The sequence below is a fragment of the Apostichopus japonicus genome, chromosome 2 (assembly GCF_037975245.1).
Source record: "Apostichopus japonicus isolate 1M-3 chromosome 2, ASM3797524v1, whole genome shotgun sequence".
In the NCBI taxonomy this organism is placed as follows: domain Eukaryota; kingdom Metazoa; phylum Echinodermata; class Holothuroidea; order Aspidochirotida; family Stichopodidae; genus Apostichopus; species Apostichopus japonicus.
The window spans coordinates 10,647,972-10,936,329 of NC_092562.1; the positions used below are offsets into that span (position 1 = coordinate 10,647,972).

General features: G+C 37.2%; 6 protein-coding genes across 20 annotated transcripts in view; 3 read left to right on the top strand and 3 right to left on the bottom strand.

The window, feature by feature from the left end:
• Positions 1-7,247: 7,247 nt before the first annotated feature.
• LOC139977730 (uncharacterized) lies at positions 7,248-101,451 on the bottom strand. The gene is made up of 47 exons (XM_071987277.1): positions 101,141-101,451; positions 98,390-98,544; positions 85,241-85,353; positions 84,174-84,301; positions 83,003-83,122; positions 78,119-78,238; positions 76,268-76,375; positions 75,407-75,535; positions 74,377-74,493; positions 72,961-73,095; positions 66,294-66,416; positions 65,101-65,238; positions 63,840-63,968; positions 62,008-62,136; positions 59,891-60,010; positions 58,442-58,549; positions 57,581-57,709; positions 56,548-56,664; positions 54,232-54,360; positions 47,627-47,749; positions 46,440-46,574; positions 45,179-45,307; positions 38,965-39,090; positions 36,401-36,523; positions 35,904-36,026; positions 35,208-35,327; positions 33,201-33,335; positions 29,094-29,219; positions 28,304-28,429; positions 22,436-22,526; positions 21,717-21,784; positions 20,865-21,304; positions 19,320-19,407; positions 18,914-18,990; positions 16,103-16,139; positions 15,042-15,139; positions 14,609-14,737; positions 12,785-12,933; positions 12,456-12,591; positions 12,138-12,266; positions 11,800-11,899; positions 11,583-11,662; positions 11,197-11,328; positions 9,693-9,827; positions 9,015-9,142; positions 8,600-8,735; positions 7,248-8,013 (listed from the first exon to the last, which is right to left on the bottom strand). The coding sequence occupies exons 1-47, from the start codon at positions 101,190-101,192 to the stop codon at positions 7,939-7,941; spliced, it is 5,793 nt and encodes a 1,930-aa protein (XP_071843378.1). The 5' UTR covers positions 101,193-101,451; the 3' UTR covers positions 7,248-7,938.
• Positions 101,452-102,406: 955 nt separating this feature from the next.
• Positions 102,407-105,414, top strand: LOC139977736 (uncharacterized). Its single transcript, XM_071987301.1, has one exon. It carries the CDS (start codon positions 102,654-102,656, stop codon positions 103,593-103,595), a length of 942 nt encoding a protein of 313 aa, XP_071843402.1. The 5' UTR covers positions 102,407-102,653; the 3' UTR covers positions 103,596-105,414.
• A 5,441-nt stretch (positions 105,415-110,855) lies between these two features.
• LOC139977741 (uncharacterized) lies at positions 110,856-144,532 on the bottom strand. 3 transcript variants are annotated; one of them, XM_071987326.1, is made up of 20 exons: positions 144,312-144,532; positions 141,113-141,194; positions 140,418-140,591; positions 139,427-139,491; positions 137,779-137,891; positions 132,850-132,918; positions 132,512-132,652; positions 131,533-131,659; positions 130,628-130,745; positions 129,638-129,801; positions 128,215-128,338; positions 126,232-126,379; positions 125,063-125,155; positions 124,270-124,434; positions 121,872-122,037; positions 121,337-121,599; positions 120,092-120,271; positions 119,390-119,468; positions 118,779-118,884; positions 110,856-116,953 (listed from the first exon to the last, which is right to left on the bottom strand). In XM_071987326.1, the coding sequence occupies exons 3-20, from the start codon at positions 140,570-140,572 to the stop codon at positions 116,863-116,865; spliced, it is 2,367 nt and encodes a 788-aa protein (XP_071843427.1). In that variant the 5' UTR covers positions 140,573-140,591; positions 141,113-141,194; positions 144,312-144,532; the 3' UTR covers positions 110,856-116,862. The 3 variants fall into 3 exon arrangements, with proteins under 3 accessions (XP_071843427.1, XP_071843417.1, XP_071843437.1); XM_071987316.1 differs by lacking the exon at positions 141,113-141,194 and having other exon boundaries at positions 144,312-144,531; XM_071987336.1 differs by lacking the exons at positions 137,779-137,891; positions 141,113-141,194; positions 144,312-144,532 and having other exon boundaries at positions 140,418-140,490.
• An 8,884-nt stretch (positions 144,533-153,416) lies between these two features.
• On the top strand, positions 153,417-168,828 carry LOC139977752 (excitatory amino acid transporter 3-like). The gene is made up of 7 exons (XM_071987349.1): positions 153,417-154,484; positions 155,965-156,007; positions 156,700-157,928; positions 161,003-161,236; positions 162,311-162,505; positions 163,739-163,873; positions 166,732-168,828. The coding sequence occupies exons 1-7, from the start codon at positions 154,009-154,011 to the stop codon at positions 166,979-166,981; spliced, it is 2,562 nt and encodes an 853-aa protein (XP_071843450.1). The 5' UTR covers positions 153,417-154,008; the 3' UTR covers positions 166,982-168,828.
• A 9,204-nt stretch (positions 168,829-178,032) lies between these two features.
• LOC139977757 (excitatory amino acid transporter 3-like) lies at positions 178,033-194,794 on the top strand. 2 transcript variants are annotated; one of them, XM_071987378.1, is made up of 7 exons: positions 178,033-178,891; positions 186,340-186,382; positions 186,894-188,122; positions 188,790-189,023; positions 192,243-192,437; positions 193,192-193,326; positions 193,757-194,794. In XM_071987378.1, exons 1-7 carry the CDS (start codon positions 178,377-178,379, stop codon positions 193,977-193,979), a joined length of 2,574 nt encoding a protein of 857 aa, XP_071843479.1. In that variant the 5' UTR covers positions 178,033-178,376; the 3' UTR covers positions 193,980-194,794. The 2 variants fall into 2 exon arrangements, with proteins under 2 accessions (XP_071843479.1, XP_071843490.1); XM_071987389.1 differs by lacking the exons at positions 192,243-192,437; positions 193,192-193,326; positions 193,757-194,794 and adding an exon at positions 191,245-191,861.
• Positions 194,795-200,223: 5,429 nt separating this feature from the next.
• LOC139977761 (adhesion G protein-coupled receptor L2-like) overlaps positions 200,224-288,358 on the bottom strand; it is a 102,392-nt gene continuing 14,257 nt past the window's right edge. Inside the window, exons 2-29 of one of the 12 annotated variants that reach the window (XM_071987475.1) lie at positions 286,000-286,192; positions 262,327-262,572; positions 261,366-261,609; positions 255,616-255,740; positions 246,540-246,677; positions 245,723-245,839; positions 238,799-238,911; positions 238,001-238,192; positions 236,890-237,088; positions 236,358-236,501; positions 235,242-235,426; positions 234,272-234,318; positions 233,542-233,662; positions 232,677-232,780; positions 230,968-231,070; positions 230,088-230,241; positions 229,409-229,475; positions 227,302-227,368; positions 226,579-226,676; positions 223,742-223,825; positions 222,293-222,328; positions 219,921-219,950; positions 217,779-217,817; positions 215,245-215,413; positions 214,972-215,100; positions 213,849-213,948; positions 211,073-211,158; positions 205,351-205,482 (exon numbers count right to left, since the gene is read on the bottom strand). In XM_071987475.1, coding sequence (XP_071843576.1) covers positions 211,103-211,158; positions 213,849-213,948; positions 214,972-215,100; positions 215,245-215,413; positions 217,779-217,817; positions 219,921-219,950; positions 222,293-222,328; positions 223,742-223,825; positions 226,579-226,676; positions 227,302-227,368; positions 229,409-229,475; positions 230,088-230,241; positions 230,968-231,070; positions 232,677-232,780; positions 233,542-233,662; positions 234,272-234,318; positions 235,242-235,426; positions 236,358-236,501; positions 236,890-237,088; positions 238,001-238,192; positions 238,799-238,911; positions 245,723-245,839; positions 246,540-246,677; positions 255,616-255,740; positions 261,366-261,609; positions 262,327-262,417 — 2,952 coding nt within the window. In that variant the 5' untranslated portion in view covers positions 262,418-262,572; positions 286,000-286,192 and the 3' untranslated portion in view covers positions 205,351-205,482; positions 211,073-211,102. Of the gene's footprint in view, positions 205,483-211,072; positions 211,159-213,848; positions 213,949-214,971; positions 215,101-215,244; positions 215,414-217,778; positions 217,818-219,920; positions 219,951-222,292; positions 222,329-223,741; positions 223,826-226,578; positions 226,677-227,301; positions 227,369-229,408; positions 229,476-230,087; positions 230,242-230,967; positions 231,071-232,676; positions 232,781-233,541; positions 233,663-234,271; positions 234,319-235,241; positions 235,427-236,357; positions 236,502-236,889; positions 237,089-238,000; positions 238,193-238,798; positions 238,912-245,722; positions 245,840-246,539; positions 246,678-255,615; positions 255,741-259,096; positions 259,213-261,365; positions 261,610-262,326; positions 262,573-277,077; positions 277,788-283,660; positions 283,858-285,999; positions 286,193-288,358 lie in introns of those variants that run through there. The other 11 variants (XM_071987400.1, XM_071987412.1, XM_071987410.1 and 8 more) reach the window with 11 other exon arrangements.

Here is a 288,358-nt window from a genome sequence, read left to right on the forward strand (position 1 = left end):
ACCTAAAGTAGTGTAACACCACCAAAGACGTACTGACGGAGCTTCTATGGGGGGGGGGGGGGAGCGGGAAACTTACCCTCGAGTTGAACGAGCAAAACCCAGTCACAGGAGAGTTCCCGTGGGGTTTGCTCATTTTGCCCCTAGGAGGGGCCTAGGTTAAAATTACCCCGTCCAGAAGTTTATAAATTTTGGTATCCGGCCGAATGGGTGGATGAGAGCAAATTTCAAATGGATCACGGTAATGGCCCAACGACCAAGATCACGGTCCAATCTCGTGGTTTTGAATTTATTTACTCAAGCGTTACTGAAAAATATTTGCCAAAGAAAGCCCACATCCCCCCCCCCCCCTCCAAAAAAAATTGTTTAAAGCAATATCAAATAGAAAAATGTGCACTCTAGGTCTACATTAGTGATGTTACCTTTAGGCTTCACGGTACTCGTTGGAAATGAAATAGAATTTCGCGAGAGATGCTGGCATAGATCGGCTATCATGCTGTGACAGCCATACCCAGTTATTTTAATGACGGTGTGTGTGTGGGGGGGGGGGGGGTAAATACCCTATTAATCTAAGGAAAATCGTAAACATGCAGGTGGTTAATGAAAATATATAACTCTTAATCTTTAGAAAAAGAATTAGAATAATGGTATGAAGTTAAATATTTCACTACATCATACGCCTCCACGTTGACCGAAACCAACTCGTTGGGTGATGTAGGCCTACGTAGTGTAAATTGGATAGAGAGCTGCCATCGGTTTTGTACGTCCATTCATATGGCTGTATACTTTGGTACCTAACTGTAGCTAACAGGAACGGTAAGCTCTGTAGATGGGATATCCCTGGACAGAGAAAATGGATTTCTATACCCAGATATTAATCTTAACTCACTGAATATGCCGACCTTATATGAGGTTGTACAAGGTTAGGTCAATATTATTATACCAGGGAGCTGACACGAACAGCTCCCTGGGAATTGGCTGCCCTTCGTTGGTATCTTAGTAAACTGAAATATCAACGAAACCCTCTTATAGAACTTGCTCACAATGGCAACAATAGAAAATAATATATGAACCGATACAGTCAGTGATCATATCTTTACACAATAACATGTTTACATGCTGAAGGGAACATCCCCCCCCCCCCGATCATAAAGGTCAAAGAGTATAACTATTGCTGTCGTATTAATCCAACCCCCATGTAAAGATTAAACCACCATGTAAAGATTAAACCCCCCAGGTCAAGATTAAAACACCCATCTAAAGATTAAAACACCAATGTAAAGATTTAAACACCCATGTAAAGATTAAACACCCATGTAAAAATTAAAACCCCTATGTAAAGATTAAACACCCATGTAAAAATTAAAACACCTATGTAAAGATTTTAATACCCATGTAAAGATTAAAACACCCATGTAAAGATTAAACACCCACGTCTATAATAGCCCCAGCTGGATTGAAAACCTCAAAAATTCTCCAACATTGTTCCATGAGCTAATAGGACATTTTTACAGCAAACTTTTTCTAAAAAGGGGAGGGGCCACCGATTCCCCTTTGAAACCTCCCATCGACGTCATAACATCTTTAAGTTAACCCGCCCCACTCCCAAAAACATGGTGGTCACACACCTGACTGTTTACTCCTTATTCAACAAGGATTGACAACAGGACCACAGAGTCCCAGAAATCAGAGATAGGAGAAAGTAACCGAAATGGCTAAATATATGGTGACGTAACATAAAACAGGAAAACTACACTGTAACAGGAAACAATCCCCTTATTTTGCTTTAGAACTGAAATAATTCTTGACATATTTTTGATTCTCTGTATAACGATACAGATATTCCATCCTTTCATGTGAGTTTGAAAGGAATTAATCGTCATGCGACGGTACCACAACTCCGGAAATTGTATAATTATGTTCCTGGGCTTCACCTTAACACCTATGATCATTCATATTTAACACTCGTATCATATAGCACTTGTTATGTGTCTCCAAATATTACATTAATACATTCACTAAAAAATTACTCCCACAGTTAAGTTTTTATTATATGCTTAGCATCTTAAGAAATAGAAGGGAAGGTTTCAAAAGATGTTTATCGCAGCCATGTAGGAGTCTCAGATAAACGTTTCGATGCCTTATATGAAATCTGGAACAACTCCGTGAAACACTTTATTTATGTCTCAAATTATCACCTTTTTCTAAGGCTATTGTAGCTTTGTGGTTTTATTCATTCTGGAGGGAACTTAATACAATTTTAAAGTCTCTCTATACTCCACATCACGATTGATAACGGCACATCCCGGCAAAACACAAGTTCTGAATATGGTACAACCTTGTCACAATTATTTTTTGAGTGTTGACTCTGAGATTTCCAGCGTATCTGCATGCACTTCATATGTCGAGCAACGTATTCAACCTAAGATGATACTGTTATACTGATCTGAATAATATTTAAGTAAATTGTCGATATTGTGTGTATCTCATATGGCCTTATAGTCTTACAGATAATACTGGGGAAATATTGAATAATGTAGCCGCTAAAACATTCCTTGGGCCACATATTCAAGAAGCTGATCTTGTCTGGTAAAGTTGTGAATAGGATCAAATAGCATTGTGACATTTGTAAAAAGTTCTCGTACTTTATGCTATCTACTAACATAGATCAAAATGCACTTGGTCATTGAAATTATAGATATTCTCCGTTCATTTTTTATGTATTACTTTGTAGATAAATGAAATACATTATATACAACCTATGGTCCTGCTCAAACTAAGTTTCAATACGGTTTATCTCACCGAGTAAACAACATTAATAACCAGTTTTGTACAGAAGGGGTAAAAGTAGCAATTGGCTCCTAAATGAAAAACCAAAATACAAATATGCATCGTGTTTCGATTATGTAACATGAGCAGCTTTCTTCTTTCATCTGACATAATGTATATAGTGAGGGTGTACAACATATTTGATTTTAGTGATACAGTGTGATGTGACAAACAATAAATTCACAGTGACACAGGCTGGACTGAAATGACCATAGACCTCAAAAACAGGCTTCTTGTACTAAATGTGATAGATACATCAACATACTAAATATGACGTTCTTACTTGTTGAAATATTGTGAAAAACATGTTTGGACAATTTGACCCCTGGTGAACTCAAACGACCATTGACCTTCGCCCACAACATTAGGCTTTTATACTCAATATGGTACAATTACATACCAAATATGCGATCTGTCCAAGCTTCCCTTGCGATATTATGCTTAGGAGCGTGCGTTAGCTTAGAGAGACAGGTAAAAGGGGAGTGAAATAAATACTTGGCGTTTATGACTTCAAATGATCCCTAACCTCCACGAAAAGCAATAAAAGCCTCCTTAAAGTTGATATGGTATATCTACAAACCAAATGTGAGTTCTGTCCGAGGTTTCCTTCTTGTAATATCATGTTAAGAAGGCTTAGAAAACATGACATGTTGTCCCCAAGTGACCTTTGACCTCCACCAAAATCAATAAGCTTCTTTTACTTAATGTTATACACCTTCAAACTAGTATGAGATCTGCCCAAGCTTCCAATATGGATATATCATGTTTACATGGTTTGCAAAATGTGAACTCTGATGACCCCAAATGACCATTGAAATCCTACAAAGCTTATAGGCTTCTTGTACTCAATACTGTTCCTATATATCTTAAATATGAGATCTGTCCAGCTTACGTCACAAACGCACACACAAATACGCCATCATGAAAGCAAAGGTTACGATTATTATCGAAACCAAAACGTTAGGCGATAGCTTTTACACCTGTCTGATAACCATTATCAGTGTTGCAACTCAACATAACATGTTAAATGAGGTAAAAAGTAGACTGCCAGGAAATCAAATATTCGTAATATTGTAATCTGATATCGAACATAAACCAATCACGGTTCACGAACCAGTGTTTTACTAGGATTTTGAAACGTTCGTTCCATGGACACATCTCCTCGAAAATATTAGAATGCAACAGATAAAAGCTTGCATCCGCTCATACACTTTTTTGATAAAACCTCGAGCCAACGAGCTGTTATATGACCTATATGTATTTTTGAAGTCAAGTAGAACATTTCTTGATCCCATTGCTGTCAGCTATAGAATTAAACTACTTAGTGTGGTAGAGGTCTTTATCCACACAAATTATGCAAAATAATGAAAAGATAGCTGCAGTATAAATCAAACAAATGTATAAATTAGAATGTTCACCAAAGCTGATGTTTATCCGGTTCTGGTCGGCAACGCCTAAGCGTTTTACAATGCACTGAACTATTTTCCATTCCAAAGCATACTTCCTGACCCTCTAGCCATGTCTATTCGAAGTTGCAATTAGACGGTCGTAGTGATTTTCTGTAATATTTACAGATTGATAGACACATTCGAAAACAAAAGATTAATTGTAATGTGATCCCAAAGCTATAGTAAGTAACTTTTCCAACATTTCGGCCCATACAGCCGGTGCACAGTTCTCGGTTAACAGATTTCAATAACGTGAGCCGATGAGTGCCATTCAAAGGCGTTTCTAATTATAGAGAAAGGCATATGGAACGTCAGTCTTTAGATGTTACTCCCCATCACGCAGGATCCGTCGTTAAGGCACATTTTTACAGTCCAGGTACTGTGAATAGAAGCGACGAGCATGTTCTAACCTTAATGCTATACTGGGGAGAGGTCGGTCGTAATAAGTTTCTTGACTGTGATATTACTATAATGGTATTCTTGTAGGGGAAATAAGTTGAAAGATTTGTTCTTCATATATTGGTCTAGCTCCGAAGATATGGAAACAAAGCAAACCAACATTAAACTAAATAACTCCACTGCATGAACAAACCGAAATTGTAATGAAACCAGGTATATATGTATCAGATTTTGAAATGAAACTTGCAGAGCCACCGACACCCGGGTTGTGGGCGGGGCATGGTCTCAATAATTTCAAAGCAATGATTTCCAAATGAACGTATTTAACATGTAAAGTTGTTGAATTTTGACAATTCTCGGCCTCGGGCTGTCTTGCCCACCCCCCCTCAAATAAGAATCCCGTATCGGTGCTCTGATTACCAAATAAAGGGGGGAATGTAAAAATCTACTTCTTTAACGTATGAAGCGATGCAGAAAGTATGACAATAATCTAATTTAGTTTTCCATGTATCATACATCATGAATAATTGAACATTGTTTCTCTTCATCAAATGAAAGTTGAAAGAACAAAACAAACACAGACATTCTGTAAAGAAACTAGGTAAAACAATGGAGATATCCAGGTTTACTTTGCTTGTATATAAATCTGAGTAAATAGTCAAATAGCGTTTGTATAAATGCTAACACGATGGACATATTTTTAATGTGCATAATGCACAAAATGATAGTCTACGGAAAGTTATTATCAGAAGATTAAATATACTCAAACAGCTGTTCTAGCTATTAATTTCTGTTATAAACTGATTCCACACCCCCTCTCCCCTCCCCTCCCCTCTAGTAGCATTCATTAACAACATACAGTAAATTAAGATTTAATATTCGAACTCTTCAATAGCCCTCATCACAACAACTTCCACAGTGTTCAATAGTCACTTCCGTGCTCACAACTGGGATTATGATAACTTGAAAGTTTTGGCTTGAATCTTGGTAACCATATTTGCATTTCCACTTCCTCCAATCTTACATTTTTAATGTACAACATACATTCTATGAAAGTTATTATCAAATGATTGCATACACAATAGCTTTTGAACTTATTGTTTTGCTTTTATGAACTGATAATACTGATAACGCTGCCTCGCCCTATACCCCTCGCCCAACCCCCGCCTCCTCCCCCCAAGTCTACTAGCATTCTTTAACAAATTAAGTAAACATGAAGATATAATGTTAACCCACTCAAGTACCCCTTTAACACATCAATCAATTTGTCAGTACACTATTCAATATGAAAATAATAAACACATAAGAAGTGTAAAAGTAAAATTAAAGTTGATAGGGGAAAAAAACCTCAAACCTACCTCCCTACAATTCTTCTAGCATTAATTACAGTAAAACTTAAGATATATATGTAAAAGCATTGTTCAATAAGAACATAATAGTAATAAAACCAAGAAGTTGTAAAATTAACAATAACTGATAATAGGAAAAACCTCAAACCTTGTAATAATCTCTGTGTATATCTGGCTATTTACATCAGCTGAACCAGGGTACATGGTTTTGTTATTAAAGTAAAAGGAATAAAGTATTGCTGTATGCCGATGATGCAATACTCTTGTGATGATGGATGCTTTATGTAGTTAAAAATCTCTTCATTTACATAAAATATCTGAGGCTGTAAAATTTTAAATAAATTCCTCACTTATCATTACTGCTTATGATTTTATATTTACCAGTAGGGTCTCGTTGGGTGTTATAGTTGACACACAATGGAAATGGTTTCTATACATAAATGTATTTACCACATGAAGCTTCGGAAGTCTATTAGTTTGGTTTGTTATGGATCATTTTCCTGTTGGTCTTAATAAATGGTCAAAGCAGTTGATCTCTTGCAGTATGTTTACTTCGTTACTTTCTTCTCTCTGACTGAACTTGTAGTTTAATATCAAGAATGCTTAGAATTTTCCAAACTGTAGCTCCTCATGTGCCTCCTTTTTACCTCAAAATTGCAGCAGAGCCTGTCACAATCACACCATGGCCGGAAGAGTTTGAAATTCCACTGAACAAGTATAATTAAACACTAATAGTCACGTCTGTGTTCATGTTTGGGAAGATCACTTTTAGCATACCTCCATTTTGGTAGCCTTTTTGTCATTTCCAATCCTTCTTTGTAACCATACTCCCAATAAGGATATGTTACATCAGTTGTGTTTCTAACACAGCCTTTAATAACATGTCATTACTACTAACACAAAGCTTTTTGCATGCTTTTCATTTCCTCCTAAATATGCCAAGAGCAGAGTTCCTGAATAGACCATTGTGTGTCTTTGCGGTATTTAAAAGGCACAAACTGTACATTGCAGTTGGATTTGAGTTACCATTTCTTGAATTTCTAGCATATTGGGAGTAATTGTTAATGACTATCCTCTGTGACAGGGAATTCCAGACTTTGTTATCATGTTTCAATTGAGTTACAGCCATGTCTCTGCTTTTTGGGAATGAAGAAAGGACTACTTTGTCCCGTTCTCAAAAATATTTTAATTTACATGAGGCAGCACTAACACCCTTAAAAAAAAATTTCAACACAATATTGTCAAACTTGCATCGTGAGTATTGATAACTTTCTATTGAATGTGAAGAAAGTGCAGTCCTCATGATTATCAAAATATAAAGAAATACAATTAGCTACAGGGAATGCTACAACATCTTTTAACTTCTGCTTTTGATTTCACAAATACTAAATCATTACTCATAAATGTAGCTTACATCAGTCATTAAAACAACTGTCTTCCCCAACAAGCAATCGTATTCACATGAGTTCTACTTTTACAAACCATGTTTGCAAGGCCATAAATTGGGGATCGTCTGAATTTTAAATTTAACAACTTCTCATCAAACTTCTTTGATGAATCCATCTAAAAAAAATATTGCCCTCAAATTATATCCAAAGAAGGAACACATTCATGATATCATTCACAGAAATTAATTTGAATTCTTAATTTTTAATGAAATTTTGTAAAGATACTGAGTTGTTCAGATGGTTCCTATTTGAGTACTGACAATTGCCTCTTAATCTTTAAAACATCTTAGAATCAACAAATGAATAGATTTAGTTTTATAAGAAATAAAATATTCCTGTTATGGCATAGTCAATGAATTAGTATCCTTTATATACAGCTACATAGCATATCAATGCATGAAATAATGGTCACAACTGATCTAATCTTGTAATATAGTCCATAGAGTCTTCATTTAATCCAGCTCCATCTTAGAAGACAACAGTATACTCATCTGGGTTGTTAAGATGATCTCTAAGATGCTCATAACACAGAAGGTATTCATCCTGGGAATGAAAGGAAAATGGACAACTGCTAAAAACATCTACTTAAAATGGAATGCCACAATATACTGTACCTACACAGCCACATTTACTCTAAAGGTCTGTATTGACCTCATGATGTGAACTCATTTTCAACCTTAGCTACAAACGAAGCAGTCAAAGCAATACCATTAATGATTTTCATTATCATATCCTAATCAGGGTATATCACTCAGAATGATCTGGTCACATTTAGCCCAACCAATCAATAACATGAAAATTGTCATACTTATTGAGATACATATATTCATATAAAACATGTCACATATATATAATAGAGTACATCAATACCTTAACATTGTCACAAACTATGTCACATGTAATGAGATAGGTATGTATGTATAAATATGTCACATATATTTATGATGGAGTAAACCAATAAACCTAATCTAGCAAAGGTACAGTTTCAGGTAATCTGTCTCTACAATAAAGATAAGTTTGATTCACTAATCCCCCCACCCCCCCCCCTTCACAGCAGGTTTAACATAAATGTCTTATGTCAGATAGGTAGATTCAGTTAAGTGACAATCAATCATCTTCTTATACAAACCTGTGTCTGGACTGCCTTAGGACATTGCTTCCGTAGTTTATTCAAAGTTTGAAATACATCAACAGTGCCCTCCTTATCAATCCTCTCTAGTTCAGAGATTACTGTGACATAGACAGCACTCAAACCAACTCCATTACTGAGAGAAGAGAAGGGAAAAACAGACAGTTGATCAAACATCATGGAATAAATTTGTTTATTAGATCAGCTACATAATGTGTTTATGAACTACAGCTGGACCAGAGCATTTAGTTCTAATGTAATTGATGAATTCTCTGAGTGTTTACGAAGATTCGGTTTAACAGTTTATGATATAAATGCAATGTACTCAAACCAGACTGGGGCCTTTAGTTCTGATGTATTTGATAAATTCTTTGATGGTTTACAATGATTCAGTTTAATAGACTATGATACATACATGCAATGTACCAAAGCTGGACCAGTGCCTTTAGTTCTGGTGTGTTTGATGAATTCTCTGAGTTTATGCACATCAGGTTTATTTCCAAGCCATCCATGGAAGGAGAAATGTTCCACCAAAAGGGATTTCTGAAACATTAAACATAAGTGTATGCACTTTTCAATTAAATGTAAATGTGTGAAATTAATGTGACAAGATGTTATGCTTAATTTTTGTATTAAAAGTTTGATAAATTTAAGCGAGATATTATATTTTATTGCAATGTGTTTATTTATCTGTAATGAGAATACTCCTTCAAAAAATATATAGTTAAAGGTATTAGCCCATTCCCACACATAGAAATGTAAAAGAAATAAGTATAAAATCAACCACAGAAAACTGATTGGAAAATAATGACCAAATTTGATGGACCAAGTTTAATTAATTTCACATTTTGCATTAAATTGTTCAGAGTAATGAAAACGTTTCTTTTACAGTTGTTTCCAATAAACAGTGGTCAGAAATCAAACTGCTGAACACAGGCATGCACACCCATGACGTACCGCTTGTTATATGAATGAGTCGTAATAAATAGAGAATTTTATGTGAAAGTATTCTTTGGCTACGAAATACGCAAATGATACCATGATATTGACACACAAGAACAGCACATAATTATTTTCCTAACTAGTTATATACCTGAGATCTTTTATGTTTGACTTCAAACTGTCTCCTGGTGAACACATCACTTTCTTCAATCTTCTTACAAATCACAGTCATCAGACCATTAGAAGCGACTGCATTGTTGCCATTAGGCCAATAAACAGTTAGAGACTGTAAAACAGAAAGGAGAGAAGTTATTAAACTACTCATTAAATATATAGGAAAGAGTAATACTAATAAAAAACACATGTACTGTCACCCCATCATTATGACTTACCGTAAATTTGTAATATTATTTATTTCATTTTTAGATGTTTCAATAAAACTATGACATTATGTGATTAAGGTGTGGTTCTCATTGTTCTTCACACCATCTTTAAAGCCAAGTGGGTACTCCTTATAATAAATATTAACTAATTTTGTAAAAGTCAGTCCTATGATATAGGTCTTTTACAAATACTTCCAAAAGACAAAATGCACTTTTAATCTACTGTTGTCATTAACCTCTATAGTTTCCACATTTTATAACATTGAATTACTCATGTAGCAGCTGGTGAATGGATTTGTCTCACAGTACACACGGTGGAAAGCACCTCATGGACTGTAGTAGAGTGAAAAAAAGTTAGTTTCATGTCTTTCTGGAGAAAATCGATTAATCTTTTGAAATAATAGCTATCTTGGCTATATGAAATAATGGGATATGGTTCTCAAATACAAGCTTCTGAATAAAAACTCAAAACATTAGTACTTGCATATTTTCAAAACATGTTAGGATGATAATTTTGCAAGTATATTTTAAGTATATATTTCTACTAGCTGCTATTTAATACACACTGTGAAAACTGTGGTGTTTGGCTTTGAATTCTAACAAACAAACAACAACATAATAATCTTCAATGTAGCACAAACCCAACTTCTTAGATTAATAAATCAACAATTCAAGGATTTAGAAAATGATTTAAATGTCAAGGATGACTATGAAATTGTAAACTTAGTTTGGAGAAAGATCAGAAATGTTTTGAACTGTCTACAGTACTAAGTTACTTTAGATGATTGGTTGACCAACGTGGTTTAGAGATGCATTTTTGCCAAAAGTTTCTTCCCCTCTCTATCTTTCTCGAACACTATCCCTTAAACATCAAGTAAGTTGCAGGAAATATCAAAAAGGCAGTAACAACTTTCAACTAATTGTGAGTTAGTGATACAAAATGCATTCAACAGACTTCACACATGCAGGACTAATTGGTTTCTTTTAAGTTAGGAAAACACTTCTAAAGTTTCTGCATATTCTTTGTGTTTAAAGTATTGAGCATGTAAGCTCTTTAATTTTTAAATAAATGTAATTCATATGAGCTTGTGTGTAGCAATATAAACATTTATGATACCATATCAATATATTGTGAATTATTCTCTACATATGCTGTTGAAGTTATGTAAGTCAGGTGGTATGGGAGTTAATGCAACTCTTGATTAACACTCAAATATTCTGCAAGCTTCAAACACTAACCTGTGCAAAACATGCTTCTTATTAGACACCTACCTCATCAGAATCATCTATGGTGTTCAACATTACAATAGATGTGCAGTCGTAATCAAAGACCAGTCTCCAAATATCTTCTACGGTTGAGGCTAGAGGTGATTGGGTCATTATAAACCCCCTCTGTGAAATGCCCTGAAAATATGTATGTTTAATGGTCATTACTAGTTACAGCGATCTGGGATATACATTTCAAACATCTTGTTAATGCAATGAACAAAATACAACTTAGTATCTACATATGTTCTAAGGTTCCACATCTTGCAGGAGAAGTTTCAATAATTATATCTGATGCATATGCATATAAGAAATGTTTCCACAAAATAAAAATCAGCTTTTAGATTAGATATAAAGTAGTTAGAGACCAGATAGGTACATTAAACACAAACCTTGGCAAAAGTAGCATTGATGTAATCATTGGAACCAAATAAGTTGCTTGGGGATTTCAAGACTGGTCTGAAATTGTCCACTGTAAAAAGAGTAATATGGAAATTTCAATAATGGCAATAACCTACCATCAATTACTAAATTGGGGTGACAATTTATTGAACCATGTTACAAACTTATGTTTTGTTACACAACTAAAATTTAATGACAGTAGCTCACCTGGAAGGAGATCAGGGAACCTGTTCTTATGATTATTCTCAGATGAATTCCCTGCTAGGGTTGCCAAGTCCTCCTGATGTTTGGTAGTTTCTTGCAAAATCTAAAAAAAATCATGCATGAATTATTTTTAGATTAATACACATTGACTATGCTCATCATGTAATATTGCCTACTTTTCTAATTGAATACCAAATTACTGATATATTAATACATCATAAAGTAGTACACCACTAATTAATACAACATATATTAATTAATTACACCATATGGTAATACAACATATTTAGTATAACACTTAAAACAATCTATTGTTAATCATCATTCAGTAAAACACCGACCTGGAATTCCTTCTTGCATTTCGCCTTCATTGCTGAGAGGTCAAGGTTCTTGAGTTGATCACATGACATCTGAGAGTCTGGAGACAACATGGCTTCCAACAAAGCATCAAAGATGAACAGATACTGGAGCTAACATTGAAAAGAAGCATATTGAGCTCATCTAATGTACAGAATTCTAGAGACTAATTGTCCTCCTATAAACTTATTCAGTATTTCCTGACCATCAATTCTTACATGTGACACAATTATATCATAGATACTAGTAATGAATATACCAGTAGCACCAACACTATTACTCTATGTATCAAATATACTTACTTTTGTCAGTACCATGTTCACCCTGTCTTTTCTCATTCCTTCTATGACATCAAAGACACTGACTTCCTTCTTGGTTTTAATGACATCCATCAGATCATAAAGACCAATGAACACACCAGTAGCACCAACACCATTACTCAAAAAGGAAAACGAGAGATAAAAAATTAATATATTTTTCAACCATTGAAATTTCTTGTCCTCACGGAACTTTATAGGAAACTAAATGACCTCAATGAGAACATCCTGAATGAGTCTGTATTAAATAGTTAAAAGAGGAATGTGAAATATTCTGGGATTAAACATTTCTGTTTCCACTCTGGTGGTCTTACCTACAATGGACCAATAAATGTTTGCCTCCTTTCTGATGATTCTTGATCTGTTTGATGACAGAGATGAGGTCAGCAGGCTCAGAAGGAACACCTCCATACTTCCAGCAAGGAATCTCATACTGTCTTACTGTAAGGACTTTCCCATTACCCTGATGTAACAATGTAATAAATAACACACAAGTGAAGCAGCAAATAGTCAACATTGTATTACATGAATCTTAAGAGATCTATACTGTAAACAACACAGCCATGGGGGATGGCAACAAATAAAATCTTAATTCATTCACTGTAAAATATTCTTCTTTCATTCTCTTCATCATCATGAGAGACAAAACAAGAATGACAAATGACAGAATTAAGGAAGTAATAATTAAATAAGTCAATTAATCAACCTATTATTTAAATCAAATAGAAATAACACCTCGGATTCTGTAGATGGTGCTCCTCTACAACACAAGTAACACAAGTACACTAGTATGTAAAATAGTCAATCTGTTTGATTGTCTCATAAGGGGTACAATAATTTAAAAAAAAATTAAAATGATAAACATTTGCTTCCTCCTTAAGTGCCTTTTATTGACTAGTTGTACCCTATACATAGCTAACTATAACATCTGAGATATTTGCCATTCATTTCCTTAAGGTGTGCATTCTGAGAGCTGTTTGACTGCATCAGCAGGACTGCTGTTCTTGCCTATAACAGGTGTAATAAATAAAATCGGAGCAAATGCATAGGTAAGTAGTAACAGGCCTTCCTTGGAAACATTCATTTCTCTTAAATAACAATGCTATGCGTTGCACAGAAATAAAAAAATGGCGAATAACATCGTGGAAATGTATATGATTCTTAAATAATTTTAACACAAGAGATAACAGACTAAAGAAACAAACAGCTTGATATTGTTAAATGATCTGAAGTTATTATCACAGGGCAATGTCACCAAATCCAAATCCAGTTAATTACACATTCATAGCCACCAAGGATTAGAATATGGTTTGTCAGACAATATTGACAACTAATTGATGGCATCCTAACAAAGTATTAGGTTCTAATGCTGCTATATCGTATAATTTATAACAATTCAAGCAAGCATCTTATTTTGATTATTATGTGGAAAGGAGAATAAACAACAGCAACACTGGTTACTTATAAAACTATCTCTTTGTTCTGAATATTTTAAAACATAATATTGAAGCGTAACTATACAATTGCCATGCTGTCATGCGATAAAAATGAAGGTTATAGTCTGTTTTGGTTATTAAAGTGAACATAATCTTATTCAAGTAGAATCTACAATTAGGAGTGCTAAGCACATTATTGGCACAGGTCTGCCATCTCTCCACTTTACTAGGTGCAAGCATTGAAATATCTTCAATTCATTTTGAAAGATGATTCACACCCAGGTAATGGAAATCACAAATATTTTTGTTCTAGAAATAGACTTTGATACAATAAGGGTTCCTTGAGAATTACAGATAGTTTCTATCATTCGAGTGTTAAGATTTTTTATAGGCACCAAACATGGTAATATTTAGTCTTAGCATTAACCCATATCTGGTTGTACATATTTGTATTATTGTATTTTTAAAATTGGTTCAATAAATAAATATCAAATTTTGATGATACAGCCTCTGTGAATTTTGTAATGACATTTGTCCAAACATAAACATAATACGGCAAACAATCACTTCATATTAATGTGTCCTATGATTATTTACTAATCAACAGGACCTTATTACTAAATACTCACAGACAAATGATATATAGTTTTCTTTTGTGGATATGAGTTTGATTTATATTCATCATAAAATATTAAGTCATACCTTGATAACATTCATTTCTCTGAGTATGTAGCTTCTGAAGGCTGTTGTCTTCATCAACAGTACTGTGATAGCACCATATTTCTGGCTTGTATTGACCTTGTGTGGCCAGTATTGTGCATCCTTTGAATGCTGTTGTTATTGAAATAAAAATATAAAAATATGCAGAAATGCAAACATGTTACATCATATTGATCTGCTATGGTCTTGACAATGTTAGTGCGGATCAACACATCTCTCTCTTATTGCCGTGTTTTGTTGTTGCTTGGTTTGTTTTCATCGTTTCACATTTACTCCTAATATATATATATATATATATATATATATATATATATATATATATATATATATATATATATATATATAAATATATATATCAAATATATATATATATCTCATATATATATATGTATATCTCAATCCATGTAATGTTTACCTGCCCGGTTCCATCTTTATCTACCAGGGTTACCATTGTCTCTACATCTTCCTTCCAAACCATCCTCCAGAAATCATCCTTTGTACCTTCCCTTGGTCCTTCAGAACAGTAAGAAATATTACAGGAATATAAAAAATGTTAAAACAGCTGGTTATGAAGATCAATGATTTAAACATCAATCTTCCAGTAACTACCAAAATATTTCCTTATTTTATCAAGTACTATTTTAAAGAGAAAATCACCAGTAACCACACAAAAGGAATCATTTCATTTAAGAAATAGACAGTCCTACAAAAAGGCAGGAAAAAGCAGATAAAAAAAATATTGTCAGCCTACATGAACATTCCATCAAGAAATATAAAACAAGGCTGTTGATATGTTGCAAACTTTTTTACAGTGTTTCAAACAGCCAATATTGAAGATAAACAGTTGTAAAAAGGTGGGTCAACTTATTTATGTTAACATTGGATAAAATAGTGGCTTATAGGAAAGGAAACAGGTACAGAAATCAGTCTGTTGCTGATCAACACTGAATTTAATAACATATGGTATGATAAACGATATTATCCTGACTTTTATGAATCTAGTGACTCCAAATACCAAGACAGAGGCAAGGAAGCTTCAAGAACAAAACCTTAAAACAAATTGCTTTTATTATAACAGCTTTTTATTTTATAATATATTTTTTTCTAATGAAAATAATGCTCGACACTTTATCTGTCCAATCTACTAGATTAGAACCGCAAGTTTTGTAGATGATTACTTTACGATTTTTAACAAGCATTTGTCCAAAATAGCTCAGAATCTATGTATCAAGAATGTGCAAACCTAAAGAAAAAGAGCAGAAACATTTTTTTGACACAGTTTGTGCTGTACAAACACATGGTATTTAATTGAGGCAATAATTCAAACAAGTCTTCCTAGAAGAACATCAACTTAGACATATCCTTGTACAATGATGTTCGTCTAATAAAGAGTACAAGCTCAGAATGAATGTTTAGCAAACGATCAATATATTCAGATATTCCCACAAATGCTAAGTTATAACGAGCTATACACACCTTGTGCTGCTATGAACGAGACCTTCCCTTGGTGGTTCTGTAATGAGTCAAGATGTATTGCAGTTTTATACACATCTTATTCAATGAGGAGAACAATTTAGAGCTTTCGAAAATGTTAAACAAATTTGAATACTTAGTTATCTCCTGGTAACCAACAGTTTTCTAATACAAATTTGGATCTTCTAGATCTCCTGTCCTATACTGTATTGAAATATTCACAGACTAGTTTATTTTGTAAACCAGTTTAAATTCTGACCGAAGTCTAAGCAGTGAAAATAGAACAGCTATAGTATTACTGTTGGCATCCCAACAAATCCCATTCTACGTGAGTGACAGTAACATATCCCTGGTTTGTCAGTGGACATGTTTGACAGAAATTACTTATTTATCAGTGTGGACGTAATCTGGCACCACCCTTCTCTCCTCCCCTCACCCCCACCCCCACAAACACCTTAGAATAGGTTTCTACAATTTTGTTTCCTTAGTCCGCTAAATGATCATTAGTAATTGGCAAGATTTGAGCCAAGAGATTACAATTTTCTGCTATGGACATTTCAAATAACTATTGTGTACACTTTCCACATCAAACATAAATGATAGCTGTCCTGTATCATGTGGGTTACTTCATATACAAATCTGAACAACAATGGGCTTCTTTTGATCTTTGTTTTCTAAATTCTCAATTCATGTTTAAGGCATACATTACACAGGGAATAAGTATATTCACCCTCGTATACACGTAAGTCCCTTATTTAATGAATAGTACTTACTTATTCCACTCTATGCTACTTGCTGTATAAGTTATCATCCCTCATATCAGTATATTAAGAGATTTAATGTTTCTATCTGCAGGAAACATGTAAACTTGCACCGGAATTATAATAGAGCGTTATTCATTCATACTTGATAATATTCTCAAATCTGATTGGCCCGTCGATATCAGCACCTTGCATTAACCTATGGATAATGCAGGGTATACTCAATGGCGGATTAATAGAAGATGCAAATAGAAAATGGTATCTCGTTAAGCTTAATCCAGATCCAAGTTTTCTGCCCAGGCTAGTTCAAAGTTAGTTCAAACAAAGTATGGTATAGCAACAAGCTCCTTCGGTGTTAACACCCCTTGGCGAAATGATCACTAAATTGAGCAAGCTAGCTTTCAGCATAATGACCATAGGGTAGGTTCAACAACATTTACCATGCTGGTATAAATGTGCATATAATTGCATTAAGTGGTCACCTAGGAAAAAAGGCCTAACGATCCTGATAAGATCGTGCCTATTTTCGTGTGATCAAATGTTAAAGCAATTGCACTACACAAAAGTTAGCTGCTTGTTCAAGAACTTTTCTTGATGGAATTGTTCAAGTGTTTATGACCCAAAATTAACTATATAGCTTAGCACAGTATATTGTGTACTGTACTAAGTACTTATCCATTGTACACAATGGCCATAGTGTCAATTCATGTTCATATGCTATGCTTGGACACAGGCATAGTATGCCCTGCATCAGATCGTTATGCTGTACAAAATAGTGTTGTTCAATGCATAGGCTAATTATTGTCATTCTTGTTATTATATTTGTGCAATAACATGTTTTGAGACTTTGCTGTTATTATTTACCTTCAAAACGTTTGTTATTAAATTGTAACATTCCGAGATGAAAACTAACATTTATTTAGTGCTCTGTAGCAATGAACCGGGTTTAATGAAAAGTCTACCCTGCATTAATTGCAGGACAATGAACTCAAGAGCTGTAGGCCGAGTACATCCAGCGATAGTTATATCCCTGTTCATGCATTACCATGAGATAATTGCATGGTAGACCATTGATTAACCCATAATACTTGCAATGATAGCTGTTGTACCCAAAGTAATACCTTGCGACCAGAAATACACCATATTGTGCTTTACAATAGCAAACTTCTAGGCAATGACAATGTTACTATGTATATGACATATTTCAATCACATCTGTGGACTATAACAAAGACAAATTGCAACAGTGACTTGTAAACATACAACATGGTATTGTTAATTCAGCCCATCACCAGCATACCTGCAGAGACTTGCAATGTCAGATATTTAAAGACAAATAAAAACTGAGACATTAACCCGAACCAGGTTTACTTTATTGAGTATAATCACTAAAGGACTGTAATTATATTACAAAGAAGAAAAATGTTTTTATATTGAAAAGGAAAATTTTGCTGCAAAGTCTGTTGCTATTCTTAGGAGTAAACAAGTTACACATTGCTATTATATTGCTGGTCAGTTATCCTACATCTCTTTTTGTTTTTAAATCAAATATGAAATTGCTAATAAAGAATTAATTTCTATCTCATAAAAAGATATTGACTCTGATAAAACACATGGGCACTAATAAATGACATTGATGCTTTCAGCAAGGAAGATTTGATGCGGTTATCTAATGATTGATAACTATCTTTGTATGAGAGAGTATTCACATTATATTATGTTTAAGACTTAAATGTTTTTCTTTTACATTGAAGCCAGTTGTAGTGGCTACTGTAGATGATTTACTATTAACCAATCACTAAACTTATTTCAAGATGGAATTAAAATAGAATTAGTGGAACCAAACAGCATCTCTTTCTTACAACAACAGAGCTCCAGGAAGTCTCTACTAGCTTTAAACAGCATCATAAAGTATGGAGTTGAGACACTCTGTTAACATTTCTATGGCAGCTATTCTACAGAATTGTCTAAAGCAGCTAGGAAATAGAGCAGCAGGAAGAGTTGCCTCCATGTGACTGTTTAAAAGCAGCAGCTATATTTTACAGTAGAATTACCTTGATGTAACTGGCATTGATATAGTCAGACCTAACATCACTACCATCTGTATCCAGCCTAACTCTTGAATGATCATCTTGGTAAAATAGTAGAATTAAATGGTAATCATAACAACATATGTGGAGTGCAGCAGTACATCCCTGCAAAGATTTTTATAACGATTCCAAAAGATCAACACCTTTCATCCTTATATTACTGTCATGCGCAAAGTTTTTGTCATTGGAAGGAAACTTCATTTTTTAAGTCTAATCTTTGGTATTCTTGGGAAAATTTTGATAGATGATTATGTAATTGCATCAAGAGAAAGAAAACATCATGAACACTCTAGAAATGACAAACCTGTCACATAACCTGGTAACAAGAAATATAACTCCAATTGGAACAATATTATAATGTTAAACTTACATGGCAATAGAACCTTGAAGAAATTCTTTGGTTTATTCTGCAACTTGATAGCTACAGTCCAAGGGTGTTGCTGTCCTGTTTTGAGAGCCTGATGCGAGAAAACAAAAGAAGTTTGATTTCTAAAGCAATCAAAAGAACAAGGATATGAAACTAAAGTAATCAAGAAGACACGATGATCAGAAACCAGCTACAGTGTTCCTCTCTTGCTTCCAACCCAGTTAAGTATGACACTAATATGTAGTGAAATACACTTTATAAAGTCTTCATGGTACCAAACAGAAAGCAATATAACATTGATTTGACTTGATCACTAAAGAAACTGGTGAACACGATGCCTTACAACCTCGTAATCTGCTAGGTAAACCAACAACAACTTTTAACAGTCTGTTCTGTTAAATTTAGTCACTTCAAACTAAACATTGTTTACATATTAATCTTCAGGTTTAACTTTCCATTACTAACTCTGATCATCAGCTGGTTACATTAACTACACAATAATATAGATCATCTAATAAAACTCAGTTCATTTTATATATTATTTCCGATATTCACCACCGGAATATATTAACTATTGCTATATAAGTAAACTTGTACAATTGCTCATAGTATCTGTTAACATATTTGTACCAAACACAAGACATTTTAGTACTACTACTAAAGAGAGTGAACAAATATAACCATTATTAATCTCATCCACATACAACATGTAAGGTGTGCCTAAACAATCACAATGTAACCGTTTGAAAATCTTCAAGTTGCAGCACTTTGCCTAGTCATAATAATTCTTAAAAATTCTTTTCATAACAATTTCAAAATTACTTCGTAATCCTTCAAATAATTTCCACTATCAATTCTTTTGTTAAAAAAAATGCTGAGGAACCCACAATGAGTTAAGCAAAAAGGTCCCAGCGTCCACTTGCCACCGAAACAGGATAAACTTTTTCACTAAAATACTTTAATACAGAAAGTAGTTTTACCTTTTACTTCACATGCACTAGCACTAACATATTACCAATGCATCTTTCTATACACGGTTGTGTGTATGACTCATGAAAGGTCCTACTGACAAACTGAAATAATTCAGATTTTGATGTGGGAAGGGTACATACATGAGAAAGTAACACTATCGTAAGATCTTGATATTTTAGGGCTAGAGTATTTCTGGATTGTTCCTCTAGAACTATTTAATATTCACTATCATCAGTTACACCTGAAATTAATTTTAGGTCTATTGTTTGGTAGATCTATTCTAAACCGTTTTATGTTTACAACAAAGATTCTAAGTAATATTCCTCATAGTAAAGGATAACACTACAAACAATTTAGTTATTGTGAAAAACTACAAATCTTTTCAGTTCCGATGAAAGGACTTGTACACTGCATGTACACAGTACTGGTCCTAGCTAGAGGTGGGCTTAGTCTGGTGCTGCATGATTGTATTCATATAGTTTGGTAGTAACATTGAGGTAAGGAGTTCCTGAAGTAAGTTAAAATGATACCAGAAAGATTTGAAGCTGGGTAAAAAAATACAATATTACTGCTCACCGTATACTGTTGGACAATTTCACTAATGACCTTTGACCTTTCTCTACCCATGAAAGTCTTATACTCAATAATTTTCATAGGTCTTGGTGTTATTGGTTTGCTAGCTCCGAGAGTGTTAATATAAACTCCTGTGTATTCCTCAAACATCTCAGGGACTTCTGTATCATCTTCACTTTGCAGGTCTGGCTGAGGAACGCTTGGTAATTTACGAACATCTGGTTCTCCAAGGTTGACATCCTCATACTGGTAGTCGGTCTGTTTCTTAATGCCCTGACGAGGCATGGGCTTGGGTGCTGCATCAGCTGTTTCAAAGATGGTTCTCTCATACCTTGATACTTGTGTGGAAGCTTCTTTGTCTGTGAGATCTTGATATTCTGGGGCTGGAGTATTTCTAGATTGTTCCTCTAGAGCTATGTAATCTTCAGGATCATCAGTGACTCCTGGAATTAATTTCAGGTCCATTGTTTGGTTGGAGATCTACTATAGTCTAAGAACATTTCATGTTTACAAACAAGCTTGTAATTTATTACTCATAACCTTATAGTGCAGTGCATTAAAATGATTTCCTTACCAATGAAAGAAAAATTAACCTTGTGGTTTAATTTGAAATCAATATATAATAATAGAATATTTCAAATATGACACTCATTATAGTAAGGTCCAAAATGATAACTACAAGGACTTAAAATATCAAATCATTTATAAAAAAGGTCCAATTAACAGACACTCAAGATTTTATTGGTATTCATAGGTGAAGGGAGAACTCAAAAATATTATTTACAGTAGTGTTAACATGTTTGAAGCGATAAAGTGGTTTAAGATGCTAGCTGAACAAACAAGTAACATACTCACCAGCATTAACATAATCAACATCGTGTACATCTACTGGTTTAGACTCAGTCGCAGGCTTTCTCCAGATTCTGTTCATATCATTGTTAGATATATTGAAAAAAAAACCCAGATTGTCCAACAATTGCATTAAATGAAAACTATGAAGGATTAGGGAGATTTATTTATATAATCTCCTTCTTTTGATAGGAAGAGGATAGACCTAGGCAGCTTTTTCTTGTATTCTGAATAGGAACTAACAAAGGACATACATGCAGGGAGGTCCCTTATTCAGCAAAAGAAAGCAGAGGTGTTTCTTTCCCTGGCATGTCCACTAGCATGATATCAAAATGGAGGAAAAATTATCAACCCAAAGGTCTATGAACTTTCATTAGAAGTTTGTGGACAACTATTTAGGTTAAATACGACCCCCACCCTTCCCCAATCTTCCTATAAAACATATGATGCTGATCTTTCAGGTTTGCTTCAATTATTTTATTAGAACTATTTGATATCTATGCATGTAATGAGAGGTCATGCTAGACTGTGCACTGAATTGCCAGACTATCTGAATTTATGCCAAATCTCCCACCATCCTTGGTCCCTCCCAGCCAGTTCACAGTCCCACCCCAACCATTGTTCAAAGCCCAGTAATCCACTTCAGATCAATCAGGGAAGCGATCAGGCAGTTCATATTCAGCTCTAGTACCAAACTTAATAATACAATCAGATGGCCACCTTACCGCTTGATTATCAACACCAACAGAATAATGATGAGCAGGACTGGAATCACCAAGGCAACTATATAAACAAGTGAGGAAGACGGCTCCATCTCTTGAATGAAAAGTTAAATAAACACAACTGTTTAAAGGATGACAAATTGATCATGTTTATGTACCATTTTTTTTCTTCCATAAGTGTGGTTAATGGATGTTGCAAAATACTCTTTGAATTAAACGAGTAATAGCTAGAAAAAGCAATATAAAGGATGATAAAGATATAGCGAGCGACTACCACAGATAGAACTGGTTAGACTTGTCAAAACACGCTACAAATGAAACAAGTAATAGCTATAAATAGCTATATAGAGAATGAAAAAGATATAGCTAGGGACGACCACAAACCGGACTGATAAGACTTGTCAAACCTCTCTACAGATCAAACAGGTATTAGCTCGAAATAGCTATAAAGAGGATGAAAAAGACAAACTTAGGGAATGCAAAAACCGGACTGATAAGACTTGTCGAAAAACTCTACAAATGAGACAAGTAATAGCTAGACATAGCGCTATAGAGGATGATAAGATATGACTAGGGAGTACCACAGACATGACTAATTAAACTTGTCAAAACACTCTACAAAGCAAACAACTAATAGCTAGAAATAGCTATATAGAGCATGATGAAGACATAGCGAGGGAGTACCACAGACATAACAGATAAGACTTGTCAAAACACGCTACAAATCAAACAACTAATAGCTAGAAATAGCTCAACAGAGAATGATACAGATATAACTAAGGAGTACCACATACATGACTGATTAGACTTGTCAAAACACTCTACAAATGAAACAAGTAATATCTATAAATAGCTATATAGAGAATAAAAAAGATATAGCTAGGGACGACCACCAACCGGACTGATTAGACTTGTCGAAAAACTCTACAAATGAGACAAGTAATAGCTAGACATAGCTCTATTATAGAGGATGATAAAGATATGACTAGGGAGTACCACAGACATGACTAATTAGACTTGTCAAAACACTCTACAAAGCAAACAACCAATAGCTATAAATAGCTACATAGACAATGATAAAGAAATAGCTAGGGAGTACCACAGACATGACTGATTAGACTTGCAAAAACATGCTACAAATGAATCAAGTAATATCTATAAATAGCAATATAGAGAATAAAAAAGATATAGCTAGGGACGACCACAAACCGGACTGATTAGACTTGTCGAAAAACTCTACAAATGAGACAAGTAATACCTAGACATAGCTTTATAGAGAATGATAAAGATATGACTAGGGAGTACCACAGACATGACTAATAAGACTTGTCAAAACACTCTACAAAGCAAACAACCAATAGCTATAAATAGCTACATAGACAATGATAAAGAAATAGCTAGGGAGTACCACAGACATGACTGATTAGACTTGCAAAAACATGCTACAAATGAATCAAGTAATATCTATAAATAGCAATATAGAGAATAAAAAAGATAAAGCCAGGGACGACCACAAACCGGACTGATTAGACTTGTCGAAACACTCTACAAATGAGACAAGTAATACCTAGACATAGCTTTATAGAGGATGATAAAGATATGACTAGGGAGTACCACAGACATGACTAATAAGACTTGTCAAAACACGCTACAATTGGAACAAGTAATAGCTAGAAATAGCGCTATAGAAGATGATAACAATATAAATAGGGAGTACCGCAGACATGACTGATTAGACTTGTTAAAACTCTCTACAAATAAAACAAGTAATAGCTAGAAATAGCTCTATAGAGGATGATAAAGATATGACTAGGGAGTACCACAGACATGACTAATAAGACTTGTCAAAACACTCTACAAAGCAAACAACCAATAGCTATAAATAGCTACATAGACAATGATAAAGAAATAGCTAGGGAGTACCACAGACATGACTGATTAGACTTGCAAAAACATGCTACAAATGAATCAAGTAATATCTATAAATAGCAATATAGAGAATAAAAAAGATATAGCTAGAGACGACCACAAACCGGACTGATTAGACTTGTCGAAACACTCTACAAATGAGACAAGTAATACCTAGACATAGCTTTATAGAGAATGATAAAGATATGACTAGGGAGTACCACAGACATGACTAATAAGACTTGTCACAACACTCTACACAGCAAACAACTAATAGCTAGAAATAGCTACATAGACAATGATAAAGAAATAGCTAGTGAGTACCGCAGACATGACTGATTAGACTTGTCAAAACACGCTACAAATCAAACAACTAATAGCTAGAAATAGCTCTATAGAGGATGATAAAGATATATGTAGGGATTGCCACATTCATGACTAATTAGACTTTCAATACACTCAACAAATGAAACAAGTAATATCTATAAATAGCTCTATAGAGAATGAAAAATATACAGAAAGGGACGACCACAAACCGGACTGATTAGACTTGTCAAAACTCTCTACAGATCAAACAAGTAATGGCTCGAAATAGCTATATAGAGGATGATAAAGATATGACTAGGGAGTACCACAGACAGGACTAATTAGACTTGTCAAAACACTCTAAAAATGACACAAGTAATAGCTAGAAATAGCTATATAGAGAATGATAAAGATATAGTTAGGGACTACCACAAACCGGACTGATTAGACTTGTCAAAACTCTCTACAAATAAAACAAGCAATAGCTAGAAATATATAGAAAATGATAAAGAAATAGCAATGGAGTACCACAGACATGACTGATAAGACTTGTCAAAACACGCTACAATTGGAACAAGTAATAGCTAGAAATAGCGCTATAGAAGATGATAACAATATAAATAGGGAGTACCGCAGACATGACTGATTAGACTTGTTAAAACTCTCTACAAATAAAACAAGTAATAGCTAGAAATAGCTCTATAGAGGATGATAAAGATATGACTAGGGAGTACCACAGACATGACTAATAAGACTTGTCAAAACACTCTACAAAGCAAACAACCAATAGCTATAAATAGCTACATAGACAATGATAAAGAAATAGCTAGGGAGTACCACAGACATGACTGATTAGACTTGCAAAAACATGCTACAAATGAATCAAGTAATATCTATAAATAGCAATATAGAGAATAAAAAAGATATAGCTAGAGACGACCACAAACCGGACTGATTAGACTTGTCGAAAAACTCTACAAATGAGACAAGTAATACCTAGACATAGCTTTATAGAGAATGATAAAGATATGACTAGGGAGTACCACAGACATGACTAATAAGACTTGTCACAACACTCTACACAGCAAACAACTAATAGCTAGAAATAGCTACATAGACAATGATAAAGAAATAGCTAGTGAGTACCGCAGACATGACTGATTAGACTTGTCAAAACACGCTAGAAATCAAACAACTAATAGCTAGAAATAGCTCTATAGAGGATGATAAAGATATATGTAGGGATTGCCACATTCATGACTAATTAGACTTTCAATACACTCAACAAATGAAACAAGTAATATCTATAAATAGCTCTATAGAGAATGAAAAATATACAGAAAGGGACGACCACAAACCGGACTGATTAGACTTGTCAAAACTCTCTACAGATCAAACAAGTAATGGCTCGAAATAGCTATAAAGAGGATGATAACGATAAAACTACGGAGTACCACAGACATGACTGATTAGACTTGTCAAAACACTACAAATCTAACAAGTAATAGCTATAAATAGCTTTATAGAGGATGATAAAGATATAGCGAGATAGTACCACAAACAGGACTGATTAGACTTTTCAAAACACTTTACAATGAAACAAGTTATAGCTAAAAATAGCTTTATAGAGAATGATAAAGATATAGTGAGGGAGTACCACAGACATGACTGATTAGACTTGTCAAAACACGATACAAATCAAACAAGTTATAGCTAGTAATAGCTCTATCGAGGATGATAAAGATAAAACTAGGGAGTACCACAGACATGACTGATTAGACTTGTAAAAACACTACAAATCTAACAAGTAATAGCTAGAAATAGCTAAATAGAGGATGATAAAGATAAAGCGAGGTAGTACCACAAAAAGGACTAATTAGACTTTTAAAACACTTTACAATGAAACAAGTTATAGCTAAAAAATAGCTATATAAAGAATGATGAAGATATAGCGAGGGAGTACCACAGACAGGATAAGTTCGACTTGTCAAAACACGCTACAAATCAAACAACTAATAACTAAAAATAGCTCTATCGAGGATGATAAAGATATCAGGACTGATAAGACTTGTCAAAACACTCTCAAATGAAACAAGTTATAGCTAGAAATAGCTATACATATAATGATAAAGATATAGCGACGGGGTACCAAAGACAGGATTAATTAGACTTGTCCAAACAATTTACTAATGAGACAAGTAATAGCTAGAAATAGCTCCATAGAGGATGATAAAGATAAAGTTAGGGACTACCACAGACAGAACTGATGATACTTTTCAAAACACGATACAAATCAAACAACTAAAAGCTAGACATAGCTGTATAGAGGATGATTAACTAGGGAGTACCACATACATGACTAATTAGACTTTTCAAAACAGTTTAAAATGAAACAAGTTATAGCTAGAAATAGTTATATAGAGAATGAAGAAGATATAGGGAGGGAGTACCACAGACAGGATTAGTTTGACTTGTCAAAACACGCTACAAATGAGACAAGTAAAAGCTAGAAATAACTATATAGAGAATGATAAAGATATAGTTAGGGACTACCACAAACAGGATTAATTAAACTTGTCAAAACTCTCTACAAATAAAACAAGTAATAGCTAGAAATAGCTATATAGAGAATGATAAAGAAATAGCTATGGAGTACCACAGACATGACTGATTAGACTTGTCAAACCACGCAAAAAGTGGAACAAGTAATAGCTAGGAATAGCTCTATAGAGGATGACAAAGATAAAACTACGGAGTACCACAGACATGACTGATTAGACTTGTTAAAACTCTCTACAAATAAAACAGGTAATAGCTAGAAATAGCTATATAGAGGATGATAAAGATATGACTAGGGAGTACCACAGACAGGACTAATTAGACTTGTCAAAACACTCTAAAAATGACACAAGTAATAGCTAGAAATAGCTATATAGAGAATGATAAAGATATAGTTAGGGACTACCACAAACCGGACTGATTAGACTTGTCAAAACTCTCTACAAATAAAACAAGCAATAGCTAGAAATATATAGAAAATGATAAAGAAAAAGCAATGGAGTACCACAGACATGACTGATTAGACTTGTCAAAACACGCTATAATTGGAACAAGGAATAGCTAGAAATAGCGCTATAGAAGATGATAACAATATAAATAGGGAGTACCGCAGACATGACTGATTAGACTTGTTAAAACTCTCTACAAATAAAACAGGTAATAGCTAGAAATAGCTCTATAGAGGATGATAAAGATATGACTAGGGAGTATCACAGACAGGACTAATTAGACTTGTCAAAACACACTACAAATGGAACAAGTAATAGTTAGAAATAGCTATAAAGAGGATGATAAAGATAAAACTAGTGGATACCACAGACAGGATTGATTAGACTGAAGAAAACTTCACTTGCAAGCAATGGAAACCTAACTTTTTCAGAGGGCGGCACACGGTTTTAAGCGAGTCTTCAATGCCTTTAAGTCATTGGAAACTCACGACACTATCATTGGATACTTACGACACTATCATTTGATACTTAAGACACTTCATTACTTATATCAAAATTAGTTCGTTGATACCATATTTCAGTGAAGTGCTTCACGTCAAAATAACCAGAATAATTATGATATAACAGAACACTTGAAAATCAAACTTACCTTGGCAGGTGGCACCATTTCCTTGGTAACCAGCATTACACATACACATAAAGCTACCCTCTGTGTCAATACATGCTGCATTAGCATCACAATTGTTGAGTTCTACATTTTCACATTCATTCACATCTATCAAAGACAGATAAAAACAAGTCAATATCAATCTTTGTTCCATTATCTAAATTGCAACAGAAAAATGAATAATACTGACGCCTTTGCAACCACTCAGAAATTCACTTTTTTTGACATTGTAATAAATAGGATCGAGAATGCTTTGTTTGGTTTTATTATCATACACATAAAGCTATACCGTCTGTGTTAGTAAATGCTGCTCTAGCATCACAATAAATAAATTACCGCACTACCCGCATTCATCCATATTTATGTAAAGAAGACAATTAGGAGCAAAGTTAGAAATGGTTTGCAGTAACAAAACAAAAGAGAAATTTATTTTGATTGACCTTTTGACCTCAAGGATCACCTCTGTTAATCTGTAGAGCCCTTCATTCACTACTCAAGAATGTAGCATTCATGTACTTGCTAAGGTTGACCTACACATTAATATTCATCCAAACTCAACTCTTTTCAAACTTTGACCTCTACTGGCATAACATGACATGAGTTCAACAACCACATCCTTGATGTGTATAAAGCAAGGTAACACACGTACACATGCACATACACACAAGCACATCATCACACCAGGATGGCAAACACTCCTTCCTTAAGGTAATTAGGTATCAAAACTGAACACGATATGTTCAATTTCAGAATAACTGGTAGCGTAACTTACTTTGGCAGGTGGCACCATTTCCTTGGTAACCATCATTACACGTACACATAAAGCTACCTTCTGTGTTAGTACATGCTGCATTAGCATTACAATTGAAGAGTCCTGCAATATTGCATTCATTCACATCTATGGAAGACAGAAAACAACAAGTCAATATCAATCATTGTTCTATTATCTAAATTGCAATATAAAAGTGAATAAAACTGAAACCTTTGCAATCACTATTCACTTTTATGAGACTGCAATGAAAAGGACAAAGCTTAGTTTCATTTTATTCTCACCAAGGTGATTTCGCTGCATGTGAGCTGGTGCCTATTGGCTTAGGTTGACACCTAGATACTAACATCTTTAACATTCATGAAATTTATCAACACAAACGTTTCTCCTCGGACATTCTTCTCTCTGTTACATTGCTAAAAGCTATGTTCTTAATTCCTTGTTTTTAATTCACAAATGTCTTTTTTCACGCTTCTCTGCATGTGAGCTGCCTCCTGCATCACAGGGCTATCCTAAAAGATATGCACATCATTTAAGATGGGCATTCAAATGGATTTCCTTTGTTTTAAGAGCCACTGACAGAGACCTAAGTATCTCCAATAATCGTAATAAAAACAATATATTTATTCATGAATTCACACAACCATTTACATTACCCTGACATACACCATTGACATCTGCTGAAAATTCAGGATTGCAGTTACACCCAAAACTTCCCATTGTATTTTCACAGGTTGACTGTCCTTGACAGTTGTGTGTGTTTAGAATACACTCATTGATATCTAAAACATAAAATATGCTAAGTTAATTAAACATTCCTTTTCTCTGAATTCAAGCAATTGAAATGACCAACTGTTCACTTTCACAACCCTGGTGACTTCCATAGAGATGACATACTTACTGTTCACTTTCACAACCCTGGTGACTTCCATAGAGATGACATACTTACTGTTCACTTTCACAACCCTGGTGACTTCTATAGAGATGACATGCCACCTGTTCACTATGACAACCCTAGTGACTTCCATATAGATGACATACCAACTGTTCACTTTCACAACCTTGGCGACTTCTAGAGATGACATACCAACTGTTCACTTTCACAACCCTGGTGACTTCTATAGAGATGACATACCACCTGCTCACTATGACAACCCTGGTGACTTCTATAGAGATGACATACCAACTGTTCACATACCAAACTGTGTATTGAGAATGTTTCATACAAGCACTGTACTCACATAATGAAGCCCACGTATAAAAAGAACACCAAGATTTGAATATGAACAAATCATTGCAGATAGCAATGATTCATTCATCTTTACTCCAGCATAAATTTACAGAAAATTTATAAATAATAAAAAAAAAAAAATAATGAACATCAAGAATACAGGTTAAGACTTATAAATGTTTAAGAGATGAAAAACAAGAAACCATAAATGTAGTGAAATGTATTTTGCGTGTTTTCATATTGTTGTCTGTTACATAACATTTGGTAACTTTGTTTGACCGTACCTCAAATTGTTCAGATTCAGCTTCATAATTATTTGCTCATGTTTGAACGAGGACCTTGCGTGATTGGCTTGTTGAACCCTCGTGATTTGTGTTACGTAATAAGTCCTTTTCAATGTCCTTTGATATATATTGGACACACACGGAAAAGGGACCACTGGCATTGGTTGCGTTAAGCCAGAATACGTCATTTATACTTAAGATCTGAGATCCGAAACAGCCATGGAAAGTAATGTCACGTAATGCAGTTCGTAATAGTGGTCGCTGGAAGTTCTCGACATTAAAGGGCTAAAGAGGTATTTTGGTGTTTATATATTATAAGTTAAATGCTTCCTTCATGTGTATTTGCTGGTCCATGTTTGTGCAATAGTGAAATTTGTGTAGTTTTATTTATGCCAAAAAACAAATTATTAAAATGTTGTATTTAGTACTGTAAGTTTTCTATTTTTGTATTTTCGATAGTTTTACGGAGTTATGGAGTCATATACGAATGCGAAGAAATAAATTGCGGTGACTTTACTCTTGTTTGAAACCGTCCATCATTTTTCGTCTTGCCACGACCGGTATAATAAAATTTGCTACAATAGTTATCGAAAAGCTACAAAAAGGGATCTAAGAAGCCGATCTTTACAAGAAGGCTTCTCTGTAAAATACAAGAGTTCTTACAGAGTATTATTTTAAAACGTGGAGTTATATTTGGATTTCCTAAATCATAATTTGTTTTCATTGCACAGAAAAATTTGGACTGCAGAGGATGGTCCTTAAGAATAGCTTGTCTATTTTTGGCAATCCTTACCAGATCATTCCTAGCAGATTCATTGACCTTATACACAAGATTCCCATAATTATAATCCTGAAAATGTTGAACAGAGTTTAAGGAACTTCCTTTTCATTTCTTATCTTTAACTTGTACAGAATGATTCCAAACTGAAAGCAGGTATACTCGGGTGGTCAAGATAGACGTAGTAAGCACTCTTTCTATTGTCTTACTGAAAAACTTAAAGGGACACTGTATGCTAATGTCGAAGCACTGTAATACACTTTTGCTGACATCTACGCGTTATCATTAGTAAACGTTAACTTATCGTCCACGCAGACTCCTAAATACATCGTTTGAGAGGTACGTTTGACACGTCAAACCCTTGAATTACAAATCTCTGTGCTTTCACATTCATTAAACCTCTGTGCTTAACGTTTACATTTTCAAAGCAAACTTTCTTTGAATTCAAAAAAGGAGATATTTCTGCTCACACAGAGGAACAATTCTAGAAATAAAATACAGAAAATAGTCTTCTTATTTTCTATGTCAGCTTTTACCATAATCTGCAAGAAACAGCGGTGTCATGTGCCCCCTGCAGTTGGAACCAGAGCATATTTCATCAGTGTACAGGGTGACAAGCAGAGCCGATAGAGGACCCCTTCAGGGAACGCCAATTTTAATATTCAATTCAGTGGAAAATCCCGTCTGTGATTTCACTTGCCTAGACCAGCCTTGTATGAAGTTTTCAAGCCAGTGAATAAGCCATTTGGTTCTTCAATAAAGCTAAATAGGTCTTGGAAAATCTAGAAATGGGACTTTTGACAAGTATGGCATCAGTGCATGAGAACGCCATTTTCCATGATAAACTATGATGATAATCTATCTTTGGGATAATCTATTGGAGTAGAATGTTCTGCAATTAAACCCAGTGATATCTATAGTTAGAAGTCTGATTCCCTGGTTTGGGTACGGGTGACGTTTTAGCACGTTCCACAAAGATTGAAATCAGGCAATATAGTTGCAAATACTTTTGTTCCGCGAAACAATATTTGAAAACCCACCATGTGATGATGATGTCCATTCAAAAATTTGTAATCATATATAAATAATAGAGTTCTGGCTATATATATATTCCACTTTATGCTTTATATTATTCCTGTTCAAAGGGAAGCTATTGGGACACTTTAAAAAGAGTGGACTGTAAAATAGGAAATATCGATTGACTCCAAAAGTCTGTCAACTGGGTTCCCAATGGTTTTCAGCTGTAAATATTGGCTGGAATCAAAGGATGCATGGCCAGTATACTTGGAGTTAAAAAGAACTGTTTACTCAGCTGTCACAATTGCACACTGTTTTTGAAAGTGATTGTGTTTTTAAGGGGGCATAAGATGTTGTACTAGTTGCACTTTTAGGGATACTAAATATATATGATATATATATATTCTGGCTGCATTGGGATTTTTTTCTTTAGACTTTAGCAGTACTTAATAAAACTTCTCACAGAAACACAACCCTGACACTTGTTAAGGTATAATTTTTGAAACGTTTGTAAGCTACAGATGTACGTGCTAACACCGTACATACAGATTAGCCTGCCCTTATTATTTTGCAAAAAAAATTCTGACTGCTGTCATCGAGTCGATCATATGCATCATTTCAGATTCACACAAACAGTGCAAGGACCACACATATCAATTTCATTGCTTAGTCACAAATCATGGAGGTTGATGTAGGGATCGTAAGGAAATATTCAATTACCACAGTACCATGCATGTGGTTTATCTAAATCCAATATCTTGTGACAATAACACAGGGTACAGAAACAAACAAGCATTTACCTAGACAAAGGTTTATTGACGATGAAGGCACAAATCCATCCGAACAAACACACTGTGCACCGACAATAGGGTCCTCGACGCACATCTGTGACATGACATCGCATGTCGTTGCAAAGGTTGCACAAGTGGTTAAAGCTGCAATAGATGAAAATAATCACATTTTTGTTTTCTTTACAGACAAGAACAGACCTTCCTCCAAATCTTACAATATATATTAAATATATATTACTCCCACCAACAGGTCAACTTTCTCGATGTGACTGTTTGCAAGAAACACGGTTCTCTCTCGACAGACTTATGCACCAAGCCCACAGACACACACCAGTATCTCCATTCTTCAAGCTGCCATCCCCGTCACTGCAAGTCTGGAATTGCCTACTGTCAAGCACTTCGTCTTCGTCGCATTTGCTCTGACAATTCCTCTTTCATTCGCCATGCAGATGCTTTGGAAAAACACCTTAATGTCAGTGGCCCTAGTGCCAGAAGGGTGAATGAAGCCATTCAGAGAGTCCGCTTCCTATCCAGATCATATATTTTGGCAGTGAAGGACAAAAAGGGACAAGATTGCGACTACAAGCTCCCCCTGGTTGTTACTTTCCACCCAAATCTTCCTCCTCTTCAGCAAATCACCTCTAACAACCACAACATTCTCTTTGCTTCAGATAGACTCCAACGAGCCATTCCTGAAAAACCTACCATCATTTACAGACTTCCACGCAACCTAGGAGACCTGCTTGTGCATGCTGTTGTTCCACCTCTAACATCTAACCCTACACCCATTCAGTAGGGTACTTTCAAATGTGATCGTACTTCAAGATGCATCATATGCAGCCACCACATTGTTGAATCCAATTGCATCACCAGCCACAGCTTGCAACTCACACACAAGACTAAAGGTCAAATCACTTGCACAACCACTAATGTCATCTATCTGATCTCTTGTAGAGTTTGCGGCATCCAGTATGTTGGCGAAACCAAAACCACCCTCAAGAAGCGATTCTTTGGTCACAGATCCACATTCAACACCATGAAGACTGAGACCCCAGTTGGAAAAACTTTAACCTACCCACCCTTACCATTAAGGACATGTCCATACAGGGTATTGAATCCTTAGGTAGCCGCCCCAACCTAGTACGAATCAGCAGAGAGAGCTGGCTGTGGATCCAACGCCAGGAAGAACGAATAACTGTTCTTCTATCGCCCCCCCTCCATCTCACCTTGTTCCCCCCCCCATCACTCCTCTTCTCATAGCTTGCTTCCACTCTTTTTTCTCCACACGTTTCTGTCTTTGTCCTCTCCAGTTTTTTCCCTAACCCCCTACCTTAATCCTTTCTTTGTCCCTCCACTGTTTATCTCCTACCTCTCCTCTTCCCCTGTTGGTTTCTTTCTTTTCTCTCCATCCCTTGTCTACTAATCCTCTTACATCTATCTCTTTGTGTTCACCATGCTCATTAACCTGTCTGTATTCTGCATGTGCGTCTTTTTGTCCCTTCTGTTACTGTTACTTGTCATTCAGCCTCTGAGGAAGATCCAGCTAGGATCAAAACGTCAGGCCAACTTACTTTTACACATTCTCTTACAAAGGCTCTTACAAAGTGGATAAGCACTTTGCTAACAGTTTATTTTATTTTAATATATATATATATTAAATAATAATTTGAGATTATGTAACCATTTCATCCTCAACTAAATTGCTATCATAAATTTAAGTCAAGCAGATGTTTCCCAGCTCTGACCAAGAATGAGCAGCATTACTTGAGCTGAGACCTTGAATATTGCAATGAGTAATTATTTTATATATTCTACCCTATCTAATATACCTATTGATGATTCCTTGGTTTAAATCATTTGATGGTGTCTCTCGTCTCCTACCCCTGGGTAATTAAGGTTTCTTAAATAAGAGTGAGCTCGCTATCTAACAGTATTATAATTCCTTGCATAAATTTATATTCTTCTTCTTTTTTTGTTTGTTATCGTCATCTTTAATGAGGGTAGTCCTGCTCTTACCGACACAATCCCCAGCGACTTCCATAAATCCGAAAGGGCAAGAACAAGCAAACGTTCCGTCTAAATTAGAGCAAACTGCAGGCGGATTACACTGCTGAGGATTTTCACATTCATCAATGTCTGGAGAATGAAACAGAAGCAAAAAACAAGGACTTGAATGAAAGTTTGACAGCATCAAACCGTACCAAAGAAGAAAATGAGTTCTCAGAAAAAGGGACAAAAAACAAAATGAAACCAAAGAAAAGAGAATCTGTACTTTATTATGCAAGCAGAAAGTTAAACAGGCTGAAGAATTATTCTCTATACAAGTGCAATGGGCATGTACTGTGAACATGTTTCAACCATTTTGACAGGATCATATAAAAGATTTCTACATTAGATACTATAATTACTATACGCTTCCACAAATAAACAACAGATATTCCAACTAAATAAAATATTCCAAGGAATGTGAAGCTGACATTGTTATCACTTCACTATGATGTGGTACGCAATTGGCAGACAATGTGAAGCACTATGTAATTTGTCTTGATCAACTAGAGGAAATAACTCTTAACTAGTTATTGATGGGTAAAAGAAGTCTTCAGCCATTGAGAGTTCAAGTCCTATCCAGAGTGTATGAGAATCAAGGTACATAAGACTACATCTGTGTGCTCCAGACAGTGTTGACCATATCTACATGAAGTGCCCACTCACCCTGGCATTCCGAATTGAATTCCGTGTAACCGTCGGCGCAATCACAGCGAAAGGATCCCATCAGCTCGGTACACTGCCGATTAGCACCAGGGCATGTACCTGGGTTATTGCATTCAAGAATATCTACAGGAGAAAAGGCAGAGAGGAGAACAACACTATGTCAAAATTATGTACCTTCAAACTAACAGAGTTTTCTGACAATTTATCCTAGAGAGAAATCTAAAGATTACAGTCTCAAGTTGATTTCTATACTGCAAACATATTTTATGGACAAAGACATTCTCCTATATAGCTAATTTCCCCGGATTTCTTCAAGATAAAAATGAGAAAAAGAAAACAAAAAAAATCCAGAAGGCCCAGACACCCATTGCATCTGAAGATTATCCAATCAAAATTGGTTTAAAAAAATGTCAAGGATGAATTACATGCTATTAAGTGAAGTTTTACGTTTCATTAAAACAAGAATAGCGAGAAGAGCCTCTGTTCTTAGTTTGTACCTGCACAAGCTTCTCCGACCATGGTGAAACCATCTCTGCAAACACATTCAAAACTGCCAACAGTATTCTGGCATGTTTCTCCTGTTCGTCCACATGGAGATGGGCCGTCACATTCATTCAAGTCTGTAATGGAAGAACACTACAGGTTTAATCATATTAATACCAGATAGTGTTTTCTCTTGGATTCAGGTAATGGCCTACAAACTAACATTATTAAAATTAAAATAAATAGAAAGTGGGTTAGGCTTACGTGATGCAGCTGAAGAGCAAGAGACATTTTAAGTATCACTTGAGACATCGATGAAACAAGATCATACATTGTGTTCCAGTACAGGAACAGGAGGGGGTTGGGTGGGGGAGCAGAGAGGGTGAACATTTAATAAGTAACACATAAGTACAAACATTTATTTATTTAGTTCCACTGCAAGTGTACAACTGAAAAATACATATTTTAACATTTGTACAACATAAATAATATGACCAGAAAAACATAAATAATTCATGTATGTAAGATGAAGAGTCAACGGTATAAATGTAGTGGAGGAAACCTGACAGAAGCAAAAGCTGATCGAGATCAGGCCACCTTGAAAAAGAAAAACCTAACAAACAAAAGAAAGGGTACTCCCCTTACCCCAATAAACCAACTAATAACTCCACAAAACCCGTGTAACCTCCCTCCTACTTCTGCCGAATTCAATGCCTCACCCACACCCCAACCTCTAAAACCTACAGTGGTAGAATAGCACAAATAGTTATTACGGGGAAAAGATATGATTAAATGATCTAATAAATATTCTTTAAGGGTTGTTTTTAAGGAATGGACGCTAGTTGACAAGCCAATTGTAGCATCTAAATTATTCCAAAACTCAGGACCATTTAATCTGACAGTTCGTTGACTTGCAGAAGACTTAACAATGTTACGGTAGAATTTCCCTTTACTTCGTGTATAGTATACATGGACGTCATTTATCATTGTGAAATAAGTAGAAAAATTGGGAGGAATTAAGTTCCTATTAAACTTGTACATTAAAATTCCTAGCTGATATTGGTAAAGGTCAAACATACTGAGTATATGTAGTCCTGCAAAAAGAGTTGATGTATGGTGATGGTAGTCTGCATTCACAATAAACCTTGCAGCACGTTTTTGAATAATACAAAGGCGATAAACAATATAAGAGTAAGTGCTACCCCAAACAATAGTACAGTAATTCAAATGAGGCAAAACCAATGTGTTATATAAAGATAGACGAATGTGTCGAGGGTATAGGGATTTCAGTCTATAGATAACAATAAAGAAAGTTGAACGATCGATTAAAAAACAAGACGTTCAATTATCTTAGAAAACAGAGGATAGAATAGGCCTATGGTTCTTAACAGACAATAGGCCGCCTGACTCAAAAATTGGAAGCACTTTTGCGATCTTGAGGTTACATGGCATAATACCTGAGGCTAATGATAAATTGAAAATATAAGACAATGGATCAAGTATGCTATCAATTACTTTGTGACTGTAAACATTTACATTTACATCATCAGAGCCAGCACTTTTGTTACTTTTAATTAGTTTACTAACAGTGTCTAATACTTCCATTTCGTCAGTTGGAAACATGAAAAGTCGATTATTACATTTGTGACCTAGAAACTCATGAAAACTTACAACAATATGTGGAATTTGAGATGCAAGGTCATTTTCCAACATTTACATAGAAATTATTGAATATTCCAGCAATTTTCATTACATTCGAAATACGTTTGTTGTTGTGTTCAATTTCTGTTGGTTGATGGTGACTTTTGTGGGTTTTATTAATGACTTGATTGATTATCCTTTAAATATTTTCATGTTTCCTTTATTACTTACTAAGGATTTCATCAAAATAATCTATTTTGCCTCACGAATAACATTAGTTAGCCTATTCTTGTAATTTACATGAGAAAGTTTAGCTTTATCGGTCTTCGCTTGGAGAAACTTCCGGTATAAAGAACTTTTCTTATGGGAAGAGAACTATTTAAACGACGAACAAAATAAAGCTGTGGTTGTATATAAGATGATTAACAGATGAATAGTTATAAGCTGATTGGCAGCTGATTGGCACAGACAATGATTGTGCTGCAGAGAGATTGGTTGTTATCAAGCGTCCACAATCAACTTGAGCACCCCAATTGTCGGAAGTTTAATCAGCAATTTTAGAAATGTTATATTCAAGGTGCCAAATCAATGTTCCACTTGACGAGTTATACGAGTGAATGGAGATGATAAAAAGTTAAAGAAATATACTGAATGTGAGATGGATTAGCACAACCTTGAACGTTGTCATCATTAAAGAGACTAATTTATATCCCAAATTCACTCAGTTTTCCTTGGGAGAACAGTACCCCCTCACCAACCTCCCCTCCCCGTCCCTTCATGGCCAAACCCCTTCCTTTTCTAGCATCCTGTCATCTGTCACCGAAGTAAATTTATGTGGCAGCAGACAGAATGAGAGCAAAAAGCTGTCTTATAAGAATTCTCCCACAATTGGGTTGTGGCTGATTTCCAAAAATTGAAATGAAAATTGGATCCTTACCGACACATCTTGTAGGATCGTTATTGTTAGTATATCCAACTATACAAACACACTGGTAACTACCAAATGTGTTTGCACATCTCGTATTGGACTGCGTACAGGGATGCAACTCACACTCATCAATATCTGAAAACACATTGTGAGGAGAAAAATGTTGATCCACTCAGTTGAGCAAATGTGAAACAAAACAAAACATGTTACTATAAAAATTCAAGTCAAATGAGCAAAGGAAAACTGACCTGGAAATTGCAGACAATGGACAATGAACAATGGAAAAGAATAAAGAGAGTTTATGGCTAGGATGGGATTCTGACCGAGTGGCCTCTGCGTCAAAAGCCCATACTACTCTACCAACTTAGCTAATCAGTTGGTAGAAACATGTAAAATATCTTTGCTCTTTCAACCTTAAAATTCAATGGGGAAGTTAAAAGGAACATACCAATAACAATATTTTCCAGCCATGTGTAAAGTTTGATTTCCATATGGAAAACACAATTTGTTTCGTGAATTGGACCACAAATGCCAGTTTGTGCAACTGCACTGTTTGGGGTTTGTGAATTTGGCTTCATTATGGTTAAACTAACTGTCAGACAATGCCTCAGCGGTGAAAAAAACCATTTGTGTTGTTCTTGAAGAAAGAATCTGTGCCGAAATAAGTTGAATCAATTGTTAACATTTTCAGTTCAATTCAAACTTCCTTAATAAAAACTGAAAGAAATATGGACGATTAATTTCTCGTTGGAGGTAGTCCATAGACCAGAGTCTGACATCTGCCCTTCATCCTACATATACCTAATGTTTATGGAACGTTTGGGACACTCATCGCCCAAGAATATTACCAGTGCCGCCTAGGACCCTTTTCACTTCAAGCATTGTAACTTCAACCTCACTATGCCCATGACCCAGAGCTCTGTGTATTTTAGGAATTTCGCATGTCCATTATATACAGGGTATTTAAGGAAGGGTAAACAGAAAAGCCTATGATTGATGCTCTGCTTGTGAGTCGGGGGAGGATCTTCTGGTGACATGAATTTTATTACTTAAAAAATCTACTGGAAATCTTTAGCTGAAAACCACATCCTCATGGCATTTTGTATCACGACTATATGAATTTATCAAATTCTGAGAAAATATTGTAAAATGCATCCGCATGGCAACAGCAGATTGGGTGATGTCATCTGGGTAATTCAGATGAAAATGTCTTTTTTTTTGTGGTTGATAATTTATCCATTATTGATCCACAGAGGAAAAGAATAATTCTACCAAGAAAAAAAGAATGTGTAAAAGTAAGTTGGCCTGACGTTTCGATCCTAGCAGGATCTTCTCCAAAGGCTAAATGACAAGTAACAGTAACCGAAGGGACAAAAACACGCACAGAATACAGACAGGTTGATGAGCATGGTGAACACAAAGAGATAGATGTAAGGATGTTAGTAGACAAGGGATGGAGAGTTTATTCCCTACCCCCTTTTCTTAATGCTCTCTTTGTCCCTCCACTGTTTATCCTTACTCAAAATCCATATATGGCCCATATATGGCAATTTGTATCTGGCTCATATCTGTGCCATATATGAAATTTATATCTGGCCATATCAAGAATTGGGCAGATATAACTTGATATAAGATAAAGGCCATATCTGCCTCAGATAAAACTTTATATGGGTCACTTTTTATCTGGACCAGATATGGTCCATATATGGCAAATCCATATCTGGACCATACATGGCAAATCCATATCTGAGAAATCCATATCTGGCTCATATATGACAAATCCATATCTGGCCCATATATGGCACATCCACATCTGGCCCATTAATTAGAAATCTATATCTGGCCCATATATGGCAAATCCATATCTGGCCCATTACTAAGAAATCCATATCTGGCTCATATATGCCACATCCATATATATTGCCCTTGGCAAACCCATTCCTGTTTCATATTTTGATAAATCCAGATTGAACTAGTTTAAAAAAATGGCTTCATCTGTGCCAGAACTTCATCTGGCGATGTAAAGAATTATAATTTGAAACCAAATAAGGGCAATATATGGCGCAGATAAAGCAACTCTTTATTTACTGCTTAATTATCTGGCCATTAATTACATTTCCTGTTTGATCCATCAGCAGGTATTTTTCTTTTTCTTGTTTCACTTTACCCACAGTATGTCCAAGCCTTTACAAATAAAAAACTAATATTAAAAAAGGGTCTTCTGTTCAAACGATTATTGAGGCAATATGACCGCCAGAACAAAAATACATGGTTAAGAGAATAAAATATCCTGGCATGATAAAATGCTCCACGAATAAATTGGCACTTGAAAGCCTGCTTCATGACAAAATGCCCATCACTCCCCTTACTCAAAATCCATATATGGCCCATATATGGCAATTTGTATCTGGCCCATATCTGTGCCATATATGGAATTTATATCTGGCCATATCAAGAATTGGGCAGATATAACTTGATATAAGATAAAGGCCATATCTGCCTCAGATAAAACTTTATATGGGTCACTTTTTATCTGGACCAGATATGGTCCATATATGGCAAATCCCTATCTGGCCCATATATGGCAAATCCATATCTGGCCCATATATAGCAGATCCATATATGGCTTATATATGGCAAATCCATATCCGGCCCATATATGGCAAATCCATATCTGGCCCATATATGGCAAATCCATATCTGGCCCATATATAGCAGATCCATATATGGCTTATATATGGCAAATCCATATCCGGCCCATATATGGCAAATCCATATCTGGCCCATATACGGAAAATCCATATATGGCTAATATATGGCAGATCCATATATGGCTAATATATGGCAAATCCATATCTGGCCCATATATGGCAGATCCATATCTGAGAAATCCATATTTGGCTCATATATGGCAAATCCATATCTGGCCCATATATGGCACATCCACATCTGGCCCATTAATTAGAAATCTATATCTGGCTCATATATGGCAAATCCATATTATGATAAATCCAGATTGAACTAGTTTAAAAAAAATGGCTCCATCTGTGCCAGAACTTCATCTGGCGATTGTAAAGAAATATAATTTGAAACCAAATAAGGGCAATATATGGCGCATATAAAGCAACTCTTTATTTACTGCTTAATTATCTGGCCATTAATTACATTTCCTGTTTGATCCATCAGCAGGTATTTTTGTTTTTCTTGTTTCACTTTACCCACAGTATGTCCAAGCCTTTACAAATAATAAACTAATATTAAAAAAGGGTCTTCTGTTCAGACGATTATTGAGGCAATATGACCGTCAGAACAAAAATACATGGTTAAGAGAATAAAATATCCTGGCATGATAAAATGCTCCACGAATAAATTGGCACTTGAAAGCCTACTTCATGACAAAATGCCCATCACTCTGCCGTCTCTATGCTGTCTTCAGTCTCTGCAAGGTCTGCGAGTCCTTTTCATTGCCACAATTTTCAAAACAATGACAAAGACATAAAGTCGGGATTACTTTATTCCCAGCACCTTCCAAACCCAATTGTGTACATAACTTTTTTTGTGACACATAGTTTTATTTATGACTCACAATGCTTCCAACTAGAAAGAGACTTCAAAATCATTTCAAATTGTGTCTGAAAAACCAATCTCCAGACATTTAGACCAAAAAAAGCAGGGCTTAATTGGAGGTAAAGATCAACTTATCTTGGACTTAAGAATCTGCAGTTTTGGCCTCAAACATATCGCTCAAAAAGCTCCTTACTGTTACCTAATCCGACTGCTATGGTCATAAAATGACCGCTGTTCAATAAAATACTTGAAGGTTGAGTTCTTTATTCTTCTGTGGTCCTGTAGAGGTTGATACTAAATTGCAGTGTGCTATTCCCGTATTTGATATATTTGCTTTAGTAAATAAGTTCCAGGAGGGCGATATATTTTCCATTCAGTATTGAAGATCATTCCCAAATATGTTGTTTCCATCCGTTCCAAAAATATTCTTCCTTACTTCTGACTGTTCAGTTCACTGTAGAATCCTTTGCCAATGTCCTAGCTCAATAGGTTATTTTTTTTATTTATTTTTATTTTTTCCTTAATGTGCCAATCCTTTCTATTAAATTTCCCTTTGTTCTCTACCCCTACCATGTGTAAACTGTTTTTCCTATCTCACTCCCAGAGTATCAATACACATATGTCCTTTGTTCCAAAGAAGGTTTTCACACCATGGAGGTCTGTTTTTACCTCCATGTTCACACTTAATTACCCTCTGAGTTATCCTTTTTCCATCAATGACCCGGGTCATTGATGGAAAAAGGCCTGTGGTTACCTAGCAACCCAGATAGATCAAGTAGCCGATTTATACCCCCTTTGACTTAGTGTGCACTGTAAGTGCTTTACCATTGAAATATGTGCAGTACCACAAATTCAACAATATAGGGCAATAAAAATCTTTATGAAAATACACTAAGTAAGAGCATACATTTATATCCAATATATATCTGGCTTAATATGGCCAGATAAAACTTTATCTGGATAGACTCTATGTCCAGGTATATCAAGATATATCTGGCTTTATATGGCCATATCAAACTTTATATGCGTATCTGGATTGACTCTATATCCAGTCATATCTGGCTTTATATGGCCATATCAAACTTGATATGGATATCTGGCTAACAATTATATCAAGATATATCTGGCTTTATATGGCCATATCAAACTTTATATGCGTATCTGGATTGACTCTATATCCAGTTATATCTGGCTTTATATGGCCATATCAAACTTGATATGGATATCTGGCTAACAATTATATCAAGATATATCTGGCTTTATATGGCCATATCAAACTTTATATGCGTATCTGGATTGACTCTATATCCAGTTATATCTGGCTTTATATGGCCATATCAAACTTGATATGGATATCTGGCTAACAATTATATCAAGATATATCTGGCTTTATATGGCCATATCAAACTTTATATGCGTATCTGGATTGACTCTATATCCAGTTATATCTGGCTTTATATGGCCATATCAAAATGTATATGGATATCTGGATTACAATTATATCAAGATATATCTGGCTTTTTATGGCCATATCAAACTTGATATGGATATCTGGATTACAATTATATCAAGATATATCTGGCTTTATATGGTCATATCAAATTTAACTATCCAGATATAGCCAGATATAAAACCAGATATGGAATTTTGAGTAAGGGCTACCTCTCCTCTTCCCCTGTTGGTTTCTTTCTTTCTTATCTCCATCACCATGCTCATTAACCTGTCTGTATTCTGTGCGTGTTGTTGTCCCTTCTATTACTGTTACTTGTCATTCAGCCTTTGAAGAAGATCCTGCTAGGATCAAAACGTCAGGCCAACTGACTTTTACACATTCTCCTACACAGGCTCTCTAGTGGATAAGCAGTTTTCTAACCGTTTTATTTTATCAAAAGAAAAAAGGATATATTTGATGAAATTCTAAGTACAGAGCATCAAACATTCCAAAATAAATCAGGTTTTTTCAAGGATACATTCAGAAGAAGCTTTTGATGGACAATGTAAACTTTTTGAAAAGAATTTTTGAAAAACACCCACTGTGATTACAACTTCCTGGAGTACTAGTGGAAAGTCTATAGCATGCAGTCGAAATAGGTTACATTCAATCACCCATATCTCAATTTAGGGGCAGGATATCATTGAAAATGAGGTTTTCAACTAGCAGTGTGGAATATTTTTCATTGTTTACGTAAATATCACATTATTTGTAACCAGAAAATCTTTTCAATAGCTGTCTTCTGCCACAGAAGCCAAAGGTTACTGGGGGTCAAAATGTGAGCCGTAATGTAGTTTGATACTGAAATTGGATGATCTTAGTCATTACGCGGGCAACTACGGCAGCTCTATTAGAGTGACAGGGTATTTCTTGCCCGTCAGTAATGGGGAACTTCAAGAGGCCCAAACCGTAAGAGGTAGGGTCTCCATGACAATTTGTCGTTGATGCTGTTGTTTGAATGTATCCTTTAAAGGAGAGCACACCACTTTGGAATTTGTAAAATATGGACAACCTAATTACAAATTACGTGCATCACAAGAAAATTGACATAATTGTATATGCTCTTGCAACGATCATACGTTGACAAATACATAAATAAACTCAGGTTAGTATCTAGAGACAATCTTTTAGTGAAACAGAATAACTGTCTATGTAAATCCTTACCTATGCAGATCAATTGTGGTTCAGCCAGCACAAATCCTGCCTCACAGTTACACGTAAAGCTTCCAAATGTATTCTCACAGAGCGCGTTGGACGGGCAGCGATCCAAGCCCTGCAAGCATTCATCGATATCTGTAAATGGAATGGAGGGTTTCTCTTTACATAAAAACTCAAGAAGGAATGGATCTCTTCCTGTGTCCAGTGTACCCCTGGTGGGATCAAAAACCTTAGTTCATGTCATGATCAAACAAGGCATCCTCTGGGAGTTGATAGAGGGGAGGGGGAGTTTCTATTTTCATAAACGCTCAAGAACGAATGGATCCCTTCCTGTGTCAGGGTACCCCTGGTGGGATCAAAAACCTTAGTTCAATGTCATGATCAAACAAGGCAACATATGGGAGTTACAATTAGATACAATTATATCAGAGGACAAATGGTGAAAGTTCTGAATTTGTGACAGCGTCTCATGTAAGGAGATAACTGATCCGTTTTGATTTGAAGCACATATGAAGTAAATGACACTAAGTTCTAACAATGAGGATTCAGTCATCTTCACAGATGCATCTAGGATTCAGTCATTCAGTTCACAGTTCAACTGACAAAGCATTACTGCCACTCAAAAGAGTGGTCAGCAACAATGAGACAGTGTTAATAGTCTCTTTTATCACTCCTGAATGTCTACAGAGCAAGTAGAGGAACATCAGGACCTCCAGGTAGTTAGTTTTCAAAAATGTTTCTAGTGACTTTTTAACATGCTAAAGTTTGGTGCCGATATACTGACGACCTATAAACACACTAGCAGTACAAGGATTTCAGTTATTTGAATTGGTTTTCCCTTCTCATGTGTAGATAGATGTTCACTATGAATATCACTAGCAGCAGCAGATAACTGCAGCCTGTAGATTCATTCTTTGTCAACAGTCAGCGTGTACCTGCTGCACCTCTATATGAAGAAAAGAAGACACATTCCACCTGCTTTATCAGTGCACTTTAAACTATATGCCTTTTGATTTTACTTTTGTTTCATGGACCAGCTCATCGGACTGGGCTGTTAGAGACATCGGATCAGCGTTCATTCTATCATGAAGATATCTGGTGAAAACTTGACAGCTTGTTTTTCCTTATTTTCTTTCATTTTCACATTTTGAGCAGAGCAAAACATTTCAATGAAATCTTATCTCTTCCAGGCAATACTTTAAACCCATAAATTATTTAATCAAGAACACACATACACACAAGAAAAGTAAGATAGTTGCACTCTGACCTGCACAGACACCTTGGTTTAGAGCCAATCCATTTCCACAAGAACACAAGAAAGACCCGTCTGTGTTCTGACACTCAAGTCCCAAGTTACTACACTGTACCACTCCAATACCTTGGCTAGCACATTCGTTGATGTCTGCAAAGGAAAGCAAAAATCGCTCTATTAATTAAGTTGAAAATTACTTACTACCAAACATTCTGTTCTTCCTTGAAGCGCGGACGAGAGGAAATTGACTAAGATTTCTGATAATTTGAGATAATTAATAATGTTAATGGGTGCCTTTAGTGTAATGCTCATCTGGAATGGGTAATCCCCACAGCAGGTTTCTTTTGCTTGCGATTGGCTAGTTTGCCCGCACACATACTGCCATTCATAGTTATTATCCATCATTTTCAATGCAACTCACAAGGCAATAACCTTTCGCTGAAGTTTCATCTCATTGGGGGCACACGCAGCCATATTTTGTGTATGTGATAATAATAATGTTCAAAGACAATATATTGCCCCAGGTCAATGATAACCTGTCCCAGAGACAATCCCTCCAGTCGGCTGGAGTGATATACTGATGAAAAGTTAATTCACAGGTCCCCATTTAACCCCTGCAGGGTGGAGAGAGGCAATTGAGATAAAGCATCTTGCCCAAGGACACAAGGTAATGAAATAGGCAGGAATCGAACCAGCATTCCTTGGCTCACAAGTCCGATGCCTTGGCCAATTGGCCACCGTGCTCTCAATACATAGGACAGAGACAGATGTCACAGAGGAAAGAGAGAGGGGTTTTCCATTAAATTTCTTGTTTCATTCTCCAACTAGTTTAATAGTTGTCTAATAACTTGACTTAGTACATCTCTTTTATGTGGCCCTCTACCTGTAACTTGATTTTGTTACAGATAGCACCAGAGGACATCTTTGTTGGGAAACGTGCTTCCCTTGTGTGGTACCACTACACACACTACACAACCCCCTTGGCTAATTATGACCTTAATTGCGCTGTTGGCCTGAACATATTGCTGCAATATAATGACGACTGGTAAACACTAAACGAGAAGAAAGTAATATCAACTGTGCCATTGAATGACCTTGCATTCATCTTTATTCAGTGTGGAATATTGTTATATACCTAGGACAGCAGTAATAATAACAAAGCACACAAAAGTTCATATTAGTTTACTGGAAACACACAGTACCTTGACAAACGTTAGAAGGGTTTGCTTGAAATCCGTCTTGGCAGACACACGCAAAACTGCCAGCAGTATTTTGGCAAACAGTGTTTGCACCGATGCAAGGGTGTGTCAAGCACTCATCTACATCTAAAAAAAGAAAAAGGGAAAAAAAATTCTGCTCACACAGAGGAACAATTCTATAAATAAAACACAGAAAATAGTCTTCTTATTTCCTATGTGAGCTTTTACCATAATCTGCAAGAAACAGCGGTATCATGTGCCCCCTGCAGTTGGAACCAGAGCATATTTCATCAGTGTTCAGGGTGACAAGTATAGCCGATAGAGGACCCCTTCAGGGAACGCTACTTTTAATATTCGATTCAGACCCTGGTAGAAATTCCAGTAGAACCCAGTTAAAAAAATCAACTAGGTTCTACTAAGGCCTACTATGTTTAACTGGTTTTTAACTGTGTTTAACTGGGTCTTACTGGGTTCCAACTGGACTATCCTGTGCATGAGCTAGGTTCAACTGGGTTTACACAATGTTCAACTGGGTTTGTTCAGACCCAACTGAATTTGAACTATGTTTGAACTGATCCAGTTGGGCTTCAACTAGGTTTCACTGGTTTTTGCACTATCCCAACTGGGTTTGAACTATGTTGACCGGTGAACTTGCCCTGTTGGGGTTGAACAAGGTTTCATTGGTTTTGCACTGGCCCAACTGGGTTTGGACTATTGGCTGGTGAACTGACCCAGCTGGGTTTTTACTAGGTTTTACTGCTTTGCACAAGCCCAACTGCAGGGGGTTTGAACTATGTTTACTGGTGAACTTGCTCTGTTGGGGTTGAACTAGGTTTCACACTGGCCCAACTGGGTTTGGACTATGTTGACTGCTTTTATTTTAGGCGTAATTATCGAGAATATTATAATGTAAGTTCGTAAGCAGTAACCGTATCGTAATATATTGAAAATGCTAAATTAGCCAACGTATGAGGGTGTAAAATAAATCTTTGTCATATTTATCACAGTTATGATTAAACGATTACACTTTTGTACCGCAATGATTGAAAATATGAAATATTTACTATTTAATAAATTTGAAAAAATTATGTTTTACTTTCTTCGGCGATATTTGAACAATTGATAGGCAAAATGCCTTCCTAGTGCAAAATGGTATGATCCGACTAAATTTGAACTTTGACATTTGTCTTGCGTTAGCGCTAAATTTATAAATTCCGAAACCGCAAACCACCTACGCCAACAGAAGCTTTGCAGAATCGCATTTGTAGCCGATTTTACCAACATTTCCAAATTATTACCGCGGCTAAGTTCACTCCTTTGTGATCTTGCAGTATCTTTATATTATTGACACATACTTGTAACGTTATAATTGATTGTAAACGTGCTCTTTATCATAAATATTTGAATTGAACAGAAACTTTATATATAGCCTAGTGGCCTAGGACTATAGTATAGGCTAGGCCAAGGTATACTACATGGTACATTTACTAACGTTACACACATCCTAACGTTATAGTTGCCTAGCTTATAGGGGCCTAACCTAGTTATACTCAAGTTAACACCTATATTTAGCCGCGTGATTTTAGGAAAGCTATCGTCAACTAGCAAACATAATGGCAATTTCTTAAGGTGTCACAAACAATAGAGGCTCACAGATATTCCAAAATTTACGCAATTGTCTTGATTGTTGTTGTTTCAAACATGAAGTGTCCTATTGGCATAATAACATACTTTGCGAAAGTCATTAGTAAAGTATACAGCATACACGTATATGCTAAAATTGTGAGGATGCCCTACACTGAACATTATACGATCAATCTAATTTCAAGTGAGGCTTCATTTGTACAGTGTAAGATGGTCAGCTCTTACATAAAGTTTTGTTTTGTACCATAGTTTTAATTGTTTATTAGTTAATGTACAGTGCTCACTGTACAGAGGGCTATACATTTGGACAGTATATTTGTATGTTGTCTTGTGGCAGCAAAAGGGTGGTTAACACCTCTCTCTCTCTTCTGGGTTGCTAGGCAACTATCTTGTTCTTCCTGGAAATTAGCCCTCACAGGAAATGGGGTCTGTGTGTATATATTTTAGGAACAAACGACTTTTGTGAGGGTATAGTGAGTTAGGCAGTTGGCTATGAGTATCTGAGCAAGGCAGTTGTAAAAGAAGAGAAAGATAGTTTTAATGGCTGGATAGTTTGTTTTAAACCTTAATTTACATAGTTCAAGTTACTGTAGACCTTATTATTTTATGGAAGTTGTGATATTCATCTGACAGTCTGGGACACTATTTTATTATTGAACCTTGGTTTAGTCATGATATTGTCCAAGCTAAGAAAGTTAGGAGACAGCACGAGCATCAGTGGCGCAAAACAGGTTTATCTGTTCATAGAGAACTTTTTAAGGAACATTGTAAAGTTGTGCGGAACAAAATTTGTATTGCAAGGAGAAATTATTACGCCACTATTATTGCGGATACATCATCTCCTAAAGATCTTTTCAAGACTGTTGATTTTCTTTCAAATAAACAGAAGTGTGCCATCCTGCCGAACTATTCCTGCCATACAGAGTTATCTGAGAGATTCTCCCTTTATTTTTCCAAGAAGATCTCGGAACTTTGCACTATGTTAAATCGTCAAGGCCTTCATCTTTCTGCAAATTGTTTAACTGAGCCATCGCCTGCATCTTCGTTCGACAGTTTCTCTGAAGCTACTGAAGATGAAATACTTAAAATTATCAAAAACTCTCCATCAAAATCGTGTATGCTTGATCCGCTGCCAACATGGTTAGCTAAAGGTTGTTCAGCAGAACTCATTCTTCTCATCACGAATATTGTCAATACTTCTATGTCAACAGGAACCGTACCTGATTCCTTTAAGGTTGCTCATGTGACTCCTGTACTTAAAAAGACCAGCTTAGATAGAAACTGTTTAAAAAATTATCGCCCTATTTCGAACTTGAGTTTCGTTTCAAAGGTTTTGGAAAAGACAGTTTTATCTCGATTAATGGATTATCTTACACAGGAGAATCTTCTCGAACCATACCAGTCAGCTTATAAGTCTGGTCACAGTACGGAAACTGCCCTCAAGGCAGTTCATAATTTTCTTACATCCAAGCTTGATGAAGACTGCTTTGTCCTTTTAGTTCTTTTAGACTTATCATCAGCTTTTGATACAGTTAATCATTCCATTTTGTTAGAAAGACTGCAGTCAAAGTATCGATTAGGTGGTACTGTTCTATCCTGGTTCAATTCTTATATTACTGAGCGTTATCAACAGGTGAAAATTGAAGATGTTCTCTCGTCTCCTCGTCCATTAGTTACTGGTGTTCCACAGGGCTCTGTACTTGGACCTGTTCTTTTTTCTTTATATCTTGCGGAGTTGAGTGATATTATTCGGCACCATGGTGTTCATTTCCATCATTATGCGGATGATACTCAATTACTTCTTGCTTTCGATAAGGATGATGTGCCAAATGCTTTTCATAAAATGGAAACCTGTATAAGTGCTGTAAACACTTGGCTTACAACTAATCAGTTGAAACTAAACTGTGATAAAACAGAGTTTATTGTTTTTCGATCACGTTTCTCTGAAGTTACACCTAATTTTCCATCACTTACTGTTGGTAAAGACTCTATTAATATCTCCTCAACTGTTAGAAACCTTGGTGCATATTTCGACCAGACCATGTCACTTGAAAATCACGTTACTAATCTCTGTCGTTCTGCAAATTGGCAACTTAGGAAAATCAGTTTGATGAGGAATTACCTCGATAATAAGACTTGCGAGATACTGGTCCATGCGTTTGTGACATCAAAGCTTGATTTTCTTAATTCACTTTTATTTGGCCTTCCTGATTCGACCATCAAGAAACTCCGAAAGATCCTAAACACCGCTGCCCGTATTGTGAAAAGGAAAGGAAGAAAGTGCCGCACCACCCCACTTCTGAGGGAACTTCATTGGCTACCTGTCAGCTACAGAATCCAGTATAAAATACTTCTTCTCACCTTCTGTGCTCATCATCTTGAACGGCCTATGTACCTGTCACAACTTCTCTTGCCATATACTCCAACTCGCACACTTCGTTCCTCCAACAAACTGTTTTTAACTGTTCCAAAACCACGATTGAAGAACTATGGTTACAGAAGCTTCCAATACTCTGGGTCTTATCTCTGGAACAAGTTACCAGATCACATTCGAACATGCTATAAACTTTCTACTTTCAAAAGTCTACTTAAGACCCATTTTTTCACTTGTTCTTTTGTAAATTAATTTACTTTCTTTGTAAAGCGCTTTGAGCAGTAACTTTTGTTTACTGATTTGGCGCTATATAAGTCTCATTTATTATTATTATTATTATTATAAAGGATATTATTTTACAATAAAGGATATTCCAGGACACCATCACTTATAAATTATTTTACAATAAAGGATATTCCGGGACTCCATCACTTGTAAAGGACATTATTTTACTACAAATGTTATTGACATTATTTTACTGAAAGGATAACCTGGAACACTATTTCATATAAATTAAAGGATACTATTTTGTTGGGATCGGACATTCATAATACAATTTATGGTGAATTGGTGAGTATCTGAAGTCGTGGAAGATCTGAGGTTGTAGAATACTTGATGTCACCAGCAGGCCAACTCACCAGAACAGACATTTAAATTAAGTGTATATCCTTATATTTTGGGTGCGCACCTCACGACTGTAAGTTGTTTTATTTAATTCTTTGACTGGGCCCAGATCAGCTGTACATTGTTTGTTATTCATAATTATAATTTCTTTTGATCCAATCCAGGTGAGTTCTCCATATTTTATGTGTCTTGCTCTGTGTTTGGTCATCACACCAAACCCAGAGTTCTCTGATCAAGAACAAACATTTATTTTCAGTGGCTAACACCCTTACATACAGTATAGATCTACTGTAAAAAAAAACAACTTTAAAGTGTGGTGTTATATTGTGTAGATAACACCAGTTGAGAATCCCAGTTCAAACTATTGAAAAAAATATAAGCAGTAAAACATAATTCACCCAGTTTAACCAAGCAAAACATAGTTGACCCAGGTGAACCCAGTAAAACTTAGTTGACCCAGTAAAACATAGTTGAACCACTTGGACCCAGTAATACATAGTTGAGCCAGTTGGACCCAGTAAAACATAGTTGAACCAGTTGGACCCAGTAGAACATAGTTGAACCAGTTGGACCCAGTAAAACATAGTTGAACCAGTTGGACCCAGTAAAATATAGGTTAACCAGTTGGGAACCCCAGTAAAACATAGTTGAACCAGTTGGGAACCCCAGTAAAACATAGTTGAACCAGTTGGGAACCCCAGTTCACCCATTTCAACCTAGTTCAAATTTGGGCCAATTTCCATATGGAAAATTCCAGTTGAACCCAGTTCAAAAGTTCAACTGGAATTTCCACCTGGGGAGGAAAATCCCTTCTGTGATTTCATTTGCCTAGACCAGCCTTGTAGGAAGTTTTCAAGCCAGTGAATAAGCCATTTGGTTCTTCAATAAAGCTAAATAGGTCTTGGAGTAAGCGATTAGGCAAGACCGTGTTAAAGCGCAGGAAAAATCTAGACTCTTTTGACAAGTATGGCATCAGTACATGAAAACGTCATGCTCCATGATAAACTATGATGATAATCTATCTTTGGGATAATCTATTGGAGTAGAATGCTCTGCAATTAAACCCAGTGATATCTATAGTTAGAAGTCGGATTACCTGGTTAGGGTACGGGTGACGTTTTAGCACGTTCCAAGAAGATGGAAATCAGGCAATATAGTTGCAAATACATTTGTTCCGCGGAACAATATTTGAAAACCCACCATGAGATGTTGATGTCCATTAAAAGTTATTTAATAATATATAAAAAATAGAGTTCTGGCAATATATATATTCCACTTTATGCTTTATATTATTCCTTAAGCTATTGGGACACTTTACAAAGAGTGGACTGTAAAATAGGAAATATCGATTGACTCCAAAGGTCTGTCAACTGGGTTCCCAATGGTTTTCAGCTGTAAATATAGGCTGGAATCAAAGGATGCATGGCCAGTATACTTGGAATTAAAAAGAACTGTTTACTCAGCTGTCACAGTTTGCACACTGTTTTTGAAAGTGATTGTGTTTTTAAGGGGGCATAAGATGTTGTACTAGTTGCACTTTTAGGGATACTAAATATATATGATATATATAATATGGCTGCGTTGGGATTTTTTTTTTGAGACTTTAGCAGTACTTAATAAAACTTCTCACAGAGAGACAACCCTGACACTTGTTAAGGTATAATTTTTGAAACGTTTGTAAGCTACAGATGGACGTGCTGACACCGTACATACAGATTAGCCTGCCCTTATTATTTTGCAAAAAAATTCCGACTGCTATCATCGAGTCGATCATATGCATCTTTTCAGATTCACACAAACAGTGCAAGGACCACACATATCAATTTCATTGCTTAGTCACAAATCATGAAGGTTGATGTAGGGATCGTAAGGACAGATTCAATTACCACAGTACCATGCATGTGGTTTATGTAAATCCAATATCAGGTGACTATAACACAGGGTACAGAAACAAACAAGCATTTACCTTGACAACCGTTTATTGACGATGAAGACATAAATCCATCCAAACAAACACACTGCGCACCGACAGTAGGGACCTCGACGCACATCTGTGACATGACATCGCATGTCGTTGTTGCACAAGTGGTTAAAGCTGCAATAGATGAAAATAATCACATTTTTGTTTTCTTTACAGACAAGAACAGACCTTCCTCCAAATCTTACAATATATATAAATATATATTACTCTCACCAACAGGTCAACTTTCTCGATGTGACTGATCGCAAGGAACACGGTTCTCTCTCTACAGACTTATACAACAAGCCCACAGACACACACCAGTATCTCCATTCTTCAAGCTGCCATCCCCGTCACTGCAAGTCTGGAACTGCCTACAGTCAAGCACTTCGTCTTCGTCGCATTTGCTCTAACAATTCCTCTTTCATTCGCCATACAGATGCTTTGGAAAAACACTTTACTGCCAGGGGCCATAGTGCCAGAAGGGTGCGTGGAGCCATTCAGAGAGTCCGCTCCCTATCCAGATCATATACTTTGGCATTGAAGAACAAAATGGGACGAGATTGCGACTACAAGCTCTCCTGGTTGTTTCTTTACAACCAAATCTTCCTCCTCTTCAGCAAATCACCTCTAACAACCACAACATTCTCCTCGCTTCAGATAGACTCCAACGAGCCATTCCTGAAAAACCCACCATCATTTTTTTACAGACTTCCACTCAACCTACGAGACCTTCTTGTGCATACTGTTGTTCCACCTCTAACTTCTAAGCCTACACCCATTGAGTATGGTACTTTCAAATGTGATCGTACTTCAAGATGCATCATCTGCAGCCACCACATTGTTGAATCAAATTCCATCACCAGCCACAGGCAACTCACACACAAGACTAAGAATCAAATCACTTGCACAACCACTAATGTCATCTATCTGATCTCTTGTAGAGTTTACAGCATCCAGTATGATGGCGAAACCAAAACCACCCTCAAGAAGCGATTCTATGGTCACAGATCCACAGTCAACACCATGAAGACTGGGCCCTCAGTTGGAAAACACTTTAACCTACCCAACCATACCATTAAGGACATGTCCCAACAGGGGATTGATTCCTTAGGTAGCCGCCCAACCTAGTATGATATATATATATATATATATATATATATATATATATATATATATATATATATATATATATATATATATATATATATATATATATAGCGGGAGGCCCGTGGTTCGAATCCCGGTGGAGGCTGAAAGTTTTTTCACTGTTCTTGATTTTCCAACTCATTACGATTTTCATTTATATATATTCATTTGCCTTTGTCGTTTACCTCCATTGCATTAACATAAAGTCTGTTCAAAGTATCTCTTTCGAGATCCGGCTTTAGGAATCACAAATGATTTTCGAGTTGGATAGCATCATGTTTGATCTCTAGAGTAGGGCAAAATATGTCACCAAAAACAGAACTAGTATTGTTCGATATAGGTGACAAACGCCTACAGTGGAATTACGATCTTCCTTACCGGTTTCGAACCTCTGGACATACAATCAGCGTCCATAGCCTAGTGGTTAGGGTGTCCGCGTACAGAGCGGGAGGCCCGTGGTTCGAATCCCGGTGGAGGCTGAAAGTTTTTTCACTGTTCTTGATTTTCCAACTCATTACGATTTTCATTTATATATATATATATATATATATATATATATATATATATAAGTATCTCTTTCGAGATCCGGCTTAAGGAATCACAAATGATTTTCGAGTTGGTTAGCATCATGTTTGATCTCTAGAGTAAGGCAAAATATGTCACCAAAAACAGAACTAGTATTGTTCGATACAGGTGACAAACGCCTACAGTGGAATTACGATCTTCCTTACCGGTTTCGAACCTCTGGACATACAATCAGCGTCCATAGCCTAGTGGTTAGGGTGTCCGCGTACAGAGCGGGAGGCCCGTGGTTCGAATCCCGGTGGAGGCTGAAAGTTTTTTCACTGTTCTTGATTTTCCAACTCATTACGATTTTCATTTATATATATATATATATATATATATATATATATATAATAAATAATAATTTGAGTTAATGTAATCATTTCATCCTCAACGAAATTGCTGTCATAAACTTAAGTCAAGCAGATGTTTCCCAGCTCTCCCCAGACCGTTCTTTCTTGTATTTGACTTTCGATAAATCAAATTTCACATTTCAGCTAAATTAAACAGCTCCAACTTCTTGTGATCTTATCGCATCATTATAGCAGACATTATTATAATTCCGTAATTTCAAGCAATTTTACTCGGATAAAAGTTGTAGATACTTACCAACGCAATTGGAACCCTGTCTCCTGTAGCCTTCCATGCAATCACAAGTAAATGACCCAATAGTGTTAGAGCAGTCTTCATTAATCCCACAGGGATTAGTATCACATTCATTCATATCTATAAAGATAAATAACATTTTGTCGAGGAGATGGGCAGATCATATCGTTCATACAATTTAACTGAAAGGTCTCGCCTGATGGTTTCTCCAGCAGGCTCTTCATGTGGTATATCATGTGATTCTTATCACATATGACACTCACACATTGCATGGAACCCAGTTCTCTATTCTTCAAGGGTTGTCCTATGACTGTTTTCATTCAGTCACATATATTTATACCTGCACAGGCTTTTTGTAATACATAAGCAGTTTGTCAATTTTTTTTTTCATATTGCAGTGCTCAAACCTAGACATTGTGAACTTCACCCCTAACTACCACCTCCCAAGATCTCGATTATTATCAGCAGCGAAATTGTGCTAAAGCAATGTCCTCAAAGAACCCCCCCCCCCCCAAGAAACCCAGTGTTTATCAACATTCTCCGCTGTAATACATCACAAAGGTCATTCTCCCCCAAGCAACTCCCCCCTTATTCCCCTCCCATTGAAAAGAAATGAACTCCTATCAACTTCTGGCACCTGCCTCATCATCTTTCTGAACAACCTGTTCCCAATTATCTTTCCTTTTATTAAGTGTGGATCTTAAATAAGAGACTGACTTCGGTCAGCTTGTGGCTTTGATATGCCAATGAGGCTTCTTCGCGAGTTCCTGGATGTAAAATACATACATACAAATACTTCATTACTCAGTAGAGAATTTCATTCAAACTTCCATATATATAAATATATATATATATATATGTATTTATATATATATATGTATATATATATATGTATTTATATATGTATGTATATATATATATATACATATATATATATATATATATATATAATGAACAGATAAACATTATAAATAGATAAACAGAAAGATATCAGTATAGAGGAATATCGCACAAATACTACAGAATTTTTTCTTACCAACGCAAAGACCTGCCGCATTCCTTGTATATCCTGTGATACAATTGCAGGTAAAGCTTCCGTCGTTATTGACGCACATCTGGTTTTGAGAGCCAGCACAGATGAATAAGTCTGAACACTCATCCTGATCTACAAATTGAAAAGTGATTCAAGGGATTGAAGGAATAGAAAACACATGGATGATGAAACAGTGGAGAAAGTTACTTACTTGTAAATATACAAATTGAATTGAAGAGAACATTCAATATGATTGCTTTCATTTCCACACTGCTATGCACAAATTCTACCCTTAAAAGCAGGCAGTATATAGCCTCATACATCCTACACGGTTGGCATGCTAAGGAGCAATCTTCGTATCCTACAGGGTTGGTTGCTAAGAAACCAAGTCACACCGCTCGATATGTACTCAAGGGCCTGTATAGTACAATCTATTACTTTATTTGTAAGAGAGCAAGTTAGGGAAACTTTATATACCATGATAGGAATTACATACAATACTTTTATAACGTGTTCAAATGACATCATAGATGTATACTGTTAATTGCCCTGTGTGTAGCAATGTCCCCTATAGGGAATACACTTCACACCAGTAACAGTTTCTAAGAATAAAACTTCCATTTTGTTGACCACGCTTGACAATATGACATTGTTATCAATTTAAGGACCTATATATATCGTAATTCAAAGATATCTTGACTGAAATTAGCATGATAGTGCAACAAATTCACAGTGTTTGTGACTGAACTTTTGGATATATCAATCACTATGTTAATTGATGTGAGGCTGGTTAAAACTGTTCTATACATTCTTCTGTACTATTTCAGGTGCAAATGGTAAGTCTGAAAATAATTGGATGATTACCTCGGCATAATCCACTTATACTCCTCTGATATCCAGCTTCACATCTGCAAACTCCATTCAGGCATTCTTCAAATTGTCTGCAGGTTACATCTTTACAATCATCAATTTCTTGGCAAAAGATAACACACAAATCAAGTAATATAAAATAAATGCAGTCATCTTGCAAGTGAACAGGCCTTAGGCAGTATTCCCGGGAGTGAACGGGCCTTGTGCAAGTAATCTTGCGAGTAAACAGGCCTTAGGCTGAATCTAAAATATCGAAGCTCAAGCTTAGCACAGTTAACAGTTTACAAGATATAAAAAGTGAAAAACAAGAGGAAGGAAGTTTCAAAGGAACAATCATGACATCACATACAGATTTACACGACGACATCACATACAGATTTACACGACGACATCACCTACAGATCTACACGACGACATCCTATACAGATCTACACGACGACATCACATACAGATTTACACGACGACATCACATACATATCTACACGACGACATCACATACATATCTACACGACGACATCACATACAGATCTACACCACGACATTACATACAGATCTATACACCACGACATCACAAACAGATCTACACCACGACATCACATACAGATCTACACCACGACATCACATACAGATCTACACGACGACATCACATACAGATCTACACGACGACATCACATACAGATCTACACCACGACATCACATACAGATCTACACCACGACATCTCATACAGATCTACACGACGACATCTCATACAGATCTACACGACGACATCACATGCAGATCTACACGACGACATCACATACAGATCTACACGACGACATCACATGCAGATCTACACGACGACATCACATGCAGATCTACACGACGACATCACATGTAGATCTACACGATGACATCACATACAGATCTACACGATGACATCACATACAGATTTACACGATGACATCACATACAGATCTACACGACGACATCACATACAGATCTACACCACGACATCACATACAGATTTACACGATGACATCACATACAGATTTACACAATGACATCACATACAGATTTACACAATGACATCACATACAGATTACACAATAAGATAAACAGATTAACAAAATGTCAACTCTCAGATACGATTCTTTCCTTATGCTATCTTAGCTGTTTGTGGACAGTTGTTCTCTGTGACACATGAGTTGCATTACTTGAGCTGAGACCTTGAATATTGCAATGAGTAATTATTTTATATATTCTACCCTATCTAATATACCTATTGATGATTCCTTGGTTCAAATCATTTGATGGTGTCTCTCGTCTCTTACCCCCAGCTGGGTAAGGTTTCTTAAATAAGAGTGAGCTCGCTATCTAACAGAATTATAATTCCTTACATAAATTTATATTCTTCTTCTTTTTTTTATTATTGTCATCTTTAATGAGGGTAGTCCTGCTCTTACCGACACAATCCCCAGCGACTTCCATAAATCCACCAGGGCAAGAACAAGTAAACGTTCCGTCTAAATTAGAGCAAAATGCAGGCGGATTACACTGCTGAGGATTTTCACATTCATCAATGTCTGGAGAATGAAACAGAAGCAAAAAACAAGGAAATGAATGAAAGTTTGACAGCATAAAACCTCACCAACGAAGAAAACGAGTTCTCAAAATAGGGACATTATTATGCAAGCAGAAAGTTTTAACAGGTTGAAGAATTATTCTCTATACAATTGCAATTGGCATGTACTGTGAATATGTTTTCCACCATTTTGACAGGATCATATAAAGATTTCTAGATACTATTACCACTATACGATTCTACAAATAAACAACAGATATTCTAACTAAATACAATATTCCAAGAAATGTGAAGCTGACATTGTTATCACTTCACTATGATGTGGTATGCATTTGGCAGACAATGTAAAGCACTATGTAATGTGTCTTGATCAACCAGAGGAGATATCTCTAAACTTATTGATGGGAAGTCTTCAGCAATTGAGAGTTCAAGTCCTATCCAGAGTATGAGAATCAAGGTACATAAGACTACATCTATTTGCTCCAGTTGACCAAAGCTAATCGAGTCCTATCCAGAGTGTATGAGAATCAAGGTCCATAAGACTACATCTGTTTGCTCCAGTTGACCAAAGCTAATCGAGTCCCATCCAGAGTGTATGAGAATCAAGGTCCATAAGACTACATCTGTTTGCTCCAGTTGACCAATGCTGATCGAGTCCTATCCAGAGTCTATGAGAATCAAGGTACATAAGACTACATCTGTTTACGCCAGACAGTGTTGACCAATGCTGATCGAGTCCTATCCAGAGTGTATGAGAATCAATTTACATAAGACTACATCTGTTTGCTCCAGACAGTGTTGACCAATGCTGATTGAGTTCTTTCCAGAATGTATGAGAATCAAGGTACATAAGACTACATCTGTTGGCTCCAGACAGTGTTAACCAATGCTGGTTGAGTCCTTTCCAAAGTGTATGAGAATGAAGGTACATAAGACTACATCTGTTGCTCCAGTTGACCAATGCTGATCGAGTCCTATCCAGAGTCTATGAGAATCAAGGTACATAAGACTACATCTGTTTGCTCCAGTTGACCAATGCTGATCGAGTCCTATCCAGAGTCTATGAGAATCAAGGTACATAAGACTACATCTGTTTGCGCCAGACAGTGTTGACCAATGCTGATTGAGTCCTATCCAGAGTGTATGAGAATCAAGGTACATAAGACTACATCTGTTTGCTCAAGACAGTGTTGACCAATGCTGATTGAGTTCTTTCCAGAATGTATGAGAATCAAGGTACATAAGACTACATCTGTTGCTCCAGTACACCAATGCTGATCAAGTCCTTTCCAGACTGTATGAGAATCAAGGTACATAAGACTACATCTGTTTGCTCCAGACATACAGTGTTGACCAATGCATGCACTGCCTTCGCAGGTTGTATCTGATGATCTGATTGGCTGTTACATGCCATCAATTTCCTGCACACGTACACTCTGGCACCTTCCCTACTCACTGTACACAAACTTCGTGCTTCAACTTCAGTTACTGGAAACTTTGTTGTCAGTGCATAACAAGCGCAATGTTTGGACAATAGGCTGCCATTTGGTGGTGTACAAATCATAATGATAGGCCATTATAGTAGTTACCAATGACATCATCCATTGTAACTGTTTGGGACTCTCAGATAAATCTGAACCATCCCAAATGTTATCACGTTGAATAATTTGTACTTGCAATTTATTCTGATAAATATCTCATCTCTGCTCCTGACTTACGATTTTGTTATTTTATTTCATCTGCTTGACAGATCTATGGAATTGATTATACTGTCTAGTAAAACCAGAAAACAAGCAAAAACAATTCGTTCATCCACACGGCTTCCTTGTAATTTCTGTACTGCGCCATTTGTTTTAGTTTCTTATGAGCTGGCCTTGCTTCCACTAGATTTCATATTTAATCCATTCCAGTGGCGCGGAGGATTGGAGATCTTACAAAATCTTGGATGAAACACCTTGACTATATTGCTCCCCAGTTATTATAAAATAGTAGACCTACCATTACAAACAATACCATTTCCTGTATAACCCTGATTACAGATACAACTAAAGCTGCCAGCCGTGTTTATACATCCAGCATTGGGTGAGCAAGGTATTGGTGTATTGGTGTCCATACATTCATCAGTATCTGGCAAAGCAAGAAAGAGGCAGAACTGAATAAAATACCAAGCTTTAGAACATCTACAGATTAGTCAACAACTTCAAACACAAATAAAAATGACTAAGAAAATAATTACGTAGTGAGTTAATGGGGGGGGGGGGTGGAGGTATATATTTAGCATGCCCAAAAGGGCATATGCAAAGACATTAAACTGGAGGATTAAATGAGAATAAAAGGGAAGATGGCAAAACCTGTGAGCATTGATACAGGTATAAATCATAGAGCTTGATGTAGTAACCTCTGCATTTATCAAATAATGTCCAAGACTGTACAGAAACAAATATGCATAATGATAGGACATTAAGTCATCTTGCAGTTTGAAATGTAAGATTTTGTTCTATGGCACTTGTTCCTATATTTTGGAAATATTTCACAATTCATGAGAATAGCCAAGAAGAGATTAAAGAGTGTCTCCCCCTACTTTTGTATTTTATCAATTTATGCTGATATGAATCTTGTGCCTGTGAAACATCTAACATCTGCCCTTTATCCTACATATACTTTATGTCTATGGAAGCGTTTGGGACACTCATCGCCCAAAAGTATTACCAGTGTCGCCTAGAACCCTTTTCACTTCAAGCATTGTAACTTCAACCTCACCATTCCCAGGACTCTCTTCCCACGACCTCTTCCCCTGTTGGTTTCTTTCTTTTATCTCCATCCCTTGTCTATTAATCCCCTTACATCTATCTCTTTGTGTTCACCATGTTCATTAACCTGTCGGTATTCTGTGCGTGTTTTTCTGTTACTGTTACTTGTCATTTAGCCTTTGAAGAATATCCTGCTAGGATCGAAACGTCAGGCCAACTGACTTTTACGCATTCTCTTACACAGGCTCTCTAGTGGATAAGCAGTTTGTTAACAGTTTTATTTTATTAAAAACGAAGAAGATATATTTGATGAAATTCTAAGTACACAGCATCAAACATTCCAAAACAAATCAGGTTTTCTTCAAGGATACATTAAGAAGAAGCTTTTGATGGACAATGTTAACTTTTTGTAAAGAATTTGCCCCAATGAATGTCATACATATACAAAAACCCCCACTGTGATTACAACTTCCTGGAGTACTAGTGGAAAGTCTATAGCATGCAGTCGAAATAAGTTACATTCAATCACCCATATCTCAATTTAGGGGAAATATATCATTGAAAATGGGGTTTTCAACTAGCAGTGTGATATATATTTCATTGTTTACGTAAATATCACATTATTTGTCACCAGAAAAAAATTTTAATAGCTGTCTTCTGCCACAGAAGCCAATGGTTATTGGGGGTCAAAATTTGAGCCGTAATGTATTTTGATACTGAAATTGCATGATCTTAGTCATTACGCGGGCACCTACGGCAGCTCTATTAGAGGGACAGGGTATTTCTTGCCCATCAGTAATGGGGAACTTGAAGAGGCCCAAACCGCAAGAGGTAGGGTCTCCATGATAATTTGTCGTCGATGCTGTTGTTTGAATGTATCCTTTGGAGGAGAGCACACCACTTTGGAATTTGTAAAATATGGAAAACCTAATTTACAAATTACATGCATCACAAGAAAATTGACATAATTTTATATGCTAATGCAACGATCATACGTTGACAAATACATAAATAAACTCAGGTTAGTATCTAGAGACAATCTTTTAGTGAAACAGAATAACTGTCTATGTAAATCCTTACCTATGCAGATCATTTGTGGTTCAGCCAGCACAAATCCTGCCTCACAGTTACACGTAAAGCTTCCAAATGTATTCTCACAGAGCGCGTTGGACGGGCAGCGATCCAAGCCCTGCATGCATTCATCGATATCTGTAAATGGAATGGAGGGTTTCTCTTTACATAAAAACTCAAGAAGGTATGGATCTCTTCCTGTGTCCAGTGTACCCCTGGTGGGATCAAAAACCTTAGTTCATGTCATGATCAAACAAGGCATCCTCTGGGAGTTGATAGAGGGGAGGGGGAGTTTCTATTTTCATAAACGCTCAAGAACGAATGGATCCCTTCCTGTGTCAGGGTACCCCTGGTGGGATCAAAAACCTTAGTTCAATGTCATGATCAAACAAGGCAACGTATGGGAGTTACAATTAGATACAATTATATCAGAGGACAAATGGTGAAAGTTCTGAATTTGTGACAGCGTCTCATGTAAGGAGATAACTGATCCGTTTTGATTTGAAGCACATATGAAGTAAATGACACTAAGTTCTAACAATGAGGATTCAGTCATCTTCACACATGCATCTAGGATTCAGTCATTCAGTTCACAGTTCAACTGACAAAGCATTACTGCCACTCAAAAGAGTGGTTAGCAACAATGAGACAGTGTTAATAGTCTCTTTTATCACTCCTGAATGTCTACAGAGCAAGTAGAGGAACATCAGGACCTCCAGGTAGTTAGTTTTCAAAAATGTTTCTAGTGACTTTTTAACATGCTAAAGTTTGGTGCCGATATACTGACGACCTATAAACACACTAGCAGTACAAGGATTTCAGTTATTTGAATTGGTTTTCCCTTCTCATGTGTAGATAGATGTTCACTATGAATATCACTAGCAGCAGCAGATAACTGCAGCCTGTAGATTCATTCTTTGTCAACAGTCAGCGTGTACCTGCTGCACCTCTATATGAAGAAAAGAAGACACATTCCACCTGCTTTATCAGTGCACTTTAAACTATATGCCTTTTGATTTTACTTTTGTTTCATGGACCAGCTCATCGGACCGGGCTGTTAGAGACATCGGATCAGCGTTCATTCTATCATGAAGATATCTGGTGAAAACTTGACAGCTTGTTTTTCCTTATTTTCTTTCATTTTCACATTTTGAGCAGAGCAAAACATTTCAATGAAATCTTATCTCTTCCAGGCAATACTTTAAACCCATAAATTATTTAATCAAAAACACACATACACACAAGAAAAGTAAGATAGTTGCACTCTGACCTGCGCAGACACCTTGGTTGTTTAGAGCCATTCCATTTCTGCAATTACAAAAGAAAGCCCCGTCTGTGTTCTGACACTCACGTCCCAACTCACTACACTGTACCTCTCCAATACCTTGGCTAGCACATTCGTTGATGTCTGCAAAGGAAAGCAAAAATCGCTCTATTAATTAAGTTGAAAATTACTTACTACCAAACATTCTGTTCTTCCTTGAAGCGAGGACGAGAGGAAATTGACTAAGATTTCTGATAATTTGAGATAATTACTAATGTTAATGGGTGCCTTTAGTGTAATGCTCATCTTGAATGGGTAATCCCCACAGCAGGTTTCTTTGCTTGCGATTGGCTAGTTTGCCCGCACACATACTGCCATTCATAGTTATTATCCATCATTTTCAATGCAACTCACAAGGCAATAACCTTTCGCTGAAGTTTCATCTCATTGGGGGCACACGCAGCCATATTTTGTGTATGTGATAATAATAATAATGTTCAAAGACAATATATTGCCCCTGGTCAATGATAACCTGTCCCAGAGACAATCCCTCCAGTCGGCTGGAGTGATATACTGATGAAAAGTTAATTCACAGGTCCCCATTTAACCCCTGCAGGGTGGAGAGAGGCAATTGAGATAAAGCATCTTGCCCAAGGACACAAGGTAATAAACTAGGCAGGAATCGAACCAGCATTCCTTGGCTCACAAGTCCGACGCCTTGGCCAATTGGCCACCGTGCTCTCAATACATAGGACAGAGACAGATGTCACAGAGGAAAGGGAGAGAGGTTTTCCATTAAATTACTTGTTTCATTCTCCAACTAGTTTAATAGTTGTCTAATAACTTGACTTAGTACATCTCTTTTATGTGGCCCTCTAACTGTAACTTGATTTTGTTACAGATAGCACCAGAGGACATCTTTGTTGGGAAACATGCTTCCCTTGTATGGTACCACTACACACACTACACAACCCCCTTGGCTAATTATGACCTTAATTGCGCTGTTGGCCTGAACATATTGCTGCAATATAATGACGACTGGTAAGCACTAAACGAGAAGAAAATAATATCAACTGTGCCATTGAATGACCTTGCATTCCATCTTTATTCAGTGTGGAATATTGTTATATACCTAGGACAGCAGTAATAATAACAAAGCACACAAAAGTTCATATTAGTTTACTGGAAACACACAGTACCTTGACAAACGTTAGAAGGGTTTGCTTGAAATCCGTCTTGGCAGACACACGCAAAACTGCCAACAGTATTTTGGCAAACAGTGTTTGCACCGATGCAAGGGAGCGTCTGGCACTCATCCATATCTACAAAAACAAAAAGAGAAAAAACAATTAAGGGCCACAATTTTAATGCATGAGCCGACTGGAAGAATGCACTTTCACAACCCTGGTGACTTCCATATAGATGACCTACCAACTGTTCACTTTCACAACCCTGGTGACTTCTATAGAGATGACATACCAACTGTTCACTTTCACAACCCTGGTGACTTCTATAGAGATGACATGCCACCTGTTCACTATCACAACTCAGGGGCGGATGCAGGATTTTTGACAGGGGGGGGGTCTGACTGGTCCAGCCGCGCCTGATCGAAAGACTATCTAAGCGGAGCGCCACCATCGGTTGGCGCGGAGCGTACCAGAAAATTTTTGGCTTTACAAACCCCCCCAGATGGCCGGAAAACGGCACTTCCCGAGTATTCTAAGCTGCATGTACCTAGCCTGAAAATATGGATCTCATGTCTGCAATTTCTCAATTGATGAGAAAAGAACAATCTATGAAATATGGTAATACATATCAGATGAGTTGAGATGATACAAAAATCATAATGCCTTTAGCCACCAATCCCCCTCCCGTTCCGTCACCACTGTTTGATGCAGGGCCGGATCCAGGATTCTGGAAGGGTGAGGGGTTGGCCTCCAGTGATCCTAGGGTCTAAGGGGAGTGGGTTTCCCTCTATCCATTGTGAAATTCTTGGATATTTAAGTACAACAGGGAACCCCCTTCAATTTAGCCATTCAAAGCACCTACAAAAACTCACTCGAAATGTATCTGCATCAGTACGAGTTAGCTAGTTTTATTGATGATCTATTCATGGTAGATTGGAGAGAACAAACGCCGTGGATGTTTCTCAATGAACTTTCGGACCACTTCGTCAGTGTCGATAGGAGTGTTATAATACGTGTTCATGAGAACAAGAGCTGTGAGACGTTCCTTGCCCATTGTTGATCGGAGAACAGTTTTATGCCTTCTCACCGCAGAAAACGATCATGAAGAATTCGTCGGCGCATCCTATGCAGCCTACCGCTCTGCCACCTCACCGCCCAAAGCAATTCGAACACCACCTCAATTTTGAAACTTTTCGGTCTGAAAATTGAGATTTTTAGGCATTTTTTGCATGTGTAGCACGCGTGCACACTATAGTTCATTTGACGGAAAAGACACACCTGGCTGACTTGTAAGGATAACCGCCCTTCTGACGTCCTACATGTTTAAAATTGGCGTTTAATTTAATTATTTTTTCTCTCTCTCTTTTTTTCTCTCTTTTTTTTTCTCTTTTTTTTTCTCTTTTTTTTTTTGGGCCAAGAGCAGGGGGGTCCGGACCCCCTGGACCCCCCCTGGATCCGCGCCTGCAACCCTGGTGACTTCTATAGATATGACATACCAACTGTTCACTTTCACAACCCTGGTGACTTCTATAGAGATGACATACCAACTGTTCACTTTCACAACCCTGGTGACTTCTATAGAGATGACATGCCACCTGTTCACTATCACAACTCCGGTGACTTCTATAGAGATGACATACCAACTGAATCAAATTTTTTTTCATTGCACAGAAAAATTTGGACTGTAGAGGATGTTCCTTAAGAGTAGCTTGTCTATTTTTGGCAATCCTTACCAGATCATTCCTAGCAGATTCATTGACCTTATACACAAGATTCCCATAATTATATTCCTGAAAATGTTGAACAAAGTTTAAGGAACTTCCTATTGATTTCTTATCTTTACTAGTACAGAATGGTACCAAACTGAAAGCAGGTATACTCGGGTGGTCAAGATAGACGTAGTAAGCACTCTTTCTATTGTCTTACTGAAAAACTTAAAGGGACACTGTATGCTAATGTCGAAACAGTGTAATACACTTTTGCTGACATCTACACGTTATCATTAGTAAACGTTAACTTATCATCCACGCAGACTCCTAAATACATCGTTTGAGAGGTACGTTTGACACGTCGAACCCTGAATTACAAATCTCTGTGCTTTCACATTCATTAAGGGAAGCCTCGCAAATCTAACCGCCATGTCCGGGCCGGTGGATTTTTCCGCGGCTATAATGAGCACAGCCACAAGCAGAAAATGAGTCACACTTGAGTGCACACACTCTCCAAACCACCCTCCGCGCTATACAGTTACATTCACAGCCGCGGTCAAGTTTTTACTAAGCCGATTTGAACACAATAGTGAGTTGAACAAAACATCATAGCTAAGTCTCACGGTTTTCAAACGTTTCAAAAAGATAGTGTGTTTATACGCTGTATTTTATCCTACTGCAGAAGCAAAACTTCTGTGAAAAATAAGTAAGGAAATGTGAATTTACACTGCAGGAATCTAAAATGCTTTCTTTCTTATTTTCCCAGTCGGCCAAGTAGGAACAAAAACTTTCGTTGCCTTTTTGCAAGGACAGGTTTTTTGAATTTTTAAGATTTAAAAATCTAAAAAACTGAAATCACAATCTCACTTCTTGTACACGTGCCGTAAGCCTGAACCAGAGCCTAACATACGGGAAGACTTTAGAATAATCCTACTAAGTTGTACAGAACAGGACCTAAACTACCTAGCTAGGGAAAAAAAATCGGTTGACTGTAGGCAATTTTTCGCACTCCAGCGAAGCTGTACTTTTTTTTAGCCAGCTAGATCGTAGACATCATGAGGATTGAACAGATGACGATAATTTCTTGTGAAAGAAATTTGAAATAAATGTGGAAAAAATGCGATTATCCTTTCTCCGTTTTAAGTGTAAATGTTATTCTAGCATTCCATGGTTAAGAAAGTTGAAAGAAATAAAGTTTATAAACTTCATTTACTGACTTTTGAACTTCGTAAAAAAAAACGTCCTTTACAACTCTGAAAATCAGTAGAGAAATTAGCAATTGTGTACGAACAGTAAGTTGGTACACCTTTCAAATTTTACGAAGGATCGAGCAAAATACTTTCGAAAAATTCACGCGAAACTGGCATATCGTGCTAAATGCAAATAATGTCATGTAAACAAGGCTCTAGTACACCCATTTATGAATAAACCATAAGACCATATTTGGTGGGGGGAAAAGAAAGTATTTTCTAGAATTTCCACAAAAAAAAGGAAAAATTAATATCCTACCATAGTTAAGTGTATGGTAAATAGCCTAACCACTTCGCCGGTTACGGATCTCACGTAACAACAAAAACACAACTAATTGTATTTTGCGAAGTTGACGTTTTCTACAAGGACATGGAAACAATATTTAGCATTCAGTTAATCATGCCAAGTGGCCTAAAACATGGGATTAAAAGGTTTACTTTCATAAAGATAGCCATACTGTAGCTATTGGGGCCTTGAAATCGTGCTATGTCTGTACGGTATAGACTGTGCCTCGAGTGTACCATGGGGAATAGATTGTTTTGTTCATGCGGAGGAGTCGGTTGGCTTGAGGTCTGTTTTTTTTACCTTAATGTTATGGGGATATATACTTTTCTTGAACGTCTAAGATAATATTTCGCATAACTTTACCGATCCTTTACTGACTTACCTAATTAATTCTAGAGTGGAGCCAAAATAGTTTACTCCATGAAAAGTTTTTTGGAAACGTGCCAAAAATGTTAACAAACAGGTGTTAGACAGGGGGGTTGTTGGGAAGAATCGCAGCCCATGTACAGTATGCCTACCATGATATTTAAGTAGGGGTAAACACTGCAGTTGTAAACTGATGTACGTATAGTACACGCTGTTCATTGTTAGGCAGTCTCGAAACGGGGCTTTGCCGAACGTAGTTTGTTTCATAATATTGACAGTTTTGTTAGTTAAACTTTTTAAAGATTGTAAGACCGATTAAATCTCTTTTCATTTTATCACATAATATAGCAACTCTCACTTGTCATTTTCAAATTTTCATCAGTTTCGTGACAATTTAAATTAAAAAAGTTGTCAGTATTTTGAATCCTCTACTGCAAATTTTTTATCGCCAGACACGCAAAAATACTAAAATTTTCCGGGGCCTTTGCCCCTGGACCCCACACAAGGGGGTTCCACCCCTTGACCCCACCGGGGCCCTAAGGCGGGGCCCTAAGGCGGGCCCCTGGACCCCACGCCATTATGCTCGCACGCAACAGGGGTTGGTGGGAATTCGGCAGTTAACAACAAGGAAAAATTATCGTATAATTATCGAAATATCACGATAATCTTTGAACTATTTATCGTGATGTTAAAAAGCAAATATCGCCCAACCCTAGTGGGGTGGGTGTATTACTATTACGTTTCTGGAAAATTTTGTCGAGTAGCCTACACATGTCATTATCATACCGGGGTTGAGCTATACAACAGCTTGAAGGTTCTCTGCTTGAAACAATGCAATACAATGTGGAGATATAAACTGAAACTGTATCGCAAATTAGCTTGCATTAAAATTTTCACCGAATAGTTACTTATATCTCTAACCACATGGCAGCCTAACACGCTAAGTCAATGGGAAAAATCAAGCCTAAACCATCTGTTTATTCGTTGAATTTGTGTCGCAGTTAGCTTCAGAAATCAACGTTACGGTCGATGTTCTCTCTTTAACATACATGTGTGGCATAGCTTAACTATTGTTTTGATTAAATTCTGGTGTGTCAATATGGGTTTTCTGAAGTTCTTGGGGGCATATATTTAATGCAATGGCTGATTCAGTTTTAATTCATAGTTACGTACCACTCGTTGAACAAGGCTCATAATGTATAGGCCCAGGTAAAGGCTATACTTTTATCGAACTTTCGAGTAGCGGAGTTTCACAGTTGTTCATAAGAGACCCAAGAAATTTTATTTGTGAGGTTTGATAACGTGGAAGATTTGCAAGAATTATATAAAGTACTAAATCTCGGACATTTGGTAGTGGCGGATTTTAGTGTATAAGTCACTTTGCAACATAAACTACCGCTCTATTGACTGTCAAAACCGCAAAAGTTAATCCGGTCACTTGGCCAAGTTTGCTCATTGTTTGTGAAGAATAACCAGCCTTGTGTTGTCAGGACACTGTGCTCATTACTCCGGCTGGCAACCGGCTTGTGTGCATTCAACCATGGGACCAATATGCACATGCATATTGAGCAAGGGGTGCGAGATTTCCGCCGGCCCGGAACCGGCGGTTAGATTTGCGAGGCTTCCCTAAACCTCTGTGCTTAACGTTTACATTTTCAAAGCAAACTTTCTTTGAATTCAAAAGGAGATATTTCTGCTCACACAGAGGAACAATTCTAGAAATAAAATACAGAAACTTCTTATTTCCTATGTCATCTTTTACCATAATCTGCAAGAAACAGCGGTATCATGTGCCCCCTGCAGTTGGAACCGGAGCATATTTCATCAGTGTACAGGGTGACAAGTAGAGCCGATAGAGGACCCTTTCAGGGAACGCCAATTTTAAAATTCGATTCAGAGGAAAATCCCTTCTGTGATTTCACTTGCCTAGACCAGCCTTGTAGGAAGTTTGCAAGCCAGTGAATAAGCCATTTGGTTCTTCAATAAAGCTAAATAGGTCTTGAAGTAAGCGATTAGGCAAGACCGTGTTAAAGAGCAGGAAAAATCTAGACTCTTTTGACAAGTATGGCATCAGTGCATGAAAACGCCATGTTCCATGATAAACTATGATGATAATCTATCTTTGGGATAATCTATTGGAGTAGAATGTTCTGCAATTAAACCCAGTGATATCTATAGTTAGAAGACTGATTCCCTGGTTTGGGTACGGGTGACATTTTTGCACGTTCCACAAAGATTGAAATCAGGCAATATAGTTGCAAATACATTTGTTCCGCAGAACAATATTTGAAAACCCACCATGAGATGTTGATGTCCATTCAAAGTTATTTAATAATATATAACAAATAGAGTTCTGGCAATATATATTCCACTTTATGCTTTATATTATTCCTGTTAAAAGGGAAGCTATTGGGACACTTTAAAAAGAGTGGACTGTAAAATATGAAATATGGATTGACTCCAAAGGTCTGTCAACTGGGTTCCCAATGGTTTTCAGCTGTAAATATAGGCTGGAATCAAGGGATGCATGGCCAGTATACTTGGAGTTAAAAAGAACTGTCTACTCAGCTGTCACAATTGCACACTGTTTTTGAAAGTGATTGTGTTTTAAAGGGGGCAAGAGATGTTGTACTAGTTGCACTTTTAGGGATACTAAATATATATGATATATATAATCTGGCTGCATTGGGATTTTTGTTTTTAGACTTTAGCAGTACTTAATAAAACTTTTCACAGAGACACAACCCTGACACTTGTTAAGGTATAATTTTTGAAACGTTTGTAAGCTACAGATGTACGTGCTAACACCGTACATACAGATTAGCCTGCCCTTATTATTTTGCAAACAAAATTCTGACTGCTGTCATCGAGTCGATATGCATCTTTTCAGATTCACACAAACAGTGCATGGACCACATATATCAATTTCATTGCTTAGTCACAAATCATGAAGGTTGATGTAGGGATCGTAAGGACAGATTCAATTACCACAGTACCATGCATGTGGTTTATGTAAATCCAATATCAGGTGACTATAACACAGGGTACAGAAACAAACAAGCATTTACCTTGACAACCGTTTATTGACGATGAAGACACAAATCCATCCAAACAAACACACTGCGCACCGACAATAGGGTCCTCGACGCAAATCTGTGACATGACATCGCATATCGTTGCAAAGGTTGCACAAGTGGTTAAAGCTGCAATAGATGAAAATAATCACATTTTTGTTTTCTTTACAGACAAGAACAGACCTTCCTCCAAATCTTACAATATATATTAAATATATATTACTCCCACCAATAGGTCAACTTTCTCGATGTGACTCTTCGCAAGGAACACGGTTCTCTCTCTACAGACTTATACAACAAGCCCACAGACACACACCAGTATCTCCATTCTTCAAGCTGCCATCCCCCTCACTGCAAGTCTGGAACTGCCTACAGTCAAGCACTTCGTCTTCGTCGCATTTGCTTTAACAATTCCTCTTTCATTCGCCATACAGATGCTTTGGAAAAACACTTTACTGCCAGGGGCCATAGTGCCAGAAGGGTGCGTGGAGCCATTCAGAGAGTCCGCTCCCTATCCAGATCATATACTTTGGCATTGAAGAACAAAATGGGACGAGATTGCGACTACAAGCTCCCCTGGTTGTTTCTTTTCAACCAAATCTTCCTCCTCTTCAGCAAATCACCTCTAACAACCACAACATTCTCCTCGCTTCAGATAGACTCCAACGAGCCATTCCTAAAAAACCCACCATCATTTTTTTACAGACTTCCACTCAACCTACGAGACCTTCTTGTGCATACTGTTGTTCCACCTCTAACTTCTAAGCCTACACCCATTGAGTATGGTACTTTCAAATGTGATCATACTTCAAGATGCATCATCTGCAGCCACCACATTGTTGAATCAAATTCCATCACCAGCCACAGGCAACTCACACACAAGACTAAGAATCAAATCACTTGCACAACCACTAATGTCACCTATCTGATCTCTTGTAGAGTTTACGGCATCCAGTATGATGGCGAAACCAAAACCACCCTCAAGAAGCGATTCTATGGTCACAGATCCACAGTCAACACCATGAAGACTGGGCCCTCAGTTGGAAAACACTTTAACCTACCCAACCATACCATTAAGGACATGTCCCAACAGGGGATTGATTCCTTAGGTAGCCGCCCCAACCTAGTATGATATATATATATATATATATATAATAAATAATAATTTGAGTTAATGTAATCATTTCATCCTCAACGAAATTGCTGTCATAAACTTAAGTCAAGCAGATGTTTCCCAGCTCTCCCCAGACCGTTCTTTCTTGTATTTGACTTTCGATAAATCAAATTTCACATTTCAGCTAAATTAAACAGCTCCAACTTCTTGTGATCTTATCGCATCATTATAGCAGACATTATTATAATTCCGTAATTTCAAGCAATTTTACTCGGATAAAAGTTGAAGATACTTACCAACGCAATTGGAACCCTGTCTCCTGTAGCCTTCCATGCAATCACAAGTAAATGACCCAATAGTGTTAGAGCAGTCTTCATTAATCCCACAGGGATTAGTATCACATTCATTCATATCTATAAAGATAAATAACATTTTGTCGAGGAGATGGGCAGATCATATCGTTCATACAATTTAACTGAAAGGTCTCGCCTGATGGTTTCTCCAGCAGGTTCTTCATGTGGTATATCATGTGATTCTTATCACATATGACACTCACACATTGCATGGAACCCAGTTCTCTATTCTTCAAGGGTTGTCCTATGACTGTTTTCATTCAGTCACATATATTTATACCTGCACAGGCTTTTTGTAATACATAAGCAGTTTGTCAATTTTTTTTTCATGTTGCAGTGCTCAAACCTAGACATTGTGAACTTCACCCCTAACTACCACCTCCCAAGATCTTGATTATTATCAGCAGCGAAATTGTGCTAAAGCAATATGTCCTCAAAACCCCCCCCCCCAAGAAACCCAGTGTTTATCAACATTCTCCGCTGTAATACATCACAAAGGTCATTCTCCCCCAAGCAACTCCCCCCTTATTCCCCTCCCATTGAAAAGAAATGAACTCCTATCAACTTCTGGCACCTGCCTCATCATCTTTCTGAACAACCTGTTCCCAATTATCTTTCCTTTTATTAAGTGTGGATCTTAAATAAGAGACTGACTTCGGTCAGCTTGTGGCTTTGATATGCCAATGAGGCTTCTTCGCGAGTTCCTGGATGTAAAATACATACATACAAATACTTCATTACTCAGTAGAGAATTTTATTCAAACTTCCATATATATAAATATATATATATAAATATATATATATATGTATTTATATATATATATGTATATATATGTATTTATATATGTATATATATATATATACATATATATATATATATATATATAATGAACAGATAAACATTATAAATAGAAAAACAGAAAGATATCAGTATAGAGGAATATCGCACAAATACTACAGAATTTTTTCTAACCAATGCAAAGACCTGCCGCATTCCTTGTATATCCTGTGATACAATTGCAGGTAAAGCTTCCGTCGTTATTGACGCACATCTGGTTTTGAGAGCCAGCACAGATGAATAAGTCTGAACACTCATCCTGATCTACAAATTGAAAAGTGATTCAAGGGATTGAAGGAATAGAAAACACATGGATGATGAAACAGTGGAGAAAGTTACTTACTTGTAAATATACAAATTGAATTGAAGAGAACATTCAATATGATTGCTTTCATTTCCACACTGCTATGCACAAATTCTACCCTTAAAAGCAGGCAGTATATAGCCTCATACATCCTACACGGTTGGCATGCTAAGGAGCAATCTTTGTATCCTACAGGGTTGGTTGCTAAGAAACCAAGTCACACCGCTCGATATGTACTCAAGGGCCTGTATAGTACAATCTATTACTTTATTTGTAAGAGAGCAAGTTAGGGAAACTTTATATACCATGATAGGAATTACATACAATACTTTTATAACGTGTTCAAATGACATCATAGATGTATACTGTTAATTGCCCTGTGTGTAGCAATGTCCCCTATAGAGAATACACTTCACACCAGTAACAGTTTCTAAGAATAAAACTTCCATTTTGTTGACCACGCTTGACAATGTGACATTGTTATCAATTTAAGGACCTATATATATCGTAATTCAAAGATATCTTGACTGAAATTAGCATGATAGTGCAACAAATTCACAGTGTTTGTGACTGAACTTTTGGATATATCAATCACTATGTTAATTGATGTGAGGCTGGTTAAAACTGTTCTATACATTCTTCTGTACTATTTCAGGTGCAAATGGTACGTCTGAAAATAATTGGATGATTACCTCGGCATAATCCATTTATACTCCTCTGATATCCAGCTTCACAGCTGCAAACTCCATTCAGGCATTCTTCAAATTGTCCGCAGGTTACATCTTGACAATCATCAATTTCTTGGCAAAAGATAACACACAAATCAAGTAATATAAAATAAATGCAGTCATCTTGCAAGTGAACAGGCCTTAGGCAGTATTCCCGGGAGTGAACGGGCCTTGTGCAAGTAATCTTGCGAGTAAACAGGCCTTAGGCTGAATCTAAAATATCGAAGCTCAAGCTTAGCACAGTTAACAGTTTACAAGATATAAAAAGTGAAAAACAAGAGGAAGGAAGTTTCAAAGGAACAATCATGACATCACATACAGATTTACACGACGACATCACATACAGACTTACACGACGACATCACATACAGATCTACACGACGACATCACATACAGATTTACACGACGACATCACATACATATCTACACGACGACATCACATACATATCTACACGACGACATCACATACAGATCTACACCACGACATTACATACAGATCTACACGACGACATCACATACAGATCTACACGACGACATCACATACATATCTACACGACGACATCACATACATATTTACACGACGACATCACATACAGATCTACACCACGACATCACATACAGATCTATACACCACGACATCACAAACAGATCTACACCAGACATCACATACAGATCTACACGACGACATCACATACAGATCTACACCACGACATCACATACAGATCTACACGACGACATCACATCACATACAGATCTACACCACGACATCACATACAGATCTACACCACGACATCACATGCAGATCTACACGACGACATCTCATGCAGATCTACACGACGACATCTCATGCAGATCTACACGACGACATCTCATACAGAACTACACGACGACATCACATGCAGATCTACACGACGACATCACATGCAGATCTACACGACGACATCACATACAGATCTACACGACGACATCACATGCAGATCTACACGACGACATCACATGCAGATCTACACGATGACATCACATACAGATTTACACGATGACATCACATACAGATCTACACGACGACATCACATGCAGATCTACACGACGACATCACATACAGATTTACACGACGACATCACATACAGATTTACACGATGACATCACATACAGATTTACACGATGACATCACATACAGATTTACACAATGGCATCACATACAGATTTACACAATGACATCACATACAGATTTACACAATGACATCACATACAGATTTACACAATGACATGTATACAGATTTACACAATGACATCACATACAGATTTACACAATGACATCACATACAGATTTACACAATGACATCACATACAGATTTACACAATGACATCACATACAGATTTACACAATGACATCACATACAGATTTACACAATGACATCACATACAGATTTACACAATGACATCACATACAGATTACACAATAAGATAAACAGATTAACAAAATGTCAACTCTCAGATACGATTCTTTCCTTATGCTATCTTAGCTGTTTGTGGACAGTTGTTCTCTGTGACACATGAGCTGCATTACTTGAGCTGAGACCTTGAATATTGCAATGAGTAATTATTTTATATATTCTACCCTATCTAATATACCTATTGATGATTCCTTGGTTCAAATCATTTGATGGTGTCTCTCGTCTCTTACCCCCAGCTGGGTAAGGTTTCTTAAATAAGAGTGAGCTCGCTATCTAACAGTATTATAATTCCTTGCATAAATTTATATTCTTCTTTTTTTTTTATTATTGTCATCTTTAATGAGGGTAGTCCTGCTCTTACCGACACAATCCCCAGCGACTTCCATAAATCCACCAGGGCAAGAACAAGTAAACGTTCCATCTAAATTAGAGCAAAATGCAGGCGGATTACACTGCTGAGGATTTTCACATTCATTAATGTCTGGAGAATGAAACAGAAGCAAAAAACAAGGAAATGAATGAAAGCTTGACAGCATCAAACCGCACCGACGAAGAAAACGAGTTCTCAAAAAAGGGACATTATTATGCAAGCAGAAAGTTTTAACAGGTTGAAGAATTATTCTCTATACAATTGCAATTGGCATGTACTGTGAATATGTTTTCCACCATTTTGACAGGTTATATAAAGATTTCTAGATACTATTACCACTATACGATTCTAAAAATAAACAAGAGATATTCTTACTAAATACAATATTCCAAGGAATGTGAAGCTGACATTGTTATCACTTCACTATGATGTGGTATGCATTTGGCAGACAATGTGAAGCACTATGTAATGTGTCTTGATCAACTAGAGGAGATATCTCTAAACTTATTGATGGGTAAAGAAAGTCTTCAGCCATTGAGAGTTCAAGTCCTATCCAAAAGTATGAGAATCAAACTACATAAGACTACATCTGTTTGTTCCAGACAGTGTGGACCAATGCTGATTGAGTCCTATCCAGAGTGTATGAGAATCAAGGTACTGAAGACTATATCTGTTTGCTCCAGTTGACCAATGCTGATCGAGTCCTATCCAGAGTGTAAGAGAATCAAGGTCCATAAGACTACATCTGTTTGTTCCAGACAGTGTTGACCAATGCTGGTTGAGTCCTTTCCAGAGTGTATGAGAATCAAGCTACTTAAGACTACATCTGTTGGGTCCAGTTGACCAATGCTGATTGAGTCCTATCCAGATTGTATGAGAATCAAGGTACATAAGACTACATCTGTTTGCTCCAGTTGACCAATGCTGATTGAGTCCTATCCAGAGTGTATGAGAATCAATGTACATAAGACTACATCTGTTGGCTCCAGTTGACAAATGCTGATTGAGTCCTATCCAGAGTGTATGAGAATCAAGGTACTGAAGACTACATCTGTTTGCTCCAGTTGACAAATGCTGATTGAGTCCTATCCAGAGTGTATGAGAATCAAGGTACTGAAGACTATATCTGTTTGCTCCAGTTGACCAATGCTGATCGAGTCCTATCCAGAGTGTATGAGAATCAAGGTACTTAAGACTACATCTGTTTCCTCCAGTTGACCAATGCTGATCGAGTCCTATCCAGAGTGTATGAGAATCAAGGTCCATAAGACTACATCTGTTTGTTCCAGACAGTGTTGACCAATGCTGGTTGAGTCCTTTCCAGAGTGTATGAGAATCACTGTACTTAAGACTACATCTGTTAGCTCCAGTTGACCAATGCTGATTGAGTCCTATCCAGATTGTATGAGAATCAAGGTACATAAGACTACATCTGTTGGCTACAGTTGACCAATGCTGATTGAGTCCTATCCAGAGTGTATGAGAATGGAGGTACTTAAGACTACATCTGTTGGCTCCAGTTGACAAATGCTGATCGAGTTCTATCCAGAGTGTATGAGAATCAAGGTACTTAAGACTACATCTGTTTGCTCCAGTTGACCAATGCTGATCGAGTCCTATCCAGAGTGTATGAGAATCAAGGTACTTAAGACTACATCTGTTGGCTCCAGTTGACCAATGCTGATCGAGTCCTATCCAGAGTGTATGAGAATCAAGGTACTTAAGACTATATCTGTTTGCTCCAGTTGACCAATGCTGATCGAGTCCTATCCAGAGTGTATGAGAATCAAGGTACTTAAGACTACATCTGTTTGCTCCAGTTGACCAATGCTGATCGAGTCCTATCCAGAGTGTATGAGAATCAAGGTCCATAAGACTACATCTGTTTGTTCCAGACAGTGTTGACCAATGCTGGTTGAGTCCTTTCCAGAGTGTATGAGAATCAAGCTACTTAAGACTACATCTGTTGGGTCCAGTTGACCAATGCTGATTGAGTCCTATCCAGATTGTATGAGAATCAAGGTACATAAGACTACATCTGTTTGCTCCAGTTGACCAATGCTGATTGAGTCCTATCCAGAGTGTATGAGAATCAATGTACATAAGACTACATCTGTTGGCTCCAGTTGACAAATGCTGATTGAGTCCTATCCAGAGTGTATGAGAATCAAGGTACTTAAGACTACATCTGTTTGCTCCAGTTGACAAATGCTGATTGAGTCCTATCCAGAGTGTATGAGAATCAAGGTACTGAAGACTATATCTGTTTGCTCCAGTTGACCAATGCTGATCGAGTCCTATCCAGAGTGTATGAGAATCAAGGTACTTAAGACTACATCTGTTTGCTCCAGTTGACCAATGCTGATCGAGTCCTATCCAGAGTGTATGAGAATCAAGGTACATAAGACTACATCTGTTTGTTCCAGACAGTGTTGACCAATGCTGGTTGAGTCCTTTCCAGAGTGTATGAGAATCAAGGTACTTAAGACTACATCTGTTAGCTCCAGTTGACCAATGCTGATTGAGTCCTATCCAGATTGTATGAGAATCAAGGTACATAAGACTACATCTGTTGGATACAGTTGACCAATGCTGATTGAGTCCTATCCAGAGTGTATGAGAATCGAGGTACTTAAGACTACATCTGTTGGCTCCAGTTGACAAATGCTGATCGAGTTCTATCCAGAGTGTATGAGAATCAAGGTACTTAAGACTACATCTGTTTGCTCCAGTTGACCAATGCTGATCGAGTCCTATCCAGAGTGTATGAGAATCAAGGTACATAAGACTACATCTGTTTGCTCCAGTTGACCAATGCTGATCGAGTCCTATCCAGAGTGTATGAGAATCAAGGTACTTAAGACTACATCTGTTGGCTCCAGTTGACCAATGCTGATCGAGTCCTATCCAGAGTGTATGAGAATCAAGGTACTTAAGACTACATCTGTTGGCTCCAGTTGACCAATGCTGATCGAGTCCTATCCAGAGTGTATGAGAATCAAGGTACTTAAGACTACATCTGTTGCCTCCAGTTGACCAATGCTGATCGAGTCCTATCCAGAGTGTATGAGAATCAAGGTCCATAAGACTACATCTGTTTGTTCCAGACAGTGTTGACCAATGCTGGTTGAGTCCTTTCCAGAGTGTATGAGAATCAAGGTCCATAAGACTACATCTGTTTGCTGAAGTTTACCAATGCTGATCGAGTCCTATCCAGAGTGTATGAGAATCAAGGTACATAAGACTACATCTGTTTGCTCCAGACATGCAGGTTGACCAATGCTGATTGAGTCCTTTCCAGAAAGTATGAGAATCAAGGTACATACGACTACATCTGTTTGCTCCAGACAGTGTTGACCAATGCTGGTTGAGTCCTTTCCAGAGTGTATGAGAATCAAGGTACATATGACTACATCTGTTTGCTCCAGTTGACCAATGCTGGCTGAGTCCTTTCCAGAGTGTATGAGAATCAAGGTACATAAGACTACATCTGTTTGCTCCAGAGAGTGTTGACCAATGCTGATTGAGTCCTATTCAGAGTGTAGGAGAATCAAGGTACATAAGACTACATCTGCTTGGCTAATTTAACTTTAAGGGATATGGTAGACAAGGTTGAAAAATATAGCATTACTAAATCTTGTCATTCCATCTGCCCTATTATATGAGTCACACCAGGGCAAATTACAAATGCAACACACTATACATTACAAGAACTTGAGTGAAGGTTTATTCCTTTATTTCTTTGTTTTTGAATAATTTGAGAAGAGAAGTCACAATTCAATTAATTCACATATAGTTTGCCAAGATAAATACCACAGAGGAACCATGTCAGTTTGGAACATATCAGTAACAGTTTAATAAGGTACTATTCACCCACATGCAGTTACCCAGTAAACTTCTTCACTCGGCTTTGAAACTGATTGATCACAGTCCGAGCTCTCACAACAAACTACTCCTCTAACTGACATGAACAAAATGCATTTGTCTTTCCTATTATTTGGGTTTCATGTACCTTCTTATGAACAAATTAAGAAAAATCTGTATTTATTAAAGAGTAACAATGTATGAATAATTTAAGTCAAGTACTTGAAAGACTCTTTGGTTTTCCATCCTACACAATAGTAAATTCTGCTATCAATGAAGACTAAAAGAGGTACATAGGATATATACACATGAATTCACAATACTGACAGTCATAACCATGACATATATAATTAAGGCTTACAAAAAAACAAAATTATAACTGAAAGTACTTAAATACATTAATAGAGTGCAATTTTTTCAAATATAGAGTCTGGTGCCTTGTACGTACATAAGTAGATGCATAGCTATGAATGGGAAGGTAAATACATAATGCTCGCCCATAATGCGTTTGATCAATGAGCCAAAAGATTGGCAAAAACAAGTACATCGTCATGATTGTGTGATTATGGGAAAAAATAGCAGAAAAGATTCCTTACCGATAATCGAGGATGAATGCATAATGGGGCTTAAAGATTCCCCTGTGAGACAATATACAAGTACATCTCAGAAGTGTGAAACTTTATAACATTCCAACCATTCAATCCAAAAACTTGTTCCTCAATCGAAAGGGAATCATTTATAAAGTACAGCGCAGCAAACAGCGATGTTAACTGGTCAAATCACTATACAACACAAAGGACACTGCCGTTTTTCCTTTTATTAAACATGAACTATAAGTTTATAAGAGACAAACTTAAAAAACTGCTACAGAAAATAGGAACGGTAAAGTCTTATCGTTACAGAAGACGAGTAATTAGTGGAATTTCGCGGTTTAAGTTTTTTTCAGAATAAATTGGTGAAGTGTCAATAGCGTAAATACTAACAGTGGAACAGTTTTATTTTGGTACATACCCACATTGCATGTGCTACCAGTCCAACCAGCGGGGCAGTCACACTGTGCTGCCGTTAGACCCTCTGTACAGCTCCCACCATTCTGGCAGGATGTACCAATGCCAGAGCAGAAGTGATTGACTAGACAAGAAGAGGAATAGTGAGGCAATAAATGAACAAAGAGGAAACACATGGAGTTGCACAGCTCATCCCAAAATTTGGTTAATTATGGCTATACTTATATGTTATCATCACTTCACTGCACAACGTCATATACCCACCAATTGTTTTAAGTACATTACCAATCGGGAACACCTTTTTCAACCTTTATAACTCTGAACATTGCAAGTTACTATACTTCCTGCATGGGTAATTGACCCTTCTCTTTTAGTACCTCTGTTGACAAAAAGTTACAACTTGGTTTCTACCAGGTTATATATATATATATATATAGGTTATATTATATATATATATATATATATATATATATATATATATATATATATATATATATATATATAAATGCATTCCAAAGGTGTCAGGGACCAATCATGGAAACCAAAAAGGGCATTTGGGCTGACAATGGGGGTCAGTATAAGAACCGTATCATAACTATTGATTTACACACTTACGTTCTTTAATGGATAATTCATAAAGTATACATGTTTCCAGATCTACATATACCACAGCAAGTATTTTGTGCTGTGGAACGGCACTTTACACAGCTGGACACCCTGTGCATATGAAAATGTACAACAAAAACATTCAAAAGACCCAACACTTTGTCTCAGCATTGACTTTTGAAGGCCAATCAAAATAAATCACTTCACCTGGCAAAGACCTGCATTTTACCTATGAGAAAATATCACATCAAATAAACACAATGCAATTGTTGAGAGTTAACCCCAGGGTCAGATTGCCCATCACTTAGACAATATCTTAGTACAAAGGTTTATATGTATTGAGATCAAAATATTCCTTTTTATTACAATATAGCTGTTTTACATTTGGTGGATTAAGTTGATTAATTCTAATGAAATAGCTCCAACCTTTTCAGATTGTTGAACAAACTGCTACATGCATGCATGGGTAAACTATACCTCTACCTTACTTGTAGAGATTAAACTAATATTTGAAGCCAGACACATATTCTTCTGGACCTGATATCCATAATATACTAAATAAGACTCACCAGGTCGTTCACATATGAATCCTGATTGAACATCACAATCCCTATCGTACCATTCAAGAGTAACAGCTTCAACAGCAACACACAGTTCTATAACAGAATTTGGCGTTGGTTGAGCAGGAGCCCAATTGCTGTCAGAGCAAAACAATGATATGGTGCATTATAAAGATAACTATGAAAATACAAAATGCTAGGTACGGTACTTAAAACAAGCAATTCCAAATGTTAGTCAATTTGATCATAACAGTATGTATATGTGCCATTTGACGGATTGATAAATCGCCGAGTTTGAAAGTAAGACTTTAATACAGGATCACAAGCAAGTTGCTCACAAACACCCACGACATGCCGGATGAACTTGGTGATTGGCTAGTTCAAGGTTCCACTTGTGCTGTTTGAGAAAGTGCCTTCTCAAGAAATGTATATAAAAAACTTAAAGGTGATTATAACAATTTAGTCTGACTTGAAACGTTGAATTATATATATACATATCTCATTCTACATTCATTACGAACATTATTGTTCAACTCACAACACCGTTATCTGCAGTCAGAGACCAGAGCAGCTTGATTTTCAAGTCTTGGGGAACTATATGAGCTGATTTGACAGGCTGGTTCACAAGTCTTCCATAAACAGACATGTGGACCCTTCAATAGGTATACCTATTGACTATAGTCACCATCATGATGAGGAATGCATGAAACAACTACAAACTGCATTTATACAAGTAACAAATTCTAGGGTGCATGGTAGTTAGGCAATACCCTAACACAGAACCAAAGCTAAAATACACTGGTACTAGCACTTTCTTATTTGCCTTAGTGAACTTTTAAGTGTTGGCTATTATATGTACTTCTTTACAAAGGCATTGTTTCCATTCGACTTAATTAAAATGGATATGAAATATTGAAATCCGATACTTTGGCAGTTTGCATAATAACGAAAACATCCTAAGGGTGACATGAAAAGAATAAGAGATTTCACAGAAGCGTTGACAGACTGATCATTTCATTATCATGAAGTATTTTTATGGCTTCCCATGAAATAGAAAACCAAAATGGCACACTTACGTTTCCACTGGAACGGTTCCATCATCCCATTCAAAACTTGATCGATTAATTTGGTTTAGACCAATGTGGTAAAATGTGATATTCACTTGAGGAAGAATGTTGGTGACTGCACTCTGCAAAGGAAATAAAGCATAATTTTCAAGTATTGATTTGTCACTTTATAGGAATGCAGGAAGTGTTAAAGGGCTTCCTGAAGTCTTACAGTGATAGTCATGATCATATAAAGACATTCTAAGGAAAGAGAGACAACAAAGGTTTCCTCTTCTTTCCCTAGCTGTGATTTGAATCCGTCGACAAGCATAATGTGTATCAGGTGCCACCGCACCATGGAGATTGGAAAGAGTGCAATGGGACATTCCAGATGTCAATTTATTGTTAAAGAGAACATTATGTGTGTTGAAAGAAATGTCCTTCTGTAATCAGTGAATGGGTAGAAGAATCTTGAACAGATTATAGGAAATAAATTATCCAGTTTGGCATCACAGAATGCTAGTAAATGGTCAATTGCAAATTGCTATCCAAGTACAAATGTAACGCCGGGGAAAAGGATGTTTGGTGGTGTCATTCCTGGGGGGTGGGGTGATGGGAGCTCCGGGTCTCTGCCGATGACTACAAGAATGGAATGGACACAATGGTTTTTGTACTAGTCCATGTGTATTAAATCTACTAGCGTGTTCTCTGACACCGACTAGCGAGCTCTGCGTAAAAAGGAAAGGAAAACAATGTCTCATAAGTAAAAGCCATCTACAAATAAGATAAAGTGAAAATCTTAACATTCCAAGAATAAGGAGCAGCATGGCAAACAATTAAGTAAGACACTTAAATAAATGAAAGTAAAACTTAGGGACGGTTACACTGAATGAGAACGCTCCTATAAAAGTTAATTAGGTATCTTTGACTGACTGACGAGTAATCCTCCTCCAATCTGGTCTATCTGCTGCGCAACTTTCAACAGCTTGGGTTGTCATACCTAGGTCTTTCTGGATTAGGTTCTTCCATCTTGAAGGTGGTCGTCCTGGAGGTCTTGGCTTGCTGAAGTCATTCTTGAATGCTTGATATGGAAGCCCATTTCAGACGTCTCTTGCAGATTGCAGCATTGATGGTAGTTGTTACATTCAGCCTTTGTCTGATGGTGTTGTTCCTCACTTTATCTACGATGGAGACACCCAGTATTGCTCTGAGACATCTCATTTCAAAGACATCAAGTCGATGACGATCTTTTTCACGGAGTGCCCAGGATTCAGAGCTGTATGTTGCTATTGGCAGAATGAGGGCCTGGTAAATCCTTACTTTCAGGGATCTGGTGATGTCATGGTTTGACCAGATGGTATTTTTCAGTCTTCCAAAAGCCCAGGAAGCCAACCTTATGCGGCGTTTGACGTCTTCTTCCATTGAGGGGACATTGCTGCCCAGGAAGACAAAGTTGTCAACTTTCTCAACAGGTACTTGGTTAAGGAGAACATCTTTGGTGTCTTCAGACATTATTTTACACTTTGTTGGGTTGATTTTCATTCCCCATCTTGTGCATGCTTCTTGAAGTTTGTTGGTGGCCTCCTGTAGGCTGTCAAGGTCCATTTCTATGAGAGTGGTGTCATCAGCATAACGGATGTTGTTTATACATATGTTGCCCATCTTCAGACCTGAGTCAAGATTTTGTATCTCTTTCATGACAAACTCCAGGTAGATGTTGAAGAGACAGGGAGGTAGTAGGCAGCCTTGTCTGACACCAACTTGAACCTCAAACCACTCAGTGATCTTTCCATTCACCAATACAGAGCACTTTGTTTTCTCATACATCCTTGCTATGAGGTCTACTAGCTTTGGATCTACTCCAATTGAGCGCAGGCATTTCCAGAGAGCCTCCCTCCAAATAGTGTCGAAGGCTGCTTTGAAGTCCACAAAGTTCCAGTGAAGCGGTATTTTCCTCTCTTTGGCTTTTTCAAAGATCTGGCGGACTGTGAAGATGGCATCTGTTGTTCCTCTGGAGGCTCTGAATCCGCACTGCTCCTCACTGAGGTGGTTTTCTACAGTATCTTGGATTCTAGTAAGCAGCATCCTGCAGAAGACTTTTCCAGGGATGGACAGAAGAGTAATGGCTCTGTAATTGGCAGGATCAAGCTTGTCACCTTTCTTATAGACAGGAGTTACCAGACCTCTGCTCCAGTCTTCTGGGATCTCCCTATCTGACCAAGCTTTGTTGATGACTTTGAGGAGCATCTGATTCATCAGTGGTCCTCCTTCTTTTAATACTTCAGCTGGTATCCTGTCACAGTCACAGGCTTTATTGTTTTTCAGCTTTTTGACAGCCTCTTCTACTTCCTCTAGGGTAAAAGGTAAGCTTGTGGTATTACGGTTGACAGGCTCCGGGATGGTTTTAAGGATATCATCATCTCTGGGGAATTCTGTGTTTAGATGTTTGTTGAAATGGTTTTCCCAGCACTTCATCACTTCGTCTGGAGCTGTCCTTAGAATGCCTTGATTGTCTTTGGCTACAGCCTGGGTTGTTGTTTTCTCCCCAGCAAGCTTCCTCACTTTTTTGAAGAGGTCATGGCTGTTGTTCATACTATAGGCTTGTTCCATTTCAGAAACATCATTTTCTATGAGTTTCCTTTTCCACTGTTTTACCTCACCTTTTTGTTAAACGTCTTGTAGTTGTTCTTATTGGCTGCTGTAGGGTTGTTGAGCATCTCAACTCTAGCTTTCCTGCGGAGATGGCACATTTTTCTGACTTCTTCTGGCAGGCCTTTCACCAGTTTCATCCGCTGGTAACCTACTGTTTCTTCCGTGACTTTGTTTGTGGTGTTTTTGAACTTTTCCCACAAGGTCTCAACATCTGTGTCCTCTAGATGTAGTAGAGGTTCAAAGGCACCTCCTATTTTTGCTCTGAACTCCTCTGAAATCAGTGAATTGTGAAGTCTGCTTACATCATAGCTTTTTGGAGTTGTTTTAAGACGCTTGACCTTAACCGGTGCTGATAGTACTGTTGCCAGGACGAGGTTATGATCTGACCCACATCTGCTGAGCAGTGGGACCGGCAGTTCTTGAATGTAGTCAGGTTTTCTTGCTGGATAATAATGAAGTCAATCATATTCTTGTACTTTCCACAAGGGGAGGTCCAAGTTACTGTCCTACAGTCTTTGTGCTGGAAATGTGTGTTGCACACTGTTAGCTTGTTGAGCATACAGAATTCTAACAGCTTTTCTCCACGCTCATTGATTTTTCCCAAGCCAAATCTACCCATTGCAGGGCTCCAGGTGTTCTGGTCTGTGCCTATTTTTGCATTGAAGTCGCCCATGAGGATGAGGCGCTCCCTCTTATTGACTTTCTGAAGGTGGTGCTGCAGCACATCATAGAATTGATCACTTTCTGCATGCGTCGAGGTCGGGGCATATACTTGGATGATGTTAACTATCCCTTCCTTGGTTCTAAACTTGGCTGTGATAATCCTTGGTGACACTGACTCAAAGCTAACGAGGCAACTTAGTAGTGACTGTGATATCAGGAGTCCCACACCTTCTCTCCCAATTCCGTCTTTCCTACAACCGAGTAAGGCGGTAAAATCCTCTTTGCTAATCATGGTGTCAGATTCAGTCAGGTGGGTTTCACTTAGTCCAAGGATGTCTGGGTTGAAACTTCTGGCTTCTTCCAGGAGAATTTCCCAATTACCTTCCTTTCTCAGTGTTCTGACATTCCATGTCGCAATATTTAGATTACTGGAGCTCCTTTTCCCAGGTTCCTCAACAGTAGTTTTAGTCACAGTTGGTTCATTTGTCACAGATTGGCGTTTATTGGTCACAAATTGGCGTTTGGTCGATTTCCGGTTACTTACGCTGGTCCTTGTCAAAGTTCGACTACTTACGCTGATTGGTTCATTCTCCTTTTTCTTAGCTGCAGCGTCTTCTTTTACCTGTGGAGATGGCAACCAAACATCCGGCGGATTCTTCGCACCCCTGCTACTCTGTTGCCAGCGAGTAGCCACCGGGACTCGGGGCCATAACGGGGAGTCGACTATCATGAAGGTTTAAGTTTACTCAACAGAGTTTATAGCTGGTAGAATAATGAAACTGGGCACGCGGCTACTGACTTCCCAGTAGAGGCTGGATGAACTCCTTGGACTCCTGTCCGATCTAAAGGAGCTCTTAGTCAGATCTTGGTCTTACTTCTGACAGGAGGTCCAGCACCTCCTCCACACTCTGGAACTAGTGTTCCAGAGGGGGGCCTCAGTTCAGTCGCCGAGGGCTCGACCATGTGACAGGTGGTACCGGGTTACATGGTAACCGGTAGCAAGAGAGATCTCCTGACCTGACCTGAGATAGTAAAGTAACGTTGTGTTTTAGAACAATGGATTTCAAGGCTACCCCACGCCCTGAAGGGTCTCCCAATCTGAAGTTAGATTCTAACACAGGCCAGCTATGCCAAAAGGGCATGGCTCTACACAAACATGTATAGCAGTTTTGTACAAAGTATATATATATCCATAGTATTTAAAAAAAGACAAAATAATGACCCTTCAAATCTGCTACATAAATTTTTATCATTAAATCATTCCCTGAACACTATGAACCAGTTATCAAAAATATTCTGAAATTGAAAGTTAAAACATTCTCGTTGAGAAGCTGATATTTATCTAATTCATGACAAGACAACTATATAACTGAGATCGTAAAATATGTATCCTTTCATCTTGGAACATTTATATCATGAAATTGTCCATTTGTTTGAGATGCCTGGACATTACATATTCAACAATAGCAGTTCCCATAACAGAGACTTACTGTTGGCTATGCAGGCAACATGCTCAGACCTATTCTTTCAGAACTTAACCGAATAAACTTCCTTCATTTCCTTTTGATGTCAGTTTGACAGTAGCTTATCCTTTGGTAAGATTTCTTTACTTCTCAGCTACATAGTTGAATTGATTTGCCAGCAAATAACATGCTAAATCACAGAGGTTCACTGCAGTGTAGCTGCCATCACCATGAAAATGCACCAAGGATGCATCCACAGTCAAAATGTCAAACCACCAATTCTGACTTTGATTGATAGTCTTTTATGACAATCGTTGAGTCTCGTCTAACTTACAACTTTTACTTATACTAAAGTTTGCTGTACTAATAGCCTAGCCTAACTGTTAGTCCAACACTATGCCCCATCTCCCCTGGGTCTCTGCAATGCACGTTCTAGTTATTGGCTAGGCCGTGTGTTGAAAGAAATCATTTACATAATACAAAGCTTGTTTGTTGGCCACAAGGTGTTACAAGGAAGAAGTTTTGATTAAATATATGTTACGCACGGTTCCTAGTGTTGTACATAGAGCATAGCTTGTTTGTTGGCCACGAGTTGTTACAAGGAAGAACTTTGATTAAATATATGTTACGCAGGGTTCCTAGTGTTGTACATTTGTACATAGCTTGTTTGTTGGCCACGATGTGTTACAACTACAAGGAAGAACTTTGATTTAATATGTGTTACGCACGGTTCCTAGTGTTGTATATTTTTGTATCCTTCCGACTCTACGTTTCCGTGATCGGCCTCGCTTACTGATGTATTGCAGTTTTGTACACAGTATACCCCGAGAATATTTTTTTAAATATCTCCCCTGCATGGGTCTCTGCATGAGCGTTTTAGTTGTTGGCTAGTCCTGCGTACCTTGTGCAAGGCTATAGATGAAAGTATTAGTACTTAGTAGCCTAAGTCGAGGCCTAACCTAGTATGGAGTATGAGTAGGCCTATGACTATGACAGAATATTACTAGGCTACAGCAATTTACAGGTGGACTAATTTTTTATTTACCATCTTGAAGCTCGCACTTTCCTTTGAAGCTAATGGTTATACTAGTAAGCGAAACTGCGCTAGCAATATGCAAAAGTATAGGTCTGTTTTTTTCTTTTCAGATAAATACTGTATGTACCTTTGAGGCCGATCCGAAGGTACGCAATGTCACTCGTATCGTCTTTGTGTCGGTAAGTCCAGTGTAACATGTTGGTGGCCTAGGCTAGGCCTGACATTAATACGAGTAGGCCGATGCTTTGAAAGTTAGTCTTCAACGACAACAGTACCTTTGCTTATTTTCAATTTTAACCCAGACTAGAGGCTTGCGTTTTGACATCGATGGACTAAAATGAAATATTTTGTTCATTGTTACGGTGCATTTTTACTTAACTAGCTAGGACTACCTGTGACAAGAGTTAACATATATGGTTGGTTGACATAACCCACTGAGTGATCGCTGTCTGCAATAATAGTAAGACATGATATAGTCTAGTACTATCTACTTTTTCAAGATTGAGTAGCATACGATCACAAACGCAACCGCGTCAGTGGAAAAATGAGCACACAGACTACACTTTCAACCAATCAGAACCGGTGTGAAGTTAGATATTTATTCCTCGTTCCTCGTTCGACATTCGCGAATGAATAACTGCTACCTATTCAGTTACTTATTCGACAATGGTATCGACGGAACACCTATGGCAAGACGAAAGCTTTCTTACAAGATGTTCAACATTTGTTCGTGGTAAGAGGTTTACCAAGGGCGTAGGAACCGGGGGGCTGGGGGCGCCAGCCCCCCCAGTGAAAAATGTGGAGGGGCGGAAGTATCATTCCGCCCCCCCCCCCCCCCGCTTCGCAAGTCAGAAAACCCCTTTTTCATTTCCAAATGAGAAAAAAAATCTCATTTGGAGCACCAAATTGCATCTAAGGCCAGGTGAAAATACAAAATTTAGTTTACAAAATGGAGTGGGTGTTGAAGTGTGCTATCACCCCGTATTCTCGTCACATAAGAAAAATGGATCGATTTCACCAAACCTGCCTCAGGAAAATTTTCAACATTACATGGCAACAGAAGGTTCCTGATACAGAAGTACTTCAGAGATCAAAATTACCCAGCATTGGTGCAATAGTAATGAAATCTCAACTATGGTGGGCTGGTAACTTAAATTGGTCCGTATACCTGACGACAGAATGCCCAAGAAGTTATTCTATTCCGAACTTAAATGTGACCAGCGCTCTCTGAATGGACAGTACAAGAGGTACAAGGACTCTTTAAAGATTTACCTGAATCGCTGTAACATAGCCACTGACTCCTGGGAGCAAGTAGCACATGATCGCAACCTTTGGCGCCGGTCTGTTCATGTTGGCACTGATGCATATGAGACCAGCCGTATCCAGGGAGCAGAAGCAAACGGAGCCCAGCGTAAATTACGCAGTTCAAATCAACCTGAGTCATTTGAGTTTTTCTGTCACCCATGCAACAGAAGTTTCCCTGCAAGGATTGGCCTGATCAGCCATCAGCGTGCCCACCAGCGAAATTCAATCGTAGTTAGAGGTAAATAGATTAGCTGTCATCATCGAATACGATGGACAACCATCATCAACAATACCTTGAGCCCATTCCCTGTGGATGCTCTAAAATCTAATACCATAACCTCATCCCCCACAGAAACAGATCGAATAGGTGTATGGACATCCGTGTTGCTTGTTTTGAAGCAATTGAGGCACCAAATTCTGGTTCCATAAGAACAGTCTATTTTGAAATTCTCTCCCAAAGAATAACTTTGCTGGTGTAACTTTTGTCAGCGAGTGGGGGTAGTCCTATATGAAAGCAAACTTCGGTCAGATTTTGTCTGAATTTGAGCACTATCAAAGTTAGCTTTCATCATCGCCTGTTTCAAAGTGCGTATGTACAGTCCTCCATGAAAACATGCACTTTCAAGTACCTCTACAAGAACGCACAATACTAAGTTATAATGATCCCTGACAATCATTGGCTTGTGCAGAAAAAAAAATCTAATGATGAATGCTGTAGCTAGTATATACAACAACAAAAACATTGTCAAATTCTGGAGCGCGTAGTTTGCCGTAGACTAGTTACCATATAGTTATAAGTAGTTGCAGTTGAACAACACCCTTTGTGCTCATTGAGAACTATACCTGCAAGAAATACTTGCAGACAATGACAAGGGCGATTAGCCAAGCAAATCACAAGAAATTTAGAAACCACCATTGACAATTTCTAGCATGAAAATCTCTGTAATGGAATTGTTGTTAATTATGTACTTGCGATTGATTGTTATGATTTATTTATTTTTCAAACCAATTCAGTTTTCTGTGCAAATGATTGGAATTTTGGTTCTTTTGAGAAGATGTTGTGGTTTACCTGCTAAGTTTCTTGTAGACCCATAAATTCGACAATACAGTATATAATGCTCTAGGAAATATTTAATATTCTGCATGGTTCACACAAAACACTGTCTTTGCTCATCAGTCGTTCAGTGTGTGTACCCATGATGTACCCCTTTTCTGATTCATTGCAAACCTTTGAATTTACAACTAATTTTATGACTCGTTCTGCGAATATTTTGAACTGAAGTCAATGATTGTTTACCGTTTACAATTAAAGTTTCTGTTATTTGGTTTAAATGAAATTTTAAAGCCGATAATAAGATATATATAGTTCTAGCAAACAGTGGACTAAAATAGCTCTCCGAAAACCAATATAAAGGCGCCATGCTGACTTGGCAAATGTGCATGTATACCGTAACTGGTTCTGTTATGCTGCAATGCATTCCATTGTAACGAAAACGAAAGATGCATACCAAAATTAATTAGCTGTACTCCATAAACATATTTGTTCAAGACTTGAAAGGAAACTTTAAGAGGATTTTTTTCTTTCGGTTTAGTCTTGAAGCGGAGATATTTGTCAGTTGCATAAACAAATTAAAGTGAATGAAATAACAATCTTGTTCTATCTGGGAAGAATATCCAGTGTAAAACTGAGAAACTGTGTAAAATTTCGGGGTGAAGATCGGTGCGATTGTGTCATAGTGGCGTTAGGAGGTAACTAATAGAATACCAATATTAGGTCATGGTAGACAGTTTCTATAATTTAGAATCATCAATTGCAAATCCCATCTCTCTGAAGGAATGAACGAGAAAAGTTTTCCAGAAATTTGCCGTAGTTGTATTATGCATTGTTTAATTAATTCCGTGTATACAGTATAGCTTATTACCAATAGCAAAAATAAGACGGAAAGTCCAACAACATTGAATAATCTTAAAACCTAGAAAGTGATCTGTATGCTAGATATTAAAATATGATCACCTGTGGTCAAAATTCTTAAACTGTTTTTATTACAACCTTCGAGGAAATTTTCTTCACTGGGACATTCAGTCATCTTGTCATACTTTTTGAAAACTTCTACCACTTAAGCGTGCTCTAATTTGGGGCCTATACTGACTACCTTTAAGTTCGTATGTTTTGTGAAGAAAGATTGAAGGCATGCATGCACACGGGTTCTTCTAAGGCATCTACGTATCTACGTATCTGCATCTACGTATGTAGGCCCTTCCTCTCTGTAGTTAAGAAAGTTCGATAGTATGCCATACACAGGCTGCAACCTTTTTAATAAAAGAATTTGTTCCGTGCAACATGCCACATAGTTTGAGGTGGAATACCCCCTCACTACCCCTCCCCAAACAAGTTTTCAAATCAAGGAATTTTTGGAGTCATTTCAAATACGGATTTCCACGTGGTGTAATTTTTATTCCCACCGGGGCCTCCATTAGCACTGTGTATACTATAGTGATAGGCTAAACATTTTTCACAAGGTTCTTATTACATTGGGTGACCAAGGTGTGTTGTTTGAAGGTCTGAATATGCAATGTTTACAACTTGTCTTCAGTTTGATTGAGTAAAAAGTCTCTCGGACTCTTGCCAAGAAATTTTGCAAGCGCAAGAATATGTCGGCAGGGTATGTTCAGTTTTAATTGTGCACGTCAGTGGCGGAGCGTCCATACAGTCGGGGGGGGGGGGGGAATGCCCCCCCCCCCCCTGACGGACTCAAATGGACTGATGGCGCCCTTTTCAGCTCTTTACCACTTTTTACTTATTCGCGATTATTGACTTTTTCATTGCGCTCTCATCTACATATTGACATTTGTCACATTTTGTTGGTGTAATTTGGCGATGACACCTATTTATTCTTCGTTTATCTGCAAATTGGCCGGGCCCGGAAAGGGTCATTTCCGGCGATCTAGGGAGTATCTTTACTCAAAAAAAAATCTGTACGCTACGCGCCAACCTGTGGTGGCGCTCCGCTTAGATAGTGTCGAAAGCGCCCATACAGACCATTCTCGCCCCTCCTGACCAATACCCCTAGCTCCGCCACTGTGCTATATTGCACCAAATTGCATCTGAGGCCACCTGGAAATGCAAAAAAATCCAAAGGGGAGGGGGACACCCCCTCCCCTTAGACCCCTCCCCAGGCCGGCCATCAGTCTTCAGCCCCCCACTCAAAAGTACCTTCCTACGCCACTGGGTTTATCTATGGGTCATATGAACTCTAATGACAATGAAGAAGGGTACCATAATGCATCTTGTCCGGTCAAAAGAGTTCTTGACCAGCTCAAATGACCACTACTTGATCAGTTCTTAAATGAATGAAACGGGACCTGAAAAATTACTTTAGGCCCTAATCAAGACTAGCACGAATTGGACCACCTAACCAATGGGTCATATGAATTCTTAAGACATTGTAGAAGGATACCATAATGCGTCTTGCCCGGTCCAAAGAATGCTTGACCAATTAAAGTGACCATTAAATCAACAATTTTTTAAATGAATGTAACGGAACCGAATAAAAACCTTTAGGACCCAAGCACAACCAGCACGACTTGGACCACCTAACCAATGGGTCATATAAACTTGAACTTCAATGACAATGTAGAACAGTACCATAATGCGTCTTGCCCGATGCGTCTTGGTTGGGTGGTCGAAGGCGTGCTGCATGGATTAGGGCCCAAAGTTTTTTTGTGGTCCCGTTACACTCATTAAAGAAGTAATGATTTAGTGGTCATTTAAATTGGTCAAGCACTCTTTGGACGGGGCAACACGCATTAAGGTACTCTTCTATAATGTCCTTAGAGTTCATGTTAACCATCGGTTTGGTGATCCAAGGCGTGCTGCATGGATTAGGGCCCAAAGCTTTTTCGTGGTCCCGTTACACTCTTTAAAGAAGTAATTATTTAGTGGTCATTTAAATTGGTCAAGCACTCTCTGGACCGGGCAATACGCATTGTGGTACTCTTCTACATTGTCTTAACAGTTCATATGACCCTTTGGTTGGGTGGTCCAAGGCGTTCTGATTTTGATTAGGGCCCAAAGATTTTCGTGGCCCCGTTACATCCATGTAATCAGTGATGATGTATTGGTCATGTGAATTGGTCAAGCACTGTTTGGACCGGGGAAGACGCATTATGGTAATTTTCTACATCGTCTTCAGAGTTCAAATGACCCATTGATAAAACCTCATTATCTTTGGAAACTACACTTAAATGTACTTTTTCGACGAAAAACACCTTGATAATCTCGTACGGAAGCAAAAGGCTTTCCATAATGTATATCGAAACCATTATCGAATAAGTAACATGTGTACGACAGTTACTTATTCGCGAATGTCGAACGAGGAACGCGGAATAAGTATCTAACTTCACACCGGTCCAATCAGAAACACACGGCAAATGGAAATACTATATCAAATTACTGAACTTCGAATGGGCATGGTTAAAGTCACAATTAAACATCCTAGTTGATTTTCCGGTTTTCCTAGTAATGTTGACGGCAAGTTATATTCCAATTCGGAATTTTGTTAGCATTTTGGATATTTACTTAATTATTTACTGAAAGTAGTGGTGGGTGCAAAAAAAGGGGGGGGGGCAACCACCATTTCCACCTGTTAAATAACTGAAGAGAATTTATTTGCTTGCAAAACCTTACGTTACGTATGATAGTCTTAATACATATAATCTTTATACACACTGAGTTCTTAATATTAAGTCAGGCTTCTTAATGTAAATATATATATATGCAATATATATAAATGAAAATCGTAATGAGTTGGAAAATCAAGAACAGTGAAAAAACTTTCAGCCTCCACCGGGATTCGAACCACGGGCCTTCCGCTCTGTACGCGGACACCCTAACCACTAGGCTATGGACGCTGATTGTAAGTCCAGAGGTTCGAAACCGGTGAGGAAGGTCGTAATTCCACTGTAGGCGTTTGTCACCTGTATCGAACAATACTAGTTCTGTTTTTGGTGACATATTTTGCCTTACTCTAGAGATCAAACATGATGCCAACCAACTCGAAACCATTTGTGATTCCTAAAGCCGGATCTCGAAAGAGATACTTTGAACATACTTTATGTTAATGCAATATATATATATATATATATATATATATATATATATATATATACAATCTTATATATGTATATATACATATATAGACATATATATATATATACAAACTTATGTATATATATATATATATACATATATAGACATATATATATTTATATATATATATATATATACAAACTTATTTATGTATATAGACATATATATATATATATATATATATTTATTTATTTATATATATATTTATATAAATGGCGGAAGTCCCAGGCAGTGGGGCCACCCTGAATTCCAAAGCGTCATCAGATCTGGCTTTTATGATCACACGATTGTGTACCATGTGTAATTAAGTTACGAACGTGCGAGAATTAAACTATAAAGGAGTGTAAATTCTAGAAAACCTACAAAATCATAACATTTCTATTCCTTAATTTTCATTCACGTTCTTCCTACATTTCAGCGACGGTCCACCCATTTTAATAATTAAGTAGTGTTCTCAGCTCTGACACCAACACTCGTGTCTTGTTGTACTCTCTGTGTACCTTCTAACTAACCTCTTGGATTATATACAAAATGAGATCGAGTTAAATATCATTGTTATATCAATATTTGACAACTCTATAATTGTAATGATAAGTCTCGAATATCTGTCTTAGGAGGAGGATCGAGGACTCCCTAACTATTTGACATTGCTGGTTCTGCCGCCGGTGGGCGGGGTGGTCTTTTTTTTGGGGGGGGGGGGGGGTAGCGCCTCGTCATCCCCCCCCCCCTTGTATATTGTACCAAGTTAGGGTATATATACTTCATGAATTGATAATAAGCATTCTTCAATATCTAATATGAAGACATTATAATACACAGTGTGATTGGCCAAATAATATGCTATTCGTATCCTAAATATGAATGGACATAAATCTGTGTTTACCAACAACCTCTGAACGGCTTAAACCTACCGAATACGATGACCACGGCTCTGCAATTAATAATCTCCCTCCGTAGTTCAAACATTCCATTTGTGCTGCATCATATTCAACGGGAGTTTCCATAGCAACCAGGCATTTAGTAGTACTAAATTCTACCCAGCCAGTTGGACATTGGCCAGCTGCACCTGTTTGGTAAAAAGGATGGAAATAAAAAAGTTGTTGTTACAGGCAAAATTATTTACCTCTAAAATGTTCCGGGCGTAGAATGTTAGTGCAACGAAACAGGAGATTATAAATGTTGACTGCATGAGTCTCTTTCTTGGCTGTCAGTCCAAGTTTTCTAATTTGTTTTATTTTTTATAAGTCAATCATATGTTCGGAGAGCTTCTTTAATGTAAACTTGACGGTGAACGTAAGTACAGAACGGAAAGTTGTGAAGGCCACCGATGATTCTTTAGATCTATAGCGGGTTAATTAAACATAATACCTCGTTGTATGTGTTTGTCGAACTGACGAGTTACCGTGCTAAACGTTTACACCTCGACGAAAATTGTCGAGTTGCTGCGTTGCACCATGGAGCTATAAATCTGTTTAAAGCTCCATGGTTGCACGTACTTTTACAACACAGCCAGACATATGAGTCGCGTCGAGTTGACAAGTACAAGTGGCGGTAATCAGTGGCGTAGGAAGGTACTTTTGAGTAGGGGGCTGAAGACTGATGGCCGGCCTGGGGGAGAGGTCAAAGGGAAGGGGTTGTCCCCTCCCCTTTGGAATTTTTTTTGCATTTCCAGGTGGCCTCAGATGCAATTTGGTGCAATATAACACACTTCAACACCCACTCCATTTTGTAAATAATTTTGCATTTTCACCTGGCCTTAGATGCAATTTGGTGCTCCAAACGAGATTTTTTTCTCATTTGGAATGAAAAAGGGTTTTCTGACTTGCGAAGCGGGGGGCGGAATGATACTTCCGCCACCCCCCATATTTTTCAATGGGGGCTGGCGCTCCCCCCCAGCCCCCCGGTTCCTACGCCCTTGGCGGTAATATTATAGATTGGCACATATTTTGCCGTCGTTTGCATGTAACTTACGTCGTTTGCATGTAACTTAAAAACGCGTCAAATATCGTACTTTGGACGTTTTGTCATGCATGTGATACTAACACAGTATGTCTGTACGTCTGTACAGCTTCTCTGTCCTTTAAGACCACTGTAGTTCAGGGATGATCGCCACAGCTAATGCAGTTTGGGGTAACTCTAATAGGCTAAATTATCGTCATAGGATGTGTCATGTGTATGTCCAACAGGATTTTTTTTCAGCCGTTTTCACAAATGAACATATAGTCTTAAAAGATGCACACAAACCCTGCAATTGAAATGTTATAAACATTGTTCTGTCTCAGGTAAACAAACCAAATATATCTGAAGGAATGAGTATTTGTATGTGTTTAAACTTCATTTAATATATATATATATATAAATATATATATATATATATATATATATATATATATATATTTATATATATATAGATAGATAGATATATTTATTTATATATATATATATATATATATAAATATATATATATATATATATAAATATATATAGCTTAAAATCGTATGAGTTGGAAAATCAAGAACAGTGAAAAAACATCCGGTCTCCACCGGGATTCGAACCCGGGCCTTCCGCTCTGTACGAGGACACCCTAACCAATAGGCTATGGACGCTGATTGTATGTCCAGAGGTTCGAAACCGGTAAAGTAGGTCGTAGTGCCATATATCTATTTATATATATATATATATATATATATATATAGCATAAAACTTAGTGATGGTAGTAAAATACCCCCTTTCGCCCCCCCCCCCCCCAACACCCCTCTTCAACTTTCAAAACGTGGGTGTCCTATCTGCTGCTGGTTATGGTTATGTATACACACGTACATAAAATCTCTTTACAGATAATTAAAATTTGGAGTTTCGTGCACCGAGATAGAAGTAGCATTCGGCTCTTGTACACAAAGTTTGATACCGTAAAAGTAATTGATTAAATTATACCATTACATTTAATATGCATATTATCTGTATCCCCTCCCCCCCCCCCATCCCCAAATATGCTAAAAGGTTAATTAATGGTCATCGGTTATGCTCCTTATATGGACATCATTTTTACTGCTCCTCTAAAAAAGTAGGTATATGCACACTGAGATATTTAATTGTCGATGTAAATACGCCTCAATAGCTGGCTATAGTTTCATGGATCAGAGCTTAGATCTAGGAAAGAACTTTGGGAAAACTTCTATCAAGTCTTCTCATGCTAAAATTTGGAGCCAATACTTATGATCTTTAACAATACTACTACGAAACACTGATATATAGATTATACACATGTGCCTTATTTTTGTTTCGTTTCTGACATGCAGACTGCCATTCAAATATAGCTGCCTAAATAAGAAACGTAATTGATTATGATTGACTTAATGGTCGCCCAGAACTAAACTAAAGTAGTACATGGAATCATCAACACCAGTGCATGGAACATGTATCGATATAGGTGTGTTTCACATACACTTATCATAACATGATAGTCTATTGATTAAAAATCTGACTATAACTTTAAATGAACATTTGATTTGAAATTAATTCTCATAACGCATCTCCTAATTATTCGCTTGCGCGTCCCCTCAAGTTCTTCTCTCTTCACTCTCTAGAGCTAAATTGAGTTGATTTTGGTTACAAAATCATGAAAATTGAAGAAGATAGTATAGGTAGTCTATAATACTTACATTGAAACCATAGAAATATAGAAAGGACGGAGATCAGTGGTAATAATGACATCTCTGAAGGTGGTATATTATATCCAAGATTTGTTCATAAAAGTATAATTGCATAGACCGATATGATATCGGTTACGAGTGAATCCTTGCAATACGTCCTATACACTGGGCGTGAAAATAGTCATTAATACGTTCTGATATAAACTATGCAGCAGATATTGGTCTATGGTATTTTACTTTGTGTGTGGATTCCTATAGGAATATCATATAACGGCCAAATAATGATTCACACAGCAGCACCAAACAAACCCGATTTTACTTAACCTAGTTCTAGTTCTGTTTATTTATTGCTTCAGTGAGTAGCTATGTTCAAAAAGCGACTGACGTAGAATAATATTTCATATAAGTGTGGTGTTTGTATTAGATGTGGTCTTCAGTAGTGTTGTAGTCAAGTCCATTGCATCCGGACCTGAGTCTGAATCCAAGTTGAGATTCGAGACCAATATGGATTCCTTACTTGGTCCGAGTCCAAGTTGAGACAACAGTGTTATACTTGCAATGTTGTAGTACTCACTAACTGCTCGTGTACCTCACCCTCCCCACTCCCTCCCGGCCCCTTTGTTCGCAGTTCCTCATGTGTTAAAGGGATATTCTGGTGGATGAGGTTGGTCGCTTAGCACATCTCTTTTGTTTTTGTCATCACCTAATAATGATATAACAATGTGAGATTGATGTACATCTGAATATATGGAGAGAGAAACCACATCTACCCCACAGGTACAGTTGCTATGCCTTATATATCAACAACTTAATACTCCATACCAACTTATACCTCAAGCCCATACCTCAAGGCCATAACTCAAGCTCGAGATATGCCTTATATATCAACAACTTAACTTCTACATACCTCGTTACCTCAAGCCCATACCTCAATTCCATACCTCAAGAGTCAACATTCTTGAAGGCCTTTTAACAATGCTCTTTGAAGGAAAAATTACCATTGATTAGTAAATGCCCCGAGGCTGCCCGAAGTTTGAACAACTTTTACCCGAATTTTTCATTCCCCTGACATTTGGGGGAAGTCTTCCCATCCCCCCCCCCCTTCCCGCCCACCGACCCCGCCAGAGTCGTCCGCCTATGCTGCTTTCAAACAATAAAGAGGGTTTTTAGTGCCAATAAAGGACGTCTTTCGTTCATACATATAGCTGTTTGTTTACATTACTAACAGATCGAGTAAACAGTCCCTTCATATATAAGTACTTTGAATCTATTGTTGTTGCCCACATAGCGAATCATCCAGTTCTATGAAGGTTAACGCCGAAGGCTATAACGTCTGGCATTGTTGTTTAAATTCGAGCTTTATGAAGTTCACAGTTCAAGTTTTCTGGTGGAACTTTATTTTATTTCATGATTTCCGTGTCCAGACTCTATCTTGGGTTACTTTCCTTGAAGGAAAGTGTCTTCATGTGTTAGTGGTTGTTCGACAAAGTATCTACTAACTTCAGAGTGATTGCATCGAAACATGACGACTAAGAACGGAAAACTCCTTTTGGAGATACCAGTCTCAAATCCAAAGTACGTTCCTTTGAGTGAAGTGGTTGTGCCGTCGGTAAAGCTGAACCGATCGTGGTGGACTATAATTCTCGTAGCTTATAATATCTGTTTGACGTTAGCGATCTGTGTCCTCTACCTGTCGCTGAGCTCTGAAGTGAACACGCTGAGAAATGCTTGTAAATCCAAAGTCAATGGGACAATCGAGGTAGAGACGGGTTGTCAGAACTATCAAACGGTGGACAACGTAGGAGAGACAGAGGGCGGTCTTATGTCGTCAATCGAGATGCTACTGGAGCAGTACATGACAGAGGACCAGGAGACCAAATCAGAGGAAAACCTAAAAAAGTGTAACACCACCGAAGACGTACTGACGGAGCTTCTAGGAGGGGAGCGGGAAACTAACTCTCGAGTTGAACGAGCCAAAACCAGTCACAGGAGAGTTCCCGTGGGGTTCGCTCATTTTCACCCAAGGAGGGGCCCAGGTACCAATTACCCCGTCCAGAAGTCTATTAATTTTTGGCATCCGGCCGAATGGGTGGATGAGAGCAAATTTCAAATGGATCACGGTAATGGCCCAACGACCAAGGTAACTGTCCAATCTCGTGGTCTGTATTATATTTACAGCCAGGTGACCTTCAGAGATATTAACCGTTACCATGGATACACCGTCTTTGTCGACGACGAAGCTCACTTGCAGTGTTATTTCGAGAACCCTCTCAGTCGGTGCACACGGTCAGGTACAACAGGGGCATGTGAAGGGGTCAGGGAGGACCGTTGCGCGGTATGTTACACAGGTGGACTGGTATACATCGAAAAAAGGGCGAAAGTCTCCGTTCAAATGATTTTTGAAAATCGCATCGTCAGCGGAGACAAAGCAGATACTTTCTTTGGATTGTTGAAAGTGAAATAAAATATAAAACAAAATGAAAGAAAGAAAATAAATTTACTATGTGATGTGCATGGTCTTATCATACGATTACAGCCGGACATAGAAGGTAAGAACATGCTCTCTATCTCTCTTTCTCGCATGTAATGATACGGCCTTTATGACGCACAAAAGAATGTGTCTACGTGCTCGGAAGAAAACGAACCATTTATGTTGAAGGCATTAAAATTTGGTTCAAACTAATCGAAAAGGAAGTTTATCTGAAATTTACAAGAATCAAAAACTGAGGTGAAATGATGGCATTGCTTGCTTGTAGAGCCTACGTTTTCATCCAAGTAAGAGGCCATCAAATTATTCAGCGACGTTGATCTTCTCACGGGATCATGGAGATATGTATAGGCTCCAACGGCCGGTGTTATTAAGTACAAATCGAGTTACGGTCTTCGGAGAAGCTGCTTGTTACTACAGAATAGATGGTTTCAACTGATTGGTTCCATTGCATGTACTTGCTTGCTCATAGTTTCACTGATCATGAGATGCCAACCTGTGTTCCTAATCTGTTCAAGATCCGGTCAGGAAGATGCATTTACTTGGTTCAAATTGGGAGATGTCATTGGTCATCTGTTATGAAGACAACCAGCTAAAATTATTCAGTTTACAAATATGTCAAACGTCAGAAACGGAAGGAAATGGATTTTTTTTTTTCATTTTGAAATGTGTAATATTTTATATGTTTTTATTGTTTGAAGTTGTAAATAAGTAGTTTGTAGCTAATTAACGCATTTGATGTATTCCTGTATACCATCCTACACTAGTTAAGAACGTCATCGTCATAAGGGGGTAGTGTGCAATATACTGTTTTGACAACAAGACTATCCTCCCCCCCTCCCCTCCCTATGGGAAATTCTCGGGTGGGGTGGGGGTGTTAGGGATAGGGTAATCCCATCGGAATATATTTAAACTTTTTAACGGTGTTATCGCTCGACGGTGAACTTCGTTCGATTTGCCGTATATATGTAAACATTGTAAATAGCGTTGTATGTCAATGAATAATTCCCAGGAAAGCTAACAATAACCTAAGTTTGAATATAGCCTGCAGACTGATCGTTTAGAGATATGAACTTTGCTGTCATTACTTGACAACATGACTAGCCCCCACCTCCCCTTTTCTCTTTCTTTCCTAGTTGTGATCCATCCATAGAGTAAGCTCTTCTCAGAATTCTTATTTTCCCCTTCTCATGGGAACTTCTCGATTGGGGGGGGGGGTAGGGAAAGGGGTAATTCCATCGCAATATATTTAAAATCTTAAGATAACGGTGTTATCGCTCAACGATGAACTTCGTTCAATTGCTGTATGTCAACATTTAAAATAGCGTTGGACGCTAATGCATGATTCCCATGAAAGCTATTATAACCTTTGAAGATAGCCAACGGTTAGATTATCGTTTAGACATAATGAACTTTGCTTCATTACTTGTCATGGTGGACCATAAAAGAAGCATATTTGGCATCGGGGCCCGCAATTTTGATTCAACGGTCGAACACAAAGCAAATTGCAGCTTTTTATATACTAGCTAGCTTTTATTTTTCAGTTTATCTAGGGATCCCTTTGTTTTTCTATTTTTTTATTACTCAGCAGCTGAAGTTTTGTTCCAACCCCCCCCCCCCCTTCATTTTATACGTTCCTTCTTGAGCTACAACTAACTATATGTAATATGAAATAATTTCAAATACATGTGAGCCACTTTGCCTATTGCCAACCTCGTTTGATGTTGATGAGGTCAGTCGTGTGTGATTACCAGGCAAGCGTAACACCCTGGCAAAGTAAACTGCTTAAAGGTCACACGTATAGTGTTTACTCTTTGCCTCGCATGCACTCAAGCGTTACTGAACAATATTTGCCAACGAAAGCCCTCATTCCTCGCCCGACCCCCCCCCCCCCGCCCAAAATTGTTAAAAGTAATATCAAATCAAAACAAATGTGCGCTCTAGATCTACATTAGTGATGTTACCTTTAAGCTTCACACGGTACTCGTTGGAAATGAAATGGTATTTCGCGAGAGATGCTGATATAGATTGCCTACCATGCTGTGACAACCATACCCTGTTATTTTAAATTGGAATTATTTTCCAGTCCCTAAAACATGCTTCCTGACTCTCTAGCCAAATCTATTCGCATTTGCAATAAGACAGTCGTAATGATTTTCTGTAATATTAATGTTATTACCCAGCAACTGAAGATTTCTTTCAGAATGATCCCCCCCCCCTCCATTTTAAACGTTCCTTTTAAAGCTACTATATGTAATATGAACTAATTTCAAATACATGTGAGCCACTTTGCCTATTGGCAACCTCGTTTGATGTTGATGAGGTCGGTCGTGTGTGATTACCAGGCAAGAGTAACACCCTGGCAAAATAAACTGCTTAGGTCACGTTTATAGTGTTTACTCTTTGCCTCGCATGCACTCAAGCGTTACTGAAAAATATTTGCCAAAGAAAGCCCTCATTCCTTCCCCGACCCCCCCCCCCCCACAAAAAAAATGTTAAAAGAAATATCAAATCAAAACAAATGTGTACGGTACTCGTTGGGAAGGAAATAGAATTTCGCGAGAGATGCTGGCATAGTTTGCCTACCATGCTGTGACAACCATACCCAGTTATTTAAACTTCGGTGTGTGTGTGTGCTGGGGGGGGGGGGGGGGCTGGGGGGTAAATATCCTGTTAATCTAAGGAAAATCGTATTCATGGAGGTGTTTAATGAAATGATGTAACTCTTACTCTTGGGGAAAAAGAATTAGAATAATGGTATATGAAGTTAAATATTTCACTACATCACCCGCCTCCACGTCGACAGAAACCAACTCGTTGGGTGATGTAGGCCTGCGTCGTGTAAATTGCATAGAGAGCTGCCATTGTTTTTGTACGTCCCTTCATGAGGTTACATACGTTGGTACCTAACTGTAGGTAACAGGAACGGTAACCTCTGTAGATGGGATATCCCTGGACAGACAAAATGGATTTCTATACCCATATATTAATCTTAACTCACTGAACAATTACATATCGTCGTTATATCAGACTGTTCAAGGTTAGGTCAATATTATTATTATACCAGGGAGCTGACACGAACAGCTCCCTGGGAATTGACTGCCCTTCTTTGGTACCTTAGTAAACTGAAATGTCAGCGAAAAAAAAAAACTCTTATAGAACTTGTTCACAATGGCAACAATAGAAACAAATATAGCGAACCGACACAGTCTAGTGATCATATCTTTACACAATAACATGTTTACATGCTGAAGGGAACACCCCCCCCCCTTACCCCGATCAATAAAGATCAAAGAGTATGGTTATCTGCTGTCATATTAATCCAACCCCCGTGTAATGAATAAAAAACCCATGTAAAGATTAAAACACCCTATGCAAAGATTAAAACCCCCATGTAAAGATTAAAACCCCCATGTAAAGATAAAATCACCGATGTAAAGATTAAAACACCCATGTAAAGAATAAACCCCGGAGTCCGTGTAAAGATTAAAACACTCATGTAAAGATTTGAACACCCATGTAAAGATTTAAACACCCATGTAAAGAATTAAACACCCATGTAAAGATTATAAACACCAATGTAAAGATTAAACACCAAACCAGGTAACCTTGGTTTATCTTCATTGACTGTTTACAACGTCAATAATAACCCCAGCTGGATTGAAAACCTCACAAATTCTCCAACATTGTTCCATGAGCTGAAAAATAGGACATTTTTAAAGCGAACCTTTTCTCAAACCCGTTTAATCCGCCCCCACCCCAAACAAACATGGGGGTCACACCCATGACTGTTTACTCCTCATTCAAAAAAGAATGAGACCAGGACCACAGAGTCATGTTGATTGTCAGTTTCGTGGCAGTAATATTCCTCTGAAACATGTTTTATCTGTTGAATAATTCTAACCGTAAAAGTTTTATCTGTTGCCATAAAGCTTATACTTAAGGTGTAGACGGAGTGAGGTATGAGACCAGGGATTAAATAATCCCATCAGCCCCCCCCCCCACCCCACCCCCGGACTCATGTGAACGCTTCAGCATCACTTGAGGCCCATATATAAGTCGTAATGTACTTTCGAAAGAAGTTACTACCATCCCCCTCCCCCCCCCCCTCCGCAAACGCACTTTATTTATCAACTATTGGCCCATGCTCTGTTGCTTTTCGACAAAACCCGATGACGTTATATTTGATCTGTTCACGCAAATACATTGTCTATTGTTCATATCAGTTCACTATGCTCGGGTTACCTTTGTGTATCTCGGTTGACTGTTTATGATGTCAAGAATGCCCGAGTGGAAAAAAATAAGCCTGGATGGAAAACCCCAAAACAGTTTTCATAGTACAAGGTGTTTGTTTGACAAGTGCGGTGATAGGACCCTGGTTTAAACAAGATACGGTAGATTGTCATTAACAGATTTATAAAAGAATATATAAAAGAATAGTCAAACAAAGTATTCTGAGAACCAATATAGAATCAAACATGTATAGTCGGGCAGTGTGTTTGGGTTTAAAACCACGACTGATCACGTCTTTGCCAGTATCAAGTCCACGTTGGCCCCAAAGACAAAATAGTGTTTACCCGCCAAACAGTCGTCACGGCCTTTCCGGGTTCACGACTGAACGAGACCATATTCAATCTCGATCACTATTACGCGATAAATCGTAGGAAGTCAGACAGGATGCGTGTTCATCTTCTTCGACTAATTACGATTTAGTCAGTTTAAAGTATAATCCCGTTTCTGTCGAGGAACTCAACATGTAGCCATTTCCCGACTGGCAGTCGTTTAGTGTGCGCATATCAGTCGTTCAGTGTGCGCATATCAGTCGTTCAGTGTGCGCACATCAGTCGTTTAGTGTGAGCATATCAGTCGTTAGTGTGCGCACATCAGTCGTTGAGTGTGCGCAGGGACGGATTGATCTCGATGATGATCGAAAACGAACCTATTTACGTCACGACAGAGTTCATGGCCGGTTCAGTCAAGTAACCGACTTCCTTTACTTTTTATATATGGTTGCCATTATATATACTTAAACACACAAATAGGCTATAGTGATATTTACTTAAATTGCTTAAGGCTTTCGGTGTTATGGCGAGAAGGGGAACTATATTGTCTCTACAGTCAATATTCACAAACAAGGAACTAACGCTCATCACAAATGCTCACAATGATTTTGTACTTAATAAAATAGGATTTCGTGGTACGAAAAAGAAGGAAACAAAATAGGGGATTTTTTTCCGGTTTCAGTTTGTCATGATTTGTAATAGTGATAAAATTAACTGACGTTTTTCTTTTATATGATTGTTGATTCTTATCACAGTTTTAAGACGTTTATAATAGTGCTTGGTTTACTTCTGTTTCTTGTGGTTTTCTTGAAGAAAATGATGAATCATAGCCTTACCACACGGAAATCAGAAGCGTATAGGTTATTCGTGATTCGGGTGTTCGCTTTTATCGGCTGGGTGGGGATGGGAATTTCATTAAAATGTATTTCAAGTCCCCTGTCGGGGTCCAGATCATGAGAAGCCGACGAAATGGTTAGCATTTTTTAGCCAAATATAACTCAAGTAATGGAAATTTGGACATATGAGAGAATATTTCATTTTTGTTTTAATTGCAGCAGACTGCGGGGGGGGGGGGGGGGTAGGTGGGGGTGAAATCATCTTGGAGGAAATTCTCTCCCCCTTCTTGACGCGGCAACTGCATATTAGGCCATGTAAAGAGCTTCATTACTTTAGATCATTCAGCCTTAGAAAAACCCATCTGGAAATGGGGAAGGGGTTGGTGGAGGGGGGGTGGCGAGGCGAGGCGCCCGAAAGATGCAACAACTTTAGATGCTTCGTAATTCAAACGAATTCATGAACAAAAGTACATGACAGAATAACTCTGTGTGCGCAAGGGGTGGGATGGGGTGGGGGCTCGCTTTCAGACGGGGAAGAATTGAAAATTACTATGGGTGTATTCTAACTCCCCATTTTTCAACCTCATATAAAGTATTTATTAGCAAAACCTTGGGGACTTCCCGTACTTCTCGCTGCTTCTACCCCCTCCCTCCCCCACCCCCTTGACTATCTGGTGTGTAGGAAAGTTTCATAAGGAGCCCACGGAATGTACTGGTCTGATACTATGCTTTTCAAACATTGTTCCATGGGTAAGATGGGGTGAATTCAACCTGCTGGTAGGGGAAACGTAATTGTGTGTGTGATGGGGGTAGTGGGGGCGGGGTCTGACAACTCTTTTCCAGCCCAATATTTTGTCAGATTTTCAATTTGTTTTTTGCTACTTTTGCTATGACACAGTTTGGTCCATGGGTCAGATGAAGGGGGGGGGGGTGCATTCAACCAGCTGGAAGGGGAACATAATTGTGTGTGCGACAGGGGTGGGGTGGGGGGTCTGACAACTCCTTTCCAGCCCGATATTTTGTCAGCATTTCAATTTGTTTTTTGCTACTTTTGCTATGACACAGTTTGGTCCATGGGTCAGATGAAGGGGGAGGGGGGTCTGCGTTAAACCAGCTGGAAGGGGAAACGCAATTGTGCGACAGGGGTGGGGGTCTGACAACTCCTTTCCAGCCCGATATTTTGTCAGCATTTCATTTTTTTTTTGGGGGGGGGAGGCTACTTTGCTATGACACAGTTTGGTCCATGGGTCAGATGAGGTGGGGAGGGAATGTGCATTCAACCAGCTGGAAGGGAAAACGTAATTGTATGTACGACAGGGGTGGAGGGGGTGGGGGGTCTGACAACTCCTTTCCAGCCTGATATTTTGTCAGCATTTCAAATTTTGGGAGGGGGATACTTTGCTATGACACAGTTTGGTCCATGGGTATGATGAGGTGGGGGGGGGGGTGAATTCAACGGTCTGGAGACCTTTTCTGAGGGGTCTGGGGTTCAGTCCCAACCTCTGGGGATAGTCTAAGAAAATTTACGGGATCAAACCTTCTGGGTGAGATGGGGTGAAGTCTTCTGGCACCCAGGAACAATAGTTTATAGCTGACAAAGTGATCAGTGCACAGTAAAGAATGTTTTAATTTATATTAATTTAATTTAGTTATATGTATTCGGCAAAACATTCCTGAAAGTTAAACCAAACCCAATACAGGTAAGACATTCTATTACTACTACTACATGCTATCTACTATACTGCTTTGCTATGTGAGTTTAGAAGACATAAATTCACCGACACAAACTCAAAAAAAGGGTAAAAAGGTACAGAAAAAGACAGAAGCAACAGGCAGGGTTGAATTGAAAGTTAGCGATCTTTATTCTGCATTATTTGTGACCTCTTATGTTTTAGTAAACAACATTAATGTGACATTAATGTTACTTCTACAGGTACATTTTGTGAAAAGGAACAGCAAACTTATTCCATGAAACACGCAATTTGACGTTTGCAGCTTCATAGAAAGTTCATAACTAATTAAGTAATTTCATAACTATAAAGTAAGACATTGTCAGCTGAGAAGCAACATAAAATAAGTTATTATTATAATTAAAACCAAAATATACAATCAGTGTCTTCAAATTAATTAAGAACTGAATTCAATCATTAAAGTTTGCCTTCATTTCATTTCATATAAATTTGAAATCACTTTTATTTACTTTCTTCCCTTCTTTTAATCTTTGTGTAAAATGCTTTCACTCCCCATACCAATCATTAATATATATTTGTTTCTTTCTCTTTTACACCAAGTCTTAAAAAACTCCATAAAAACAATAAAACCAATCAAACTTGAGGCAAACTGTTACCAAAACAAATATTGAAATTATGTATTCTGATGCAGACTCACAAATTCTTCAACAAAACTTACTAACTTTCTTTAACTGTCTGAAAGTGAGAACAAAATTTGCAATTAAAATGAAAAAGATGACTCGATATATCATAGTTTAAATAGGAGAAGAGGCATTTGAAATTTTCTTGTTTTCAAGATAATCAACATAAAAAATATGTTCAATCACTGGACTGCTCCTTTAAGGCTGTCGTCCAGGCTCCCCAGTATGTACCTTTAATGTCAAGCTTAATTCATTGTTTTATCAATTTCTCTTAGAAACTCAGAGGCAAAACACGTTAGTTTTAAATTCTTCATATGACCCAACAGAGCGTCGTTGGGGTAACATCCAAATACATTTCATCCTTGACCAGATTTTTTTATTGCATTGCAAACATGTCCTCTGGAGGTCATAAAATTACACTTGTTTATTCCTATTGCATATTGTGTGTTGCATCTGAGGAACTGACCTAAATGGTCAGCAGTGTGTTTAGACTGCTGTATTCCAGCCAGTTTAAAGGGTGTGAAGACTCGCACAAAAAGAAATGTCTAATGCCGGTAATTTGACCTAGTTTCGAATGACATGTAACAGAAGTGTTAAACACCACCATCGATCCCAGAAAATACACACACAGCTTACTACCGTCGGTAATTAGACACTAGTGTACAGTCAGTACATACAGCAGCGGTCAATACCCACAGCACAGTGTACAAACGATACAGAGATGGACATCTCGGGTCCAGCTAAAGATAACAAGGTATCACGTTTCATTACTGTCTGCATTTTGTAGCGACACAAACAAAACGTCACTTGCAAGCAACGGAAAGTTAACTTTTTCAGATGGCCGCACACGGTTTGGGGCCAGTCTTCAATGAATTAATTGATGTAATTATAGTTGTTTAAAGGGGTCATTCCTAAAAAAAAACTATGTGTGTTATAGAAATACAAGCTAGAATGACAGCAGTGTTTGCTTGTTTTCTTCTCGATGGTCTACAACCCATGTGATGTTGGAAGCTCTGATACTATTGAACTCTCTTGAAGACTGATGTATACTGCATGCAACAATTAAATCATTTCTAACAACTCTGCTACCTTCGGTCAAAGTATTTACAGTCTGCCGACATATCCAGATTTAGTTTTGTGCCTAACATCTTCCTTTAGTAGTTCATTGCATTTAGCACCTTCACCCACATTATGTCAATACAAACTGTTATCTCATCAAAATAGAAAAAAAATTGTCTAAAAAAATATGAAAAAAATAGAACTTTTTACACCAATCTCTCATTAAGTGAACAAAATGGAGTATCGATCTATATATAATAATATATATATATATGAGATATCACACTAACAACCAAATATGCTGACACAAAAATTTGCATGGAAATGATTCTGAATTAGTACCCAAAGGAATGATATAATATCATACTATTTAAAGTCATAACAAAGTCTGGCCATGACAAACTTATAGTACAGACCTGGGTGATACAAAGCAACTACTAAGTCAAACTCACAACCACATGACGGCTGCTTCCAAACCATGAGATATCAAAAACAAAATCAAATATGAATATTGAGCTTGCAGACATTGACATATTGCAGAATAATCTATGATCTCCATATATTACATGCAATTTATACCAACAACTTGGAAAACAGCTTGTTAACATAAAAATTAAAAACAAGGATCTGAGTGAAGAGGTATTGTTTAATGCAGACTGACTATTTATCACCAAGAAACTTGAGCGAATCAAGAAAAAAAACCCCCCCCCCCAAAAAAAAAAAAAAAGGATTCAGTTGTGGTAAGAGTCCTAATTGCATCTGAGATAACACCAAGACCAGTCTGATGTGTTCTCCTTGTTTAAAATCGTAAATAACTGTGCAACTTGTCCAATAATATATATACAAAATTCAGTTTGCACCCAAGGAAAATAAAAATCGATGATGACACAATCTGGAACAAGGAGGGGTTTTCTTTCATTCTTGTTGAGTACAATATCTTTCATTGTCTCAGGTTATTGCAGCCATTTCTGTTGTTGTTGTTGTTGTCCAATAAGGTTTATGCCTCCATATTGTGCTGACCAGTCAAGATGTACTCATTCATACTTTGAAATCATGTTGTAAGCAATATAGAAACCAAGGAAAAGAGAGGTAGATTTAAGCATACATAATTATTTCCTTATCATCTCCAAATAGCATTGTACTGTTGTAAATGTTTGCACCCATTAACCGTCTCTTAAACCTTAAACAGGTACAAACTCAAGGTATTGCATGTGGACTGTATTAATGATTCATAGTTACATAATTCTTATCCAACTTTTTGTCTTTTTTTGTCCATTTTAAAATGATACACTTGCTCTTGCAATAACCATATATAACCCTGATATTAAAAATATATGTATTATATATATATGTATATATATCAATTATTGATTTAAACAAAGAAAGTACTACCAGTCATTTGTTTCAACTAGTCTGACTTTAATACAAACTTAATAAGACGAAAAAAATCGAAACCAAAAAAGTGACTAGTAGCAATCTCTCATTTTGTGTTTTACATTTAAATTCAAACTCAGCATTTTTCAAATATAGCACTAGTTTATTAAAATATACGATTGTGACTAAATAGCCTCGTTAATTAAGTAAAAGAAATGTTTTGATGATCAAAAGTATCGAGATATGTATATCTATATCTAATATATATATATTTATATGTGTATATACTAGCCAACTATATTAACCTGGTGTATTGGTTAAACTTTGTTTCTGAACTTATACAACCTCCCTGGCAAATCCAGTCACTTGGATTTTGGCAATATTTTTGAAATTGTTCTCTTCCCACAAAACGGTGTGATTACTGGACGATTATCTGTACAGATTGTCCACAGAGTGGCGTGGGCTAGTAAACAACTAAATACGCCAGGCAAGGGAAGAAGAGTGTTGCATGCTTAGAACTGACAGCCGATACTTGACTTTAATAGTATGACTGTAGTGTTCGAACCCAAGTGTTTATTGCTTAGTGAGAGATGAAAGGTCCTACTTGTCAGACATGACCAGCCACTTAGATATATAAGAGCATATATATTGTAGTGAAGTTACTGTGGTAGGGTTAGTGGTTGAAAAATACTTCGGAAAAAAAAAAAAAAAAAAAGAGGAAAAAAAATTGCATAAACTTTACCAGCCTTTATATCAAATATATCCCCAAACTCCAGTATAACCCAAAAGGACAAATACATATTCTTAATCTTCTTTCTATTACCAAATTAACTTTCAGGTATTGTCTAACTTAAAAGAAAAAAGTTTTTCTTGCCTTTTAGCCAAGCATTAAAATATTGCAGTACACAAAATATTACTGAATTTTGTTCCAATTGTATCAGACTTCATTCAGTGAGTCATTTGAAAGCAATATAAAAAAAATCCCTGCACGGCAGCATTATTGAGTAAGAAAATAAATATTTCAATATTATTTATTATATTTTTTTTATTTCAACCATCCTCAAATTCTGTTTCAGCCTTGGAAATTGTTTTTTTCTTTTCTTTGCTGTATCTCAATACATCAAAACTAGTTACAACTAAAGCTTCCCTAGAAACGTTTCCAGGAATCATCTTCACTCTTTAAGTATATTTTGGGGGTATTTCTGTCCAACCTTTCTAGTATTCCTCAAAGTAAAATTACGATGTATTAAACAGGGGCATTCCAGAAGGAAAATCATTAACTGATTTCAATATACGAACCCATCTCATCACCCAGTTTTGTTTATGGTTTTTATTTCAAATTTAAATTCCCTCTTAGGGTACCATCTAAGAATACATCAAACATTTGCGCAATACCAAAAGGTTTCTATTAGCCAGGCTGCAGTAAGCACTGATTTAACGTTATCATATCAGAGATTTTTCTGAGTAAATATGGCAGGAAAATAACAAACAGTTTGAGATCACTTTATCTGTTACATAACTTTAAGACAATTTTTCGCAAGCCTAGAAATTCGTACAAGCAAATCATCTTTCACTGCAAAATACAAAGATCAAGAATTTTTTTTTTTTTTTTTAAATTCTTCTCTGCAGTGGGGAATGTTCTTAAGGGTAAAACTTCTGAAAGATGCCGGCTTTGGAAAGTGCTCTTAAGCAAACTTACCTTACCATTCCTATTATTTCCACCACACTTAAGGCTTCTACCACATGTTACCATGACAACCTTTTTTGCTTTGACTACGCTGAAACACGAACAAGATGAACCATTTAATAATCATGATAAAAGTTGCCCTATTGGAATGATCTTTCGGTTCCAAAAAAGAAAAAGAATAATAATGATCATAATAATAACAACAATAATAATAATAATAATATTTGACACATAATTTTTCACATTTCAAATTAATTCAACCATAATTAACAAACAAAGAAGCATGGAATTTAAAATGGCTATCAGGAGCCACCACATTGTGGGATGAAAATCACAAGCATTTGCTCTACTAAACTTGAGGAGTGAACGGATAATAGTTGGATCTCACCCTTCACACTCTAACTGAATGACTAGAACTACATTTTTACGTAAAAACGACACGGTTGTGCTCACCATGCTCAGGAACCTGTCTGTATTCTGTGTTTTTGTCCCTTCTGTTACTGCTACTTGTCATTTAGCATTTGAAGAAGATCCTTCTAGGATCGAAACGTCAGGCCGACTTACTTTTACACTAGATATTACTGCTTTATACGTAACATCTCTGCAAACGTTTGCTTCAAGAGATGAAATCCAAATGAGCGTGAATAAGGTCACAAATCAAAGCCAAAATTAAATTAAAAATATAATTTAATCTGGAGTCTTTTCCAACCCACTAATGTAGTATTTTGACATGATAAATGGATACTTGTTTTGAAAAGGAAATAGTTACTGTTCACATTTTAAAGATCTTATTGTGCCATGCATCCAATTGATGTACTGTCTCAATATAATTCTTGTACCAAAAATCACAAATAGAAGCTGCTCCTATCATTGCTACTTAACTCACAAAACTGTGGGATGAGTTGGGTAATAGCTTATACAAGAAGATTCAAGAAAGGATACCTTTGGCCCAATCTACACATTACTACTACAACATCAGCTGAAGATTGTGAAAGAACTTAATATTACCGATTAACATAAAAACAATCAATATTTAGATTTCAACAGGGAATACTCAAAGCAATCTTCTGAAGATGCTTACTGATCTATCCGTAAGATAAAAAGAAATAATCTTTGATGGAATCATAATATTTAAGGAGAAAAAAAGGAATTTGATTAAATTCCAATTTTAGACCCTAAAATATAGAAAATTATTGAGATAAAATATTTCATGATTGCTATGAAATGGAACAAACTGACGCAAACCAAGAACCCCCAAAAAACACTGCAAGTTCTGAACTAGGAATGAAGAATAGAATAAAGGTTTTTTTTAATCAATTGAAAAACGTCACACGGTCTTTCGCCATTGACGAGTTCAAGCACGACACCAGACCGTAACCACGGCGATCGTCTTTTCACCAGTAGCTGCCTGGAAGGGCATCTTGTGAGATTCAATACATTTAAGCCTATATGGAAGGAAAGGAAAAATAAGAAAGTTAAAACCAACACGGTTTGACAATCCGTCATAATCCTAAGCATGATATCGTGAGGCTAACAAGACTATTATGACTTGATTGTTTCAAGGGTTTAATATGCTGTAAAATCTCTCATATTTTTTAAAGGAAGTGTGGTACATGCTTGATATTAAGCAGGGCGATAACACACACCGGTAATGCAAAAACCTTTTGTGTACTGGTGGCGGGGAGGGGGGGCGAGTAAGATGATAAGTTGTCCAGGGGAGAGGTCACCTTCCCCTTTGAGAAATTTTGAGAAAATGGAGGGATGGAAAATTGTGTAACAAATTTCTTAAAATATTTTTATTGTTTAAGTTGTAGTGCATATGTTATATATTTATGTAGGGACTGCCAGTAGGGGAGGATGACTTGAGAGAAATTAGCTTAATGGAATAGTTTCTAGTGTCGAGCTTCTTTTGATTGAGTAATGGATAGACATGTCAACATCGTTTTTGACATCAGGTTAGATCACAATGATGAATAGATTACTTGGGTAGGGGAGTTTGTTATACAAACCATATGAATATATACAACAGGCACCATAATACACATCAGAACAGTTTCTTGGTTGAGATGGTGATGTTTTCATGATTAATACACACTTATACAGTGTTATACCATTGTTACTGTAATATATTCAAATGGGTCATATTCCATATTTTTGTGACATTTATTAGTATCTTCATGATACAGAGAATCATTATCTATCTGTATTTGGATACAAAGAACCATAACCTATCTGTATTTGGATACAAAGAACCATAACCTATCTGTATTTGGATACAAAGAACCATAACCTATCTGTATTTGGATACAAAGAACCATAACCTATCTGTATTTGGATACAAAGAACCATAACCTATCTGTATTTGGATACAAAGAACCATAACCTATCTGTATTTGGATACAAAGAACCATAACCTATCTGTATTTGGATACAACGAACCATAACCTATCTGTATATGGATACAACGAACCATAACCTATCTGTATTTGGATACAACGAACCATAACCTATCTGTATTTGGATACAACGAACCATAACCTATCTGTATTTCGATACAACGAACCATAACCTATCTGTATTTCGATACAACGAACCATTACCTATCTGTATTTCGATACAACGAACCATTACCTATCTGTATTTCGATACAACGAACCATTATCTATCTGTATTTCGATACAACGAACCATTATCTATCTGTATTTCGATACAACGAACCAATATCTATCTCTCTGTTTTTGGATACAACGATCCATTATCTATCTATCTGTTTTTGGATACAACAAACCACTATCTGTATTTGGAAAAAAAGAACCATTATCTATCTGTATTTGGAAAAAAAGAACCATTATCTATCTGTATTTCGATACAAAGAACCATTATCTATCTGTATTTCGATACAAAGAACCATTATCTATCTGTATTTCGATACAAAGAACCATTATCTATCTGTATTTGGATACAACGAACCATTATCTATCTGTATTTGGATACAACAAACCATTATCTATCTGTATTTCGATATAACGAACCATTATCTATCTATCTGTTTTTGGATACAACAAACCACTATCTATCTGTATTTGGAAAAAAAGAACCATTATCTATTTGTATTCGGATACAACGAACCATTATCTATCTGTATTTAAATACAACAAACCACTACAACAAACCACTATTTGAATTTGGACACAAAGAACCACTATCTATCTGTATTTTTTTGTCTTTATTTATGGATTGATGTAGTTGTAGTTGCATAATAATACAAACCTCTCGCCGACCAGCGACTTGAGAGAATCTTGATCAAGTCCTTGGATTGACAACACCACAGCCAAACCATCCTTGTGAATCAGCTCCCAGAGACGGAGAAACCAAGCTGAAGAAATAAAAATAATAAATAAATAAAACAAGACATAAAAGTTAGGAGTGAAGAATGTGGAGAGATTGAAGCACTATAAACTACCTGTGATTGCATCACAGAGTTTGTAAGTTCTTAGGGCTAGAGTGAACCATTTTGACAAAAGTGCATTTATAGTTTTTTAAAAAACTCAACATTTTGCTGTAAAATTGAGATAGATTAAAAGACATTAAATGCAAATGCACTAATAAACCTGGAAACTTTGTACAGCTACATTGCTGCAATAACACATATAAATGCTAATGAAGAATGATGCAAGCAAATATTTATTTGAAGAATCTATTGAAAAGAGTTTCAAATCATAACCATCGATCACACTTAATTATTTGTTAAGACAGGCGTGTGCATGTGATAATGTAATACTCAAGAGCACAGATCAACTATTTCTATAACACCACTCTAGCTCAGGGCTGACATGATATTCTGGTCACACCAATCTAGCGATACAATTATGGTAGAGTACCTTTCTTATTGACGACTCTGTCTGCCAGCTGATGAAGCACAAAGTCAAAATTATTCAGCTCGTTCGGCAGCCAACTGAACTGTGGTCGGAAAAAAAAGATTGATTGATGAGTTTATTACGGCTTACAAATAGACGACCACTTCTTGAAAGATTAAAATGTTCTTTACAGCACTGTCAACATGTTACCACTGAAACCGTATCTACGTATTCCATGAAGGTTCGGTGTCGGGATAGGACTTTATTTACGCAAACAGTAACGACGTACATTGACATACGTTTTGTACGTAATGGAGAAGATTACACGTTCGACACGGTTCAAACTTGATTGAGAGAAGACTTTTACACCTGATTGGGTATTGGTCAACAAGCTTAAAGTTAACAAGCAAATGATTAAATTGAAATTAATTAAATTAAAACCTAAGCTAGCTTTCACGAATTCTGAACATCCATGTCTGAGGGATGGGTGGGGGGAGGGGGGGGTTGTGGTCTAGTAGGTCGATGACCAGTCCATATGGATGATCCTGGGTCGTGTGGGCCCAAAAGTTTGCAGGCAGCTGTGTTAGAGCATATTTGTAGTCTTGATAATAGTCAATGAGCTACTTACCTCCCAGCCACATATTTACAACTTTTCATGTTAAAGTTTACTTGTCCATGTTTTGTGTATGATTATGTTTCTTTAAATGCTGAGTCTAAAACACTCACTTGTTTGAAAACAATGGATCTGAAGTCCACTTCACTGTGGATGTTGGCAATGGTATCATTCAGCGACTTATTGTTGTCCAACGCCGACCCTATCACTGGCCGGATCAGGTCTAGGTTTCCCTTGTTACGAACGGTGAAAGCTGAACCTATAAAGTTGCTACATAGGTCGACTCCCACCACCTGCACATGTAAAAAGAGTATGCAAACCCTCACTTTTTGATGTCCGATCATTTAACAGGAAAGTTTCTGTTTTATTAACCCATCCATTGGAAAGTAGAAAAGGCAAGAGAAACGTGTTTATTGCAGTATACTTGCTTCATCTTAGAATTGATAAAAAAAACTGCAATACTTTTTTTTTTTTGTCACGATATCGATTCCCTCTTTCTGTGTACACATTGGGAAAACAGTGACATCAAATAGTTTGTTGCCCTAACTGAGGGATGACTCAGATATGATTGATTCATTTCCAGGACACTACTCACCAAATTCCTAGGATACTTTGAAAATGAACAATCATTTTTATTCAGAATAATAAATGTGGAGATTGCCTGAAACTGATAAGCATCTAAATTGATGGGTAGACAAGAGAGTGGACCTTTGGGGGTCGTGCACGGTGCAAGCTGGTAGTCTATCTGCCGGCCACAACACTCGAGGTTGCAAACTCATAGTGAAATAAGGTGAAATGCATACATGTGTGTTTTCCATCCATCAAGATTTTGAAATATTCTATCAAACTTAGGCCCTAGGTTTTATGTACAAAAGTGTACATGTTTTCATGTGTTTCTTTGCCGTAGTTAAGGTTCTGTCTAAAATTATCAAATCAATAAGGTTTTCATATAACTTTAACTGGTATTTCGGGAAGAAAATTTGACAGAGAAGGGGAAAAAAAATTACTCAATGTTATTTGTGGGGAGAGAAATCGTAGAACATAAATTGAATACAAATTACTTCAGAAGGTTGCAAAATGTAATGTCACCATTTTGCAACTAAGCAAGATTTCATAATCAGATGATTCATTTTTCAACGAGGCTATGTCCTCCGGGCCACAACACCTCCCATTGCCCCCACCAGAGGGTCACACAGATGATTAAGTTGTAGATTGAAAAAAACAATTTTTATTGTTATCAAATTATTCTGCCACCCTCCCCCACCACCCCCCAAGATGATAAACAACAGATTTACATTAGACAAATTTGAAGATCTGAATTTAGCATTCTCTCCGAGTTAATTCCATTTCAACGATACCTCTTTAAACTGACGTGCCATCTCAAAGGAAAATCGTCCACAGCCGCTGCCAACATCTAAGAGTCTGTGACTGCTGATCTTATACTTGTCCACCAACTGCTTACAAAACTCCCCAAGGGACTGGTAGAAGTTCCCTTCCCCCGTTGCGTCCCCATACTCTTCAGTCAGCCTTAACGTCACCCTCTTTGGTGTTTCGTCCTGGAACTGTTTGTTTTCAGCCTCCCACCAAAAGCTGCTGGAGTCTTGAAAGTAGAACGGAATTTCTGTGGAAGACGAGAATAAAAAAAAAAAAAATTGAAAAAAATATTGGAAATGAAGTCTTAGATTTCTGTTATTAAAAGAGAGGGTCATCGATGTTGACCAAATAGTGGCAAGTGTTTAAAAATTAGATAGTTAAATCTTCACCAGCTACAAATTTTCCTTATTGGGTGTAGCATCCTTGAAAAAATTTGATGAAAGAAAGGCCTTCTGACTAGATTATAGACATAAAATGATAAAGTTGTTCTAACCAACAAAACAAAAATGCTGCACCCACCGACATCTTCCGAGTTGTCGACTGGTTTCACGAATCTGACTGGAGGATTCTGAGATTTATCCACAGTCTTGGCAACACGAAAACCCGCATGCTGATAGAAATGTCTTCTGAACCAGCATCTGACAAACCTGGATGCTTGGTAACCGTTGGAAATCCAGGAACCTCCCTATATAAAAAAAAAAAGCAAACAATATCAAATATTAACCGTTGGTAATCATGGAACCTCCCTATATAAATAAAAACGTACAAGATCGAATATTAACCGTTGGTAATCCAGGAACCTCCCTATATAAAAAAAAACAAAGCAAACAAGATCTAATATTAACCGTTGGTAATCCAGGAACCTCCCTATATAAAGAAAAAAGCGAACAATATCAAATATTAACCGTTGGTAATCCAGGAACCTCCCTATATAAAAACAAACATACAAGATCTAATATTAACCGTCGGTAATCCAGGAACCTCCCTATATAAAAACAAACGTACAAGATCTAATATTAACCGTCGGTAATCCAGGAACCTCCCTATATAAATACAAACGTACAATATCGAATATTAACCGTCGGTAATCCAGGAACCTCCCTATATAAAAACTAAGCGAACAAGATCGAATATTAACCGTCGGTAATCCAGGAACCTCCCTATATAAATACAAACGTACAATATCGAATATTAACCGTCGGTAATCCAGGAACCTCCCTATATAAAAACTAAGCGAACAAGATCGAATATTAACCGTCGGTAATCAAGGAACCTCCCTATATAAAAACAAAGCGAACAAGATCTAATATTAACAATCGGAAATCCAGGAACCTCCCTATAAAAAAACAAAGCGAACAATATCTAATAGTAACCGTCGGTAAACCAGGAACCTCCCTATATAAATACAAACGTACAATATCGAATATTAACCGTCGGAAATCCAGGAACCTCCCTATATAAAAACAAAGCGAACAAGATCGAATATTAACCGTCGGTAATCCAGGAACCTCCCTATATAAAAACAAAGCGAACAAGATCGAATGTTAACCGTCGGTAATCCAGGAACCTCCCTATATAAAAACAAAGCGAACAAGATCGAATGTTAACCGTCGGTAATCCAGGAACCTCCCTATATAAAAACAAAGCGAACAAGATCGAATATTAACCGTTGGTAATCCAGGAACCTCCGTATATAAATAAAAACGTACAAGATCGAATATTAACCGTTGGTAATCCAGGAACGTCCCTATATAAAAACTAAGCGAACAAGATCTAATATTAACCGTTGGTAATCCAGGAACCTCCCTACATAAAAACAAAGCTAACAAGATCTAATAGTAACCGTTGGTAATCCAGGAACCTCCCTGTATAAAAAAAAAAAGCGAACAAGATCGAATATTAACCATTGGTAATCCAGGAGCCTCCCTTTATAAAAACAAAACGAACAAGATCGAATATTAACCTTTGGTAATCCAGGAACCTCCCTATATAAAAACAAAGCGAACAAGATCGAATATTAACCGTTGGTAATCCAGGAATCTCCCTAGAGAGAAACAAAGCTAACAAGATCTAATAGTAGTAACTTTGAACTACTGTGGTACTTTAACGTTTGCATCGATATCGTTTTTTACAGATGTTTTTCAAAGAAAGAATATTAAACAGAATAATGGTATATATTAACTCTTTTAATGGCTTTTCCACTCGGCCATAAAACTTCACTGACAATTCTAAGGCACTATCGGAAAATTCTTACCATCTAACTATAGTACTATCTTTCAAAGTGGTTTGTGATACTTTTCATTTGAGAACAGTTCCTCAAAAATCTAAACTAAGTTGATCAAATTTCATTGAGCGATGAAAGATGGCCCATCATGCAGCCAGGCCCTCGGGCCATCTTTGAGTTGATCATGACCGGATAGGTTTACAAAGAGTGGATGAACTTTATAGGGAGAGGCATTTTATCATGCCGCATAGTATCAACAGCACCTCGACCGGATCATGACCTTTTAGCTTCCAGATCACTATCACGAGCACAGTCTGTGACACGGAATTGAAAAGGTGACTAAAAGGACTAAAGGACTAAAGCCATATCGCAGCGAAATAATTGGTCCAGTATCGAATAGCAAAATGCTAGAATGCAAAAATCAGCAAATTGCTACGCAAATGCTATTGAAGTTGGATATCAGTTCTTGGGCTCAGAATTTTTACCATCTTCATTATGTTAGGAGGGACGAAACTCGTAGACTACAAATCAGCTATTCAAAAGGTGAAGACTTAATTACTCCCTGCAGTGCTAGAAACATTTTTTGGGGATTTCTAGTATTGAAAAGAGCAATTAAATGACTGGGCTATTTCATACAAATATATTTTAATACTTATTAATATCAGAGAAAGTTGAATAAAGTGATATTCATACCAACAGCATGTTGTGTTTGGAATCAAAGTAAGTCCTGGCATAATCGTCGTACAGGAAATGGGACTGGTATCCAGGTAGTCCGTTGATGTGGTCCTCCAACCAGCACCAGACGTTACCCATCTCATCGTGGAAGCCAAGCTTATTGGGCGGGAACAGGTTCACTGGCTGTAAACAGAGTCATCAAGATATTTATCCTGTCTGCAACACATAGCCTATGCAACATAACAGCCTACAACATAATAGCCTAATCTGCTAATTAGCCTAAAAGCCTAATAATAGCCTAATCTGCAACATAATAGCCTAATTAAATCTGTCACACCTTTTGTTTCTTTTTTTTTGGGGGGGGAGGGGATTTTTTTTTTTTTTGTAACAACTTGACAGACCACATTTTGAGTTTTGAATAAAAAAAATTAAAAATGGCCAAATGATACTGGTAAATTTTAGAAATTCAAAATCAGGGTTAGGGGATGAAAGTTATGACAAGTAGTAATATTGTGATTTATTTGCATTCATTTATTTTGTATTTCAGGGACGAGACTCAGGGACCAATCAACCCACAATGTTTCCATTTACTGTTTGACATCATTTCTGGTTTTATAGTAGTTTTTAACCTTAACGTTTTATTACGCTGATTGCTATCAGTCACTACGCAATGATTTAATCACATTCCACAAAGAAATGATGAAGATAATGCCACTAGTAGCTAATAAGAGAGAGAGTGAGAGAGAGACAAATGGAAAATGATAAAATGAAGTTACTAGACTGTATGAATAAAAAAAAAAGGCCCACTTACTGTTGAAGTCATGTAGTTCAAGTTGATGTTGTATTTCTGTTTTAGTTTGGGATCCCACGGTACATCGCAATCCACTTCCATTGACTTGATTGGCTGTGAAAGATAAAGGAAAAAGGTATCTATCTGAATTAGCAACAGCATGACAGAAAGCGGTCCTTGCCAGCATTTCAGAGACAGCACTGTCGCGTAGATCCTGATGGGTGTGGTCTATACTGTTCTTACAGATCTCCGAACCAAAAGGAACGAGGCCATCTGTAGATGCTCATCGAGATACAAAAGTTAAAGATACGAAAAAGTCAGATAAACATGCATGTCGAGGAGCTGGGGGTGATTGACTAGCTCAAGTTTCCACTTACAAAGTTTCGCCCAAAGAAAGAGAAAGTAAAGAATACACGGTTTTAGAAAGCACAACTTCTGGTGTGTACGACAGTTAGAACTCTTCAAAATGGTGCAACTGGCTTTTAATTAGACATTTATAACAATCAATAACGAGGAACAGCTTCAGCCCTGTTTGTAATATGCAAATTAGGCTATAGGCTAAAAACATTCTGCTACAAACCTTTGGGTAGGCCTGGTTAAATTTTGATTATGTTTGCATTGTTTAGTTATTATTTCATGTTTTCATTTGGCTGTTTCCTTGCAGGGGAAGTTACCATGCAAATGTACCCAACTGCTGTAAAGCAAAATCAATTTTGATGGCAGATGTATTTTCAGATTGGAACTTTGCCCACTGTTTATCTACTCTCTCTCTCTTTTCTCTAATATTTCAAAAGTCAAACTTTCTAGTTTGGAGCTGATGGGGAGTAAGTCTAGGAGTTTAAAACAGAAAAATTTGTAATTTCAAACAGTCACTGACGCAAACAGAGCACATGGAAAATGTAAGGTCACCAAAAACATCTTCCCTTAGAAATACAGAGATGGTACTTAAAACTACCGTCACAATATTCAGCAGTATTATAAAAAAACGTCCAAGAATGCTGCCTTCTACTCCCCATGTGCCACCTAGTGTAAACATTAAGGTATATGTAGATAACAGAGACTGAAAGATGACAAGATTATTCTTTTTTCATGTCCGAGAAATCACCCCATCCTCCCCCACCCCCCCCCCCCCCGCCCACCTTTCCCTCATATGCATATTTCACAAAAGGATAGCCATTGAGGAAGATTACCGGAAGATCTCTGATGGCGTGGTGCTCTGCTTCCGTCAGCAGTCTATAGTCCTCTCCCAGCCAGTTGGCGTAGGCCTTAGCTTCGTGGAAGTTCACCTCCACGGGCCAGTCCCACGGCATCTCGATCTCTTCACAGAGGGTTCTCAGCCTGTCAACAATCGAAGCAGAGTAATTGCATGAAATGGAAAGTAGGACATCTGAGGATGTAAGTTAAAGGACCAGCCACACATCAATCTACAATGGGGTTGTTGATACATAAGGGACAGTCCCTCCATCAAACCTCTTCTCCCCTTTCCCCTTCCTCCAACCACCATCTTCTTACTCTATATACCACTACTCACAGAAGCACCAAAAAGTGAACAATACCCCTCACACTATACTGCTGCTACCCCTTCCTTCACACCCCCTCCTATCACTTCAGATAGGTGATGATAGTTTTATACTCTATGTCCCAACAATGTCAGGTAGGTGATGATAGTTTATACTCTATGTCCCAACAATGTCAGATAGGTGATGATAGTTTATACTCTATGTCCCAACAATGTCAGATAGGTGATGATAGTTTATACTCTATGCGCCAACAATGTCAGATAGGTGATGATAGTTTATACTCTATGTCCTAACAATGTCAGATAGGTGATGATAGTTTATACTCTATGTCCCAACAATGTCAGATAGGTGATGATAGTTATACTCTATGAGCCAACAATGTCAGATAGGTGATGATAGTTTATACTCTATGTCCCAACAATGTCAGATAGGTGATGATAGTTTATACTCTTTGTCCCAACAATGTCAGATAGGTGATGATGGTTTATATTCTATGTCCCAACAATGTCAGATAGGTGATGATAGTTTATACTCTTTGTCCCAACAATGTCAGATAGGTGATGATAGTTTATACTCTATGTCCTAACAATGTCAGATAGGTGATGATAATTTATACTCTATGTCCCAACAATGTCAGATAGGTGATGATAGTTTATACTCTATGTCCCAACAATGTCAGATAGGTGATGATAGTTTATACTCTATGTCCTAACAATGTCAGATAGGTGATGATAGTTTATACTCTTTGTCCCAACAATGTCAGATAGGTGATGATAGTTTATACTCTATGTCCCAACAATGTCAGATAGGTGATGATAATTTATACTCTATGTCCCAACAATGTCAGATAGGTGATGATAGTTTATACTCAATGTCCCAACAATGTCAGATAGGTGATGATAGTTTATACTCAATGTCCCAACAATGTCAGATAGGTGATGATAGTTTATACTCTATGTCCTAACAATGTCAGATAGGTGATGATAGTTTATACTCTTTGTCCCAACAATGTCAGATAGGTGATGATAGTTTATACTCTATGTCCTAACAATGTCAGATAGGTGATGATAGTTTATACTCAATGTCCCAACAATGTCAGATAGGTGATGATAGTTTATACTCTATGTCCCAACAATGTCAGATAGGTGATGATAATTTATACTCTATGTCCCAACAATGTCAGGTAGGTGATGATAGTTTATACTCAATGTCCCAACAATGTCAGATAGGTGATGATAGTTTATACTCTATTCCCAACAATGTCAGATAGGTGATGATAGTTTATACTCTATGTCCCAACAATGTCAGATAGGTGATGATAGTTCATACTCTATGTCCCAACAATGTCAGATAGGTGATGATAGTTTTATACTCTATGAGCCAACAATGTCAGGTAGGTGATGATAGTTTATACTCTATGTCCCAACAATGTCAGATAGGTGATGATAGTTTATACTCTATGTCCAAGCAATGTCAGATAGGTGATGATAGCTTATAATGTTCTTATGTCCCAAACCTAAATGTGTTCTTATCAATATATTAAACACTTTTTCTATCAGTGTAATTCTTGTTCGCTCTGGCACACCCCTTAGTAAATCACTCCCGATCCAGCTCTGGGCAATACCTCATTTTAACAGTGATGATACAACTCACCTGAACTTATCTTTCCCGTCCATTTGCAGAGTTGGTTCCGGTGATTTCTTGTTGGCGTCCCCGTCACTGTGAGGGGTGCAGTGACTGTAAGACTCCAAGGTCCCTCCACAACCAGATTTGCACCCTGTTATTGATCATTTAACAAACAAACAAACAAAAACAAAAGGACAGAAAAGCTTCTTAAGATTTTGCTTTCTTCTGGAAAATGATATATATCACATTATACAACACCTAATTGTATTCTGGTCACTTGATTGGTAAATTGCTCTTTGATTGCATGCAAAATCCGCTCTATTCCACTCTATGAAATAGAACCATGTGTTATATTTTTTTGATAGCACTTTTTTCAATGGTAAGAGAGCAGAGAAACCTGTCTGTTCAAAACAATCTGTTGCATGAGTGCATTTTACATACAATTATATCCAAACTTGAAGGTGTTGTATAAAACAAATAATGAATGGTTTCCATTCGTGCAATAGTGCAAATATTTCATTCGTTGAAAGATGTAATTTGTTCCATTCAACAAGGCGCAGCCGAGCTAATTGCACTTATAACCATTCATTATTTGTATAATATCAGTGAGTAGTTGCAAATTAAGGAAATTCTCAACCAAGGCATATTTATTACTCCCTTGCAACTTACAAACTCATTGTTTCTTCCAACAACTAACATCTAGCAGGTTTTGTTCATATTTGGCACAAATTCAGTCTAAGAAGGTTTCTCCGGTTTTTTTATTTCACCTTCTCAACTCAACTCAACCAGGATTCCGTTGGTAAAAATCGCTAGTGCTGGCCTGCCAAGTTCAAGATCCTTTTTGTTCATAATGGGACCCTCCTTTATATATTAAGTGAGATTATTAAATATTACAACAGGTCACAAATTATTCTTAAATCTAGTAGATTATGGGGGGTATTGGAGAAAACTAAAAGAGCTAATCTGAAGCATAATCAATATGATATGAAACCTACTGTAGTCACTGACTACCTCAATGCCACTCCCACCCCCAACCCAACCCCCCCCCCCACCAACTTCTTATAGCAATGGCTAAAAGATTCAGTCATAGTATTTAGGATGGATATAACATGGCTATTAGAGGATTGATCTTGTACTCCAGAGGTCAACAATGGGAAACTAATTGAAACCGAAAAATTTGGTTTGCCACCGAAACTGCCAAAATAGTATCACATCTCATTGGTAAAATTCTGATTTTGTGCACAGCATATATAAGCAAGTAGTATGAAAACACAGTCACACTCGGTTTTTTGGATCTGACTGAGGTAAATTTGCACCCACAAGAAAAGATTGTTATGATGCATCCATGATGAAAATGGACCAATCATCTCCATATATGCAAATCTGAAGATTCTGTTCAGAGTGATTATGATGCAGGGAATTACCAATAGAAAATAAAATTGACACTCACCATTGGTACAGACCCAGAACAACGGATGGCTCAACTCACGGCCAGTTTTCCACTGCCAGCCCTCCTGGGTCCAGAGTTCTTCATTGGTGTATCCCCCAGAGTCATAAAATTCCAAGAATTCTCTGTTGCTGATCAAGTACTTGGACGCCTCAAATTGTGGAACTCTGCAAAAAACATACAGAGTGGTGTACACAAATACTGACAGACATATCGAGACACCTTGATATCATGGTATATGCACTCCATAAATTTGATTTATCAATTTTTTTGTCAAATAATAAACATTATTGTTTTATAACATTATCATATCTATAGATCTTGCTACGGATAGGACAATACTAAATCATATCAACACAATGATATCTTAGTGTATATACACTCCATATATAGTTACTGTACCTACCAACAGAATAAACGTTAAAATGATTTGGTGGGGCTTTGGTGAGCCAAAGTAAAGTGACTGAAATCTATCAATTTGTCAAATCATAGATGGAATGAAAATCGCCATGACGAGAATTAGTCCATTAACCATAGGTTGCATTTTTCAGCTCTCTTGACCTCAACTTAATACTGAAACTGTATCTCTCCTGCAAACAGACTGGTGAGTTTGGAAGAGTTGATTTGTTCACACCTTGCCATGTCTGCCTTGATCTGATAGTGATTTGGCTACTAGCTGTGAGATGAGTTGCATAATATAGACGAATAGGCAGCTCAACTCAGGTGCGAAAAGAAGGGGCTGATCACTCAGCTAACCAACTGGAAAAACGTGCTGTTCAGTACAAACGGCAGGTTTTTGGATGCAACCTATAGCTAATGGTCACTTTCGTGGCATGCATACAATTTACAGCTGCAACATAGAAGCGCTGTCGGTTAAATATCACTCAATATTTTATTCCGGTCACATGGACATTATCATTTATGACATTATCATATCTACATATCTTGCCATGGATACGAAAATACTCTACTTCTCTATATCCATCTTATTACCTCATCTGAAGGAGTGAGTAGTCGATATTCCATCCATAGGATGGGAATTCTTTGGGCTTGCCGATGGAGACTGTTTGGGACTTGACCGGAATCATGAGATTCTGTTCCACAGGAACAGCTGATATAAAATATAATAATAATAATAATAATAATCATAATAATACATAATTTTTATATAGCACCAAACAAACTATGAAATAATACTCGTAGCGCTTAACATAATGATAACAATTATAACATATATGCTTTGGTGAAAAGATACGTTTTGAGTGCTGATTTGAAACCGTTCACAGTATTACACATTTTTTACATGTTCTGGAAGTGAGTTCCACAGGCACGGTGCACTGGATGCAAACGTTTTCAAGCGGTAAGTCTGTATTTTTACTCTAGGGATGAGTAACATCAGCGATGAATTAGAGCAAAGTGAGCGTGTGGATGATGGTCGGAGCTGAAACAAGTTGGTGAGGTAGCTTAATAAATAACCTTTTCTATCCTCTACAGCTCAAAAGGGAAAATGCAATGTTTCTAATGACAATTCTGCAATTTTAATCAATTTTCTAATTTACAAAACAATAACTTTCAATCCCCTTTTTTTCATAACTTGTGCGAGATAACATAATTTAAGAAATCTCTGAGAGATAATTTAAGTGATAAGATCAGGGGAGCAAGACTAGCTCATATAAAGGCACACCATGAACTGAAGTATTAAAGTTGTGAGATCGCAATTCCCTACGAGGAAAGGATAATTTATGCTTTCAAGAGGTAAACTAAAAGGTTTGTGATCCAAAAAAAAAGATTGTGATATTACCCAACTGGCAAGTATAGTAGAACCTAGAAGAAATTTTTCACCACATTTCACCGGTTTTTAAAAGCTTGTTACTGCTTTGGTTTATAACTGATCTCACCTCCTCTGAGTGGTGCTCGTCTCCAACCTTCGGGTATTCTCAGAAACTGGATGGGTAACTGTCTGATGAGTACCGATGAGGTTTCTGCGTGTACAGCATCGTGGTCCATCACCATAAGCAGACCCCACTAGAGGCAAAATGAAATATTGATTGAACTTAAGGGGATCTCCTTCCACGACCAAAAATGGAAAAAAAAAAGTGACCAAAATGCATTCAAGTTTATAATTTTGTTGCTACGATATCCACTAAATACATTCTAGTAACACGTTTATTTATTATTTAGGTTTACAGTCTTGTTCAGGGCCAAGGCCCTTTCACACGACTTCACAACTTAACCCTGGTCATTGGTAACTTGTCACACCTACACACCAAAATGTGCACAATTCAATCAATCTCTCCTGGGGCACCACAGTGCACCACAACCACGTGTCCCCCAGGGGACTTCCCATAGGGTGCAGCCATAAACCGGCGCACTCAACTATATATTTACAAGTTACCTCGCAAGTCCCCATTTATACACCTGGGTGAAGAGAGGCAATGGAGATAAAGCGCCTTGCCCAAGGACACAACGCAATGATCTGGCCAGGACTCGAACTTGAAATCCTTAGATCACAAGTCCACTGCCTTAACCACTTGACCACAACGCCCTCACACGTTTGATATGAATCCATCTGGCGACAGTCTTGTGAAGAGACTTTGTTAACACAAATAAACTGGGAAAATGTCTTTACTTTTTTTGTCATGTCCAGATCATTCATATTAAATCTGTTTAAAACTTCCATTCAAGTCGTAGTCTATTGTGGCAATACGATGTACAGAACTTTTGACTAGTGATTTGTAAATAATATTCTTACAGACAAGTTTTCATTTTGTGTATTTAACGCCTTTTGACTTTATTTAATGATGATCAATACTGATTGTGTACTGCGTGTATTACCTGTATGTATCTTAAACTGTATGTTAACTTCACGATACTAACCCATGGGCTATCCATAGTTATCGGTAACTGTAATTCTGTATGGAAGATCTTCTCCCGGACCAATTCTCTCACTTGTCGCCGGAATTTGACGATCTCTTTCAAAGCCGGCCAAACGAAGGATCCACCCATTCTGTTGTTTTCCTGCCAGAGAGAAAAGAATGAAAACTTCCAAATTTCCACACAAGTTCCACCGATAGATATGAAATTTCCCCGTTCCTCGATCTGGATTTCAAGTTCATTTTCGGGCCCACTTCCCCGTTAAATTGTCCGACGGTGAATTTGGTACGACCAAATGGCATACATTGATCGGAGCAAGAATGAGCAAGCATCGTACTTACAACATTATCCCATTTGTTCTCGTTGACGCCCGTCTCAAACAAGGTCTCGAAAGAGTTGTTGACTCTTTCCTGAAGATGAGAGAAGACGAAGAAGACACTGCAGAGTTACAGTTTGTATGTTAATGCATCTACTACTGTACGGTGTCTCAATGTACTACCTGCAAAATCGGCTAGAAAGAGTAGCAAAACAGGTCACCGATAATTATAATTTTCTGGACTCCTGTTACTACCAAGTGTTCCCCAAAAGCGTTCTCTCAACATTCTCGAAAACGGTCTCATTCGACTACTCCTTAAATGTCCTACAGGCAATTTGGAGAGTATCAGCCTGTTTAACTCTCTGGTTAGGAGGTCAAAAGGATTCACCAAAAACTTTCAGAATGTCAAAAAAAACTACAAGACAATTTTTTCCCCGATAACTTTTTCCTGATGGTGGTTCTGCATCTCCATGTTAACTCCAGACATTGAAGAGTGTTAGATAATTAGACAATGAAATGTGTCAGTGACGAAAATTGCTTTCTCAGGGTTGTGTAGTATTAAAAGTACTTGTGGTTAGAACCACAAGTACTCTATGGCTAGAACCAATCATCAAAATCCCAAATGTTAAGTAAATAGAGCTACTGGAGGACTGCATATTAAAACCACCAGAAAATACAGTATATTAACCATTCCATATATATATATATATATATATATATATATGTATAATATATGTTTATGTATTCTATATATATATATACATGTAAATATATAGATAGATATATATTTATATATATATCATATATATAAACCAAACATAAGATGCAAGAAAAATGAAGCCCCAGAATTACTTAATTAGTAACGATTTCATGGTAACTTACCTCAGTTCTAAGAAGAACAACACTATCAAAAAATAAGCTTGTGTCAAACATTTAATAGTTAATCTTGAGGAAACTCACATATATACACAGCAAACACCTTCTTTTAGTCTTTCTGTGGATTCCTTAATTGAAGGAAAGATCTCTTCCAATCACGTTACGAATAAATCTAGCGAAAGTCATGATGGGACAAGTTTCCCCTAACTTGTATCCTTCCGAATAAATGCAACCTTTGTTCTACAGGTAGGTGGTCATGAATGACAACTTGAAAGTCGGACAAGATACTTCCGAGTTCTTCTTCGGTTACATGTCAGTGTATATGATGGTAGATCCATCACTAGAAAGAACACCCCCCCCCCAAAACTTTAAAACTGGTCCGAGTACATACCGATGAAAATAAATACCTCCCTCTATTCAACATATACCATGCTCTCTAATCTTCTTGGACTACAGAAGTTTTGTAACATTTTAGCACTGCCCCCCCACCCCACCCTCACCCCCACCCTCCACTGACCCACTTCAAGGTTAACGACACCCTACTTCTTCCTTTCAAATCTAACATTCTCTAAATGCTCACGACAACAGGGTTATCGGTGAAATGTTTCTTCCGCTGGAATATTGTCAGTTTCTAACGTTTGGGGAAGTTGTTTATGTCAGATTGCTTGATGGATCAATGAGCAACGTAATCACATGACTCGATATGCATAAATACCGTATTTAAATAGAAAAGTCAGTAATGTAATCACATGACTTCATATGCATAAATACTGTATTTATAAGGAAAGTCACAGTAACATAATCACATGACTTGATATGCATAAACACTGTATTTATGATAGGAAAGTTAGTCACGTAATCACATGACTCAATATGCAAAAACACAGTATTTATGATAGGAAAGTCAGTGACGAAATCACATGACTCGATATGCATCAATACTGTATTTATGATAGCAAAGTCACAGTAACGTAATCACATGACTCCATATGCATCAATACTGTATTTATAAGGAAAGTCACAGTAACATAATCATATGACTCGATATGCATAAATGATGTATTTATGGAAATTCAGTGACGTAATCACATGCTTGGATATGCATAAACACTTTATTTATGATAGGAAAGTCACAGTGACGTTATCATATGACTTCATATGCGTCAATACTGTATTTATGATAGGAAAATCACAGTGATGTAATCACATGCTTTGATATATGCATAAACACTTTATTTATGATAGGAAAGTCACAGTGACGTAATCATATGACTCGATATGCATAAATGATGTATTTATGATAGGAAAATCACAGTGACGTAATCACATGCTTGGATATGCATAAACACTTTATTTATGATAGGAAAGTCACAGTGACGTTATCATATGACTTCATATGCGTCAATACTGTATTTATGATAGGAAAATCACAGTGATGTAATCACATGCTTCGATATATATATGAATAAACACTTTATTTATGATAGGAAAGTCACAGTGACGTAATCATATGACTCGATATGCATAAATGCTGTATTTATGATAGGAAAATCACAGTGACGTTATCACATGCATGGATATATGCATAAACACTTTATTTATGATAGGAAAGTCGCAGTGACGTAATCACATGACCCGATATGCATAAATACTGTAATTATGAAAGGAAAGTCACAGTAACGTTATCACCATGACTTGATATGCATAAACACTGTATTTATGATAGGAAAGTCACAGTGACATAATCACCTGACTCGATATGCATAAACACTGTATTTATGATAGGAAAGTCACAGTGACATAATCACCTGACTCGATATGCATAAACAGTGTATTTATGATAGGAAAGTCACAGTGACATAATCACCTGACTCGATATGCATAAACAGTGTATTTATGATAGGAAAGTCACAGTGACATAATCACCTGACTCGATATGCATAAACACTGTATTTGTGATAGGAAAGTCACAGTGACATAATCACCTGACTCGATATGCATAAACACTGTATTTATGATAGGAAAGTCAGTAACGTAATCACCTGACTCGATATGCATAAACACAGTATTTATGATAGGAAAGTCACAGTAACGTAATCACATGACTCGATGTGCATAAACACTGTATTTATGATAGGAAAGTCAGTAACGTAATCACCTGACTCGATATGCATAAACACAGTATTTATGATAGGAAAGTCACAGTAACGTAATCACCTGACTCGATGTGCATAAACACTGTATTTATGAAAGGATAGGTTACAGTGACGTAATCACATGACTCGATATGCATAAACACTGTATTTATGATAGGAAAGTCACAGTAACGTAATCACATGACTTGATATGCATAAACACTGTATTTATGAAAGGATAGGTTACAGTGACGTAATCACATGACTCGTAAGCATAAACACAGTATTTATGATAGGAAAGTCACAGTGACAGAGAAGATAAAGGAAAGGACAGAGATTACACCACCTCATCCATCACCTCCAAGAACAAAACAAAAATACCATTTAATAACTGGAATAGTAAATGTGCTCATTCCTTGACAGGCTCGATGACTAATTTTACTTTTTATTTGCCGAGAGGATGTGGGGGTGGGAGGGAGAAAAGGGAGAGAGGAGCCATATAGGGGCAGATGGGATGATTGGTCAAGTGTGTTTCAAGAGCCAATGCCATGGACAGCTTGGCAAAACTAGGGAGGATGGAGGAGGAGGGCAAGCTACCCTGGATTACAAAAGCTGTAAAGTCATCCAGTTCATGCCAAGAGAAGATGAAATATTCAGCTGTCAACATGTAGGCACTGAAAAAGCAGACAAAACCCAGCAGCTGTAGTAAAAAGTCATCTGTGTTAGCCAGGTTTGTGATATATAATACAGTAAAAGGATGTGCATCTCTGATGAACCATTTCTAGAAAAAAAGTGCCTCAAGGAAGAAAATGAATAAAAATACAAGCGTGACGTGATGTTCAAAGAAAAAAGTACCAGAGCGACAAAAGAGTACAGAGAGATATTACGATCAAACAAAGAGAGAATTCAGCACTTAGCAACAATGGAAAATTAATCTTTCGTCCTTAATTATTCCAAAGCATACGAAAAGGTATGATTTTCTTTCTCTTTACATATTCCTATTTAGAAACTCAAGTTTTGACTCCAAGTTGGTTAAACTTTACCTTTTTCAGTTATGACATCTAACTAAACACTAGTACTGTACATGTCACTGCTGGATATAGATGTAAAATGGAAAAGTCAAATCAAACAGTTCGACGCCTTTACGTTTAAGCTTTTGAACGTCTCAATTTTCATAAACTAAGACTTTATTTAAAAATTTCGATATTTATGTCACATAAAAGTACATGTTTCCTTATTGTTTTTTGTTTTGTTAAAAGAGCTGCTTCATAAAGCAGCTAATTTGAGAAAAACAAAATGGTGACACTTGTTTTTTCTTTCTTTTTTGGAGGGGGGGAGGGGGTGGGAAGAGGAGACATTTGACCAACCTTTAAATAAAATGTACATTTTGCACACTTGTTCCAATAGAACACCAGAGTTTATCCCTGCCTGTGCCAAAAAGGGGTAGTTTCACTACTTCTGTTCTGCATACATTTTTTAATAGTATGATGGTACGATGCATTTAAACACAAGAGACATCCTGTTTGAGAAATACTGGTATATATCAGAACTCAGAAAATGGGAAAGAAAACTACGAGGAAGCTTTCTAGAATTTCCTCCTACGCAAATCTAGGGCTATTTTGGGGGCAAGTGATAAAATAGTCAGAAACGAACTCAACCGTCGCAAGATGGTTGACAAAGTAACTTTAGCTCTTAGTTCCCATTGGAACTATTTTCCATTACTTTCTATATGTATCATTTCTAAAAGAAATGAAAAATTATTCAAGAAGATTTTCAAGTTTCGATAGCCTTGAAAGAAACACTGCATCTGACGAGGACACTTCTACGAGATGGTTCTCCAGCAATGCACATCCCTTTACTTCCCCCCCCCCCGCCCCCCACCTTCTCTTTTCAGTTTGAGAGATGGTGACCTTGCCAACGAGAGATTGCCGATGACAAAATACCTGTATGAACTCTGCTTGCAACAATTTGTTGACATAGACACTGGCAGTGTGTCCGTAGTAGAAGATAAGGGGTAAACGTAAACGATCCGGACACATGTAGAATGCATCTTCCACTATTGATAAAGAGAAAACAAAATTGACACATGCATACATTTGGCCTTAGAACGTTGGCCATTAATATAACTGCCGATTAGATTCTTAGCATACGGGTACTTGTAATTTACCCACAATCATGTAGCAAAAGGCTATTCAAAATGTGCCAAATTGCTGTACTAAATTTACAAAAATGTAATTGACAGTTTGTGCATGTACATGAGAACCTAACCGTTGCATCCGAGGCAAAATTCACAGCCTTCAAAATGGCTGAACGAAATTTATTCCCTGCACTTTACAGTACTGGGCAGTGAAGCTGATTTATGTTTTTCACACAGTATAAACTATTTATTAGCTGGGCCAAAAACTTTTTTTTTTCCCAAAAATAATACGTAACATGGAATAAGGCTAGACTAGGAGCATATTATGATTGGCCTTTCTAATCCCGTTGTTTGAACTACAATTACTGTATGTAACTGTAGTAAATAGTGATTTTGACTCTACCCTGGACTAGCCAGAAAATTAAAAATTGAAGGTTATTTGAATTGCGCCTTTCAATATTGCAAGAGAAAGGTATTGTTGTGGAATTGTTAAAGACCTTGAAGAGTGTAAAATATGTTCCTGGATTGTACCCACAAATAGCTGCTTTCAAAATAAAAAATGTACACAAACTGAATGGAATGAATGCAGACAAAGGAATCCCTTTGTGCAAATGAAGCCAATAAAGAACTCCCCACAAGTTACTGTATTCAGAAAGAGCTATGGTATTGTATGTACAATACGATGTAAAGTAAAAATTGCAGACAGCTTGTGGATTTCTTGCTACTTGTCGTGTAAAGATTTATCTACTGTAGATGAGCCTGATCAGCAAAGCAGTTGCAGATGTTATGCATAGAGTAACCTTTGACCTGAATACACAATACCATAGACAAAGGGTTAAGTTGTCTCAAGGGTTACCGAGCTTAATACTAGCAGGTCGTTTTGGATACAGAATATTTATGAAGCTATTTTATAGTGACAATGCACGGTACAACACTGGTGGACAGTCCATGTGTATTTTCTGTTGAACGTTAGTCCGTAACTTATTTTCCCAGCACCCCCCTACCCACCTGACCCCCAAGTACTTTCCTTTGAACTAAACAAATCTACAAGAATGAAAAGATCACTGAGGAGAAAAAAAATCAGCTTGTGAATGAGAATGGAGAGTGCAACATGTGTACGTATTAAAGCTGTGTGTTACATTAGGTTGTAAATTTTACCAAAAATTAGCCAAGTCATATTTACGTATAAATATTTAATATGCAGTTTTAGTCATTTGCAAGTGCGGTGTTTACTTTTAATCCCCCCTAAAAATTATACACACACAAAATGCAACATACAGCTTTAGCCTCAACTTCAAGTGATAAATAGTGTGCAGTATGTGTGTAAGGGTACTGTGTGTGTGTGTGTTTGAGACTTTTTACTGTTTTTGCAACATCAATGTACATTCTGTAATGATGATGTACCTGCACAAGAAAACGAAAAGCAAGAACTTAAAAAGATGAGGGTAACGCACCTTTCAGAACAGTGTACAAGCTCTCATTGAGGCTATAGGAATCTTCAAAGAAATCCAAGATGTCCCTGAAAAGAAGATTTATGTAAGAAATTAGTGATAAAAGGTAGAAAACCTCCGACTCTCCCATCTTAGCCATAGTACGAAACCTTTTAGTTTGATCAAGGGCATGAAAAAGGGTATGTAAACTATTTAAAGTATTTACTGGCTGGGCTGACTTGTTGAGTGGCACAGCTATAAACATATATATGTGAGAGCAATATGCAGGTTGTTTGGTATATAAATAAACTTTTTGAGTCTGATTGATGCCAGGACTAGCATGAGCAGAGTTCTGTACATGTGTGTCTGTGTGTGCGTCTGTTTGGTCAATTTATTGTGCTACAGAAAGTCAAGGGGTCCTGTAAATACAGTATAGCTTTTCGATGAATGCTTAGATTCTAAGGCTACTACTGTACGGTATGCCGTTGACACTGATGTGGTTAGTTTCAATTCAATCTTCATAGAATATATATTTATTGTTAAAAGTGAGATTTGGGTGATGGCTTTTATTTCTCTACCTACAGGGTGGGAGGGGTGGGGTGGGGAGGGGAGGGGGACGACACATAATGTTATACAGTATCTTTTAAATGACTCACTGTTTTATTCAAATACAAACAAAAGTGTCATTGTACAAGGGTCACATGAACATATTTAAGCTTTCTGGATTCCTTACTTAGCCATACCGTTCCTCTTTGTAAAGTGTGCAAAGTGCTTACAGGAAACTGCAACTTTCAGACAAACATATGACACATTATACATATAGATGAAAGACGTTTGGCACTTCCATAAGTTCACTCATATAACTGTTTGGACTCACCGTCCTGTATTTTCGGCGCAACTTCAATCGTTTTGCACGAACTGCAACGTGTTTTGCAAATATGGAGCCCATGGGCCTCCCCGTTTTGGTGTGTAACGAGAAGCATAAACTGCCAAATAAATTGGTATATATACTTACTGTTTGCTGCAATTGGTCACGTCAAATGGCTTTGGCGCCCGGAACCGATACGGTCCAGTTAATATGCTGACTGGATCCAGGTCAGTCATGGAATCAGATATCTTTCTTTTCTTGTTCTCAAAAGAGAGCATCGTATTTTCTGTATTGGAATACATCGTATTTCGTTGCTCGGGTCTGCAAAGAATCAACAAAAAAATATACTTTCATCCCAAAAGAAAAGATTGAACACTTTGCCCCTAGATGCATGAGAGCTGAGAGGTAAAAAGACAATCAATCTATTGTTAGAAAGTTGAACTGTCCTTCAGAAAATACCGTAAACCAAAACTTTGTAATTAAATAATATTGCATTAATTGATTTACATTCTGTATCAACCAAATGTCAAATGAACAAATTAATGAACATTACAAAGATACAGACTGGTAAAAGAGATGTCGACTGAGTAAGATCACTGTTGAACGTGGTCTCCCATATATTTTCATTTTTATGCCTTCCAGAGGGTTCAACGTGTTTTTTCTGTACAATAAGGAGCCGCCAAGTATATAGAACTGATCAACGGTTTGGACTTTTTTATCACCATGCCTCTGACTAAAGGAGTAAAAAATAGGCCGAAAGATCAAAACAACACTTCCTTTTTCTCAAGGGAGTACAGTAGGTGGTCGCAACGTACTACAGCATATACAACTATACAGCCTACCTCTATTGATGGTTCCAGTGATGAGGAAGGTTCACAGTTATACACTACAGTCCTCTGTGGAATCCTCTTTGAAACGGATTGGCTGAGATATTCAACAGATACATATTTGACGAATTTTAGGGTAACACAAGAGGGAGAATCTTTAATTAAACTTTTTCATTTTCTATGCTAAAATTTTTATACATATTTGTAAACATAAAGAGGTTCCTCCCGATGACATAACATTTTTACGTAAATTCAGGTTTGTAATTGAGGTTGAAGTGTCTATTCTGAATAAAACAGAACAAATTTGAAATGATTGAAAAATATTAACCTTTTTTCAATTGTGCGTGAGGGTACGTAAGAGATGTTAACATTATGTTCACTCACAGTTTATTATTACTGAGATGATCGGTAAAATTTTGTACTTACATATTTGTGTTCAATTTTTGTTCACAAAGCAAATGAATGAACAAATAAATGAGATGCAAAAAAAAAAAAAAAAAAATGAAAAACAAACAAACATACAGAAACAGAAAAAGAATATCAAAAAGGGGGGGGGGGATCACTTCAATGTCTGGTTGTGGGTGATGTTCTTCAAAGACAAATATGGTGCCTCTATCCTATGGGTGGAGATGGGTTGGGACCAATAGCTTGGACCCATCTAACCTACTCTACTGGGACATTAATTTATCCAGAAGATCATCGCAAAATCTGTGCAAAATATTTAGCAAGTGCTAAGATGTGTATATATGTATATGGCAGGTTTTGTACACGAAAACGGAACCAGTATAATATTTTAATATTAGAGACAAAATTCAGATATTTATGCCAATTGATACATACAGCAATCAGCTCCTGTGCAATCTGGTACAGTATTACAGTACTGAATGGTATGTACACACAGACTGTTATCTATTTCTTTAATGAATACGGGTATGAAATTTTATCAATGCAACAGAAATTTTTATATATTGTCAAATAACTTTGTCCTTTTGATACAGTACAGGTGTGTGTAAAATATGCCTACCATGTTCACACTGGTGGGAGGTACAATGGGAAACTATACACTAAAAAGCACAATAGAATCACTGCCCTTGCTACTTCCAGAACTACATAGAAACTACAGAACATAGCAATGATAGCAGGCTAGTCTATTAAAGCAGTACCGACTGTGTAATGAGAAACACTGACATGACCGTACAAATATGACACTTTGAAGTAAGGCTTGAACTAGAGATTGATAGGGTTGGGCAGAGTGGAGGAGGGTCAAGATAATTTTGTAAGGTCAAGTTAGAATTTATCTTTAATTTTCATGAAAATGATGAAAGAGCATGCATGATTTATTTCTCGGCTTTTAAGAGTGTACTTGGTCCAAGTATTTTTTTTCAAAAGTGAGTGAGGACAAGAAGCGGAAATTATGTACGTACATTTTCAATACTGTAACTTCATTCCGGAATATCAGTTTTTCATCGGGAGTAATTAAATGCAACTTGGAATGCTACTGTAAAGGGATGGGAATGTACCACTTGAATGATGTGGTAAGAGAAAGTTGAAGTCTAACAGTTAGCTGCCATATTCAAATTTCCATAACAGCTCAGACAATTTTGTTTATGGAGAATGAACATATTTTACTGATATATAAAACTAAAACCTGATCAACTTTGCTGTAACTGAGTATTAAACACTGCACATAGTGATCTACAGCATTTCCGGACGGATATTATCATCAAATTTACTTGCTGTGTGCAGATCTCCAAGAGATTGTTACGGCTACTGGCGGAAGTGTAAAATGTTTCATGATGAAAAATGAGACAAAATGTCTTAATGTTATGACTTGTGCACATTCACCATGAAAGGTTGATGACAGCCATTATATATAAATTTGAGTAACATTTTACAGTGATAGCAACTCCCACAAAGAACATCGTGTATAATGAGCAATTGCACAGAGTAAACGTTAAATTATTATTCAATGTCCAGCTAGTTGCAGACTATAAGCCAGTCAAATCATAGGGAAGTATTTATTTAGCTACATGGGAGTAAATCTGTAATTTAAGCATAAATTTACTGTAGGCATAAACAGTTTTGTTTGAGTGACCGTTAGCTCAGTTGCAGTTTGCACATATCTGGAATTTTACATTTCACACTGCAGTTATATTTAAGTTGCCGTCCAAAGGCTCCGCACAAAATTACAAATCCTAAATTTACCCTTAAATGTTTTACAATAATCAGGGGTGTTTTAGTGAATCCTCTATAAAACAATGGCTAGATACATTTCTGGACTTGTATAGCAATTTGATCATTTAGCATTGCATTTTGAGATGCAAGGTATACAGGTCTCAACATCAGAAAACATTTCATATCTTGTTGCTAAGGAGTGGAAGAAGTTATCGAAGGAGTGTAAGGATGCAAACTCTTTAAATACCTTTTAACATTTTATCCAAGGACATTAACTAACTTCTTATGCTCTTAATTTTGTTTCATTGATTGATCCATGTTGAATTTATGCCATTGTCAATTTGGTATAATTTTCTTTTTCTTTTTCATTGTGGTCTTATTGTTTACATCAGTATTCTATAAATTTCTATTATGATATTATTTTAAATTCTACTTGTAGTTTTTATATTTCAGAGCCTCAGGGATATTAACTTTAAGCTAACGAGTATATACCCTTTCATCTTAAATATATAAATAAATAACTCACGTTAGGCTATCATGTAACTTTTAGGTCATGTTCCTAAGGAGAAAACAGTTAGGCCTAACTAAGGACTTTGTTAATCATCATGTGTTATGGACATCTCCCCCCCCCCCTTTATTTTTATTGATATATGACGCAGAGTATCTCCCCATCTTAAATTTTCTTTTCTGTTATTGCTTTTAATTCTAGAATTCTTTTTGGGTTTGTAACTGGTGGCCTCTGGAGGATAAGCTCAATTAAATAACTTAAATAATTTTAAATAAAGTAAATAAATTAGGCATAGCCTACCTAACTGAGACTTACGCAGGCACTTCGACTAAAATTTGAAATAACGTTAGGCATAAGGCAGGCCTGCAAATAATTCGTCACTAACAGTAAGCATAAGTCACTAGATAGTGTTAGGATCAAGAACTTGATGTAAAAAACTTAGCCTAGCCTAGGCCTAGAACTTAACTTAGGCCTAAGTCTATAGACCTAAATCCTTAGGAATAAGTTAGTCCAAGCCACAAGATTTCTTACCTAAAACACACGAAATTGATCAGAAAGTGTATATCTTCTCATATTTCGTAGACAATTCTCTGCAAGATTCCTTTCCCAGGTAACCTAGGCTACTGTTGTTGACTTTACGGAAACATTAACGTCCGTCTAGTGGTTAACTGCATAGGCTACTGTCCTTGGTAAATTTTCCACTGACCGAACATTCCTGGATCCAGCTAACTCAGGTCAGAACTCCCAGTTTGCAGACAGAATGCACGTAAACTGGGTAAACATAGAAATTGAACTAGGCAGGTGTCTGTCTATGGCACGTAACGACTTGGCAGGGATGTATGGCAAGCCGTTTGAGCACCACCATATACGAATATACATGTCAGAAAGGATTTAGGCCTACTCTAAAATTGTATGCAGTGTTTTCTCAGTGCCTTAGCAGTGGCGGCGGAACCGGGGGGGGGGGGGCTTGGGGGGGGCTCAGCCCCCCCTCAATAAAAAAGTTGAGGGGGCAAATGCATGATAAGCCCCCCCAATATTTACCAAGGCTCCGAAACGTGCATCTGCCCATTTTTCAATGCATACTTGTCGATCTGTCCGATGCACACGTAAACTCTATAGGTGTACAAATTTTAGTAATTGCTGGGGGACCCTCGGCCCGTCCCCTGGCTATAGACCACATTGTCACCCCAACCGCGTCTTCCCGCCCCGTGAAAGTGGAAACAGTGAGTGTGAGTACCGGTAAGCGTAACACAACTTCGTCTTAGGCCAATGACTTGCCTCATTTCAGCCAGTTTTCCAACATCCCCTTACTTAGTGGCGGAGCGTCCATATATACAGTCAGGGGGCGGAGTATTTTTGAGTATCTTTACTCAAAAATTTTCTGTACGCTCCGCGCCAACCTGTGGTGGCGCTCCGCTTAGATAGTGTCGAAAGCGCCCCTACAGACCATTCTTGCCCTCCCTGACCAATACTCTAGCTCCGCCACTGCCCTTACTACACTCAAAAACATCTTTGCGAGTACACTACGAGTAATTGCTACTCTCTTAAAAACCATCGAATATACAAATTACAATGTTTTTACAGACTTTTACGTGCAATCTGAGAAATTGCAGGCTTGAGACCCATATTTTAGGGCTAGGTATTCGCAGCATAAAACACTCGGAAAGTGCCGTTTCCGGCCATCTGGGGGTTTGAAAAAACCCAAAATTTTCTTGTACGCTCCGCGCCAACCGATGGTGGCGCTCCGCTTAGATAGTCTCCACACATTAGCCCCCCCCCCCAATAATTTTTCCGTTCCGCCGCGCCTGTGCCTTAGTGGTGGTCCGGGGGGGGGGGAATTAACCGGAAGCTGAAGCATTTTTAGAGATTTCTTGCTTTCTCGTAGCGATTTTAAAGCAGAGAAATATATATGAGACAGAGAGGACTTCAATTTCTCTGGATGTATTGCAATGCCAAAGTGGGTGTCCCGGGGGCAAAGCCCCAGGGAGCTGCAGCGTATTTAGATATTTCTTGCTATCTCTCTCGTAGCGAGTTTTAAACACAAACATACATATGAGAGAGAGGAATTATATTTCTCTGGAATGTATTTCAAATTCTTCGTGGGGGTTAATGGGGCATAGCCACCGGAATCTCTATAGTATGTATTAATCATTGTTTCTTGTTCTCTCGTAGCGACTTTTAAGGCTACACTCATGAGAAACAGGAATCATAGTTCTTTGGTATTCTATGTATTCCAAGCCTTGACATATCAGCACATTTTAATTGATTTACTCGACTAAAAAGTCAAAACTAATGGACAGCTGGAAGGGTTCCTGTGAGGACTACAAGAAACAACAATATAATAGTGTATCCTTTAACGTCTTACTTTTCCTACCCTTGATGAGGCAGTGTAACAATGAGCGAACGCTGGTAAACTAAGGACCGCAGAATATATTTGCAACTTCTCAGATGGTTATAGGTTGGACATTAAACACCAGTTCAAGCCATTGAACAATCTTTACTCTATATATGTAATGGTGCAGCAAAATCATGTGACCCGAAGATTTGGAGTGTAGAGGGTGGGGGGTCGACTGAAGCGAAGATTTCTCGAACTCTGTACTCCAAGAGGTCACACGATAACTTGAACACCAATGACAGTCAGGCGCGGCGGAACGGAAAAATTATTGGGGGGGGGGGGGGCTAATGTGTGGAGACTATCTAAGCGGAGCGCCACCATCGGTTGGCGCGGAGCGTACAAGAAAATTTTGGGTTTTTTCAAACCCCCAGATGGCCGGAAACGGCACTTTCCGAGTGTTTTATGCTGCGAATACCTAGCCCTAAAATATGGGTCTCAAGCCTGCAATTTCTCAGATTGCACGTAAAAGTCTGTAAAAACATTGTAATTTGTATATTCGATGGTTTTTAAGAGAGTAGCTATTACTCGTAGTGTACTCGCAAAGATGTTTTTGAGTGTAGTAAGGGCAGTGGCGGAGCTAGAGTATTGGTCAGGGAGGGCAAGAATGGTCTGTAGGGGCGCTTTCGACACTATCTAAGCGGAGCGCCACCACAGGTTGGCGCGGAGCGTACAGAAAATTTTTGAGTAAAGATACTCAAAAATACTCCGCCCCCTGACTGTATATATGGACGCTCCGCCACTAAGTAAGGGGATGTTGGAAAACTGGCTGAAATGAGGCAAGTCATTGGCCTAAGACGAAGTTGTGTTACGCTTACCGGTACTCACACTCACTGTTTCCACTTTCACGGGGCGGGAAGACGCGGTTGGGGTGACAATGTGGTCTATAGCCAGGGGACGGGCCGAGGGTCCCCCAGCAATTACTAAAATTATTACACCTAGAGTATACGTGTGCATCGGACAGATCGACAAGTATGCATTGAAAAATGGGCAGATGCACGTTTCGGAGCCTTGGTAAATATTGGGGGGACTTATCATGCATTTGCCCCCTCAACTTTTTTATTGGGGGGGCTGAGCCCCCCCCCCCCCAAGCCCCCCCCCCGGTTCCGCCGCCACTGATGACAGTGGGGTAAGCAGATATCAAAACGTGTCATGGGAGGTGTCGAACAGTTTGGGAAACTTCGCAAAACGAAGACCAATATGAGACATATAGACAATTTAAAAAAAAAATATCTCAAAATTAGTCTACTCTTTTCTGCTTCAAAATTTAATCTCTTCCTAGAGTTTGGATTTTCTCTCTAAAAAAAATGACTATTTCATTTAAAAACTTTCGTTCAAATATTCTCCAACTTTCGACTTTTTCTTGAAATTATTTTTCGTAATGTCTGCTCCGGCTGCTCAGAATCACGATTTTATGTCAAAATTCCGACTTTTCTCTCACGTGTTTCGTTTCTTTTCTCATAATTTCAATCACTTTATTCCAAAACGTTCAGTATATGAGGCAATCAATCTAACACCTTCGGCACTACACAAAATCTTTGATAAGAAGTATATGACTCTAGCGCCCTCAGATACACAAACTCATTGAGAGAGCACCATTCACATCAAACATATCTTGTTACCAAAAAAAAAACAAATTAAACAGCATTTCATATAGAAAACTCTAATTACCTTTATTCTGTATTATTGGGTAATTAACAGCTTCCAATGAAATTGATTTCTCTGGATAGCATTTCTGTGCTTAAGTTAAAACAGCCTCAAGAGAACTGTCTGAAAGCACTGCATCTTTTGGGTTTGGAATATCTCCAGAAAAATAAAAATTCTGCTTTTCTGACATGTGCTTTTGTGCCTTAAAGTCGCAAAGTCCAACAAAATTTTTGAGGCTTAATTCGCCTCCTGGACCCCCGACCAGGGCTTTGAAATATATTCCATAGAAATTTAATTTCTCTCTCACGCGAAAGATTGCTCAGCCACTCCCCGCAATCGGTCGCAAAAAGCCAAGTCGGCCTCGAAATCGATCATGAACCCTCTTGTAAAATGGTAGGTGTACGACTCTACTTATATGACAGAACAGTTTTGTGACAATTTTGAGTTTCATGCAAAAATTTAAGATTTTATAAATTAATATATAATTGGTTCACCGATGTAGCATGGGGTGGGCGTGGGATAGGAAGTGTTCTCTGACCCCCAAAACTTTCCGGTGGTGTGCACCTTTTATGCAGGAGAGTTTCTGCACTTGCAAATTTGTTGCCCACCCCCCCCCCAAAAAAAATGGTTGCTTTCACCCCAACACACACATCCTGTGCACTTTGGCATTTCTGGTGCCGCCACTGACCATAAGCCTAGTATTGTAGGGTCCCTGTCCATCTGTCCATAAAGAAGCTCTAATATAGACTATTGTACATAGATCTTCTCAGTGTGTGCTGCAATGTAAACAAAATCATTTTAGAGTGACGAAATCGTTTCATCGTTATTCTACTGCTGTGAAGTCTTCAACAGCATTGTAGCGTAGCCAACAGCATTGTAGCCTATTGACATATTGACATATTGACTATTGACTTATAGATTGACATAAATATCTTTTAAAGAAAACATTATACTGCATTCCTGAGTGTAGCGATGTAGACATCATAACGTTCCGGTGGTGGTATGACACTTTTTGTGGCCTAGGATCCCTTATCCATTTCTCCCTTGATGTCGCGAAAGAACCCGGTAGGATGCGCAGAAGCGCACTAGGTGGCATGCGTAAATCCTTGCCTATGGCCAGAGGATCAAAACACTCTTTGCGACCGGATTGACATGTGTGCAGCAACCGTCCACTGAATACATCGTCTGATGATGCGCTATTCGCCTAAAATTGAATGTACGGTGGCTTTGAAGAGACATAATAGTATTTGCTATAAAAGATAGCGTTGAGTTTTAAACTAGCGCCATCAGTTTTTAAGAAGTATTAATTTTCTTCTCTTTTTGTTTGGGGGGGGGGGGGGGGGGTTCAATGGCTGTAGCTTATTTGACAGTAGGTGGAATAAATTCAATTGAAATGTATCAATTATTGTTGTTCAAGTGGATCAAGTTGCTTAGATTTCGGAACCCAGGGTCTACCTTGGGTTACTTTTTTGAAACAAAACGTATTTATTGTTGAACAAGCAAAAATACACAATCAAACTGTCACGAGGATGCTCGGGGTTCCCGAGGACCTTAGTAAGATATTTTTTTTCGAAAAAGAGGGCTCTTGAAATTATATAACAAGCCCATGCCTACCCCTTCCACTGCACCCGTAACCCCCGACCCCTGGAACACACTCAGAAGAAAGAGGAAAGTGTAGGCTCGCTCATCAGTGTAAAATTAGTTTCAATTTTAAAGATGTTGTACTACAAAGGCACACTCTATAATTCCTTAGAATTCATGGAGTTAAACGCAATATAAATAAATATATATATATATATATATATAGGGTAGGTTGGCGTCTATCTTGGCGCAGAGTGCTCTATGTCCATTGGACAGAGCGGAATATATGTTGATACTAGATGAGACTAGTGGAACACTAGTAGTTGTAACTCGGAGTTTCACGCTTTATTGCGATCTTCAGACAACGCTGAGAGTTGTCTGAAGATCGCAATAAAGCGTGAAACTCCGAGTTACAACTACTAGTGTTCCACTAGTCTCATCTAGTATCAACATATATATATATATATATATATATATATATATATATATATATATATATATATATATATATATATCCACAAGAAAACAATGGAAAAAAATGATACTTTCATTTCCAACTTTATTACTTAGAACGTAAATAGGTAACAAAATATTTCGAGCGTTTACACGGCTCTTCTTCAGTTGTGCTAATGAAATGGAAGAAACTAGACCTTATTGGTATTAAACTTAGCATGCATGCTCATAAAAGAGAGATCCCTGTTGAGCCCATTGTTGTGTGTATTGAGGCGTAAGATGGTTTTTAGTTCCCGGTTGCTTCTTTCATGAGCGGTTTTGAAGAAGCCGTATAGAATGACAAATTTGAGGTCAGATAAGTTGTGATTGGGGAGATTAAAATGTTCGGCAACAAGGAAACCTGGGTTATTATTGCGGATACTTAGTTTGTGATTATTGAAGCGGAGTCTGAACTTTGTGCTGGTTTCGCCAATATAGGTGACCTGGGGGCACTTGCAACAATACAGCAGGTAGATGACATTGGCTGAGTCGCAACCAAATCTACCAGGTCTCAGAGTGATGCCTGAGGCCCGGTGGAGGAAAGCGGGGGAGGGGTCGAGGTGTGTGCACACCAAGCATCTAGGTTTGTTACAGGGGATGTTACCACTGTCAGGTTCATTACTGGGTGGGGCGAGATTAGTGCGAACCAGCACTGAGCGGATGTTGCGGGGTTGTCTATATGCTATGACTGGGGGGGCTTTGAAGAGTTCAGCTATTGTGGGGTCCGAACCTAGAGTGCCCCAAGATTGTTTGATTTCATTGAAAAGGGGGCGAAGGGAGGGGTGGTAGGTGACAACGAGGGGTAGTCTATCTGAAACAGATTTTTTACGATAGGTAAGGAGACTAGAACGTTGTAGAGACAGAACCCGTTTGAGGTGGAAGTTAAGTATACGGTATGGGTATCCCCTTTGAAGGAAAAACTCAAACAGTTCAATGGCCTTATTGAGAAAAGTTTGGTCATGTGAGCAGATACGCCGGTATCTGAGTAACTGGCTGTAGACAATGGAATTTTTGGTGTGGCGGGGATGAAAACTATTAAAGTGGAGGTAAGAGTGCCTATCAGTTGGTTTGGCATACACCGATGTCTCTATTTTGTGATCATCGATCATGACGAGTACGTCGAGGAAGGGGATTTGCTTAGTGGACCGTTCGGTGGTAAACTTTATGGAATCGTGAAAATCATTGGCAAACGTGAAAAAGTTGTCAAGTTCTTGTTCGCCCTTATCCCATAACATAAAAATATCATCAATATATCGTACATAGAGACATGGTTTGTAAGAGGATGAAGAAAGTAATTCTTGTTCTAGGTAGTACATAAAAATATTAGCATATGAGGGGGCCATTCGGGTACCCATGGCTGTGCCTTTGGTTTGCAGATAATGACGACCATTGAAGGTAAAATTATTATGCTCCAGTATAAACTTAATGAGCTGCGAGATCTCATCATGTTGGGTGACATCATTAGACGCCATCATCTTATTGCAAGCCAGGACACCTTCGCTATGGGGGATATTGGTGTACAGGGCAGAAACATCCATGGTTACCAGAATGGCGCCTTCAATGAGGGGCGGGACTTCCTTAAGTCTGTTAAGAAAATGGGTGCTATCTTGAATATAGCTGGGTATGTTGGGGAGAAGAGGTTGTAAAAAATGGTCAACATAGGCTGAAATGTATTCTGTAAGGGTACCAATACCAGACACAATAGGCCTACCAGGGGCGAATATATGTTGTTTACGAGCGATTTCGAACACCTCGTGGTCTGACAGTGTATCAGCATTCTTATGTTGATTGCTGACAAGGCCTTTAAGTTTATGTATTTTGGGGAGTGTGTAGAAGGGTGCGGGTGTGGGGGCGGAGGGTATGAGCTTTACAACCTCTTCTCTTACCTTAACGTTAAACGAATTTACCAAAGAAATTAGGTGTCTGTGGTATTGAGAGGTGGGATCGTTGTCCAGTAGTTCGTAGAAACGGACGTCAGAAAGTTGCTTTTGCGCCTCTGCGACATAGTTGGTGGTGTCCATAACCACAATGGCTCCTCCTTTGTCTGCTGGTTTGATAATTATGTCTGAGTTGCGACGGAGTTCGTTTAGGGCTTTGTGGTCGGATCTGTCAAAGTTGCTGGGTGCTGGTGTTTTGGTGCAAATGGACGAGAGGAATGAACTAAGATGCGGGTTGGCTGTATTAACAAAGCTGTCTATAAATGCGTTACGGTTGTCAGGTGGTGTCCAGGTCTTCTTGGCTATGTTGCGTTGTACGATAAGTGGGCGGTTAGACGGTTCTTTACTGTCTGCCCATTCTCGGAGGCTTTCCGGGTGAATTGGTTAAAATCATTGGTCAGTTCCACGGGGTCCACCTGAGCTGTAGGGCAGTATGAAAGCCCTTGTTCCAACACATGCGCCTGTCGTGAGGTGAGCTCATGGCAAGAAAGATTGACAACCTGGGAAGTCTCAGACTCCTTGTTACTCTAGGTTCGGACCCCACAATAGCTGAACTCTTCAAAGCCCCCCAGTCATAGCATATAGACAACCCCGCAACATCCGCTCAGTGCTGGTTCGCACTAATCTCGCCCCACCCAGTAATGAACCTGACAGTGGTAATATCCCCTGTAACAAACCTAGATGCTTGGTGTGCACACACCTCGACCCCTCCCCCGCTTTCCTCCACCGGGCCTCAGGCATTACTCTGAGACCTGGTAGATTTGGTTGCGACTCAGCCAATGTCATCTACCTGCTGTATTGTTGCAAGTGCCCCCAGGTCACCTATATTGGCGAAACCAGCACAAAGTTCAGACTCCGCTTCAATAATCACAAACTAAGTATCCGCAATAATAACCCAGGTTTCCCTGTTGCCGAACATTTTAATCTCCCCAATCACAACTTATCTGACCTCAAATTTGTCATTCTATACGGCTTCTTCAACCGGGAACTAAAAACCATCTTACGCCTCAATACACACAACAATGGGCTCAACAGGGATCTCTCTTTTATGAGCATGCATGCTAAGTTTAATACCAATAAGGTCTAGTTTCTTCCATTTCATTAGCACAACTGAAGAAGAGCCGTGTAAACGCTCGAAATATTTTGTTACCTATTTACGTTCTAAGTAATAAAGTTGGAAATGAAAGTATCATTTTTTTCCATTGTTTTCTTGTGGATATTCTTAACTTTCCAACACACGCCATCAGACATGTCTATATATATATATATATATATATATATATATATATATATATATATATATATATATATATATATTAATTGTATAATTATACCATCAATATAATTAAGTTGACCTCCTTTTGGCACACAGTACAGTACACACACGGTATATACACATGTTTTGCATATTACGTGATTACAGAAAACAATAATTATGTGCATATACTGTGATGTTAATTAGTAACTTCGTTGTAATCATTGTGTACCACATCCTTAGTTATATTATATCCTTAGTTAGCTACATAGTTATATCAGTATATTTGCAGGCTAGGCATAAACCCACAATAGACAGTTTTAATCAACTTTGTATGTACGTGTATCCAATCATGCTCTCCTTATTAAGCAACCTATCGCTGTATATCTCAGTATATACCTGAACGTTGTACCCTACCCTCTTAGCATTATCATTCAAACAAGACAGTTTCTTGATAAACGAAATACAGATTGAAACATTCCAGCGAAGTGTCATTACGCATATAACATTGCTTGGTTTTGTAGTTATTTTGAAAACACTCAGCAAACGTTGATAGATCGCGGAAATAGACAAAAACCCGACTGAAATATTTAACTTTGATGAACATTATAGGAGAACTGGTTAGATATTACTATCGCTGTAATCATTAGCAGTTTCAAGTTTAGTTTACACAACTGTCTTCAAAAACCTCTACGATAACATCTAGTCAGCTGCAACATTTAAACGAACGTTTAAAACACATCCAATTTGTCATTGTTCTATAAGAAAAAACAGTGACGAATATAAATTCATATATATCTATATATATATATTGATATCACTCAACTGTGACTGCTAAAATTCAGGAAACTCGCAAGTATAGTTGGTTATCATCATTCTCTTTTCAGTCACCATTTTCTTTTGGTTTCTGCGGATTCTCTCACCATGTCGACACTGTACGAGAGTGACGACGAAACTTCCACGTCGACGGCGTCTTCCGCCAAGAGTTCTAGGAGATGTCTAAACTCCGAAACTATCCTCTTGATCTTACTCATCGCTTCAGTCATCGCTGGATTTCTTGCTGGTTGGTTAATCGGGAAAAATAAGGACTTTACCGACGACGAGATATTTTATATCACTTTTCCCGGAACCATTTTTATGAATATGTTGAAGATGATGATAGTTCCGCTAATTGTGTCTAGCCTGATCAGTAGTCTAGCCTCTTTAGATTCTGCTATGTCGGGCAAGCTGGGGGTCAGGGCCGTTGCTTACTACTTCATTACGACAGTCATCGCGGTCATCCTCGGAATTACGTTGGTTCTTACGATTCAGCCCGGAATACGAGCGGGGACTGTGCCCACGGCGCCCGACGAAGACAACGAAGATTTCAATTCGGCGTATGCGTTCATGGATATTATTTTGTGAGTAAAACAAATGCTACAATGTTTAAAATGATCAACGGTATAAGTTGATGCATGAAAAAGAAGTCGAAATATCGAAATAAAACGTCCAAATTTCGATAATGTTTTTATTGCTGAAAGTCGAAAGGCTGATGAAAAAAAGTTTAAAATGTAAGTATTTATAATTGTCGAAATTTCGAGAGAAAATGTTTCAATAGCAAGATTTGTTTTTCTCAAAAGTTTCAAGAAACTTTAAAAAACTTCGAGTTGCTATTAAAAAATTCGACGACTTTTTATTGATGTATAACTTTTAAGAAGAAGGTCAAAATAAATCGCCAAAAATGTGCAGTCTACATTCTGAGATAAAAGTTGAAATTTTCAATGTCCCATCTTGGCCACCGTAGCATCTATAAACTATAAACATCTTCTGGAGTCCCCACACCCGCCGATTATCTGCAACCCATCCCAATTCTTTGAACGCCTCCCTAATCCACTGATATATTCGAAATAAGATAAGTGATCAAACGCAGACACTCCCCACACCTTTTATTAAAAAATGCAATGCTAATCAGCATGCCTATAATTAATTTATTTGTTTCCGGATCCTCCATTATTCTGTCGACCAGACAATTTTTCATTATAGTACAAACCAGATGGATAAACGGACATTGTTAAAGTTTGAAATTTGCGACATTTTGTTCATTATTTGAAATCATCAATATAATTAGCAAAGCAATGATTATCATTACTTTCATTTTTATTGTTGTTGTCATCGTCATCGTTATTATTAATAGCATTGGTGTATATTTAGCAGTAAAAAAACGGTTCTTCTGCTAATATATAATATTTTTTATGATTTACGATCAGGCATTTCGGTCACGTGCCTATAACATGCTTGCCATCTGAAAAAAAATTAACTTTTCGTTGCCTGCAAGTGAAGGATTTTTTTTGTCGCTACAAAATGCAGACAGTAATGGAACGTGATACCTTGTTATCTTTTATCTGGACCTTAGATGTCCATCGCTGCTATGTACAATGTGTTGTGGGTATTGACCGTAACTGCATGTATTGACTGTACACTAGTGTCTAATTGCCAACGGTAGCAAGCTGTGTGTGTATTTTCCGGGATCGATGGTGGTGTCTAACAGTTCAGTAACACCTCGTTCGATCTAGGTCAGATTACCGGCAACAGACGTTTATTTGTGCGTGAGTCTTCAATCCCTTTCAAAGATCGTTTCTCTACAAAAAGAGTAAAATGACTTTTCTTCCCATTTTCTATTTTGAAATTCAAAAAGAACACCCTTCATAAATGGCATGTAATCAATGGTAGCATATTTTAACATATTTTATTCCACTCATAAATATTTCTTTCACTTAAATACCGAATATGTATACAAGACTTCGTTCTGTTCCGATTCCTGCTTTATGTATATAGAACAAAACTAATTTGTTCATATCGTCATACATTCTATATCGCTGTTCTTTTGTTTTCACTCAACAGGAATATATTTCCACCGAACATTGTAGAAGCATGCTTCAGAACAGTAAGTCGTCTAAAATGAGTCGTATAATAGTCGATAAATATGAAACAATAGTCTGAGCCAGCATAGAATGGTAACAATAGTATCTATACTAGGGCATATATATATATATATATATATATATATATATATATATATATATATATATATATATATAAATATATATATATATATATATATATATATATATATATATATATATATATATATATAAACGTATATGTTTCCAATATATATATACCCCCCCCCCCCTCCCTCCAAATTATTTAAAGCTGCATTTTGCGTTGTTTTGTAAAACTATATTTGCCACACAAGTAGATAGAGGTGTAATCTAGCAAAGAGGTCTATGTGAGTTGCAACTATGCGGCTGTTTTGGTTAAAACACGTAAACGTTTAGCTATTGTATGTAGTTTTTTGTGTGTATGTATGTGTGTGCGTTGTTTTTGTTAATATTTTTTTGTTTTTGGTGTGGAGGGGTGGGGGGGGGGGGCTTATGGTAGCAGATCACTGATTAATGCTCCTTACCTTTCTGATGAAGATAGATTTGAGGTAAGTTCGACTCAAAATGGGCGCCTCTGCAGGAACGTATTACAAAATGTCTAGATGTTCACTGACAGTAATGGGCTGTATGAAACTGTGTAGTTTTCGTCATTTGTATACATACAAACTGCTGTTTAATATTGATTATTTTGTAGTACAAGACGAACGTTTACCGAGAAGTAATTCCTGCAGAGAGTCTGACCTCTAGTGACCTCTATAACGTGACCTTACTGTCTGGACTGACCGTCTCACAGTCTATAGCTCTCATGAACAGTAAATTGAGGAAAATGAAGAATAAGGCCACCTCCTTCCAAGGGGATCTCCTTGAAAAAGATGAAACATTGGGTGATTTAAATCCGTTCCTTGCTCTGATGGATGAAAATGACCAATCTGCTTCTTCTTTTATGCTTGATATCGAATCAACCGATCCAAACAGTGACCTCGTATCGCTACAGCAGTTACAAATGAATCTACAAACCAATATCAATGAATTCCGCACGTCTATCACAAACTTCCCAAGTATGTTAACGTCGTATGAGTTAAGTATTATTCAAAACTCGACGAGAGGGGTCTTACAAGCCACCGTAGTCATGCAGAATGAGATGCTCATATTGACGGAGGGATTGACGACTCCGTACAATGATACTCTTCCTGCCGATGTCGCCTACCCCATTTCAAACACTATGACGTCATTGGATCACGTGCTGTACGTCCTGCAACCTGTTGACCAGAGTATGATTGCGCGTCAATTGAATAAGCAGTTAATGCGAGTGATCGAGATAACCGGGAAGGCTCTCGCTACGGACACATCCAGTGACTTGCATCGATCCTTTAACACAATGTCTGCCCAGATGATGAACGTACTGATTGCCGCATTACATGGATTAGATACGCAGAGCGCCCTCAACTTAGGTCACGTGACAGAAAGCTTGCTACAGATGTCCGTAAATCTGATGTATTTGATGGACTCCGAGAATCTGCTGGACACCGAAGCTCTCGATGTTATGAACAACCTTCTCGATGACGTCAACAGTGTCTTGTTGGATTTATCAAAGTTAACGAACCAGCCGAAAACGGGCGGTGTCGATAGTCTCCTACAGTTAGAGAATCTGTTTAACGATCTAGACGCCATTTTGGTTGACATGACAACCGTTATAAAATCCAGCACTGACTATGTCGTCTGGTATAATGATAATAGTACAGACACAGTGAATATACTTTACGTCGGTGAATTTCTCTATAACATGAATATACTCGGTCTCGTGTCCTTCTCAATCGCCTTTGGAGTTGTCGTTGGACGGCAAGGCGACGATGGACAGTTAGTCTTGAGGTTCTTTTCAGCCACCAATGAAGCAGTTATGACCCTTGTAGGGATCATAATGTGGTAAGTATAGAAACTATTCTTCAAGATAACGGATGTCCAAAAAAAAATGATGTAACGACTCGGCGTGGATCCCGGGGGTGTAGGGTTATATACCACCTCCCCCACTTTTCTAACCTCAGACAAAGTTCAAGAGTAGTTATTAGCATTATTTCACTTTTTCGGGAGAGGATGCTCCCTGCTCCCCGGCCATATGCGTAGGAGTCGGGGGCTAGGGGGGGGGGCTGCAGCCCCCAAACAAAATTTTTGGTAAAAATTTGGGCAATATGCTAAGAATTTTTCGGGCACCTACTGAAAGAAGAATCATTTGCAGTGTGTTTTTCAAATTTTTTGGTGAAAATTCGGGCAATATGCTGAGGATTTTTCGGGCACCTACTGAAAGAAGAATCATTTGCAGTGTGTTTTTCAAAATTGTTGGTAAAAATTCGGGCAATATGCTGAGGATTTTTCGGGCACCTAATAAAAGAATAATAATTTGCAATGTGTTTTTCAATGGTTAAACTGATATTATCATTATTGTTGCAACGACTTCCCCAATAATTTTAACCAATATGGAAGGGTAATAACACGGAAAATGATTGTATGTTATTGGAATGTGATGTAATAACCGATGAATGCCTATATGATATGCACATTAACACGTTGAACGCGCGCGGAGCGCGCAAAAAATGTTGGTTATATTTTGCGGGCAAGTCGTTACAGCCCCCCCCCCCCCCAATCAAGGCTCCTACGCCTATGTCCCCCCCCCCCTCGTTAAATTGCCGGGGCTCTCAATGACCACATGGGCATCCGTTATTATGGGAGGGCCTACTCAAAAGAGCATTGTGTATATGCTTGCCATGTTGGCCACATTTTTCAATTGATTAATTGATGGATGAGGGATGATTTGAACCTACCCAGCATGTCAGTATGATATTGTTACTGCGTCAGCGTATACAAAGAATCATGCACACAAGCTGTTTGTTAATTGTATCTTTTACATAACACTTGAACTATCGCTTGATAGTGTGGATTTCATTAGTCCAATGAACTACGACAGCTCCGTTATAGGCAAGATCCAACGAAATAACTTTATTACACCGTATATGCCATGCGAATAGAATATGCGAAAGTACGGTAGCTTTATGATACCACTATATTGACTTTTATGTTGACCAGAATACAAGGATGCTGTTATAAAAGGCGACATTTCGGGGGCCTCGTTTAGCTTCACGGATCACAGCAAAAGGAATATGTAAATATATACAAAACGTTATGAAAACCATCATAACGACATCAGGTTTTGAATATAATATTATAATAATCCCTATTCCATAAAATAAGTGAAAGATTGATAACGAAATTGAAACTAAAAGCAACTTACTTTATCTCAACATTTATAGTATGTGGTTAAATGACACACCACTTAAGTATCATGTTACAACAAAAATGCTCATCACTCACACAACAAATGTTCAAAATTCTGTTCTGTATTGATTTTGACAGTATAGCTTAATCCGAGGCAAAAGTTTCGTCATAAAGATGAAAAATATAATAACATGTGAAACAGGAATATGAAGCATGTTGGGCTATTTGTGTGCAACACGGATAATAAGCACGTCGAAATATGTGTGAAACAGGAATATGAAGCATGTTGTGATACGTTTGAAACAGGAATATGAAGCATGTGTGATATGTGTGATAAGTGTTAAGGGATATGAAGCATGTGTGATATGTGTGAAACAGGAATAATTAGAAGCATGTGTGATATTGTATAACAGGAATACGAGGCAGTTTGGAATATGTATGAAACAGGAATAAGAAGCATGTGTGTTATGTGTAACACAGGAATATACAGCATTTCAGGCTTATGTGAAACGGATAATAAACATTTCGGGCTAATGTAAAATCGTATTATGAAACATGCTGAGTGACATGAAATGCTAACTATTAACATATTAATTGCCTTTCATGTGACTAGTATAAAGCACACTTAGGTCTCAGTATACTTAACCAGTGGTTAAGAGACGTGGAGTGACTTGAGCACATCCTGTGTGATGTGTTTACTTTATATGCCACTTCAATTGTATTCATTAATCCCATGTGTACCATAGATGTCTTTCAAGTTATATTGTTCACAAATCTTTTGTTTCATATTCCATTAATGATTGACTTTATATCAAGAATACTTGGGCATTATCGTACCCTTTACATCTCAAGGTACATTCTGCGTTTTGATTTTAGATTTAGAATTCAAGATTAAAGTTCGAACTTAATATTTACAATCACAAGTAATTTTCGTGCACACATAAAGTGCATCTTCTATTTCTACATTGATGGACCTTATCTTGGCTCATTTTTTAATTTCGATGATAATCGTAACCTATGCACACATGCAGGCGTGTGTATGCGTGCGTTTGTTTTGCTATCTGACCGAGGATTTGAACAAAAGAATTTCAGGTCCTCGGTTGTGATTTCTAAAGAATCACCACGTCCTCGGAAGAATTCTATTGTATGGGGTATTGTTAATTTTAGGGTACGTGGATTTGAACAGTGGAAAATACAATGGGGTCCTCGGTCTGAATGTAAAACAAACATGTGTGAGTATACGTGTGTGTGTGTGTGTGTATTCAGACTGAGGACTTGAACAAAGGAATTGGGCCCTCAGTCTGAATGTAAAACACACCTGCATGTGTGCGCGTGTGCGCGTGCGTGTGCGTGCACGTGTGCGTGTGTATCACAAACGTGTAATTCACTCATTGAGAGATCAGAGTTTGTAACAGCCGTTATTTAAAAAAAGTTATCAACAATGATCCGAATATTCAGCATGTTAACAATTACAAGAAGTTTCTGGAATACTTTCCTGGAGGTTGTGGTCCTCAATATTACTTCCAGATATTGAAGATTTGAGCTTAGGTGACGTTCATATGACTTTTTATGGCATATATTGGGTTACTGCTGAGGGCCTTAAAAAGTAAAAGTACGGTGGTTATGAAGGGACATAGATTTATAGTAACTGCATATGTTGAAATAACACGACATCGCAACATATTTGTATCGCTTTATCACGTTTTGTTTTTCTATTTTCCTATTTATAGGTATGGTCCTATCGGTGTGTTCTTTCTCATCCTCGGTTCCATGATAGCTGTCGATAACTGGGCTGACCTCTTAGAATCGTTAGGTCTCTTCATGGCTACCGTACTCAGCGGTCTCCTCATCCATGGGCTGATAGTACTACCCTTATTGTATCTGATCGCAACGCGAAAGAATCCGTATAAATATCTAGCGGGAGTAACGCAGGCAATGTTCACAGCACTTGGAACTTCATCAAGGTAAGTTTGCTTTCTATAACTACTCAGCAACTCCCTATTTAACATCGATCAGTTAAAGGCATTGAAGACTCGCCCAAACCGCGTGCCGCCCTCTGTTAAAAATTTAACTTTCCGTTGTTTGCAAGTGAAGTTCTCTTCTTGTGGCTACAAAATGCAGACAGCAATGAAACGTGATACCTTGTTATCTTTTATCTGGACCTGAGATGTCAATCGCTGCTATGTACACTGTGTTGTGGGTATTGACCGTAGCTGCATGTATTGATTGTACACTAGTGTCTAATTACCAACGGTAGGAAGCTGTGTGTGTATTTTCTGGGATCGACTGTGGTGTCTAACAGTTCTGTTACACCTCATTCGAAACTAGGTCAGATTACCGGCATCAGACGTTCTTTGTGCGCGAGTCTTCACTCCCTTTAAAGGATAGTCCTTTACCTCAATTTTTTCATTTTCTTTTGTCTTTTTTCTTAACATTTTCTTTTTCTCTAAATGAAAGAGGAAGTACACTCCAACCTCCTGTTGAAATTTAATTCAAAGTTTAATTCAAACATATCGCTTTCGAGATAACAACGTTTTGAAGTTGTCATGCTCTGTACCAATAGTGAACTTGAAGCAAACAAGATTGATGTCATATTGTCACACTGACATGTTTGGTTTCATGTTGCCAAACTTACATCCAATAGTCTGCTACAAAATTGGGATGTATCTCAACATGCATACTGCAGTCATTGGAAATTTGAATCAAATTTTTCCATCTTCTTGGGTAAAGCTGGCACACTATCCAATGTCAAAACAATGAAGTGGAAAAGAACACAAAACAGACATATTTGATGGCAAGTCGATGCAAGTATATATATGACATCATGCTTGTTTGCTTCAAGTTCACTAATGATACTAACTGTGATAATTTCAAATGACAATTTCTCGAGAATCTCAAGTAGAAAGTTTATGCAATTTCAGTAATATTCCTAGAATGTGTTCTGCTTCCTTTATTCAAACCCAAAGTTTACATTAGACTATCCTTTTAAAGCATAGCTGCTAACCGCTTTGAATAATTCTTTTGTTTCCCCTTTACAGTTCAGCCACCCTGCCTATCACAACTCGGTGCCTGGAGGAGAACAATCACATAAATCCTAGGGTGACGAGATTCGTGCTTCCTTTAGGAGCAACCATTAACATGGACGGCACGGGGCTCTATGAAGCGGTAGCTGCTATCTTTGTGGCACAGATGAACGGCATCTACTTAAGTGTCGCGGAAGTCATCACCATCAGGTATGACGTCACACTAGATATGATGACGTATGAACAAACAGGAACGAATAAGGGGAGGGGCGGAAAGGGATGTAGGCAGGGATTGATAAATGATTTGATATTAACATTAAGTTAAACCAAAAATCTCATCCGTTTGTTTAGCTTGTTTCGTATTAATAAACTATATCAACGGAAAACTGACTGGGAAATTGTAAAACTAAGCGAGAAAATAGTTTTAAAAAAAATGACTAGTGACGTCAGAGTTAGAAGCCCTGCTCTAGTTTATTTTATAGTTTGATTTGTTTCTAGTTTTAATGTCTTACAATAGTGTCTTGAAAAGATAGTTAATGTCTCAAGGAAGTTTGAAGTAAGCAACAAAGCTTAGCATCAGTTCGATAGATATGTAAACACATTAATGTAGAAATCTGTAAGATCCTATGTACCCATGTACGTTGTAGATTAATGTCCGCGTGATACTGCTAACTTTTCATTTCATCAAACTAATTAGCCTCATTACCGACTAATTTCGTCACTGAGGCGAGAAGAAATATTTTCCGTTCGCCAACAAAATACATTAAAGGGTATAGCATACGCCCATTAATCACAAAAGTAATGTGGTCTCTAAGTCTAAATAGAAGTTCTCACTATTTAAACGCTACCCATCACCGGATAGCGACAAATTGGCCTTTCATGGCACTATCAATGTTCCGTATCATGACCATGTAGAATTTTTGCTATCGGAGCCGGAAGTTTTCGTCACTTGTAAACAAACCTCTTCACTCAGTAGTAAACAATTTTCCTACGCTGCTCCTGGGAGGCCTAAAGGGGTCTAAAATTGCCTCAATTGACCCAATTTTGCACCACGTGTACTTCCATTCATGCTCTTCAACATGCAAGCCACAAGAAACCAGATCCTGATTAATAACGTATTAAAAAAGATATTTTCCTACTGCATTTGGGCACTTTTCCTGAAATAGGAGAACACCCGTGCGGACTGATATACTCTCTAAGAGGAGTATGCCACCATAGTTACAAAGCATTACCCGCGGATGAAGTAGAAAGTGTACATGGAACATAAACTTTACCGTACGTTAGGAAACAGGTGCAGCTCACATTATTTTATTTAAACACGGAAATAAAATGTCAAATATTCATAAAGAAGTTGAAACTGTGTCGGGGTTGAAACCTTTACTTCGTGCGCCAAGGATGAAGTCACTGAGTTGGTAAATCTTATTAATACCTGCTTGGTTTCAGCTTGACTGCAACTTTTGTGAGCATCGGAGCAGCGGGAATTCCCCAAGCTGGAGTAGTGACGTTAGTGATCGTGTTGACTGCCGTTGGTTTGCCTACTGACGATGTAGGTCTTATCCTAGCTGTTGATTTCATACTGTAAGTATTATCTCATGGCGTGCGTAATGTGGGGGGTGGGGAGGGGGGTAACTTACTACGGTTACGGGTGAACGACCCCTACCCATCCGCCACAGTCACACACACATTTCTTTTTCTCAACCGGCACACGAAGTATTGATATTAGCACCAACTTGCGATAAAGGCTACTGAAGTAGATCTAATGTATAGTCCAAATATGCACCTGTTGTTTTTCGTTACTATTAATATTTCTTTTGTGTTAAAATATTTCTCGGAATGGTTTAAACCCTTGACCTCTTCATTGTTACAAACCCGCTGAAAAAAAAACATTTCTAAAGTAGGCACAACTTTTGATGATGAAATCCCAAATTTGGGTCACAATTTTCATGGCAGGAACTAAATCAATCTTCAGCATCGAAATTGATCTAGAAAGAATGCTGACACAGCGTATCGCCGTGTGTTTAAGCAGTGAAGCATTGACAAAAAGTGTTTGAAAAAATAGCTTTGCGTTGTATGGTAAAAAGCCAGATTATTTGTACGTCTTCATACATACATTGTGCATTTCCGGTATCTGAAAGGCATGCACATGACAAACATTTTCTTGCTTGTATTATTTTAGTGCTCCAATCCCCCCCCCCCCCACACACACACACCTCCTTTTGTGTAAAAGTAGTTCTCAGATTAATGTTGATGTTAAAAAGTGGGTAGTAGTTTATGCAGGATAACAGATCCCACCTTATGAAGTGAGAGTGCAACAAGTTTGATGTATGTCTACATTCAGTCACAGTCATCAAGTGATGAGATGTTAGCACGCGTGGTAGCTTTGTCCGAACATGGTTTGTGGATATCATTAGGCCTTAAAATCATAGTTGAGTAAATTTAGGCAAACAACCTATAACAATACAAAACGTACCTGGCTAGGCTCAGTAGGCTTTGGCCTACCTCAAAACTTAGATTACTGGCTAGGCCTAAACTACTTTTGCCCTTTGGCCATATTTACATTGTTGGGAATATGTTGCAAATGGAGGATCTGTTTGAAAATGTGTACAATTCTAGATATGTTACTATACTTGAATATTCTAGACTGAAGTTGTGACCTAGGATAACCTATAAGTAGACCAAGGGCAATGATATGTACATAGGCCTAAGTTAGGCTAATTTCCTAGTATTGAATTGTTAGTGAAAAGCCTAGGACATCATAACCGTCAGCCCATGAAATTCTGACATGAGGATATATCGTTAGGGATACAGTTTTAAGTCAAATGAGGTGGTGCATGATAATTGTTGTAATTACTAGGCTTTAGTCATATCGCATACTAAGGACGGCCGTAGCGTGTCTAGGGCCTATGCTAGCTATATCCAGAGTCCAGTGAATAACAATACAGCAGCTGAGCAGACGACACTAAAGTTATTAGATTCTTATGTAATTGCTTCTACTATGGCCTGGACTATTGCCTGTGAAACTGTGATTTTGGCACCCAAATGCGGCACACGATATCACCATTTCGAGTGATTTATGTCAACTTTATCACTTTAGTTATGTCATAGCGCCACCAGTTTGATGAGTGGCTTCAGTATGTGTCGCGTGACGTCATTCTTGCTACTTCAATTTCTATGATCATCAGAGAGAGAGAAAGTAACAGGGTGCGAACACTTGTTTGTTTTAATTCCCATAAACTTAACAAGTAACGACAATTTCGAGAGAATTCCCGATCCGCTGTGATCCATGAACATTTAAAGAAATATTTCATATATCATGCTATGATCAGAATACGTGATCTACGCATGGATATATGTGTAAATTGTGTTGTGTAAGCAGACCCACAACCATTGAAACAGTCACGCTTTCATTGCTTTGGAATATATCAACGGGTTGTCGTCTGCAACAAAAGGTTAAAATCCACAGGAAAGTTGTCGCTTTTTTTTTTACTTGTAACATTGTGAAGACTATATTTTGATAGAGGCACAATTATTGTCACTGCATGCTGGTAATGTGGCGGTATTCAATATTATAATTTGTCAGTGATAACCATGGTTTCAGTTGATACAGAGTAACTCCAAATAAGGTATTGATAAGATTTTCGTTCTCGACATACCAATATTAAAGTTTGATATTTGAACCACAAGGCGTGACTTCAAACGCCTAAATGTTCACTGTAAAAAGTGAGCAGTTATACACTCGAGAATTTTCTATTATTTTTCGACACTTTCATATTATTTTGGACATGCTCATTTTATTTATGGACATACTTATATTAATTTGGACATGTTTATATAAATTTGGACATGCTAATATTATTTTGGACATGCGCATATTATTTTGGGACATTTTGCAACATATGGCGTAACTTAAAACGCCAAAATGTTCGAAACAAAATTGAAGTTAGCAGTTACATTCGACCCTTTTGTATTATTATTCGACACTCTCATATTATTTTGGACATGCTCATATTATTTTTGGACAGACTTATAGACCTATTAGTTTCGACATGTTTGTATAAATTTGGACATGCTAATATTATTAAGGACATGCTTATATTGTTGTGAACATTTTTGATACATATGGCATTCCGTATACCAAGCCCTACCGCTTAGACAAAAATACTTGACAACAAGTTGACTCGATATTGTCTAACGTGTCCATTGCGAAATGTACGGTGTCTCACAATGGCCAAGTTCGATTTAAAATCACGAAATGTCAACTTTGTAATCTTGAAATATCGACTCTTAAACTATAATTTGTCTACTATTTATCTCGATATTTCGAGTTTATTGAAGATTTAGTTTTTTATTATCATCCTATGTCCCTTTACAACAACCACAGTACAAATGAAATACTATTGTTTACTTTCCTTTATTTTCATATTTTCATTTGACAGAGACCGATTCCGGACCATGGTCAATGTTGAAGGTGACTCCATCGGGGCTGGTATCGTTCATCACCTCTCTAGAAAGGATTTGAAAGAGGCAGAAATAAGAGATGACCAGCAGAGCTGCACGAATAAAGCCTACGATGACGAAAGCGATAAAAGAACAGCGAAAGAACAAAACGATGATATAATAATCGGAAATGGAGATACTATTATAGGACAAATAAATGACAGAAAGATAGACGATACTAAAATGTAAAAAAAAAAAAATTAAGATTTGTTGGCGAGATATTACCGTATAGCTGTTTATTCATTACCACAGGAAGTGACGTAACAATAGCTAAGGCACTGTTTTTAAGATATACGATGAATATTCAAACAATATCCACATCTTTGTAAACAACTCACTGTTCCTTCTATTTGTGTTACTGTGGTGTATCAGTATAGGTCTTTCTTTGTCTTTCTCAGAAGATACCGTATATACACTATAGTAGGATTGAAAATTCAAACAATCAACACTTTCACACGAGAAAGGAAAAGGAACAAAGCAAGTCACTTCTGAATTCCTCATCAACAGCGATAATTGAAGAAACGAACATTACGTCATCATTTATATCGACCAAGTTTCGACGTTTTGATGAAAAAATTTACTTTCTGAAACCATTTCGCGCAACAGGTATATCGTCGAACGTTGTCGCGCAAGTCTGATATGCTTTGCTTTAACTCAAATGTGAATAGTGACATCAACTACTCGGTTTAGGCTTGATATTTCATCATTATTCACTACTGTCTGGTAAAAAAAAACATGTTCTTAGATTACACGTCCGATCATTTTAACATTACAGCAACATATATAGCAGAATCATACATTTATTAAAGATAGAACGCGCTTTGTAAGGAAAATGAAAACATTTATTATAAGCGTGATAAAAATAGAAAGAAGAACACATATGGAGTTTCAAAACTTATAAGAACTTTCAAACGTACTATCACCTGCTTCTGGGCATGCTCATTAACGTTACTATTGTTAGTAATTTGCATATTGTGGATCTCTATATATCTGCTAATAAATTAGTGTGATTATGATATTGAGCATGTGTTTATTTTCATACTTCATTTCACCGATTTGGATATCTATATGAAACAACGTTGTCTCGTGTGTATATCGTCAATTCTATAATATTGTAATTTGGGCTGGTGAGGAACTTAAATAATTTTAGGCCCACTTGTTGCTATTAATTATTCAAAGGGGTAAACTCGCCTGCAGCTTTATGAACTGAACTCCGCAAAGACTTTTGATTGAAACGTATGATGAGAAAGAAGCAAATTAAATACGAAGTGTTAAAGAAATATGGACATAGAAATATTTAACAGTTATGAAGTTTAAATTAACGCTGGAATCTCAATAACAATAAGAATTAATTCAAAGTATAACGACGCATGAAATTTGTGAAATGAAAAAGAAGCAAAATAAATGCGAAGTGTTAAAGAAATATGGACACAGAAATATTTAAAATTGATGAGATTTAAATTAACGCTGGAATCACAATAACAATAAGATATGAATTCAAAGGATAGCGACGAATGCAACTTTGCGAAGAAAAAATACACCACTTTAAAACTTTGAAACGAAGCGCTTCGTATGGCTCGTTAGATCGTTGGAACATAAAATTTGCAAATTATTCAATTTATTTGGATGAGTGCATTGCGAAATAACCTTTCATGTCAAATACATGGGCTATGTATAACGTATATAATATATATACACCAATCAATTGCTATATAGTGTTGCTATGTTGTAAAACTGGAAAGTAACCGTCGAAACGTATTAAACTGTGTTAGAAGAATATTATTCAATGTTGGTTAAAGGTATGATCATACTAACTTAATCACATGCAAACATAATTAAACAGTTATATTAAGTATGGATCGGCTGTTAATAACATCATCGAAAACTAATTAGCTACAAAGACAACTCAACACGTCTTTTTTTCGGCGTATGAGAGCAGACATTATTGCGCAATGCATTTAATCTCCGTAACCCAATAAAAGTTGCAAACTTGTATAGCTCAGCAATAAAACACGCCATGAAGTGGGAAGTGAACCATGCAATGGCTACGGAATGCCAAATGTATCAAAAATGTCCAAAACTATATAAGCATGTCCAAAAAAATATAAGCATGTCCAAAAAAATATAAGCATGTCCAAAAAAATATAAGCATGTCCAAAAAAATATAAGCATGTCCAAAAAAATATAAGCATGTCCAAATTTATATAAACATATCGAAACTAATATAAGTATGTCCAAAAATAATATGACCATGCCCAAAATAATATGAGAGTGTCGAAAAATTATATGAACATGTCGAATGTAACTGCTAACTTCAACTTTTTAGTGAACATTTTGGCATCTGAATTCACGCCATCTGTTGCAAAATATCCAAAAAAATATAAGCATGTCCAAATTTATATAAACATGTCGAAACCAATATGAGTATGTCCAAAAATAATGAGAGCATGTCCAAAATAATATAAGAGTGTCGAAAGACTATATGAGCATGTCCAAAATATAAAAAAGTGTCGAAAAATAATACAAAAGTCTCGAGCGTAACTGCTCGATTCAACTTTGTATTGAACAGTCAGGCGTTTGAATTATACGCCATATGTTCCAAATATCAAACTTTTTATTTTGGTATGCTGAAAACAAAAACACCATATCCAGCGTAACTTAAGACGATATACAGTTCATCCATTACCGTATTAGTGTGTGTGTTAATATTTTAATGATATTTCGATCAAGAACGATTTTATTTTCGAGGAAATATTAGTTGAGTTGTTTCGTAGCGCGAGTGATCAACCTGGCCCCAAGGTGCTGTAACTATCAGTGAGTTTAATACGAAGAACCACTGTGTCCAACATTCCACGCGGTTTAATCAATAATATGTAGTTGGCGAGTTCTTCCCACGTTTCCATCTTGAAATTTAGTTAAAAGGTGAGAGTGAAGATTAAACGTTGAATACCCCTAACCTAGGCTTAATTTTTTTTAATTCTGGGCTAGTGTCCGACTTCGCCTGGTAACCGTAATTAAGTGTCACAATTTTCCGTTAAAAAAGTAACACAGTATAGTAGTTCATTTTCACTGCCAACGTACGCATGTGTGATAACTACTGTACGTTGTTAGCGCTTGTGCATGTTGTACGTACTTTCGCACGTGAACTTCTTTGCCTTCGCAACAATATATGAATAATCTCAGCACCTCTAGGCAGGGCGAAACCACTCACATTACGTAGGGATGTAAAAAGGAAAAATGTTAGGTGATGGTCTTGTTTTTACATATTTTGAATTATTTGCGTCACAAAAACAGAAGAATATTTCAATAATATATTGTCATAATGATAACCATTGTGTCAGTTGATACAAATTACCTCCAAAGAAGGTATTGTAAGCTAATTTTTTTCGACATACCAATATAAAAGTTCGATATTTGAAACATTTGGCGTGACTTCAAACGCCAAAATGTTCATAACAAAGTTGAAGTTAGCAGTTACACTCGAGACTTTTATATTATTATTCGACACTCTCATATAATTTTGGGCGTGCTCATATTATATTTTGACATACTTATATGTGTTTGGACATGCGCGTATTATTTTGGACATGCTCATATAGTTTTGACATGTCTATATAAATTTGGACATGCTCATATAAGTTTGGACATGCTTATATTTTTTTGGATATTTTGCAACATATGGCGTAACTTAAAACGCCAAAATGTTCAATACAAAATTGAATTAGGCAGTTACATTTGTCCCTCTTGTATTATTTTTCGACATTCTTTTAATATGTTGGACATGCTCATATAGTCTTTCGACACTCTCATATTATTTTGGACATGCTCTTATTATTTTTGGACATACTCATATTAGTTTCGACATGTTTATATAAATTTGGACATGCTTATATTATTTTGGACATGCTTATATTGTTTTGGACATTTTTGAAACGTATGGCATGCCGTAAATGGCTTTTCTGTTGATTTCCTCTGTTTGGTGTTTTAAATGTTAAACTTCTTTAGCCTGAGACTTTCAAGAAGTTTAAAACACATCCCCTTCTGGAGTAAAGAAACTTATTTTTTTAGCAAAGTTTGCTAAAAATCACAGATACTTCTTAGTGGATTGCTGTTTCGTTTTCCAGGGATGGGGAAGGGGGGGGAGGGGTGAATAACGTCTCCAAGATTACCGTATACCCGTGTCCATGTTGCCCTGTCCATGTCACTAGTATAAAGTATCGGCAAAATAATACATGTATGTAGAAAGTAGCCTGTGAATTAAGTGGTTTTAATCGGGGCAAGCAGACGAGAACCGGCAGTTTAACCAGACAGCAAAACAGCAGTGTGGTTTCGACGATGCTACATGAATAATTTGTATATGAATGTGACACACTAGGCTGTAGGGTATAGCCAGGATGAACAACATACTTCAATATACGTGGTACATAAAAGGAATGAGATATGAAAAACAATATTCACATTGGCAGCTGATGACTAAGATGGAAACTTTTCTTGTATTCAGCATACAGATTGATCTCTACTAAAGACATCAGGCTTCTACTCAATGTGGTACACCTACAAGCCGTACATTAAGGAGACGCTGGTCGATTTTTACCCCTGTTGCCAAAGATGTTGGGTCTGGTTTGCCTCTAAAAATTATCTAACTAGGCGACACTTAATTTTCGTAACGGCGCCTGGTCATTTCCCCAACGCTACTTCATCCAAATCTAAAGTTTATATTTGGCACCGAATCACGAAAATTGCAAAATACCGCGGAAAACTTCAACAACGGAAGCAAAGATATAATACCGATGATTCACAATGATATCGTCCATTCCAATAGCAACGTCGTAATACCAGGGAGGTGCTACTCTAATAGTACAACGTTCATTACACACATATATGTACGGGCATGTTTTCAGCGACGTACATGGCAACTCCAAAAGTTACCAATGGAGATTTGGTCGAGACTTCTGATTCTTATCTACGGATGTCCTTAAGCTAATTTCCAATTGCCAACAGCCTCTCAAATTCTTATGTGGCGAAACGCACATGTTATCTAATAGGCTGGTCGGTCGGTGGGAGATACGGTAGAATAAAAAACAAGGTTTCCACTAATTGACCACTGGTGACTCCAAATGACCTTTGACCTCCACCAAAACAATACGATTTGTACTTAACGTGTCACAACTACATACTAAATATGAGATTGGTCCAAGCTTCCCTTGTTGAGGTATCGTGTTTACAAGCAAAGCGTCACACACACATGATTGCCGGAGGATCTAAAATACATACATACATACATAATATGGACTGCCGCCACCAATTATATGCCAACCGAAGAAGACCAAGTTGTTTTATTTCTAAAAGACAAAGACAACATTTTCTAAGAAAACAAATAAATTAAACCTTCGAGGGGGGGGGGGGGTGGAACGATTCTGCGAAACCACGGCAGGCTGCGGTTAAAAATCTCTCGGAATAACTGTATACCATTCCGATACATTCACAGACGGTTTTCAATGGGTGTTTTACCCTCTTCTGTGCGGTGGTCGAGACGGGACATAACGGCAACCGACAATTACATAGATCGATATCTACACAATTTCAGCTCAAAACGAGGATATACGAACAATAGTCTTTTGGCATTGGTAAAAATGAAACTAAATTGAAGTCACGTGATCATCTCTTCGACTTCTAGTAGGCATAACTGGCCATGTTATATACAATGTGCTGTGTTAACTTACTGTTTATCATAAAATATATTTCAAACAATCACATTTTCGAGTTTCATATCGAAGTCAAAACGTTGTGGTTTTATTGCAGCCTTGATTTTCAACTAATATTCAATCCTCACAAATAAAACTATCATTAATGATTGGGCAACGTTAGATCCATCAAAAATATGAAAGAATAAACTAAATATTTCTATATTGTCACCTTTTGCTACATAGAGTACCAGTTCCACTACATTATTATTATTATTATAACTTCTACTACTACTTCTACTACTACTACTACCACTACTGCTATTATTACTACTACTACTACTACTGCTACTACTATTACTACTGCTACTATACCGCTATCACTACCACTACCACTGCCACTGCTACTGCTACTACTGCTACTACTACTACTACTACTACTACTACTGCTACTATTACTACTACTACTACTATAGTCAGTATTGCGAAGTTCGCCATACTGCGAAGTTCGGGCACCCTAAGAAATACACGATTTTCACCATGAAAACCTACAGGAAGAGCCAAATTTCACCAAAAAGTACGAAGCTACAGTTATTTTCTCTCCAAAATGACCCGTGTGCAAGAAATTACTTACATATTTGTCAATAAAATGACGAAGATCTATGAAGTCTGTTATAATTACTGAAAGAGCAACAACGCCACCAATTTTTACCAGCGCCACACTGTAGGTTGCGTGGCCGAAATTCGCAATACTCTAGCAAGAAATACCAGTTCCACAATCACGAAGAATCTTCTTGGAAAACAACGTGAAAACAGTTTGCAGGAAAGAAAGTTTGGCCGTGTATCGTACTATAACAAAATTCTCCCACCATATGAAGTATATTTTCAAATGATTTATACCAGAAGATTTAGTTTTGGGGTGTTTTAAGTCTTAAGTGGGCGAACTTCGAAGTCACCATCCTACTACTATTACTACTGCTACAACCGCTATCACTACCACTACCACTGCAACTGCTACTGCTACTACTGCTGCTAATATTACTACTACTACTATTACTACTGCTACTACTACTATTACTACTACTACTACTACTATTACTACTACTACTACTACTGTTACTACTACTACTATTACTACTAGTAGTACTGCTACTATTACTACCACTACCACTACTACTGACTACCATTACTACCCTTACTAGTAGTACTACTACTATTCAGTGACTAACAGCGATAAACGGACGCCGAAAATCTTCTCCATAAGTACCAATGCTTATATCCCGATCAGTTACCATTGAATTGCCCTTACACAATATATATATATATATATATATATATATATATATATATATATATATATATATATATATATATATATATATATATATATATATACATACATATACACTGATGCCTTCGACTCTAGGCTTATAGTTTGTGCTGTGTACATCGTAAAGGCGACTGCTGCTGATGACCAGAGAGCCATAAGGCTGTAACCCCAATAACATATCTCCAAGCTATAACTTTTGTCAATCTCTTTAAGTTTGCAGGACTTAGTTCACGGGAACTAACTTAAGACTCAGCAGCAGATTGGTAAAACACAGGTAATACCATCAGCGGCGGCGGACTGGTGCTAAGTTGATACCGGCTAACTGAGCCACCTAGCAGCAGTCCGGTTCCGAGGACGGTATGCTGGTCGATCAATCCGCCCCTGCTTCCCACCTTTCAAATGATATCGTACCCCACGTAGTGATGGTCGATATTAGTGCCAGTGAGTTTTAGTTTTGCGTAGCCTATGAGACGGTTTTCAAACTCACTCTTCCTCACACCAGGGAGTTGTTATGGAAACTCCCTGCTCACACGCGAACGCTAGCACGCAACTATGGCAAGCCGTTTTACTTTTTATTCAATATTTAATGATATCTTTAATTATTTGATGATATCATTAAATCAATTGTTGATATCAAGAATTCGAATTGTTGATATCATTAAATCAATTAATGATATCATTAATTCGGTTCATTTCTTGATATCAATAATTCATTTAATGATATCATTAAATGAATTAGTGATATCAAGAAATGATTTAAAGATATCTGTAAATGTATTTGTGATATGTACATATCACTAATTCGAATTAGTGATATGTACATATCACTTATTCGATTTAATGATATCAACAAATATGACGTCATATTTACTGATATCACTAATTCGAATTAGTGATATGTACATATCATTAATTCGAATTAGTGATATCATGAAATATGACGTCATATTTACTGATATCACTAATTCGAATTAATGATATGTACATATCACTAATTCGAATTCTTGATATGTACATATCATCAATTCGAATTAATGATATCATCAAATATGACGTCATATTTACTGATATCATTAATTGGAATTAATGATATGTACATATCACTAATTCGATTTAATGATATCAACAAATATGACGTCATATTTACTGATATCATTAATTCGAATTAGTGATATGTACATATCATTAATTCGAATTAATGATATCATCAAATATGACGTCATATTTACTGATATCACTAATTCGAATTAATGATATGTACATATCACTAATTCGAATTAATGATATCAACAAAGATGACGTACATATCAAGAATTCGGCCATCTTTAATGATATCATTAAATATGGCCGAATTCGTGATATGTACGTCATATTTGATGATATCATTAATTTAAATACAGATATCTGAAACTGAATTTATGATATCTTGAATTGAATTGTTGATATCTATAATAGTTCATCTATTTTAAGATATCACAAGTTCAATTCTTGATATCAGAAATTTTAATTATGATATCATCAAATAAAATAATGATATCAATAATTACCTTGCACCAATTAATGATATCATCAAATATGACGTACATATCATTAAAACAATTTCAGATATCATGAAATAATTCATGATATCATTAAATCATTTTTGATATCATTAAATAATTGTTGATATCATTAAATACTGAATAAAAAGTAAAATGGCTTGCCATACGCAACAGCAAAGCGTTGAGCTGGGTTACCAACAACATTTATGTATTTAAAGGCACAGCTAAGAACATCACAAGGTACAATTGACAACGTTTGCCGCCGGTTCCAAATCTCCACCCACCAACTCCTCTCAAGATATGAAAAATATTGGAAAACAGCTAATGAAGTAGCCACAAGTTCCGTGCGGGGATTTTCCTACGGAGTCCATTTTAAACTACACTCGGGCATGTTTGTTCTATACTGCACTGTCGTGTCCCGCTTTCAGAGCACTCGTAGTGTCAGTATGAGCATTATGAATACCATGCTGTTATCAGATAAAGGTTAGGAACTGTCTGTACTGTCAGTACGAGTGCTCTGAAGCATGATATGGGAGGACAGTTTAGAGAGGTTGTAGCATTAGTATCAGATAAAGGTTAGGAACTGTTTGTACTGTCAGTACGTGTGCTTTGACGCATGATATGGGGGAGGACAGTTTACACTCTAAATACAAACAAATTTAACAATGTTATCACTTATTGACAATAACATTGGTTAATATCTGTCGTAATTTTTACTTTTGTTGCAAGAGCTGACCCAGATCTGCTAGGATATACATACATACGAATCCAGTGTTGACACTAGCTAAAGCCTTTTGAAAGGGTATCTACTGTTTTCTTATTGTTGGTTGTGTTACGTAATACGTGACGCAAAATGTGCTAATCTTAACCAGATATGCAATAACTTTCGTCGAAAAAATGTAATCTGAAGGGAAAATTTAATAACTTTTGACGCAAAATGTAATTATCCTTTAAAAATCGCCATTATATAACTCGTTCAATAATTATTACATTTTGAGTCCGAAGTTATTACATTTTCCGTTAAGATCACATTTTGCGGGGGAAGTTATTCACGTCAGGCCTGTATACCGTGGGCATGACGTCATCATCAAGTTTGCTTCAAAGGAACCCTCCAGGGATTTAACAATGTTTTAAAGGTGAATAACTTGAAACCCGGAATATGTATACCCAGTATCAATCACAGTTTCATTTCTTTTTGTCACTATGGCATAAACACCCTTATATTCTGCCTAACGTTTTCCTTTCTCTTGGAATATTATAGCATTTTACCTGAATAGTACCCCATCATCTTCATACTTAAAAGTATTTTTCGTCTTTCTTTTTATTAAATCGCTTCCTTGAAAGGCTCATAAAATTTGATGGTAATCAAGGGAGTAGATCGACCCCCCCCCCCTGGTTTTTTCCCGGCTGTGCCCATAGCGTTGTTATGTACGGTACGTGTCGGTATTCCCGTGGACTTGTTAGTTACGTATTGTATTCCTAACGTGATGTATTTCCTTACATATAACTCATTTTTTTCATAAACGATATATAGGGATCGTTGGAACAAGAAAACAAAACAAAAATGATGTCATACTGTCATGATATCAACATTTCCATCAAACTGGCGATGAACAACAGGAGTAAATGTGAAAAATTGTGGTCGACCCAGGAATCACTGCAGTCTTTCTTGGAACTGCCGATAACCATGAAAGAGGAAGGTTGTTTGTTGAAGAAAGCATATATCCCGGATGTGGCACAGTGTGAGCGTGTTCTCATGAAGAACCAACATGTTATTTCAACTACGGACTGATACCACCTTGGCCTTTACACTGTGTCAGTGGACAATCAGTACTGATTTACCCTTTCTCGACAAGCTGACAATTGGCCCGGCTATACAAATGGTTTTACTCACAGTAAATAGGCCTACATGCCACGTCAATAATGTAAAACCTTGACACGTATTCCTCCAGCATTCCCTCCAAAGCGAAACATATACATTTAGGAAGTCCTCTTTTATAAAGCGATTTTACAGTGTTCGGTGTTCTGTGTTTTTTTTTATTTTATTTTTTTAAGGAGAGGACTTTGTACCGATAAAGAAGATTATCATGCTCAACTAAGAGTAGTGACATAACTTAAACAACGCCCCTTTTGCATTAAATGACATCCACGTTTTTGGGCGGGAAACTACATCCACACATGCACGCTAGAACATATACCGGTAGGCCTTTGTATTTTTTTCGATCTATTTGTTTTTGTTACAGCATAAATACTTTATAACAATAAATAAGTGACTATTTATTTACCGAAACAGAATAACGTATATGGAGACAAGATTAGTTACCAGGCACAATACATCTATAATTCCCACCTGTTTTATTCCCCCCCCCCCATTTCCATATTTCTCTCATTGTAGTAGTTACAATTGTCTAATTTGTCACTCCTAATCCAGGAGTATTTTTTGGACTCAGATCATAGCATCAAGGGACAAAATGTTTTGGCAGTATGCTTACATTACAAACACACAATTTTTTTTATTATAAATAATAAAAATAAAACCATTACATTTTATCGCCTTTTTATTGACACTGTAGAGGTGAAGTATTACGATTGGAGTAACTCGATGAAGTAGGCTATAAACCACGCCCCCTTTGTATAACATATGACGTCACCTCTTAACGCGAACTACTTCCAGAATAACCGGTTCAACTTTGGCATACTCACTATAGAAACTTTGTCGGTTGGACGTATTCACGTGGCGGACTATAACGCTGATTTGGAACAACAACAAAAACAAGAAATAACTCGAGACTCCTATTTAAGTTCCTAACTATATTGAATAACCAAATAAGAGATTTGAACGGGGTATTGACTATAACAGAAATCAGCGGGGAAAATATCATCAAATCTATAGAGAGAGATATTACTTTTTCAAACTTTTCTCAAACCGTGTTAGTTGAACGACAAACGTAGGCCTAACTATTGGAGTTTGTTGTGGTTTTTGTTCTTCTTTGTCAATTTTTGATCGTGACTGAGACAATTTATCGATCATGAACGGAGACAAACCAAGCCACGGACTAGAGGATGGTTTCGCGAGCAGCAGCAGCGAGAGCGGTAGCACGTACGACAGTAGCAGCCAAGGTAGCGGCAGTAAGTGGAGGAAACACATGAACGCGGAGAATATCCTATTGGTCCTCTTGATTCTGTCCGTGGTGTTCGGCTTCCTGGCAGGATGGGCGATCGGCAAGAATCACGACTTCACCCAGGACGAGATTTACTATATCACCTTCCCCGGTACTTTATTCTTGAGTATGCTGAAGATGATGATTATCCCGTTGATCGTGGCTAGTCTGATCAGTAGTCTGGCCTCTCTCGATGCTCAGATGTCGGGCAAGCTAGGCTACCGAGCTATCATCTATTACATGTCTACCACGCTCATTGCTGTCTTTCTCGGCATTCTTCTCGTACTCACCATCAAACCAGGCAGCAGAGGAACGTCAGACGATTTCGAAGGAGAACCAGAGGATGAAGTCAATGGAGTCTACGCATTCCTGGATCTTATCTTGTAAGTATATAACTAGTTTTCCTTCTAAGATTTTTTCTATATCTGTTTAAATATGTAATGCTGTATTAATTTTTTATTATGTTCGATGGTATATCTTTTGCGTCACTTAAATATGAACAACAACAAAAAATTAATCTTATATCGAGATGCGGCAAGCATGTACTTTTACGTAAAGAAAATTCACCCAAGAAGGGTCGAGAAATAGATCCTGGGCACGAAAACACAAACAACGTGATCCGCCGCTCTCAACCCCAGTGTCCCCCCCCCACCCGGCTCCTACCCCCTGACCCCAGTGCCCTTACATCGAGACTGTATAACAGCGTACGATGTATGATGTTGTTACGACAAGCACGTAACTTATTTCTCTTAATGAGGTGGAGGTGGTCATAATTAGCCTCACAAACTAGTAATACCCCAACAACATATATGTCGAACCTCATTTCTCGTTGTGTGTGTGGGCAAGTTTGATCAATTTTGTATAACTTTAAACGATGTAACAGCATTGTCACATTGTACTGTAACAAACAGGAACGAATGTCAACGACGAAAATTAAATTTAAATTTAGTTAGTTCAACTGGTTCTTTGTGTTATTTCTTGTTTCTTTCTAAGCAAAGAAATTAACTCAACTTAGGTCTAAAATGCATTTCGTTGAAATCCATCTAATCTTCTCACAATTCAGTTGATCAGATATCTTTGATGTTGATAATTTTTTTCGATGCTATTAGATGCTAAAATCCCATCAAAAATACAGTAGCCCGTTTCAGTTTAACTATATAATCAGGTTTCATTAAAAAAATATTAATATATATATATATCGTTAATATTAAAGATTTTCGGTTTGGTTTATAGAATATACATATATGTTGCATTAACATTTGATTTAATTTGATTTAATATTTATGTAATTAACTGTTCAAGTTTGATTAATATTAATATGTTAAAGTGTCTGGATCGGATGAAATGTTGATAATCGAATGGATATATTACGTAACAGTTCTATTCAGGGATATTTCGGTGCCGCAGACATTGGAAGACTTTTACTGAAGAAGAGCAATATTCCACCTTCATAACTTGTCCCTAACATATATGATTGATTGAATGTAATATGTTCTGACTGGCTAAACTCTCGATTCCTTCCTCGAATAAATCATAGTATCCAGTAAAACTGTTTTTCATTGTATATATAAGCTTTACTTGATAGGCTATTAGAATATTCTTCTTGATTTATCCTTGACAAATAATGCATTCGGAATATTTGCCCAGCTGTGAATATCTCTGTGTATAAAAAATTTATAAAAATATAATGCAACGTTTTTTTGTTGGTAGAAATGATATTTTCTCCCTCTGTGGGTAAATGATTAAAATATTATCAAACACAAAAATAAAAAGACATTTTCAGCTGAATTACCCTGATAACATCATTCATACTGATGTTGCCAGATGCATGAACAAAATATCACCAACTTAAAAATTAAAAAATAAAATACAAAAATACAAAGTGAAATGATAATATAGTTTTGAACTAAAGATGCAGAAGGTTTTTCTGAAACAATCGATATCATAGATGGTGTTTCAATTTTGTTCATTTCCCATCTTCTTTTGAGTTACATTTTGTGGCGGTTGTAACGAAACGTAAAAAAAAGAAGTTTTGTCACGGCCATTTCGCCGTGACAAAGGTGTATCCGTGTCGGCTATAAGAAACATATGTTACCAATGATTTTTACCCGAATATACACTTATATGTAGTTTTGGAGAGCAAATTTTCCGTGTGTCGTCCGTAGATTTGCATGGGGTTGATAATCGATAAATCATATGTAATCGATATATTGATATCATCGATATATAATGTTGACCAACGGTGCTGCATACATATGTAGTCCATATTATCATCGAGTACACATGCCAAAAGTTTCTACTTAATCACAAAAGTTGCATAATGCAAGAAACCATATTTCTTACAAGATACGTCCTCTATCATCTAAAACAATTAACTCGTATTCGTAAATTGATATGTTTAGCTAAATTTCTCTGAAATCTGCGTACTGTGTAAACTTCGGCCACAATCTGGTGTTTCCGTAAAAAAAAAGAAGTTAAAAGTAAAGTCATATGTATACCTATGTAAAATAGAAATATTTTCTTTCTTTGTGTCGGCCGGAAAGACAGAAATCAGACAACTTTTTAAAGGTTGATAAACGTAAAGCGTAACATGTAATTTATCGGGCCGTTTGTAACCACGTATATAGAGATGTCCTTAGATTGAAGGGTTATACGGTATCTATAGAATATCCACAAATATTACATGATTCGATCAGACGGCAACTCAGCAGAAAATTCAACTTCCAAAATTTAACTTCCAATTCAAACGTGGTCTCTGTTAAATTCGGCCGACATTCTCGTTTCTATTGACGTCAAGAACGTAACTAAGGAACTACAGAATAAACCTGCTTGTATCCTTCAGTTTATGCGTTTGTAAGATTTAAGGGTTAATGAAGCTTTCTTATTTAGGTTTTTACTTATATTCAAAAAAGGTCAGTTTCAGCTCAAGTAATGAATGAAGTCGAAGTTGTGAATAGTTTCGTTCATTGCGTTTATGATTTACACTAAAAAGTGTCTGAGAAAACATACCACTTTTAGTAAATCCCTACTTTTGTTCCAACGTCTTTTGTTTTTGTTTTCTTTAAGAACATATATAAAAAGAAACTAGTATAGACTGCACTAACGATAATTGTAAGTCCAAGTTTTCGAAACTGAAATTTACAAAGTTTTTAACGTAACTTATTATATATCACATAGGTTTCGTAAAATTACCGAAACAGAAATGGATTACAAGACACGAATAGCTATACTTTATAACTGCACTAATCATAATTTCAAGTCCAACTTTTCGTAACTGTGAAATTTAGAAAGTTTCAACGTCAAGTTTTTTATATTTCACAGAGGTTTCGTAAAATTACCATAACAGAAATGGATAACAAGACACGAATACTATATAACTGCAATATACTATATATATATAACTGCACTAATCATAATTTCAAGTCCAAGTTTTCGAAACTGAACTTTTACAAAGTTTAACGTCCTTTTTGTTTATGAAATACAGTAAAGGTTTTCAAGGTTATTACAACTTACAGATAATTTCGTATCGTGTGTAACTGATTCCTGAACCTAAAACATTCCATTGATGGTTGTTACCAACCATTCACACCTGTTTCACCCTCGAGTTTCTTGTCTAGCCGGTTGGCCCCGCACTGGGTATTTCGTATCGTATTTCGGTACCTGTGTAGTTCGTAGCTGATTCGTAGCGGTTTACAAATAAGGGATCGTTAAAGATATAATTTCAGCAAATGTCAAAAGCAGGAGTTCATTGAGTTTTTCAAGAAAGGGTCGCTACATTTGATAGCAATTGTTTTCTTTTTTCTTTATTGAAACAGAAGAAGAGACGTTCATACTGGACGATTTTCGTTCACCCGTGGTGGTGGTGTATGATTCTCATTTTAAATTTGAATAAATTTTCATTACAAATGTAGCCATATCTCGCCTGAAGGTGTATAGCAAGTTTCTAGGTTATGCCATGCGATGAGTATTTGCATTGAACTCCGAATTGGTAGACTTTCTCAAGTCTCTTGTCTTCATATGTTATGAAATTTCTATTAGCCTATACATATCAACAGACGACAAAAACAAATCGAGTGTAGTTTGTGGTCAGAGTACCTATATGTATGTATGTATGTATGTATTTTAGATCCTCCTGCAAGCAGGAACTCACGAAGAAGCCTCATTGGCTTATCAAAGCCGCAAGCTGACCGAAGTCAGTCTCTTACATTAACGTCTATGATTATGAATTGTCAATTGTCAACAACTCTGTAACTGGACGACATACATTAATCTTGGAGTGACTCGAACTGGGACCTTATGATTGGAAGGCACCGGCATTGACCACTGAGCTAACACTCCTATATACTCCAAGTACACAATCAGTTGCTTCAGTTGCAATCAGTTGCTTTAAACTTCTCAAATTATATCAAAATCAAGAATTGTGTGGGTCCGAACCTCTTTACTCACATATAGGATGATTTCTCACAGAGTGTATGGCATATTCAGAGTACCTATTTACTCCAAGTATACAATCTGTTGCCTTAAAATCCTCAAAATTCCACTCCTTATATATAATCTGTTATCATGTTTTAGTACACACCACTCTGCGTGATCTTCCTGCCCACGTTTTAAGTTTATCTGTTGCATTTGTATAACCGATCAAATATAGGTGTTTATAGTCAATGTGACTTTGGTCAAGGAAGATTGGTTAGGAACTTTGCAAACAACTCCATTACAGTATACAAAGGGAAGGAGACCGCACGTTTAACCCACTCTTATATCAAGCTTGACTATGCATTTGACTGCCCTTAGTTTGGACTATACCAAATCGTAAAAATTGTTTAAGTCCTTCAAAACCTTTTCGACTACATGCTTCCATTTTAAATACTGTAAGGTTCTTGTAAGTTGGCCTTTTTTATTGTATTTCATATTTTTTGGAGGGGGAGGGGGCATTTTCTAATTTCTGAATGGAGGAATTTGCTAACAAGTGAATCAGAAGCTTTTTCCTCACGGAGGACGATTTCTTACCCTCCAAATACAGTTAAAACAGCAACAGAGACTCTTTTAGAACATTTGCAGTGGTATGCGCATTTATGTGGGTGGGGGGAGGACCATCACACCCCCTACATGGGATTCCACTCAACGACCCCAGTGTGACACCTCCCACTTTGTAATATCCATCAATTGTCTATAATCCCTTCCATAAAACTTCATGCACCTACCCAAATCAAACGCGAAATTTAAATCCCATTTTATTCCTTTCTCCCACCTTTAAAATCCTGTGCACGTCACCAGAACGTTGTTGCAAATTATTGACAATTTCATACTGGGCATGCATGCTAACATGGGAGCCATACCGTGCAAGCGAGTCACGTTGGTAATATAATCAAAGGGGAGGGAGGGGGGGTGTTAGCTAACTTTAACTCCCGAAACATCGCGCCAACAATCTCGTAAACATTGTTCGTTTAGAATCGTAAACAAGTTCTTTGTTCTCATTTGCCTTGAAATATCCAGGTGTAGTCTACCTGTAGTGTTGACTTCATATTTTCATATTCGATACCAAAAAAAATCCTGTAGCCTATGATGTTTGAAATTGGGATTAATAGACTCCAAATTCCATTTTCAATCAACAAACACCTCTTGAAAAGATTATAAAAGAAAATAAAATCCCGGGGAACATACTTTGGGCTATTAAGAGGACGGTCATTAAGTCAGATATCGAAGTTATATGTCGACATATCATCAGCAGAAAATAGATATAAATTATACCAATAAAGATAAGATTGGAGATAAATTTATTTGACGTCAGGGCTAATTTTATTGTTAGCAACTTTTGATATCAACTTTACGAAGGGCTTTCTATACATTAAAAAAAGTTAGATTTGAAAACAGTGTTTCATAATTGAACAATGTTGTCCAAATACCGTTTTCACATATATTCCATATATTCCAATAAAAAAAAATAAACAAAATAACTAAACAAAATGCCTGCACTGGATATTATGGGATATGATATTGTCTAATTTATGACAATTGTAAGTTTGAATGAAAGGAAAAATAGTTACAAATAATTTGTATGCATCTTCGGCACGCTTAGATCAACAGGGCATGTATTCATATAACAGGGAAGAATTGCGCAGTTCATAGAGGACATTTCCCAACGGATCAAAAATCGTCTGTTTTGTTGCACTTTTGAAAACGGCGTTCTAACATCTGTTCGGGAAGGGTATACAGGAATGTCCCCATAGTGTCGTATAATATCTAAAGTTATTCACTAGGTGGACATGACATGTTCACGTTAATAGGAGAAGAATGACAAATCAACTAGGGGTCGTTGTTTGATTTTGTCTGATTAAACCCTTTATTCATCGTGAACAATAGCTGCCAAATAAATAATTGATTTAGTCCATAGGTCAGTTTAAATCTTCTTCTCAATGCAGTGGTTATGTCCACCACGTTAACAATAAGAAGGTTACCGTATCTACGGGTAACACGAGCGTAGCCTACGATATCGTATACCTACCTGAAAAACCTATTGACTCTCATATCTCGAACTGATAAGAGGGAAACAAACTTGTCCATTGAATTTTAAACCCATACCTTTTCCATCTTACCCTTTTTATTCCTTTTAGTTGATGAACCAGAGATCTCTTAAGGTGATAAAGATTGATTAACTTGGTTATTGTGTATTACCCTGGTGACAGAACGTGCTGTTATATAATTGGTTAAAGGTGACACACTTGCCTCAGTTGTCTTCAACGTGGTGGCCTCCTTCATTGACAAGTGTTGTCATCATTGACTGTTGTCTCACAACACTCAATAAATCCATTTTAAAACAACTAAAAAGCAGTAATTCCTTTAAGAGGAATTCTGAAAATTCGAACCACTCGAAGTACAACCGCCACTAACCAAAACTGATATTCGCCGTTTATTGTGAGGATCTGACGGGGAAAGCGGGGAACGGGAGGGGGTCATTAGGGTAATCTAATATGCATTATATACAAACTGATTATTATTACTTGTCCCTCAAAGAACAAGTCCTGTACGATTCTGAATGATCTGAAGTTTAAATAAATTTTATGCACTTTGCCTCAATTTCTACTAATTTGTATACTTGATAGTTCGTGGGTTGGATTCGTTTTTCTCTGGGGAAGTTTAGTTACATGTAAATACGTAGTATATCATTAAACGAAAAGATTTCAAAAAGGTTGAGAAGGTTTCCAGCTTTAATGGAGAATACGCTCTCAGTAGCAGGGGTAAAGAGTGGCCGCTAAGGGGAGGGAGATGTGAACCACTGTGGATTTCCAGGGTGTTAAACCTCTGGAATCTGCAGGATTTAGAGATTTGTTTTGATCACTCGCAGTGATTTTCAAGCATAACTCTAAAATAAGTGTCAGGAGTTATCCGCTCCCCCCCCCTCCACCTCCCTTGCCACTCCCATTATAATCTTGTGTTTTATCTTATTCTACACCAAAATAAACTTGTTATTAACCCGCAAAAGTTATGAGAACTGTTTCAATTCGGAAATATTTGTACAAATGTTTGTACCAATTTATTAACATATAGAGCTTAAACGTATGTATTTTGTATTTAATATATTAATCCAAATTGATTGACTTAATATTAACTTTACTTACCTTAATTAGATGATTGACTTATAACTGGGAGAAGGCGAGAACATTGCACTATTTTGTAATGAAATACTATTGACCTGTTTGAAAAAGGATGTTGAATAGTTTACCCGTAAGCAATTAATATTCAATAAACCCTGTCACCATTTCAGGTCGTGATCTGTAGTGATTATTCAATTTTTATTGTCTTTATTAATGAAGTAATTTACTCTTCTTTACAGAAACATGTTCCCTTCCAACATCGTTGAAGCATGCTTCCGAACAGTAAGTGTTGTCTCGATTTGGAATCTTTTCAAATTAACTCTTTTGGGAATGCTGTTGGGGATGACGGAAATTAGGCCACTCATGCAATGACGTATTATATAAAGTGGCGTGGACAAGGGAAAGGACCCCCGGTCCAGTTCCCAGCTCCCGCCTCCACCCGGAATAAACAGGAGTGATAGTTTGTCTGTAAAGAATAATCAAATCTTTTAAACATCAGTGAACACATATTAATTAAAACCCCACCGGACTGAGTTGTCACGTGATACTTTACTAATCAGTGTTTCTGCATGGTAACTTCTATTCTAAATTTCGAGTATAAGACTGTGTGAAAAGGATGGTTCCAGTAATTTCCAGAACTTCGATGGCATTTTCATCGACGTGCACTAATATTTGATGACCAACTATTCGTTTGTATTTTATTTTGTTCTATGCAGTGACATTCTGCCAAAGAGCTCTTTCAAAAGCCAACTTTTCATTGTTTTCTTTTTGCTTTGTTTATTTCTTTTTGTAGTACAAAACGGTGTCAGTGAAAAATATTATTCCTGCAGAGGTCACCTCTGATGACATCATGAATCTTACTCTTACCTCTGGTATGACTGTTACCAGCTCTCTCGTCCTGTTGAAAGGGAAAGTAGAAATGTTGACAGGCAAGACCAACCAGTTTAAGACCGGAATAATGACAGCTGCCAATGTGAAACCAGACCTGACGGCCTTCATTAATTACATGAAGGAAAACGAAGCCTCTTTTGATACATTCAAAACATCTGTAATGATGGTTGACAACTCCACTGACACTACCGTGCTTGATAGCCAAGTGATGATGTTGGACACCAGGGTAACGGAGTTCGAGACCTTTGTTGATGGACTAACGGAAATGTTGAACCACGAAGATCTCGGCATGATTCAGAACCACACCACTGATATCCTCCATCTTACGAACATGGCCCAAGGAGAGACTCTTTCATTGACGGCTGGCTTAGATCCTTATGCCTATGCCGACTCATTATTGCTAGATGCTTCCGATGCAATATATACAACTATGATGTCTTTGGACAATGTACTTTACGTTCTCGTGCCGATGGACCAAGCCCTTATATCAAAGACCCTCAATGACCAGCTTGCTGAAATAATATTACTATCGGAGACAGCGGACTCAACGGAAGACGCCAATGATCTAACACGTGTTGTAAGTGGTATGACCGTGCAAATGATGAACGTTATGCTGGCTAATCTCCATGGAATGCAAGCTAAAAATACCCTTAAAATGGCTCAGATCACCCAAAACCTCGCCCAAGTGACCGTCAACTTGATGTACATAATGGATTATGACAAGGCAATGGAAATGGACGCCCTGACTAAAGTCAATGACCTTTTGAAGGACTTGAACAAAGTGGTGATGGACCTCGCACAAATCACATCCAGCCCAAAGACCGGTGGTGTCAACCATATGATGGAGCTGGAATCTTTGATGATGGACCTTAACGCGATCCTCTCAGACTTGACCACAATCTTGGAAATATCGACCGACTACACCGTCTGGCATATGGGTAATGTTACCGACGATTACGAAATCGTCAATGAGGGTTCGTACGTTTTCAGTATGAACATCCTTGGCCTCGTCACATTCTCTATTGGATTTGGAATTGTCATAGGGAGATTGGGCGAAGACGGAAAAGTCGTTCTGAAGTTCTTCTCAGCGACAAACGAAGCAGTTATGAAGCTAGTAACACTCATTATGTGGTAAGTAATTTGTCATATGTAGGCTATAAGTGTAGCTATACGATCTTTACAGTTAAAATTTCTTTGTGCGGTGCGAGAGAGGAAAGTTTGAATATGGGTGGTACAGAGGAGATATTTTAGGATAATCATTTATTTACGAGTTCAGTGAAGAGGATTTATGTGTGTGTTTGAGGGTATGTTGGTGGGATTCTGAACTTGGGAATTCACTGAAAAGTAATAATTCCCGTGATCCAGCACCTTCACCTTACTAAAACAACATAAAGCTACCCATGCGGTTTCCAGTCTTTATGTCACTAGTTAACCTACTTATTTATTATACCCACACTAACAAAAGAAAGTAAACTTACCAAGTTAATTGCCATTAACTTATATACAGGTCATGATTGTCTGCCTTTTTTGTTGTGTGTGGGAGGGGTCGGGCAAACTTTTAGCCAAATTTGTTTGGGTACATACGTAACCAGCGTTAGGAACAACATTTACCGAATGCTTTTTAGAGTAAACATATACAAGGTTATTAGTAAACTTAATAAAAAGGTAAACAAATTCGCATCACGAGATGACAATGTTGCTTTCCTAATTGGGCAACCCGCAGAATAAATTATCACGAACTTTCAGGATCACATACCACTATCCGTTATATATTTCCGTACCTGTTTTCTTCCTCCAGGTATGCACCCATTGGTATTTTCTTCTTAATCACTGGCTCGATGATCGGTATCGATAACTGGTCCGAACTTCTAGAATCTTTGGGTCTCTACATGCTAACAGTTCTCAGTGGTTTGGCTATACACGGTATCATCATCCTACCATTACTGTACGTCATTTTCGTCAGGAGGAACCCTTATAAGTACATCTCTGGCGTGACGCAGGCCCTATTCACAGCTCTCGGAACTTCCTCAAGGTAAGAACTGGAATTTTCCGTTTTCCTGATTTTAACGCAATGTCATTCTCAGCCTAAATCTCGTCCTTCGAATTTTATTTCAATTTTTGATATTCTTATAACATTTTGAAGTACTTTAGGACGTTATGGTGCTGCAGAGATGGCACTTGCCTTCAATTTGCGGGAAAAGCCTCAAAATGACCCCTTTACGTAAATTAGGAGTACCCCTTTTTGAAAATAACAGTTTTCCAAGTTTGTATAAAAGTGCCCTTTTGTTACTGACAAATGAAATGTAATTCAAAAGTTGAAAATTCAGCAAAAAAAAAGAAAAACAAAAAAAGGATATATAAAAAAGTATGCTGAAATTTGTGTTATGTAATTCACGGAAGATCCATTGTATTGGTGAGCCAGAAAATGTTGATGTTCTTATTTTAGTGTCCTTTGCATACACACATAGACAGAACTGTGCTCTTTCATATCAAATAAGTTAAATCTGGAGAGGAATTAGAACAATACATAGGGTTCAAACCATCCAACAAGTCAGTGCGACCATTTATAGGGATGACTTCCTATAAAGCCATTAATATAATGGTAAGAAACTTCAAACGGCCGCGGATGATTACATGGGACTGCATTTGTTGGAATGTTACTCGAATGTAGGAAAAGTCAAGATATTTTTAGTTTTATAAATTCATATATAAGGCCATTCAATACTCTCTTTTACTGCCCGAATGACTGGGATATCAAAAGAAATATGGAATACATGCATAGAATGGTGTGAAAGAAAATGATTAACCCGCAGGGAACCTTAACGATAGGATAAGGATAAGGATAGGATAATGATAGGATAAGGATAGGATAATGATAGGATAATGATAGGATAAGGATAGGATGTGGTTGTACGAGTCTTCTGATTTTCCTCTTTCTTTCTTCTTCTTTGCTTGTTTTCTTATCAAAGTCGAGAGCTTCACATATATAGTGCAGTGTTATTTAGTTTAGACTCCTTGTATACTTGAATTGGCAACACCTGTCTACTCACTAATTAAAATAGTTACAAGCATGTATAACTATATAAGATTGCGAGTTATTTGCTATTATGTGAATGGCTAAATCTGATTAAACATTTTGGAAATGCAATTTTATTTTACTCTTCCATCAAATGACTTTTGGTTGGATTGATTCTACAAAGAGGAAACCTGTTTTCTTAAAGGGGAGGAGTTTAGGGTAAATTTTTATAAAACTCTGAATTCCCATATAATTCGTAATGTTGACGTGTTGAATGATTTGAATGTTAGGTTAACATCTATCACTGGAGGTTAGCTATGATGATGAAGGTGACATATGCAGTCACCTATAGCAAAGCAATTAGTGTAGTACCAGGGACTTAGATGCATGGAGGAAAATTACACTTTTATATAGTCGGCTTTGATCCAACAAACCATCAGGTTACACGTTTAGATAAACACATGGTGACGAATGTAAAGTCTATCATTTTGCTATCTAGGTCTATGTCTATATAGAGAAGTTTCGATAAACTCGCCCGTGTATACAGATAAACTATCTGCAAAATGGAGGATAATCTTATCATATTTATATATCATAACAGGTGCGTGTTTCTCAGTGACTTATTATTTAAGAGAATTTGATGGAAACTGTCACACGACAACGAATAACCTAAGTTAATATATACTGGCTTCCCCACCCCCCCTTTTTTTTAGTTCGTTAGGATAGCGATTTATAGGGAAATTCTGTACAGGTTTGTTCATGTTTTGAGAATTGAGGTAATTGTTAAGTATGGACATTACGAATCGACAATTTAGCTGATCACATTTTAACAGGATATAACACATACGCTTCACATACTTACGTCGTGCTCTATACATTGTAATATAAATAATTTTAAATTGAAAATGATAACAAATTAATAATAATAATAAGAGAGAGAGAAGATCTATCCAAGTGAGATACAGTTAGAATGCCCATCAAGTAGAGACATTATACACTATTTGGTTCTTGCTCTCTAACTAAAGTTTCCAATGGGTCGACTTTCAGATTTTGAATACTTCTTCCGTTTCATTTTATCTAATTCGCTTATTACTCTTTACTCAATCTTGTGCGCCAATCACCATCTTTCAGTTCCATTGTATTTATGATATCTTAAAGTACAAAACTCCCAACGTCAAAAAATGACTTGATCAAGTCGATGCCCTTGCCCCTTGAAGTTTTGTATGTCATATTGCAGTATGCGTGCGACCGCCTTGCTTACCTTCTGTTTTGACGGAGGGTGCATCATATATTGAGAAGATAGCAACACGTCACGAGTTTTTCCATCAACGGAGAATAAAGTGGCGAGTTTCGCATATCCATGAACAAGTGACCTATTGACCTACTGACACAGTGTCCTGATTGGATGAAGAAATCAACGTCATCATCACGTGTCGGATCGGTACTATACAAGAAGCTGTATCTTCAGAGTAAACCTTTCTTTCGTCGTTCCCGAGACCTCGTAGATGTAAACTCTCCTAGATTATCATGAGAAAACCTTCCATGAATATATATCATATTTTATGTTTCCATTTTAAAGAATAAGTCCTTCGATATAATTCCCTTTCTATAAAAGACAAGTTGAATAATTTGACTATTCAATCATTGCAGTAGAGAAGATCGAACATAAAATTTTACTGGTTTTATATGCTGTAAGTGAACAATAGAATAGCGACAATTAATAAGTAATGTTTCTTAATGATATCAAAGATGCTGCCAAAGTGTTTAAGCTTGCTAGCTTCCATTTGATTCCTATGTTTTTATGAATAACCATCAAGTAAAAGACATTTCACAGGTAGTTTCCCCGCCCCTTTTTTTAAATAACATCACTGACGACTGTCGACGCTATGCATATTATTCCTAATTGATTTTCCCATAAATTGTTTTCATGTTTTGTTTACAATTATTCCAATTTTTATATTTTGTATATACCAAAGTAACCATTGTTTATATTCTCCCATATAGTTTTTAGAGTATAATTTACATATCGCTTAAAATCCATATTTACAACTTTTCGCATTGATTGCAAATGTGTACTAATGTTTCTTCACATTATGCATTAACCATCATAAAACATTTCTATGAGCTTCTCCGTCTTTGCAGTTGTTATTCTTTTAAAAAAAAAATTAGGGTCTTGTTTGTAAATTTCCTTTTCAGTTTTTGTTGACGTTCTATTATCTTTGTTCTTTTATCTAGCTCTGCCACTTTGCCTGTTACAACCAGGAATCTTGAAATCAACAATGGCTTGGACAGCCGCGTAACTCGATTTATGCTTCCTATCGGTGCAACCATAAACATGGATGGTACGGCCTTATATGAGGCCGTGGCAGCCATCTTTATCGCCCAGATGAACGGTATTACACTCAACTTCGCTGAAGTTATTACTGTTAGGTAAGATGAATAATGGATCGTTAGTTAATCAGGATTGTGTTTTATGGGTGGCTCTAAGTGCCTTACATATACAAGCAGATCTAATTCTTTCGTATTGTCTTGAACAGCCGTATCCATAGATTATCGCCAAACATTAGCTTCAATATAGATTTGTGAGTTCTTGTTTGTAAAACTGTAAATGTTATAGCAAGTAATTTAAACTTTTCTCAAGCTATTATTGCAGCTTTATTGTCATTCTTTTTTAATGATGGATTTCTTCCTTTCTTTCTTTTGCTTCCTACATCTCCTTCGCTTATTCAATATCACCGACACTTAAGTTGCTTAAACCTGATTTTTTCACAACTTTATAATTCAAATGATTATAACGCCGCTTATTACTATATAGTCTATATGTATCAGTACATATACGGTATAGTTTTTTTTTTATTCAAACCTGATGTTTTTTACATAGGTTTTAATACTATTTTAGCTGTCAACGGACCCCATTACGATATTAGAGGTATATATGATATAAAAATACCACCAGTTTATTGAGTTCACGTATAAAGTTTATTTCTTATTTTTAACAAGTTCAATGTACCTTATATACAGAACAGCTGTCTCCAATTTAATCTACATCTTGCTTATAAGAATGGAAATGAAACCTATAAAAGATGAGAACAAAGCTAATGCTACTGGAAAGTTGTTTTAGTGTTCACGCACACCAGGAATCTTAGACGTGCATGCTTATTGTTTTTTCGTTATTTAATCGCAGCATAACGGCAACATTTGCTAGTATCGGTGCTGCTGGCATTCCACAAGCTGGGCTGGTAACTTTAGTTATTGTACTCACTGCTGTTGGCTTACCTACTGATGACATCGCTCTAATCTTGGCAGTCGACTTCATTCTGTGAGTGTTACGTATGCATTTTTTTACCGCCATAAGAACCTAGTCAATATTTACCAACAGATATAAAAGCGATAAGCAGCGGACAATTACCATGCCTGTTATATGACACACATTGTAAACTTAGCAAATATCTTGAATTATTAGTGGCGTGAGCAAAATGGTTAAATCTAACAAAGGGCACAACCACCATTGTTGTCACAATGAGGGGGGTGGGGGGGGGGTTAAGGTGTAATGTCGTTCAAAAAGGGGTGTAATACGATGGGGTCCCCTTCCCCTTATATTATTGCAACTTGTGAAACAATGTTAAATTTCATTTTAACTGTTTAATCTGAACACCGCATACATGTTGTATATTTATATCTTGTACATTGCATATGGTTTTTATATATTTGTACATATATATCATATGGTTTTACATATTTTCCGTTAGGGATCGATTCCGTACCATGATCAACGTTGAAGGAGATTCCATTGGAGCAGGAATCGTAAACAAGTTATCGCAGGACGATTTAGCGAAACAAGATGAAGAAGAACTAAACTTAAAAAAGCTGGAAGGAGTATCAGACGGCAAGGTGAACAAAGCATATCAAGCCACGGAAGAAAAATACGAGACTTTGGGTGACCCGGACATAGAAATCATTTCGAAAATGTGAAAACTACAGGATGTGTTTAATGAAACATTACCAAATACAGAAGTCATTTAGAAAAACCCTTAAAGATCCAGTATAATAGCACAATAAAATATATCTGATAATTATAATAATAATGATCATAATAATAATAATAACAGTAATAACAATAGTAACAACAACAATAAAAAAAAGAAAACAACTATGATCGAACTATTAGGTAAAAAAATATATTTATGCGTATGACTAGTTATGATGCTAGCTCATGTTGTCCAAAATGATATGATGTTAAACCACATGAGTATTTTATAAGGTTTAGAAATGGGCTTCCATTAAAAGAGGATCAGCAAGGATAATATTTAGCTAATTTTGGATAACATTTATCATGTGGACTATTACCATTACTGATTAAATAAATGAATAGCCTAACATTGGAATAATTTATTTTTATATGTATATAGAAGCGTTTTTTCCCCTTCCCGGTGTACCAGCCACCCCTGCTTCTCAAGTTACCCCACCTACGTCAACTATCAAAACTTTTAGCATGATCTAAAATTATTTTTGAATATTAATATATAATTTATGAATATTCAGGTTTTTTAGGTTTACCTCAGAATCTGAGCTACAAATTTACAAATTTCAACCAAAATATGCACACATAATGTCATTTATATATTGTAAGTGTAAATATTCAAGTTTTAACGTATAATAAATATGTTATTGTTATTACGAGAATTCTTTTTCTCTCTTGAACGTTACAATTACGAGGCATTATTGTGGACACAGCAAAAGCACAGAATATGTCTTTCTTCGATAATTACTAAATGACTTGTTTTTTTTACTATTTTAACTATATATATATATATATATATATATATATATATATATATATATATATATATATATATATATATATGTATATATATATATATGTATATATATATATATGTATATATATATATATATATGTATATATATATATATATATATATGTATATATATATATATGTATATATATATATGTGTATATATATGTATTTATATGTATATATATATATATATATATATATATATATATATATATATATATATATATATATATATATATATATATATATATATATATATATATGTATATCAAAGTATTTCTTTCGAGATCCGGCTTTAGGAATCACAAATGATTTTCGAGTTGGATAGCATCATGTTTGATCTCTAGAGTAGGGCAAAATATGTCACCAAAAACAGAACTAGTATTGTTCGATATAGGTGACAAACGCCTACAGTGGAATTACGATCTTCCTTACCGGTTTCGAACCTCTGGACATACAATCAGCGTCCATAGCCTAGTGGTTAGGGTGTCCGCGTACAGAGCGGGAGGCCCGTGGTTCGAATCCCGGTGGAGGCTGAAAGTTTTTTCACTGTTCTTGATTTTCCAACTCATTACGATTTTCATTTATATATATATATATATATATATATTATATAAATAGGACGAATGGATCAACGTTTAAAAAATTGAACTATCATATTAAAAATATCACGTGATATTAGCAGAATCGTTTTCAATCATTCTAGAAGGGGCTTAATAAGAATGTATTAAATATCTGGATTATATATATACTATGGTAACCTTCAATAACTGTCTCTAATTCCACAGTGTATTCTGAGATTTCCTTCCTTCCATTATTCTTAATTTCTTTCTTTCTTCTTTTTTTGTTGTTGTAAATATAGATATTATCATTTTTATTAGAAGTTTAATCCGATAAAGTGCGTATTCCTTAACCTCAAATTAAATGTAACGATTTATCAGCATTGCGCTCTGAAATCTCTCAAATAAACCTGAATTTCACAACTTAAGCTAGAATCCACATTATGGGATTTATACAGGAATATGCGTCTAAATGAGTCACGTGATATGCTCCTCTTAGCGCGTTTATACTCACCAATGTGTAACTTGATTTTGATATGTCACGTGTAAGTACATCAACAGAGACCTTTCCGAGAAAACAGTAAACTGGGACCCAGGGACCCAGCATGGATAAAGTTACGGTTACTCGTCGTACAAACATGCGAGCGACGTTTATCTCCAGTGGCTATCTCTTTTTATTCATAGTAAAGCGAAATTGGTGTTCTCACGTTAGTAAAGAGTTATTTGTATGATTATGTCTGTTATAGAATGATAACTGCTCATTCATTTTCTTTCTTTATCTGTCTTACATTAGAATGCACATAACTACTTTATCAGTCCAGGGCTGTTTATCGTAAACGTTTAGAAAATATAAAGCTAAGAGTTCGTAAGCTGGTGATGAATTTAAAGTGGATTTATTGGGAAAAGGGAAAGTTGGTTTTTCTTTTATTAAATTCTCTTTTGCGTGATCTCATACAGATCCGTCAGTATGAGACCTTTCTTGTACATTGGCTACACCACATTTTAGAAGATACCTACATTGTGAAGCTCACAGTTTGAAAATGTTTGTGGCATAACCGTGTGGCATAACCGTGTGACATTGCTTCGTACGCATGCGCAGTCCTTCTGGTATCATTCCATTAATGCGCGCGCATTCATTCTTACGTAACTTTGTTGATGAAGATTCCGTTTATGAAGAATTGAAAATGATTGTGTTATGTGAAATTCTGTGTCATCAGTATTGTCCCCAAAATTTTAGTAAACTAAAAGTTGCTTGAAGGTTTTTCAAGTTTACCTTAAACTAAGCCACGAATGTTACACTAGACATTCAGTGCTTATTATTAAGTGCTTCAGTGCTTATTATATAAGACAACATAAAAGGCCTCAGCCAGGGAACACAAACCGTGTTTTGAGCCTGAAAGGAAGCACAATCCTCCTGGAAGTTAGAGCGTCATGTGTGGATATTGGTTGAGTTTTCAACCATACTCGTGGACAAATCATCTGATGATCTTTAAATCAATATGAAATCATTAAGTCTTTACCATTGTTTGTAGCTATATTTTACTTATCATAAAATCCTACCATCTTTGGGAACAGGAAGTAAAGAGGACTGTTAAGTAAAACAAACTCACATGTATTGTTGTCATCATTTTGCACAACGTGTTGTCTCCTTACTGTTTCTTTCCATTACTATTGGTTTACTTTATAATGTTAAAAACAAACCAAGACAAGAACGGCACAATGTATCTTCTGAAGCCTTCATCACAGTCCCCTTCACAAACAGTTCTGCAGATGGTTGCTGCACGCACCATTTAAAAACTGCAGAAACAATACAAATAAGCTAACAAATGAAACAAACAATCAAAAAGGCAGACATACCACCGTGTCATCTTCTTGCAAAATATGCTAACAAATCTAACTATGAGCCACCATCAGATCAGTCTACCCCCCCCCCCCACACTTCTTATGACCCTTATGATACCCACTAGTTGGCACCAAAAACGTTGACCCTTGGCACAACCGTAACGAAGAAATAAACTATAGAATATAGCGAATATATACTTAGATCATATGATACTTACATTTACCGCAATCTAAAGGTGGAAGGTATAAACACCTTATCGCTAATGACCACACAAACCAACTTACCTTTTACCTTACAAACACCCACTCTGCCGTATGTATGACCTTAAGAGAACAGAGTTCCAGGGGTAAGAAGGGCAACATGTTGGTACTATTGTAACTGGTGGTATCTCTTAATTGCTCTATAAACAGTAATATACTAGTACGAAAATAAACATTAATTAGTGAAGCAATTAACGTTGATAACCATCATAATTAATATACGAAGTATCTTTACTAATTACGTGAACAATTCTACACTGTTCTGCCATGTACCGTGGTTTAATGCTTTACCCGCCCCTCCATACTCGTCCAACAACAACCCTCCTCCCATCCTCCACCCCTCCCCTGCCCTGCCCCAACCCAAAACTAAACACCTCATGGTTAGATAGCTGACAAAGTATACAAACACATCACTTAGTCTGTATTACGAACGCCAAAGCGTTAAATCCTGTTCTCTTTGACAGTATCATGGCTGTGTTCTAATTAGAAAATACTAATTTATTCTTGATCAACTTACACCCACTCGGCGAGATCTTTCATCTATTTCTTTCGGTGTTTCTGGGTGGTGCTGAATTAAACATGGGTGTGATTCTAGTCTACATGGGTATGCAACGGGTAATAAACTTTCTGGCCGGTCTTTTCCCCCCCCCCGCCGACCAGATTCAGAGGGGTACGAGGGGTGGGGGTGATGGTCTACCACCTCAATTGCCTCAGAATCAACCGGTCTACGTCTATACGTTTCATTCAGGATCCACAGATCCTTCGACATTGGAGTCGGACTCAACGACCTCAAGCTAACATTATCCCCTTCCCTTTTCTAAATTCCTGGGTCCGTAAGTGGTCTGGGAATTAGGTATGAGAGGGGGTGGGGGAAATATATGACAGACAAAATACTCGCCCTAGCTGAATTTGGAAAATATCAAAGTTCGAATCTGTCATATCTGTTGAAATTTGAATATATATATATATTTACACCATTTTCAACAAATATGAATGAAACGTCAAATCATTTCCAAATCATTCCCAAAATGTAAGCTTCCACTTTAATCATGTCGAAATGTAAACTTCAAATAAATTCGTCTTTAAAGCAGTAGTCTGAACGAGCGTACCATACATACATTCAGTTATTGAAGTAGTTATAAGCTTCGTGAAATGATAATCTGCATACATTATCAATATTGTATACACATTAACTGTATAGGTTATAACAAAAGAGAAAATTAAACAGTTTCTATTCTCAAAGTTCACAAATCAAGAGCACATGAGACATATATTGTTTACAGAATTTAGGCTATTCAGTCCAGCCGACAATACTTTCCATCAGATTTTAAGGGTTTTAATCATTTTCTCAGTGTATATCCATTTTCTAGTTGTTTTGCGAGAAAATACAAATACCAACTCGTTTTGGTTACTCATCTCTCTTATACGATGTTATATATGTTAAATGTCTTTGCTACTACCCACAGCAAGGTAATTTCATCGTAAATCAAAGACTGGTTCGACAACTAGCGGTTAGAGAGCGCCTCACGTGACTGGTACCATAGCTATTTTTACTCTCCTTCAGAGCTGGTTGATAGTAGGAAGAGAAAAGTCGCCAAATACGACCTTTTTCTATTCCAAGTCACACTTGTACACTTGAGGCTGGCAAATTGTACTTTCTCACATTAAGGCCGCAGTGAGCGTGATGGTAGATTAAATACGAGTGGATAAAAGTAAAAACTCATTGCAATTTCGACATGCTCATCAGACAATCGAAAATGCACCACTTTACTTATTTTTGTAATTCAATCAGAAGCTGGAATCGGAAATTTGTTGAGGAAATTTACTCCTGCCACCAATTCCCCTCCCCCTGCCCTCCCCCTCCCCCATCCTCCTCATGCGACTTAGACTTCAATCAATCGGTAAATTTAGCTGCAGTACAATGACATACTCTTTAGATGGCTTTGAAATAATTTAGTGTTTTAACCGAGTGTCAACTGATTTGCTAATGATAGTTCTGTATAGCTATTTACTGAGTCTTAAAATTATTTTTTTGAGCTAAAATATAATATTTTTTGTGTAATAAAGGTGTGGTTACATTCTCTGACCAAATATAGATATTGTCTATTCTCAACTGGAAAGTGCTCTTCTTACCCATTACTTCAACCCATTCCCCACACCATCTCTTACCCGTCACCACTCACTTCAACCCATTCCCCACCCCACCACTTACCCGTCAAGACTCACATCAGCCCATTACCCACCCCACTCACCACTCACTTAAAGGGTGTGAAGACTTGCGCACAAAGAAACGACTCATGCCAGTAATCTGACCTAGTTTCGACTGAGGTGTAACAGAAGTGTTAGACACCACCATCGATCCCAGAAAATACGTACACAGCTTGCTACCGTCGGTAATTTAGACACCAGTGTACAGTCACTACATGCAGCTATGGTCAATAACCACAGCACAATGTATAAACGATACAGCGATGGACATCTCAGGTCCAGATAAAAGATAACAAGGTATCACGTTTCATTTCTGTCTGCATTTTGTAGCAATAAGAAAAAAACTTCACTTGCAAGCAACGGAAAGTTAACTTTTTCACAGGGCGGCACACGGTTTGGGGCGAGTCTTCAATGCCTTTAAACCCATTCCCCACCCCACCTCTTACCCGTCACCACTCCTTCAACCCATTCCCCACCCCACCGCCTCTAAACGACACACAGACAAAGTAAGTACAATGCAGATGAAGATTGAGGAAATTCATGTATTAACAATTCATGCTCAGGATATTTTTAAATTCTTTTTAAGGAAAAGCTTTGTTATTGATATTACAAACCAAATATAAATTTTGCAAAAAGAAAATAACGTAAGAGAATGTCACAGAAAAGAACAAACAAACAACAGTATCTAATTAATGTTTACTCAGTGACCCCTTGACATGCATACTGAATATTCAGTGCTTTTGAATAGCGACGTAATCATGGAAGAACAATGAATGTACTTTGGTGGGATACTGTTATAGAGCATATATGCATAGTCAATAATCTTTGAAACTTTAAAAACATGAATACCAATATTTAACTATGAATGAAAAAAGAAAGTTCTCCTGAATGGTCTATTACCTCAGGAGACATATAAGATGCATGGAGGAGGGGAGAGGGGGGGGAGGGGTAAGGACTTTTCCTATGTGACTATTGTTATCACATCAGCTTCTGTGTCAAGAATGATCATTGGCACAAAAATTAAGTTGAATATGTTATAAATCACTAACGTTTCCAGATAATGTTTCCTTCTTAACCACCTTTATTATCAGTGTTTGGGAAATCATTCTTTTCACAAAAGAGACTAATCAACCAAAGTCGCTGACTATATGAGCTTCTGTTCAATACTAGAAGTATAACATTCAAGGGAAATACAACCAAAGGAAAACTCTCCCCTTCTGATTTTGGGGGTGGGGGGGGGGGTGGGGTGTGGGTGTCAAGCGTGTTGTCAAGGCAACACGATCGACCTAGACTTTGGCATTAACAGACCGAAACATGCACACTGACTGCGCGGTGTCTTTTACTAAAACCGTTTAAACCTTCAGAGCCCACATTTTGCATATTGATTTATATTGTATCATTTTGAATCATTTATGAAGTATATTCAGGAATGATTACTCTGTATCTTCGTGTATCAACACACCGATACAAAATAGATGTATTATTCTTCATAATATCAATCCCTTATCGCCATTGGTTCACGCTATCCCAGTAAGATCCACACACTATATAATAATACATAACACAATAATTGCGTATTAAACTTAACAGCTCTCGGACTAAACCACTTTCATCCCCTTTTTTTATGTTTTATAATATCAAAATTGTACTGGCAGTTTCAAAATATTATAAATAACTCTATAAACTTTCCATTCCTTTCCTACTAAAAATAAAAGCAAGGAAACAAAAGAGCAAAGGAAGAAATAGGCAAAATTTAAAGGAATTAGCAAAGATAACAGAACTTTACTTAGGTCATTAATACCCAATTTACCTCTTCTTTTTTTCTGAAAGAAGTGATATATTTTTACCTTTTGATTAATTTCATTCAACCCATCAAAGTATTTTTGCCTAAACAACATGTCTGATGACATGAGTGTGTTAAGTTTCCAACTGACAGGAGACTTAATAAACACATTAAGACAAGTGGAGGGTGGTAGTGGTCATTGGTATTCTGTGCTGACCTAACATATGTCAAATAATGGCCAGTCATAACAAAACTTTCAATAAAGCATTTTACTGCCACTATCAAACCATCTCCCCCACCCCCACTCCCCTGCTCCCCCACTCAACATCAACATAATTTGTTCTAAGTGAAAGATTCCTGTGAATACTCTACAAATGGACAGTCGTGTCCACTTATCTCCAGAAAATTAAATTTCAAAATTGTTTAGCAGTCTAAATACGAAAGGCAATACTAGTGACCTTGAAATTGAAATGTATATATTTATTTACTTTTTGTTAAACCAAAATTAATTGCCAGGTTCTTGCCAAAGAGGATATTATATGCTCTGTAATGAACTTTTGCGCTATACTAAACATTTGCTTGCTTGCTTCTGCATTATACATCTTTCTCATAAATAACCTATGAACTATTTTTTTTCTGTACACGTGAGACTCAATCTCTCTTCTTCTCTACAAGGTGAAATAAAAAGTCTTAAAACCAAAAAGTTTTAAACTGACGAGATGCCCAGCACCCTCTTTTCCAACCGAAAAGACAAGAAAACGTAAAGAAAAAAACAAGGAAGAAAGAAAGAAGGCAACTAAATGTCTCCTCTCTTTGTAAAAACTATTCACAGAAATTTCTACCATGTATAAAGCTAAACAGGAGGAATAAAGCATTAACGTATTAACAAACCTGACAGCACATTTTGAGCAAAATATTTGGAACTGTTTCTAGTAAGTTTTTAATGAGCAAAACTGTGCATTTGAATACAAAATGTTATAAAAAAGAAAAATGCGAAAAGAAATTTTCATATTATAAAATATATTTAAAATGCATTTCATGCATCACAATAACAAGAAATATATAAACACCTTAGATACTATATTTTGATTCAGGCAAAGTAAAGGTTAAGAATTAACTCATATGTTCCACAGGAAGATATGTATCATGAACGATAAATGAGTTTAAACCAGATCACTGTATGTTGCTTCAACGATGCTGCAAATCTACCTATATAGGACACTTCTTGGATTACCCAAATCTGTGTTACCTCAATAATGGATTTACCCAGCTCAATGTATGTTACCTCAACAGTGCTGGAGCAGGTTGTACATTGGACACTGTGGGTTTACCTAATTCCATCTATGTTACCTATAAAACACAATACCAAGTAAATGTAGGTACATTGGACACTGTGGGTTTACCCAGATCAATGTATGTTACCTATTAAAAACGATACCTAGTAATGTAGGTACATTGGACACTGTGGGTTTACCCAGATCAATGTATGTTACTTATTAAAAACGATACCAAGTAATGTAGGTACATTGGATACTGTGGGTTCACCTAGTTCCATCTATGTAACCTATTAAAAACGATACCAGTAATGTACAGTAGGTACATAGGACACTGTGGGTTTACCCAGATCAATGTATGTTACCCATTAAAAACGATACCAAGTAGGTGCATTGGACACTGTGGGTTTACCTAGATCAATGTGTCTTTACTTCACTGATGCAGAAGAATATATGCACATTGGACACACTCTGAATATATTTTAACCAGATCAATGGTTTTCTTTATACCTAAAATGATGCTAAGAAAACTAGGTACATTCAAGTAGATGGATTTACCCATATCAGTGTATGCTTATTCCTCTATGATAATATTTATGGAATTTAATCAAGTGAAACGTTTCGGTTAAAGGCCTCAATGTTTGGAAATTGACAGCCAAGGAGGACAGGTCCCCTATTGGAGTTAACCCAAATCAATAAGTAACCCTCAAATTATATCATGTTGTTTTGCTGTTAACAATGTAAAGTTACACAAGTAACAGTAATAAGACACAGGCAAGTGTCATCACTGACAGAAACATTACTGTCTGATTAGGCCTACTTGTAATCCACCAAGATCAGACTGTACATGTTGGTCATTATCTATCTATCCATCTCTACTAGAGATGATTAACTTTTTACCAGCTGCATAAGCTTTGAGTTTTTCTCTACAGAAGGCAACAGCAGCAGCAGCATTGGTTGTGGTGGTGTCAATACAAACATCGACGGCAGTCAGCGACTGGACACAGAGCACGTGACAGAGCGTGATGGATGTAAAATCATATGAACGCCATTAGCTCAGACATCACGTGATACTTCACTGTCACAACGTAAAGACAGTGAAGATATGCACGCTGAGTTATTGGTTGATTGCAGCACAAAATAGAAAAATGAAAGAAAACAAATTCAGGAAGAAAGCAAAAAGGAATGGGAGGGGGAGGAGGATGGGTGGGGGTGGTTGGGAGAGGGGGGTCTGCAGGAAACTCAGGAAGCTGATCAAGATTGAAGGTTGTGATCTTTGACACTGATTGGGCCCTGCATTATTTTAATGCATGTTATATCCTTTGCCCATTTCCATGAGTGACAAGGGCTCGATGTTAGTATATTTATGCCACCTGTCAACCATCCGTCTTAAGAGGAGAGATGAGAAACTTTTCTCTGTTTTTTTTTACAATCTTCATTGGGAAAACTAATCAAGCTAAGAATGAATAAAACCAACAGATGGATAGAAATACTGGCTAACAGACAGAGGAATTATGTCAATCTGGTTTTGTCCTAAACAACCTTTTCATTTTCTTTTTACCTTTTGATAAGTTCATTCCAAAGTTGGTGGTTGAATGAAGCTGGCAAATTTTGAAAGATAGAGAAAAATGCAGAACCAAATTTAATAAAACTCTGACGAGTTCAAGGTCGACAGTCGATGAATTTTGCCGGTCGGTCTCATCGATAATACTCGGCAACTGGTATAAATCCGTACATTTTCTTTGGAATTCGTTTCGTCTTCTTGCGCGATAGGTCCAACGTGATCGGGTCGGTCGCCCAGGAATGACCTCTGCCTCACCAGATTTCAAACTGTACTTTTGTATTTCAGATATAGTTTAGTATAAATCGTACACCAGATCTCTCATATCATTGTTTCTATCCTTGAGAATGTCTGTGGAACGTAAAGTTCTGCCTCTGAAGAAGTCGCTGGGTTCCTTCTCCTACCGGCGTCGCTGTACGCCCTCCTGGCTTTCGCCTCGCCAACTCCCACCGACGAGTGAGATTTCTTCGGCAGGGACAGAAAGTTGGGTTTATTGCTGCCCTCCGGCGGTACTTCGTTGAACTGCGCCCGCCGCCCTGGGACAGGGTAGACCAGGTCGGGCATGCTGGTGTGGTTCGGATGGGCGGCGCTGGCTGGGTTTGGAAAGATGTGCGCCTTGGATGGCTCGTCGGGGGTGATGACCGGGGACCCTGGACACATCTGTTCGCTAGAGGCACTGCTCCTGTCCGATTCACTGTGAGATGCCCCGATGCCCGACTCCCTGTGGATCTGTAGGTCCTCTTTACGCAGCGGTTTGACGGTGGCCAGATTAGGATGGCTCCTCTGGACGTGGTACGATATCGAAGGTAGGCACTCGCTGTCGGGACTAGCTGGTTGCGAGTCGATACCAGACTCTCTCAACGGGGTATCCTTCTCTCTCTGCAACGCTTCCATGGAAGCCGTGACCAGATCCGTCTTTGAAAAGCGAGCCAGGTCGCCGCTGGCATTGTCCACGACGACCACGGAGGGTTTGTCGTTCCAGGTGGGGTGACCCTCCAGCTCCAGACCAATACCCTCGTCGTGGACCTGGCTCCCGTTCCTGCTGTTACCCTCCGCCTCTATGGAGATGCTGGTGGGCATGAACGCATTGTCGGGCACCTCCTCGTAATCATAAGATTCCACATGGTCTGAGTCAATGGGTGGGGGGCTTTGGATGGGCATGTATTCACCTGTAAAATGGAAAAAATAAAAAAATTAATTACAAGAATTGATTTAGAGTAAATAAAACCAAATCAAAAAGAATCTGAAAAGAAAAAAAATCAATAACAAAAATATCCTGAATACTACAGAGTAAATTTGCTCCCAATATTCTAACATTCCAGCCATATTAGTTATTAACTATTAATAATTATGACCATCTGAAAAACAGCTAGTACAGTGAACTTGAGTATCTAGAAAGAAAGCTTCTGGCAATTGATATGGAAAGCAAATAGGTAAATCAAGTTTGAAAAGTTTGAACTATTATTAAATACATCGATTAACTGAAATCGTTTTGTTTTCCACCCCCCAACCCCAACCCCCCTCGCCCATCCCACCTCCAGAACAACACCAGCCCCTTAGGTCAAGCAATGATGCAATCTTCAGAAGGACTATTCTAAAGTTTTAATCTGTCTGTCAATCCCATTCAAGCTATTGTTCCTTCAATACAAAGACCAAATAGACCTATATATTATCGTTTTTTTTTATCTTTTCATAGAAATTATAGAAACAATTTTCAGATCTAGCGAGTTAAGATATGTGAGCTAAAAAAGTTTGTACATGAAATCTACAAGATGCTACACCCGATACTTTGCAAATGGCATAGCCAGGGGTTCCAGGGGCAGAGTAAGGGGTGGTGTAGGGTATTGAGAAAGTGGGTATCCATTCCTCTTATCAACATTACAATTGTACCGCATATAGGCAAAACCACATTCCATGTGATTTCTACGATGAAAAATGACCAAAAGCAATATGGCTCATTCACCCTGGAACACCACTGCTTCATGCATGTAAAACCATGTAAGGTTCCATTCTTTGCTATAATGGATGTCACACAGCAGAGAGAATATACAGTATACAACAGCAGCCCACTACATGTGCCAAAACTGCCATGCTTGGCCATTAAATCACTACTACTGTAACCCCTCGCTACAAACATATTAAGATCATGCTTTCCAATAACTACAACTCTGGTATTCAAAGTTGGGGGAGGGGGTTGTCGCAACCCTCTCTGGGCCGCCAAATTCATTTGAGGCCACCGCCAAAGAAAACCCCCACAAATTGTTCATATTTGTAGCATAAAGAAATGGCAAAATCTTAACATAAATTACTTTAAAAAAAGGTGGGGGGAGGGGTATACTTCCTTCCCGGTATACCTGTTCCCCGTGCCAGAGCATTGGCCACTAGTGGTTACCCCAAGCTTAGGATGGTACAAATTGTGGTCACAAAGCAACAAAAAGAAAAGTTTGAATACCAGGCATCTACAGCATAAAGTTGGTTAATACAAAACCAATCTTCCAAACAACTATCTAAAACAACATGAGAGGGTGTTTGGGGTGCAAAACAAAAATGTGCATCTTCTCGTGCTCATTAAAAAAATAAAGCATACTTTTTCATTCAAGTTACACCACGACTCCATCTTGACGTCATATGAACAGAAACAAATGGATTCCGTTGTCTTGCTGCGTTTGCATTTCTGTTTTGTTATCTCAGATCGTTTTATAGACCATGGATTCTGAAGCACAACAGCTGGCATCTTCCCCCAAAACAAGTTCAATATTGCTCAGTCATTCAGAGGAAATTGGCTCACATGGCTCAACAGGATATGCAGGTATCATACACTATAATCTGTCCTGTATTTTTCTTCCAATAGAGTCGCTTCATCATGTTTCACATAAATTTAACCAATGCTATAATTTTAAACTTGCGTCATTTGAAAAACCAATACGGTGACTGTGTATGGCTCTAGTGCAATGTGACCTCAATGAGCCAAAAAATTTTCACGAAAGTATTAGCCCATGAGACATGATGTAAACCAATATAGAGATGCCATAAGAGCTGCACGGTGACAGCTATTAATCCAACTTACATAAACTTATAAGATGTGCGAATAAATTGAAAGGGTAACATCTGCTGTTGCATATTCATCTGTATCTTCTATGACAAAATTTGTAGACAATGATCTTCTAATTACTGTGTTAATTTTTGGGGTGAAACAGGTCTACTTCTTTCAGTTTTTTTTTTACTTTGGAGGATTTTTTGATAAGTGCATTTTATGTGCATCCAGTTTGTTTTTATAAAGCAAGTGTAACGAAAAACTAAAACAGAAATATCAACCACCACAGCTAGAACATATAGGGTAATGTACATAATACCATACATAAGCTCCCCTCATGAAGCCTTTCTTAATTAGGGGGTTGGGGGTTAATGTTACTCAAATTATTACCAAAAAATTACTTCAGCATCACTCCCAAAATCACATAATTTTTGTTTTACATACTGCATATTTTGATTGCTCTAGGTGCCTGCATCACTATGACAACCCAAAGATTTCTCTTCATAACCAAACAAACTTAGGGAAGCCTCGCAAATCTAACCGCCATGTCCGGGCCGGTGGATTTTTCCGCGGCTATAATGAGCACAGCCACAAGCAGATAATGAGTCACACTTGAGTGCACACTCTCTCCAAACCACCCTCCACGCTTTACAGTTACATTCACAGCCGCGGTCAAGTTTTTACTAAGCCGATTTGAACACAATAGTGAGTTGAACAAAACATCATAGCTAAGTCTCAAGGTATTCAAACGTTTCAAAAAGATAGTATGTTTATACGCCGTATTTTATCCTACTGCAGAAGCAAAACTTCTGTGAAAAATAAGTAAGGAAATGTGAATTTACACTGCAGGAATCTAAAATGCTATCTTTCTTATTTTCCCAGTCGGCCAAGTAGGAACAAAAAGTTTTGTTGCCTTTTGCAAGGACATTAAGTTTCCCGAATTTTTAAGATTTAAAAATCTAAAAAACTGAAATCACAATCTCACTTCTTGTACACGTGCACATAAGCGTGAACCAGAGCCTAACATACGGGATGACTTTAGAATAATCCTACTAAGTTGTAGAACAGGACCTAAACTACCTAGCTAGGTGAAAAAAAAATCGGTTGACTGTAGGGAATCTTTCGCACTCCAGCGAATCTGTACTTTTTTTAGCCAGCTAGATCGTAGACATCATGAGGATTGAACAAATGACGATAATTTCTTGTGAAAGAAATTAGAAATAAATGTGGAAAAAATGCGATTATCCTTTCTCCGTTTTAAGTGTAAATGTTATTCTAGCATTCCATGGTTAAGAAAGTTGAAAGAAATAAAGTTTATCAACTTCATTTACTGACTTTTGAACTTCGTAAAAAAAAAACGTCTTTTACTATTCTGAAAATCTCTAGAGAAATTAGCAATTGTGTGCGAACAGTAAGTTGGTGCACCTTTCAAATTTTACGAAAGATCGAGCAAAATACTTTCGAAAAATTCACGCGAAACTGGCATATCGTGCTAAATGCAACTAATGTCATGTAGACAAGGCTCTAGTACACCCATTTATGAATAAACCATACGACCACATCTGGCGGGGGAAAAAGAAAGTATTTTCTAGAATTTCCACCAAAATAAAAAAAACGAAAAATTAATATCCTACCATAGTTAAGTGTATAGTAAATAGCCTAACCACTTCGCCGGTTACGGATCTCACGTAACAACAAAAAACACAACCAATTGTATTTTGCGAAGTTGAAGTTTTCTACAAGGACATGGAAACAATATTTAGCATTCAGTTAATCATGCCAAGTGGCATAAAACATGGGATTAAAATTTTTACTTTCATAAAGATAGCCATACTGTAGCTATTGGGGCCTTGATATCGTGCTATGTCTGTATGGTATAGACTCGTGTATCATGGGGAATAGAATGTTTTGTTCATGCGGAGGAGTCGGTTGGCTTGAGGTGTGTTTTACTTACCTTAATGTTACGGGATATATACTTTTCTTGAACGTCTAAGATAATATTTCGCATAACTTTACCGATCCTTTACTGACTTACTTAATTCTAGAGTGGAGCCAAAATAGATTACTCCATGAAAAGTTTTTTGGAAACGTGCCAAAAATTTTTACAAACAGGTGTTAGAAAATTGGGAAAATTCGCAGCCCATGTACAGTATGCCTACGATGATATTTAAGTAGGGGTAAACACTGCAGTTGTAAACTGATGTACGTATAGTAAAATTTTCACCGAATAGTAACTTATATCTCTAACCACATGGCAGCCTAACACACTAAGTCAATGGGAAAATCAAGTCTTCTTCCATCTGTTTATTCGTTGAATTTGTGTCGCAGTTAGCTTCAGAGATCAACGTTACGGTCGATGTTCTCTCTTTAACATACATATGTGGCATAGCTTAACTATTGTTTTGTTTAAATTCTGGTTTGTCAATATGGGTTTTCTGAAGTTCTTGGGGGCATATATTTAATGCAATGGCTGATTCAGTTTTTAATCCATAGTTACGTACCACTCGTTGAACAAGGCTCATAATGTATAGGTCCAGGTAAAGGCTGCTTTTATCGAACTTTCGAGTAGCGGAGTTTCACAATTGTTCCTAAGAGACCCAAGAAATTTTATTTGTGAGGTTTGATAACGTGGAAGATTTGCAAGAATTATATAAAGTACTGAATCTCGGACATTTGGTAGTGGCGGATTTTAGTGTATAAGTCACTTTGCAACATAAACTACCGCTCTATTGACTGTCAAAACCGCAAAAGTTAATCCGGTCACTTGGCCAAGTTTGCTCATTGTTTGTGAAGAATAACCAGCCTTGTGTTGTCAGGGCGCTGTGCTCATTACTCCGGCTGGCAACCAGCGTGTGTGCATTCAACCATGGGACCAATATGCACATGCATAATGAGCAAGGGGTGCGAGATTTCCGCCGGCCCGGAACCGGCGGTTAGATTTGCGAGGCTTCCCTTAACATATCCAATGAACATTTCTAGCAGATTGAAAGACATGTTTTAATAAACTGCTTGCAATGAAAAACTGTGTAGTTTGAGCAGCAACAGAGGTCATTCTAGGGCATGTACAGCAACAGAGGTCATTCCAAGGCATGTACAGCAACAGAGGTCATTGTAGGGCATGTACAGCAACAGAGGTCATTCTTGGGCATGTACAGGAACAGAGGTCATTGTAGGGCATGTATAGCAACAGAGGAAAAACACAACCTTTAACTTACCAAGATCTACATTAAAGACTACAGATGGAACCAGGCAGACTAATATAGACATTTTCAAGATACGGTAATGATCAACAAAAATAATACCAGCAAATCAAGCAGGTACTTTCAATCTATTCTGTCACAACTCAAAACACATATTTTCATATTCTTGAGTTATTTTGATAGGTTGATAGATTAAGGATTTTTTTTTGTGATGGATTAAGGATGCTTCACGGTTTTCTTCCCTGCACAGTAAACTGTAAAAACTTTCAACATAAAATTTGTGCCAAGTGCATGGCCTTGTGGCCTGGTATTAGCAACATTTTTAAAACAAGTAATGTTAAAAAAAAAAAAAAACTTAAAAAAACTTAAAAAAAAAAACTATGGAAGAACTACCACCAGCAATGTTAGTAAAAGCTGTTAATGAAATACAGGCAATGAATTAAAAGCAATATAAACAAAAGAAAAAGAGAGAACAAAAACAAAGAAGATGGATGGATGCTAATGGAAGTAAACAGCAAATATTACATTTCTAATAATACAGGAAAGTCTCCACCACTACTTGATATCAGAGGTAGTCGGCTGGGTGGTGGTGGTGCTACCCTGGCATCCACCTGATGAGAAAAGGGTAAGTTTGAATGAAAGCTGTTAGTCAAGGAATGAAGCTAAACGCTAAATGACACTACCATGGTATCAAATCCATTCTCTCTCTCGTATGTGATGGTCTTTTTCCTTTCAAATAAAACACATATGTAAATTTATTTATTTTCTTCTTTCTTTGTTTGATTTTTCTGTTACTGTTACTGTTGTTGTAGTACTTTGCTGCGTGTGAGGGGTGAGTCTATCATAAAAAACAACATGTAAGTAACTTGAAGTGTTTGTGACAGCTTGTATCATATAACAACCAAGGTTTTATTTACTGTACAGTTAAGTTCCCCCTTTTCACACAAAGTTGGCCTACGGAACTATTTAATACCCGAAATGTGTACATACTGTAAGCTCCACCAATCCTCCAAAACACAATAAAGTCTAGTTTATAGATCAAAGACAGTTGTGTAAACAAGCTCTCTATCATCCTCAAAGTCCTTCAATCGCGATACAAAGCTAACACTCGCGCACTCAAACTTTAACCGACTTTACACAGCCCTGCTGCAGTGTGTGTTTGTAATTCAGACACTCTCTATGACAACCAAGGCTTTTAGATCAGTCAAACAACGAACCATGTTTTCTTCACGTTCACCAACATAATGCTATTACATCACTTTAAGGGTTCTGAAGTTTGAACTCATCAAGGTATCTTCCTTGTTTCATTGTCTCTGCTAATTGTCTCTGCTAATTGCAGATAGCGACCAAGTGTCAAATCATTAGCATGGTGGTTCCCGTAGCATTCACGTAAAGATTTACCACAAAATGTGATATGCTATCAGAGCAGATTACTGAACCTACTTCTAGACTTGTCAGAGGTATTGTAACTTTTTACAATAGGAATTTAGTTTTTAACTTTTGTGAGGTACTATTGTTTTTGTTACTAGAGTTGAAATGAGTGGAATCATAGTGATATCATTTTCCTCATCGTTGTCATAGAAACTGTACTAAGTATACAAGAAGTCCATCGCGGTCAGATCTCCAATATGAGAAAGGAGAGTTGTCTCAAATAGACACTTCAATTTAACGTTGAGTCATTTACCGGTGATTTTCACCGGTCATCATATTATCTCTCTCTTGGGGACGAGGGGTGTTTTTTTTTGGGGGGGGGCTGTTCGGGTCATTTCACTATTGAAATTTAGTGACACAGGTCATGTCTCATTAAAACACTGTGAGAAAGCTTGATATGTACTGTTCAGCTATTGTTAGTTTGTTAAGCTGAGCTGAGCTTAGATGAGAGTAATGGATGGATTATGGTATGACAACATGATGAAAGTCCCTTTGATGGGGAAGGGGGTGGGGGAGGGGGGTGGGTAGGAGTGACCTTGAAGTTATAGAAATCAAATAAAAAGATAAAGAACAAAAGACATTGATAAACAGAAAGAAAGGAAACCGTTGATACGTTCATCTGCTTAGATTAAGATGCATGTTAGTGTGTGTTATGGAGATTGCTATTGTCTGTATCTGATTATGATTTAGGAATGCAGCATTTTATCTTTCTATGGCAGGTTGTTGATTGGTTATAGAACTCATGGATTAAATAATGAACTAATGGTTTATGCAGAGTATCAAAGCAGGTTAATTCCTGTAATCTAACTGGGTTAATTTAGCCATGACTGGGTTAATTAACTAATTCCCTTGTGTTCCAACACTTTTATTGTCCATACAAAATCAACCTCAAGGTTTCAATAATAAGTTGCGATACTAACTTCCAAGTTTGGATTGCATTGTTCATACATAATGGACTTCATGGTTACTATACTAAGCTCCAATCTTGCATTGCTCATATATAATGGACTTCGTAGTTTCAATACTAAGTTACGAAACTAACTTCCAATCTTCCATTGTTAAAACATAATTGAATTCACGGTTTCAATACTAAGTTCCAATACTAACTTCCACTCTTACATTGTTCACACATAATGGACATCATAGTTTCAATACTAAGTTCCAATACTAACTTCCAATCTTACATTGTTCACACATAATGGACATCATAGTTTCAATACTAAGTTCCAATACTAACTTCCAATCTTACATTGTTCACACATAATGGACTTCATAGTTTCAATACTAACTTCCAATACTAACTTCCAATCTTGCATTGTTCATATATAATGGACTCAATTGGTCACACATATAATCGATCTCATTACAATCACTGCATATGCGAAACAGTTAAAACGAGATGCTGATACACAATCAATGTTACAGGCTGGATTTAATCTCTCCGCATAAATAAAATATTAAAAAAAATAATTGGAAAGTCAGAAACATCCTTGATAAATGTCAGATATACAAACGAGAAAATTACTTGTCGCAAACGAGAAAAGTGGTCCAACTTTCTCTTGCTTTCTGTATTTCTACTACCTTGAAAGCCAACTTGACGAGTGTGTGATATTGCTTGCAGTATGTGGACAAAGACCAAACCCTTACAAATCTGTGTGTCATTTACATATGAATCCTTCCAGGTTAGCATATGACAATTTCTGTACTTGCATTCCATTGATACAGAACAATCTTTATCAACTCCGGATAACTTTGTATACCATGGAAAATAATAGAAACGTTTACAATCGATGACGTCATAACATATCTGACCCTTTTGTGTGTGTGTTGAGGTTCAATAGTTTAATGTCTTAATTTCGTCTCAACTTACCCGAGAATCTACACGCTGAGGATGAGGAGTGGTTCCGTTGATCGAAACTGTAAGATCCTGTGGTGTTGCTCAGGCGTTTGCTATCTCCTGCACGCCCCCTCTGTTGAAAGATGATAAAAGTGAAGTGTGAACTACTTTGCAATGTATTACTCCTACTCCGGCTTTACGAGATCGTTCCACACAACTGTAGCGGAAGATTAGTCATCTAAAACGGGGAAAATCTTTAATCTCCTGGAACTGAAGAGCCAACCAGATTAGCGTGATGATGTAGAAACTCAACTGAACCAGCTACCAAAGTTGATCATAACAATGAAGACTGACAACGGTTGGTTTGGCTTGAATACTTTTAACGATAACAAACATAACCATCAGAAGGTGGAGAAGAACTCTTGTAGGGAATCTCAATGAGAGCTGCATCTGTAAGGCTATCAACCTAAATGACCCAGGATTGTTACAATCAATGCTGAAATCTGTCTAGGTCCTGTAGGGACAAGATGCAATTTATTCTGGTCTTACATCCCCGGTGGATTCTGTATCCTTGTTGAAAGCTTTCCACAAAACCGCAACAACGGAGTTTCTTCCTGAAGGTTGGACTCAAATGCTCTACATTTTTGGGGGGGAAATATAATCTTTTATTTACAAATTTCAAACTATCTGCACAACCCAAGACATCAGGCCTAAAAAAGTGGACTTCACTGCTTTTCAAGTTTGGTAGCTGTTACCCTCTTTCCCCCTTTTTCACCCTGTGTTACCCAATTTCACACTCTGTTACCCTCTTTCACCATCTGGTACCCTCTTTCACCCTCTGGTACCTTCTTTCACCCTCCGGTACCCTGTTACCCTCTTTCATCCTCTGTTAAGCTCTTTCATCCCCTGTTACCCTCTTTCACCCTCTGTTACCCTCTTTCACGCTCCGTTACCCTCTTTCACTTATGGTGTCAAAACACTGCAGTGAGGATAACAACACAATTAGGGTTATTTCTTACAGGTGGAATTGAAACCCTCCACATTTTACGGGATGGGGCGCTTCCTTCTTAACACCTGAATCCTACTAAATGAGAATCATATACAAGATGGATTCCGAGCGATTGAAAATAGACGACGAGCATAAAGGATGACTCACCCCTGAGGAGGAGGATCTGAACGACTGCTGTTGGTTTGAGTTGCTGGTGAATACTCCTCCGTAGTTGTCACGGATACAAGCTGGAAGCCAGGTACTGTTACGAATGTACCGTCTGTACTCCTTACGAACCTTGAAAGATCAAAATTGAGAGTTTGACGTGACTAGAGAGTACAGTTACACACAAGAAGGAAGGTGGAAATAAAACACACAGAAGGTATAAATGTTTTTTATACTAATTATGTAAACTCTCTTTTTCATAATAAAATGTTTTACCTTATCATTCATGAGACAGTGGAAGAGGAAGATGAACATCCCCTGAAGTACATTGAAGATGGTGAAGATGTAAGCAAAGACGATCATATTGGCGTTGACGTACGCCAGTCCAAACACCCAGGTGATACCCAGGAGACACAGGAGAACCAACGCCCCTCTCAACCAGGACCTATGGAACGATGAAAATCGATAAAATTTGATGTAAATTGAAGGAATATAAAAGACAATATGGACGCAATGATAACTTCATAAGAATTATTAAAATAGCGCAAATTTTAGATACTGTAGATCTCCATGGTGTTGAACAGTATATTGTTTAAGTCACTACATTCCCAGATCCAACAGTAATGAATTCCATTGTTTAAAATTCCACAATCAGTTTTCCATCCTACACATCTTAAAAGTAACAATGGCCACACAAAAATATAAAATAATAATAATCTTTTGTATTTTTGTAATTTGAAGAAACTGGTCAGAAGATTGAAGAATAATTGTTGAGAATGATAAGCAAAAGATTTCGACTCATTTCAACAAATTTTCATATCAAAATTAACTGAAGGGCATTAATTTTGAATTTCACAGTAACAAGAGAGAATTACATAGTTAACCATGATTAAAGCTTGTACCAATGATTTAATCTTAGTCACTAAGACTTAATAGCTAAATGACATGATAAACATGGAATGGATTTCTGCAACATATTATTGCAGCCAAGTTGAAGATAAAATGGGAAAGCTCTCTAGCCTAAACTGTGACAAAAAATCTGTTTTGGATCGTGATATAATTTTTTTGAACTTCAGAAAATGAAAGAAAAGTTGGATATATATGTATAAATGGTGGCAGTTTGAAATGGGATTTTAAAAAGTGAATAAAATAAACATATATAATGTTATAATTATGTTCTCTAATGTTTGCATTAGTCATCATGAAAACCAGATTAATTTTCATGTCCTTGTTTTGAAAGAAAGTTAGTAAGTAACAGTTAAACATGACTGAGCAACAAATTAATATAAAGCTCAAGTCGTAGATTATATCATTAATGTTAGGGAAGGCCAAATTAACATTCTTTGCTTAGAATACCAGAGCAGAGAAGATAAAGTCCATACAAATACAAATTTAATCGATTGGACTTTTTGAAGAATTTAATATCACAGGTTGTGCATCTGAAGGTCTACTTGCATGACATAAGCATTTCTTCATTATTATATTTCACAATTGACTTTGTATATTACAAACTTGAAAAAAGTCAATTTGACAGCTAGACACTATTAACTCACTGAAGGGTCCATATCTGTGTTCCTTATAGCATGGTCATGATAATGATAACAGAGCACTAAGGGCAACCCTGTCACAAGCAAACACAAAACTGTTGACAATTTAGATATGGTATCAGAGATCAAAGGTCATCTCCATGGGCTTGGACGGAATTAAACAGAGTGTTCAAATACAAGACAATAGTCACTACTGGAGTGACCGATTGACTCTTGTCAGATTGTCAACAAGGGTAAACAACTTTAGGAGGAAACATTATCACTAGATTGATCAAAAAGCCATTCAGCTAAGATCCTCTTCTACAGCTCTTCCAAGATATTGCTCAGCTGTAAGAACTTAATAAAACTTGCTCAGTCCAGTTCAGTGGTCAAACAAAGCTATCCTGGTGATTAATTAACCCTGCCACCGAAAAACTATCTTAACAAAACCAAAACCAAACAACAACCCAAAGCAAACCCTGACAAAGCAAAACAGTTTTCAAAATCTGAGTCTGGGCCATGACTGATCTGACATTTCACAGTTGTTAATTAAATAGTAAGCACAGTAAAATGCAATACATGTCTGAATAAACACAGTGTGTCTTGCAAAAAGGAGAGAATTGAAAAAGATGAATTTGACAGGAATGATTTGTGGATTTAAAGAACATGTGATATAAAACTTGTGGTGAGCACAGTTGTATGTAGCAGAAATGGGTGGTACCGAAGATAGTAGGGACGCACCAGACTTTTTATCCCTCTAAATCCCTATAAAAGAAACTGCTGGATTTATTTTAATTTCCAAAAATCCGGCCAGAAATCCCAATTCGGTAAATGCACGGCACATAACTGAAGCAAATTACTACTCACAGTTTTCAGTTTGATTATTTTAGCTAGGCAATCCCAAGATTTCACCCCAACCTCCCCAATCCCTCCCCCCCCAACCCCCAGAAATCTACACAAGGAAACTTAACACTGTCAGGCACATAGCCTTCACCTATCTGAAAAAAAGCCTACTGTATCTACAAAGCTTCAACATCTAAATAACTCCTTGGATACCAAAGAATTTCTAACCACTTCATATTTGGTTTACCGAAAATTTTACGACCCCCTCCCAGCCACTTTGCAGATGCAATAAAACTATCAACTTAACAACAAATAGATGTGAGGGTACTGAAAATTAAAATGACAGACTTTGATACTTTGTGTGAAATAAATGACAGGGTATAATAATAAAATGTGTTGATGAGGAGATTGGCCTGCATGAGGTAAATGGTAATCTTGTACCTGTGTGGTAGTATGAAGTTATTAGATGTCCCATTAAGGCTATAAGAGAAAGGAAGGTAATATAGTTTTAAGGCAGCAGTCTTGGTTACATTAATCGACCTGAGTAATGTAAACGATACACATTCCCTGACTGTCTAAAATTATTGTTTTTTTCATTCTCTGATAAATAACAAACCATCACATTATAATGATGAGCTGTTTTACCCCCTCCCCACATATTCACTTGGCCCCTTCACAAATACTGAACAAAGAAAAAATAAACCTTGATACTTGTCAAGTTCTAACAAAAGGATACATTATCATATACTGTACACACTGTAGAAAGTTAACCCCAAAAACAAATCAGTCCTTTTAACATCTTGGATTTGTCTTCAAAGGTTAACGATTGGCCAATCATATTAAATCAATACAGCGCCCCACAAACCAACCACTCCCCCCTCACCCCCCACTGCCATCCTACCCACCCCCAATACTCCCCCTCCCATTTAACTGTTAAATTCACAGCCATTTGTCAATTACAGCACTATGTTTATTAGTTTAACAATATAACATTAAATGAATTCTTTCCCACTTTTCTGGGCAGCAGGGTAAGAATAAGAAAAGAAACAGTTAAAAGCAGAAATCAAAACACATTTTGTCAGACAAAAAGCTGTGGTATTAACAGAGAAGGGCAGGATAACAATCAAAGACATTTACATAAAGCTGACAGATACAACTTCACAGATAGTGGATTATCATACTTTGAATGAAGGAGACAAACATGGAAACACGCAGGCTTGTATGAAGTCAGGTACATTCAACAGGTTTACTATGTTTTACTATGCTGTAATATCTATAATCTTTGGACAATATATTAATAATAATCATAATAATAATCAGCAGCTAGTTTTACCACATTTAAGCGACCACAAATGTGGGAGAAACTCACAAGGGCTTATGGATTACAGCTTTCAAGGTTGGGTGACTTCCAATTCAACAATTTTATCTCAAATTTTGAATTTTCTCAATTTAGAGAATCATTTCAGATTGAGAGAATCATTTTAGATGTGAAATCATAGATTGCTCTCACATGAAAAATCCCACCTTACTATGACCCGGCCGGGGATCGAACCCGAACCTCCCCATTGCTAAGCCAAATATGGATTCCCCACACACCTCTACCAGAATCCAGGTCTTCTTAATTTACCCGTTCAGGCTTAGAAGTTTACCTATTCGAAGCCACTTGCTATACAGTCGCAAAATGCCAGTGCGTTAAAAATCCACTGGCTGAAATCAAATTCCCACTTGCCTTTAATTACAGAAACACACAAAAGCAACATGAACTTTGCACTGGCAGAAATGTTCAAACACTTTGTCTTCTCTTTACTGGCAAAGAGCCAAATTCACTGGCATTTACTCAGTAAAAACTTGATGTTCACACTCTCAAAATGGGCCTGATGTTCACTAGCTCTCTAAATTTAATCAAATAAATATCCAAAACACAAGAAGTAGATGTAGTAGTTACAAGAGTTGGGTGCATTCATGTCTATGAGTTAATGGACATAATAAAACAACGTCCTTGAGTTCACTGTGTGATGAATGTTTTGTACAAATCTTATGATAACAGACTTGGAATTGTTGGGAAAAGAAGAAAATATAATAAGAAAAACAAAAACAAAAATTCAATGTAAATAATAAAAAGGCTTTTTGCAACATGTAACAGACAGTGAACAAGACAGCAGACTATGAACACATTTTGTTCTTTTTTAGTTGGATATATATTTTCACTTGGAAGTAACTCCCCTGCCTTTTTTTAGGGAAGGGGTTGGGGGGGGGGCCAAGGAACATGCTATGGTTAGCTGAAATTGGTAACTCACAGCAAGTACAATTTTCTGTCCTTCTATACGTTAGTAGAGAAGGATCTTCACCAGAATGAAGAAAGATACATCCCTCCACCAAATATGTTAATGGATTTTGCTTTATATTTTTCACATATTAACATTTTTTTTAAAAAGGGGATACATTTTGGGGTTAAGTAGGATTATTTTTCTTACATTCCATCACCAATATTTATTACGAAATTAAAAGCAAAACACCAAACGGGATACCAGCACCAAGCTCGCTACACACAACCGTTGATTAATGCGTAGATCAAGTACTTACGAGATGTACTCCATACGTGTGTTGCCCACACTAGACAGCCGAAGAAATAAACAGAATAAGGTGAAAGAACGTGAATAATCACAGTCAGTAACAGTTCTCACAAAATGGATTTCAAGATATGAAGAGTTTGAGAAGATAATAAAAGACGGGATGGAGAAAAGGAAAAGTTCTCATCTGGTAGTGAGAAGGAATCGTAGAGTCTTATGTATGGAGATATGGGTCATACTTTCACAAATGTATACTTACCAAAATTCATTTTAGAAACCTGTAGGCCATACAATAAGGAGTATGCTTTATAATAGCAGGGATGTGCTCACACTCGGCGGAACCGGGCGGCTGCGCTCAGCAGTTCTGAATGCCTCCCAGCACAAACAGTATTTTAAACATTTCAGCCTGGCACTTTTTTTATGATAATTTCACAAATTTTACCACAACCAAAATCTGGGAGAATACATGGCACAGAATAGGAAAATAGCACCACCTTTAGCATACTTCATGTGCAAAATTTGTCCAGTGGGGAAGGGGTACCCCACCCAAGAGATCTCTCTCCCAGGGTGTGGATCACACTACCGCACAATCTGCCCGGCACTCAAATATTCCTGAGCACATCCCTGTTATAGTATACATAAGTCTTTTTCAATGTTCTTTATAAGTTTTATGTCATTAGCAGACAACAAAGGTTAGTTTATCCCCTGATACTTTTGCAAAATAATTTGTGAGATGATCCCCTTCCCTAGAAACTGGGAATGAATACTGTCATAGGGAATCTCCCCCTTGACCCTCTCCTTCTGTATTTCTTAATCATTTACTGTTATTACAATTCATTCAACATAACTAACACAATCTAAAATTGTCACAATGCAAACAACAGCAACCGCAAACATCCTGCATATATCTAGACTACTAAGATGTTAGAACTGAATACACAACAAACGCATCAACTACATAACGACCACCACTCAATACGACACACTGAACTACAACCCAGGAAACGAAGCACAATGAATGAACCAGAACATGCAAGTATATATATATATATATATACATTTATCAAGCAACATAGTATCCTACAACTGTGTATATATCTAGATATATATATAGAGATATAAATATTAATATATATATATATATATATATATATATATATTTATTTATATCTATATATATATATATCTATATATATATATATATATATATATATATATATATATATATATATATATATATATTAAAACAAGCACCATAGTACCCGATAACCACATTCCACCAAGGCATAAAATGTCCCATGAAATATCATATGAAGAACCTGGTCGAATATCTTATGAAAAATCTAGTCAAGTTTTCATGAGAAACCAGGTTATTCATACATGACACCCGGTCAAACATACATATGAAGACCTACTGTACTTAACCATCATCAGGTTAGTAGTCAAGTATCACATGAAAAACCTGATGAGAATACCATATGGAAGACCCGGTCAATCTTCATAAGAAACCATGTCAAATTCATTATGAAAAACCTGGTCAAAAAAATTTCCCATGAAAACCTGGTACAAAATAACATGCATGTATCCTATGTAACACTGATTTGACTACATATATTATCTCAAATATCATTCAAGTAAACCAAAGTTGAACAAAGTATTGTCAACATCTACTAAAATGTATGATGCAACTTGTCAGTATAAGGTTATAAACCCAAACACCAAACTGTGTCACTAGACAAGACAAGCATTGTTAAACAACAAATTTAGTCACTACTAGACTTGACATATGTAATCTCCAGTGCCTAAAGAACGTGTAGTTCTCTGAAGTACCTACGTCACCTTGGTGAACTTTTTCTTACAGACCTGTCTGTTTATTTGTCCGTTTAATCATTTTACGACTGTTTTCTCTTCGTATCAAACTAGATTTTTTAACCTGCGACGACTAACAGAAACTCATCAGGGAGGAGAAGCATCTGCCTCTCTGAGATAAGAACCTTAACAGAGTTAAGTCAACAAAGTGTCTGTTGTTATCAGTTAAACCCTACAAAAAACCTCACATCCATACTGCAGTGTGTGTTCTCCTTCCCACAATAGTACATTCACTTTTCCATTCAATCTCCCCTAACTCAATTTCCCCTTGGAAACCCCAAAAAGGTTTGTATACCTCTGTCAAGATTTTAGAGATACAAAGAACATATCCCCCCCCCCGACTGAATTTTGACGAAAGCTTATAAATGCCATCTATGAACACGAAGACTGTCAGACATGCAATTATATATGAATCAAACACATAACCCTACTACAGACACCAGATAACATCAAAGACTGCTGACACCATTCCAGAGAATGATACAGCAGCACTCTTACAATTAGACGTGATCTTACATGAGTTTGTCTGATGGGGTGTAAAGTTGGTCCTCACTTATAGAGAGAACGATTGGAAAAGAAGAAGACAGGAAATCATGAACAAAGTAAGTTGTTAGCAAAAATAGTTGTACAAACAGGAGAAACTTATATAACGACTTGATCCACCCCCCCATCCCCCCCCACCGGTGTCTATACCGTCATCGTTGGCACTAACAACCCAATCGTCAAAGTAAGCTAGTGATGGTATGGAGCCGTTACTTTCATTGGGAATACCGGAGTAGGAGTGGAGTAAATCGCTCATTAACATCGACTTTCTAAGGGACACACCAAGCCACATCCTTATCTAACAAGAAATTGATCAGTTGCTTAAAATAGATCAGATTTAGGAGTTGAGCGGTTTCAGGTCAGCAGGCTACTTTGTCACCCCAAAACTAATGAGTCCAGTATTTATCTTATCTGCAAGACTCAAAGTCCTGCTTACATAGGGTCGGGGGAAGATAAAACAATCATAAAAGTACCTTATCACGTATCTCCTAAATATCACTCTACCATCATTCATGGGATTGTAATTTGTGATAAGGTTAGTGACAGAATCTCCAAATTTGAAATGACAGTAAGGGTTTATTACAAGAGTCTATATAAATGATTAGGCCTAAGCGAGGGACTCCACTCCAGGGCTCGCCCCTGGCAAGCGCGATATACATCTGATGTATCTCTGACAAGACATGCAATGACATAAATCATGCCGGTATTACAAAATATTAAACCACAAACTATAGATGATAATTTTTGTAAACAGAAGCACAGGACTGAAAAAAGAATCAAGCTATAAAAACAAAGCATGAGGTATAAGTTTCAAGTTCCGAAATACGTAACGAAAATAAGGAGGGCTTATTTCCTTCTTAAGTCGCTTTGTTCTTGTGTCCTATGGCCCCCAGCTGGCCCACACGATACAAAGGGCCTTGATATTCTTAACTCTTCTTAATATCACCACCAACAAAAGAAAATTGCAAAAATCCAGTTGTCTGCAATCTACACATAAGGGTGAGATTAATTGAGATGTTTAGTAATTTATGTGGCAACAAACATTTAGGTCAGGAGTATATTTATCACTCAGTCCCTCCCTACTCCATAGATTTTGTTCCAAGCTGAGTTCATTTTCACTCTGTGGAGAGTGAAAATGAACTCATCTTGGAACAAAATCTATCTCTAAGGTGAGCCAATGTCGGGTAGGAAGGGGGTTGGAGGGGTGGAACCCCTAACACTGGAAATACTAAAATATAAAGACTACATTTTCCATGCAGAAAATTAAACATACTTCTCTGACAGTCAGAGTATAACAAACAAAAGGAATCGTAATATGTTTACTAGAGAACTTATTTAAAATTAAAAAGGTTTCAAACAAATTTTGTTGCACAAACATTTAATAACACAACCAATAAATGACTTCATGGATTGTTCTCTTACAAAACCACGTGGAAATTGCCGTCGGGGTGTTGGTCTGGTTGACAGTCACAGGAGGGATTGTCTGCTGGCATGTGGTGTTGTCCACTGATAACAATAACACAATTCAAGAAAGAATGATAGTTTCTTAAAATGGGTTCAAGCCACGGGAGAATCGGACATATAAAGAAACAAGAGGCCGATTGTACGAGGCAAATCCTTTTCCAGAAAATATCTGCCAGTTTAATGCATGAAGAAGATCAGTAACACCCACAATTTAAGAGTGCGAAAAGTTGCCCCAAGTTTTGAAAAGTAGTTGACCCCCCTCTGCCATCCCCGTCCCCACCTCAAAACACCAGTGACCATTATTTGAGTATCTAGCATACTTGGGTACAACACTGCTGACCATTAATTAATAGGTTGGAACTGACAACCCATAGCACCGGATTCATACTAGCATTACACACTTCAGCAAACCCCCTTTTTTTCCCTTCCTTGAACGGACACATAGAAATTTCAGCAGACATAAATTTCAGGAGTTTGAAAAAATTTTCTCGAGATATTAAAAAGGATTCTTCACTGTAGTGACAATGGACACGCACACAACAAAGACACACTTCATACATTCTCTTCTCCTTAAGGCCCCCGTAGGTTCACAATAACTGGCGATGCACTCAGCTGTAAACGCAGCTTGTTGCTTTAAGGGGTAAATGCAGCTTGTTGCTTTAAGGGGTCCACAGCTACGGTAGATCAAAAGAAACAGCTTTTTTGATTTCCACTCAATCATTTCTAATCAATTATGAAACATCATTTGTTTTACATTATCACAGACTATTCTTTTGCTTTATCAAGAAAATCAGTGACTTCATTCCTTTGTACACTTACATTACTGAAATCCTTCTTTGTTTCGTAACAGTCCCTTTATTAATGTATGATCTAATATAGCATTGATAAATAACTTATTCTTCCTTCATGTAGATTTATCGCCCCTGACAATGGAAGAGTCCCTTCAGTCTGATAACAACTGATAAATAATAAGTACCTCACCCAAATCCTTTAATAATAATCCATAACGAAACCCTCCGAGCAACCTTAACGATCAACCAAAATATTTATAACACCACACATTGCTCTACAAGCCCAATAAAGATCCACTCCACAGATATGTACCAAAATATGTCATATATATTTATAAATGATCAATTACTTTATAACTATGATAAAATATATTTTAAGGCCATCCTTCACCTTTCTCTGACATAGCGACAGAAAATGGTAGGCGTCAAGTTGTGGTTGTCACATTGCAAATCTGTCATAAAACATGTTTTAACATTGTGAGGAGATAAGTCTGAGTTGTGACATCATCAATGTCCTCCCCTCCAGATGAAAATGGGTTTAATCCGGAACCATTCCACTATAAATGGATCAAGCAATTACTAAGGCTAATCCAGGCGAAACAAAGGTGCATATTGTAACTTACAACCGACATCTATTTGCGTTACCAAAAACAAGTTTGCGGTGACTCGTCGAGAATGAATAATCAAACAAAAATAAACAACCAAACTAGGAAGGGGCTATTGAGTCCATACTATTTTGGTTGTTTCAAACAGTTAATTGCAGCTAAATCATCATGAATTATCAATAGGTGATAGCAATAACTTGAAAACTTTGCCCATCACCAATCAATTGATGGTGATTTGATCTAAATAAAGGAACCCAATTTTAGAGGAAGACCTGATCCACCAAATGGATTTGATCTATTACATGTTAAAGGCTTGATCTGTTAGTCATCATTTAATTTTACAAAATTTAGGATTCACTATATTCATGAAATGTAGATATGATCCACCATAGGGATTTCTGACTCAGTGATGGAGATTTGACTTACAGATTGGGATCCATTTCAAAATGGAGAATGCATTTAATCTGATCCCTCAACAAAGACTTGATCCATTCATGAACATTTCATTAAACCAGGATTCACTCCTCAATGAATGGAGATCTCATCATCACCATAATGACCTGATCCTTCTGTGAATATTTCATCCCCTTTTTGATCCCTGCTTTTTGTGATTGAAGAACTGATCTACCACTCACACTTGATCCGTTAATGGAAGGTTGATCCATTAACAAATCATTTATTTATCCGTGGGATCTGAATGATTAGAGACCTTACCCACCAATGAGGATCAATGATGAAAATTTGATCCGCCAGTAGCGATCCACTTCACTGGCAGAGACTTGATCTAAAAATACCATTCTGACCTAGTTTCAAGTGTCTGATGCATTCATGAAGCCATTGTGTGTTTTGAAAAGTACACTGGATGAACACAAAACTTGTATTTTTCTTCGGGGGATTACAACATACCAATCCCACCCACCAACCCTTCCTGTGCAAGGAGTCGTAGATATTATCAACATCCTTACAGGAATCATTTACAGTACAAACTCATCTAGTATGTTTGTGTACTATTGTTAGTATTACCTCAAGCATATGTTTGAGAAGAGATAGGTGAGCAATTCAAAACAAACCTTAAATAAAAGGTGTGGTAATTATGTAGATGACGGACCTTGCCCTGCAGTAGAAAGCTTTATACGGTTTTTCCATCATTAGGTAGTAATAAGTGACGTATAACGTGATACCGCAACACAGGTGTTGTGGAATAATCAAACAGGAAGTTGGAAATTGTTTAGTCATTGGACAGATCTTAACAAAGTTTGTTGCCAAATACCATGAAGTGGAAACAAAACTGGTCTTTCAAAGGTTTGATTTAAAAAGAAAAATATTTCAAATACGGTTTAAAAATGCTGACAACTTTACAACACCCCAAGTGTAAAGGAAATTAGACTCGGGTACTCACGAGAACTTTTCTCCCATGTTCTTTTCCTTTGGGTTGGTCTGCAGTTTGCTGTGTCTACACATAATGAACATCGCCATTGTCAGAAAAACTGTATTAACCTGTTTAAGTTGAGCGAGATAGATTGTTATCAAAGGGGTTCATCAAAAAATAATAAAAAATAAAAAAATGTATATACATATATATATTTTTTTTAATTGCTGTGATACCTATACTAGCCCAAGTTTTGTGATTCCTTGCCTTATATTGTTAGTCATTCCCTTGAAAGAGCAACTAAATATAATATGTCTCATGTCTTAACTAGGATGTCAGAGAGTTTCAGCTACATTGACCATTACATAAATATTAGTAAGACTCAACAACTAAATAAACAGCTGATACGGATTGCAAGATATATCAGCAATAAGCCACTTTTTTTTCTGAAATAGTCTTCTTGTGTGGAAAAGCTGATCTCAAATGACCTCTGACCATTATAACAAACACCACCATCTGAGGATTATACATAAAAGAGGCACGTCTACATGCCACATTCACTGAGATTCACAAAGCTGATCTACAACTCCAATTAACCAGTTTTATCCTACTTTTGCAGCTTACTTTAGCAAACAATGTTAAATTCATGCCATGAGTTTTTCACAATTCCTCAACTATAGACACCATCTTCATCTTCTTAGTCCTACTACCACAATTCTAGCTGTTATGGCTAAAAACGGAGAGTTTACTCACCAAAATAATGAGACAAATGGGTGCAACAAATGCCCAAATAAAGTATTTATCGGTAGACAACCAACAGCTGCAAAGAGACGAAGAGATGGACACAATAAATAACAAATAGAATCATAACAATAATCTTATATATAGATATAAATATGATGTGTTCAGACATAATCAAAGATGAAAGAACAAGTTCTAGTCTTTGCCTTGCAATGTTTGGTTCAGGTTACCCTCGGCGGTAATACTGTAAAGCATTATGCTTTGCAAATATATAATATAACCTTAGAATTAGCCATCAAGGTACAGTACAACCAGTTTGGGACAATTTTCCAATGTTGATAGCACTCAATATACTCTCCTCCCATTTCATGCTTCAAGGCACTCGTACTGACAGTATAAACAGTTCCTACCATTTTTCTGACAGAAACATGATTATTCATATTGCCCGTACTGTCAATACAAGTGCTTTAAAAGCATGACATGAGAGTACAGGATATAGAAACTAGTCCCTACTGGGTTTACTGTATTCTAACAATATACATATTCATGCTTAATCATCACTATTCATCACAAATGTAGTAATTAGAGAATCATTGTTCCCAGCATTGTGTGTTGCTTTCTAATGCATTATGTTAATTTGGCAGTATCCATATTCATTAACCAATCATCAATATTCATAACGGCTCTTACAACAGCACCCAGTTGGGGGGACAATCTTTCCATACTGTGTAAGAACTGTTTATACTGTCAGTGTATTCGAGTGCTTTGAAGCATGATAAAGGAGGACAGTACAGCATGGTATTAGCATTAGGTGAAATGTCCCAACTGGCTTGATAACACAATTCTTGTTTCCAAAATCTGTGAATTGATCCACATGCATCATTTGCTAATTATGCACTTTGCATATTCATTAACATTCATCAATATTTATCATTAAAGATCTTAATAATAGCATTTTCATTCCAAGCTATATTCTTTCCATCGTATGCATCAAATTTCATTAAGATATGATGACTAATGTGCCTGTCATTCTGAACAAGAAGAAAAAGAAGATATCGATGCTACTACACACTTTCACTTCCACTCTGCCCATCCCACCCCCCTCCCCCCTCCCACCCCCCTCCCCCCTCCCACACCACCCCTCTCTCTCTCTCTGTTGAGACAGAATTAATACATAATGATGGAAGTCATGCCATTTACACGCACTACAAACTTCATTATCCATTGTCAGTAGTACTTATCTCTTATCAAAATCATCTAGAACAAGCACAATTATTACCACGTTGTCATTCTGTCTATTGTCTTTATTTGTGTGATATCTAAGAACAAACCTGTCAGAACTGGATATAATACATCTTTTAATCTCTGCCTTTGTCTTGGCACCTTTCTAGGGCTTAAATGACGACATTCTTCTCACTTTGGAATTAATTCCCCATGGTTACTAGACTAGTCCAAGTTCCCATGGTTACTAGACTAGTCCAAGTTCCCATGGTTACCAGACTAATCTAAGTCTTAGTATTTTACTTTGTAATGCTAACATATCTTGATTTCAATATTACTCACATATGACACTGTTGTTTTATCTTTTCCAAAAGAATAATTTTTAATGTTTATTGAAAGTCTCTCCCAATCACGAGTGCTAGCACTTTCAAATAAAATATTGATAAACATGGGGTACGGAAACACTTTAACCCAGAAAATCTGGATGGATAAATTTCTCAGAGTTGGGGATTGCATGAGTCATGGTAGCATATTTGATTGATTTACAACATTCAATTTTTACAACAACCTAGCTATTCACATCGGTACCATAATGGGAACAGCCTGTTACTTTCTGATATTATCTATGCATTAATGTCAATCTCTCTAATTGCTTGAACTGTAAATATAACTGATGATGAACTCCTTACTTATCATACACATATGCAAACACCATTAACTAGTTCCACAGTCCATAAAGTGGTAAGCCCTTATCATGAAAACAATCTTATACCTAAGCGGAAAGCTGATATGTAAAAAGGATAATATAATAAAAATATCCATTAAAAAAAATGTCTAGGTAAATTTTGACTCATAGCCCTCTCACGAGGATCGCAAAAGATGAGAGCATAAAACTCACTATGTTTCTGTGCCGTAACCATGGAAATTGAGGGCAGCGGAGACTGCCACCACTACAGCTGGGAGACCTGTGTCGTTTGGAGAGGAAAAAGAACAAATATGACATAAATATTATCTTCATACATTAATCAGGTGCGGTACTGATTGTTACTATAAAGAGCCAGTGACTCATTCGTTGCGATTAACATTTAGTGAAGTGCAAAATTGATAAGGAAACAGACAAGACAAAGAGCTAGTGATCTGCTCTGCGATACCTTCTAACGAACTGCCACCCATACAGATAATTCACCTCTATTATGACAGATGAACATTACAAAAAAACCTTCATCTTTGAGAAATAAAACTTTCCGAATAATTTATAGGTTTTGAAAATGTCCAACTCATACAGCGATATTTTAAACTTTATGATATGTATGAATCCTTTCAGAATGACTAACAAATCTGGAAAAAAATATATTAACAAGAGCCTGCAAACCTTATAAAGCTTGCAAGCCATCTGGCTAGAAAATAGTCCAAGATCTGTGTAATGCCATTTGTTGTGTACCGAACAGGATCTAGAAAGTAGTTTATTAGTTATATCAAATTGTATTTGCTCTTTCTTTCATGCAGTTTGTTAATTCATTTTGACATCGCTTGGTGACTTAGCCCAGTAGCCGGGGCACTTTGTCGACAAGACTCACCATAGCCGAAGGGGTAGTAGTATTTTCGGCGAGAACTCTCTGCTTCGAAGACCTCCACCAACATGACGTAGAGTTGGATTCCCTCCAGACACATCCAGGCGAATGCCGAGAGGAAGAAATAGTGGAGGACCATGGCTATGATGCTACAAACAATCTGGTTAATCAAGAGGGAGAGAAATGAGAGATTGAGAGGTATCGTCACGGCAATAAATGAATCTGGTATCGTTAAGTAATATTCATATTATCGATTTATTGTAATCTTTCGACACTCAGGATGCCTGACCGATACGACAACATATTTAAACTTTTAGTAATAAGTTGTAAACATATAGTCTTCAGAAAGTTTTTTCTATTTTCTTATCACACCACTTAGGGCATTGTGGTCAAGTAGTTAAGGCAGTGGACTAGTGATCTAAGGATTACAGGTTCGAGCCCTGGCCAGATCATTGCGTTGTGTCCTTGGGCAATGCACTTTATCTCCATTGCCTCTCTTCATCCAGGTGTATAAATGGGGACTTGCGAGGTGACTTGTAAATATAGTTGCGTGCGCCGGTTTGTGGCTGCACCCTGTGGGAAGTCCCCCAGGGGACACGTGGCTGTGGTGCACTGTGGTGCCCCAGGAGAGATTGTTTGAATTGTGCACACTTTGGTGTGTAGGTGTGACAAGTTACCAATGACCAGGGTTAAGTACAGCGCGGCGAGACTTTATTGTAAGTGCGCTATATAAGAACTGTTAATTATTATTATTAATGCAGAGACTGAAAAAAAAGGAAGAAAGTGTTTTTCCTTTTTTTTTTCACTAAAAAGGACAGGAATAATTCCACACATATTTGAATGACATCTACAACTCCGAACATGTCCATTCTTGAGACGAGCTTACCTTTTCTCCCACCTGACTGATACCAGCCATGAAGATGACCTCAGCAATCAGAAGGGTCAAGCAGAGGTTCTTGTGTATGGTGGTTCGATCATTTTGTAAGTTCCTTTTGGAAAAATAAACATATATTTTGTTGAAAACATTGACTTCTTAACATCAGCTTTTGAGTAATCAAAACAAAAGTTTTCAATTCCCCGCCCCCCATAAATTTGATCACTATTACCAACTAACAATACTGAACTAACAATATCAACGTATATCAGCCCGCCCAGTCTGCACAGTTTTTCCTTGAGGTAGTTTCCTGGATGTTTAGATATCACGGGTAGTCTATTAACATCGACCTTATGTTACCTACTTTTCTCAGTCAAGTCTTCTTGATTTTCCTTGAAATGATTTATACGTAGTAACAACCCCCCCCCCTCCCCCAAAAAGGCAAGGTTCAATTATTTAAACTGACTTTACATTATCAACGTGTTTCAGTTTCTGTAAATATTTCTACTTGTTCAGACCAAAGTTTACTGACCAACCAATTTTATTTCTGACCTAACATTAGCAAGGTGCCTTAATATTTGAGTCTTCACATATTTCCTTGGAACTGAAGTATGCTTGTTTTGGCACCTGGAAGCAATTGGTCAAACAAACAGGTAGTGTGTAATCATAGATTCAATCTTTTCACAAATTAAAACCACAAATGATTCACACAGTGAAGGAAGGATGGCTCTCCAAGATAATTGTACAAGCAAATTTTACCCCCATGAACTTTGATCACAAATTGTGACTTTAATCTGTGTATTTACCATGGGGGTCTCCTATCTGAGATTTTACAAACAGTTAAAAACCAATCTGATGTTTTATCTTATGTGTATTGAGTAAATTACCCAATCCAACTGTAGTGTACATTTCACCTACTCCACTCAACTAATCAACTTATCAATCAAAGTAAAGACACCTATTAGAAATAATAGAAAAATATTTGTGGACAGACTTCTAAGAAGCATCTTTTTCATTAGTTTACTTTGCTAAGTTCAGCTAAAAGGCATGTTATTTGAACTTTTTTAACAGCAGTAACTTCAATAACATTCTTCAACTCGAAAAAAGAAAAAAAAGCTTTCAAAGAATTTTCAATCAAAACACAAATCTTCATAACTGAGGTCAAAGTTGATTTATAATCAGCAGTATCCGAAGAGGATCAATAGATAAACACTGTCCCAGCCAATCCATTATATTCAACAGGTCCCTCAAACAACATACAAGGGATTCCCCCTGGGCATGCTTGGATTAATAATCAATATTAATCTTTTTATCCTCTTCAAAGTTTTCTCCATCAACTTCTTACACTCTTGAATAATGCCTTTATAAATGTTTGTCCTTACTTTTTTTATTCGTCAACTTTTTCTACCCTCATAGATTAACACCTACACATTTACCCACGACCAGTAATGGTACTGTTATAACTGATAAATCTAGCACAAACCTCACAAACATGAGAGCCCCCCCTTGGACAGAATACTCTGCCCTGAAACGCTGAGAAAATCTCCATTGTTTTTTACTTTATCCGTACTGTTTACATATTAAAATATGATGTTATGATGCTACGAAGATATTCGGCCTAATGAGATCCCCCAGGTCACCCATAAATATTAAAAAGTTACATCATTTTTGTTTCTACCCTGTCATCGTTTAAAAGCAGTTTTAAGAAGAATGAAACTCACTTGAACATACAAAAGGTGATGAAAGCGAGCAGCAGACAGACACTGGATATAATGAAACCAAAATAGGTGATCACGGACAGAACAAAGCTGTGCTCCACGGAGATCTAGAACAAAGGTAAATAGTAGTATTAAATAGAGCTTGAAAAGACTAATGTTAAGTTTGTGTTTAATATGTCTTAATCCTGTCAATAACCACAACATGTACCTAGAGATAAACACAACAGGAAGAGGATTTGCATTTCCTTGAAAATCAATCAATCAACCTATCCGTCAACCAATGGATCAATCAATCGATTGATCTAAAGGCTTGATACTTCCCAGTCCATAAATATAGATGCCAAATGGAGACGAGAGAAGTTCCCCTCTCTCCGTTGGTACGTTTGACATTCTACAGGGATCAGCAATAGTTATACGGATTATAAGATACATTTCTAACCTTTTGCTAACATCTGAAATTGTTTGAAATTATCTTTGGCCAACTTCAGGTCACAGAAAATAAGTTATGATCACTTTCAGTGAGAGAAATATTCCTGGGATATAAAAGTATGTAGAATCAGTACACAAAGGAGGGATCAATTTCATCTGAAAACTTCTAGCCTCATATTGTTAGTGACATGCCAACCCTCACACCATCCCTATTTATGGTGATCAAAAGCCCAAAAGAAAAAAAAATTAATGGTGAATACATCATTCCTCTTTTTCATACACCCTTCCCCCTACCCCTGCCTCCTTCCCTCTCCTTCCTATCCTCTTTAGAAGCCTAACTGTTTTTTTCTTTCAATGACTCCCCCCTCCCCCTCCCCCCCCCCTTAAGTTCCAAGAACGCCAATCTTCCATTGGATAGACTGTAATAAGCTGTACTGACCTCGACTGCTTGATGGTTCATCAAGATGGCAAAGTTGGTGAGGTGGTTACAGGAGCAAACTGTGTGGGTGCTGTTGCTTTTAATGACCTTACACCCCATATTAGACCACTCTCCATAGGAGCTGTCGAGGAAAAAGTTCAAACTTGTTGTTACATTTCTCACCAATGGTATACATCATAATTAATCCAAAATGGCAGCTTGATACGGCTCACGGCTGCCTCTGTGCGTAAGTCTTGCTCGGCTTAACATGTGGCGATGAATTAACGAACATGAAATGTTAAGTTCTGATGAGAAAACTCCATTATTAATTACTACCACACCGGTGGGCCTAGAGTAGCCCTTTACACTGTTGACAGGTTACTGCATGTAACCCAAAATGAGACCCTTCTTCTACCTATATTTCCAATTTCATATCCTTTCTCTTACTTTTCCTGCTTTGATAGAAGTATAAAATGAACAGTGGAACAACTGACTGGAAAATTATAAACATGAAAACAGATTATTTTTTTGGGGGGGTGGGGTGGGTGTCTAGAACAATATTTGAACAAGTGACATCAGGGTGTTACAAGCTTTACAAGCTCTAAATGAGCTTTGAAAAACAACCAAAACATGACCTCTCCGGGCCTGGCTTGCCCTGGTCACCTATCATTCATGTGTCATACACTGGAGAGGATAGCTATCAGGCCATCATCAAGTTTATTTTAACTGCTCTATAGTTATAAACTTTTACCTGTTCTCGAAGTCCCAGAACGAACAAGACGGATTTGTGGCATTTTCCTGTTGGCAAAAAACAGACGATTGTTTTTGCTAAAATTTTCAGAAAAACATGACAATCATTTTGTTGTGAAGTCAATTCATAACAACTTCAAAATGGCAATCAGAACTCTGTTTTTTTCATCACTACAAAGAGACTTGACTTATTACTGCCTATAATCTAACCCTAGGAATGAAGTAGCTGGTAATGTGACACATATAACTGAATAGACACAATCTTTCTTGTTCACCCTCGAGCGATAGAAAAACCTAAATATTTCACTCTCTCTGTCAAATTAAAGATGTCAGATAGTGGCTTTTCCCCTGCCAAAGAGATTTTAAGTGATATCTATATATAACTGCCATATTATTAACCCAAGGGATGAAGTATGCCAGGCTGTTTAATACTACTCCATAATACTAAAATACATTATCAATACATAGACTGCAACTTGTTTTACTGTCACTGAGCGGCGACCCCAAAGCAGCAGATGCCTAGATTCTTCATAACTTTTGAAGCATAACAGAGATTGGCTTTCACAACAAAGAGATTTATGCAGATATATATCTGCCATACAGTAATCCCAAATGGATTAATTTTGCTCACATTTTTTTATTATAAATTAGATACAAGTGTTGTTTGTCTTGTCCATGACTTGAAATCAAATCTGCACATTTTGCAAATTTTATTTTGCCATTTTCCTGCAAAAATCCATGGTAAGACATGATCATTTTATAGGTCATATTACCATTGAAGCAAACAAAGTGAGATATATATACAAATTCTCAGTTTTGCAGGGATGAGCCTGGGGTAAAAAAAAAAATTCGGAGCTTTGCAAAAATTGCGGCATAGGCTCGAGTTTGCGTATGCTACAGTGTGTTAGGATAATAGTTTTCTGTCCCCGAGGTAGAAAAAGCTCATGCCTGGTTTTGTGCTAGGACATTACCTGTATATGGGCAAAACTGATCCTGACAGGCTCTTTCAGTTTGGTTGGAGTATTGGCACTGTTGAGAGAAGCCGACATTATTCGAGAATTTACAAAACCCTTAGACTGGGACAGAGGCTTGGCAGGGTGGTGTCCGAGGAAACCCTGAATGTTGTTGTAGGCCAGAAACACTGCCTTTGATTTACCTGAAGATATCAGAAAGGTCAAACCAGTACAGTAAATTCGAAAGACAGGAAATATCAGATCGGTCGAACCAGAACAGTAAAATGAAAGACAGGAAATAGTTTTTACTCGGAAGATTTGTTAGCAGATTACATTTTAGCAGCTTCTGTTAAAAAGAAAGTGGGCGATCAAATTGACTACGATTAAAGATCGTATAATGCATGCTGGAAACCATCTGTCAGAGACGTTTATGGTAGGCTTACTAACGGGGGATGGGGAGGGGTAGGGGTGAATACTGGACATCATGTAAAAATGCAATGTTAATCAGTACTCATAAAATGCAGAACCTGAGTAGCATACATAGAAATGTAATAGGTGACCAGAATTTAACCGAAACTAAACCTCCAATTTTCAAAGTGAAAACATTTTCTCAAGCAAGGATATGTATGTCTTTTATTTGCCAATTTTAAACAGTGCTTCTCTGCAGAAGGGGGGAGGGGGAGGTTGCCACATGCCTTGTGGGTCTCAATTCAGATCCAACAATTACACTACACTACAGAGAACACATGAATGATAGCATCAAACAGAGGTACGTGCTATGTTCCAGCCGCAGAAATTTAAAAAATTGCAAATAATGTCAATATTGAAATTTGATATTAAAGAATGTTCACTTGTAACCAACCATAGTGTATGTTACTATTATGCTGTTCATGTTGGCAACTTTCTTTTCATTTCATGCGAAGGTTTTCTTTCTCTATTAAGGTGTATTTCCTGGAAGATTTATTTCCTGTAAGACCCTAATTTTTCTCCCTACAAAGGAAATTTGAAACTAATATGAAAAGGCCATATTGTCTTGTGACACTAAATTTTGAGAATATAGCGCAGAAAAATTGGGAAATAAAGTTGGACTTGGGGATCAAACCGTACACTTTAAGAATGCATCCAATTACTCACCGCCTTTTTCCACATCAAAGTTCTCTTTAGGAATGATAATGTGATCCTCTATGTTGGTCCACTTTGACGACATGGTATGTTTCGTGGGAAAGGAGGCATCTACCGGGTTGCCATGGGAACTGTCCTGAACCATAATTGACATGACTAGAATGAAGATAAAGCAAATGTAAAGACAAATATAGAGAGATATTAAACAAAACCCATTCAATTATTAACAAGTAATTATAATAGCTTAGAGACCTCATTCTATGAAAGGAACTTCTGTGTTTTAAGTTGGAAGGCCAGTTCTTTGAAATAGCAACAGATCAAAAGGTCCCATAAAGTAACCTAAACAGTTTTATTGAAGCATGACGTTAACTGGCCATTGAAAACACCAATATATACTTATCATTGTATGAGGCATTTTGGATGTCATTTTTAGGTTCTTTCTTTGAGAATTGACCATTTAAACATCACATGTTCATTCACAATGCCACTGGACTACTTAGTTTAACACCCCCCCGCCCCCCCCCCGTTTCATCTCTTTACTCACCGACATTGCTCTCCTCTAGGGTGACTGTCATCTGCTCCTCGGCACTGGTCACTTCTATCGTCTCAGCCAGGAGGAAGGCCGACTCCTCCAAAGATGACAGGATGTTGGAAGCCGACTCGGATTGAGTCACCTCGTTCATGTCGCTCCACGAGTCTATGTTACTGTTGTCAAGTATAGCACTCGTTATCTCCAGGTAATTCTAGACATGGGAATCATAAATTGCTCTTGAAAAGAATTCTTACCTACTACTACTACTCCATGAAACATCTCATTAGTTACATCATAATTCAGGAGTCTATTTCAGATCTGCAAAGATTGGCCAGCTAGTCAGAATTTGGTTAAATTGATTCTATTCTGAATCAAACAGAAGAATCGAAAGAATGGCACCCAAATCAGTTTATGTCACCAGGACAACTTGTGAACACAGAGATCCTGCTTTTATGTCACCATGACACCATGAACACAGAGATTAGCATTCCAATCAGGAACACCATATTAATTAATTGATCTTGAAACTCTGCAGCCATGTAGCCTATCTATCTAGCAATTTTTACATCACTACATTAAGTCCTTCCAACGAATATATTAAAACTGCAAAGAAAGTCATTGTGTCCTCAGGGTTGGAAGTTCTGGTGAAACACTAGATTGTTATACTCTGGTTTCTCATTCAGCCTAACCAACATCCTACAAAAACTTCCTTTTTTTTTTCCAAATATGTATGTTCTGTCTGTCAGTTTGCTGTTAATGATTTGCTTGTATGGCATGTAACTGTTGATACAACCCATGATTGGATGTTGTATGCAAATGGCAAAGATGTTACAACTTGCATGGATTCTAATAAACTGAACAGGTGTTCATACAGGTAAGTCGTTAACACAATTAGAGACAATTAAAGGAAACATCAGCCTGATTAACACTCCCCTCCCTTTCGACATCCCCCTCCCTTTTGACATCCTCCTCCCTTCCAACATCCCCCTCCCTTCCGACATCCCCCTCCCTTCTGACATCCCCCTCCCCCGAAAAAGGGAATATTTTTTCCCCACTTAAAATGAAAATAATAGCAAATTGTCTGTCCTGAAATACTGTCACATTGCCTGATATTTTCCCATACCTGTGAGACTTTGTGGGTTTCTTCGGTCTTAGCCTCATCCTTCAGATTCTGCAGGCTGTCTTCAAAACCGGGGAGAGACTGTGACATGTAGGTGGACACCTTCTGGATGTCGGAGCTGTATATCGCATCGCTGCTATCAATCTTCTCTAAGATTGCCTTGCTTACCACTGTTGTATTGGCACCTTCCGTTTCCTACAGAGAAAACAGAAAGTTAAAAGAGGCTAGGAATATATACATATATTTAGGATTTATTCCCTGAGAATAGGATAAGCTATACATTACCCCTTCTAAATCTCCTGTGAATGTTTCTTAATAATGGTAATGGGGGATTTTTTACAATTTTGGTGGCCCTTTGATAAGACAGACTTGTGCATACTGTGCTATTACTTTTTGTCGGAGAGGGGGTGGGGTGGGGGGGGGGTTAGCTGGTTCATTTTAATGACCACAACAGTAGTGGTACCTATAAAGGATAACTATAGGCAATAAACTAATTTTGATAAATCATAGATTGTTACATCCACATTGCTGTCAATCCACATTGTATTCATATACCCACATTCATATACCCACATTTATATACCCACATTGTATTCATATACCTACAAGTTTTGAGCAATGACACTTTAAATGTCAGAGGTCCATCAATCTGGATACTGTGAAAGGCAGAGGATAAGCAGTGACAATAATACTAAGCAATCAAATTTCAATTAATATTACCCTAAAGTATAGGATCTAATAAAACCCCTTTCTCTCGCTTTCAGGATGACGTTTGTAATCCCCAAGCCTTGGTCGACTTACCAACTTAGTAACGTTAGACACCCAATCAGACTGGCATTGACTCAAATCAGGGCCAGAAGATTCCCAAGCAGCTGCGAAGCCTGTTTCTGCAACACACTTCCATCTAGCAGACCCTGGATACCAAGAAAAAAATAAATAATAATTACATACATGTGTGAGTAGCACGGCCAGTTAGTTGCAAACCTGCTGCACTGCACACCCACAGTTTGTATAGACGACCCAGTATGAGACTTAAACAAGATACTACATCTCTGTGTGAGTTTGTTAGTGAGAAATTTCTCAATACTATGTATGTATTTTAGATCCTCCTGCAAACAGGAACTCGCGAAGAAGCCTCAGTGGCTTATAAAAGCCGCAAGCTGAACGAAGTCAGTCTCTTAAATTCATATTTAACGTCCATGATTGTGAATTGTCAACAACTCTCTAACTGGACGACATACATTAATCTTGGAGTTGCTCGAACCGGGAATCGGAAGGCACCGGCATTAACCACTGAGCTAACACTCCTGAAAATATACTATCAAATACACTTGAACTGAAAAAAGAAATATCTTCACGTTTGGAAAAGCAATTGGGGAAGGGGGAGGGGGCAGTATGAGAATAACTTTTTATATATTGAATCTTTTGTTAAATTTTACAATATCCTTTTCTGAAATGTTTAAGGAGACACAAATCCAACTATCATTACTGGTCATGATTTGATAGAAGTCACTGTCATTAACAACTTCCTCAAACAGCTAAGAAAAGTCATATTCCAGACATTTGGGAGTTGTTTCTTTTTCTTTCTTTTTCACACGCAAGGTTGAAGACTTGATCGATCGAGTCTAAATATGAAAACTGACCATCGAAGTCACTTACGCTTCAATTCTTTACGTTTTTGCTATGTTTATTATCTGCGATTGAGATGGGACTTGAAGATGCTGAATCTAAAGTACATGGAAGAACCTTTTTAACTTCACATGACCTAATGATGGCTGGGATTGTGCCCCCCTCCCTCCCCCTTTAAGGTTAACATTTAAATATTGTAAACATATGTAAAAATATCAGTATGAAGCAGACATACACACATACATGTTCATTATTATGCTTTACCTGTTAATATGCCCCCAAAACATTTCCTTTTCATTCACATTTCCACATGATTCATTGCTATTCCTAGATTTACTTTTCCTGTGTTTTCTTTAGACCCTGCATGTTCCAAAGCAACGTTAACGTCAGAGTTTTTAACTGTACACTTTAGCATAATTATATGACTGACGATGTTATTTATACTGAGGTCAAGAAAGGAAAGCCACTTCATTAAGTTTTCCACATTTATTTGAGAAATAAACCTTCATAAATTTCTTACCCCACTTTTTTTTATATTAATATTATTATTTTCATTTATGCACAATTGTACTGTAGGTTTAATTAAGCAGAGCTACCTGGCAGCCACTGTAAAACATAGTAAATAATGATTTCTACAAAGAAAAAAACCAGCATCAATTGCAGCTCTAAGACTGCCGTACGTAGACAAATAAAATTTCTTCATTCTCCATATTTTGTCAAATCGCATATTGATCAAATTATGGCATAACAAAAACCAAAGTTTTGATCAGAAAAATAAAAATAAAAAAAATATAATGATATCTACTTTTCTGTCAATTTTCCTCTTTCGTTGGAAAATCAGTTGCCATAGCAACTCCAGACTCCTTATAATTTCCTACTGTCATTCTCCCCACAGCTGCAATGTATTTCATAAACTGCTTATAGCAGATGAATACAGGTTCTCCACTACAAAGAACCTGCTAGTTTAACAGGTACTCAAAGGATATGGCATATCTGTATCCCACACCTCAACTTTCAGAAACTTTGTACATTTCCCAAACTAAAGAGTAGTGTCCTATACAAGTAACGTACCATAACAGGCCATCGTGGGGACATGTTTTATCCAGGCCATGGTAAGGGATTCCAAAGACGCTTGGTCGCAACAGCTGGACATGTTCGCAAATTATAGCATTCCCAAAATTCTGTAATTGGTTCTTTGGTGTCGAAAGCAAAAGAATGTTACTACTGTACCTCCATAGCCCCAAATCCCAGTGACCTATTAAAACTGTAACAAGTACTGACATTGGTTGTGCCTGTCTAATTACAACAATTCAAATAAAACTGTCCATTTTTCAAATATTTCTAAGCGCTTACTTTTTGCCACCTATATTCTCTTTCCTCAAGTATGCCAATATCTGAGATCATAAGTCTGTCATTCTAACAAATATCATTTTCATATTTTTACAGCCAATTTAAAGCACATGTTGGCAATTAACACAGTAACCTTCTTTCTTTTACAGACGGGAGCGTGCGCTGATTAACCTTACGAGAGCTAATTTCCTTCCAAGTTAAACTACCATGTAAGTCTTTTAATGCAATGGATCGCAGACTGCAACTAGGTGGTTACGTTTTTGACTAGATTACTCTCTTGCCAACCAATAGACCGGAAGAGAGATAACATTTTGTTACTTTATTTAAAAGCACTACTGTCTGCAGAATTATAATCCAAGAATAAGAAAAATTTCACTGCCAGGTAACGATTCTTCAGTGCAGGCTAACATGATAGGTTTAAATTTAATCCATTGTTTTATCAAATTTAATACCAAGTTTTGGACCTTCATATAACCAACAGATCACCCTGTCAGGTGACAGTCAATTAATTTCATTTGTCCCTTAACAAGTTTGTTATGCATTGCAAACATGTTATTTGAGGCCATAAAAGTCTTATGTTTGGCTATTGAGTTTGTATTTGCTATAAGGGAAATGACCTCATGGTCAATGTGTTAGACTTAGTTATCCAGTCACTTTGACTGATGAACTTCAGATGCTTAAAGGATCATTTCTCAAAAAAAGGAATAGTATGTGATCCACATTCTTCTACCCAGACCCAAAGATTTATTTATCCCTGTATGATCATGCATTTGGACATGAAGTATCAACCAGTTACTTATTTCTATTACTTGAACTAGAAATACTGAATTACATTAATAAAAACTTCTAGCACACAATGTGTGGGTTTAGAGGAAATACTGTATGAAATTATATATGATATTTGCATGCAGCTCAATGATCTGTGACCTGCTGAGTTGTTTGGAACAATGAAACACATTCATAAGTTTCAATATAATGTTAGTGCATTGGTCATTTGAATTTAAACATCTAAAATAGAGTGGTTGTTTCTCTGCAACCAGGACTGTCTTATCATCTTTAACTGGAGGCAAGGACACCAACTATTTATCAGCTGAATAAACTCCACCCAGACTACTGGCCGATTCAAAAAGGAAATTGATTTGAATTCCGACTGGTAAAACAACAAGTACACTTATAGTTAATTATCACAGATTCGACCTTATTAGCAATACTTGACGACTGCCAGTGACAACTGATGTTACAAGCTATCAACATGCTAACTGAACTTTGCGACGAGAAATACTTTATTTCCTATTAAAAGAGATGCTAGGTTTCATTCTATCTATAAACTTCCACTAACATTATCCACTTGAACACAGCTCACAACTGTATTTAGTGAGACCAAAGGTATCAAGGAAAGAAAAATTGTCAATGTCTTCCTGCTAACAGCAGACTCTGTGCAAATTCATGCAGTTGCTACTTTCCAGCTACTGTACCGTAAGGGCTGTCTACTTCTCCCCCCCCCCCCCCCCAATCTCGACACAGTCAAGCTTTCTGTAAAGTAACAACTTGTAGTCTATCATCATCGGTGTGGTTTATATCCACACTGTAGTACAGAGGTCATTAGCCTACTACTACTATAAGCTTTTACACACAAGAGTCAGACGCTTCCTCTCTTTGGCAGCTAACCTATCGGCTGCTTATTTGATTTCATCCTCTTCTCTTCACCTCAGGCGGCCACTAGGAGGATGTTGACAGACATTTTCCCCTCTCTAGGAATCGAGTCAGAGCCAATTGGACTTCCTCTTTCTCTCTGGGGATTGACTTTGGCCGACAAATTAAAATCAACCTAAATACCTGCTGAGCATTGAGTAGACCCGGTATTTCTTAATGTCCTTATTGCCATAGCTAGTTTACGATATGCTAGTTTACGATATGGCATCTTTCACTTTCTCATTCTGACGCTTGGCAAAGAAAGTTGTGTTGTGAGATAGCAACTTCTCAGAGTACCCCCCTCGAAAAAGTCAATAAAATACAAACTAAGTCATAAGTTATGACAACATTAATACATTATCATTTAGTATCATCCTTCTTTCACTTTCATAATCAACATTTCTGCGCAAGATCTGCACAAGATTTCTGCGCAAGATTGTGATACGTGGCGGAGGTTATTCGGTGAGCATGTCGGATACACGAGACTCAACTTACTACTACTACTCCTTCTTTCACTTTCTCTCTTCAAGAGCTGAGGAAGTTTGTTCACCTCGTCACCATGGCAGTATACACAGAAAGTCTGCCTCAAGTGCTGGTGTCGTGGTGTTGTGAGTACGCACAACAACATCAAAGGGAAGTCTGCTGGATTCTGTTCTTTATGACCATATCTCTGGGTATAACCCCCCCCCCCCCCTAACATGTAAACAGCCCTTCTGTATGAGGTCACATGAAGTTGTAGAGGAGGAGGAGGTGGCTTGATTTATAATTTTAAATTTCCTGCACTCCTCTTTGAGTACAAACTAACTCTACTTCTTTGAATCAAATTGATAGGAATTCCACCTACAGTGAAGTTTGGACAGTCGGACAAGTTGAATCATGCCATTTTTGTTTTCAATTTGAAATATGTCATAATCATAAACAATGTCAAAGATGAATTTCCAAACTAGAGGGTTTTGCTTTCATTTCTTTCACTTTTTCCTCCATAATTTTCTTCCCCCCCTCTCTCTTTTGTTTTTTCCTGACAGACCTAGTCTTCCTTGGTGGTCAAATGTCCAGAATGCTACCAGACACAAGTTTATGTTTGCATAAAGCATATAGATCACTAATAAAATTCCATCTTTACTACGCTGTAAACATGTCAGAATATCATATTCAAAACTAAAACTTTAGGCAACAGAAAGAAGGGAGGGGAAAACAGGGAGGTAGGAATATTATGATTGATCTTCTGGGTAACCATAGATTTATTGTTTCAAAGACTCGTTGGATACCATCACAGTGTAAACACAGGGATCTACATTAAATGCTGTCACTACCATTTACAGTAGGGGTTCCATGTTATAGAGTTATAAACTGTGTTGATTCAATACAGAAAACTTTGTGTCCCACAGACTCACTGTAATATATTATTACTTCATTTGCATATCTCTTAAAAGTTTATGGTCAATTCTTGCTGGTGTGATTTTGATGGAGACAAACAACAGATAAGGGTTTATAGGTAGAACCAGTTCTACCTTCAACAGTCAAGTATAATAAACACCACACTGTGGCAAATTCAGAATTCAAAATTTACTTTCCGAACGGCACATGCTAAACAGAGATATTCATCACTGTAACCTTTTGTCAGAAAACAGGTTTAGCAGATTCCATTCATCGAGGTGGGGCCATATCCCCCCCCCCCCAAAAAAAAAAGAAAATTCTATTGTTAATCTTATCTATCATCAAAAACAAAAAACCTCTTACTGTACCTTTGTAAAGGTTTAACATTTTACTAGCAGACACTTAACAAAGACATTATCTGCAGTGAAGTGTTAAAGGGTTGATTTTCACGGCCATGCGTATACGCAGTCACGATACATAACCGCAACACCAAGTCAGGCATTAAACAGGAGCTTATAAGACAAATAACGCTGGCTCAAGAAAACAGAGAGATATACTGGCTTTTGTCTATTGGTGGCAAACAAAGCAGCACCCACCCATCCACCCATGACTAGCTGTCAATAATTACAAAACTTAAAAACAAGAAAAGCACAATCTTTCTGCTTGGCATCCTTTCTTGAATACAGGTGTTATGAGGTATGTCCACAGACGCCCACTCACGGACTAACAGTGCTGCTAGTCCCACAGACTGACAGACACTCCTGCTGACTTAGTATTACCAACAATTTGTAATCTTTTCAATCTTCTCTTGTTCACCTTGAGATAAAATCGCCACTAATTATGCCTCCTGCAGCTAAGATTGCTTAGACTGCCGTGAACTTCATACCCTTTCTATGCCTTGCCATGTCCAACGTGGTGGATCCAAGAACCATCCATCCGAATTGTGATTTATTTTATTTATTTTGATAGACTCCTGTCACTAGTTTTGTTACACTTGTTAACGGGCAAACAGTATTCAAAAAGATGACTAGGCCATGACGAGTTACTCGAATCTTACTCAGAGTTTAAGAACTGTTAATATGCAAAAACGGTGGATTTTTTATTGCTCATTACCTTGGAAACACTCGGCTTGACTCCTACTCCAAGTCGCTACTTTTGCTTTAGGAGTCGAGTGTTTCCGAGGAAAGTGCAACAAAAATCCAATGTTTTTTTCATAACAACAGTTCTTAGATCAAGCTGATCTTTTACAGATGTTTGACAAAGACATAGTCACCCTGTACACAAACTATTGAATGAGAATCTGGAGTCTTTTTTTGCAACCAATTACGATTCTAAGTAAAGGCTAACAACTCCTGGTTCAGATCCTAAGATCAGGCACATTGTACTATCATGAAATGCTTGCCTACAACTATCGTGTATGGCACAGCTGACAAACGAAAATTCAGTTTCTTCAATTTTTCCGTGTTAATGGATAAACACTATCCTACCATTGTTAGCGCATGATGGAATGAAGCCTACCTTTAACTCATCTTTAGGACCTCCTTGATTCACACCTTTCATTCGCCCACATATTGAAATTGCTTCCTACTGATGACCGAGGGTCAATTTGTCACTTACACTACCTTCGAACACACCTGAGACCTCAAAAATATGTTTTTTCTGTTTTGCCTTCCTTACCTGTTGATCCTTCTGGGCACGGCTTCTCAACGATGACACCCCTGATGGTGCTGGGCCATGAGATTCCTCTTCGTGATGTCCCTGGACAAATATTGGAAGGAGGCTTGGTCGAAGGTTCTGCAAGATAAATAGGAAAAAAATTGATATTTTACTCCCGTTGGTCATGGATGACATTTTAAAAACCAATCGGTAAATAATAATTTACGTATCTGCGTATACACATGTTTGCTTCAATCTATTTTCTACTCAGGTGTCTTTTACAACACCTGAATTCTGAAATTTAATTATCACTGCAAAACATGACTGGAACAGCTCGAAAAGGGAGGTGTTGCATCTCTGAAATTTATTGTTGGAATTAGAATTGTAACTTCTTCCGAGGTTGCTCCACAAGGAATACTGTAGGTCAGTGCACCATGGCAAAAACTGTCCATATAAAAATAAACATACATATATACATATATATATATATAAATACTTACTTTCACATCTCGTTTTCTATACATGATACAAAGATGATGGGGTATGTGTGGGGTAAGGGTTGGTGGGCTATGGTGAGTGGCTTTATTGTGCTTGTGTTTATAGTGATGTCAGTGAATATCCGTGTTTGGGTAGGTGGGGTTAGAGGTGTGTGGGATTAGGGGTGGGTGGGGTTGTACAGTAGTGACGGATATGGATTAGGGTATGACAGTGGGGTGGGATGGGGCTTAACAGTGGGTCTAGGTTGGTGTGAGGGTTATAGGTTGGTTTAGGTGGTTGGTAGAGAGAGGGGTGATACTAGAGTAGATGAAGTGATATATGATGTCTTTATATAAATTACCTTTCATTATCACAGTTGTAGTCTCCATCTTGGCCGTTGGTGTTGTGACTGATGAAGTCACTTCGACAGTGAGGGTAGACACATCTCCGTCAGTCAACGGATTGTTGCTGCTACTCGCTGTGGAAGTAGCTGGAGTTGCTAAGGAAGTTAAAGCAATAAACATTAACATTCATGCAAGAAGGACAGGGTTAATACTATCCGAATGTAGAAATTAGAGTCAAACTAATTACATCGACGACAAAAATACGAAGAACGTCTCTATGGGGTTTCTGTTTACAGTTGTGCCTATCTTCATACTTTATAAGTGTGTATCTTTAACACTGAAAAATTTCCAATTAATGGCCAAGGTCAGTTTCAATTGAAATATAAAATGATATTTTCTCAAATGCAAATGTTTCTAATGTGCACAACGAACAGACCAAAAAAGTAGGTTTAAGTGGAAAGCAAATTTTTTATGTCATATATCTATCCATTTCTGGCAAAATCTCATCGGATAGTCTCCATTCAAAACCAAAGAAAATTACTTTTAAAATGCCAAGTTGTGCAACCAAAGCTATTATTTTATAACAAACAGAACAACAAAGTAAGTTTAAGTGGGGAAACCAATTTCTATGCCATACAGCTAACCATTTCTAGTGGTAACCATGGATATATATATTCACACAAAAATATATGATAAATTATGAAAATAATGATTTTAAACTTTATTATTAGGCAAATGATTTTGCATGCAAGTAAAAAGCATCCTGTTATACAAGCGACTTTACTGCTTGCCTCTTAATGATATCATGCTGTTTTAGCAAGGTGCATGAAAACAGACTTAAATCTGTTTAAGTTCTAAATTATATGAAAAATCCGCTGATTATACACAGAGTTTAAATAAATGTGCTGACCCTTTAAGTAGAATATTTCCTTCTACAGCTCTCTTTAAAATAACATAACATTTTATATCTGTGCCATTTCATGTTTTATATTTTTTTCAATATTTATTTTGTGTATCTTTTATTATGTACAAACTGTTTTTTTTTTAATGTTTAACCTGGCAACATTTGCTTCTTTTAAGTTTGGGACTATAATTGGGATGGGTCTGGGAGGGGGGGGGGGGGGTGGGAGTATCACATCGAATGAGGGAGTGAAAGGAAAAGTTGGGAAAGTGGCCGAGGAAATGGGATTTAGAATTTGGGAGATGGATAGATATACCTGGGATTCACAAGATTTTATAACTGGAATATTTTTCGGTACACAAATATCACGGTTTTCTAGCAATTTACTTGAATATTGAATCCTGGCTTTAAATAGCATATTTTGAATGAAATCTGATATAAATGAAAGACCAGACCTGCTAGATAATATTGATATACATAAATGCACATCATAGAACATTGTATTATACTATTAGTAAATGATTTATTTTGTATGTACAGTAGAGTATACTCTCACTTAGCAAATTCCACCTAAGTTTAAAATGGTCACATTTTGTTAGCAATATTTGTTTAATGCATACAGATCCAAAAACAGCATCACCTATGGAACTTCAGGAAGTAAAGGGCATCCCAAAAATGAAAAATTTATACAGTGAAGTAAATTATTTTGCTCCTTTTTAAGGTGTTCTGTCCCCCTGTTCCTCTAAGGGCATAATTCCCACAACAAAGCAGTTAAGCACTTTTATAACTAGTCATGTATAATTCCCTCAAGTAGCGGTGAAAAATGAATTAAATATATGACTAAAATACGTCTGCAAATTTCCCATCCGCATCTTTTTAATTTGCGATGCATTCTAATTTCAAAACAGCTCGCCTGAGTGACCACAGTTTTAAGAATCCATTTCGAATTATTCATTTCATGCTAATTTTTGTTCATGATGGGGGAACAACTTATTAAGAGTCTTGGACTAATATTGCCATCTCATTTTGAGTTTTGTCCTGTTGGTTAAAGGTCAAATTGCCAGAAAATTTGAAAACCAAAAGTCAAAGTTCTGCCAAAGGATAATCATTATCACACGTCACCATTTTGGCATTTTCTGGAAGTCCTGATAACAAAACCTGTTCATGAAAACTATTTGTCACCATGCAGCTGGGTTCGTGTGCACTATCCCTCAAAAGATCTTGATTATTTTTATTGCAATATTTTATAGCTGTTGTTATGGCATGGATCTCTTAACCAGAGATTATCGCAGTGTATGAACTCAACATACCTGGATAGTGGATAAATGATAAACGACCTCAGAGGAGGACTCACGCAACAAGAATGTGAAGGAAAGTATTAAATATGTTTTGAGGTAAGACACCCCACTCCACTTGGATTTATTATATTTGCTACGTTTTTTTATATCAATGGGCCAAACTAAATTAGATCTATGACTTCCGGAGCATCATCGTATCCATGACGATGGCATAGAATGCCAAAATTGAAAAATGCATGTTAAGAGATATGGTTGAATTTTTGATAACTTAGAAGTTACAGAGGATCTGTGTCACGTTGACGTCACCCTTGACAACCTCAGAGGAGAAGTCACTTGTATTCAGGTTATCCCACAGTAAAGATTTGATTTGCTCTCATGGCCCACAGTAAGTTTATACTGACCTTACCATTCATATGTAGAATCAAATTTAGCTCCAAAATATATATGCATACAAATTTATTTAAGTTAATTTTACATACTGCATCCAAATTAGTTTTTGCAAATGTACGTTAGTAAAATATATAATCTGTTTTATGGTTTATTAAAAATTTGTGAGGATCTGTCCATAAGAAACACAGTTTCAACATAACATTAAAGTAAAGTTAAGTCTCTAATGTTAAGTCTCATGGTACAGTCACAGTGAAAGGTACAGTCACAGTGAAAGTTAAGTTAAGTCATTAAAGTTAAGTCTCATTGTACAGTCACAGTGAAAGGCTAACTGCACCTATTTTATATGATGCCTACTGTACTAAACTGACAAGGTCCACACAACACTTTTTTTTTGTTACAGACCATTACAAACATCTTCCATGAGTGCAAAAGGCCAATTGAAAGTCTGTTTAATTATGAAATACATCCCAACAGCTACAGTATTTGAAAAAAAAAAAAAAAAAATTGCAAGTTTGAAGTCCTGGCAGTGAATTTTAGGAGCATACTTTCCATTTTCTTACAAAAGTGAATCTTTTTCAAATCTCCCTTTTTTAATGGTTTGTTATTTCTACCCCAAGGGAATCTTTAGAATACACACTTTATGAGTCATTTAGTGATCATAAGTTGCACCATCATTAAATTCTCTATCAAACGCTTAAAAAAAATTTGGTTTATTTTTCTTTCTCTTTTCACATTCGTAAAGCGAATGTTTTTTGTCCTTTCATCGGAATGTGGACTAAAACAGTCTGCAAACAGATTCCTCCCAGCCCTTAAGCGATCTTTGATAGCCAATACAAGTCCCATGTTTTCATTGATAACATCATATCTGCTGAACAACATGAATGACTTTGCCTTCTTGCAGCTCTCAGTGAATAGAATGTGTTAATTTTTCGTTTGAATAAGAATTAGTCACCAGGAAGAGATCAGAGATGAAATATAGCCTTTGACCTCGAGGATAATACACAGATGACAATACTTTTTACACTCCCTGTGTGTTATTGTTTATAATAAATGAAAAACAAACAAAAGGGTTCTGTCAAATGTTAGAGATTTAATATAAAGCATTCTACCCATAGGTACATGAAGTAGCATGATATGCTCGACAGATGTTACTAGGTTATTCATTGTTTATGATGATTTTCAAAAAATAATATGAGATCTATATTTTAGTTTCCTCATAAACTGCTTCTTTTTTTTTTAAATTTCATAACTGACAAGATTAAAATGAAACCCACCAAAATGTAGAAAAGATACCGAGAGAGAAGGGTTTACATTATAAAGAGACCACTTGAAAGTGAGCTTACAAAGGAATTAATTGGGTCGAAAACAAAAGATACTACAAGTCCACGAAATGTCGGCTAAGTACATCTCAGTTAGACATGGGTTGTGGACTGGTTTTCATGATTTTTTTTTTAAGTTTTAAGTTTTGTGGGGAAACTAGATGGACAAGACAAAACTTTGATTACTATTACACACAGTGTATATCGTGACTTACGATATTCCATATTTTACAGGAGAGAAAAATTTGAAATGTTTCATTTTTATCGTAGCTAGAGACATTGTTTATCCCATGATTTGCATAATATCACAAGCCTATACTATCGTTTTTACCATTTTTGGATCGCGGAATAGAGACAGGACATGTCTAAGCTCGCTTCTAACTTTTCAAATCTTGATTAAAAAACTATCAAATCTGATTGGCTACTGTGATGCAGTTGATTAATGAAGTACAGTATAAACGACATGGAGGGTTTAATTTTTCTGAAAAGCCACAAGGATTCTAAAACAATTTAGTCTCAAAGACAACAAAAATGATCAATCACCTTTCTTTCGAGGTACTAACAACTTACATCTCTTGACCAGGGAAGTCACAGACTTGTCAACATTTTCTCCCTTACAGACAATGTTAAAGTTATCATACAGGATCTTAACTTGGACTGGGTAATAATCCCTTCTGGTTCATTTTAAGACCAATATGTAACACCATTGCCTACATGATAATATCTTACACCATTGCATATATGTTTATATGTTGCACCACTGCCTATATGTTTATATCTTACACCATTGCCTATAAGTTTATATCTTACACCATTGCCTATATGTTCATATGTTACACCACTGCCTATATATTAATATATAACACCACTACCTATATGCTTATCTTACACCATTTCCTATAAGTTTATATCTTACACCATTGTCTATATGTTATATGTTACACCACTGCCTATATGTTAATATATAACACCACTACCTATATGCTTATCTTACACCATTGCCTATATGTTTATATCTTACACCATTGCCTATAAGTGTATATCTTACACCATTGCCTATAAGTTTATATCTTACACCATTGCCTATAAGTTTATATCTTACAACATTGTCTATATGTTTATATGTTACACCACTACCTATATGTTAATATCTTACATTATTTCCTATACGTTTATATCTTACAGCATTGTCTACATATTTATATGTAACACCACTGCCTATATGTTTAAATCTTACACCACTGCCTATAGGTTCATATGTTATCTAAACCTGAATAAGTTCAGTTGAAGGTAACTTTCACCCTTCTAGACCTGATAGTCAAACATCATTCATAAGATACACATGATGATATTCAAGCCTTCAGGCAACTCATTGTAAACATGTTTTCTCTACTTCTGACAACGAAAAAACAAAACATGAGAAAACAAACTAAATACAGACTGAAATAATAAGTTACTTGACTTCAAGGAAACAAAACATATTAAAGCAGTATTTTGCATTAAATTCCAAACTACTTGTTCCTCATTACAATCATTTTTTGTTGTTATTGGGTGTTTTTTATGATTTCATTATAATGCATGTTTTTTTGGGCTAAACTGTTTTAATAACTCATCAGATCAAATATCTCTTGAAGAAAGATTCTGCTTATAAATGTAGTGACAATGACAGGGTGTTCCTTTTTGAGCTTATTACTTCTTCAAACAATTTTTGTAATACTTTTTTTCTTACATTTCTCTTACACTTTTACACAATTTGTAACAGTTGATTTCTTACTAACTGACCACAAGGATTAGAGGTATTTAAACAGCGGAATTATTAGGCAACAAGCTGACATCTTAACTCCTATGGCCAATATGGCTTTGTTCTGAGAGAATGTTATCTTTTTGAATGCAATACCGCTTTAAATGACTATGATCAAGGAGTTCCCCTCCCCCCCCTCCCTTAATCATGACTGCCATACTTATGACACTCCATATATTCTTGCACTGATTGATTTGTTTATACCAGCCCTTTTTGTGACATTAAAGATAAGGGTCACTAGCATAGGCACCTCTCTGCAGCTAATGTTACCATTGTTACAGTGAACTTTTGACATTAAACATTTTACAGCTGCTTTCAGAGGAAATGAGTTCCTTGGCTCCAACATTTTTGGCAAGTATTGTATAATTTGAAGTGGAACAGCTTCCCTCCCCCTGCCCACCCCCCCCCCCCCCTCAATAGTCAGTTCATAGGTTTATTTAATGTCAAACTGAATCCTTTTTCTTCTTTTTCACATGTCTTAGTTATGTTTTTTTTTTTTTAATATTTGTCTAACTGCTACCATGTTGACAAAGCTGTGAAAGATTTGAATCCTGTTTCAAAAAGAGAACAGACCATTGTACATACTCAACACCGCCTTACGATTGAACTTTACTCATCCAGTCACCATATTTTAACAGTCCGAAAAAAGACATGTCTTTAAGGTGTCAAACAAATTTAGGATAAAAACTGGCTCAATATCTAACAATTGGCAGACCACTGCTACCCTTAGAATATGCCAGATGGGTTATCAAGTTTAAATGATGGTTTTGTTACTAATTGATCCACATCATTTTAAAAGTTTGTCACTGAAAGTCAAATTGGTTCAAAATATAGTTCCTCCTTGATCTTTTTAAACCATTCCTCCCCCCCTCCCCCACCCTTTCAAGAATAACTACTACACACCCTGTAAATTTTGAAAGAAGAATTTTATGAGCAAAAGGGATTCATCCTAGTTGTGTTTTATTTTCAAACTTATATTCAGAAAAAAAAAACCTTCACATAAAATTGAATTTTTTTCTGATAAGTTTTAACAATTTATTCAACAATCCATATTTAAGCTTTGCCATCTTTGTGCCTTGGTTCACTTTTGTTGTACTGTATGAAGATCGCCTCAATTTCTGTCATTCTTAGCTGTCGTTGTTTTATAGGAAAATGTCACTTGAAAATATAAAGTGTTGAATGTCATTGTCATATGGCAGGAGATAAACTACACTAATATTACATACCGTGTGGTGTGTGCAAGGCTTTGTCTTATGGTATGGGACACATTTTCATCAAAATAGGCGGTCTGTTTTAAAGTAACTTTTTGGATTTTGCAAGTCCAAGCATGATCTTGTACCTATGTGTCTGACTGTCTGTAATTGTATGTTGACTGTGCATGGCTTGTGTGTTTTTACAACCAGAGTTAACAGTCTTAAGACCCTATTTAATAGTTAACTTATTTATTTCTTATTTGATCATCATTTCGATTGGCTGAAATCTGCAGGAAACGATACCTCATCAGGCATACTAGTGTGTTCCTGTGCTAAATATCAGCACTGACAAATTATTATATAGACTGTCGTGAGGGTCCTCTTCGGTTTGTTCGTGGTTTATAACTAGAATGCATTTGAAAGGACTTTTGTGAACACTACTCTATGATTCCAAATTTCAACATCCTTATCCAACTTCTGTCTACAAAAAAAAAAAAAAACTGAAAATGTTCATTTCCCAGAATCCTTTGCACTTCATCCGAAACATTGATATGGCTGAGAAGGCTCCAGAAAACCCAGACATATTAATCACTCATTTGCCATGTGTTTCTACTTTGTGGTAGTAGATCTGCCTGCTAGCTTCAACTTGCGAAACCTCCTGTTTGATCATTTGTAAACAAAACAGTGATTGGTTTCCCCTTTCAGTCTCTTCATTTTGCAATTTAAAGCAACACACAAAATTTAACAATCCAGAAATAAAATTATTTTCCACTTATCATCTCAATCATAAATAATACCTGTGTTTAGATGACATCTCAAGTAAATTAGATGCATGGAATCATATTTAGTCTCACAAGATGAAAAACAGACCATGTTTTCTCCAAACAACATGGTTTACAATGATATAAAGAACAATAACTTCCAGGTTATATATGTCAGCAACCAATTTCTTCTAAAGTGAAATTAATTTCAAAATATGTCATTTTCCTAAACTCAAATAGGCTCTCAATGTCACATGCCAATCCTGCATAGTTATGTACTTAACAACTTAATTACTGAACTTAACTTTTTTTTATTTTTTGTGGAATTATTCTGAAATAGGTTACCCAGTTACCATTGGAATGTTTACATTTATGAATATTAATTCTCATGATCTATCATTTACAAATATCTGAATTGACAACCAACATTGCAAACCTTTTTTTTTTTTTGTGATGAATTTACATAACCGTCATAATTATCCCATGAAATTACAATGCCGCTCCTTATAGCTTTAATAGAGTAATTTTTCCTAGTTTGACGGAGTTTTTCGATGCTATTCCATACTTGCTATCTTAAGTTTGAGTTCTATTTGATAAATTTGGTAAAATTATTGGACAAAACTACAAATATTTCCTTTAATCTATTCCGCTTCTCTTTATTTCAAACTACCAGGGAAAAGCGAGAGCACTAGAAGAAGTAACTGATAGTTTTTAATCAGCGCTCGGGCGGGTATAGGATTCCATGTGATGTGATCACTACTACACCAGCCTAATGTTACAAAAGTGTTTACTTTGGCAACAACTTGTCAATATTGAAAGAGCAAGAACTCTAAAAAGCTATTTATTGAGTTCCCAAGAAAGGGGGAATGGGGGAGGGGGAATACTAAAAGGGTGTCCTTTGATGAGATACCTCTTGTGACAAAGTTTTAAAATCCCATAACTGTGTGCAGAAACATATCTTACCTTTGTTAATAACTGATATCTCCAGAGAAGTGATATAAAGAATAGGGGTAGAGGACTCATTAGAAGGGGTGGGGCAGGGGTGGGGGAGGGGGGTAAGGGTAAGAAACAATGTCATTGTTAAATTTGCAATGTTAAAAGCCAATCGTTCTACTGTATATGTTTGTAGCTGAAGTTTTAAGTACTACTCACCAAGTTTTTATATTAAATCTAAATCATACCACCAAACTTCTAAAGACAATATACAAACTTAATCTATAGTTTTACTATGTTATATGAACAATAGAAGCAAATTATGCTAATTCATCAATTGTTCCTGTTGAATTTCCAAAACCTGTTTTTTATCTTCATTTTTCATCAAGTGTCTGTGTTTTGCTTTATATTTTTATCCCCTTTCTTTCTTTTCCTTTCCTTATTTTTATTTTTTTTTTGTCATCTTTTGCCATCAATTGGTCAGTTTGAATACTTACTTGTAGTCTGTGCTGACCACAGAATGCATTCATATAAAACTTCAAGGAATTTAAAGGTTCCTGGACAAGGGTTACCGAAAATGCCGCTTGTAGCACGAATGGAGCAACCTGTTTTATAATCGCACCTACAACGAGAATGGAGATATTGTTATAGGGATGCATGCAATGGAAAAATAATACTAAACTGAAACGGAAAAAAAATATCGGTGGGAGAGGGGGGGGGGGGGTGGTCCTGGAATGACAGACGTCCTTTCTTTGGTTGAGTTAGTGGTTAGATCGTTGGGGGGGGGATCAGATAAGGTCAGTGGAAGGACTAGGAGAAAGCTGTGAATGAAAGCAAAGCAACATTAGTTTAAGAGGATGCTCGTGTAAACGTTAGTCGAAAAAGATCCTGTAGATTAGTCGGATTAAATGATGAAAATTGTAAAAAGGATACTTCAATGTGCTCACATGACTCTCTTCATTTATGTTAATATTTCTATCAATGTCATCACTTGTATGTGATTGCTTGGTTTGGTTTTATCTTCTACCCCTGCAGTTTTAATCAATCGGTGGTCACTCTTTTGTTTCCACAAAGCAATTAACTAACACAAGTAAACATTCAGAATTTTTAGAAAATATCAATAGTACTCAAAATACTACCTTGACAGGGAGGTCTTTTAGTATCGACAATTTCTTTTTCTTTACTTTTTTTTTTTACTGTAGTAATTTTTGAGGTGTGCAAATTTGGTTTCTCACAAACTTCATAAAATGCTATTGTATGGTGCACAAAAGCTGCAATACATCTTTGCACCTCTGTAGCAATAAGAACATTTTGCTGAGTATTAATTTGCCATACAATACTGCATAAATTATTCACTGATATGTAATAATTTACATATCCATCCCCTCCCTCCGGTCTTAGGCGAGCGATCCAGCGATCTCAATAGTGGGAATGACCCTGACAAAATTTTCCATCTGATATCATCAAACTTTCACACACACTATATTAGAATACAAGACAGACTTTTCCAATTGCCCACCAACTGTAATCTTCGCTGAGAAAGCTCAACATGTTGGAGCCACCATGACACCCCCACCTGGAGGAATGACAGGCCTGTTGTACTCCTAGTAGAAGTAGTGGGAACCAAATAGCATCCCAGGGTTTATGGCAAACAGAACAGAATAGGGTTAACCAAGGGAATCACACCAGGGGGTTCATGTGGTTCAAATGATTTATCGTTTCTTTAACCATTATCAATTTCCAAAATGTGTTCTACATGTGTTCTATAAACACGGAACACTTCACTTTTGAACTTTGCAAATTTGAACTTTTTTTTTTAAAACTTTTTAAAGTGATAGAATCCCACTGCAATCAAGCAAAAGTTTTTAACCCCAAATGTCTCTATGAGAAATTTTTAAACCCATAGTGAGCATGAATGTGGACGTAAATTTAACCTTGCAACCAACTGTAATGCAAAACAAAGAACCTTTGAGGTTTCGTATGGATGTTGTGATAAGATGGCCCCCCCCCTTTAAATAATTTTATTTTCTTATAGACTATCAGAATTATTGAGTAGTCATTGCTGCAGACAAGGGGTCCCCCAGCCAATAACTGTCATAGCATTGATTTCACATAATTGTCTCTCACGCTGCCAACCCCCCCACCCCTATCACCCCCCCCCCCATTAATGAAACCAGTGTTGGGATTGCTAATATTTCTGTCTGAGAAAATGTCAGTCAACTGGTTAAGGAAGGTTACGGAATGGAGGTTACAGCTACTCACATCTTGATTGGATCCCGGCCAATTTTCTTTGCGAAACACTTTTACTTTTGCATCTGGCAAATATTTGCATAACTGTTAACAGTGTATCACTTTCACCCAGAGGTAGAAGTTAGTTTGTTATATTGTGTTTTGGTTTTATGTCAACAGGTTGTCAAGCAAAAGTGACAAGCAGTTTTTTACATTTTCAGACATTTATGACAGCATTTAAGCAATCTAGGAGAAATCAGTTCTTCTTTGGTTCAAACTGTTCACAACTGCTTTAAATGTATATATCTTGGAGCAAAGATGGAGGTCAACCTTCCCATCCTGTTCCAAAACCAGAATTTCTGATCCTACCAAATTTTTATCTCAGTTTTATGTTAAAAACGCTGACAGTCGAATGGTTTCCATCAAAGCATTTTTTCCTTCTTTTTTTTTTGAGAATAACTTGTTAATATCTACATCTGTAAGTTTTTTCTTTTTTTTCTTTTTGGAGAATAATTTGTTTATATCTACATCTGTTGAGATCATTTTCCTATTTTTCTGGGGCAACATAAACAGCAATTTCTCCCCCATTGGAGATGCAGGTCACAAAGGTCAAGAGGCATAGTCATAAGGGTTTGATAGGGCAGAATTCAAAGATAATTCCAGACATAAGCTGCATGTTGCTATGGTGACATGGATTATGACAGCAGTTATGTCCTTGAAGAATCTTTCAACATGATGATGGTTTTTTTGCATTCAAACAAATCCGTATATGGAAATGGTTCAGATCTGCACTAAACTCTTAATGTTTCTGTTGTTGGACACTGCCCCATTCTGTATGTAGTCTGACAGCCTGTTGGGACAATTTTCCAATGCTAATACCACTCTATACTGTCCTCAAACTATGTTTTTTCATAAGTTACACGCAGTGGACAGAGTTAAATCCTGGAGGTAAATGATGAATATATGCAAATTCCCAAATTATAGAATATCTTTGTACAGTAGAACAGAAGCATTCGCATTTTAACTGACCTCTATCTTTACCTACAGATTGAGACAATTTTAGTCAGAACTATTGGACCAACAAAAGGGAGAAAATTCTCCTTTAATTTACTATTAAACTCTTGCAGACCAGAATTGATGATTATCAGATACGCCAACAAAAAACTCAGACACTCGACCTGACAGCCTCCACATGATCTTATCGTGACTGTATTCCCATCTCCCCTGCCTCTCGCCGAGACCCTGATAATTAATCGACCAATTCAGAAGGAGAATTTTTTTTGCCGGGAACAAAAAGCAGTCGATCCCGCTCGCTTGTCAGAAACGATGGGAACCCATCGATTCTAATCAGAAAGAAGAGAGTATGTGAAAAAGAACATTCAAGTATCCTTTTCCGAAGCATAAACATTTTGATTAACATCTGATCGATCGGATCTATATGCATCACACATGTATCTCCTCTCGACGATGTACAGAATACCTTACCGTATCGTCAGATCTGCGGAGGGAAGAGTGGTTACGTTGAATGTTAATCATGTGCTTCGTGCAACCTGTAGCTGTCTTCGGTCTCCGTTGGCAACTGAGATATATGCTACTGTTATTTTGATTGAGGAGGAGTTAAGTTTTAGTAAAATTCATGCGTATCTTTGTTAAAGAGGGGGTTGGTTTGGTTTTTTGTCTCGATCTCATGCTGTCAGTAGTAGCATGGTGCGTTACGGGGTGACCGCAGCGTCACGTGGTGATACTTACAGCCACTTTGCAAAACACAAGACAGTTGCACCTCTAGAAACTTTGAGACCCCCGGGCAGGGGTCGTGAAATACGTTGACGTTGACGGGGATGGTGCAGGAGTTGCGATCGTTACAGCTGTTTGAGAAGTTTAAATAGGTGAGAAGAGGAAGCCAGTAGAAAAGACACATCAGGGTTACGACAACCAGAAGGTGCGGAGAGAAAAAAAAGTATTAACGCATCTAGATACATATAGATACATTATTGTTATTGCATCTCCCATTTGAAAAGAAGTGCAACATTATTATATAAAAAAAATTAAGAAATACACTATACATTATACAGTACAGCTGGAGATCATTTCTTATTGTGTACATTTCTTTATCACAACCTGGGGATTCAAGAATTCTACTTGACTTGGCAAATATTATTAATACGCATTTGCTAAAGCTAATGCTCAAATCCACCCTCTGGCCTAACCCATGCCTCTCAATCCCCCAGCTTCCCCTCCCCTCTCTAAAAATCTGTATCTGCAAAAATAGCCCATATACAAATTAAATACATGTATATGTAGCCAATCAGGACCAATTTTTTAACCACGGTGCTGAGAAGACCGGACAAATTGTAAATAGATCTGCTTCCTCCAAACCATTTCTGGTCAAACCTCCTTTGAACAATAAATCAATCCTGCCAGATGCAAACCTTTCCTTCATCTTATACTTTTAAACCCTAACCCAGATAGCTAATTAACATAATCATCATCATCATCATTCTACAATGGAATAACCCATAAAACAGTCTCATTCCATCTTCTTCCTCCAAAAATACACCCCAAAATACACCCAAAAATGACCAAAATGGAATCCCTTCGTTAATATTTATATGCAAATGTGCGCTTGCAGGAAGAGGGAGTTCTTTTGTGTAGACAGTAAAAGGAGGTGCCAAGAAGCAATCAAGAGGAGTGGTTGAAGAAGTCCTCTTGAGTATACAAGAAGGTGTGACGCTGTGTCCAATCCACACAAGTGTTAAAAGAAAGGACTCTTGCCGGCAGGTATCAAACTTGAAGGGGTCAATAATGCTCTGTAAATCTGCCCCTATTGTACCCCTCACAACCCCCTCCACCTCCTCCTCCCCCCTCCCCATCCCCTTCCCTTTCACATTTTGGTACAAAGTCTGAAGCAGATTCCACCTCTGTCTAGCATCGTGGCCCCCTTTTTTTGGTTTCTCTTCTTCGGTTAAGGGTGCATCTGTCTTTCATAACACCCTTTAAAACGGTTCGTGAACAAACAAAATGGGAAATGGATTGATTTTGGTCTATGTCATCAACATAATCCAGATCTTCGAATAATGAGAGAACGATGTTCCTCTGGTATCGAGAAGTCTGCAACTAGGGGTATTAATTCGAGCAACCTTCCACCGACAGAGATTGAGAAACTGCTCCAGCGAGTATTTAACGCATCGTCGGTGATAACCATGGACCTGCTTACCGGGTTCGACGATTGCATAAATGTATTTGCTGACCGAGAAGGTGAGTGAGGCCACAGTTGATGTGAACAGGGAGCATGAAATCATTTGTAAACATTTTGAAATTTATGTGGAAGGTACAGCTTACACATTTTGTAAACTGAGAGGAGGGGGAGGGGAAGGGGGCGTGGGAGGAGGGAAACATAAAATACATCTGAGACAAAATCTTATACAAATAGTCAGCTTATGAGAGAATAAATATTTTATCAAATGGTGTTTGAACTTCTTCCACATTCTATTTTAAATTCTAGCTTAAATATTCAACATCACACAGGATGATGGTTGGGTTAAATTGCTATAACTAGAAGAAGTAACCAGCATGCATTGCTCAATCAAATGCATCAGTTGATAGGAATATTAAGTAACTATTCATCGAATATAATTTGCCCAAAAAGCTTGTCTATCTCCAATCTCTTCTTCCGACTCTTATTCTTCATTGTTTAACCAATATGAGCGGTAACGGAAGTGATTGGGACAATGAGCACCAATTTTCCCACCAACGAACACCAATCAGGAAATATTAAGCTTGTTCTGATGTAACACAAGAGTGTTTGTTGAGGAGTTAATACTAGTGTATGTTTACACAGTGCTATGACATCATCAATACACACAATAGTATCCACAGCATGTCCAAGTCACCATGAACTTTTAACACTGGGCAGCAGTATGTAAATCAACTGAACCGCACTCGTGGGACATTTTATGTCATCTCACGTACACGTGCAAACTATGATGCACTTTATGGACTGAATTGTGACGATACTTACATGGGAGAGACCACGGCGAAAGTAGCGGGAGACTCGCAGTTTGTGTCGTCGACGCGTCCGAAGCCGAGGCAAGTCACGTGGTCGGTCCGGCCAAAGTTGGCGGATTCTATCAGAATGACCCTCTCGCCAGGACATTGCAGATCCATCGTCTTACCCTCGCAGACGCTGGTGTAGTAGATCAGGCTGTTGTTCTGTTTCTTGTCGTCAACGCCATTCGATCGAGAAGAGAGCGACGAACTTACATCTGCAAGAGTGAGTTTACGTAGTAATCGAATAGATATATATCAAAACGCATCCCCGGTCACGTGGCTTGGGTAGATGGGAAAGTGCAAATGTAGTGAGGAGACAGGTAGGAGAGCAGGGAAGTGACATTGGATAAATATTGAGCAACGTTGGGTAAAAATACAAAGAATTACTCGGGAGGCGTACTTGAGCAAATATATTCTAATATGAATCAATCTGGCCAATTGCTCAAAGAGACAAAATCTGACACAAGATCAAATACCTTCTGGTAACTTTTTAATTAATTATACTATTTAATACTTTTTGGTAACCTCTTGCTGATGTAACATTTAAATAATAAGTTTGAGACACCAGCCACAATAGTTCCTCAGTGCTATGTGCAAAGAAACTTTAGTAACTACTGTACAGATAAAATATGCACATTCAAAAAAACCAAGTACATAATTTATTTTGAACACTCAATGAGTGGATAGATCTGCAAATAATGAGAGGAGCTTTCAAACCATCAGCTCACTGAAATTCTGCTTTGAATCGTGAACTTGAAATAGTCTAATTCAGATAATATTCGATACCACTTTGTGACATTGCTAGACTGAGCAGTTACGTTCCTAATTTTTCGTGAGAAATAAAACTCTTATTTTCGTCGGCTTTTAAGAACAACGACGCGAATGCAATTTTGACATCGTGAGAATTATTCTAAATGGACTATAAAACTTACCTCGAGAGAAAGATGTAAGAAACAGGAGAAACAGAATCGTATTTGCCAATGGCCGTCTCATATTGGTTGTTACGTCCCTCTGTTGGTTCATCGTGTGTTATTTTCTATTATTCTTAGATGGCCGCTCCTCAAAACGCCCTTCTCTCTTTTGTTTCTTCTTATTGTGTTGATAAGGTTCAGATGAAGCTTCACAAAGTACTGTATGGCTGATATTTCCAATGTTCACTGAACTCTTCACTTCATCACCTGAGAAAAAAAACCGGAATATCCATCAGTGAACAAATGCGGGGAAAATATAAAATATAAAAGCCCTAGAATATTAGCAGACACTGAATGGTACTGCATTGTATGTATGCAACATACTGTAAGATATGCTACAGCACGTCCGATGTTTATTAATATTTAATATATACTAGGTACGGCCTACAGTAGACAGTAGAAATGCATGCATACTGCTGCTGTCTTAGTCCTAGAGGAAACCAAGTTCATCAGACGTTGTAAACCCCCAAAGCTCTGATAAAATCTTTCATCAACTATTTTCAACTTTGATTTATCAGTAGAGGCAGGCCTCTTGATGGACTGGCTGACAGGATTACTTTAAAGAGAGCAGAGAATACATGTAACACCATGACCATTCAGCTAGTATTAAGGGGATCATTATTGTAAACTGTACTCTACTGCGGCACATGTACTGTACAGTGTGCTGTTCTCGTTTACTGTACAATATTGTAGTCAGGTAATAAACAACAAGCTTTGAGGTCAACAACAGCTGCGCACAAAATTCTTTTTCTTTTTTTTTCTTTTTCTTTTCAGATTTGTATGACATTAGTAAAATGTAACATTAGGATGAACAGAACGTTCTTTGCCATGGGCGTGAGTATACAATGACAAGTTGAAACAATTTACTGGATATTTTCAAGTCATTCTCAAGTACTACTGTAGAATGCATTACACATGCAGGTTCATGACGTGACCGCAATCTTCCGTCTCGGCAATAAAGTGTGAGAACATCGCATACATTTATGCAATTATTGAATACTAGGATCTACTGTAGGGATCACTATTATTTAAATTTATCCTAAGGGATCATGCAACCTCTCCAACAGCCTGAAATTTGTCACTGATTGTGTCTATGGGATACATGAGCAGCATTTAACAGGGCACCTCAATGTTTATCTAAGTAATCAGATGGTGGGTTGTGATGTAGAGGTTGTGGAGTGCTAAACTGGTTACCGGTTCACAGTAGGTACATTGTGAGGAGACAGACAAGCAAGAAGCATTGTAAATTCAAGCCTCATGATGTACAGTACATACGATAGGATAGTACGTTAGAGTGACGTGGAGTGCTGACCATGTGAGGAGATAGGTAAGCAAGAAGTGATCTACATTCAAGTCTCATGTACAGACATATGGAGGGTACTATACACTTGTATACCTAACAGTTGATTTTCTGGCTACTGGTTGAAGGAAGTACAGTACAAGTTTATTATTACTAGTTACAGTACAATTATTTCAGTGAAACTTGCTGTTGCAGTGGTAAACTTAACTTTTGTCACTAGAAGGATAGATTTGTCTATCAATATGTCCAATAGCGTAACACCATTAGTATTTAACATGCATGGCACACTTTCTTCCCATACTGTCTATATAAGATAATTGGATAACTACTACAGTATAAATCCAAAGTTTCATGTACTTTCTCAGATTTTGGCAATCAGCACTACAGGTTTAAAAATAAAATAAATCCATTTTGGCAGTATTTCGATCACCAAGTTGCTTAGAATGCAGCTAATTGGAAGTGAGACCAATTGATCACTTCCCTATCTCAAAGCTTATATGTGTGTATATATACACATATATATAAATGCTGTTTGTCCAGTTGTCATAACAATAGTGTTCACCTTAACAGGGTAACTCTGTGCACTCTGTACTCACAGTACAGTCATAGTACAGAGCAGTGGTACATACTGTACAGTTTTTATGCTACAGTGTGTCCTGACTATGAAACATTCATTGTTGGTTCGATGATCTCATAATCATGAACATTGATCATAATAATGTCTGTTCATGAGATACATTTAAAGCACATGTATCAAAACCGTGGCTGAAAACATATACTAGGCAAAATTATATCCCACTGACCCAATTGAAACTTTACATTTGTTCAGTGTAATTTACAGTAACTTAAGGCCAGATACTGTACATGCAGGCAGGCAGAATGGGATTAAGTAAATATAATAGATGATATTAATGTAATAAACAATTTGACACATGTAAGTAGTTTTCTGATTATCCAGCCATAAAATACACTCATGGTTGAACCCTATCTGCACTAAGAATCCCTCGCATTGTAATTAAGATAAATTTGAGTCAAATTATGCAACGGAATGCCATGTGGCTACAACCACATGGTTGTATAGTAAAGGGAGTGCCATGGTACAATACACCACAATGGATTTAAAAGATACATCTATGTAGTGAGAGGGTAATACACAGTTATAGTGTACCCCTTGGATCTAGACAATACCTTCCAGATGGTGTGCACAGCTTGGTACTGTTTAATGTAATAATTTGCTTCCTAATGTAACTGCACGGATTTCAGAACAGGCTGTTAAAGACTGTAGAACGTCTCTGAAATCCAAAAGGATGTATAGAAGGTAAAAAATCCAACGTATCCGGGCAATTTCCGTAAGATTTATTATCCACTAGTTACGAAAACGCATGTGTAGACACTATGGATGGTAGAATGAGAAGGAAGGGCAACGACCGGAGGAGCCGGTCGTTGAGGGTGCACAGTGTTAAAAGATTACCAGGGCATACTAGACACAGTAGAATGTGGTGCTAAGGTTGTGAGGAGACAGGTAAGCGAGGAGCGAAGTAAATTAGACAATACCTTCCAGATGGTGTGCACAGTATGGTACTGTATAATGTATTTATTTGCTTCCTAATGTAACTGCACGGATTTCAGAACATAATGTGTTTAAAACAACACTGACTAATTAAAACACCATCAGAAATGTCAGAAAAAATTATCAGAAATTTTAGAGTGCTTTCACTACAGTATAAGTTTAAAGTGGAATTAATGAAAACACACTGCAATATAAAATAACTGTCATAGCAGTGACTTTCAGTTTCAGGTCACCTAATGTAATTAATACCCTCCCTCTAATTGCACCTGTAGAACAAAAGCTCATCTAATTAAAATGACTACAATAACCCTTTCTTCGTTGCCGTTCACTAATTACTATATAATTCACAGTAAACAACTATTCAAAGTCTTCGCAGTCTTCTAAAGGAGTATTCAAACAACTATAAAATTTAAAACCTGTTTTTTTTTCATTTGTTATTTTTTTTTTGGTTTTCCAAATATTTCAACTATGACAAGTCCTTCATATCCCCCCCCCCCCCCTCTTATTAACTTTTGTCATCTTCTTCTTTTTTTTTTTTTGTCTCTCCCATGCCATTACCACTAGTTATAAGAATTGCATACATGTGCAGATTTGTGGTGAACCACAACTATCCATCATCCCCCCATCCAGCTCCAATCAAAACACACCTCTAGGCATTGAACAGCCATTCTCCTTCCATTTTTCACTATTTAGTTCAAAAACCTCTAACTTCATAAGGTTTAACACCTGCTCATAATAGATGTTCAAACAACTTGAACTCTATCTACATTGCCTTGGACGCAGTTTTCAAGAAAAATAAAATATTAAATTCTAGACATTACACAGGCCGTTCTTAAGTTGATGACTAGTGTTCATTTCAAATTAGACTGAGTCACACTTTTTAAAATTCATTCCTAAGCTAAAATTTAGGAAGGTGTTACTCAGGGTGGGAATTTGGCAAAAAAAGTTGGTAAGCATTTTTTCATTTTTTGATGAAATGTGCTTACCAACATGAGCCAAGATTTCTCAGTTGGTAAGCACAATTCATGAATCGGTAAGCACAGCACAATGACCTGAACGCTGTTATCCTTTTGTGAAAACTTCCTGATTCGCGGCACAAGTGTACTTTATATCGAGCCGACAGCGGCGGCGCAGATAATCCAGTCAATGCATGTTCGATCCAAATAATTACAATCCCTGTCCATCATGTTGAACTCTCCGACCAGACATTACCGGGTCGAATACTCGACTTGGTATTAGTTATTCAAATACATGATCAAAGGAAATGTATCGACTGGAGATCGTAAAAAAAACTCTGAAAATCAGTAGAGAAATTACCAATTGTGTACGAAAAGTAAGTTCGGTCCTTTCAAATTTTACGAAAGATCCAGCAAAACACTTTCGAAAAATTCACGCAAAACTGGCATATCGTGCTACATGCAACTAATGTCATGTAAACAAGGCTCTAGTAACCCATTTATGAATAAACCGTAAGACCACATCTGGTGTTAAGCGGGGGGAAAAGAAAGTATTTTCTAGAATTTCCAAAAATACGGAAAAAATAATGTCCTACCATAGTTAAGTGTATAGCAAATAGCCTAACCACCTGGTCTGTTACGGATCTCACGTAACAACAAAAACACAACTAATTGTATTTTGCGAACTTGACGTTTTCTACAAGAACATAGAAATAATTTTAAGCATTAGTTGATCATGCCGTGTAGCCTAAAACATATTTTATTACAAGGTTTACTTTCATAAAGATGGCCATATGTGCCTCGTGTATCATGGGGAATACTCCGTAAAACGTTTCTTGGAAACGTGCCAAAAATGTTAACAAACAGGTGTTAGACAGGGGATGAGCGCACAGTTGTTTGGCAGGGTACCTGGGAAAATTCTGAGCACATGTACAGTATGAACTACGCAATTGCCGTCGGCAATTGCGTAGTTCATGCTCCGTATAAACTTAGAAGCAGATTGCAGATAAGCCTACTACAGTACAGTCCGATGCAGTCACTTATGGTCAAAATTTTTGGTATGCTCATTACAAGGGTGGGTAGTACTAGGCCCATTTGATTTTCTTATTTTGGTAAGCCATATTTTCATTCCAGTACGCTAGCGTACCGGCGTACCGTAAAATTCCCACCCTGGTGTTACTTTGAACGAATGAATTTCACATTTTGCGAGATTCTTCAAAGGTTTCGTAAAAGTCGTTGAAATATTGGCAAAACACACAACATTTGAGAGAGGGTTTAATGCACTGCACTTTACTATACCTACTGTTAATGTAAAGCATCCAATTACTCAAGTGGACATTTCCAAAACACAGCTATCTTTTTAGAGAACTTGAAAAGTGCCGAATTAAATATATAGCATAGTTTTTAGCAGCCTATAAGCTTAGATTTATCGATGGATTCTTAGATTCATGTCCGAAGTTCAAACTGCAACATGCACGCTTGATGCTACAATATTACCAAAAGCTACTTTAACAGTTTACGCCATCGCTTAATAGCTATATAAATCACTTTCAAGTCATTTTAAATGCCCTCCAATATGCTAGAAATTTATATAATGGTCACTGATGTTAAAACTTGCAAACTGCATTTTACTCCCACCCTCAGTGCATGTTTCCTCCGATGACACTTTAACTGATTAATAAGCAATCTGTATAATGTGAGCCTCTTTGCCTAATAACTGGTCGGCAGATTACAATGTATGTGAAAGCCAAGTCCCTAATGTTGCAATATTCTCAGTCTCACTGGCCATGCTCCAATTATTTTAGTTCCTAAAACACTGAAACTTGCTTTAATTTACACTTTCATTGGGTAGAGAGGCAGTTGTGGTTAATCCCCCCCCCCCACACACACACACATTTAGCCTGTTGCAACACCAACATTAATCAAGTTTTGTTTGAAAGCTTACTGCTAGGAAAGTAGAAATTTATGTCTGGGAGCGCTGAGTCACTCTTCCACGAAAGACACCTGATATCCAGTAATGCTGCTGCCTCGTTTGTAGTTTACTTGCAATGATTTGATGAGTATAAACGCTTTGTATTACAATTTGACTCTCACATATTTTATTTGAGGGGGGGGGTGTTGGGGGGAGAAGGGGAAGCAACCCAGATCATGATCACAAATCAGAAATAGATTCTCAATCTTCATATATCATTACCATACTTCCTGTCCTCATTACAGCGGTTAACTACTGACTGTTCCTTTCGATACTAGGTTAATTTTACATTTCACAAATAAGTGGGAAAAAATTTGAAGAAAAAAAAACTGTCTTTAAGTAGGTCAGTAGACAGTTATGGGTTGCATATTTTTTATTTTGCTGGATACTTTGTGGTTTCTTTTTACTTCAAATTTTGTTTAATCCATCGAAGATGATCTCATCTGTTATTGTTAATATTATTACTTGTGAAATATTTGACATGAAGTGGACTAATGTGTGTAAAAGTGTCCATGGATTGCTACCAACCAATGAAAATTGCAAAAAAGTATAAAGCTTGATTTAATTATTATTGAAGAGCAATATGTCCGTTCACAGACATCCTGACTCAAAAGTAGCCATTTTATTCTACGGTACTGCACATAGTGAGCTGAATTAGGAACTAACAGGTGTTTAAGATGGGAGAATGACCTACAGTAGGCAATCAATGGTATCCCCTCCACCCCCCCCCCCCCCCCCACACACCTTACTCCTTCCTTTAGCAGTTTACTGTTTTCTGACTAACCTGTAATACTGTACATTCCTCTAAAACCACATTTGTGGTGAATCCAGGCTCGTATTCTAATATAACCGCACACCAGTTATTCCAAAACGTACCACTGCTTTGGATATTTACGAGCAAACAAGCTCACCTGTCTCCCCACAAGCACGAAGCGAGGAACGAACTGATAAATCGTGTCTAGAGCCTAGCTTGTACACTTAGATTGCAAGGGGAAAATCTAATAGTTCTTAATGGTCTACGGATACCTATGAACAACATTGTCCTAATATCTCTAATAGGCATTTAAAATCCTGAAAATAGCTGTGATTCCCATCAAAGTCCATCAAAGGTTGATCATTTTATAAGTCTTTTCTTGATTCCAGTTTTATTTAGGAATAAACATTAGCTACTTATGCACTGATGATTTAAACTGAGTGACTGCCTAAATTTCCATTATGTAAATTCCTTTGTAATTCCTTTTTACAACCTTCGTGTCAAGGACACTGAACATAGGTTTGTGGCCTTAGGCAATGGTTGGAAATATTTTGTCTTCCTAGAAACGAGGAACGAACAAGACATTATTCAAATGATACACTGTACGTGGGCTTGAAAATTGGCGGTTACCTTATGAAGGCCTGAAATAAGTTTAAATAACTATATTTTGGTGAGCACAACACTTCACGTCATAGTTTGTGCCTGTATATATTTACAGTAATGTGTCTCCCAGATTTATCAAAAATTAAAATGCGTACATATCTTGGAAAAAAAAGAGCTTTTTAGAAAATTTCAACAGATTTTGAACGAGATCATCACACACAACAAATGTACTGAATGTGGGGCAAATCAGCTACAAAGGTGTCCTTAGACCTTTGAGTCATACTCACGCTGTGGTAATAATCCGGTCTACTATAATGTTAGCTATTTAGAGCACATTATGAGCAAAACTTTATAAAAACTTGACCACACTTGAGCTACATTTTTACCTCTCCAGAAGCCCAAAAAATATTTGAATTTTTCAAATTTCCATGCAATCTTGGAAAATTACACTTGCAGACTTACCTATCGCACAGATTTGCCAATCAGCTTCAGACATATACTGTAGTGTACTGTAGGCCTACATATTTTACCACAACGTTGAGAGCAACAAATTTATTCTAGTTCCATTCAACAAACTTTTGAAAGCATGTCAAAATGTACCCAAAAAAAAGACACCCAAAAATTTGATTATATTGATTGAGTTTGTTATTAAAGTCATCCTCTAAAAGTACAGTTAGAAAAGCGACAGATATTATAAACATGTCAAAAACAGTCCTACTGAAACCCAAAAGAAAAAAAAAAATATCCTGTCACTATCTTTGACAGGAGGCTAACACGAAATCCACTGATTACATCGGTGACGATGATGCATGTCACTGAAACCTGAAGAACAATGACTCAGATGGAATTGATCATGATAATGAGGACTTGAATATTTTGTTTCTCTCCCGTTTAGGGTAATGGCTGGATGATATAATTGTAGCCGCCCGCTGTTGTGACAGATGACGCCATTAGCCATTCCCAAACCCTAGAGGGTTGGTATTATTGAGTCAGTGACCTCTCCCGACCCGAACGTCCTCGCAGTTTAAACAGGAATCAAGTTACCGACTGGCATGATCGGAAAAACCCAACTTTCACAATGTTAGCTGTTTGCTCGGGTGTGCCAGTGAACTCATAAATTAATAGATATTGACAGAGGTTTGGTGATGGTTGTTAGGATCGCACGATTGTGTGCAAATAATACTTTAAATGCAAACAAATTTGATCAACTACCTTTCTTTACTGTAGAGTATGTAAAACAGGTTTTAGTATCAAAAGTTTCCTCTTTTTTAAGTAATAGATTTTTTGTTTCAATTAATGACTTGTACTTTACACTTTTCGTTGAAGTCTTACCGGCATAATTTACACTGAATGTTCTACTTTCCGAGGTCAACTACTTTTGTCATGTGCAGAGCGTTATAAGTACAGTACAGTGAATACGGTAATGCATCTAGGTTATATGAGGTAAGGGAGTAGAGTACGCACTGTGAATTGTCAAGTCTACTACAGTAAACAATGATGTGTGGGACACTTCTATACCATTTTACACAATTGATAATTAAATCCATAGGTATAGAATCTGGAAAAGCTTACTTCAAAGATAAAGTAATACTGTAGGAAACAACAGGGGTGTGTGGGATGGGGTGGAGGTGGGGTGGGATGGAGTGGATGGGGGGGCTAAATGGATTTTGTGGACCCCATGAAAATTTTGAACCTAATCTGTATGCTGCAATAAACACTTAAGGATGTCCCTACAATCAGTGCACCAGTCAGAATACATACAAATGCTGCATGCCGTACTTTGCACAATTGTGGTACAATACAGCCCGGATTAATTTAGCGTCCAAAATTTGTGAAGCATTTTTGAAAACTCTGATTTTTTTTTGGATTTATTTATAACATGGTTCTTTCCCTACAAAACTGCTCTACATCTAAGTTGTTGCATTTGCAGAACCAGAGTGCAAAAGTTGTGGGGAGACAGGTAAGCGAGGAACGCCGTAACCCTCACTGTTCTGCATATAAAAGAAGAGCTGTGATACTGGATAAATTATTCCTAGTGGTTAACTACATACTAAGCTACAGTAGTTCATTTACTAATATTCAGAGTTCAAGCAGACATGTGCTGTTCAGCTCCTCGTTACAGAAGGTAACATCTTTTTCCGATAGAATCTGTCTTTACTATATGTATACCCCAAGACATCTACTGTACATAGAATAGAAAGCTAAATATACACATCTCAGTTTCCCATATTATCGTTACAGACTGCACTTTAGACGCAATACTCATCAGATTTATATTCACATCCGTTCATGCATGATTCAAAGAGCTTTGTTTCCACATCGCATTCCATTCTAAATAAAACATGAAAATCCTTATCTTAGCAATTACTGAAAAACCGCAAAAACAGCACCCCAACTGTGGCAGTATCTTATCTTAGGGATATGACCTCAAAAGCCAACGCCTATGACCCTAGGGGGGGAGGGAGGGGGTGCCTGTCACATTGACTCAACTGCGGTTCCTCTAGTCAAATTATTTGGGCATGTGTAAGTGCAACCGAGAGAGCACGCATGGTGAGCCCGCCCTTCCTGCGGCTTCTCCTTTGGCAGCTCCGGGTGAGTTGAAGGGTAACATCTGACCTTAAAATGAGACTTGGAACCTTCAAAAGATATCGTTGGAATATATTCCGGTGCAGAAACATTGGGGTTAAAATATATTCAAGAGTGAGACAGTTGTGACCAGAAAGCTCAGTCATGTTTTGTATTGATCATTATTAAAATTGATTCACTTCATGCGTTGTCTTGAGTCACCCCAAAAACTTTACTGATTTGGGTATTTTACAAACCAATACCATGAGACTTACCTTTCTCATCTACATCATACATATGCACTCTGTTGTGCCAAAGATTTACAAAAGTTGCCGACACTTTATCAGTGAACACTTGTAGAACCGCTTCCCGGTCAACAACCTTAAGTCATTCCTCTTCAACCACAATTCCTCATTCCATTGTAGACCATGTTTAAACAGTCAATTTAACTCACCATTTAAGTGAATATGAGGTCCCAAGAAAATTTCACATCAAAGCCAGAATCCACAAATTAATTATCCAACAAAAGGCTTTCATTTACCAACGTTTTATGCTATATGAGAAGAGATTTTGCTTGTACGCAGTATATACTATATAGTATATTATTTATACCAAATCCAAAAAAGGCACACCACACAGATTGTGCTTGTACGCAGTATAAACTTTACAGTATATTATTTATACCAAATCCAAAGAGGGCAAACCACATAGTCTTGGAATAAATCAGTCAAACAGCAACATTCCACAATTAACCATTAAAGTGCACAACAGATACAACATACTGTGCCAATTTATCTCCAAAAATAAGAGCCTTCGTATGCAAAATTCAGTCCCATGACGACACATAACATCGGTATCATTTCCAAATCATCTTCCAAGAATTCTATCGAGAATGGTGAAATACCTGGCGACTGAAACTGCAGTAAGATCGATATTGAACAGAGTCACGACTTGTTGTTGGTTTTATTTATTCTTTTGGTATGTGATGATGATGATGTGCATTTCCTCTGCAACAAGATCACTTTCTCCTTTATTTATACCAATATTGCATATAAAACGCTCACCCACATATTCTGAAACACACACTCACCACAAAACAGTACTGATGTTTAATTGATCCTCAATAGGAAGTCGTACACTGAATATTAACACTTGAAACTCCAGGTAAACGCTCTCACGACAAGGACGACAAGGACGACAAGGACATAATGCTTATAATGCAGACTAACGTGTAACTACATTAAACAGCAGTACATATCCACATAAAGTAGCAGGATGTCCTGTAGTTGAGTCACATTTTTGGAAACTTTATCACTTTTTTGAGGGGGACATATTTGCACATTCCTGTTTGTTTTATTAAGCACATTGTTTAAACTGTACATGACAATGACCTTGCACAATACCTACCGTACAGTAGAAAACTTAATTTATGCTAATTAGTAATTAGCATAATTAATCATGCAATTAATGCAATGACTTTTAATAAATGCATATGACCAGTGTAGGACTGTCACAATAATCCCAAAACTTAACCAGTTTGCAAAATTTAAAGAGTGACAAGCTTTAAAACCTGTCTCCTTACCACCTTATAGGGCAAGCCTCACAGTGTTTAAAAGGAACTAACAGCTCACTCTAGACACATGTGGTGCAGCTAGAGTACTAAGGTTGCGTGGAGACAGGTAATTAGGGATGAGTGAAGTGCATTTTGTAATGTCCAGCAGTTAAAATACAGTAATTAAATTATTGATATCAATTCTGACTCACAATTTATGTTTTAATGTTTAATATTTTTTTCCTATCCGTTTTACCTTTTTCTTTTATAAAGTCAATGCTTTTAGTCTTTTCACTCAATCTTCAATTACTGTTTTATTTGACTAAAAATTGAAGCAATAAACTAACCTTATTTCTGGCTTCTACTGTGCACAAGTTTCCAATATTTATGAATAGCCAAATACTGTAACGTGTGTTATACCAGTGATTCCAACAACGTATAAAGTTGAGCATGACCATTCAACATTTAACATAAAAAAACTGAAAATCCTGTTTTTGTCAAAAAATGGCCTTACGGTCAAAAAGGCGATGCAGAATTAAGACACACAGTTATCTTGAAGCCTAAGATGATATTCAAGAAAAATAATTTCAACAAGAGCCCAAGGGCACTGTGGTTCCTTGCTTGGGGTATATGACAATACACATATTATCAAGCAAGATTGGGCTCAAATAGTCCAAGTAATTGTGGTCCTACATGTACGCATAAAGTAACCAACACTATAGCCAACACTTTTGTGATCACAAAATGTGATCGGATTTTTGATCAAAAGGCACTTTTGAGATCTAAATATGGCTCGAAAATGTAAGAAGTATAAGGTCACCTACAAGCGGGTCAACAGATATGATAACATTGGTGACCACAGATGACATGACCTTTAAGTTTGAAAATGTTCCACCACCCCATTCACAACTTGTCCCAAATTATCAACCGTGTCACACCTTGGTATTGGGATTTAATTGCATTAAATGTCTAAAAATTAACTTTGAACTTGTATACATAACTTCACACACAAAGGTCACCCGTAGGTCAACCAATTGACATTTTTGATCGGTGAGACCTAAACGGAGCATCAAAACTGTAAAAATTCAAACATGTTTTCTTTGCCCATTTTCTCCCCCCAAAATACTAGTTTTTTAACATTAGCTGACCTTTGGTGACCTTGGATCACATGACCGCTAAGTTTGAAAATATTCCCCTATACCATTCGCAACTTGTCCAAAAAAATCAACCTTGTCACACCTTGGCACTGGGAGTTATTGCATGAAATGTCTGAAAATTAACTTTGACCTCCTATAACTTCACACACAAGGCTCATCCAGGGGTCAACCTATTGACATTTATGATCAGAAGGTACCTTTAACATCTGAAAATAGCATCGAAACTGGAAAAATCCCCAAAACACGAAAAGGTCACCAGAGGTCAAATTGAGGTCAAGGGTCACCCAGATGTGGGTGGACAATTGGATTACGTAGAAGCAACTCCCAACCCTAACTGACAATTCGTTCTCAAGTTATCGCAAAAATACTAGTTTTTTATCATTAATTGACCTTTGGTGACCTCGGATCACATGACCGTTAAGTTTGAAAATATTACCCTATACCATTTGCAACTACTCCAAAAATATCAACCGTGTCACACCTTGGAACTGGGAGTTATTGCATTAAATGTCTGAAAATTAGCTTTGACCTTGTATAACTTCGCACGCAAAGGTCACACGGGGGTCAACCCATTGACATTTATGATCAGAAGGTACCTTTAACATCTGAAAATAGCATCGAAACTGTAAAAATCCACAAAACACAAAAAGGTCACCAGAGGTCACCAGAGGTCAACTTGAGGTCAAGGGTCACCCAGATGCGGGTCGACAATTGGAGTACATTGAAGCAACTCCCAACCCTAACCGACAATTTGTTCTCAAGTTATCGCAAAAATACTAGTTTTTTATCATTAATTGACCTTTAGTGACCTCGGATCACATGACCGTTAAGTTTGAAAATATTCCCCTATACCATTTGTAACTTGTCCCAAAATATCAACCGTGTAATACCTTGGCACTGGGAGTTATTACACTAAATGTCTGAAAATTAACTTTGACCTCATATAACTTAACATACAAAGGTCACCTTGGGTCAACTTATTGACATTTTTGATCGGTGAGACCTAAATAGAGCATCAAACTATACAAATTCAAACATTGTTTTCTTTGCCCATTTTCTCCTCCTAAAACACTAGTTTTTTAACATTAATTGACCTTTGGTGACCTCGGATCACATGACCGTTAAGTTTGAAAATATTCCCCTATACCATTTGCAACTTGTCCAAAAATATCAACCACGTCACACCTTGGAACTGGGAGTTGTTGCATTAAATGTCTGAAAATTAACTTTGACCTCGTATAACTTCGCACATGAAGGTCACACGGGTGTCAACCCATTGACATTTTTGATCGGAAGGTACCTTTGGTATCCAAATCTAGCATCAAAACCAAACATTTTCTTTTTTGCTCGTTTCCTCCCAAAATAAGCACATTTTTTCTAATGTGACCTTTGACCTTTTGACCTTGCTTTCAGATGTAGTTTAATCTCCTGATTCCAAAAAACAAAACGACAAGTCTGTGCAACCATCCTAACTCCGACCGAAAAACTTTGACCCTATATAACTTCGCACATAAAGGTCACACAGGGTCAACCTATTGATATTTATGTTCAGAAGGTACCTTTGACATCTGAAAATAGCATCAAAACTGTAAAAATCCCCAAAAACACATAAAGGTCACCAAAGGTCAAATTGAGGTCAAGGGTCACCCAGGTGCGGGTCGACAATTGGATTACATTGAAGCAACTCCCAACCCTAACGGACATTTCGTTCTCAAGTTATCGCGAAAATACTAGTTTTTTATCATTAATTGACCTTTGTTGACCTTCGATCACATTACCGTTATGTTTGGAAACGATGCCTTACCCCATTCACAACTACTCCCAAAATATCAACCATGTCGGACCCTGTCAATGGGAGTTATTGCTGTTTTTAATATATTGGTTTTTGGCATCTAACTGACCTTTGGTGACCTTTGCGGGCACCAAAAACAATAGGGATCTTCCTCTTACAATGGGCTATCCACCCAACAAGTTTCATCATGATACATCATTTCCTTATTGAGATATCGTGTACACAAGCCAAGCGTCACATACACACACACACACACACACACACACACACACACACACACACGCCAAGTTGAATGCATAGGTTCCTTGCTTTGCAAAAAGCAAGGAACCAAAAAGTATTTATTAAATAATTTCTTTTTAATCACTACCTGTAACTAAATTTATAATCTAGTTTGATGTAAGTGTCAACCTGTCTCAAAATCTTGCATGATTCTTCAAACCCAATCATGATATCCTACAGTACTGAATAAAAAAACTGACAAATATACATACCTACTGAAAAATGTCACACATTTATTATCCAACTGATCCAGATTGTGAAATCTTCTTTGCCAAAAAAAAGTATTTATCCAGTTTTGTAGACTTTATAAATGGTGCAGTATAAAATACTTATTGTCTTCCAAAGTTATACTTTTGCATTTATCAAATTTTTAACATAATCACAAACTGATCTAAGATCTCGGTGAAATACTGTAGTCCTTCTCACTCTCAGATCTTAAACCTATATGAACAGTAATACCCTGAACTTGCCAATAGCTTTACTGGTACTTGTGAAGACCACAAATACTGATCACGAACAATCACAGTGAGGTCTCACTGACGTCAGTCAAGTGTGCAACGTAGTATGACTGGCCTGCCAGCCACCCTAACAAAAGATTTTTTACACTCTGCTGTTGATACTCCTACTTGAATCGCCACAATCTTCCTCCAAACAGATGACAATAGCATGAGGTGAAGGTTTACTCGTCCTCACCACTAAAATATAACACCTACTACTACTCCTGTCAATATTTGAACAAACTCATTTGTCCTTGCTAAATCCATTCACGCTATTATTTGCAGAAATGCTTGTGTCTGTGTGTGTAATTCAAAGCCAAGTGAACAGTTACTATCTGCCTATTTTGTCTCCCATCCTGCAAACCAACCAAATGGACGCTACTGCTACTGTTGCTACAAAATTGCCTGTGCGCTGCAACTTGAACTACTGACTTTCTCTCCTTCTGCAGTGTGAGTCACCCCAATGACAAGATCAACTCTGACCCTGCAGTTTAACCAAGATATTTGAAAAATTCTGTTGTTTTTAGCTGCTTCTCAGGACAGACCATCAGGGGAATACTTTAAAGGGATGAGCACAACAAAATAAAATAAAATTGTGAGAGCGTGGTGGCCAATTGGCCAGGCATCGGACTTGTGATACAAGGATTACTGGTTCGATTCCTGCCTAGTTCATTAAGTTGTGTCCTTGGGCAAGATGCTTTATCTCAATTGCCTCTCTCCACCCAGGGGTTAAATGGGTACCTGTGAGGTAACTTGTCATTGGGTGCAGTATATATAACTGCTGCCGACTGGAGGGATTGTCTCTGGAACAGGCTATCATTGACCAGGGGTAATATAATGTCTGTAAAGCGCTTTGAGACCTATCGCTGGTATAAAGCGCTATATAAAAAGCAAATATTATATTATTATTATTATTATTAAATAATCCGCTACAGGAATGAGACTTGATGTCTAAAGCACATTTCTTCTCATATAGGGGTTCTACGTTAGAAGCAAGGGACAGGGGAAGGGCTGTTATCATATTCAGTATTCAATGTAAAAATAGACATGTCATTTACAGTTTCTGTAAAAAGAACAGTAAATTCAAGCATCATTTCCATTGAACCATATCCTTTTGTTTCCTTCTCTGCTGCGATCCCCATTACAATTCAGACTCTTGTTGTCAAACTTTCCTCTTTGATATATATGCTTTCAGGGTTATAGCTAGGAGATTGTGAGTGCTGGTTAAATAAATTTGCGAAGCGTAGCGAGCGTAGCGAGCGAAGCTCTCGCATCTCACGGCCGGGGGTCCAGGGGCCCGCTTAAGGGTGATTTTTGCTGCTTTTCAGATTTACAATTGGTAAATAACAGAAAAAGGTGACGTTATTATCATGTTGTACGGCAAGTGAAAGATAAATTTGTTACTTTTGTTGTATTTCACAAGCATTTTACTATTTTTTGGTGCCGGCCAGTGGACTGTTTATTCACTTCCAATGCCGGCCGGCAGGCGTGAGTGGCGGTTACCACCGGCCGCCGCCGGCCGGCGTGGCTATAACCCTGTATGCTTTTAAGCACAGGGTGCATGTTTGGTCTAACAGTAGGATGGCTTGAAGCAACAGTTTTAATCTTGAATATGTGATAGTCCAAGCAGTCCACAAACTAAGGAACTGATCCATCACCCACCAGCACCTCTCCCTCCCCCCTGCCCACCCCCCTATTAGAATCAATGCACTTCTTTGTTGTAAGCTGGCTATGGACTATTGACTTAAATTTGACGATCAATCTCTGTTAGCAGGCAAGCTCTGGAGACAAGTAATTCAACATCTGGAAAAATCTCCCACCCCACTGAAACTATTTTGTATCATTCGACATTTGGGTTGTGTCCGGATAGTTCAACGCATCTAGGCAATATCAAACTTCATTTTGAGGATAAAGTTGTCCTGTAATTATACAAATCTCGCAATACTCCTACTCACAACAGCTTGGACCGTGACAAATTTATCAGGATACAATGTAACCTTTAATTTCCACGCTGATTGGACCATACCATTGTGAAGGCTGCTTACACGATGTCGTACTGAAGTCTGATAAATGACAATAATAATATTTGAATCAATATCACACACAACTCCAAATTGGTTCAAAATTGATGAAAGCTGCAGCCAATATTGGAATATATTTTGAAATGAAAAAATTTTGCAATTTAATGGGGCAAAGAGAAAAACAAATTGTTATAAGAGAGAGCTGCACATCTACTGTGTTTATGTTGGTGCGTGTTATCTCCATAGATACGACAATTTAAAGGAAATGTGAAAATTACAGATGATTGTACGCATCAACTGAGAAGGTGGTATGTATACCATTAAGTGTGTGACCTTTCATTGAATTTAATCAGAGCCTTTAAATCAAAATAATTTACTTGTTTTGGTTGATTACATGTACCGTCTACCTGCTGAAGATGTTTATTATTTCCCCATATTCTTCTTCTTTGTTTTAAAACTTGTAAATAATGCTTTAGATGTGTTGCAAACTGTATATGTTTGAATTCGTGAATATGTGTTTCACAAAGCTCAATCAAAGCTCAATTTATTGTAAAATGCACATATGTTATATACTGTAGCCTCCAAATTGGGAATTTGGGTAAACCTTGGGTGTAAGATTGGTGTGCATATGCTTTTAGGTGACAGGTCAAGACAGGAATTCCAATCCCAACTGGATGAAAATTTAAGTTAGTACTGTACACAAAGCACACCCCTTAATAACACACTTCTCAAGTATACATCATCACCATGACAACACATTACCATCACCCAAACTGAATGTTTTTAACTTCCATCTGTTTCATAACTTTAACTCTTCAGTATTAACAACATTGACAACTTAAAACAATGTATCTAGAGCCTTTTGACAGTTTTGATTACCAGGCTGTTTTTTTTCATATACTCCAAGGAATCATCATTCCTTCAATTCTTTCAACGTCTCCAATTGAGTCGATGTCATAGCACCATCTTGAATAGCTCAGGTAGGGGCCCCTTTAAACCAATGATCACCCAAGATTATGATTTATTGAGGCCGTCCTAGTAGGAAGGATTTTGTCTAAATATCCATGAAGGTATGTATATTTATTACTCATAAAAACATATATATATGTATACCATGAAAATATCCCAGTGTGTGGATGATATAGACAGCTGTTGTTTACCAGTAACACTCCCATGAGTAATACCAAGGTACTGTTCAGTTGGCAGCCACCATTTTGTGGTATCATTTGGTATGGATAAACATTGTACAGTCTGTCAGGCAGTATGATGTGCATATTAGTACTGTAAAATGTTAACACAACTAAATTATATGTGTGCAGACCCCCAAGGGTAAAGTGGGACTTGTAAAACAAATACAAAAGTGTCGTATCCATCAGAGAAGATGGGGATGGGGGAGGGGAGGGGAGGGGGAAGGGGAGGGGGAGGGGGGAGGGAGGTGAAGCATATAACCTACAGAGTACTTCCACAATTTGTTATGTTCAAATTTTCAAACAGCAAAATTAATGATTTAGTGGGGTAAGTTGATAACCTGCATGAAGAACCTGATTTCTATACAATTTTTGCAAATTAGGAATCAACCCATCACTTAACTTGCACCGGCAGAGCCCTTCACTTACTGTACTGTCCCACTCCTGACCAGGCCTGAACATTACTACTGCACAAGTGATACTGAAAGGACAGGGTGACGACTGCCACGCTTTGATCACACCATCTGTGATAGCCAGGCACCACACTGCATTGTTATAGCAATATAACAAAGAGACACAATGTCAACTTTGTTTTCATACTACATGGTGGCTCCTACAATACTGCACAGCACAGTACTGTACATTACTATACTGTACGGTACTTTACTGTACTGTACGTACAGCACAGTAAGGCAAAGTAAAGTACTGTACAGTACTGTACATGTAATATACTGTACAGTACTATACTGTACATACAGCACAGTACAGCACAGTAAAGTACTGTACAGTACTGTACATAATATACAGTACAGTACTATACTGTACATTACTATACTGTACATACAGCACAGTACAGCACAGTTAAGTACTGTTCAGTACTGTACATAATATACTGTACAGTACAGCACTATACTGTACAGTACTATACTGTACATACAGCACAGTAAATTACTGTACAGTACTGTACAGTAATATACTGTACAGTACTATACAGTGCTGTACAGTACTATACTGTACATACAGCACAGTACAGCACAGTTAAGTACTGTTGAGTACTGTACATAATATACTGTACAGTGCAGTAATATACTGTAAATACAGCACAGTACAGCACAGTAAAGTACTGTTCAGTACTGTACATAATATACTGTACAGCACTATACAGTGCTGTACAATACTGTACTTTTATGTACTGTACAGTATAAACACAAATCAGAGCTTTTGAAATTACCTGTGATACGGGTGCAGCCAAGCTTATCTGACTGTTAAAATGGATGATACCATAAAAAATATAAAAAACACAACAATGGCACGCATGTGACCTGAAACTTTTCAAATTTTGTAAGACATGCATTATTTGAAATCTCTAATGAGTGGAGCTAATGTAGTACTTAGACTTAGCAACGGACCAACAAAAGTATGAATTTTATTTAAAAACACTTAATTGATAGTAAACTAGGCTTGGTCAAAAAGATTCAAAATATTCAAAGAATCTCAGCATTCAGAGGACCTATCACAATGAAAGTCTAAACAACCAAAGAGCTTGACTCTACTTACATCTAGAGGCTTAAACTGCTATGGATTATTTTGGTAGACTACTGTAACCTTTATTCACTTGCAATGAAATCACTTAAAAGCTCTGGGGGACGACTTGACAGATTTCTTTTAAGAAGTCTTACCTTATCCATAATATGTGGTTTTCCTGTCTTTGTGCCTGAAATAGTTTTGTCAATCAGTAGAAAGTAGGATGTCAAAGCTAACTACTGTAGTGTAAAACACCCACATAACAACTACTGTACTGTAATGCACACCTGTATGTGTGCTGCTGTACACTACTGTAAGGACTGGGCTGCTACAGTACACTAGAATAGCCAATTTTGACAAACTTAAGACTTAAAGTTGATGACAGATTCAGCATTCCATTTCCTTATTTATAAATAAATATTAATATTCTGATATAATCATGCAAATTCCTCTGAAAACTTGTTAAAGTGTCTAATCCATGGTAACAATCTTGAACATTAAGCAATTCACAGTAACTTTGCACAATTATCTTACTTGTACGTAACTCCCTGGTTGGCAAACAAGAGTATGGGACCCGTTTTAGGATCGCCAAAATATCTCGGAGGAGTTGCCATAACATTCGTCAGAAGAAAAAAATGCCGATTATTAGTGGAAATATTAATCTTCAACATGATTACTTGAAATATTTCAAAATATGACACATTTTTGCAAGATAAGCTATATTAAAAAAATTCTCAAAGGAGAATTGAACAGGGTTCCCTCCACAATCCCTCCCTTTACAAGAAAAGGATACTTTTCAGGCTGGAAAGGATGTCTAAGATACATAGAATCTGACGGAAGAAAAAACTCTTGAAACCTCCAGTACCATAAGGAAAAACTCCAAGGAAATATTCTGATCGAAAAAAAAGGCATGTAGGCACTTAAAATGGTAGAATGAGAAGGAAGGACAATGAGCCGATTATAGAGGGCCCACAGTGTTAAAAGATTACCAGGACATACTTAGGCCCGGAAGAACGGGTGCTAAGGTTGTGAGGAGACAGGTAAGCGAGGTGCGAGGTAAATATTGGGTCCACCAAGGGAAACAAGTTTCAACTACCAGGGCCCTACTGTTTACTGACACTTGATAAAGAGGAAATTGAGAGAATTATCCATAAACTTCGGATTCACTAAAAATAACGAAAGATTTAACCGGTACCTCAAAGTATACCTTGTTTTCTTCAGATTTTATTTGTTGCTAAATCCACAAAGTTCTATTAATATCAAGTTACAACAACTCAATAAATTTGATACATTTCAAATGGACAAATTAATTTCTCAACTTTATATATTTGTTCAAACCTGAGGCTTGCAAGCCAGATAAAGTTGATAAATTGCACCACCCAATAGATAATTACTGTAGGTGTACCTACAAGTATAAAGTGTGCTCGCCCTTTACAAACAATTGGGAAACATACACCTAACAAGCTGGTGGCTTTTCTATTGCTGAATTGGTTATAAACATATATGGATAAGCAATAAATAATAGGCTGATTACAACTTTTCAAAAAACAAAACAAAAATGCTTACATAGCTACTGTACAGTCGTTAAACCTGCCATTCTGGTGATAACCAGGGAACGGTTTCTGAACAATGTTTCAGCAGTAATGATAAGATCTACCAGCAGAAACTGTCTGTGGTGAATACAGGTAGAAATACAAAATAGCAGTCCAAGGCCAGCTAAACAATATCACAGCTCAAGTCACTGGAGTGTTCAGTACTACTGAGCAGGCAGTTTACAAATATACAGTGAAATGTACTAGGGGATATAAACACAAAAGCTCTGTATCCCTTGATGCGCTTTATCTCTAGAAACCTTTTGGCATTGAGCGTCAGAACATTTTATGTCTAGGATAGTTGGCAGCACACCAACTTAAGGTCACGGGTCATTAACTAGCGTACCTCTTCTGGGTGGCATAGTTCTACGATACAATTACTGTACCAATCAAACCCTTAGCATAAGTATGTTTTATGAGAACTGTATTTTTCAAATGTCATAAATTACAAATTATGCAAAATGCTCAATTTCACTTATTTTTAAAGCAATTTTTCTAACCGATGGCCCCTTGTTACAGTAGTAGTTTTTCAGTTTGCCAAATTCCAAGCAGACGATGACTGTTTTAGTAATTAATTGATAAATAATATTCTCCATTAAACAAATATAGATATATTAAAGGTGCTTTTTTTTGGGGCACCAAATCCAAAATTAGTATTTAAAAGACTCTTGGGAAACTTAGAAAGTGCATGCCTTGATCATTGAATTCTTTCTGGAGCATGCTCGAACCAAATAACTATGGAAGATACAGTACTGTTCACTGTACTAGTGCTGCTACATGTATGCATACTGCATACGGTAAAGAACTATAGCTTGCATGCTCATTTACTGTACATGCAGGCACTCTAAGGGTTTCAGTATCAACATAGGATAGTACGGGTAACTTAAAACTTCTGATGGTCTGACCATATCACTTAGAATTTTCTTTTTTAAATCCTCCACAACAGGCAATTTTGTCATTTTTGTGTCACACATATATCTTAAATAAATTGCAAGCCTGTAAATTCTTGCCTAATCTCATTATTTCTGATGGGATTATGGTGTGTGTATATATCGGATTGTTATCATTTCTACACTAAATGCCGATTTCATTAGCAAAGAAACCACAATGTTCACAGATCAATCAACTAAGAGGTTTCTAGGAAGACCCTCAAACACACAAGTTCTGCACCACAAGAGTGTAGAAGAGTATAATGTCAATATAGCCCCCAAGTCTACCTATAATAACTAGTATTCTTGTATAAAGCTGGAATTTAGTACCTTGTCCCTTCCCCACCCCTCCTCCCCCCCATTGAGCACATCCCATACAAAATGAAATCTTCCTTAAAAACAAGAAATTGTGATTTATCCATGGAAGCAACAGCCCATTCAGACCGAGGAGGTCCAAAGATAAAACTAGCTAAAAACTATTACCAAGTTTTGATGTTTACAGACCTGTACAAGAAGAGTGCATTCATTAAATGACAAAACAAGGGTAAGAGAGGAGCGAGGTTAACAATTGAAGTCCTCCTTTACAGCAAATGCTACGTACATTGTGAGAGAGAAGCCCAACGATGTCTCTCAACTAGAGCAGGAACAATCAATCTTGGAATACTTTGAGAACAGTTGCATGCTATAAAGTATCTTAACTGGCAATTCTTTGTTATGAAAGAACAATTACTGTATAGACGGAGAGAAACCACTTTAAATCCCCAATTACAAGGTAAAGATAGGGTTCTGTATGGCATAATGGGACCCAAGGCATGCAGTGCTGATTATTATAAGTACTGTCAACTTTGTGTGTCTGTGCATTTCCACTCCCCCCCCCATCCCCACCCCTTCTGTTTTTATTAAATAGCTTCAAGTTATTTCCATTTTTGAAAGAATGCACATTTTACATACAATTGATTTCCTATTTTATCTTCTTTTTTTCTTGGAAGGGGCGGGGGGGGGTGAGGGAGGGGATTATCGAAGCAGTCTCAGACTTGACATGGAAACCCACTCCATGGCTATCGAAACTTGACGGCAGCCATTACTTGGTTGTGAAAAGCACAATTTTACCTTCAAAGGCTCTCGGCATAAACTTTAACAGTCTAAGTCATTTCCACCGAAAGCAGCGTCGAGAAAGGATGCTTTCTGCACGTCAAACTTTTAATCTCTTGACAACAATTCGGTAACTGTGGACAGTTTCAGTTTTAATTTAATAATCCTTGATAAGGAAGAAGGAGGATATTTCCTGATTCCTTGGGAGGAAATCTGACAGCAATTATCACCTAGATAAAGGCCAAAACGATCACTCGATACTCCTACCACGTAGAATAAATATGAATCCTACCTTGATGTAAACCTCTGCTTATCCTTCCTTACCACCAGCAAGATCTACCGATCCGGGATGTAGAGGCAAGAAGACTCCTGCCGAGGAACGGTAATCCCTGTCTGTGCGGCTCTCCGTGAGCTCTGTTAACCACAGCTTCCTGTACGCCACAGGCAGGGGCACTTACATGAAAACTGAATAACAGTACGGAAACCTGAAAGGACAAGATATGTAGGTCGAACTAGAATTAGACCAAAACAAAAATGAAAGACAAATTTGAATACATCTGGTTGCATTTGTAATGCAATATCTCTGACCAATGCAAAACGATACTGTTAAAACAAAAAGTCAAAAGTGCAAAATGTATTTCATTGGTTTAAAAGTTTGTTTATATTTAATAATGTGACCCTCCCCCCCATACCCCATCTTGGAATCTTGCCAGAATGTCTAAATATTTTCACTTTTGCATGAAACTGTGACACAGTCACTAATTAAGACAGGTCTAATTGCCCATCTTAAGTGACAACTAATTGCACATTCTCAACAAAGACATTGCTAGAAAAATAGTTTACCAAGTATGATATAATGAGAATATGTGGCAGTGAACACATGCACACTAATACTGTAGTATGTTAAAATGGTACACTGGCTACAACCACCATATAGTACAGGGCCAAACTTTGAAGGTTTGTTTTTTTTTGTTTTTTTGGCTTGTCCCTCAGAAATCCCAGTCATTGTTGTGGTCCAAACAGCAAATATGATTGTCTGAAAAGTCCATATTACCAAGACCCAAGCAAGGCCAATACGTTCTGTAAAGTACACTGCAGTCCCAAGATATACACATGTGTGAATAGCTTTCCAAGAACGTGAACCAGGCGTGAAAATGGGGTTTGGAAGATCCGATGCATAACAGGCATTAAAGGCTTTAGGATGGTAGATTTGGAAGGAGGTCAGTGTACAGTAGATCGGCTAGTACCTTGCCATAAAGTCTCAAAAGACAACATCCAACAATTAAGTCAATATTTCACCGATTTAGGAATGCGCAATTAGATACAGCTAGTATAAATCAAGGTTTTCTTTGTCCGTTGTATAATGTTCTCACAAAAACTAACTTGATTGTACTCCAGCAGGACAATATAACCCAGAAAGACGAGAATCAAATAAATACATATCTGGGGGGGGGGGGTGAAGAGACCATTTTCTCGATTAGGAAGCCCTCCTGTGGATCCTTTGGGCTATAAATGCTATCGGAGTTCCTGTCAAATTTATAATCAGACAAACAAACAAACAAACAAACTCTTCTGAGATACATGTATCGCACATTTAAGTTAACAACAAATTAACTGTTTTTCGTTGCACAACAAGGTTGAATTAGGTAATTGGGCCTTGAAGAGAATTGTTGGATCCGTAGCGACATCCGCCACGACCAGGTGTAGAAGGATGTCACCAATTAGAGCTCTACATAACACTCCATTCGACATTCTTATCGTGGAAGGTGTATATATACTGGTGACAGACTGAACTAATTTGTTTTGTTCAGTACACAATTGTACGCATACTGTACGGTACATCTTGAGCACTTTAAGTAAATTAGATGATTACCTGCAAATAAGCCCCAATTTAACCCCCAAAGATGGAATTTGAAATATTCCATTTCAGGAATTATTCACTATTTTGTAAGAAACACATTTGTGACTTGTTCTGTGTTGTCTGCTAACATACTGGCTTGAATTTTTTTTTTCAATTTTGATAGGTTTTTGGCCAAGGTAAGGTACCAAGGTTAATGAATCCCAATTAATGGTCGGGCACTTCATGTCAAAATTAATTCTTCAGAGAAAATTTGATGATGTGTAGAGAAGATTTCTCTAGAGTACTGATAGGCTATATATATGAAAGCACATATTTTCAAATTAGGTATCTCTTGAGAACTGTCCACCATCCTGTTCCTCTGTCGCTATTGACTGGAACTCTGGGATGATAATTCTGCGTCTGTAGTTACTACAGAACCAGTAGTTACTACCAGTAGTTACTAAAGAACCATAGTTACCATAGAACCATACTACCAGTAATGTAGTTTCTACAGAACCATAACAGTGGTTCTGTAGTTACTACAGAACCATAACAGTACTTACTAACTGTAGAACTGTAGGTGTATAGACACTCAAAGACTCAATTTGGATATCGATTAGCATCAAGGACACCACAAAAAATAGCTGTCAGTCAAACTTCAAAAAGATGAAAGCTTTTATTGTCATACATACACATTTAAAAGTAATCAGTATTTCCACATCTGAGAACTTTTTTTTTTTTCCATTTCAACTCAGCTGGTTTACACTTCAAGTGTTTGCAAACTTTCTCAAGTGTTCAATTATACCCATGC

Coding starts and splice junctions, on each gene's coding strand:
- LOC139977730 (XM_071987277.1), bottom strand. CDS start 101,192: ATGTCATTATTACCACTGATCTCCGTCCTTTCTATATTTCTATGGTTT. Junction 45,308..46,439: donor AAACCAAGGTGTCTGTGCAG/GTCAGAGTGCAA, acceptor TTCCATTTACAG/ATATCGATGAATGCTTGCAG. Junction 39,091..45,178: donor ACCACAATTGATCTGCATAG/GTAAGGATTTAC, acceptor ATGTGTTTTCAG/ATATTGATGAGTGTGAGTTG.
- LOC139977736 (XM_071987301.1), top strand. CDS start 102,654: ATGACGACTAAGAACGGAAAACTCCTTTTGGAGATACCAGTCTCAAAT.
- LOC139977741 (XM_071987326.1), bottom strand. CDS start 140,572: ATGTATTCCAATACAGAAAATACGATGCTCTCTTTTGAGAACAAGAAA. Junction 132,653..132,849: donor AGAACAAATGGGATAATGTT/GTAAGTACGATG, acceptor TCTCTCTGGCAG/GAAAACAACAGAATGGGTGG. Junction 130,746..131,532: donor ACGAGCACCACTCAGAGGAG/GTGAGATCAGTT, acceptor ATTTTATATCAG/CTGTTCCTGTGGAACAGAAT.
- LOC139977752 (XM_071987349.1), top strand. CDS start 154,009: ATGTCGACACTGTACGAGAGTGACGACGAAACTTCCACGTCGACGGCG. Junction 156,008..156,699: donor TAGAAGCATGCTTCAGAACA/GTAAGTCGTCTA, acceptor ATTATTTTGTAG/TACAAGACGAACGTTTACCG. Junction 161,237..162,310: donor GCACTTGGAACTTCATCAAG/GTAAGTTTGCTT, acceptor TCCCCTTTACAG/TTCAGCCACCCTGCCTATCA.
- LOC139977757 (XM_071987378.1), top strand. CDS start 178,377: ATGAACGGAGACAAACCAAGCCACGGACTAGAGGATGGTTTCGCGAGC. Junction 178,892..186,339: donor GCATTCCTGGATCTTATCTT/GTAAGTATATAA, acceptor TCTTCTTTACAG/AAACATGTTCCCTTCCAACA. Junction 192,438..193,191: donor GCTGAAGTTATTACTGTTAG/GTAAGATGAATA, acceptor ATTTAATCGCAG/CATAACGGCAACATTTGCTA.